The 250,393-nt window shown below is 32.7% G+C and overlaps 5 protein-coding genes and 1 long non-coding RNA gene across 17 annotated transcripts; 2 read left to right on the top strand and 4 right to left on the bottom strand.

Annotated features, from left to right (window-relative positions):
• Positions 1–1,734: 1,734 nt before the first annotated feature.
• On the top strand, positions 1,735–41,204 carry LOC123714954 (muscle calcium channel subunit alpha-1-like). Of its 4 annotated transcripts, XM_045669658.1 has the most exons (48): positions 1,735–2,073; positions 12,518–12,705; positions 13,011–13,116; positions 13,409–13,548; positions 14,288–14,394; positions 14,556–14,708; positions 14,951–15,144; positions 15,779–15,882; positions 16,138–16,310; positions 18,986–19,095; positions 19,371–19,486; positions 19,739–19,841; positions 20,374–20,525; positions 20,646–20,856; positions 21,029–21,149; positions 21,276–21,370; positions 21,436–21,536; positions 21,955–22,067; positions 22,441–22,591; positions 22,763–22,898; positions 23,224–23,387; positions 23,525–23,612; positions 24,090–24,197; positions 25,291–25,343; positions 25,780–25,917; positions 26,113–26,227; positions 27,200–27,330; positions 27,396–27,540; positions 28,019–28,099; positions 28,639–28,743; positions 30,007–30,036; positions 30,581–30,772; positions 31,106–31,205; positions 31,860–32,035; positions 32,771–32,868; positions 32,949–33,037; positions 33,546–33,686; positions 33,979–34,144; positions 35,217–35,225; positions 36,483–36,639; positions 37,335–37,446; positions 37,699–37,774; positions 38,082–38,177; positions 38,669–38,706; positions 39,635–39,708; positions 39,986–40,092; positions 40,313–40,373; positions 41,006–41,204. In XM_045669658.1, exons 2-48 carry the CDS (start codon positions 12,524–12,526, stop codon positions 41,072–41,074), a joined length of 5,487 nt encoding a protein of 1,828 aa, XP_045525614.1. In that variant the 5' UTR covers positions 1,735–2,073; positions 12,518–12,523; the 3' UTR covers positions 41,075–41,204. The 4 variants fall into 4 exon arrangements, 3 of the variants coding, with proteins under 3 accessions (XP_045525614.1, XP_045525616.1, XP_045525615.1); XM_045669660.1 differs by lacking the exon at positions 24,090–24,197; XM_045669659.1 differs by lacking the exon at positions 35,217–35,225.
• Positions 41,205–47,700: 6,496 nt separating this feature from the next.
• LOC123715199 (paired box protein Pax-5) lies at positions 47,701–117,271 on the bottom strand. Of its 2 annotated transcripts, none has more exons than XM_045670111.1 (12): positions 117,185–117,271; positions 93,559–93,756; positions 92,950–93,006; positions 70,396–70,561; positions 63,895–64,092; positions 59,315–59,420; positions 58,827–58,995; positions 57,078–57,163; positions 56,311–56,449; positions 51,796–51,930; positions 50,731–50,839; positions 47,701–48,961 (listed from the first exon to the last, which is right to left on the bottom strand). In XM_045670111.1, coding segments are annotated over exons 2-12 (1,320 nt in total). In that variant the 5' UTR covers positions 93,713–93,756; positions 117,185–117,271; the 3' UTR covers positions 47,701–48,960. The 2 variants fall into 2 exon arrangements, with proteins under 2 accessions (XP_045526067.1, XP_045526068.1); XM_045670112.1 differs by having other exon boundaries at positions 92,950–92,991.
• A 13,585-nt stretch (positions 117,272–130,856) lies between these two features.
• LOC123715195 (potassium voltage-gated channel protein Shal) lies at positions 130,857–185,996 on the bottom strand. 4 transcript variants are annotated; one of them, XM_045670107.1, is made up of 6 exons: positions 184,867–185,996; positions 141,275–141,437; positions 139,573–139,761; positions 138,981–139,133; positions 137,581–137,694; positions 130,857–136,151 (listed from the first exon to the last, which is right to left on the bottom strand). In XM_045670107.1, the coding sequence occupies exons 1-6, from the start codon at positions 185,979–185,981 to the stop codon at positions 136,053–136,055; spliced, it is 1,833 nt and encodes a 610-aa protein (XP_045526063.1). In that variant the 5' UTR covers positions 185,982–185,996; the 3' UTR covers positions 130,857–136,052. The 4 variants fall into 4 exon arrangements, with proteins under 4 accessions (XP_045526063.1, XP_045526060.1, XP_045526061.1 ...); XM_045670106.1 differs by lacking the exon at positions 137,581–137,694 and adding an exon at positions 138,801–138,835 and having other exon boundaries at positions 136,029–136,151; positions 138,981–139,166; XM_045670104.1 differs by lacking the exon at positions 137,581–137,694 and having other exon boundaries at positions 138,981–139,166.
• LOC123715196 lies at positions 142,280–143,368 on the top strand. The gene is made up of 2 exons (XR_006754401.1): positions 142,280–142,484; positions 143,275–143,368. It is a non-coding gene; the product is annotated as an uncharacterized LOC123715196 (long non-coding RNA).
• A 5,966-nt stretch (positions 185,997–191,962) lies between the features above and the next one.
• Positions 191,963–205,895, bottom strand: LOC123715723 (hepatocyte nuclear factor 6). The gene is made up of 5 exons (XM_045670971.1): positions 205,761–205,895; positions 202,976–203,783; positions 194,998–195,021; positions 194,362–194,468; positions 191,963–192,749 (listed from the first exon to the last, which is right to left on the bottom strand). The coding sequence occupies exons 1-5, from the start codon at positions 205,869–205,871 to the stop codon at positions 192,504–192,506; spliced, it is 1,296 nt and encodes a 431-aa protein (XP_045526927.1). The 5' UTR covers positions 205,872–205,895; the 3' UTR covers positions 191,963–192,503.
• Positions 205,896–206,749: 854 nt separating this feature from the next.
• LOC123715251 (nuclear factor 1 B-type) lies at positions 206,750–246,061 on the bottom strand. 5 transcript variants are annotated; one of them, XM_045670193.1, is made up of 14 exons: positions 245,937–246,061; positions 224,865–225,020; positions 221,311–221,502; positions 220,426–220,609; positions 219,602–219,673; positions 216,823–216,918; positions 216,462–216,623; positions 214,381–214,488; positions 213,955–214,088; positions 213,224–213,332; positions 212,833–212,990; positions 212,338–212,453; positions 212,037–212,125; positions 206,750–211,866 (listed from the first exon to the last, which is right to left on the bottom strand). In XM_045670193.1, the coding sequence occupies exons 1-14, from the start codon at positions 246,012–246,014 to the stop codon at positions 211,712–211,714; spliced, it is 1,809 nt and encodes a 602-aa protein (XP_045526149.1). In that variant the 5' UTR covers positions 246,015–246,061; the 3' UTR covers positions 206,750–211,711. The 5 variants fall into 5 exon arrangements, with proteins under 5 accessions (XP_045526149.1, XP_045526151.1, XP_045526150.1 ...); XM_045670195.1 differs by having other exon boundaries at positions 206,750–211,845; XM_045670194.1 differs by having other exon boundaries at positions 213,955–214,073.
• Positions 246,062–250,393: the final 4,332 nt, after the last annotated feature.

Here is a 250,393-nt window from a genome sequence, read left to right as displayed (position 1 = left end):
AACTTTCTTATTCGATCCCTATAATAATGTTAGTATAAAAGTAACTGTAAGGTTGATATCATAAAAATTTCATAATATCACAAAAATATAAATATCGTTAAAAATAAGAATAAAGTCAATTAAAAAAGAAACTGAGTGCGTGTACTTTGGAAAAATGTGACGCGTACCGGAATAATGTGACGCGTAACCGAAAAATGTGACGGGAATTTTTTTTACAACGCCGATAAAGAAGTTTCACTTCAAAAACTTTCGAAACAATATTTCGTTAAATTTGCTTATTTAAACCACGTAAGTTGACTATCCTACTGACTAATTGACTAACCTAAGACTATCTCTGGGAACAAATTTAAGGATGTCCGCACGGTATGATGACTCTAATAGAATGTGGCTCAGGGCTTTTTTTGATTTTACTTCGAATCTCCCAGTTGAAAGGGCCTTGACAGGTTAGCTCGTAGAAGATCGAAGTAAGGGACCTCACCGTCCTCGGTGGCGGGGCGGTATTTTACCCTTATTTAAATTGGTGATGCCAATGGCAGCTAACGTGATGGGATCGTCCGAATCTGTTGAAATGTGTTGTGGCCACCTACGGGCCCTTGTTGTCGGGAAGGGGAAGTCTATGTCAGTGCGCCACTAGCTAGGCCTCCATTTTGTGTAATTATTTATTATTATTTGTGATATCCAACAATATCTTCAAAAAGAAGATGACATTACGAATTCGCATTAATAAATTATCCGTATTTCATAGTAACTTTAAATTAACATAAATATATAATGTTTTACAATTTGATGGGTGATTGTCAAACTACGTTTCTGTCAAATCAATGCAGAAATTTGTACAACAACCTCGTATATACAAAAGAACAAGATTTGATATTGTTATTTCGTATAATTTATACTATAACTCTAAGACAAGCATAGATAAATAAATATTGTACAACATGTATTTTTATTTCTCATAAGCCTAAAAATCGAGTCGTTCCGAAGAAAAGGTAAATTCGAGTTCTAATAGTAGGAACCTTGTCCACGAATCAGGGTATTTTAGTAATATTGCAACTTTGGCTAACTACGTAAACGCCGGCTAGTCTGGCAGAAGACGCGTGTGCTTGCATGTGTGTTGTCATAGATTATTTGACATAGATGTGCTTAATATTATGTGTTGTTTTCGAGTAACGTTGGAATGAAGCCGCGTGATTTTGTTCTGATATAGATGAAGTTTAATTAAGATTTAGTTCTCATTGTGAATGCCAATAAATAAACGAAGTCTCGTAGATATTTCACATATTCTTTCTTAAATAATTACATATTTGAAATATGTTTATTTTTTACACAAGACAGCAAAACGTTCTAGTAATTTAAGACCTTTACGATTACGTTATTTATTTATATATTCACGTTTAAAACGCAAATAATAATGAGTGCAAATTTCCAAATGAGTTGAATTTCCCGTACGTAATTGCTTTAAAATTGTGTTGAGAAAAATGAAGCTTTATTGAGGCCCTAACTATGACAATTGTGTTATGCCTATGTGTAGAAAAGTATTTCAAATAAAATATATTGCATTGATTAACCTGGCTAGAATTGCGATAATTTCTTATCGTAAGCTTTCAGAGCTCTCAAAATATATTTCATGAAAATGCCAGGCGGGAAACGCTTAACCTTTGCACGTAAACCAGTGCGCATGTGTGCGTGACGCAATCCCGCGATTCTAACCTAAATTCGAATTTCGAGCTTCGCTTGCCGCGGACGCGCGCCCAGCGCTTTTTAAAAATAAAACAAAATTTTCAACCAGCATTCCATTCTATTCTATCATAGAAAAAGTGACAAAAAGGTTTTTAAAAAGAGGTTTTATTTGTGGCAGGACTACCTATGCGTGTAAAATATCAAAAATAGTGTTTTAGGCACAAATTGTGCGCTCGTCTTATTTCGGTGACATATCAGTGACCTCGAACAATCGTTTTGGCGGGCATTTTTCTAATTTCAACACTGTAAATGTTGGACTAGTTTAATTATTTTTTGTGTTAAGTGAACATGACGTGTTGATGCTATTTTCTGGATTGATTGCGAAAATAAACGGTAAGAATTAACGAATTTTGAAGAATAATATTATTTTTTGTATACATCAAATTGTGAATTATATCTAGTTAAAGTAATTTTTTTTTATTAATTTATTTTTTACAAAACAAAGTCTCCGTGGTTAATTTAATGTGTTTTTGTGGTTCTCGGTTTGGATCCGCCGTAACAAGAGTTTCTTCAAGGATAGCATAACAGCTTCATGACGTACTTGACAAATTTCATACTACCTCATGTTATTTCTCTTATTCTTTACAAGTTATTGTGTAAAGGTATAAATACTTTGCCGTTTGACGGACATTTATTAGTATTTTTTTATCTATAAACGCCTACACAGATACAAGATATGTATACATATCCCAATATTAAATCTCCTTAATATAACTTAAAAGTAGTAAAAATACAATAGTTTTACCAAGAATATAGTTGTTTTTATTGTTATTGGTTATTTTGGCTTTTAACTACTGATTGTAATGAAATTAAAGGTGGTTGAGTTTATTTATCTATAATGATATGAAAACTAAGATCGTAATAAATGATAATGACTGATAACAATCATGTTTATAATAATTTAGCGAGAGACGGTTAAATCTTCTGAATGAAAAAAAGGGCTTAAGAGTTCTTTAAATAATAAAATAAAATACATAAGATTGACAGCTTAGAAACTCCAAGCTAACTACGCCACTTTTATCGATTCTTCTCCTTAACGATTGGCACTCGCTAATCAAATCTTCTAACGATGAAACCCCTTTTTTATATATACGGGGGCAAATGGATAAGTGATACCGCCCATGGACATTATTTATGCCAGAGGGCTCGCGAGTGCGTCGCCGGCCTTTAAATAATTGGAACGCGCTTTTCTTGAAGGATACTAAGTCGAATTGGTTCCGAAATACTTCAGTGGGCATCTGGTTATCTATCTTAATATTCATATAATGTCAAGTTTGGTTTTACGTGGTAATCATGCTGTCTCCGTGACACATGCATAGTCACTATGAACCTCTTTCCTTGTACGCTCTCTAAATTACAGAGTAATGGATCCGAGCGAAACTTAATGTTTAATACGAGCTGACAGACGGAATATCAAAATATTTGTAATAAGGATGCGTGATGGCATCTTTTGTGATGAATATTTATTGGGAAAACTGTAGGGTTGTGAATATTTAAAAAATGCAGAAGTCGACATTTTAGTAGCAGAATTCTTCTATAATTTAAAAAAAATCAGTGAACTTTTAAATAGGAAATGGTTAGTAATTTAATTACATTAATTTTAAATATATTGTGTTTCAATTCTATTGGGACATGGGGTTAACATATTTATCGCGTTCTTCTCTCGCGAATTCATTATCTTCAATTTTAACTACTGGCAACCCTAATCTAAGAGAGTAAACTAAATATGAGACAAACATTAATCATAAGTAATGTTTCCGAAATGAGATTGCTTATCTCATCTATAATGAATACCGCACATTGACAACAGTTTTAATAACTTTATTCGAACCTTTTTAAACATTTACATGCACATAGAAAAGAAAGAAAAGAAAAAAAAATATTTCATTACACACAACAAAAAAGGTCGTATAGTTAAATGAGAAAGTGCACTTTCCCTGGACCAGGATTCCCTGTGGGCAGCTAGTCTCTTCCATTTGACATTTCAATGATTTTAATGACTTAATAAATTCAACATAACACTAACAATTTTTAGTTGCAAGTTTAAACTTTTGCATAAGAATAATATTTTCCTTTTCATCATCATAGAACAGGTTGATGTCACTTGAGATTGTTAGTGAATGTATAAGTTTTGAATCGATAGTGAAAAATTTGTTTATAACAAACTGGTTAAAGATGAAAAGCTTTCTGAAAGAGAAAAAAACATATATTACATATAATAAAGATATTATAAAATGCACTCTGACAATTTTTACTATAATATAAATAATGTATAAAATAAATGTTAACACAGTACGTTCAATAATTCGTAAATAATTGCCTGGCATTAGTACCCCTAACAAAATGACGTCATCTAAGCACGCCCAATTTCGATATCTTAATTTCCGTAGCTCCCATTACATGATGGATGATTTTAAAACGAGTAACTTTATGTGTTCATAATTTGATTTTAGAAAGAATGAAATTGCATTGATTCTGTGCATTTATTGTAATCAACGTCAGTAAAAAAAAAACTTCGACTGTTTAAGGCGAGTCTAAATGACCGTCCACTACACAGTAAACGTGCTTGTACCGTGATAGACGTACGTACATGCACCGTTGTAAAAGTGATCCCCCGAAGAGGCGTGAAACTAGTGAGTTTGTATGAAAATGTTTCTTCATTTTAGAAAATATATGCAATGAATCCCAGTAATTGATTACAATGCTATGACGTCTCAAGTAAGTAGTATTGTATATACCAAATAGATACGTACGTAGTATACTCGTATATAGTGTAGTATTACATTGTCTACCTGTCATACCCTTTCTGTGAAACTATTATAGGAAACAATATTATATCTGTAAATTATTATTATTTTTCTGTTTCTAATATAATTTATCGGTTTCCTTAATATATATATATATGGTTGGATATTGGGTGATACGTGGGTATATCGAATTCTATAAATTCTAAAGATTGTCTTTTCATAATGATTTTATTCCAATACATTGAGCTTGGCTGCATTGGATGTCGCTGTTTATCTTATCAATCTCATAATAGCGTGTATTGATCCGTTCTAATGACTGATACTGGGAAAACATTCCCTAATTTGTTCTCGAGTGTTGCTTTTACACATCGTAAGCATTGCTTATTTGACTATATTTATAAATGAAGCTAGTATTTGTACATTAGTGATCACTGAATATAAATGTTTTTTCTTGCCAATTCTTTTTATCTGTTCTAAGAACTTTAATTAAGAACAGTATTATTGTAAATTTAGAATCGATTAACTCTTTTTTAATGTTCATAAGTATACAATAAAAGTAAAGGCTTTTGGTTGAACTTTGTTTTAGTTTCTTTATAAAATGAAAAATATATTATTTATGATTTTTCAATCACAACGTTCGTTATGAATCTCAAAGTCATACCGCGTAGACATATTATCTGTATGACATCGTAGCCCATGGTTGTCGTAGCAAATGTCACTTCAATGTCACGGTACTTATTGATAATTTTTGTCATACCAAATAATTATAGAATATTCTAATTCTATTTTTAAACAAAAGATCTTAAAACTAATAATTTACCAAAAATTAAATATATGTGAACACAAGTATGTAAATTGATGAATAATTTATCAATTGTCGGAAAAAATTATAGATACAACATTTAGAGTTTGTTATTTAAAAAAAATCTAAACAATTATTTTAATCTTATTCCTAATTAAAATCCGTTAATGTTCTACCAAGAATTCTTCTTGAAAAAATTCAAAAATCACACCTTTTTCCACAGACTAACAAACCTTCAATATTACAAATTAAATATAACGTAAATTTAACACATAACAAATAATTAAAAATATAAAAAAGATATTGCTTTACAGGTGTTTGCTGTCATTTTGCATATTTGTAATGTTGTACATTTCTCGTATAAAATTACAAATATTTTACCTTCATTGAATTATATATCTATATCTGATGGCACTGTAATCTAGCAATATCCCCAGATTATTGAAATTATTATTTTTATTTAACTAAAAGTAAAAATGATACAGTCTTTCCATTAGACGTGTCTGCCTCATGCGTACCGAAATAACATCTGTCTATTAATGTTTTATTACATTGTCTAAACACGTTGCGTATGTCAAATGTCTATTTGTTTGAATTCCTATTTGATAGTCCGTTAAATACTATAGAAGATATAGGGACGCGATACTTCTACCTCGTAAAACATCTTTGTGGTCGGAAAGTTTTTAACGACCCGAAAACTGTACCTAAGAAATGTACCTACAACAAGTTACAATGTTAGTTTTGCTGGTGTATAATTTATTACAAAAACTTATTGAAATCACTGACAAAATTTCTTATTAATAAAACGTAAATAACGTTTTTTATACCCTTAACCCCCTCTACAACATGGGCCTACTAGAATTTTCCTTTGTACACGAGTGCTACTCAAATCATTGAGAATCATTGACTATTTCAGTCCGGTATTTGAATGGTATTTATAAACTTGGTGTATTGAACTTTACCATTGTGATATGATTGAAAATTTTATACAGATTTTAGATGGTAGTATGAAATAGCTACTATGAGCAGTATTGGCCTTGTGGTTTCAGTGTGCGACACTCATTCCTGAGGTCGTAGGTTCGATTCCTGTTCGATTTCTTTGTGTGCATTGAACATTCCTTCGAACGGTAATTAACCGAAAACATCGTGTGGAAACCGCATTGCCTTAGACCCTAAACGTCGAAGGCGTGCGTCAGGAACTGGAGACTGATCACCTAACAAAACACATTGACAAATGATCGTGAAACACATATAGAAATCTGAGGCCGAGACCTAAAAAGGTTGTAGCGCCGTTGATTTATTTTATTTTATGAAATAGCTATTGAAATCTATGACATTAAAGTATAATGAGCCTTTATTTTCTTTGTGTAAGTTCTACTCGTATACTGCTTAGAACTTTAGCCCCTGACATTTATACTATCGTAGTTTCAGTAACACAATTTTCATAACTTTCAATAGCGTTATTTTCGAAATTTTCAATAGATATTTTTTGAACGCAATTTTAATGTAGATCTGTCAACATCTGTGTTATACAATCACTATCGTTATTTGGGGTTATAGTCTACCGGCGCCTACAGGACGAGTCCGATCGAGTCAAGCCAAAAATATTAACCATTATAATTAGTTATTTCACATAATAAACAGTTTCCATTACTGTGATATTTATTAATTATTGTATTACATATATATATTTTATGAATAGGAAACGTAAGTCAATTTGGATAGTGTCTTATTTGTATACGTCATCAAAGCAACCTTACATTGTTAATTATTTACGATTATTATTGTTTTGTTTTGCTTTCTTATATTCTTACCTAATTGCAATGTATGTATTTAATCTGCGCAATTTGTTTCGTCTAATGTTTATAACTATTCTGTATAAATAATAAATATATTATATATTTTTTAAATAATAATCACTTTCAGCTTTATTAATAAATAGCTTCGGAATATATCATTCAATATGATATGTGCGAAGATTTCTTTATCCTTATTATTTGTGTCTTTTTCATTTCATTCGATAGATTTGTGTTGTAGAGAGAGGTATATACGACACTTAAGCTTAATAAGACTGAATATGTTTAACTATAAATAAGCTGTTAGGAAAAACACTTTTTGAACGAATTGAAGCTATGTATTATTATTAAAAACTTATAATTATTTACATAATTTAAAATTTAAATTTTTTCCGACGTTTCGCGTGCTTTTCAGCGTGCGTGGTCACGGTGACTGAAAACAAAAGGTGTTGTATGTCAAAAGTATCACAGCTGCAGAGAAAGTTGTGTTATCTGTATTTATTGCCCCGAAGTTGATATCAACTAGATGACGGGTTTTTGCAAAAACGACTCACGGTGTCCTCTATTTTCTTGGATAGGATTGTTTGTCTTGGGGTTTTAATTTAGATATTATTGGAACCCAGCTATGTTAATAAAAGACAATACTAAGCTGTTAGGAATCATTTAGGGTATAGTAATAAGAGCTAATGTATTTAAATAAAGCTGTATGTATTTATATTTTGTATTCGCGAATGTTTAGTGGACCCATGCGACTTGTACGATACAAAAAGTCCCCTCGGAAGTTGAGTGTTGCCATATTGCGGCTTCTCGATTGTGAGGGAATTGTATAGTTCTGGTTAGTCTGGTTCTCATGTCATTTTCTCACGTGTATAATTATCCTTTTTATAACATAAGTAATAATATAAGTATTTGTTTGCCCTTATTGTAACATATGTGATGTTACATAGTTTGACAATTTCTAAACAAGTTCGGGCGTTTAAGTATTTTGACTAATAATTATTTTTAAGTGTTATTAAGTACATAATTGTATCGTAAAAATAAAAATATAATCAGGTTTGTGTACTTTAACTTTTTGGAGTTTTGTTATAACTAAACTATCAATATTAGAGCAGTGTTCGCCTTGTGGGATTAGCATGCGACTCTCTACCCTGAGGTCGTAGGTTCGAACCTGGCCTGTGCCCCAATAGAGTTTCTTTCTATGTACGTATTTAACATTCGCTCCAACGGTGAAGGAAAGCATCGTGAGGAAACTGGCTTGCCTTAGACCCAAAAAAGTCGACGGCATGATTAGCATATGATCATGAAACAGATACAGAAATCTGAGGCCCAGACCTAAAAAGGTGTAGCGCCATTGGTTTATTATTGACCTATCAATATTAATTCGTCTACTTACAGATTTAGTAAAACATATCACTCTTATTAAGCTTCTTTAAGTATCCTACATATCTCTCTCTATAACCCATATCTATCGAATCGTAATCTGAAATGAAAAAGAAACAAATAATAAGGATAAAGAAATATTCGCCGCACATATCATATTGGGTATTTATATGATATATTTTCGAAGCTATATTCTCAAGTATTTAGCCACTCCATAGATAAAATCTTAATAGCCGAAGTATCCAATTTGTGTGTTCCGAGATATGATCTAACCTCGTTCGAGTAACTTTGCAACTAAACTAAAATTAATAGGCAAATTTTCATATAGATGTTAAATAAAAAAATATTATTTTACGCTAGTTTCTTTCTGTAACCATCATTTTTATTCTAAAACTAGCTATGTCTGAATTGTTTTACCCTCTCGGACGTTGAAGCAGAATACGAAGTTCTACCCGATCACCTTGACATCCGTCGTTACACAACTGAGCGTTTTTAATGGCAGTTTTGCCACGCAACTGTACTATGTGGAATTAGCTTCCCACTGAAGTATTTCTGAACCAATTCGACTATTTTATTCCAAAAAAGAAGCGAGCCCTCTGGCATTGAGATTGTCCGTTTGTGAATTATTCTTTCTCAAGAATATCCAACATAAAAGTCTGTAATTCGAACTTGTAATTCGTGAGACTCTACACCTTTATAGTCAGGTTTACGGGACTTCAATTACGTCAAGCCGTTTGGCGAGAAATGAAATTAGCTCGTCTAACATTTTGTAAAAATCCCAGAAAATTCCATTTATTTTGTATAAAGAACTCAATTGCTCCCCACTGCTACTCACAGTGTGATCCCAACACAAAAAAGCTTTTTCACCAGCTTGTGGACATTACTTAATAAAGTTTACTTAAGGCATCGTATACACAGATTTCGTACTTTGTAGTACATACGACATGATAAATGTTTTCCTGTTAATACTAACATAATTTTTGCACACAACTTTCGTATCAAATCATAAGTATTAACAAACTCGTTTTAGCATTACAGATTTGCAATAATATAAGTAAAAACCTTTAATGATATAAATGTTTTGAGATGAATTTGTACATGTTTGCTTACGATACGATAAGATTTAGCTGGAATCATGACTCCCGTACAACGAGAACAAGAAGCCTTAAGAGAACTAAACCTTTTTAGTTACTAAAACTAGTGTAGTGTGGTATCTCGGAAATACGTGCTAAAACATTGTAGAACACTAAGGCTGTTATAATCTAGTTTAAGCTATTTACTAGTGTTGTTCAAAATTAAGTCAACATAATATTTTTCTTTTCTTGTTTATGGCTTTTATTTATGCCAACTGTCACCTCGCCAGTGTCGTGTAGATGGAGGAGACACGAAGGAGATTGATCGGTAAAAATAATAAAGTTAATTTTGAATATGCACAAAAAGAATTGTTGAAATTCGATTGTTAGTTTTGACACACAACTCAGACAACACAAATATGAGTAAAAGCATTATTAAATACTGTGTACTATTTATATAATATTTCTTATGAGTAATAATTATTGAATGTTCTTCATGTCACATACTATCTTTTGTAAACTTTATTGATAAAATATGATTTCTGTAGATGTCAAACTCAGATATGTTTTTGTCTTGAATTCTACTCAACTCCTACAATTCGTCTTACATTTAGGTAATAGAAAATGTTCCGAGATTCACTCATACAAACGGTAGCAAATCGCAATAATTCTGCCATTATATTGAGTATCCATTAATATAACGTCCGTTTTACGATTTTCTGATACTTATTACTTTACGACCTTGCTACTAATGACCTAACTAATAAATATAGTGGAAACTTTGAAGAAAGCTTTGATTATCTTAAAGACACCAATTCAATACAAATAGAATTTTAAAAAGCATACTTTCTATATTAAGAATGTTTATAGTAGTTCTTCTAACCACCAACTTACATCGTTAGAAAAGATCTACAAATTAATGGAGAATACGTCTGGGCTTCTGAAAGATTATATATAAAGATATCCTTAACCTTCATGATAATAATAAAAAAAAACATTAAAAATTGATAAATGGAAAATGAAAACAAATTTAAAAAGTTTTCGTTCCAGTCGCAGTGTACTTTTAATGCTGGCATTTTCTCTCTGTATTGCGGATACTGCTTCGTTGGACCGGACCATTTCTGTGGTGACCAGTACTATCTACCACTTAAACCCCACGGCCCAAGAGTCTCTATTTCGAAGGAAACAAAGCAAAGTTTTAGGAAAGACTGCTATATTTGAGAGGTGAGACGGGGCTAAAGTGCCCACACACGTAGCAAACCAAAGCCCGTCCCATACTGCAAGGGATCGATCCCATCCAGCCGATTGCTTCTATGAACTTGAAATCTATATATTATGTTTCTGTGTGCAGTGTGACATATATTGTATTCATTAATCAGTTTATTACATAATGCGTAACATTATAACAATAAGCTTCATATAACTAATACGTGATAAGACATTTAATTCAAAATAAAAAATAAACTCGCCTACGTCTTTGAGATGCAATCCAAACATCCGCGAAACAAAACATAAAATTATTAAACCATCAATCGGGTAAATAAAACGAAAATAAAAGGTGTTTGTGATGCTTTAATAGATTTACGAGAGACGGAGTCGTAAAATTCGTGACGTCATTTTACGCATACCTCCGCCATTTTGGAGCTTGTTGTTTATGAATAAGTTTGAATTTCGAATTACGAGGACTACGTGACTTGAGTGTGCGAAGTTAATCATACACAATTCTTTATTTTTAATTTTACCAAATAAACAATACCATACATAACTTGAGTTTATAAGCCTTGGATGTTAACCAAAATAAAACAAAGTTAAATCAAATATTATTATATAGGAGTATTTAACGTTTTTAGCATAATATTGTTTAACTATTAGAACATAATATTTAGCCTTCTGAAACATACTAGTCCTACTTGGTATATTATGTATTTGTGAAATATGTAGTAGTCATGTACGGTATGTATGTATGGTCGTATGGTGAAGAAAAGGTGTGGTAAGGTCATCGTACTCTACGTAAACATGCAGATCAGCTGACCTGAACTTGTCTTGTTTGAATTTTCTTTCAATATTCCAATCTCTTATCTTTAATATTATCGGACAAAATGCCTCTTAATTGTCATTACTCCTTAGTTCTACACGAAGGGTTTACAAAGTAACTTCATTTATTACGATAAAGGATATTAATATCGGATGAAATCTAAAAACTTCATATCGTTATTAACATGAATTTATAACATTATTTCCGCTATTGGAAAATCTAATTAAAAAATTGAATAAACACGACAATTCGATGATCGGCATGGATTTAAAAATATATTGTAATTTAATAAAGATTAAATTGCATATTTTTGTGCATTTACAGAAGAAATTTTACTCAGATAACCTGGTTTTTCAGATTTGACCGGTGTTCATCTCCGTACACAGAAATCAGAAAGTAGGGCACTTCTGGTATTCGTATGAATATACGAATTTTAATTAGATTGTGATTCCCGTACATAGTTCGATATGACGTTTCGCGTTTCTTAGACTGTCAGTAACCAAAAGCTGTTTTTGACTGAACGAAAATAGTCAGTTAAAATTCAAACAACGTCGTCGTAATTGGTCATTTTGTAAACATAAAATTAATTTAAATAATTATCCCTTGAGTTAATGTTTTATCGACAATCAAAAAGTTGTCAGTTGTGTTTTGATAGTTATCGTAGTTATTATGTTATAATGTTTTAGCTTTACAATATGTAAAGCAACTACGGCAAAAATATTAAAATATGATCTTGAAATAAGAATATTTATGAACACCTTTTTAAATATTATGAGAAATTAATTAACTACTTTTGGATTTGTGTTCGTCAACTTTACAATAGAGGCTCTATTTGATGTAATGTGCCAGTAATAGACAGTCACACTGCCAAAATATAAATTATAAACACGGACGACTCCGAATTTTACTTTTACATTTTAGGCTAAATTCCGCACCTGTTTCAGGTTATAATGGAAACCCAAGCCCAGCCAACGACACCAGAAGGAGATGACACAGGCCAGCCGCCTGTTCCACAAAAGAAGCAGGCCAGAGCGCGAGGCAAGGCGCAACCAGAACGACCTAAGAGGAGTCTTTTCTGCCTCACCCTCAATAATCCTTTGAGGAAACTCTGCTATGACATAGTAGAGTGGAAGTATCCTTTTTTAACATACTTCAATTATTCATGTATTTGTCTATATCCCCATAAACGGACCATCCATAAAAGGACATACCTTTAAGTGTGATAAAGTAATGTATTCATTTACCGTCCTTAAAAATGCTTAATACTTTTGACTTCTGACTGGATATTGTGGAAGTTGTTGTATATAAGAAAATAAATAGGGATTGCACTAGGAATAGACACATAAAAGCACCTAAGTATTCAGTAACAATATGTATAATAAATACATTATTATATTATATTATTTTTATTAAATACATTTCCTAAAAACACTTCAGACCGTTTGAATATATGATTTTGACTACAATTTTCGCTAATTGCATTGCGTTAGCCGTATTTACACCATACCCAGCCAGTGACACGAACAATACAAATCAAATTTTAGTAAGTATATCCTTAATATATGTAGTATTATTATATATAATTTTCTTGTTCAAGCACAATACACACCAAAGTCGCCAACCCGCCTACGTTAGACGACAAACAATGAAGCATTTTAAATGTCAAAGTCATTGTAAGATTGTTTAATCACGCCCGCCTTCATACATGGGCTTACACTGGCGGCCTATCCTTCTTTAACAATGCCTTTGCTGCTATGATAAAATTTCTTAACATATTTATAGAAAAACCAGGACCTTATATAATTAATTAATTATTATTTAAAAATAATTTTTAGGAAAAGGTAGAATGGGTGTTCATGGCAATTTTCACCGGAGAGTGTGTGATGAAGATCATAGCGTATGGCTTTTTGATGCATCCTGGAGCTTATCTGAGAAATGCTTGGAACAGTTTGGACTTTACTATTGTTACTATAGGGTATGTATAATTTTCTGTGAGACTGTTACGTTTCAATTTATTCTCTTTAAACAGATTCGAAATACGATAAAATGTTTCTAATATCGTAAAGACAAGTCGGAGATGAAATACGCTTAGTTAATCCTGATAAATGAGGCTTAGTTTAGTAGTTAAGGCCTCTTTAAGCGGCGTAAATCATTATAGATACGACTTGATGGTGAACCAAGCAAGTGTTGTAATATAGTTCGTTTCTTTCTGTCAAATTATGTTCACTCTGCGACTAAGAAAACAGATTTTTTTCATATTTATACCAATTTATCCAACAGACTAGTGTTAATGTCAAAGGGGGTTATCGACACAACCTTTTATGGGTTGACCTAATGTTTGATACATGTACACAATGTTTTGTCTTTGTTTACGAGTTGTGAGTACCCCACACTAAATTCTATATGTAGTCCGAAACTTTTGTGATTAGAATTTATAGAACATATGTAATTTTGACAGTCATTTGTAAAAGCTTGGGTATTGGAAAGATTCACTATAATAGCATTAATAATAGGCTCTGGTTGGCATCAATAGGATGTATGAAACGCAACAACTTAATAAGTACTAGTAACACTTTCATACCGTTGGTGGATTCCTTGTAAAAATATTATAACTGTTAAAACATTAATTTCAAACTCTTATATATTTATTCATTTATAGAAGAAAAAGAGCTTTCTCATAAGCAATATACTAAAGATATTTTTTTTTATTTCAGCATAGTTAGTCAGCTCTTGCAAGTAATATCAAAGGATTTGTTTGATGTAAAAGCCTTAAGAGCTTTCAGAGTTCTACGACCGCTACGATTAGTGTCGGGAGTACCAAGTGAGTGTAATTTTTGATATAAGGTAATACAAGCATGCGTTCATACTAATTGGTTATAGTAATTTGTCGACTCACATCCTGGCAAAGTAACGTAGAACTGCTTCAAGTAAAATCCGGTTTATGAATGTTGTTTTAGGTTTTTTATTAAATTTTCTTTCCAGGTCTCCAAATAGTTTTAAATTCAATATTGAAGGCGATGGTACCACTATTCCATATCGCTTTTCTCGTTCTCTTTGTGATCATCATCTATGCTATTATTGGTTTGGAGCTGTTTTCCGGGGTTCTACATGATACCTGCTTTGATAATGAAACTAGTAAGTACTGAAATGTAGGTTACTTAAAATAAACGTATCTTCTTTATTTTTGACTTTTTATTAACTGATTAATATTAATTTGTCGGAGGCAAAACATGATACCAGACGCACACTAGTGTTCATATAAATATCGGAATGATTTAACAAGCTGTTAAATATTTTTTACATTACAGTATTTTATTTTTATATGTATAAAACGTGTAATATTACCATTTGTACATACAAAAGTATTATTCTTGCAGAAAAAATGGTAGATGACCCATTCCCATGTTCCCGGGAAGCTGATGTTGGCAACCACTGTGACGAGGGCCAGATATGCAAGGACTATTGGGTGGGGATTAATTTTGGTATCACCAATTTTGACAATATTGGATATGCAATGCTCACTGTATTCCAATGTATCACGCTTGAGGGATGGACGGATATTATGTACGCGGTAAGAACTATTAATGACTAGTAAAAGAGAAATTCAATTAAACTTTGTACAGGAGCAGTAAATTTAAAAATTTCATTAAAGACTTTGTGTCGGATATAATGAACCCGAATTTAATAAAAAATATAAAAATAATATCTTTTGTATAAATTTTCGAATGGGATGGATTTAATTGGAATATCATGTGTACCATTTGTATTATAATTAAACACAGTCTTTTGTTGTGTATATAAAGCCTTGTTATAATTATAATTTTACGTAACCTTTAAATGAAAAGCATTTGAATTTTACGCTTTATCTGTAACCCAATTTTTTTTAATCTAGCTTTTGGCCCGTTCATTGATCTATTAAGTTCATCTTTTATTGAGATTCGATTAAGATTTATATTATAAACAATAGTACTAATGTACTTACTACCTTCTGGCAGAAAACTATAGATTTGGATTGCTAAATGTAATAATACTATTATTTTATTGTATGCGGTATTGCATCACTATCACTATAATTACTATTTAGTTCAATATGCTATCAAATAACTGAGATTTTCTTTGAAGATATTGTGCTTGTTGTGCAATAAAATATGTGTAATATTCTTATCTTTAACAAATGTATTGGCAACAACTTCAATACGTTTCAGATAGCTGACGTGAAAGGCAACACCTGGGTCTGGATCTATTTCGTTACTTTGGTTATTTTCGGAAATTTCTTCGTTATGAACTTGATTCTTGGTGTTTTATCCGGGTAGGTTTATTATATATTAATACCAACAAGAACATACAACCCTATTTATTTCTATTTAAAACATTTCAGCGGAAATAACATGCAATTTCTTTCACGTTTTCATTTTTTTTCCTTTATGTAGAAACGAAGTAAGATGTCTAAAAAATAATGGAATTGGTGGAAATTTCTTATATTTTCATAATAAGTAAAGTAATTTTGCGCTGATAAAAATTGGTGATCACTTTAAAAATGGATTAAAATATTGTTCTTTTCTAGAGAGTTCTCAAAAGAGAGAGAAAAAGCAAAGAATAGAGGAGATTTTCAGAAGTCCAGAGAACGACAGCAGTTTGAAGAAGATTTGAAAGGATATCTCAATTGGATAACCGTAGCTGAAGAGCTGGATCTGGAAAATGATCAAGGGCAGAAGGAACAAGACCAGGAAAACCAAGGTGATGTCAAAATGTTTAAGAATTTTCAGTTTTATCTATAGCTATCTAGACTTGGCTTAAGTTTGATGACTGACCATGAGCATGCCAGAAGGCATTAAAAATTGGTACATACTTTTCTTAAATGATCCCAAGTCATAGTTGTTTGAAAGAACTTCGATGCGCAGCTCCAAATAATGGTTATGCGCGGAAAAAAGTTTCATTAGAAATGTTTCATTAAGGAATTATGTACATTGAGGAGGAAATTTTATACCTACTGGCTCTAATTAATATAATTTAATTTATTGGTTAGCTTATGGCATTTTAAACACTTTATTTTACATCAATAATGTTTATACATTTTTAAGTATTTTAAGTTAAGGAGAGTAGTTCGGGTTGCGTGTGTCAACAGAAGTCCCGTATTTACATTTCATTTAAAAATATTATTTGTGGAAAATAAAGTTCAAATATATGTTTTAAAGTTATATATTAACACAAAGTGACGAGTACATATATAGTTTAGAGTAGAATACATCAAAAATAGACGTAAAATAAACTGTGAACAGAACACTAATTTATAAATTGATACGCTACTAACTTTGTTCAAAATGAATATATTTTCTACAAATATGTGATTTCGGAAGTGTATCATAGCGACTATAGTCAATTGTGATACTATTGTGTTGTGGATTTTGTCGGTAGTGTAAACCAATAACTACGTGACTAACAGAACAAGTAGTCATTCGCGACAAACGTCACTAGAAATTAGCACCTATATCAAAATTTCAACGTGATTGATACTTAACCAGGTGGCCGTTTGTGTAGACCGTTGCCTTATTCAAATAATCTCAAGTTTAAATCAGTTTTTGTCTTGATCTTCTTTTTCTTTTTAATTAAATACTGATAACAGAGTTAAGTATTTAGAAAAAATAAATAATATTCATAAATAGAATATGGAGGAAATAAACAGTATTTTAGAGGCAATGCAAAAAGCAATGAATCAGCAAAAAACTGATATACAGGAAATAAAAGAGGATTTAAAGAAACTATCAACCGTAATATAAATGAAAAATTTAAACAGCTCGAAACCAAAAATGAAGTTTTGGAAGAAAAATTGAAAGTACAACTAATTAAAATTAACCAGTTAGAGAGAACAATTAGGAGGAAAAATAGAAGAAAATGAAAAAACTTACGGCAATTTACTAAACAGATTTTTTGACTTAATAAACTATATTTTAAAAGTTAAATGTGATTACAATGGCATTGAATGTGTAAGGAGGCTTGGTAAAAAAGCAGATCAATAGTCCTAACGCTTTCTACAGTTAGACTCAAAGTTGATATCCAAAAAAATAAGAATAAATTAGATTCTACCCCATACTGCAAAAAAGAAGGCTTCGCTCCAGATGTTCTCAATAAACGAAAACAATTACAAATTGAAGTTAGCAAAGAAAGAGAACAAGGGAGATTGGCGATCCTTAAATATGACAAAATAGTATGGTTGAACAACCAAAACCAACAAATTTTAAAACCAAGAACAGATAAAAATAAGAGAACTCCATCAGAATCTTCCGAATCGTGGAGAACTAACCATATAAGAAATTTACAGCAAGAAAAATATATCCAGAAAATTGCTTAGCTAAACCAAATACTTCACATTGTTCTCCAAATGCCATCGCAACTCAATCCCATTTGACACAAATAATACAATAACAATTACCAGCGCCCCCTCCACCTCTCCCACCACGGCCGGTCCCCACGGGAGAGCCAGACCACAACTCTATACTCCATTCTCTATTTATCTGCACGTACAATGCAAGATCATATCTTTCAAATGAGAGACTTATTGCGTTTAAAGAAGCTATTTCAAAAATAAAGTATGATATGATCGGGCTTTTTGAAATTCGAAGAATAGGATATAACGTATTGGAAGACCAAGAGCATATTTTTTTGTCACTACGGCCAAACTAAAGGGTCATATGGCGTCGGTTTTCTAATAAGGAAAACCTAAAACCATATTTTGATAGTTTTATAGCAATCATCAGTCAGAATCAATCAATCAGAATGTGTCCTAAATTGAGTTTTTGTAAACGCACATATTTCAATTATTTAAGCATCTTCTCCTACTAGCGACACCAATTATACAGGGATGTCGTTGTTTTACGACTAACTCCAACACGCTATTGATCAAAACAACAAAATCTTTTATTCTGATGGGAGACTTCAACGCAGCAAAAAAATGAAGAACGCATTATAGGTCATTATTGATATCTCAAAACAGAGAGAGATGGAGCCAATTGGAGGAGGCCTATACTCAAAGTTCTTGAAAAAAAATGTATATATGTCTATATATATTTTATGTGTGTGTATATTTTGTAAACTTTTCAAGGAATAAATGAGGCCTAATTATTATTATTAATGTTTACAAAAACATATAAATATAATATTAAAAGTATAAGATACAAAAAATAAGATTCAAATTTACGAATTTCTATCTAGAAATTAAAAACATTAACAACACGTCATGACCGTTATTTTCTACTCACCTCTCTCGCTACAGAAAAGCGATGTCATGTATTGTTTCTCCATGCCGATTTTGACGCGGCAGCTAGTCCCTATTGAGACTGCCAATGTATGTAGAAGACGTTATAGTACTGTGGCAGATGATAATATGTATGAAGCTCATTACGATTTTGTTGCAGGTAATAAAAATGAAAGAATAAATAATGAAGACTCGCAAACAAATATAAACGGAAACGGCGAAGCTCAGAAAACTACAACATGCAAAATCTACTGTAAGAGATTTGACAAAGTAAGTATATTTTAAACATAAAGATTATCATAAAAGTTTTTTTTTATATCTCTGTGTCTACTTTAACACTTGCTAGTGAAGATAAATATCTCAGGAAACCTTATTTTTATAAAATTTGAGGATACACACACGAGCCCAAAAGACTGGTCACGTACTAGTCTAATGGAAAATGTTTACTCTGTCTTCAATAATTTTTATTCTGTATAAAGTACGTCACTATCGTTATAATGTTCGTAATTTATTTACGGTGTACAATAAGATTTATAATATTTTAGGTTAATCGTCGTATGCGCAGGACGTGTCGTAAAGCTGTCAAGTCGCAAACATTTTATTGGGCTATTATTGTACTTGTATTTCTAAATACACTTGTACTAGCTACAGAACATTATAAGTAAGTATTTTTTTAGATGAAATAAATATATTTTAATTTGTTTTTAACAAGAAATTGATATCTTTTATAAAGATGCGAACGCTGTATGAGCCCAGAAATGGTTTAAACTCATTATGGACTTCGTGCAAATCTGTAATTTGAATGGAAACTTCCATACGGATTTCTACTATAATTACTGTTGCGGATCGATTCCGATCCATATGTTTATACCCCACGGATTTTAATTACTAAGCTACGGAAAACTAATTTCAGTCAAGACCCCTGGTTGGATGACTTCCAAAACTACGCCAACTATTTGTTCGTCGTTCTATTTACTATGGAGATGCTTGTTAAGATGTATGCTTTGGGATTCCAGGTGTGCTTTTTTATTTACATTATCTAACATAAACTAAAAAATCCCGCAAAGAATATAAACTATAGTTAAGCCACACTACTGTGCACCACGCAATAACTTTATCATAAGTTTGATAGTGAATTTAATACTTGACGTCAAATATTTCACGCAGACGTGGTCGCATTTAATATCAAAGCGATTGGGCTAGCGAATATAGTGCTTAAAATATGTGTCGGTAATCAGCATGATTTACCTAAGTACCTAAATATATTATACATGTTCAGAAATGCAAAAAGAACTGCTAAAAAAGAACTGATTTTTGGTCAAACGTAGACTTTTCTTTCTCTAAATTTGATTATATGATGTAAAGACATCTGACAACTAGAATTTAAGTATCTGAGAAATTTGTGGATAAACATACAACATGCATACTTACGATATTAGCACACGTGCTCGGAAGCCTAAACAGTTCAAATATATGATTAATTTCCAACAATATCACATGTAATTTCCAACAAAGAAGCTTATTTAAATGTATGTGATTCCTTTTTAGGGTTACTTCGTATCTCTATTCAATCGCTTCGACTGCTTTGTCATGGTCTGCTCCATCCTGGAGTTGGGTCTCACAATTTCTGGAACCATTCCTCAACTGGGTATATCTGTGCTTCGATGCGTCAGGCTTCTGAGGGTATTCAAAGTTACCAAGTAAGTCCCACACCATATACAATCATTATACTATATTTTTACTACGTACAATCCACCACCTTGACAGATTATAACAAACCTTCTTCATAACACGTAAATAAAGCAATGTTTTCTTTATAGATATTGGCGATCGCTTTCTAACCTCGTGGCCTCACTTTTAAATTCAATTCAATCTATCTTCTCCCTTCTTCTGCTATTGTTTCTGTTCATCATGATCTTTGCGTTACTGGGTATGCAAGTATTCGGAGGAAGATTTGACTACGATCCAGAGGAACAGAAAGAGAGGCATAACTTTGATTCATTTTGGCAGGCTGTGTTGACAATGTTTCAGGTAAAATAAGTGATTAAGTAATATACTTAAGTAATATACTATAATATCTTATTTAAAAATAATTTTATATGCACCTATACATGTAAGAGATTTTTTAAATGATTATTATTATCCGTTTTTTAACCGTAAGCAATGAATAGAGTATAATTTTTCTGCTTATGTTTGCGAACAGATACTAACAGGAGAAGACTGGAATGTGGTGATGTATCATGGTATAAACGCATATGGTGGTGTTGGTACACCTGGTATGCTTGCTTCAATCTACTTCATTATTATTTTCATTTGTGGTAACTGTATCCTTTATATATATTCCTTCTTAATTAACATTCTTTAGCAATTAAGTTAAGTTAAAGATAGTGTTAACTTCGTGCATTTTATTATAATTAATAGAATTAACTTCCTTATTACTATAACATCAGATATCCTATTAAACGTGTTCTTGGCTATCGCTGTTGATAATTTAGGAGACGCGGAAGAGATGGACCAGGAAGTAGAAATTGTGAAAGAGAAAGATGTAAGTATATTACTAAGCTAAGAAACTCCAAAGGAATGTCTACTTTAAATTTAATAATTAAATAGGATGGTGATAATACCGAAGCTGGAAATCCTCAAATAGATGAAGAGAGAGGCGAAACAGATGATGAATACGTCAACGAAGAGGAAGGATATTCTAGTGAGGGGTAAGTCTCAATAAATACCGCTTGAATTGAAATGTAAACGAAAATGTATTTGTTTTAATTATAACTGTGAATTTTTTCATGCAGCCAAAAGTATAAAAAGTACAAAAGAGTTGCCAGGTAAATGAATAATGTGTCTAGAAATAATGATATCAAATTTTTAATGATCAATTAGACTAATAGATAATTACTCCAATACAACATTTATTTTAAAATATTATGAAATAACAAACCTTAATTGTGGCATTTCCTTCAATTACGTCAACGGAAAATATAAATAAATACGTTAAATAATTAGTCAAATAACAAAAGCATGCTACAATTATTATGAACATCGTGACTACATTTCACGAGAGAACTTATTTAGGATTTTTTACCGCAATGATAAAGTTCATTACTTAATTAACTTGTATTAATATAGGTCAGAAAATGAATATGAGGAAACGGGGTCCGAAGAAGACATAGAGCAAGACATTGAAGAACAGACTGATAATGCTAATGACGCACTTGTAACGGTGGAAAAGAAACAAAACGGTAAAATTTTACTAATAGGCCTTGAAACGTTAAGCTTTTTTACTAGAATCATATTCAACATTCAAAATCATTTATTTATTATTATGTAACACAATGTACAGTTATTAACGTCAATAAAGAAAAGTACATTAAATGCTAAATGCTTCTAATTTTAAATCTACAGCCAGTTCAAGTCAAGGGCGTAGAACGGACGAGAAGAACTGGCAAACGCACTTACATATAAAATAACTAACATAGTCGTGCTTATATTAAAAGATGATAAATGTAAAAAGTTATAAAAATTATTTACTTCAGAATAAAATATATATTTTAGAACAGTTAAAGTTTTTATTTATTTTGAGGAAGTATGTACATGTTAAATTTATTGTTTCAGGGGATGTTAAGAAACAAGAATCACCACCGCCTCCAAAGCGACAACCAACAATATCGGCTAGACCTCGGAGGCTATCAGAAGTCGAAATTAAATCTCAGGAGCGACCCATACCAGAAGCCAGCAGCTTTTTTATATTCTCGAAAAATAATTGGTATAAAACATTATTATGTAACAGATGGTTTTGAATAAAATATCGCTTGTTTTTTAGTAAGAGAAGTTGGCTTAGAGGAGAGCATGCGCCTCCCAACCCTAAGGTCTTGCTTTCGAATCACGTCTGTGCACCAATGGAAGTTTCTTCATATTCGTACTATTATGATTTCAGGTTCCGAGTTACCTGTTATAATGTACAAAACAATTCTTGGTTTAAGAATTTGATTCTGGTTTGTATTCTTGCCTCTTCTCTTATGTTGGCTATGGAAGATCCTGTTGAAGGAAAGGCTACCGAGGGCAAACGGGAGGTTAGTATCCAAAGAACATATTTATTCTCTTTGTTATATGTCTATACAAGTTAGTTAGGCCTTTAAAACTGCTGTTTATAGTAGCTGTTGTACATTGCGAAACATCAAATCAAAAATTCTATAATATTAATTTATAAATTATATAACTTACTACCAGTTCCCAAATCGGTCAAAAAAGACTGGCAAGAAACTATCCGTCTTATTTACTTATACTTGCAAGCAAAATGTAAAGAACAACCATTACGGCATGCTTCTTTGATATATTAAAACCTATTTGTTCTGAGCCAAAGGAGTCACTAATATACTAAGCTAAATTGTTTTTCAGATTCTTCGTAGAGTCGACTACTTTTTCACGACAGTGTTCACCATTGAACTGTTACTAAAACTCATCACCTACGGTTTCATTCTACATAAGGACGCATTCTGTCGGTCCGCTTTTAACCTGCTTGACTTGTTGGTCGTCATCGTTTCTCTTGTATCTCTATCTGGGTAAGTTAAATTTTACGTGTTAAGTATGTCTCTTAAGATTCCATACAACCAAAAAAAATTGCAGTCCCGTGGGGGTTAAAATATTTTTTAGCTGATTAAACCAATTCCTATATATAAAAATTATATTCGGTTTACAGATCGAATAATGTTTCGTTCATCAAAATATTGCGGGTGTTCCGAGTTTTGAGGCCTCTTAGAGCTATCAATAGGGCTAAAGGATTGAAGGTCAGTATCTCTTTTAATATTCTGTACAATAAAGATAATTCAGTTATACGTAGTTAGTATTGTAAATAATTGTAGCAAGGAGTATTTCGTTACTATGATATAGCTTTCGCTACGCACTACACAATTATATTGAAAAGAAACCTCTACGGAAGAAAAGCCGTCAAAAATGTTCCGAAGTTCCGTGTGCTCTATGCCATATTTGGTCAGTACAAGAATGATTATGTAATTGTGGAGACAAAGAAATTTATTAGAGCACTTAGATTTATAGCAACACTAGCTCGGCTGGTTCGCTAATTTCATTTCATTTAAATGCATATTATCCAAACTCTTATCGATCCGATAACGTTAATATTTTTACACTTATTCGTGTGTTATATATTGATTTCTACACTTTAAATATTTTAGAACATATAGAATATAACCTGTATATTATGATGATACACAAACAAACTTAAAAATGTTTTATAATATTTCTAGCACGTTGTGCAATGCGTGATCGTTGCTATAAAAACAATCGGCAACATTTTGTTGGTGACAAATCTCCTGCAATTCATGTTCGCAGTAATGGGAGTGCAAATGTTCAAGGTAGAGGATATTTTTAGTATTAATTTGTTACGACACCTTTGGGTCTTTAGTAAGTATAGCACTTGTTGTTCACCGCACCTTTGAAATTTAGAACTTAAAGAGCTTTTAGAAGATTTTTTGTGTGTGCCTTCTCGGAGCTGATACTTGGTCACAATAGTTATTAATTGGAATGATTACCTGACGCATGAGTTTTCAGATATTGTGACCTCGTACTAACCCTGCTTCTTTCGTGGGTCCAAAAATTCGCTTTGTAGGTTGCATGCGATAAAGCCCAAAGGTGTTGTGCGCTATTTAAACTGTGATTTTTTGGACTCAATATGATGAGCTTGCTGTGTTCCTTTGCACCCCTACCTGGACATTTCCACTCGTGAAAAGTGAGGTACTTGGTTCATTTTTTTTGTTGAAGTCAGATCAGGACACTGGCTTTTTTGATGACTAATGTCATTTTATATTTTGTTAACAATTTTTTTTTCTTACACAAATGTACGTGACATCGCGTTTTTGGATTGGATTTGGTAATGTAAATGGTTTTAACAAATGTTGTGATAGTATGTGGTGAAGTGTGTGTTTGCTTCAATTAAATCGATCGGGAACATCCTGATTATAAACCATATGTTGCAATTTATGTTCGCTGTCGTTGGAATTCAATTGTTTAAGGTAATCGCTTAAAATGACTTGAACGGATGTACTAAAGTTAATTCATGATTGTTCTAATTCAGATAACAATAACAACACTAGTTACTTTGTTAACGCAATACATTCATTTGAATTATCATTTAAAATAATTAAATAAATGCTGCTGTACTGCTTCAAGTTATTTTTAGAGAATTAAATATAATCATAACAGTAGTTCAGAATAATTGGCTTCGTTAATGCCGTAAAAGAAAACTTAGACTAAACATTTATAGAGAATAACGCATACTTAAACTATCTTCAGTAGGTACGTTTGACTGAAAAGGTTAACAAAGATGACCGTAATTATGTATCTTTGGTCAAAGTCTTTTAACAAATTGTGCCGTCTCAGACTGACAGTCTTCAGTTTTGGTATCTATACTACACTTTCGGTTGATGTAATACAAAAGCGTGTTTTCAGGGTAAATTCTTTAGCTGCACAGATATAACGAAAGTTACTTTTGAAGAATGCCAGTAAGTACTAGTTCTTTACACATATTTAATAACAAAAGCATCCTTGTAAAATTAACGCTTTCGTTTTATAGGATTTTCGTCTGTGCCTCAGTTTCATTCATTTCTGTATCTGTTTTTTGATCATTTTGTCTGGCTATATATTTTGCCCTTATAGGAACGAATGTTAAATACGAACTCAGACAGAGAGTCCATTACCATCCTGGGTTAGAACCTACTATCTTAGACATGAGTGTCGCACGCTGAAGCAAGCTGAGCACTACACAATGTGAAATGTCCCCAAAATTTGTATTTTTATACATCTTTTCAATTCAAGAACGCTTTGCGTTATTTTTGATCGGATCAAAAACACGATGCGTTAATTAAAATACAAATATTACTTCCTATATATCAAATGACCCTTATTTAATTTTATGTTATATTTTATTAACAATTTCAGAGGTACATACCTGGTATACAAAAATGGTAAGCCAACAATAGAAGACCGTATATGGCAGAAGAATAAATTTAATTTCGACAACGTCTTAAATGGAATGCTTACATTATTCACCGTATCCACATTCGAGGGATGGCCTGGGTACGTATTTTATAATCGATCATTTATATAATCGATCGCAATGGAACTTTTTTCAAAGAATAAATTATAACTGTGACTATTGACAAGATAGTGTGTCCTGTGCTCTATACGAGAGTAAATATAAGTATAGTTTAATTTCAAATTCCCATAAAATATTTAATAAGCAATAATAAATAATAATTTTTCTATTTATAGACTATTGTCAACATCAATGGACTCAAATGAGGAAAATCATGGGCCTATAGAGAATTCTCGTCCCCTTGTAGCATTCTTTTACATAAGTTATATTATTGTTATAGCATTTTTTATGGTAAGTTTTGACGATAGTATCATCTCGGATGATATTTATTTATATATATATACATTCTAAAACAATGTGTATGCCTAAAAATACAAGAAAATGTTACTTCTCCAATTTAACACACATACACGTACACATCAGTTAAATTAGAACACAAGCAATATATCAAAGGAAAAAATAAAATAAAACAAAACAAAAAACAATAATAATAACTAAAACTAAGAGATAAAGATTAGAGATAAATATGATAATAAACATTGAATCAAATTGGTTAAATTATGGTAGTCCGAGAGTTTATTGTACAAAAACTTTAAGTAAAGGAAAATATCAAGTAGGTATATAATCCTTGACGACGTTTGAACTGCGCACCGCTTGACTTTTCGTGCGCCGTTAACATTTGCGCGGGCAATACAAGTATCGTAAGAAAAACACTTATTTGTTTCAAAATGTGGAGAAAGCCTGACTGAACTGAATATATCGAACACTTCAGTCTTTGGCAATAAACATTGAAAGCGTTAAAGATCTTCGAAAATATGATTTAAAATTTATTTATTTAATCAAATAAGTTGCCGTTACAAGTCACCCCAATGCGGCAAGTTTTGTATGTAATATAAATGTACTTTTATTATTAGTATATAAACAAATAAAAAATTAAAAACTTTATTAATGACAAATAAGTTGTGACAAAGTTCATATATAGCTAGTCCCCACACTAGCGAGTCCCTGTGTAACTGGATAACAATTAGTCAGTGGTACATGGTACATGTTTAAAACAGTTTTTTGAGAAAAATATTTTTACACACAGTAAAAAGTCCACAGTAAAAAAATAAATTCCTTATAAAGAGTTAAAAAGGAATACAATTAATACCAAAAATACCAAAGTATTAAAACAAACAGAGAGAAAAATAAAGTTAGGTTATATATTATAGTGTAATGAGTGCCGTTTTGAGTGCGACGTCTTAATTTTATTTATGTTTTTAGGTTAACATATTCGTAGGTTTTGTCATAGTTACATTCCAAAAAGAAGGAGAGCAAGAGTTCAAAGATTGTGAATTAGATAAGAATCAAAGGAATTGCGTTGAGTTCGCACTAAAAGCCAAACCAATAAGAAGGTTACTTTTGTTTCATTTCATATCATCGTTTTAAAAAATCCAGGGCCTAATAAGAATATTTACAGGTATATTCCAAAACATCGAATCCAATATAAGACATGGTGGTTTGTGACTTCACAGCGGTTTGAGTACGTGATATTTTTCTTTATCGTCCTCAATACTGTGGCCCTCATGATGAAGTATCATGATGCACAACCATTATATAAGAAGGTAGGTAGCAACAACCCGTATAGGTAAGTTAAGTCGTTAAGCCTCACTCTTTAAGCGGAAGTAATATTAATGGTACACCGGAAATTGAAGTCACAGTTTCCTTTAATAAAGCAACTGGCCGAAATAAAAATAATATTTTCATAAAAATGTAGAAATCTAAAAATCTATAACTCTTGCTGAATAATTATATATCAGAGCATTAGCTTGTCAGCTCGGGAGATAATTGTTGGCTGTTTATTTATTTCATTATTATATGTTGTTAATGTTGGTATTAAGATGTATTTACTATCTAAAATAGAGCTGTGTTATCTAATTGCAATAATAATAATTATTATTATTAGTCTCCGTGACAAAGGCGTATAAGGTATAGGTTAATCTCATGGCTATAATTATGTCGTTTGCAATTATGTATTATATGTACTGTCTTGTCTTAAATCATTGAATTGAAAGGAAACAACACCATTTGCTTTTTTTTCAGATATTGGACTATTTAAATATGCTTTTAACGACCGTTTTTATGTTGGAATTTGTTTTTAAATTGGCAGCATTTAGATTTAAGGTACGTAACTAGTATATAAACCCTTTTTATGCTCACTTACTTTTTAGAAAAATATTGTGGCTTATTACGTATGGCATGTGATCCGTTATTTATTGGTATGACATTTTACTTTCTGACTTAGCTTTTTCATTAAAATTATGTCATAATTTTTAATAATTGCAATGTGAGGTTGACTAAGGTCCGTCCGTGTTATAGAACGTCAATCAGTCATAATCAATCAAATCATATATGTAGTTCAAGAGCTGTTTTTCTGTAAGTTTGACATATTTGAAAGATTGTACTTTAGATACGAATAAGAATATGGACCTAAGCTCTACGTTAGCAAAGGAACAAGCTACGAAATATGTTTGCATTGAATTCAAAGTTATGTATTAATGTTTTTTGTATAACATATATCACTTAGTAATACAGAAAACCTTGTTAAAAAATAACTTATTAAATAGTTAAATTAATGGTAGATTAGGTAGCTTTCGATTTAGGTTTTATACCTCATGAGCAACATTCCTTCATTTCAAAAAATGTATAATATTATTTTACAGAATTACTTTGGCGATGCATGGAATACAACGGATTTTATATTGGTAGTGGGCAGTATAATAGATATCGTAGTTACTCAAGTGAATGAAAATAAACTGCCATCCGAAGTAAGTCCAATAGTCAATATATTTCGCCATCAAGGAAATCGGATAATAAATCTTAGGCCTGTGTTTGTTGCGTAAATTAGTTAAGTTAACATATTGTTTAAATTACATCATTAAATAGCTTATAGTAAACTTTTTGCGAAATAATTCACATTTATCTAGATATAAAATTCATTAAATTAAAAAAGTTTTAAAATGTATTATCACAAAATCGACTTATATTGTTCTTATAAAGTAAAAATTCGTTTGGTAAGTAATCAATCTGTTATTTAAGTAATTGTAAATGTCACAATATTAAAGTAGTGATCAGACAAAACAATACCTACCCTCGCTCCGCTATTCCCGCATACCCATTGATACCTCAAATATTTACATTTCCGATTACTATTTAGACAATGTATATATTTCCTAGGAAATGTGTCTAATATAATTTATTTTACACATTTCCGTGCGATTTTAGGTATTACATACAATTCCGAGGAAATGTTAATAACGACGGATTACATACATTTCCGGTTACATAAATATATATGAATTGCTGTTTGTTTCTCCGCTAAAACTCGAGAATGGCTGAATGATTTGGCTAATTATGATCTAGAAATATTTGTGAAAAGAAAACAATTTTTTTACCGGATTAAAGCTATTTGTATTTATTATAAATTTATTTATTATTAATTATTATTTGTATATATTATTATAAACTTATACCGTGACCACGCACGCTGTAAAGCACGCGAAACGTCGGAAAATTTTAAATTTTATAATTATGTAAAATAATTAATAAGTTTATAATAATAAAAATTGCTTTAATCCGGTTAAAAATTGTTTTCTTTCAATGTGTAAAACCTATGTTAACCAAAGACAATACTATATTTGTGGAAGTTCAGGTTCATACGGTAAGGAACAAAAGTAAAGAAAAATACTAAAAACTACAGTTGAATTTTCCAATAAAAACTGTTTCCAGCTGGAAAATATTTTATGTATTTTGTCTGATCTACATCAAAGATTTATGTTTCATAGCTGTAGTATGAGGTCCGATTTCTTTGGTGTGTTGAAAAAAATATTGTATTAAGTTTTGACACAAATATTATGTAGGTGATATGAAATTCACCAGGTCATCTAGTAAATTTATAATACTTTTATTCATTCCGATAATATTTTATGATAAAATAGGATCTAGCGTAGATTAATGTATTCTAGATATAATTTAAATTAAAGTCATATTAATTAGCTTACGCAATTATAACTGTTTTATTTCGTTTTCAGCTCATTGCACCCCTTGGATCAAATAAAGAGGTAAATAATTGTTATTAATTGCATTAATTCATTAAAATAATATCAGAAATCTTTATATTATTAAAGTGAGTAAGTTATGCGCTTGCGACTCTACTAATCGGATATGGGGAATAATTGTACCTTTTTGCGATAAGCTTATAGTGAGGTGACAGGTAGACCGACAGTGAAGAGTAACTATTATAGAAACAATATTGATGTTAAGTGATACGAAGCCCTCGGACACTTTCAATGTCAAAGGGCTCGCAAATGTGTGGCTGACTTTTGGTATGCTCATTTCTTGAGGGACCCTAAGTCAAATGGGTTCGGAAATACTTAAATGGGCAGATAGATCGACATAGCAATGCGGCAAGACTGCATCAAAAAGCGTGTTCAGTAGTGGATCGACGGACATCGAGATGACGATGAAACTCAGCTGCAGGTCAATCAGAACAACTCCTCTGAACACTCTCGCAATGCGCAACGTCAAGAGATCTAGACGCTCGGATAGTTCGTTCGCAACCAAGCTACTATAATAATATGTTTGATATTTGCATTTTATTTTCAGGGCTCAACAACTCTTCTAAAATACATTACGTTTTTCCGTCTATTTCGAGCGATGCGTTTGATAAAATTGCTATCAAGAGGAGAACGAATACGTACTCTACTTTGGACATTTATAAAGTCATTTCAGGCTCTACCATATGTAGCCTTGTTGATTGTGCTACTATTTTTCATCTATGCCGTTGTTGGAATGCAGGTAATATTTCAAGTCATTCTATGTTAAGTTTATTTAACTGGGTTAAGACTAACCCCCTTTTATCACCGTGGTAACTAAGGTACTCTCTTGTCATCACGTAAATAAAATTTCACAGAAATAGGTGTGATTTGGTTAAAAGAGTATAAATCTTGAAGTTCATATATTTTTTTGCTAAGTGTGGTATGGAGACCGACCGTATATTCCGAGTTCTTTTCAACATTCAATGTATCAGGAGCCTAGGTAGACTGCGTTAAGACTGGCACGAATGGCAAACCCTTAGTAATCAGAGAACATTGTTTCTCATATATATTAATGACACTAAATTTCTTACAGTTGTTTGGTAAAATAGACTTAGACGATGAAGTACTAACCAGAAATAACAACTTCCAAACGTTTGGTAGCGCTTTGATGGTGTTATTCAGATCAGCTACGGGTAAGAACATAATTTATATATTTATTTATATTTACCTTTGAGATTAAACGATGAAGTTTGGGAGATTTTTATAAGTAACTAGCGGTCGCTCGGTAATTTTGAAAATGTGTTGGATGCTGTATGGAATCATGTTGCATTCTAATATTGAAATCGGTTGAGTATTTTGATGTTTTTATATGAAGGTGCCTGTCGCACTGAATAAATGATGTCTACTGGTATTTTTAGGTTAATAAGTTAATTAATAAATAATGCATTCTTATTAATTATGGATAATATTAGCATATTTGATTTGCCTTAATTTTGCTATGATAAAAACTTATGATTGTGTTTAGTTATATTAAAATTTACACACGTCAGGTTTAAATGGTTCTGATATTTTTACGGTTTTTTTTTATTGACTGCAATGAATATAGTTATTTTAATTGTATATCTGCTTTCACAGGTTCACAATGATTATATTCTAATTTTAGATCGCAGTGTAATAATTTCACGGTATAGCTTATAATATGTTTATATTTAATTCTATATGTAGAAAATTCAAGTTGCCTACATTGCCAAGTTCAGTATATGGATTCAATATAGCAGTATTAATATCTTAAACGCACGGATACTTAATGATTTCTCTTACTCAAAAAAAGTATTTGTGGTCTACAGGTGAAGCTTGGCAGGATATAATGATGGCGTTGTCCCCCAATGATGACGAGCATCCCGGTATACCTGTAGGCTGTTACCACGCTGATGGTGATAACTCCACCCTGGTAGAACTTAGCTGTGGAACGACTTTTGCTTTCCCATACTTTATTTCGTTTTCTCTTCTGTGTACATTTTTGGTAAGTTATATTATATTATATTTTTCTTTAAAGCTGTACATTCAATTAATAAACACTATGGTGCATTGAAGCAGCTTTAATGTTGATTTTATTTCTGAAAAATAAAAACAAAGCTTTGTTACCTAACAATGTGTACCTACACATAATAAAAAGTTTTTACTTAAAAGAGAAAGTACACTAGCGCCGGGAGGATTCCATGTGCCGTGGGCTGCTAATCTCTTCCATTCGACATATTAAGATTGTAGACTTATTAAATTCTATTTTTTTAATAGAACAGGGATAAACAGGCAGGAGGCTCACCTGATGTTAAGTGATACCGCTGCCCATGGACACTCTCAATAAAAACTCGCGAATGCGTTGCCGGCCTTTTAAGAACGCTCTTTTCTTGAAGGACCCTAATTCGAATATAACACTTTCAATAATTAAACTACTATTGTACAAGAACAATACTTTGGTCTCAGCATAGGACCAATGTTGATGTAGATTTTTAGTGAATGTATAAAATTATGAATCAATACTGAAAATTTTGTTATTAAAATAGTGGTGAAAGGTAAAAGGCCATTTGAAAGATTAAGCGAGCACAATTAGCGTGTTATCTTAAAAATCGGCTTGTCGCTGAAAGGCTCTAGGTCTATGCATAAAATCTATAAAACACGCATAAATATGACTTCTCTACACTTCATTAGCGATTTCATTTTTATTATTAAGTAATTTTTCTTTTATTTAACATTATAGATTATTAATTTATTCGTCGCCGTTATTATGGATAACTTCGATTACCTCACACGCGATTGGTCTATCTTAGGACCTCATCATCTTGACGAGTTTGTTAGGTAAGACATAATATGCAAAGATGTGTTAAAAGTTTTAAAATTATTTATTCAGTTAAACCCTTATATCAACACTGTTCTAGGTTATGGAGTGAGTACGATCCAGATGCTAAAGGTAGAATAAAACATTTGGATGTCGTAACCTTACTGAGGAAAATCAGTCCGCCTCTAGGTAAAAACTTATTTTATTTTTACTTCTTACAGAACACTAAGACTGTTAATGAACATTACCTTAGTTTAATTCATTAGTATTAGAAAATTAAGTCAACATAATATTACTTATTAGCCATAATTATTGTATATGCTATATTGTAATTCATGTAAAGTCGCATTCTTTTTTGTGAACTTTATTGCAATAACTATGCAAGAACTATATTCTTTAGAAAAAGTAATTAGTACGTAAGTCAAAGGATAATGTACTTATTAATTTCACTGGTTCAATACTTTTTGATATTCCAAATAGTTAGTTTATTCAATCCAATAATAATATAAACGTTTTTCGGTGGGAAAAACTTAAATACTTTTTATTGTATGTCTATTTTATGATTTATTATGTTTATTAGAATCTGCATTGAAACTTCTTAAAGAATCTCTTGAAACACCTAATGCGTGGTCTTGTCCTATAAGTAGCAATAATACATTTAAGTAAATCTCTTATACAATATGTATATTTTTATCAGGTTTTGGCAAGCTTTGTCCCCATAGAACTGCCTGCAAGCGTCTCGTATCAATGAACATGCCTCTAAACTCCGATGGCACTGTCAACTTCAACGCCACGCTTTTCGCCGTTGTGAGAACACAACTGCAGATAAAAACTTCAGGTAAATAGAACTATTATCAAAAAATATTACAGGATAAATAATAGAAATAACTGGAATATAAAATGGACATAAAAACTAAATATGTAATACAAAGAATGATTGACAGTTCACTTATAGCAAAAGTGTAACTTACATTAGTAACAATAGAAGGAACGTTACTTAACGTGAAATAGTAAACATAATAAAATAGTAGAAAAAAATGAAAAACATCTCTACTCAATAGCGTTAAAACACTAACCTTCCTTTAAATTCTAAATTTTAATTGTATATGAAATTATTATAATTTTTTTAGGAGTTATTGACCAGTGCAACACGGAGTTGCGGGCAATAATAAAAAAGGTATGGAAACGAACGTCACCAAAACTGTTGGACCAGGTAGTGCCCCCGCCAGGTGACCCGAACGAGATAACGGTTGGAAAATTCTACGCCACCTTCCTCATACAGGATTACTTCAGACGGTAATTTATTTAACCAATATAAATTTTAAAATAAATAAAATTAAAATAGAAAATATTGACATTCAGAAAATTTTCTACGTACTTCAAATAAAGAGGAATACGTAAGCTTTGATGTTAAAATTGATGTATCTTAAAATTATCACTGGCATGACTCATACAAATTTTCTAAGTTTGCTTATAAAAGAGATTTCGTTTATCGATCGTAGATTCGTTAATAATATATATTTTTATGAGTAGCAAACTTCGCAAAATCTGTATAGAACAGTAGTTAGTTTCTGTTAAACTTTCGTAGTCATTCGTAATTTTTTTTACTTAAACTATATAAAATCTAAGATCTGGAGTACAATTTGTAACAACAACCGAAGAACAAACAAACTAGAATGAATTTTTATATAAACGTAATAATTGCAAAATTGGTGACCCTACCGTCGTCCGACATTTTTACTTAATATTTTTAACTCAGTCAGAGTACGCACATCCAGCGCAGGAGCCGATCAGAGAGCAAATGTACTCAACAGCCTATTCTATGCACTACTGACAAAATGACTCTGACACATTACAACCTGTAAAATGTGTTGCGTGGTGTTGCCATTTTAATAAAATAAATGAGATCATGGTCTCTTATCATAATCCAGACATTTAGTAATTATTCATCCTACGTATTAAAAACCCGTATCTGTTGTTTTCGATTTAGGAACTCTAGTTCCAAACGCACTCACATGCATAGTAATTGTTCAATTACGTTTTAGGCCATAATTTTATGTCGTAGGTATGTTCAATGGCATAAAACTCCTTCAAACAACTTCTTAGACCCACTGCGATAATCGAACATTGATGCCATTGTAAATAGCTTAATTTACTACCGAAACAATTCACTTAACAACTTTTAAGAACACGAACACAAAGCTAAAGGCCAAAAACATCGTAGTTATTCATAAGTAGTAGTTCATATTCGTTTCTAATCATAAGTCATGATTGTTTGGTTATATTGGTTTTTGTTACAGATTGTATACGTAAAAATGTCGTAGATTAATTAAATAAATTTTTACTAATAAAATGTTCTATTTTATAGGAACCATGCGTAAGTTATTCTAATTATAAGCAACCGATAGCTGTAATTGAGCTTAATTATTGGTACCACAGGACAATGCCAATGCTTGAAAGACTTTTTTAGCCCTTGGGTCTATCAATCATTTCTTTATCGTAAGACATTCAATAATAATAATAATAATATTTTTGCAATTAGCAGGAGTACAGTGTTTTTTTATATTATACGTCCCAAAACACATCCTGTTTCTTTACTCGTCTCGAGTTTTCCAAACCGAAACAATTATTGTCTCTCTAGAAATCAAACCTTGCATTATGTTAAAGTGCCGTCACTTAGTTCCCTTTTGCAGGTACGTAATGGCGAGGCGACGAGGACTTTATAATTTTTTTAGCAATAATTTATATGCTATAGAACACGTGATATATACATCATACATTATGATGTAGATAAAGAGAATGATTGTTAGACCTTTTTTCCAGCTTATTCGCACCCTGATTTTAAATTTTTACAGCATGGTTTAAAGGTTCCCAAGCATGTTTTCTTTGTGTATAATTATCAGATATGCTTTTTTCAGTTTGCACTTTCTGCTATTCGCGTGGTTTTAATGTTTTTGCATGAAGTTCACTTAAATTTGAATCTGCTTATATAACCGTTAAAAAGTATACACTGGAAAACATGTTTTTGGAACATATTTTTACGTGATAAAAGAATTTTAAAGGCAATAATAATAGTTACATCTTATTATCTCAGTATATACGTAAACCAATTAGAGCTATCATAACAAGTAAGGACAAGAAATAAATTTAAAGTTAAGTAATTTTTATTAATTATTATTATGAAGTCAGCCTATACTGCGTCAGACCATACTAGGGCTGTCTGAAAAATACCCCTTGTCTTAAAGGTTTATGTTGATATTGATTGACCGTTTAACAACATCCCATATCTGGAAGGTTTCTTTTGTTTATGTTGATTAAAAGTACTTTACTGTTGCTGAAACTGTTGTTAAATTATGACTGGTCATTTGAAATCTTTGATTATTATATGTGCTGGTGACCAATCACAACAAAGCAGAACACGTCATAGTTGTTTCTTTACATTCACATTCCTTGGGCCTGAGATGGTGCAAAATTTGTACTGCAAGTCATTAAACAACCTTTTGAATAATAATCTTATCTTCCTGATAATGATTTATTAAAGTTTTATTTATGCCTTTAAAATTGCATAAGTGCTTACCAGCTGATCTTCATCTTTATAATTTCTATTTTATATTAATAACACACCCAACAACAGATTCAGGAAACGTAAGGAGCAGGAAGCAGTCAAAAACAATCAGACAACTCTTCAAGCTGGTTTGCGGAAACTGCATGAAGCTGGACCCGAACTGAAGCGAGCTATTTCTGGCAATCTTGACGACGTTGTTGGGGAAGTTGTTGAACCTATGCATAGAGTGAGTATAACATATTTAAAAGACGTTTAAAAAGAAAGCATTGTCTACGCAACGCCAATGGATTCATCACTCGATTCGTTGAATACGGTCAAGTGGAAGAAGCTGGTACTGGGGAGCTCCCGTCCACAGCTGAGCTCCACGCGGGACCGAATTTGCGCTTCCTGCAGTTGCAAGCGATGGCTCGAAGTGAATTACCGTCTGGCCTTAGTGACCTCACCAACTATCTTGCAGGCTAATTTAAAGCCTAGCCTAGAAGCCTGACCTTTCAAATGACCGCGAAACTAAACGTCGTTCAATATGTCAACGTTGATGATGTTGGCTTGTTAAGGAGAATGTCTTCAAATTTTAGCGGTAAATGCTCAAAGTTGTGTCTTATTGGGGTAACATTGACTAGATCGACTCATCCAGTTTCCACGTAGAAGAGTTTAGACTTCAGACACGAACTTATTCGAGTACTGATCGACATAGCTGCACGGCTAGTGTAATGAGTATCCTCAGTGCTATCACCCACAACCAAAGGACACATAACATACACAAGTGCGATGAATCTCGGCTATCAGCATCCCAACACTTAAATTTATAAGTATTTGTATTCAGAAACGTTTAAAATAGAACTTTGTCAAAATATTTCTGTATTGTAACAAATGTGAATGTGATTGGGTCATAAAAACGATATCTTTATTTTTTTATTTCAGAGAAATCACACACTATTTGGTGCTGTTTGGACAAGTATTAAGAAGGGCCGAGGAAGTTTTTACGGACCGCGAAAACCTTCTAAAGCTATGGTCAAATCTAAATCAATGAATGGTAAACATTTTATATTGAGATTTTATAATTATTGATAGAGGTACTCGTTGTCGTTGTTGTTGTTGTTGTACGTCGTAGAAAATATGATTCCTGAAATATAGTTCTAGGAGATACCACAATCGTGACTTTTAATTGATTTAGGAAATAACGAAAACCATTTAAATACGATATATTGCAAGAGTTCCTAAAGAAAAAAAATTTAACATACACTTGTGGTTAGTTGCGTATGTAAATATTATATTTCTGCTTTAGGTGACAAAAACATTTCCTTGGGTTTCATGATGCAAAGGGAGTTAGGAATGGACGGGAAAATTCCGGAAGAGGATAAGTAAGTTTTTTTTTTAAAGATTTAATTTTCATATTAACCTGCGCAAATCGATGAACAACGGAAGCCCACTGTATAACAAACCGCTTTAACTAAATAAACAAATAGTTTATTTATTGGATAAATGAAAGAAACATTTATTGTTAAACATATGAATTACTGTTTTATTCTAAATGTAATCAATATTTACTAAATTTACGTTTTATTAAGCTTTACTAAACGGAATGAATACGTTGAATATTACTCCTTCTTAGTTTTCAGAAAGATTTTTCTAATGTATATTTGGCAACGGTTTTTATTATTTTTACAGTAAATATAATGATGACCAAAGTGAAAGCGAGGAGGAGATAGCGATGCAACCTCTTTTACACGGAAAGGATTCGGAAAGGATTTTCAGAGTTATCGAGTAAGTTTTTAAATATAATAATAAAATTATACAATTATTTAAAAAAAACATATATGTACATTGGTAAAATCAAACTATGTAAATTCTGTTATGCATAGTTTAATAGCAAGTAATCATATCAATATAAATAGAAAAATATTTTTATATGTAGCGCACCATTTCTGTAGTCTATTGCAAATTACAATTTCGTGTCTGTGGCCCTACCCTCTTCACGCTTCAATTCATACGTTAAATTTAGATTAAAATTATTAAATAATTTCCAATTAATAAGGATAGTTAAATAACTCTTATAATAACTACTAGCTGACCTTAGCTAAGTTTTAAAAACCTTCATAATTAATATAATTTATTTTATTATATTTTCATTAAAGTTAAATCTCGTAAGCAATGTAACATTACCTATAGTAGAAAACATAAACGTTGGTGTTGTTGTAATGGTGTCGTAAAATCATGGCACATTAAAAATATACATACAATTATAATGTTTACAGAAAAACATCGAATGATTTAATGACAAATATGAGATACAGTAAGTTATCGAAGGTTTTAGTGTGTTGTGATTGTGCTATACTAATTTTGCTGTTGTGGTCTATAAAATTATATTCTCCGACTGATTTTAAAGTTAAAACGGTGGAAAAAATGTTAACCTAGGCATCAAACATTTGACGACGACGAAGTTGATCCGTTGTTGTAATGCCGCATGGGATTAACTTACCTGTTGTGTTGTAGAATTTTCATCCACGGAGAAAATATTTGTTGGTAAAATTTTAAGCATGTACTAGTGCAATAATTATCGCCTGTCTGTGAGGAAAGACAACCTATACAATATCTCTTTCCACAAATATTCTAGCAATTATTTGCATTCAAACATTGTTATAAAAAATTGAGGGTAAAAATACTATGGGAATCAATTTCAATGTAATTATTTTAATAACTATTGATGTTAAAGAATTGGAAATGTAAAGTACTGAAACCGAATATTATTTGCTTTTGAAACATATCGAGATTAACGTTCTCGTAGGGTACTTAGGTCCTCCCTATGGAAAAACCGTATTTGACACGCGAATCACACTTCGCCCTAAAGGTAAAATTCAGAATCGAGATTAGCTCTAAGTGTGACTACCGATATTATTATAACAATAATAAATGGTTTATTTGAAAGCGGCAAAGTGGTTTATTGACTTACACATACGGAGTTTGTAGTCTGGACTCTGACGGAATGCGACCAAAATTGTTAACAGCTATTATAACTATCGCTTTACGTTTTTCATTGCATGTTTTGAAATTTCATATAACAATGTAAAAAAATATTTTCAAGTAACTAAAAATGACAGTGCATGCGTATGTTGATTTGAACGCAAAAGTATATTAAAAACAATATTTTAACTAATATCGTTAAGAATGAGTGAAGATCTTATAGCATAAACATTTTTTGGACTCACTTATTTTATTTCTAGATCGTGACAATATGCGACAGATAAACAAGGTGCCTTATTGTGTAGAGAAACCCGCGGAGAGTCTCATTGCTCGGGTAAGGCTCTTAAAAATACTATCGCATTGGCGTAGAGGAAAATACTTGAAGATATGCGGATGTCTTATCAAGCAACATTATATCTATTTTTCCATGTAATATATGTTTATTAAATTAAATATGACGAAGACGTTCTATATTATAATGTTCAAATAACATACGTAAGTATAAGGCTGAATTATAGTAGGTATTTCTATAAATGTGTGCTTAGAAGTTTTTCCTTAATTGTTTAATGCGCCACCTATCGGCAACCCATTAAACTAAGCCAACATTACAGGTGCTAACGGATCAAGGGTTGGGCAAATATTGTGACGCCGATTTTCTACAGAGCACTTCCCGCGAAATGCAGGAGGCGCTCGACCTCACGCAAGAGGAGATGGACACGTAATTATTTTATCTTTAATTCTAGATGGCAGTAACAAGTATTTATTAAAATCTATTTTGTATCCCAGTAAACTGACAAAAAGGAGGATTTTATTTTGGCTGTGATATTGTTAGTAGTGTAATTGTTTGATTTTATAGGCTTCCAAACCAACTGCGTTTGGTTTTGAAAAATCATATGATACAGAAATAAAAATATGTAAATCAATATAATTTTTTACAGCGCTGCAAATCAGCTAATTTTGAAAGAGCGCTTGATGTCTCAAAACTCTGAGAACACTGTGGTAAGAGCAAAATCTTTCTTAAAACAGAATTTTATTTAAATATTATTTTATTTTTATTATAAGTAGCCTTTCAGTAGCGTATCATAATATAGCATATAGAATTAACTATAGAACGATTGATTAATTTTAGATATTTTTTTGCAAAAGTGTGTAACATGTATGGCCATTTAGCAAATGTCCTCTTTAGTTTGGTGGAATAATTCTGGAATTATCGTCGATACTTTGTACCGTGTAGCTATAACGATGCCATCTTAAATATTCAGTTTCCATAAATTTGACTTTAACGACGTCTAATTTTCCACTGACAATTCAAAACTTTACACATCCACTAACAATCTTAAGCAACATCTTCTCTACCTGCTCTATGCTGAAACGGAAAGAACCTATTCTTCTTGTGCAATAAAACCATTAATAAGTCAAATGAAAAGACTAGCTGCCCACGTCACAGGGAATCCTAGTGTGGGGCTAGAGCACTGTCTCTTTTAACTAAACATCTTTTATACAACGCGATCCCAGGTTTACGATGTTAAATTAATACATCGAAACACCAACCAATGTTCAATATTGAAATAGGAATGGCTATTGGAAGTTACCGACGTATATCCAAAAGGCTTTAATACGTTATGTTTCAGGAAAACTTGCTATCTCGTCAGTACCATCCCTTCCACCAGCCCCCGATGCAGCCTCCGCGCAAGAAATAAGCGATTTTTATAAATTTTTGGTTTCATTTTCACCTATGTTGGTTGACAGCCACATGGGTTTTGTGCCATTTTGGCAGGTTCTGCGGAGCTTTGGAGTTTGGTCACGGAGTTTTGTAGTTTTAAAAGCGATAATGAGATTATGCTTACGGTATGTTAAAATATTGTTTATGTAAATAGTTTGTTTTTGACCGTCCTTCGAGGTATTTGCATTTGCTTTCAAACGTGTTTTTGTATAAGACCTAGTTTAATATAAAATGTAATTTGGAGGGCACAAAAAGCTGATACTGCCATTTGGAAAATTAGCGCAGATATGTGCCTTGATTTACAGATTCTTTTTAGCAAATATTGTGCATTCAATATTAGTAATACACGCTTTTGGCATGATGAAAGATATACTTGGCAATGTGCCTTATAAGTTATAACCAAATTAATATATTTGAACTTATTCTACGAAAAATATGTATATTAGAAGTTAAGTGCCAAAATATTGATAATGTAATTACATAAAGCTTATATTTTGTGTATTTATCTTTATGCGAATTATATTTTTGAAAATTCATAGCATATATGAGTTATATAGGGTTAAAAAGTGTGCTTATCTATTTACTCAGTGTTGTAATTCAATTTTGTACGAAAAATATTGTAATTGTTAACCATAAAATAATTTTAAAAAACTTGTTTGATTTATTTGCTGATCTGACAATTGAAATCTATTTTTAGATATAGGTATAATTATGACTTGAATTCATCATTGCCTCTAACTCTTTTCATAATATTCTCCTCATCATTCCATAAAGAGGCAAAGGCTTTTGTAATTGAAGACAAAGAGTCCATAGATTTTGATGCTCCAAAATTGACTAAGAAATCTCGTTCAGATTTGAATCTATTGGATTGCTCTGCCAAAGGCGGATCGACATCGGACAGTACTAATGGATACGCTTGACTTGACGCTGCTTCTTTATCAATCGTATCTGCTTCAAAATGATCCTGTATTTTTTTTTCTTTATCTGCGTGCACGTACATTTCGTCAATTTCTTCTTGAAGGCTTTTAATTAAATTTTCAAGATCAAAAATCTTACTATTAATATCGTCTATAGATCTTTTTGCGGAAGATTTATTTTCAGATTCCATAGTCAGTCGCCTGGATTCTGTACAATCACTATTAAGCTCTCGGCTAAATTTATCTATAAGGGAATCTACGCTGCAAAGCTTCGCTGTGTAATTGAAGAAATTTTCCATTGTCACTCGTAGTATCTTTTGTATTTTTCTTTACAGGCCGCTAATCGTTCCTTTTTCTTCTGGACTTCGCAAGGATCAGGTGGCGGAGGAGGAGCTGGTAGTGGGGGTGGGGGCTGTTTCATACAAGGATGTGGTAAATCTGCATGAGCAGCTGTTAAATCTTCTATAGCATCACATCTGGATGTTCCAGTTTTTTCCCTATCAACGATACAAACAATAGCCTCTTCGGTTGTGGTGTATGGCGGATTTTTAATCTTTTCAATACATATAGCAAGGCATGGTGCTATTGGTTCCGGAGGTTCAATAGGCTTTGGAGGACATATTTTAATACCTGCCTTTTCTTTTTGTCTTATGCGTTGTAACTTACATGGATCAGGCGGGGGTGGTTCTGGTGTCGGCTCTATTGTACATTTCTTTGTTTTCATAATTTCAATTTTGGATACATTTTTGGAAGATAGTTTGATTTTTCTGGACAGCTTCTTGTCATTCCGATATTCGTCAAAAAAGAAAAAAACAAGCTGCCAGTTATTTTGTTTTATATATATATAAATTACATTTCTCAATAAATGAATTCTTGTGGTGGACCTTATTTTATACACATATTATGGACAAACATATATATATATACTATACGAATTCTATTCCTATTCTTTATTCTTGGGCGAGTGGGGACCCGTCGCATCGTCTCGCCGTGATTGACGCATTTCTTACTGCAGATATCTTCTAGTTGCGATCTGTAGCTTCTTAACATTTCAGCTTTTTACCTTTGTATAAATTTCTTGCTCCAGATCACACTTGGTGGCTCCAAATACAGGAGTTTCTATAATAAGATGCATCTGACTTGTTTGTAGGTCACACGTACATGCCGGATCTGACTTCAAACTATAGTGTGCAGGCATTCAGCAAACGCCCCATGTCCCGTTAATATCTGCATCATTTGTGGGTTAGGAAGTCATTCTTGTCTAATAATAATTATTTGTAGCCGTACATTACATAACTGATTAAAAAAATTGTTGTTTTGCCTGTTACAGTTACAACATTAGAGGTTACAATATCAATTTGTCGTGTTTTCGATAGTTTTTGGGGATAGTATACACCTTCTCCATCTTCTTAAACCCGTCAACACTGGGGTCCCACAGGGCTGTGTTCTATCCCAAGCCTGTTTCTTCTACATATCAGTGATATATTCCAACTAAGCAACATTCATTGTTATGCGGACGACAGCACTGGGTATACTCTTCACACTGGCCAGGCAAGTATTTCTCGGGCAGTTAATAAGTACCGGAACAAACTTGTGTCTGAAGTTGAAACTCTACTACGTGGAATCTCGGACTGGGGTAGACTAAACTTATTCCAATTTAACCCCAATAAATACAAGATTGCGCGATTTCCGCTAAAACTATCCTTTATCGCTTCTCCTCTTTTCATAGACACTCGTCTTACAGCCAGCATCGGAATACTTGGCGTTGATATATCGAACGACGTTCAGTTTCCAATCATTTGGAGATTTCCCTCCACACACAATACCAGCAAGGCAAGACGGACGAAGTAAATAATAAGTTAGATCTTAAAAAATATACTCTTGCTTTATTCATCGATTTTTCCCGCGCTTTTGACACTTTGGATCATAAACAACTTGAGGATAGAATCCATCATATAGGAATTCAGGGGCCACTAAGCACTTGGTGTTCAGATTATTTAAAAAATCGTACTTATGTAGTGAAAATAAACAATACCCACAGCGAGGTGGTTTCAGTAACAGAAGGCACCGCCCAAGGCTCGTTCCTTGGGCCTCTCCATTTTTTGACTTACGTAAACCAAATGCATAACCAAGTAGAACATTCCACTAATTACCAATTCACAGATGATACCTGTTTATTATTTGGAGATAGGGACCCTCATAAAGCTATTGAAGGACTACAATTCGACTTTAACAACATTATAAAGTGGTGCCACGCCGCTAAATATTGAAAAGACAAAACTGCTTATTATACAATCCCATTCCATCAAGGAAGCTACTGGTATAGCATTGGTGGCTCACAAACACGCATGTCTCCACAAATCAACCGTGTGCAAGTACCCTTCAATAGAAATAGTTGATAAACAAAAATATCTGGGATAAATTATACACAAAAACATGCATTGGAATCAACACATAGAATACGTTTGTGGTAAGCTACGACAGTTTTTGGCACAAGTAACAATACTCAAAAAACGTATCCCATTTAAAACAAAAATTGCACTTTACGCGCTTTGCGAGTCAGTCATCAATTAGGGTCTATGTAGCTACGGTAGAACTTATCCAACGTATCTCAACCGTATATATAACCTCCAAACGCGAATCCTCAAACATGTCGTCTCGAGAAATTAGAAACACTTCAAAATATTGCACATAACAGAAAAAGTAAATAAATGTCTTCTAGTCGAGCACTTTTCCGAGATGACATAAAAAAAACGAGTGGAGGATGATGTAAAGACTCGTGCGGTAACGCAGATTCGGCTCTGTACATCGAGAGCAAACAACGTATATGGCGAGAGAACGTTCAGGCATTTGCTACCGCGGCTAATAAATGGTCTACCCAATCAGATATTAGATAGCCTAACGCTAACAAACATAAACAGTAAATTAAAAAACTACGTTTATATGCAATTGTCGCGATCCTAAACAATACTGCTATGGTTACATTAATACAAACCACAGCGGTTTTCTAATGTAACATATTCTGATTTTATTATATTATTTTGTATAATAAAAAGAGAGAAAAGCAATGAAAACTTCGGGCCACCGCTTACTATTCTCACCTCAGGGCGGGGGCTGCCCAATACGAGCTCCTTCCACTTCAACAAAGAGCGATTCAACGACGACCAATCACTCTCCGAGTGGCTTGATCTTTTTTCGTTGCGTAGAGATGTGTGACCACTCTGCATCTTCTACTGCATTTACCATGGACGTCAAGTCAGAATACAAAATACATAAACCTCAACGTCGTACGTTATACGTTGCTGCCGTGCACCACCACTATGTGGAATTACCCACTGAAGTACCAAACCAATTTGACTTAGGGTCGTTCAAGAAAAGAGCGTACAAATTCTTGAATGGCCGGTAACGCACTGCGAGCCTTCTGGCAATGTAATCCTTCTATGGGCGGCGGTTTATCACTTAACATGCTTGTCTTTACATTAAAAAAAAACATTAAGTATACAAAATAATATTATTTCCGGAAGCTCTTAGAAAAGAGAATTAAATGATTTTAAATAATATTTTATAATAATTTGACAATTTTGAAGCTGAATGTAAAACATTGTTTAACTCTTGTTCTCACTACCACTATTACTTTCATTGCCAATACTTTTTTCATCATCACTGTCATTCTGTTTATCATCTTTTTCTGTTGGAAGACTTGTTGCCGATTTATTTCTACGAAATATGGATCTTATTTTATTTTTTACCGATGTCATCATACCACTATGTACTGGTGTTACTTGGTGGTTACTTTGGTTAGATGCTTTTTTCGGTGGTGATGGTGGAGGTGGTGTAGGAATTTGAGGAGGGGTAGGAGGTCTTGTTGGAATGTCATAAGGTGAACTCTTATCTTGTTTTGGCAATGTTACAATGTCAACTAAATTACTAAAATAGCTCCTCTCACCGAAGGAGGAGAAGGAAGTTTCCACTGTATTTTTTATTTTCTCGTAAACTATAGCTACTGGATGTCGATATTCATGTATACTATGAGTACTTAAATTTGTTATATTGTTGATAGGTTCTGTTTCACTGTCATTTTCAAATGAACAGTTCGTTACAGAACAAGTATTACTTTTTGATTTACCACTACATACTCTGGATGAACATTTTTCTCTTGACTCATTGTGTGAGGTTTGATTTCCACAGGTGCTCGTAGATGGCATTCCAATCACTTCCCTTGTTTTGTTGTAAGCCCTACAGAAAAAATTGCCAACGTTATCTGCCATTTCCAGTACTGCTGAGCTCTTTTTTTCGAGAAGTTCTTGAACGCTACTTTTCTTTTGTTCACAAAGTATTGAGCCTCTTTCTTTTATTTTTTTAAATGGATAGTAAATTGTTTTATCGTTAGGATTTTTTGATGGTATTATTCCAATCACAGTTTCACAATGACGTTGATCTCTTTTTATTTTTTTAACGTGTTGTTTAACACATTTAGTTACGCAACCTTTTAATTTGCATTCATTGACCTCTTTCACTAGCTTATCACAAATATTAGGTTTATTTTTCTCCTTTTCACATGCTGACAATGGTGGTGGACATTTTGGTCTTTCTACAGGCTTGGGATCAGTATTGCAACAACAACACAAACTGCCTCTTTCTAATGGTGGATCTTGACAACTGAATTCTTCTTCAGAGGTTGCCTTGACAGATTCAAATGCTTCGTGGCAGTCAGAGAAACCTCTTGTCCTTGCCACACAAGGTGTATTAGGAATGCTCTTAGATTCGTGTTTATTTTTTGGCTTACATAGAGAGTCAGATTTTGTTTGAAAATTATTTTGGTTATCTGAATTTACGCTTTCATTCGTGTTTATAATTACACATGATTTAACGTGAACAGAATCTTTATTTTCCAAGTTGCCCGAATATTTTTTTGACAATAAATTTATTCCGTTACACAAATACTCTTTACAGTATGTGTATTTTTCTGAAAGTGCAGTTTTAATAAGTTGACATGAACTTTTTGATTCATCAGCCTTTAGGTCTGTATTGGTACCACATTGTAAAGACTTCTTGTCATCTATATTCTTACTTGGCGTTGATGAATTAGCCAGGGTTGCTTAAAAATCTGAGTCTCGACCTTGAAAATCTGATCCATAAAAATTATGAGTGCTTAATATTCATATTATTTATTCTGCAGGGCTGTATGGATTCATAATTTTGTTATTTTTTACTCCATAATTTAATTTTTATTGTGCCTAATTGGCAAATCTATATAAAGTATTGACATATTGTGACATTGTCAAATTTTGGTGCTGTATAAGCGCGAGTATCTCATCAAAGGAGTTCTATATAAAGCTAAATCCTTTTTGTTAACCTGCTTAAAAAATACTGAAAACGGAAACTACTCAATAAATAAAAGTAATATTTTATATAAACTCATATGCATTTATTTCGTACTGGTGCGTTTACCTTACAAATATACTTATTACAAATTAAACAAAACTATTACTTTAAGTATTAAGTGATCACTAAACGATATGCTTTAAGGAAAGCAACATCAAGAATAAAATAAAATAAATACAAAATACTTTGTTCAAGAAATGAGTAAAATACTACGTTTCTTGGGTTTTCAAAATCAAAAATTAATGATTTAGATTATTTAAAATTGATATAATTTTTTGATGGAACTGATAAGTAATAGGTATATTTATTTTCCTAAATCAGATGATTATTTTTATTATTAGTTTACCCAAGAAACTTCACAATATCTTTGGCGATAAATTGCTTCAAAACTGTATTGCTGAATCTTTACTTTGGTGTAACACTACACTGTATGCTTTTGAAAACAATATATACAGATTACATAACGGAAATTATTACTATCATATTACATTCAGTCAAATTATCGCTAGATAGAGCTTTTCTAAACAATGTTTACTTTCACTTTTAAATAAAAATACTCTTTTATTCAAATAATAAAAGATTTCTGTGATTTGTTTTCGATCTTATACTGAGTTTTGAGACTGAATGTAAAAAGCTTATTATATCAATTATTATTTACAAGGGAATAATAAATGAATATGGACGGACGAAATAATATGTTAAAAACTAATAAAAAGGAAACGTTTAATCTCATTGTAATTTCAAGAAACTACATTACTTGACTCAATATATTAATTTGTTCAGTTTAAGCGATGTTTGTTTGGCTAAGAAATTTCTCTGAAATATTAAAAAACTTTTATTGATATGAAATAATATAAAATATAGGTTTCCTTAGCCAATTTATAAAACACAGCAAATACTTAATAATATAACAATTATAAAATAAGTTAACTTATGAACAGTAACTTGTGCTAGACAGCATTGAAGACTTTGAGGTAAATAATAGTTAAAATAAAATGAAATTACATTTATTTTCATTTATTTACATTCGCAACGATAACTTTGGCTCTCTCATAGATAAACTAAAAATAATGAGTATATGTTAAATCTATAGACATTGAAAAGCAATTAGAAGCTACCACACTAATAAGAACAGTAGGGACTGATGAAAAACGAGCGGTTTCACAAATTCCTTGAGTTAAAAAAATATTTTTGATATCTAACAAGTTTGAATTTTGTAGGATATTTGGCAAAAACTTTAAAACTATACACAAAAATGGTCCACGATTACTTGAAAAAAAAAACATTAGAGCTTAATAGACTTTATTAGGCCCAAGGTAAGTCTGTCATAATAATAAATTACCGCATTTTTCATCATCTCAGGTGCTCCGATCTGTGTTTAAATAATTAATAAACTAATAAAAATGAATTGTACACATTATTTGTCTATATAAATGAGTTCTAAAGGAATGGATAAGGTTTTAATTAACTAAAATTGTCACAATAACGTTAGTTAGTGTCCATATCACTTTGCTTCGTTGTTGTTCGCCGACAGCTACTGCTGACACGGCGTCCGTTGATATCTGAAAATATAATCTCATAAAATCCTTCTTCTGATACAATGAAATAAATACTATAGCGATACGAAAAACGTGTGCTACTGTTATAACTGCACTGTATCTATCACGAGTTTTAAAATATATTCGCTAATATGTCTGCGTTTCATATTAAAAGCTTGTCGGAGTGCTTGACTAGTTTAAGTGTAGTAAGTACCTAGGTTCGGGTCTCTGTACTCTGACGTTAAAATCCCTGGATATTCATGACTGGATGATTTCTATTATTTAATCTATGTACGCATCATTCTACGGTTCAAAAATTAACTCAAGTCAATAATGCTGATCTACTAGACAATAAAAAAAATATTAAAGAAACCAAGGGCTGCAGCGTCTCTGTTTTATCTGATTTTAATTTTATAAAAATCTATTAATAATAAATAAAATCAAATATATTAAAAATAGTTCTTGTTACATATTTTCGAAAACGTTTATCTTCGTCAATGCGTTTAAAATTATATGGTGAGGGCCAACATGTAATTTAAAAACAATATATATTCGTAGTAAAATCTGAGCCCGATGCATCAACCAATAATTCACGGCCGACAAATAAATTCTCTTTCAAGCGAATAAGACCCTAAGTTGAAAACTTTAAAAGCAATAGAATCACTTAAATCGAACGCTATAAGTTGCGATTCTCTGGAGACCCAGCCCTTTGTTAGGGTCCCCAGGGTGGGATAAGGGACTACGACAAATGTGCGAACGAATTGTTTTTTTTTTCTTTATGCTTGGATTGCGCTTTTTGATGTAATATTTCAATTAATTAATGTCAAAATTGTTTTAGGGTTTAAGCCGTTTCAATACGTACAATATATTTTAGTTCATTCGAGTTAAACGTTAAATTAAAGGTAATTCATATTACTGGCACTGGAAAAAGCCTAGTCTAACATCCAGATCTCGATTTAGTGGTTAAGGTATGAAAACGTTACAAAATTACTCGATTATTTACATTAAAATGTCACATTTTTAACTTTTCTTTTCATTTGACTTAAAACCAATATCTATCGAATATAATTCTTCAAGATTTCATTTTACCTTCTGTTAATTCGTATATTTGAATTAAATATTTAAGGTTTCATATAAAAATATTCGTAAAAAATAGCAATCAAGCGATAAATATCGTGTTAACGATCGGGAAAACCACGGGTGAGAACATACATCCCCGGAGCACACCTATATCACCTGGCCGTGATAAAATAGCTAGATTTATTTCGCACAAACCCTCATTTATCCTGTGCTAAATGGTACACCGTTTTGGAGGAGCATGTTGGTTAGCCATGTATAATGACGCTATTAAGGTGTGAAAATTCGTAATTTAGTATATCTGTGCTGCTACTTATAAGATTTGGCAATATTAAGAATGCGATTTTAACTGATCATGCGTTTAAATTCCGACTGGTATGTTAATAGATTTTTCTATGTACGAATTCTTTCTTGCTTGTACGATGATGTAAAATATCGCTAGAAAACTGACATCTTACACCTAAAACCAGGAACGTGATCTTGACGTATTGGAGTCAAAAATGATAATCATTATCTATAACTGATGCAGAAGTTACATTACTGATAAAGGATCAAATTACAGAAATGTTCAGTTAGCGTAAAAGTAGCATTTATTATACCTCTGATTTGATATTATGGAATTAGATTATCTACCTATACTTTTTGCAAGCCCTTCTACAAACATGTAAGTCCTGGTATTATATGTATGTATGATGTGATATGTGTATATTACTTACCACTTGGAGAGTAGACCCGTAGCGGCGGAATGCGAGTAGGGTCCACCGTAAGGGGAATATTGCGAGTAGGGGGCAGCGTAAGCATACTCGCTGGCTAGTGTAGCTGTGCCTGGAATATAAACGGACATTTAGAATGGAAAAACTATGAATGAAGACATTTTAGGGTTAGGAAAGATGTAAATGTGCATATATTCTAAAGAAAATTAAATAAAAATATAAAAGTCGTTTTTTCTAAACGAAGGTGACTATCACGCAATAAAGTTCCCGTTTATCTTCAAACCATAGAAGATTAAATTACATCCCAACAACTGCAAAACGCAAAAACTCCACAAGTCGGGTTTGACGTCATTTACGATTCACAAAAACAATGAAAGAATTAAGAGCGACAACAGAAATCACAAAAAGTGGCTCTACACTCGAGCACTACTCAAGCACTCTGAGGAAATCTAATTTTCCGCCCCCACTCTTTGACGACCAGTTCGTAGGAAACTGGTCCCTGTGTGCTTGCGTTACGTTGCATTATCGTGTAAAAGTAAAAGCTTTTGGCACACCGCAATCTGCTTATGGGTGGGGGCGGGTGTTTAATAGCTCATTCGGGTCTATGCAAATAATTTTCAAGGGGAAAATCATACGGCTTTGTCTGCGCGAGTAACGAACCAGAACATTTTGGGACTTGAAACGTGTATAAATATTATATTTCGGATACGGGGCGTGGTGGATTAATTGATGTGGGATGATGAGATTATCTTGTGGTCTTTGTAGTTTGATGGAGGAAGGGTGATATGGGATGTATATTTTATCGGATGTAACCTTAATACGATTTTGTTTCCCGTAATAGGTTTAAGTACTTTGTTGTCAGTGTAAATTTTAAATTGGTTTCTAGAAAAATTTAATGCATTTTCTACGGCTCATGCAGCGTTTGAAGACCAAAAATTTACCTAATTTCCTTTTATGCCTTGAAGGCCAAATAGCCATATATCTTCAAATAACTTTAATTAAAGCCTAAAAAACTAATCTTTAGTAAATATTACGGTAAGTATTATGATTAGTAAACATAATACTTACCGTCATAGTGAGCATAGGGCGGATAAGGCGGAGCGGGCGGCTGTAGCACAACAAGGGCGGCGGCGTCAGGGCTGCCTGCGGCTGAGGGCGGCTCGCCCGGCCCCGCTGCTGAGCCCGTCGAGTCATTTGTCGCTGCTGGAAATAAACATTTTAATATAAATTATTTTTGTAATACTGTATTTATATCTTCTATATCTAAGTTGTTCTAATCAAAATCTCGTAATACTTTTAAAATTAAATTTTATATTAGTGCAATTTGAGATTTTAAATTAGAAATGCATAGTTATTTTGTAATCAAATAGTTTTTTAGTAGTTTTAAGATAAAACAACTGATTATTTATAATTTAATAGTATGTAAGATTTATGAAAAATCTTTATAAAATTATTGTATCTGTGTGTCATATTCTTGTAACATAATTTTGTTTACAACTTAATTCATCTAAGTTAATAATAGATTAATATTGTCTTTCCAAATAGCATTAAAATGTTCTTATCACCGACTTTTTGTCCAATATTCATAATTTACTGTCATAATCATACATATTTCAACGTGAAACGATCGGGAAACGATATATCACACGTGATAGATTTATAACTATTACGAATGTGCAAAAAAAGGCTATCGAGTCCACGATTCGCGAGTTACGGAGGCTATTACATTAATACATCACTATTTTTTTATCTAACTTGTTTTTTTCTTATTTGTTTGTATTTATTTCGTGTTTTCAGTCTAATGTGTGGACAACTCGAATGATAAAAAAATATTATGAATATTTATTGGCACGGTTCTTCGAAGAGAAAAATAATAATTACAATCAATAACATACTACATGCCTCAATTAGTTATAGATTGTGACATATTGGCAAAATGTGACTCGAGTGCGATAAGGACAAAACATTTCATATCCATTTCAGATTTAAGGAACTTTTGTAGTCAAGGCTGTGATTTTCGCGAACAGACAAGAGACGAGAGTCATAACATTGTAAGACAGTTTCAAACACTCTATTGTAATTTCAATGATTTACATAAGTACGATCAAATATGTACATTCCAGCAACTGAAGGTTACAAACTCTAAGTGATTAATTTTAATTAATAATAATGAAACCTGGTTATACCATCCAGAGAATAAGAAGGCTTACATGGAATCCCAGGTCTCCTATGCAGAGCCCGATTCGAGGTTTTATATTTAGAATTTAGTCAAAGTCAAAGTCAAAAATCTTTTATTCATATAGGTAACACAATGTACATTTATGAATGTCAAAAAAATACATTAAATGCTTCTAATTTTACATTTAATATAGAGCGTTGAACGTAAGAGAAGAACTGGCAATAAACTCTCCGCCACTCTTTTTAATCGCCAAGTTTTTTTTTGTTTAGTTATTTAGTTACTATAATTTCCTAAAATAACTTTCGGGTTATATTATGTAGCTTGTGTTATGTTTAAAAAAAGACAATGTAACGATGACATTTAAATGTCAGCATATTTTTCTACCAACGAATTTGTAGAGCTACATTTTGTGGTAAGCATCAAAACAATGGTAATTTACAGAAAAATTAACATCGTATTCAGGGAATAGTCCTTTTTAATATTTTCTTTAGCAAGAAATTTAAATATTCTCAAACGAATATGTTTAATAATTGTTTATTTCGAGTTTCTAAAACTTTTCAGAAGTAGTTTTCAGTGAAGATCTCTCGCGTAATATTCGTTAAAAACGAATCAAGTAATTGGCTAAATCAATGCCAATGTGATATGGTATATTAATAAAGTAATGGCGTTGTGGCACACACACTGTTTATTTGTTAATTTTCTTTATACGGATACGGGATATCTGGCAAGTACTTCCAAATCAAAGTTACACCTAGCGTACATTTTTAAAGGCAAGATAAGTCTTGGTTAACTATATTATCTCTGACCTATCTATAACTATCGAAGTTTCCTCTTTTGTATGCACCGTGTATTCGCGTTAATTGTAGCCATATTTGCAGGTGATAGACGAGTATTGGGTACGTTGATTGAGGTATAAATTGCGAGCGATTTAACTTGAACGCCTCTAAACTGTTTTATTTTTGTCAATTCATTAAACGGTGAGCTTTTGTGAGCTTAAAATTTATTGCCTAAACTAAAAACAATGTTGGAAAATGTATTAACTTTTTACGGCGTAGCGATGGTTATTAGCAAAAAACGTTTTATATTACTACTTTTTCATCTAGAAGGTATTGTGTTTAGCTTTTGGGAAAATAGGTTAGAGATGTGATTGAGAAAAAAGTGAAGATCTAATTATTTCTAAGCATAACTATATCTAAGTGGAATTATTCTTAAATGTATGGTTCATATTATTAAAATAGCGCAGCTTTTTATCATTTAGATGGTAGATTACATCTATACAAGTATCCTCATCATGTCTTAGATTAATCAAAGCTTTTGTTTAATCTAAGACATGACAATTTCCTTGAGAAACATTACTCACGAGCTACTTGCTCGTAATAACATGAAATTGTACACCGCTATAGTTATCAGCTATTGAAGCTTATTTAAGAGTATTCTTATTAGATATTATAGTGATAATGTTTTTTTAGAATAAATCATAAAGACATTAATTGGATTGGCAAAGGAGGAAGGTCTCCTTCGAATGGTTTTCATGTCTCTCTTCTTCGGTAAACTAAAAAACCCTACTGGTAATAACAATATAATAATAAATACACAAGTGTAGTGGTCTAATAATTTCCCATGTGATCGTAAACAAGTGGAATAATCATTTGATAGCAATAACCGCACTCCCAGAGTTCTATTACAACTTGTTCTATGAGAACTTCATTCGCTTCGATATAAAATTCCTCATTTTAATGATAGAATACATTAAATTTTCAAATAGAATTCAAGTCATTAGGAAATATATTATATATTTCTGTATTTAGATTTAAAACATAATTTAAAAGTACAATGTAAATGGAAACCAAATCAGTAATCCTATTATATGATTTATATTAGTAAAGTATACATTATTTGAAGATCTTTATAAAATTGTACCAAATATCGTCCAATTCATAAAATATTTGGGACATGTGTACCGAATTGCGGACCACAGAATAACAATCTTTACTGAACTCACAACCTGGTGCCAAGAGAAAACCAGGTAAACCGAGGCAACGTTGATGGGATGCAGTTATTTATGATCTCGAAACGATAGGTGTTCGAAGTTTACCTAATTTGAAAGATTTTCAATTTCTCAAAAATCGTGGAAATAGGTATCGCAGTTATCCCGATATAGGTTTTATATTTAACTGTTGTTCTCCAAGTGTAATACAAAATCTAAATTAAATAACATCGTAGACATAATTAATATTTGTTAATCCTGTTGCTTTGTTTCATCAGTTATCTGTTTTTTGTATAACATTTAAAAACCAATTCCCCGTGTTATGCTTAGAGTAAAAACAATAATGAGGAAGTCAAAACGGCATTGAATCCGCGACCTCTGGTGTTGAATGTCAACAATTCAACCGCAACCAAAGAATCTAGGAACAGTTATGTGCTATACCGTCTATGTTTTAGGGTGTTTTCCACTGAAAGCTATGTAATTAGCATTTTAGAGACAATATTGATAAATTGGAAGGTATTTGATTAAAATGAAGGTTTATAGTGACCTGACAAATTAATAAATAGGATAACTCTGGAGAAGTCAGCAAACGTATCAAAGACCTCTAGGTCGTAAAACAGGAAGTTTTCTAGTAAAAAAATGTTAAGCTCGTGAAACGTATTAATAGGAAGGATAGAGCTGCGTTAAACCAGCTGCCTGTATATATTTAAATAAATTATCAGATAACTAGCGCCGTCGGCTTCCCGAGTACCGTCAAATATGGTGGCTTTTAAGTAACCCAGACTTAATTTACCCTCTTGTAAATATAAAAAAAAAACCCGTTAGTATATAATTATTTTACTATGTAACTATTGAAGACATACTAGAACTTAAGTTAACAAACATGTATTTTACTTTAAAAGTATCCGTGCTAAGGTTTTATTTGTATGAATTATTATAATTATCGAACTATCTATATAATTCAGAAATAATAGAAAAAAATCTTAAAACCAAATGATATACGTTTCAATAAAAAATATGCGCTTTGAACTAAACGACAAAATTTGTTAATACAGTTTATGTCTTTTTATCAGAATATATTAAATATGATTACAGCGATAGTATAATATCCTAGCTGACACTGTACAACAAACCGCATGTCACCATAGCAATTTTCAGGGCGTGACTAATAATGGTTTAATGACGGTAGTTTTAAAAATTGGTACTTGATGAAATGGTGGTCGCTCGTGACACGAGCCTGATTACTTAGACAGCTTATTAGGTGCTACAAAACACGGAATACTTGCTTGTGAAGGTTGTGAAAGAAATATAGAAAAAAGCATAAGTGGTCTTTCATTTGTTTTTTTTTTAAATATTTCTGTCTAATTAAAATTTTTGCAAGGGCGATAATTTATGAAGATAAATAAATAATACTAACCGGAGTGTGACGCATAGTGCGGGTGCGCAGGATGTTCGTAGGGCGCTTCGAATAGCTCGCCGTAGTAACCCGTACTTCCTCCTAGCTCCGATAGTAACTTATATTCGTCTTTTAAGCTCCATTTTGATGATGACCATAGCTGTCAAAAGAATTATCATTACATGTTGAGTAAATTTTATAAATATATCAAAGGTTTTTCAAATTTTTAAATAGGTTAACTATAAATTAAATAGTAGATAATGTTCATTTTTCCGACTTTAATTTTGTTCCCTCTGGAGTAGACTATTGGGCCGTCGGGTTCAAGTGCACAGGCGCTAATTAAAGATTTAAGTTGACGCCTGTGACCACATAGCTGAACGAATAAGAATCGCAATACGAGGAAATGCTGCTTAAAGGTACAATACCACAGAACCAAACTTTTGAAATAGTAACTGGAGCTGCTAACTAGACTCTCATCCTTGTAGAGTCAATCCTCAGCTTTACACCAATGGACTTTCTTTCTATGTGCGTGTTGAACATTCTCTTAAACGGTGAAGGAAAACATCGTGAGGAAATCGTCTTACCTTAGACCCAAAAAGTCGACTTGCTTATCAGATTCACAAAAGTTCATGAAACAGATACAGAAATCTGAGGCCCAAACCTAAAAAGGTTGCAGTGCCACTGATTTTTATCTATACTAACTATTTTAGTCACTGTTTAATTTTACTGACATTTCAAAAGTTTACCAAAATTATTCTTTTAGCAATTATTTGTATAACTGTACTCACATTAGAGTAGATTTGATCTCCATTATAGTGACTTCTCTGTCTCTTCACGTCATCCTCCGAATGGCTGTTGAAGTCTCTGTTCTCATCTGTTGGATAAAATAGTTTTTTAAAAAGTATTCACCAGTAAGAATAAAATAATTCACTCAGAATATAATTTCAAAATTTATAAATCTGGAAGGTCCAAAGTGTTGCTCCAAATAGACTGGACACAAAATTTCCAATTCTTTGTCAATTTCTTACTTTTTACGTAGATGTTAATTTGTCTGTACCAAACTGAAACAATAATTGTTGACCCAGGAATCGGACTCAGAACTTGGGACGTTATACTCTATATATGATAAGCATAGGGCCACAGGGACGATAAATGTATTTGTTTTCTCTCTGTATATAATTTTTCTAAATGAATTTTCCATTAACTAGATTGTAATGAAAATGTTTGAAGATTTTTTAAGACTTAAAAAGTTGAGTCGGCGCCTGGAAGAAAGTACCGGTGACTCCAGAGCTGGTGCTTTCCTCGCTCAACGAATAAGTATCGCAATACAGCGATAACATGCCAATATTAAAAGTAGGCCAGTCGTAATGCCACAGCGACCAAACTTTTTAAATTTGTTTTAATTTTCCAATTACATTTCTAGTTATTATTATACTTTGTATGAATTTGTAACAAAGGGGCCATATTAAACTTTAATACATTTATTTTATTTTCAAATATACGTTTTCACAGGAATGAGATAATGTACGGTTATGACACTCACATCCGACTACGGAAAAGGGGTTAGAATTTAAAGAGAAGTTATAAGTTAATATAATATGGCCACAATTTGTGCTCGCTTTAATAGCACAGTAAATCTTGCTGGTTCCGCTCAGCGCACACCACTATGGAAGGGACACTAGGGATGGAACGATGTCGATTTAAAAGTATCGATATATGTAATAGTCGCATATTAAAACTAAAAAAGTGTCACGTAATATTAAACTTTGTCATATTCTTTCTTTATGATATATGCCACGCAAACAATATTGTTAAACTTAATTAATAAGTATTTTAATGTTATGTAAAACCAATTCATTTCAGTATGTACATAAGCTATTTTAACGTAGCAACCGATCAGTTTGTTAATTTGCTTGATTACCATTTCCTTAATGCGTTAATTATTTACTTGTTCTCTATATATAAAAATAAGTGTTTATATAAAGCCTTTAAGCTATGAAATATAACTTTATCGACAGTAGTTGTACAGCACTATCGCGACGCGAAGACGCGCTACGCGGGGTCCACAGTGTTTTAATCCCTGTTCTCATACATAACGTATATAACATAGTGTGGGGCATATTGTCGGTCCCATGTGGCGATGTGTTACATTAATAACTTGGAATGTTTCAAACTACGCTACCTTTGATACCATATAGTAGCTTAGTAGTAGTCATAACGAGAAGGAATAATAATACTTTGTACAGGAAAGTTGAAGGATGTAGTTAGACAGAAATATCAATTACAATTTTAGTAGTTAAAAATCTTAAATAAATAGAACAATTAAAGTTGGTTTCTGATGCAAGTTTAGACTCATTAATATTTTAGGCAAAGTCCTCTTTTTTTTTCATAAACACAAATTCAGTGAGAGTCGACATTTTGTCGAAACTGTAGAACAAATTTTATTGTTATTTTAAACGATTTCTTATACGAGTTTTCCTTAGCATTGACAATAGCTATTACGATATCAAAGAACACAGTTTTCCTAATAGACTTACCCTGGTCTTCGTGCCTCTTTCTCTTCAGTCCGTTGCCATTATGCAGACTTTCCACCTGCTCAATGCCAAGTATACCGTTGATACTGTAGCTGCCAGTGTTGGTTACGTGTTGTTCTGTTGTTGGTGATAGAACTGCTGTTGTTCCCGCGTTACCAGCATGGGTTATCACCTGCGAAACAATTTGTTTTGAGTTGATTGAAATAAAACGAATGGAGAATTGAAAAAAGTATTTTTTAGCACTTTTATTTTAAAATTGTAAAAATGCTAACGCCCTATTAGATAGCTTTATGTAATCGTTGAAACATCCTTGCATATAAATAAATAAATTATGCCTATTCCAATACACTATATTATATGATTTATACCCGCTGTAAATAAACATTTGACACAACTGAAGAAGGAACTACGCTTGAATAAACATAAAAAATAACCATCAAATTGATAACCTTCTCCTACGGCTTTTTGAAGTGGATAAAAAAATAACTCACAGAAACAACACTTCCTTGAGCAGAAGTAATTTCTTGCTCTTGTTGCTGTTGTTGCTGCTGATTGTGCGCATGCTTCGCCTTTTCTGCTGCTTTATTGCGAACAATTCTGTAACAAACGTTGAAGGTAAAGTATGGATTTTATCTGTAGCCTTTAATTACGATTTCATGGTAAAACTATTAGTTTTCGATTCGTTATAAATATTTGTTTTTAAGTATTCTAAATGTTAAGCCTCAAAGGAGTCAAGTCTAACGCAGGATTTCGCAAGAGTTCTCCCCGAACTTATCAAGTAATAAATCATTAAAATGCAAAAAGTGATATATAGAACATCGGAAGCGTAACAAATCGCAGCGGTCGGATGTAAATTGCATTGCTATGTCGCGGCACGTGGCGTGGTCGGAGGGGTTTTTTACTAATGCATATTACTTGTCATTGGGATCATAATTTTGTAAGAAATAATAATAACGAGCATTACTTCAGACAGAAGAGCAATATGAACGTAAGAAAAAGAGCTTCTTTCTCTTTAGTATAAATAAAAATATTCTTCAAATAAGAATAATTGTGTAAGATAATAGCTTTTACTCAAAATCAGGTACAACATAGAGTTGTTTTTAAGGATTGAGTTAAAAATATTAACTATAGGATACTACGATTTCACTTTTATATCATAATCATATATGATAATATATAATAATAAACAAGGAAGTTTTTAAAATACCGAAATCAGCTAAAATTTAATGCTTGCATCTGTATTATTTTGATAACTTGTATTTCTTTACGCCACACACGAATTTCACAAACGTTTTTAAAACTTATTTTACTGCGCTAAATATCACGTTATATCTATAAATAAAAAACAGAATGATAAATATAAATAAAAAATTACGGTAAATCCACAACATTATCTATTTGAAATTAAGTCATCAACTTAGGAATGATTCCCGCCATCTCGCTGACACTTCATTTACCGCCATGATGGATAATGGCTCCGTTGAAGTATTGCCAGTATCTCGTGGGTTGACATATGCAAAAATTGTTTCGCAACTTATCAAAAAGGTCAGGTCGTAATATACTCATCAGAGGGTTGTGATTGATCACCCTTGTGTAACGAAAAATAGCGACATTTTTTATTTAATATTATTTATACGACAACGTGCAAGAATATAGTAATATAATTAAAAAAAGAAAAGAGAGGAGTAGAGATTTAAGCTTTAGTTTTATTAAACATTTAATTTCATTCATGTTTTAATTAAATTATTAAGATTAAATCAGTGAAAAGAATTATTTTGAACGATACATCAACTAATGAATAGTCGATTTACATTATAAATAAAAAATGTGAATAATATAATTTAAATATCGTTATAAAATTTTCAAATCAAAATAAATCTCTTGTTGACATCTTTCATCCCCCACAAGCCCAAAATGTCTAACTGACAAATTATTCAGTTTCGCACGCAAAAACTCAAATGTCAAATTGGGGTTGGTAGAATTATGGCTTCAATTACTAGCTAGCGACGGGCCCTCGATTAAAAATGTCTTTTAGCAATCCCGCGTTTTTTTAATTCAGTTGTGGCAGAGGGCAAAGACTGATTCGGTGTTATAATCTTCACATTATTTTAAGTCTGTTTATATACTAGTAAAATGTTAAAATACTACTTATATATATTATGACGAAATATATTAAAAACAAAGAGTTTTTATATCTGTCTAGATGAATTTCTATTTTGATAATCCAAGCTCGGCATTGAAAAACTAGTAAAAATCAATGTATTCTAATAGCAACGTATATATAGATTTAATGACTTTTGCCATAAAAAAAGATTTAAATGGCAAAGTAAAGAAATAATTTTGGTAGCATCATAATTTTCTTCAATAGCGTCGTTCTTATGTCTTACAACTTGGTAAAATAACTGACTTAACGAAATACTGATAATTTCTACATACATATATTGATTTGTAAATTGCGTAACACTCTTAACGTAAGCCCTAATATCGCCATTTAAGTAGAATCGTATTTAACGTTGAATAGACCGCAGTAGACGACACGACACGACATTAGGCACGCGTGTCCGACACGTGTATGGGGGCGAGAATGACCCCTCCAGTGAATTGCTTTAAAATTGACTGCAACTATGAATTTAATGCAATTTTCAAAGTGATCAACTTATAATTTAAAAATTTTATCGGCGTTGGAAAAAAATACCGTCACATTTTTCGGTTTATTTTTCTTGTCCCTACCACGATTGATCGAAGAGCTTCGAAGCCATTAATAACAAAAATATATAATAACGATAACAATAATAGTATTAATTCTATTACAATTAATGAAATTCTGTAATAATCTTAGTAGTAATAAGGTAAAATGAAATAATTATATTATTTGTATTCATGTCTATGATAATAAAAGCCTTTGTAAAACTTTATCAAAATTAGATAAAGTTTAACAAAGGCTTTTTATTTTATTTTATTTAACCAATTTCTGTAAAGTGGCGTATTATAGATTATTTTTCGAAAAATAAAGTCTTAAAGAAGTTTCACTTCTTACGTGTGTACACTAGTACAAGCATACATTTTCTATTTTACTATACAAACTTTGTATTTTAAAAATTAAATTTTATTATTTAATATTATAAATTATATATAGTCTGTGTTAAAATAATCAACAGCACTATGTTAAGGCGCAAAATATGAAATAAACTTAAACACTTTTCATGGCCAACACAAGGGGTTGTAAGTAACCGGAAGCTGGGGGGGGTTACAAAGATGGCGGCATCGGAAACAGGGACACGTGCTCCGCGCGCACCGGAAATCCTCCGCTACATCCATTGAATTATTGCCATTCACATATAATAAACATATAAACTAGCAAGATTTCTCGAGAATTTCCATTTTTCGTGAACTAAGGGTTATGGGAATTTTGATTTATTTGAATATTATTTTTATTGATATTGGGAATGGTAATGTGAAATTATATTGGTTTGAGCTGTCACTAAACATTAGTGATTTCTATAATGCTGTTAAATTAAGTACATATTTTAGTTTTACATTGTCTTCCTATCTTAGGTATATTAATTTAATTGCGTGAAAATACTAATAACATTATTTACAAAACACAATATACATATTTTTATCTGGATTTTAATTAAACCGCTTAATCTAATCTTAAATAATATGTGTGTAATAAAGCATGTAATCGAAATACGATCTATCAAAGATAAAATAAATTAATAAACGGTAGCGAGATTACAAATATCTAATCTGGCAACACTTTGGATAACTGTTAATTCCATTGATTGGAAGATAAGTGCAACATTGATAAACGTTGCTTTAAACCATCGATTTTAGATTGACTTATGGTACGAGTTTAGTTAATTTAACGAATGTTGACGCGGGCTGAATCGTAAGACTATACGAAGACGGCTGTAAATACTAGAAAAAATCGCGTTTATAGCCAATTAAGAAGTATTATATATTATTTAAATATAATATGATTCCTATAAAAAATCTGTGTATTGCATTACCAATTGTCCTGCATTGGTGATAACTAGTAATACTGTCAGAGTCGTATCTCTGTATGTCTACAGATACGGGCCTAGAGGAATAATCCAGCACATTGCATACATTTTGCAAGTGCGCCTAGAAAATTTCAGAAGAGTTTTAGTGATACAACTAATAATATTCCGACCAGATTTAGAAAGATAATAATTATTTTTTATCAAATAAAAAAAGTGAAGTCGTTTGATAAAACATTAATACATTTTTTACGACCATGATATACGAAAACGTTAGTTCGTGTGATTGTAACATGGAGAGTGTAAGACTCTAGTCTCCCCTCATTCGAGTCCATTACAGAACAATAAAACTCTATCGCTCTCGATAAGTGCAGGGGTTATCCTATACCTATTACGTATACAGTATTTGTTTCGATTTGGTTTGGTATAATATAAACTTATTGATTATTAAAGCAATGATGGCGAGATCTTTAGAGAAAATGTGTTATGCGTGATTTCAATATTTTACCATCTTTGTACCCAAAGTATTTATTTACCTGCCTTCGACCTTAGTATCGATAGTAAAAAAAGGAAGTGAGTGCATAAGTAATTAACAAAAAAACATAAAATTACTTGTAAAACTTCTACTAACTAAAATCTAAAATAAATAATCTTAGGGTTAATGATTCATAATTAATATATATATAAGCTAAATAAGGCAAAAGAAAATTCTCAAAAAAAGATTTTTAAATAAATTAAAGGACTGAACGCATATGTTAAGATGTTCCTTAATATAATAATTTTAATATACAAGTAGTTTCTAAGACCGAAAGCTGCAATAAAGGGTTATTTTTTTTAAAACTCAAAATTATTTTGGGTCAGCAATTGCATTTGCATTTTCAACAAGATTTCTTTTTCTAGTCCCGTCCCTAGTAGTGTAAGTTTCAAAAAGTAAATAAATGATAATTCACAAATAAGTAAAATAAATCCCATAAAACTTGCGCCCTGAATGATCAACCAACCACAAAATCAGAATGATTCATTTTCCGCCCAAGGAAAGTTCGAGCCCGGACTGTTAAAATACTTACCTATTAATACTTGAAACACTGGGCACGTTGTCCTGACTGCATATGCCCTCACTGAGAAGTCTATCACGAATTTCCCACGCGAACATAGTAGGGTTTTCTCTCTTGTATGCAGCAATAGCATCGACTACGGGTGGTGTAGCCACTTTCGGCTTCGAACCGCCAATCACACCGGCCTTGAAGCTACCCGTTTCATAGTACCTGGAAAGGAAAAGAAATTATCTAGTTTAACGTGATATAAAACGCTTGTTGGCTTGTTAAGCGCTTATATTAAATATAAGATAATAGTTTTAGGTATTTTAATTATCACGTACAGGTTTTAGTTTAGATATTTGAAGTAAGTTTTAGTCTAATATTTCAGAAAACAAACACTTATTGACCTTTAAATACCATACAAATTATGATCACAGTTTTATGACAATAACAAATATTCGATTCTAAGCGCGATATCCTATAAAATATATACCAGCGCGAAATCACACCATATTGCCTCATCACTATACAATCAATGTATTCCCAAATCAACCATAAACAAGGAACGGCCCACTCCCACGGGACATGGCCTTAAAGCTAAATTAAATTTTGACTGCTCAATAAAATAATGGAGGGTTATTATAACAATTCGATTATTGCAACCCTATTTTTAAGTTACCTAATGTTTGTCAGTCTGATGGAGTAACAATCTTAATGTATGAACGTTGGTTTAGTAGTTATTAAAATATTTGACAAAAGGGATTTATAAGTTTTACATATTATTGTTACATTTATATATTAGCGTTAATACCTTCGTAAATTTTTAAAGCTCGATTATTTTAAAGAACATGATATTACACCAGATGATTGAGATGTATGCAAAGCTTCAGAGGAGCTTTTTCAGCTTATTTTTAACAGAGCTTTATAATATTTTTATATCAAACGTATTTAGACGACGTAACATTGTAACGATTTCCTTTGATTTTATTAATTTAAAATTATTAACTTCAAGCATTACAAGTTATGAGTGAGTTAGTTTGTTTGCGAAGTATTCCGTGGCTTCAGCGTGTGACCCATCTATAAGTTCGTAAGTTCGACTCCCAGCTGTGCTCCAATGGATTTTCAGTAGCGCACTAACGTATGGTGAAGAAAAAATCGCGAGGAAAGATCCATGCTTCTAGGCATCAAACCAAAAAAGTCGACTGTGTGTGACATAAAAATGATCATGTCACGATCTTAAAGGTTGTAGAGCAGCTGATTTTTTTTAAGACACATTAACCAGAACTTTTTCATAATTTTTTGTCGGAATATTTTGCATCAAAAACCTCCGTAAGTGGCTTGGTAACGACAAGTAGATAAATCTAATCGGATCGCACCGCACTTAAGTAATTTTGTGTCAGGGGTGGGTGTATCTTGATAAGTCAATTATGAGTGTGATCACACCCTATGAGAGTGGACAGACGTGAGGAAAAGTGGTCCGATTCAGTTTGAAGAAATAAAATCTTAACAGAATTGTTTTTCAGTAAGAAAATATATATTTCGTCTTATTAAATGTCATAGATAGGATTTTGTACTGTTTTAAAATCACAGTCACACACACAGTCACAAAATCATAACTTGTATAAAATATGCACTCATATAAACCAAAGACAATATTATTGACTTGTTTAGAACCTTGTACTAACACTTCACTTAACAACCCAAGTGAATTTTCAATCTCGACTACATTAAAGGTTTAGCTTTTCTTCGTGGCTTAAACTAAAGCAATATTAATTATAACTCTCTAGAAAATGTAAAAATACTGACACTTCTCAATACAATTTATATTTGACAGTACAGAGTACAAGGGTATATTTAAGTCCTTTGGGACAACGGGTTCTCTGTTGTAATGTGCCCTGGAATATGCTCTTTTACATTACAATGAAACTACTATACATTATTGCTGCTGATAATGCTTGTTGAGAATAAGTGATTACAGAAAGAATTTGTTACATTATTATCATGGTGATGATTGAACCTGAGACCTGTCATGTGCTATGTATTTATATAAAAGTTTAATTTTCAAACAATTTTTAATAAATACTTATTAATTAAAGCTTGGAAGCTTTGGAATCGGTAAGCAACTACAAACAACCCTCAGTTATTGATACAAGTGGAGTGTGTAAGCTCTAATCTAAGCTTATTAGCCTTATCAAGATCGGCAATATGTTTAATACGCCTCAAATTGGATTACAAGTATTATTGGTTATATATTGTATTAATATTGAAAATATAAATATTTTTTATACATTGTGTTACAATTTATATATGTATAATGTTTCTTCTAAAGAATGATATGTTTTATAACGTCGTAATTCGTTTTAGTAACTTATCAAATATTTTTATTTTTATTAGGTACTTGTATATTTGTCTACCAATAATTATGTTATATACGTTCGCTACGGCAGTAGTTATATTCAGTAGTATTTAGATAATTAGTAGTAGTAATTAGCTAATTGAACGTGTATAGTTTGAAGGAAACATAGCAACTCGGATATCACGATAAGACAGATAAAGCTTATTTATTGATTAGTAATCTTACATCTAACATACATATATTTAAACAAAACACTTAGACAATATACAAAGCCAAAACAGATTACATAGATAAACAATATATATGAAACAGAAAACATATGTATATTAATAGACAAAAAAAGAAAAAAAATAAAGTAAACTGAAATTTAACACTACACAAATGACAATTAACACTTATTACTGCTAAACAAAGTCAAAGTCTTTCCGCCTCTTCAAATACTTTCTCACATATTCTATGGTAAGTTAGAAATATCAACATCCTCATAATTAGTGTCATATCTAAAATCCGACTTTATTTATTATATTTTATTTTATATCTGCTCTCAAACATCAAATACAACGAGTACAAACATCTGTTTGTACTCGTTGTATTTGAACATATCTATGTATGAATATATATTACAGAAATGATATAAAATGGGAAAATAACATGAGAACTTGAGAAGACGCAGCGCTAACCAGATCCATGCAACTTCTTGTCAAACGAGTAGCCCACAATATCGCACACAACTCAAGAGGGGATCGTATTGAAGAAGCCGCATGGGTCCGCCAAGCATCCACAAATATATATATATATACATAATTATGAAAGATAATAACGATATGATGGTATTATTATTATTTTATTATAGTATATTATTTTTTATAGTCAAACTCTTAATTCTTCGTCTCATATACTTTTTTTGTGAAATAAAACACGGTTCAGTCCAGTTTCGAAAACAGCTAACTATATTAGATAAATTAAAAGATAACAAAAATCTAGATCATCGTGCGTTACTTTAATTCGTAATTCTAAACAAAATTCGTACGTGAATTGCTTTACAGCGATTCAACACTTATTTACCTCGAATAAAACAGATATTCCTATGAAATATAAAATCGTAACATTGTTTCTTTGCCAAGCGTACAGTGGCCTTATTAGCAGGCGAAATTTGAACTCTGTTGCATGGTTATAAGGCTCAAAATTTATCTATGTGATAAAACGGAAGTGTGGCAATGGTCACGCTTTCTGCCTGCCGACGTACAGACAGAAAAAAGGTAATAATTATTATATACGGACACAAGACTGGACTACTTTCTGATTTCGGTTTTAATATAAACCAGGAAAATTTCATTGACACTGATGGGTGGGTTGTATTAAACAATTGACAGTTCGTTTGTACTTTGCTTATTAACATAAATTAATTATAACAATGTATTTTAACGTTCTTTCTTTTTAATTTATAAGCTTCCAATAATATTTTAATGGATACAAGACATTTTTGATGCAATCCCGTATATACCCAATGGGATGTATGTAGAAATATGACAACAGGAAGACAGAAATAGCTTTGCATTGTTGTATAAATTCAAAACAGAGACGCGCGGGGCAAATAAATTGAAAAACAATACCAACTGTTTCTATTCAGGGCGATCCCGCGGGAATAGGGATGTACCTACTAGGGTCGATAAATGTCTCAAATATAATAACTTATAACCTTTGTAAAATGGTAAATAATATTCAAAATTCTTACTAAATAATAATTTTCACATCATTGCAGATAAAAGTAATGGTAGTTCACTACTACATTCGTACTCTTGCTGATTTGTTTCATGTTCCTCACATCAACCCTAATGCAAAAAACTCAGTTTTGTATCGCCCAGACCTTGTCACAATTTAAGCTTTGACTTGTAGGAGTACGAAATAAATCAATAAAATTCGTAATTTTACACGAAATAGTAATGTACATTCTAATTGCGTCGTTAGTTTAACTACATCTATTTAAATATAACATACTATAGCAATAAATATGTTATATACGTAGATCCAGTCACCGTTGTAAGTTAAATAGCAGCGTAAATAACGAATAACACACAGATTATATCATTATAATTCCCAGCATGTTGTCCTTGGAATTGTTTCGGATTTGTAGGTATAAAATGATCACCCTAAACTTCGATGGTGTAAGCACACTAATGGCCGAACTATGAAGCTAAAATTACAGCGAAAAAGTGTTACTGGAAACGCGTGTGGTGATTTTAATTTTAACGATTTTGGACTTTAACATCGACAATCCAGTTGTTCCATCCCTAGTGGGTCAGTTTCAATTTAAATCAGACAATAGCAGTGTCCGATGCTCGTTTCATTCATATCATTGTGAGTTGGGATTTCATTTGGGGTTTATTAAGTTAACATACAATACTTGTATTATGAATTTGTTTGTCAAGCCATAATGCTAAATTGTTTTTGATGTAGCTTCTAAGAATTATACAGTAGCTCTAGAATCTTCGATATATTTTTAAATATAATTATTTGTGCGATAAAGTATCAAGAATTGATAATTTGTTGATGGTTCCAATGATGGTTCAAATTTTGTTATTTTTGTTGTTAGATTGGCACAACTGTTTTCGCGCGTAGTTTGAGTTGTATCTCTTATAAAGATACAGTGCTGATTGGTTATATTATACAAACTATTGTATACAACTTCATATTGGTTATACTTTTCCCATTATGATGTTGTACAATGTAAAAAAATGCATCACCAATGGAATTACATGTCTCTAAATATGTACAGAAGGCTTACTGCTTACTGAATCGAATTCAGAAAGCATGTGCAAGAATATTTATTACATAGCATTCAAAAGCAAACGAAATGTGATGAAAGATTTGCCCAAATCTAGTAGGTTCTCATCTAACGACCATTAACATCGCAAAAGTGAATAGTGACTGAAAACGATCATCAATGGAAAAGAAAGCCGCTGAAGCTTTTGTATCTCTCAAGTCGGTACCAATTAATTTTAAAATCTTATTTGTTTATTTCTTCACATAAAATACATACACTATCCTTACGATGCCAAAACAGTACGATAATGTCGAAAACAAAACTAAGTATATAAAATTAAATAAAAAATAAAATATATAATATTAGATACATAAGATACACAATATCGCTTGAGTCATATTATCATCCTTGAGTCAAAAAGTGCCTTACCGTGTGAAGCCACGTCAGGTCCTTAAATATCATATAAAAAAGGTCTAGTTCGTAATTATTCGTCCTAATATACTAAAATTAGAAAATAATATAAATCAGCTCATTTGTGTCAATACTATATGGAACCAACTGCCCACTGATGTATTTCCGAACCAATTCGACTTAGGGTCCTTCAAGAAAAGGGCGTACAAATTCTTAAAAGGTCGGCAACGCACTTGCGAGCCTTCTGGCAATGTGATAGCTATGGGCAGCGGTATCATTTAACACCAGGTGAGCGACCTGCCCGTTTGCCTCCTATTACATTAACAAAATACGTTTATGTTTCCACACATAAGCTTAAAAGATTAAATTAATTTCTTGGCTCCAAATACAACAACTAGTATATAAAACACAGTGGCCAAGATATTACGATAAAGATGGATTAAAAGAACAAGAAAAACGATATTTTGTTATACATAATACAATGTTTAAACAAAGTATTCCAATACCCTCTTAAATTACCTCTCAAACAAAAGAACAATAGTAAATGACATAAGTGACTAACGGATGAACATGCGCACGCGCCATGCGCAGGCCGCGGAACGCAGACGTGATCTATGAATCAGTTCTATTTTAGAATTTTCAATTAGAAAACTTTATTCTTTCAGGACAAGTAAACTGAGGTTTAACTGTTTACGTGCGTTTATTGTAGGTATTAAGCCTGATTGATTATGCGCTAATTAATTAGTGGTTATATAATTCAGCTTTCTATTTAAATATACATAGGTACATAGTCAAAGTCAAAATCATTTATTGATATAGGCAACACAATGTAGACTTATGAACACATATTGCTCGTTTACACAAGCATACTTATAATACACTTGCCTGTCCTTTTAATTATTGTTTTATTCATTAATACACCAGACAACAAATGCCTTATAAAGGCAAATCTGCCCCGAAACTATACTCGATCTCGATCGAACATCTGTTTTAGACTTACCTAGAAAGTATCTTTGAGACACATCCATGCGATACTCGGAGTTGCCGACTGATATCGCAAGGCCGAACGCCACTGTGTGCCAGCTCGACTATCCGCTGTCGTACAACGTCGGGCAACGGCCGCCCGTTTACAAACACGCCGCCTAGTTGGTTCACGCCTCCATGACCTGAAAGGAAATGTATGATTATTTGTGTGTTTATATTTATTAGTTTCATTGCATTGTGGATATAGTTATAATATGACGCTTTTCGTAATAAAATTTAAGCGGCATATAATACTTATATTATTCAGAAATTTAAATAACTTTCTACGCTAAGAGATCTACTTTTTATACTAATTATTTAAGTATTTACTACGTAAAAATTAATCACAAAAATATTGCCAAGCGAACGTCAAACACGGCTGGACTATTTCGATTATTTTTTAAAATTTATTTCTTGAATTCTGAGGAACGTTTTTATGGGAAAACTAAGCCTACAATTAAAGCAATTTAGAAGGCACATCTTTTATTTCGGCACGTATGTAGAACTACTGAAAATATAGTCTATAAGTTCGCGGGGGCAGCTAGTTATAATTATGTTACCAAAATTCAAAAAAATTCTTTGGCGTTACCAACTCTTTTCCGTAAAGTCGAACCACATTCCAAAACAGTTGATAAATAAGCAATAATGCACTTGTCATCGATTGTGATATCCGTAGCCAGATCACAGCTACCCGGGTATCGACCGGGCGCAAGGCGTGACGGATCGATGGTCACGCCTCGTGAGCTCCCCACCCGGGTAAGAGTGTCTTACCCGGGCGGGCTTTTAATGTTGGATACAGGTTTATTTTTGGCAATCATATAGAATTGTTTTTCGTAAATAATGTAGTTCTACAATGACTACAATGACACCTAAGACAGAAAGTCAGCCTTTTGTTTCCTTAAAGGCATAGATACATATAAATTTATTATTTAATACATCTGGTAAGTGTAAGGGTCTAACCTTCGGGTCTAGATTACTAACAATTTCCGATTAGAGGTGATTCTGAGATGCAGGTTTGTTTTGTATAAGTGACGGATCTAAAGAAAGACAAAAGATACGTAGACACATTATCATGCACATTATTAATCCTAATAAAAACTGAATTTGTTTTCTCATTCATTCTTATTATCATTATCACTCACATAGGTAATCAGTTCAAAATAAATCAGGGGCACTAGAACCTTTTTTTTAAATATAATTCTACATAATTCCCCGACTATGTAGTTGTCGGAGGTATTAAATAGCTTACGTAAATGGTATCATTAAACACTACTATATATTTCTTGTAACAACTTTTTGTACGACTTTAACACTAAATCCCAAATGCCTCTTAACCTAATGTTGAACATTATTTCCCTTTAAATTAATCTCTGTTACTTTTATGCCCATAGCTTGTTTAGTGTTATATCAGTCGTGTCCAGTCGGTCAGAACATGTAACCCCGTCTCTTCAGCTGTATTGATACAAGGACACACAGCACATTGTCTAATCCTGAAGCTGTAAAGATACAACAAGAATCCACCGTGACCTGTCAACATCTGGGTAATCAATCCAGTTGGTTTTATTAGTTTAGTTAATTATCGAAAAGGCCGAAACAACATTTGGAAAGAATAACTTAGTTAGGTACAACCCTTTTTGTTGCCATTGTTTCATAAACATTTGTCAATTTAATAGGTGTGTACTAAATACGTCATCATCCTCCTGAGCCAAGCGCCGTCAACTTTTTGGGTCTAAGGCAAGTCGGTGTCCTCACGATGTTTTCCTTCACAATTCGAGCGAATGTTAAATGCTTACATAGAGAGTCCATTGGTACACAACCGTGGATAATATGGCGTATTAACATTTGAAATCTCGCACATAGTACGACACATTAGCGCTAATTTACTGATAATAGATTTCTTAATTGATTAGTAAATCAGCTTTTGGTGGTTATTTTCTTATAATATACAAGATATAGGCAGCTTTTACTTAAATATAAATAAAGTAAAACCGAAATAACGTTTGAACATCTCGTTATGCAAATCTCTTAAAGATTATAAAAAAGCACCCTTAAGTAATTAAAATGGCGGACAAGATGGCGCCCCGGAAGTGGGGACTAGGCGGGAATCTTAACGTCATCCGCCAGGTGTCACCACTTGCGTACCAAACGTAATTAGCTGAGTTTTCTTTTAGAAATTTATTTTGAAAATCGAACGTCGAGCTTAGTAGACTACTTTGAATTAATGAAACTTGTGTTTTTATTACTTGTGTGTGTCTATGAATGGCGGTTAAGATTATGTCAATACTATTAAAGTGTTATTAGAAATTGTAACGCTATAATATAAACTCAGTCTAAACTTCATATCGCCGTCTTTTTTAACTTTATTTTACGGAATTATCTAAATCATGGTATATTACATTTAAAAACCATTAATGTAGTAATGCATATAAAAATAATTCTTCAATTTATAAAAAATTAAAATAGAAGGACACATAAACATGACGACATTTGTAGGAGGCTTTTGTCGAGAGACAAGCTGATTAGTGGCAATAATAGTACATAATGTATGAAAATCCTTAGACTCGGTACAGCCATAAAGGTTTATTTAATTTGTTTGTAAATTTGAATTGATTGCAAGAAAAGCATTGAGCAATCAAAGCAATTTGCACTTACATCTATCTGTGGCCACGGTTTAAAAATAGAACGTTGCTCAATTCAAATGGAGGGGAAGAGGCTTCCTGACTAGTTTCCGGCGGGCACAAATTTTGATTTGATATCTGATTGAATAATGAATACACTGTTTGAAATAGCACTATACATTTGAAATAAAATTAAACAGGTAATAAATTAATTGCTCTAATCAGTGTCCAAAATAATTGTTCACAAAATCTATCGAAAATTAAATACTTCGTATAATAATAGAACACATATCGCAAATTATTTATTGACGAGGAAGCAAGTACTACCTAGAAAAAACGCAACAAAACTGGTATATTCTATGCAAATTCATAGTTTATTTACATAACAATGTTATGCAAAACGTACCTACGAGTATTGTAGAGTTTGATTTGTTCGCAAAGATGTATCGACAATAATAACACAATATGTGTGACCTCTATTAGTTAGTTGTAAGTACAGCTTCTAAAGTTAGCATGAGCATATGATGTTAAAACATACTTAAAGAAGATTAATTTATAGCAAGTATACAGCTATTTCAGATGAGGCAAAGAGAGCTGGAAAGGCTTGTAGCGAAGTCAAACACTGGGAAGCCAAACCCGATGGAGGCTCATTCTGGACGCCATCTAAGACATCAAAAGTCCTAGGTTATAAGTCAAGTGTTCTGCTAACTGTATAAAAACTTCTTATACAAACAGATTTATGTACATTTTCTAATACTTTATGTTTGTTTGTATGAGAAATTTTGGCTGTTTGAATCTTAAACCCTAAAATTTAATAACCTAAATATTCAAAATCCATTTTATCATTATTTTTAACCGAAAGTAATCTATATGTAATATTGTTGGATTAAGTTGTACATTAGTCCATGACTGTTATGTATTGTTCCATATATATATAACCATAGTCGAACATCTGATCACCAATAAGGACACGTGTCTGTATGGTGTACTATCATTTAATTTAGCATTTTTAAATAAATAGTATAGTTGATTATAATGGTCTATTTAAGCCATCAAGCGTGTGCTAAATTTCGTAAGTTTCTAAACAGAGATTTTTATTGATCTAAATTAGGTTCATAGGTTGTTACTTAATTACCTTTACCTAATTACAACTCGCATACATTTTGATAAAATCTGTATGTGACCAACTCACAGAAGTAAATTTAATATTATTTAAATTACTATGAGTAATGTAACATTGGTTCGTCGCAATGTATAATGTTTGTTGAACTTCTAGTATCCAGTGTTTGTTGGTCTGGGGGCAAACCGGCAGTAGTATCACCTGATGTTAAGTGGTACCCTCATTAGACACAGAACTTACATTACTTCAGTACACACTAAATGCCAGAGGGTACGCAAGTGCTTTGCCGGCCTTTTAAGAATTAGTACGCTCTTTTCTTGAAGGACCCTCAGTAAAATTGGTTCGGATATACTTTAGGGAGCAGCTGGTTCCACTCAGTACCTACTGGTGCACGGCTGAACTGCCTTAAAATCACTCATTTGTTGAACGACGGACCTCGAGGTAATACTGGTGGAATTTCGTATTCTGCCTCGACGTCCGATGATGAAACTCAACCGCAGTTATTAATCCGTCTACCTCCTACATTTGTTAACCCAGTAGGTAGGTAGTACTGTTGAAAAATAAAATTTGATATTGTAATTGATTGATTATTGTTAAATATGTTAGTTTTAAATCTAATACCTACCTATATACAGCAAACAATATTTGTATAAATTGTAATGGAAGATAAACTTTGATCGATGTATTTATTTAAATTTTTCGATTTGGTTTTTTTTCAAAAACATATTGAAAGAAAACATTTTTTACCGGATTAAAGCTATTTGTATTTTTATAAACTTATAATTATTTACATACTTTTAAATTTTTCCGATGTTTCGCGTGCTATAATCATATTATTATTTATGTATAACTGTTGGCAGTATATTTCTCTTAACTCTATGAAAATGTTTAGTAGTATCTTATTTTCAAACACTTTGTGGATCAAGCAGTGTTGGCCTAGCTTCTAAACTGCCTCGAGCAGTCTGGAACCGCATGTCTTGATTGAGCTCTATGTCAGATATAAGGGAACTCCTTGGCGGGTACCTTGGAGAACCCCGAGCTCCCACCTTAAGGGCGTGAAGGACTGAGGTGTTTTAATGCATACTGTTTCGCTGACTAGCGAAGGGCTGAGTGCCAGCTACAGTTCCCCCGTCAAGATTGACAACTATGGCGTGGGCCTGCGTAAGCGCATTTTCACATCATTAAATTGCTCGAATATCAACTGTCCACCAATTTTCTTTCTTTGTACACAATTAACATTTTCTCATACGTTGCCTTATTAGACTTGAGCGAGACAGGCCGCTCATCACAGTGCATTAGAGTGGCTAATTCTTGCCCATTAAGAAACAAAGATCAAGAATCAGAAATGTCAGACCAGGTTGTAGCGCTATTGGTTTTTATCTGTTTAAGTTTTCCTCATTCATAATATAAATATGTTACCTAAAAACTGACATAAACAGGATTTGAAATAAATCATAAAGCATTGTTAACAAGGACTGGGTCATGCGTGAGCGCACGCCCTAACATTCCCTTACATAACACTGCCCTTTCAGATTTAAAACTGATATATAGGTGTTCATTACGATGATTTGTTTTGATTTGAAAGAAAATATCTTTTCGATTATTTTACGAATGGTGTTCCGAAATTCAAAACGTATTTTATTATAATATTCTTAACCTAGTAACAATAATATTAAATAGAAAATTACCAATTGGCAATTACCTTTAATACTGGCAGCATTAAGAATAATAAAGGAAAGAATTAAGAATATTGTGTGTTGGAATCTTTATGTTATATTTTTCAACATATAACAAACAATTGTCCATCCCGGTATATTGTACCTCAAATTCCTAAACAATAGTGCTATAAAACCAACACGGGTGCTTTTTGATGCATGACGGAGGGATCTATGTTATAATTAATTATCTTTTTAAACGGCCAGGTTGAAGGTTAAATGGACACTTAGGGTTACATTTATGTATTTTGATTTGAAATAAAGAAAAAAAACTATAACTTACACAATAAAAAAGGATGTTTAGTTAAGAAGAAGTACACTAGGATTCCCTGTGTCGTGGGCTAGTCTCTTCCATTTGAGATATTAATGATTTTACTGACGTAATAATTTCTACATAAGACGTACAATTTTATAACTACTGTTACACAAGAAGAATACTTTCCGTTTCAGCATAGAATAGGTTGAGATGTTGCTTAAGATTGTTAGTAAATGTATAGAGATTTAAATGGTAAATGAAAAATTTTGTTTATAACAAATTTGTTAAAGCTGAAAAGGCCTCTGAAGGAGAAAAATCGTTAGGCAAAGTCTGTTTTTAAGTAACTTAATTTGTAGGTTTGCGTTGTGTGTGACGCGGTGTGGTCAGTGTTTCTTTCCAAAGTCTGCATATTGCTATTAAGTATATAAAATAAGATAAGATAAGTATAGTTGTCTAACCGTTAAATTTTTTGTTTCATTGTTTGGTTATTCTTTATCACAGTTCCAGACGTATCCAAGTATATTATTAATGATTTTTCTTGTAACGCAAACGGTCTGGAGATTTACCTGATGTTAAGTGTTATCGCCGCCCATGGACACTCTCATTGCCAGAAGGCTCGCAAGTGCGTTGGTGGTAAATATGGTAAGTGTAAATATTGACATTTAATCTAAAAGAAAACAAGTATCAGTTCTTATGTAGAACTGATAAAAGTCAAAGAGACACAATTTATCTAATAATACTTGGGAACAGGCTCAAACAAAGCTTTCAAAAGCACAGTCAGTTAGCTTTTAAATTAAAAAACATTATACTTTACCGAGTTCGTTAACATTAAAAATAATTACAAGCTAACATAAAGTTCACAACAAAAATGCCGCGATTTAATAAAAACAAGATGGCGCACAATGGCGTCGGGGCCACATCCGGTCAATAATGTTTCCCTTTTGTATTATTAAACCAGTTTTTAGCGACAGTTTTATTGTAGTTGAATTTTTCTTTATTTTATATGACTATAGTTTTATCTTACGTTAGTGTAATGTTTTTTCCTTTTGAGTTATTTCGCCTCCACATGGAGTTCCAATGTTGAATTCCTTTTTTGCAATATGATCACCTACCAGTGTTTAACCTACACGTAAGTCTAATGTAGGTAGTTGTCCATTTAATATGGTAAATTAATCCATTAAATTATATAAAAATAATTTACCTATATATAAAATTTAAATAACGCTGATAGCACCAATAGATACTAATTAACAAATACCTCTGACGATAAATTATGTTGATAGCGATTAACGAATACTTTACATAACCATGCTAATAACAACGCAACGGACTGGTCATTTCAAAACACTCATACCAGACAGACAACCTTTCTAAATCTTATTACGTTCCAAAGATCTGTGATATATGCGCCCGCGCACGCCCTCGCCAATTAAAACGCGACGACCTATGTGTGCGTGACCTCGTACGTGCACTGTTCATGTATGCGTCGATTCTGTGTGCGTTGTATAATTTGTCTCTGGTTACCGGTTACCGTAATTTCTATCGTATTACAATAACGTACGGTTGGTTTTCTTATACATGTGTTATATATGTGGCTTATGTTTTTATGAGGAAGTGATTCTATTGTTAGGATGAAATTATTGCTTTTTTGTTCGTTGCCTTTGGATGACGTCATGTTATATTACAAGTGTTGTGGAGTAATATATATTTTTTATTGAATTTGATGCTTTTCTTTTTGTATAAATTACCAAAAATCTCATGAGACTAATCTCTTTAAACAAACTAATACGCATTGAAATAAAAGACTTCCTGGCTTTAAGAACAAATAAAAAAAAACATAGGTTTTTATTAACAATTCGTTGCAGGTATACAGAGATATAGTACAATTAAAATTATTGAATAAAAAGGAGTACAACTGGCGGCTTCATCACATGCCAGCGATCTCTTCCAGGCAACCACTCAAAGATTCTACGAGGCGACCATTTAAACTATTTTAAAACGAGAGTAAGAGTCGTTATAGAGCAATGTTGGACTAGTTTCAACGTGCATCTATAATCTCTGGGGTTGTAGGATCGATCCCCAGCTATGCACCGATGCATTTAATAATCGCTGAACATCATGAGGAAACCGGCATGCCTTGTGTGTGTGTCACAGAAGGTTGATCACTTGCCTATTAGAAATAATCACGGAACATTTACAGAAATCTGAAGCCCAGAACTAAGAGGTTGTAGCCCCTTTGGTGTTAGAAGATGTGAGAAAATTGTCACCAACTAGAAATTGGTTGGTTGGAAGCTGGTTGGAGTTTTATATTTTCTGTTAGGTACAGAGGGCAAACAGGCAGTAGACTCACCAGATGTTAAGTGATATCACCGTCCAAGGACACCGTCAATGCCAGAGGACTCGCTAGTGCGTTGCCGGTCTAAAATCTTTGAAATTAGTCATATACATATCTAATATCACAGAATACAAAGCGTTCAGTTTGATTACTGTCATAGTATAGTGCTTATTAGTCGCTTTATATTATAATATAATAAGACTATGATCTGAGATAGTAAAATTTACCTTCTTTAGGTTGATTAAATTATGAATTAAAATCGTCAATTGTATCGACATCAAAACGAACACTTTGATAGATTAACAAAGATCAACAATTTTGTTTGTTAGAAAAATGTACGAACACGAAAAAATATCCAAACAAACAAATGTTGACAAATTTAAAATAACCATCACGATCTTGATGAATTCTACATACTATATATATTATATATATATATATATATATATATTATGTATATTTATTTCTGTAGATGGGTTCTACAGGCTGTATTTAGTATCTAACTAAGGCTTTCTTAGTTTTATAAATGTGACGATTACCTTAATTGTCGGAGTTACGCCCTGAGAGTATAGATGCAGGCTCTCTACAGCATTATAAGCATTTCATACATAATCTATTATTTAAAGCATCCCGTTGCCCCAGGAACACTCTGGTCCATTTCATGAAAACACTTGAAGAGGAAGAGTTCGTTCGAAAACGATAATCCCGCAAGTAGTTTTTTTAATAATACTGCATGCAACGAAGTATTAATAAGTAAAATTAATTATTAAAAATGAGTAAAAAATAACGAAAGCTTTTAATCGACATACCTATCTAAAGGATTTTTTTAAATTTAAAAGCACAGCGAAGTCTAGTGAAAACTGTTAAGCTTGAAATACAATAAAACCTAGAATAGGCAAGAGCACATGCCAAATCAAATCAACAAGCTTATAAATGTTACAATTAATGGTTCATTAATTTTAATTAACATTTTAATATCGCTGTGAACATTATTATGTACTGCTATTATTATCGCATGAATATGCCATACTTTTTTTTTTCTAAAAACGATAAATATACAACATGATAATGATGGTCTATAGGCAAGACGCTATTTAAGTCATAAATGTATAGCGCAAACGAGCGTCAGAGGGACACAACCTCAAAATCACCCGATCTACGACATCCCTCAATTTGCAAATCCATACAAGCCAATGTCCTCCAACGCATGCTCAAATTCAAACGCGTTTACGCACACAAAGACAAAAACATCCCGCCCACAACACAGCGGCCAATCAGAGCGGAGCCTTCTCCCTCCCGCGAGAAAGCAACGATCCCATTGGCCATTCGTAATCTTGAATTTGGAAGGAATTTTTGGCCGTTTTAAATCACAACGCAGATGTGCGGTGCTATAGAGTTATCTCTATGGTTTTTATGTTTGTCGTTATGATAATCTCGTTATGGAGATGGCTGTTTTTGCGTTTATAGTCTGTGGAAGATTGGGATGCTTTTTTGTCTATATTTATATGAATATGCTGATGGCGGTTTATTTACATTCAGTCTTTTTCATTTATACACACACATTTTCGTAAGTACATTTTTATAGGGATTTTTATGAATCCTTCTAATTATGTGTTTTTTTGGTTGATGACAGTATATCTATAATATATTAGGAACTTTTACGCTTCCACTCTCCTTGATTGATGTTTTAAGAATGGATTATACAGATTGGTTTTATTATAAAAAAATATTATGGGGAGTAGGTACACAGAAAACCCATGTTTTTAGAATTAGCAAGGTAAAAAGTTGGTGGGTAGTACATATTTTCGGTCTATGTCACAAAACTCAACAACCAATCACATTGTTCTTCACTAATTAAAATATGGGAGTGTTACGGACCACTTAATAGAGATAAATATTCTCCTTGTTCTTTTTCAAGTCCAATTATGTCTCTTTTCAACACAGCATAAACACAATTTGACAGAAAGAGACAAACGACTGCCTACGTATTTAAAATAAAGTCATTAAACAGATTTAGGTTTTATTAATAAGACTCCCTTAGGGAGTTATTAAGCCGAGACTAAGAGAGGCACTAAGTATGGCACCCGAAGATAAGCCAAAGATTTTCCATACAGGAGTCATCTGGATATTCTAAGTACAGTATATAGATATAATAAGTATCATTAATGACCTTTTGCATGTACACTGCGAGGAGGCGATGAGAACTTGGAGAAGCGGATCGTGGTTGGTAACACAGAAGGCAAAATCACGTGACCATTCACCTGACACCCAGACTCATTGTCCTCAAAACTGTAATAAGAGAACTACCGACTGAAGAGAGAGGAGATGTATGTAATATAACTTACATGTATAATATTCCATCATATTTTGGTTGTAGCGGTATGCGGCTGATAAGTCCACCCCGCCGCCGGCCCTTAGCCCAAAGAGGGCGGCAAAAGTGGCCTTACTTTGGCCCTCCAGCTTGATGGCCAAGATTACACACACACACAAACACTACACATGGTAACACTTTAAAGTTATAGTCTTATCTGAACATTTTAATTGCACCTTGAAAAATCAAATACGAGAATAGCATTTTGAAGATTAACATGTATCCTCTAATTAAACGTAATTATAATTTTTATTAATTGAAAGATAAATATTGAAATATTGAATTATGTATCTACATTGTTAAAAACCAATTCGTTTAGTTTAATTTCACCGGTTTTTTAGGCGATTTTCCGCTATTGAAGCATTGCTTTACCGGTTCGATTACGGCAGGTGGTTCATGAATACCTTTTCTCACGAGAAATGTTAATTAAGAATTGTTTATAAATTTGATGTTAACAATACTGCAATTCAATAAAATTACGCGGCAATTCTCGTAAAAAAAGGTCCGTTCTTTCAAATTTTAGCTAACTTTTAGCTTCAAAACTGTTTTTGATAAACACTGTATTTCCTATATTATATACATACATACATATTTGCAATTAGGTTTGTTAGCGGACCATATGGGCCAAAACTAGCCAAGTATTTCACTGTTTTAAATGCTTATTTGACGGCTTTGTATATACAGCACGCTGTGGACCAATCACATTCAAACGAACCGACGCGTTGGATTTTTAAAATAATTCTATAAAACTAAGCTTAAACGTAATAACACGGATTTAATTTTCGGCAATGACAGTTCAAGCACGTTTCACACAACACATTTTATAGCCTAAATATTGTTTTGAAATTTCCTTTAGCACGAATATTATTCACAAATATTGATTTGTCGTCGTAAACTGTCACTGTCACTTGTCTAAAAATTTGGCAATTAAAAATACGTCTTAATGGCGTCGTCGACGCTTGGCTACAGATGGATAGATCTTGATTTTGAGGTATATTTTACGGTTCGTACACTCAGAATCGATGGATTGTAACGAGGATCGGTTTTCTGATATCTAATGTCCGGCTTTGCGTGGGATTGTTTTGTTACGAAATAGATTTTATGTAATCTAAAACGAATATAGATAATTAATTTACGGAGGTAAAGCTGCAAAACTGTGAACCACATACACATACGTGTCAAATTGTAGTGAAAAATACAGATAATGCCAAGCATTTTCTATGCTTTCCGAATTTGTATGATGATAAAGCTGAGATATGGATTTCCATAAAAAAGGATTATAGTCACATCCCATACTTACAATTGCATTGATCAAACTATGAAATATGTGTCACGGATTTCACTCTAGTATTTGAGCAACGTAAACACAATTTAACAAACTCAAATAAATAATAAAAACTGATTTAGTTTTTATGAGTAAAGTTTTTTAGTTCCACATATAACACACTACGTATATGCTGTCACTTCATTATATATAATATATTTTGTTTTGATTCAGACGTAATAACTCTTATGTAGGTTGTGTAGTCAAGAATTTTATTGAAATGTTTAATTGAATATCGTTCATATTAATATTTTTTTTTCTTTGATGTATATAAACGAGAATTTGTTCCAGGTTTCTTTCCATCTTAGTTATCGAGAGACTAATTATTGATTTTTTTGTGGAAATGTTTTAACTGTGCCTATTTTTAATACTTAACACAGATTATAGATTTATTTTAAAACGATTTATTAATACTGCGGAAGATTTTCTATTAAAAATATTTGATTTTGTGAATCTTTATTATTTTAACCACAGATTATATATGTAAACCATGAATAATTAATACTTGTACTAGTTGATACGATAGGTATTAATCACACGGCTCCAATGACAGGTTGATTTAGACAGGTAATTATATTACATGCAGTATTATTTTACACTGTATACGTACTTCATTTTTTCCGACACTAATGTTTTATGTTTATTATTTGGAACGGCTTAAGGATGAGGTTTATACAAATTTATAGAAGTATTTAATAAACTGTAACTGTATTTTTGTATAATTAAATTGAAGTACCATAGATATCGAAACATTTATATCGAGCACTCATCACACAACACGAAACGCAGGAAAGTCATTTTGCACCAAGCTCTACTCTAGGCTTTATTCCCGTTTAATTCGTATTTCGAATTCTGTTCAAATTTCGCGGGATATTTCGCAGTCGACCGCGCGCCGCGATGACACGACACCCTCTACGGCACGTGGCGGATGGGACGCGATCGGATACTACCCCTAGAAAAGCAGCATAAGAGAATGAGATTTTATCATGGAGTTTTACAAATATTTTCAAAAAGAAAAAAGACAATTACATTTCACAATTATTACTGTAATTGTTTATTAAAAAATTAAAGCAGACTAGTAGGTTAAATTGAGTTAAAATATTATGTGTATTTATTTCATTAGCATTCACTTAATCTTACTTAACGAGGTTAAGAAAAAGATATGCGTTATACTAATTGTATATTTTATTTATTTTTACTGTTATACTCGTAGCTTGATTTACTGAAGTCCACGTCTAATTATAAAAAAATGCCAGCAAAGTTTCCAAGCGCAATTTTTTTATACTTATGTTTCATAATTGTTTTGAAGACCTATTTCTATTCATTCTATATTCAAAATTGAAAATTCACGATTCATATTTTATATGTAGAATTCGAAGAATCTGTATGTAAAATGTTTATTGTCTGGAACCTTTCGTATCAATAAATATTTTTCGTGTTTATAGGTCTTAAATTTATAGAACGACGACGCACAATTCGAAATATTTATTGTTTATCTTTGTACAAGCCTTTGTTAGACAAATCATGATGTAAATCGTTGTTATTAACTGTAACAACAAGTGTAAACTCTAATACAGTTTTAAATAAATAGCTATGATTCATTTTTTTATTACGACCTACTTTTTGTACTATGCTCTACCTACATATAATAATGTATTAGTAGTCATATAATGTAATTATAAGTATGTATACAATGTTATCTAATGGGTTCTATGTTGACTAATTGCAAATCGACCGTGCACATGTAAGCCATGAACTTAAGTAAACTTTTTATATTAATTTAGTCCGAAGTTAAATCCAGTAAGTACCTAATAAAATCAAATATTACAATATCGTAGTGAAAAGATTTTTTTTTTCATTACTACTCGGGCCGTGGAAAAAGTAACATGTTAGAATGAAGAAAATCAGATACTTATGAAAATATCTTAAAGAACTTTTATACACGTGTAAACATGAGAACTTTAGACTCAAGGAATCTGTGTTTTATTTAAATTTATTAAAAAAAGTGCATTTGCTGTAACATTGAAAGACTTCTGACTTCTAAAATACTTCATTAATTATAATGATTAAATTATTCAACTAAATCCTGAACTTTTATTGATTAATAGAGTATAAATTAAAAATTACACTTGTCTATTTATATAAATATACTAGTGGATTCGACAGACGTTGTCCTGTAGGTACACACGTCTTTTATACAAAAAATAAAATAATGAAAATTAATCTCAACTCCACTTGTACACACAAAAAAATTAATCAATCTCTCCAGTCAATGTTTCCGGCCGGTTACGAGTTTAATTACGAACACATGCACAAAAGATTTATTTATATGTATAATATATATATATATATATATATCTACCAGCTGTTTGAATAAATAAGTTACCTAGAAAGCAACTGCATCATCATCTGTCGGGCTGATTTGTGAATGTATACCAGGGTGCCATCCAAACGGATACAAAGAAAATCATTGAAATCGGTGCAGCCATCTAAGAGGAATTCAGTGACAGTACACACGTACAGTAGAATTATATATATAAAGATTTATTTGTTACAAAATAGTACACGTTCATAGTTTACAGGTTTTGTGATTTATTATATCTCAAAGGATATATTGGTATGTATTATCAAACAATATGATTGATCTCGTATGTCCGTCTAGATTAATTGTTTCTAATTAATTCTAAAGATTACATATTAGCTTACTTAGTGAACTATATCATTAAAAAATTTGATTTGAATTACCAATTGTATTTTCGAGTTTTCCATACAATATGTGTTCTTCATACGAACTTTTCTATATAGATCTATCTTTACGATTCAGGGACTCCTGGATTGAGTGTCATGACCTAGTGCTGACTCCCGTAGGATATATGGAAGTCATACTTATCACTCCCTTAGTCTATACTTTTAAGAGTACTAGAGGTAACAATGCAAAGCTGTGGAAACTTCGTTTATAACAGCATATTAGAGAAATCACAAGCAAACGAACGTCTTTTTTTTTTTTTATAACACAGGTGAAAAACGGACTGGAGTCCCATCTGATGTTAATTGATACCGCCGTCCTCGCATGTCAGAAGACTCGGCTGCCAGACGGACACTCCACTGCTAGAAGGCTCGCGAGTGTGTTACCGGCCTTGCAAAGTTGGAACGCTCTTATCTTGAAGGACTATGGCCCTTAGGAGGGACTTAGGATACGAAATGGTTCGAAAATACTTCAGTCGATAGCTGGTTCAAAATAGCGGTGGTTCGCGGCAAAATGCGATGCATTCCTATGGAACGATGGACATCCAGGTGATACGGGAATTTCGTATTCTTCCTCGATAACCGATGATGAATTTCCTACTCATTTCCGAACTCATTCCCTTATAAATTCTATAAATTAAAGAAATCGATCGTACGTGAAAAGCTTTTATTATACGTTATGCTAAAATCAACTCTATTGACACTAAACAAGCTTCAATTCGGGTTTAAAATGAGTCAGCTTTGCTTTTATTTGTCGATTTATCAAAAATTAGCTAAGGCGGTGCCTAATCAAGTTGAACCAATTACATATCGTCGTCTCTTTCTTTAGGTAAATTCTAGGTAAAATGTTTAGTACCTAAATGTAAGAAAAGCAAAAATCAGTCTGTACGACTCTTGCGTGATGGCGAAACAGTTATTGTTTATGGATGACGATTACGTGTCCTTTAACTAAGAATAATATGAGATAAATAGATGCAGATATATACAAACTCTAGACGAGTGTCTTTGGGAGGTGATATTACTCAACATCAGGTGACTCTGCCGCCTGATTCACCTCTGTTACATAAAAAAAGTATAGCATAACGTGAAGAGGAAATATTAATGAGGGCGTCCACTATTACCTGTTTATTTAGCATAAGTTACTTAATTGCACCAATCAGAAGGTGTATAGACTTAACAGTGAGGGTGTGGGTGTGTATTTTAGTGTGTGTAACTGAAGCCTGTGTGAAAATCGGCTAGATTTACAGACATTAAATGTCTGATTACGTCTTAAGGATATCTTTATTGAAAGAGTTTTTATAGAAAAGGGGACAAACGCGATAGAGACTCACCTGATGTTAAGTAATACTAGCGCCCATGGACACTCTCAATGCCTGAGGGCTCGCGAGTGTGTTGCCAGCCTTTTAAGAATTGGTACGCTGTTTTCTTTAAGGAGCCTAAGTCGTTGTATAGTGCATATTGCATTATGTATAAGATGTGTGTGCCATGTATACATAACCAACAAAATATTTTGATTCCATTAAAAATGTCAATATTTTGCTTTGCAAGAGTTTACACAGGGAGAAGATAAGTAATAAATACGGTAATTATAAGCATGTCTAACACATTTTCTATTAGAAATTTCGAAGCTGGCAATATTCCCGTTTTTAAATATTCATTTATTTGCAACTTATGTATGGCCTATTTCCGACTTAAATATTATAAACCAATTAAATCCATTAATCTTGTCTAAGCACATTTTAAAATAATAATATATCTATGAGTCGAGAAAACTATTAAGCTGCGAGAGTAAGCGAGGAATGGGGAGAAACAGCTTTTTGACGTAATATTGGTCAAAGATAAAAAGAGCAATCGAAATAAAGGAATGAAACGGAAGTAATAGTTGTGAGATGGACGCAACACGATCCGACCACACTCAGTGCTCACCACTTCCCTGGGAACAAGACCGCTCCCATTACAAACACTTGAAGACTATTTAATTATATTCTTATTAGCTATAAATTATATGAAATAGAGTGTTAAAATCTCATTTATATTGATATTTCTGTTGCTTAGATAGCATTTGTTTTTTTCTATGTTTTATAATTTGTCTCTGCACAAAGACACAATTTAACATTACGATAAAGCCTAAGTTAAGGCTAATAAGTAATTAAAAACTAACCTAATTTACTAAAAAGGATATTTAACATAAAAAAGTTTCCAATAACACTAACTACTAACAGACTCTATTTAGGGGAAGACACTCTGTTCTTTTGTACAAATTTTTATCCACTTACTACTGTTCAGTGAGCAGTGTTGGCCTTGTGGCTTCAGCGTATGGCTGTCAGAGGTGGTGGTGGGTGGGTATGTCGATGGGGGTCGTGGGTCGATCCACGGCTATGCACCAATGAGCTTTATTTTTGTTTACTTTCTTTAACATTTGCACGAACGGTGAAGGAAGACATCGTGTGGAAACCGGCTTGCCTTAGCCTCAAGAAGTCGACGGCTTGTGTCAGATAAAGGAAGCTGATCTTCTACTTGCCTATTAGATTGACGACTGACAATGAAACAGATACAAAAATCTGAGGCCCAGACCTAGAATGGTTGTAGCGCCACTGATTTTTCAGCACTTAATACTAACGAACACTTACACTAATTCTATGTGACATATGACACAAGACCTACGAGTTGTTAAAAAATTAGAGAGTCTAATATAGAAATGTATCTGCATACATTAATATTTTATGGCATTTGCTAATTAATTAAATTCAAGAAGGCAGAGATGACTTTTGTTATAGTAAATCCTCAAACGCATGTCTATTAAATGCCAGAATTATATCGACCATACAATGCGCAGAGGCGATGTTAACTTGGAGAAACTCATCATGGTAACACAGATGGAGAAAGATCACGTAGCCGTTCACCAACAAGGTGGACCGGTCAAGTGTAAGATTTAACGTCCTCAAACTATACACTGTAATATTTTTAGTTACACATTTTTCGGTTACGCGTCACATTTTTTCGTTACGCGCCATTCTCTTCTCCCTACTACGGTTGATTCTAAAAAATTCGAAGCCATTGATAACAAAAATATGTAATAACGATAACAATGATAGTAATAATTCTATTATAATAAATCAAATTCTGTAATATTCGTAGTAATAAGGTAAAATAAAATAATTGTATTGTTTGTATTCATTCGTAAAAGCCTTTTGTTAAACTTTATCTAATTTAACTTTATTTAACCAATTTCAGTAAAGTTGCATATTTTAGTTAATCATTCGAAAAATAAGGTCATAAAGAAGATACACGCACACATTTCTTTTTTTTGTTCCCTTTGGAGTCAAGACTCATGGGCCGTAGACTTCAAGTGCACATGTGCTTATTAAAGATTTAAGTTGACACCTGGTAATAGTACCGGTGACCTCAGAGCCGGTGCTTTCCTCGCTCAACAAATAAGTATCGCAATACGAGTAAAGGCTGCTTAAAGGTATATGGCCAGGCACAAAACTTTTTACATTTGTTTCAATTTAATATTTTTAAATTATTATTATTACTATTTTGGTTAAAAATATTGTTCTTTAGGACTAATCTAATTTTTTTACGTGTTGTAAATTAAATGGTTTTTAATTAATTTGTTTTAAATTTAAATATAATATTTTGAAGTTCTAAAGTTTAATTACTACATCGGTTATTGGTGTCTCGATTCGAAGTAGCTTCGCCATCTGTGTCGGCAACTTTGAACGCCATTATGAATGAATCAGTAAAACTTTTTTTATCAACGCAGCAAACAGTAACGATTTTTTTCTGGTTTATTACTTGTATACCTACGTGAAGTATACAAGACATATTTGTATTTAGATATAATCCATAGTTGTCGTTAGTATGGTTAACTACTGGGGTGAAACAGACTAATGTCTGTAATTGAATAAAGTATAAGGAGGTCTTACTATATTTTCATATGAATGAAGAAGCACTATTCGCCTATAAATTACTGTAATTTAAAAGTAATTGAGTAATAATAAAAGATTTTTGACATTATTTCTCCTTTTATTTTAGATACTTTATACTTAAACATATTTATATATCAATCATGCCATTTTTTTAAGTACCCTGTTTAGGCAAAGGCCACCTCCAAATCCGCCATTTCTGCACTGTGCCAAAGACCTAAGGCATAGCAAAAGAAATGTTATATAGCATATTTAAGAAAGGATTAGATACTGATTCAACCACACTGTGTCATAGTCCCCGGGCTCTTGGTCACGTAGTGCTTTTTCTGAAGTTTCGCTTTCAATGCGCGTGACCAGCTTTGTATCGGGGCCAGTGGTTAAGCCTATCAAAAACTAAGCGTTTATATTACATCAATAAAATAAAAATAACATTTCTAAAATAGACACCAACTATAGGAAGGAATAGTTTATTTATATACAGTATTTATTATTCATTTATTCAAGTAACATATATTATTTATAAAAAAATACTAAAGATTTAGAAGATTTAGAACACTTAATACAAAAAGGTTTACTATAGGAAAATACCAATATGTAAATGCACACAGTTAGTTAATTGTGTGCATGACATAATTATTTTATTAGTGTAAATCAGTGTGTCTCAAAACAACTTTTAGTTTTAAATTAATAATAGTATTAAGATAACACTAATACATGTACTATTAATAATAGTCTACAAGTCTATTGCAGCTAGTTTTTATAACAGTGTGTCAGGCCCTGTACCGAAAAAAAGAACGATCAATATTGCAGCATCTTTTGCAGCAGGTGAGTTAATTGGCAATATTGTACCTTTAATCGTGTTAAATTTGATTTCTAACTAATTTATCGGTTGCTGGGATTGGTGCTTAAAAATTAAGTTTCGCTAAAAGACACAAATTTAGAAATATAAGTTGCTTGTAAATTTAAGTTAATAGCTAGATTTAAAAAAGGAACTCCTAGAATCATGTTTTCTTTTGATTCGTAGGCTATGTTTAAATAATTTAGTAAAGTATAAGCTTTTCTAAAGCGGATAAAAGTCCAGTATATAAGCGCCCTAATACGTAATACGGAAGTTATTTTAAGACATCTTACATTGTTATCATTTTTTATACGATAAATACAGAATACAGACTGACTTGACGAAACTGTAGATTACTTGCATTAGAATAAAAGCATTATTTTATTCCTCTACTACCTATTTGAACCCATAAACAAATGCAGAGTAGTGTATGTGACCGCCACGTTCGGAGTTGTCATGTTAAAGATAACTAGCTACCCGAAAACCTTGAAACATGCTAAAACCTTCCGCATAAATCATTGGTAAAACCGCAATCAATTCCAAGACTCCTTCGCATTAACAAGCTTTACAACTTTTGTCTAAAACTCAATTGTATACTATTATCGTTGGGGTAATCGTTCGTAAAAAACGTTTTGGTTTGACCGATTTTTCTTCGACTTTGCAAATCCCACTACAAAAAATGTTTTATATTTTATTATATATTTTATATTGCGTGTTCGAGAAGATTCACTATTACGTTCGTGTCCCACAGACCAGGGCTTTGCCCAACCTTAGGCGGGTTCAAACGACTTTCCCGTCTACGCATTCAACACTCGCTCGTATGAGCATGAAATTGGCAGTAATTTTCGTAATAATATGTAGCATATGATAAGATTCACTATTAGATCCGTGACTCTCGTAGGGCTTTGCTCAACCTAAGTTGACCAAATAACGATTCATTGTACGTATTCAACACGTATGAGCGACATACGGTGATGGAGAACATCGTGAGGAAACCGTTCTTCGTCCCAATGCTAAACTCAACGACGTGCCAGGCACAGAAGGCATCAGCCTTGTTTTTTTTGTCATCCTTTTTTAAATACATTGTCTTTTCACTGAGACATTACTGATATCTATTAAGGGGAAGACACTTTGTTCTTGTGTTCTATTCACTTATCAATACGATTACGTGTACTAACACAAATTCAAATAGTTTTGTGTTTGAGGTTTTTGTGTTGTTTCCTCAGGCGGATTTTTTTAAATCTATGTTTACTGCAGTTATTGGAAGATTAAGGAATGCTCTACATAGTTTTAAGATTCTGGGAATATTTTTTTTCATCTACCTTCATTAAGGTACACATCCATTGAGTACATTTTAGTGAATGGCGTTTTTTGTGGGCAACACTTGACGAAATCGCTGTGAAATTAGTTGGCTCGATGGTTGTGTGGTGCTAGTTATAGCGGTGTTTAACGCCTCAGAAATAAATGTCTTATAAAATCTTAAGTTTATTTAGGCGTTTGTATATTTTTATAAATAAAATTATACAAACGTGATATTTTGGTGTTTTTGTCAGAACGATTCAAAGGCAGCTTTCAAATCATCTTGGAGCAATACATAATGCGTTTGTTATAATTATGTTTGTGCTTGGACTTATTATATATTATAATTTGCATATATAGTTTTATTGCCTTTTTCTGCTTTTCTGTTGTGTTGTTGGCTTATATAGAAATATAGTATAGACATTGTACTAATTTAGTAAAAAAAAATAAGTTAATTTAATTTTAGTATATAAAACTTTTTATATACGGAAAAGTTTTTGGCAGAAATATAAAACGCTATCGCATATAAAACCGCTTATATTCGCCCCACGCCCTCATTTTTATTCATCAATACATAATTCAACTGTTAGTGACTCATCCGTTTGTATGTAAATGGAAAATCATACGGAGATTCACACAAAATAATATTTAATTGAAAAATGTTTTTGTTAAAATATTCTTCATTGTGGTATATTTTTTGTATGTAACTAAATTACTGAAGGGATTTTAGTGAATTTTGAATCAAGATATCCTATTTATTTTAATAACAACACTGACCAGGTAGTTATACAAGCTATCGGATTGCCAATATATATATTGGCAATCCGCAATCGATTCCTTCACCAGGAATCGAACCCAAACCAAATCAAATTACAATGAAAGTTTTACTAAACCGCTGATTGACCGCTAGGGTCATTCTCGGAACCACTTTTCTTAAAGATTCTCCGTATTTTTTTTATATTTCATGGGGCATACAGGCACGGGACAAGGCTCATCTAAAACCTCGCAAGCGGGTTACGGCCTCGTTTCTTGAAATCATATTAGCCTTAGTACTTTGTCTTAAGATAGAGGAGGATTTATATAATTCAATATAAAAATCTTCACTTTACTCTTTTACAATATCCGTTAAAATGTATCTGTTTATCATTAATCTATGCAATCGTAGTGAATGTTGAGTGAAAGTTGGATAAAAATAATAATTACGATCACAATAACGTTTATGTAAGATATTCGAACGGATTCAATTAATTTGTTATTTTATTAATTATATCGTAGAAGGTTGGCATTTTGTTCCATATAGTAGTTAAATACTAACAGATGAAACATTTCCTAAACGAATAAATAAAAATACACTAGAATTGGTCAAGCCCACTTCGAGATTTGCGCTTAGCATATTTTGTGATTCATTTTTATTTATATACAGAAAGGCTAATAAAAACTGTGGTGTTACGACCTTTTAAGTCTGGACCTCAGATTTACCTGAATCTGTATTGATAAATTTTCTAATAGGCAAGTAGTTCATCAGTCTGTCTGACACACTGTAAAGGTTGACGATACATTTCATCGGTCTTCATAATGATGCGTATATAAGAAAGACCATTGGTGCACAGCCGGGGATCGAACCTATGACCTCAGGGATGAGAGTCGCACGCTGAAGCCAATAGGCGAACACTGCTGCTGTGTACCCTTAACCCATTTCCTCACTGTATTATGTTACGAATGTATTAAACTTAAATTTATTTGCGATCTAATTCTGTTGATTTCTATATAACTTTTGAATTGTAATTCTATGCGTTAAGCTCTCGCACCAGGGTTCCATACTTTAAAATTTGATTTCGGTTTGTCCATACCACGTGGAAAAGTTAAGCGTTTGACATTCTTAAGTAATATTCAGAAACTTTACATATCTTTGGATATTAAGTTGTTTGTTGTTGTGATAAGCATTTTTCCTGTGCAATCTAATTATCTACTTGTTACTCACCATCTCCGCTTTGGTTGCTGCTGTGCGCGTGATACTGCTCATCTGAAAAGTCGTACTCTAATTTAGATTAGCACATCTGCTCTCGACACAATTGTGGCTATTATAAATCTACACAAAATATTCTGGATTAAAATCGATTTTTACTTTTTAAAGTCTTAACTTGAAATTATATGCAATCAAACACATGACTTGTAAAAAAACAAGTCTTGGAACTAGAGTTAAAAAGTCGTGAGATCCATATACCAAGACGGTTAATTTATTCAGTCAGTATTGAGGGAGCCTCTGTCTTAAGTTATTACGTAATTGGCTAACCTAACAACATCTTAGAGTGACCATATCAATATTTATAAATATTGTAACGTAATTATGTAATGTAACATAATCGGCTGGACCGAACTTATTTAATTAATTTTAATTTTCTATTTATACATGTTTAATTATTATTATTTTTTGTGTGTTAAACACATACATTGGCCATCGCATGAAAATACCATCAATGTATCTCACAAGTAATAGGTACATATAAATTAGATTATTTAGTGTGATTGATAAAAATTCAATATTCTACTAAATTTTGCTAAACTAACTTACGTTACACAGTGAACTCACCTCCATTCCTGTGATCCGTGCTCATGAGCTCCTGGCTCTGAATGGGTTGGTGTATTAACACCTTCTGCTGAGGGCTGTGCGGATCAATGCCCTCCACCTCCAATAGAGGAGCGTGCTCGTAGCCATGAACGACCAAGGGTGCGTGGAGATCCATGGTTGCTAGTGCATTGTCTGAGCTGTTACCGCGAATGCATTATCCTGGAAGAAAGATATTGTTAAAAAGAATATTTATTTATTTATAAACATTTTAGTACAGTAATAAGAAGAAGGATAACTAGCGGCTTTATCGCTATTGAGCGATCTCTTCCAGGCAACCATTGTGAAAAAAAATTGATAAAATGAGCGCACACAGTGCAATAACTTCTCTTCTCTTTATAACTAGGCTCGTAACATGTTTTATTTATACAAAACTTCCTAGTTATATTTATTATTATTGGAGTAGAGACTCCTGGGCAAGCGTAAAGGCCCTAATTAAGAAGTTAAAGATTTAAGTTTCCGTCAAGTAGCTAGTATCGGTGACTCCAGAGCTGGTGCTTTCCTCGCTCAACGAATAAGTATCGCAATAAAGCAAGGAACTGCCACTAAAAACACTGCCCCAGGGATCAAACTTTTAAAATTTGGTTCAATTTTTAAAATTTTATTATTATATAGGTTAAGAATATTATTATCTAATACACACAAATATAGATTATTTACATACAATATGAATTAATAATAGATAAATAAAACGTGAAATTAGTTTAAAACCCAAGCTTTTTTAGAGGCGAGGGAATATAAATCTGCTTCCGTTTTGCAAATATTATTCATTTAAACAAAATGTCCTGGACTCGTGGCTAGCTCTTCCATTGTTCGCTTTTATATATAATCTACGAATGAGCGGATATTCGAACAGTTTTTATTCATATTCGTATAACCACAATATTTAGATTTAGTACTCTTAACATACTAACGCTAGAAGCATTTCCTCGCTGCATTGCGATACATATTACGAGAGCGAGGAAAGCACCAACTCTGGGACCATCGGTACTATCTACCAGGCGGCTACTTAAGCATAAATCAATTATTTAATAACGACACAATTACCCAAAATAATTATTTCTATTTAAAGGGATGATATGAATAATTTGAACGAGTATGTTTAGCGAACTTAATAATAATTTAATTTAAGATTTATTTGAAACCAAGTATTAATTAGAAAAAATATTGATAGCGTTTTTTTATAATCAAGACCTTCCATGAACAGAATCGACACCGCATCCATAGTTCGTAAATCGCCAACCAGCGTTCCTATTGTTCAAAATATTCAAATATCATCTTATTATGTATGTGTTCTACAATTTACACCAACTTTTCTAGGTATCTTTCAAAATGCATTTAAAAAGCAGTGACGCTAAAACTGGGTCTTGACCTCAGATTTTTGTATTTGTTTCCAGGTTATTATTTCTTAATATTCAGGTGATCAGTCGTGTAAATCTGACATACGCCGTCGAGTTTAAAGCATGCCGGTTTCCTCACGATGTTTTTCTTCGTCGTACGAGTGAGTGTAAAATTAGAAGCATATAGAAAAAAGTCCCCAAGAGATGTCGCTCCAGTTACTAGGCCACTGCTCGTATAAAAATAACGTATAAAATCACTATCCCAATAAATAATCAGTCGCAAAGGTAATTTAAATAAATAAAAATCTATGACGTCGATAATGTGATAATAGTAATCAGGTAGCTTTATATCAAAATGAACGAAGTCGCCGTACACGATATTAAAATAATCGAAAGATATTTGAGGTTTTTTTTAATTCAATAAAATATACATAGAGATAATGTTTTGATACAGAAGTTCTGTCGGAGACTCAATACCAATGCTTTCGTTATGACCTCCTCAAGAGTAAATGAAAACGTGTTCCTCATTGATAACGAGTATATCAAAAATACTTGGGCTATTGTAAACTGTACAACAATCACTTAAGACGCTATCTCGTAAAACACTTACAAAGAACGAGTATCATAAGTGTAGTTAAATATGTTTAGTATTGATCTAGAATATTCTACACTACTAAAGCTTGTCTTGGTTCACAGTTTTTAATAGGGTTGAACAATATAGCAGTACTATCAGGAGTTATAGACAAGTAGAGATAAATAGATTTGTAGAAGAACTAAAGCCACTGACATAGTAAAAACGGCATATACCTTAATAGCAGTGGGCGCATGGCCGGGGCAAAAATGTCCTGGAACCGAAACAAAGGCCAGTCGGTGAAGCGTTGGACAGCCTGCCACTAGGTGGACAGATGACCTGGTCAAGGGCGAAGTAAGGCGTTGGATGTGAAGCGCCATATGACAATAGACTGAAAAGGTTCCATTCTAACATTGGTAATTTTTTCGTAAATAATACAAGTTCATTGACAGAAAATTAAAATATCTTCAGATAAATACTTGTTATCGAACGCCTTGTGTAGTTGTTCACATTGTGTCTTTATTCCCATAGCCTTGCGCATCGCGAATGTTTTTGTGTCTTAAAATAGTTATACACGTACGCAGAAATTGAGGGAAACAGGAAAATTTATATTCCTGTTTTGTCTAAAAGAGTTTTAGTATACATTATATTTTATATGTATATATATTATATGTTATTTTTAGGATTTTTCTATCTCCTTTGTGCATAGAGCATTATTGATATATTCAAGTCTATAAGCGGGTTTGAATCCAGTCGTAATCATAATTTGGACTTGTTTCTGATTGGACATAGTCAAGATAATGCATTGATACCCGTGATCCACTTGGTTACCACTGGGTTTCACATAAAGTAACCCTTACAAAACAAAAAATAACCAATGGCACTACAACCTCTAAGGGCCTCAGATATCTTATGTGATATTTATATTCTTAATAGTGATCAGCCTGAGCCATACACGCCGATATTAGTATCTAAAGCCGGCTTCCTCTGTATATTTTCCCTTTGAGTAATTAAGATACTCTTTCGAAGTCTTCGCGGTTGTAGCGGATTAAACAGTTCTTATCCGGAGCTGGATATATTCGATAGTGGGCTGATAAGTTTTAAAGAAGGCGTTCTTCTATCTCGTACCTAATTTGCAATTTTTTTGCGTAATAAAAAAATTCAGATATTTTTATTTTATCTTGTATATATTTTTATTGTATTTTATTTGTCACACATTTTTGATAACAGAGATTTTAACATATACTATAGATTATGTATGATATAAACTTTACTAAATAAATAATAATTAAGATTAAAATTCTCAAGTCACCTATCCTAAGAATCTTCTATAAACGCTCTTTTCTCAATATATAATCTCAAAAAATCCTGTCTTGTTATACTTTGATTTAATTTTATTTCTTGCATCCTCCTTTAGTAAGTAATAAATAATGTATGGGTAACCATCAGATTCATCTTTCACACGTCATTATGTTGTTATGTTTTTGTCTCATTTGGTGGTAGAATTATCAGAAGGATCTGTTACTTCCTTTGGATGAATCAGTGGTTGTTTTTTAATTTTAGAAACCATGTCGAGACAGGTACTAAAACTCTCCTAGATTGTACTATTTGACGTTTGATTAATTAAACAAAACATTTAACCAACAGGCTGACATATAAAAAGTATATAGTTAAGCCGTCTATTTCTATAAGTCTTTACAATGCTCATGCAGTCACGCATACTTTAGGGTTTTTACGATTTTTTTGTTGATTAGATATACCATTAAGACTTATGAATGTTAAATTAGAAGCATTTAATATGTATTTTTTTGTCGTTCATCAGTGTACATTGTGTTACCTGAATGAATAAATGAATTTTAATTTGAATATTTGTTATCTTATACACAACTATATTACTGTTATTTATAAAGTTTTATTATTATTATTCACTATCAGGTAATGGACCAGATATTTTAAAGAGACAACTAAGCGAATTAAAATAAAGAAAAAATAAAACAGCCAATTGGCACTAATAAAAATACAAAGAATATAACAAAAAATGATCTCAAATATAAGTTATAGCAACTCTGTAAATAATAAATTGTAAAGGCACTTAGAATTGAAATATCATGTAAAATTAGAGATTAAAAATATAATAATTAATATAGGGCCACATAGGTCCATACTTATATAATCTTCCTATATTTTTATTTCTTTTCTTTTTTCATTAAAAAAAGACTATTATATATTAATATTTTATAATCTACTACTAATAGTACTCGTATGGTATATGAAAGGACGCAATCGAAGCTGTGAACGAAGAGTTCTAAGGACCAAGAGCCTAAAAATGCCAAATGTGTTAAAGTCAAATATGAAATTAGGTTGAAGATTACGTATAAACACAAATTAATGATGTTTTATTATTTGATTTTGAGTCACAGCAGTCACTGAAACACGGAAACGTAATCAATTTAAATACAATTAAAAAAAGTAGATCGGAGTAGACACTCTTGGGCCTTGGAGTTCAAGTGCCCTATTTAAAGATTTAAGTTGACGCCTAATTTATAAAATTGTAAATACTGTATATTTGACTGTTATGATTACTAATAATATATTTTAAAATATGCTCTATATATATGCCAAAGAGTTCATAAATTATATATTATCTGTACCTAATAAAGACAAAAGGATTAATAAGCTATTATATTATGTATAGTATTATATATAAAATGGCGTCGTTCTCACGTTGACAAAAAACAATGACATTGAACCGTACGTAATTGACTCACTAACAACCGAAATGTTAGACAAAGGCATATTTAATTATCACTAGGATATATATAATGTTCGTTTTATGTGGGACTTTATACACTTTGAAAAACTATTATAATCTTAGAGAGATTTTATTGTTGTTAATACTGTATTGATTAACAAGATTGGGAAAAAGTGTTTTAAATTGAATAAAATAATCATATTTAAAACACTATTTACTTAGTGATAATTAATAACAAAATGAATATTGTATTCAACATTTCCGAAATAAATGAACACACTAATAAAAAACATTAATAAATGTTTCTAATAAGTCAAAAATCATATTCACCTCCAATTTGCAATTCAGCCAACCTGTAAAACCCGTCTACGTTATTGAACATAATGCTATCAAGGACATTTAGGCATTACATTTAAGTGGGCTTTTGAGATTTGTTTGAAAACTTTACCTATATATTGTGAAAATAGAACACCAAGGATTTAATTGTTTATAATTTTTTTATATCGAGTCAATACCGTTTACGACATCGTTTAGAACAACATATGGTTTTATTGACTACAATCAAAGGTCCCAGCTGTACTCTATGGAATAAGATACTTAATTACAACGTCATCGGCTGTCACGACTATCGAAGTAGTTCCTTTGATGTCGTTATAACAGATTTTGACAGTATTTCTCCAGTATATAGTTCATACAGGTTTTAAAGATACCAAAATATATTTCATATTATTTTTCTTCATATATTTATTATCTATAAGAATTCCTAATGTTTCTATGGTCAACTGTTACGAATAACCTCGAATCAAAAGATATGCCAGTAATCTGCATGCACTTAAATGATTTAAAAAGTATTTACCATTTTATATAGATATTATATTTAAAGTTAAATAAATTTTAGTAAATAGTTATTCAAATAGTTTCACAAATTATAACAAGCCAATTACTAATGAAGCGTAAAAATTTCGATGAAAAAAAGGTAAAAATAAGTTTTGTAAACAATGCCAATTTTCCGGTACATTTGATCGCGTGACCCCTGCGTAAGCGCAGCTCTGAAACCATTAAGTCCCTTTCATCACATTTAAAGGTTTTCGAAGTCACATTCGCGAAAATATTTTTTCTAATACGTAGGTACGGCAAAAAAATGGGACCGTTATTTTTAAATATATATATTTATTTCAAACACACAAATATACAGTTTTTACAATATTCTTAACCTACACAGTAATAATGATAGTTAAATATTGATAAGTAGAAAATTAAAACCATTTTAAAAAGTTTGATCCCTGTGGCAGCATTTCCTCGCCTAATGTTTTCGAATTACATCTACGATTCGATTAAAAGTCGATTCAAAAACAAACTTTTTATCCCCAACATACCAATAGTCCTACCCTCGCGTGACTGCCCTTAACTCATTTGAATATTAAACTATTTCCGTTGCAACAAGTGGACATTTACTACGTGTTTACCCACGATAATTTGAATTAGCGTGTGAATTATAAGGGGAATATTGAATTAATAAAATAACTTCATAGTGAATTATCGTCTCGTTGCGTTTTTTATTTAGCTAACGATAAATTTTGATCAGTAAATTGTTTTTATAATACATACATTATCCTTACAATAATAAACTAATACGATAATGACGAACAAAATAAAATATGTAATATTAAATACATAATATATACAATATCGCTACTGTGACCTCACTCTGCGAACATATTGTCAGAGTGAGCATTCAGTAAGCGCAACGTCTTTGTAAACGGAGATCTGCGCAACAGACTCTTTGCTGGCTTTCGCCATAGAACATATTCCCTAGCTACAAAAAAGCATGTTTTTGGAGAAAACTTGGGTTGCTCACCAGTCCAGCAAGACCATAAGTATATATTTTTATGTCACCGCTGCCTGCTAGGGGTCAGGAGCGAGTGCATTTTAAAGTTCATTCAGTGATTGGCAGAAACTGATCAACATAGAACATTCATTTTTTACCGTTCAACCAGGAATGTGAATACACCGTGGATATTGCCGAATAAACCAGACTAAGACTAGTGTTTCCCAAAGTTTTTTAAGACAAGGGCCCACCTTAGTCTTTCTAAAGTTCAAAACACATAATTTTTATTACAAAACAATTGAATGGTTCAGTGTTCACTTAAGAAATTTAACTGGAAAGAAATCAATACAGAAGAAAGTTAACGAAGAACAGTAAGTAAATTTACAAAACATAATGTAATACTGAAATTTAAATTCCAAATAATTTTAGTAACGTAAAATTCTATATAAATTTATTATTTTAATTCAGTGACATCCTTGCGCTTGATGCTTACTGAACAGAGATTTTATATTAGATTCCAAATTGGTTAGTTTCACTCTCAAGTCTCCATGTTGTTATATGCAACCAATTTCTATTGCCCCCCTTAACAATCAAATTCGCCCATTGTGGGTCATGTTCCCTATATTGGGATACACTGCTCTAGACTGTTCCATACAAAGTTCTGGTCGTATTTAAGTGTTAGAATTAGTTTAAAAGTCACAGTAAATAGAGAAAAACGAAAATATGCGAACCACGAGTCGTTTATGGTTTTAAGGAATCAAAACTACACTTGAACATACGTCTCAGACAATTTCAATAATTTTGAGTACCCAATTTACTTTAAACCACTTACCTAATATACTACAGATTAACGAACAAGCATAAACAATAGAGAAGTAGTAAAAAACAGTGCCATTTCCCACATATCAATGTCTAGGTCGTGAGAACTATTTACAATGGTTTATCTATGGTATTATGTCATAGATAGTAAATGAAAATACTTTCCGTTGTTAATGGATGCTTCCGTTTTCGAAAACGATGTTATATGTTTTAACTTACATAACGAAACATGACAAAAATAATGTGTTTGTATCTTTTATTAATTCCAACCCATTAAAAAAATTGTGCAATGATCATAGTTTGCGTATGAAAAAGTACTTTTGACAGAATATGGTCTGTGTCATATGACTCAAACGAAATAGTTCTTTTCTCTTTGGTAAAACAATAATTGTCTCCGATATGGTGCCAATCAATGTTGCCATATCATATAATGTTTAATTAATAGAACACAAAGAAAATATTATATAATGGAAATACTGTATAAACAAGGCACATCTATAATATATTTTATCGAGAAATTTCAATATTTTAATGTTAGGAAAAAAGGCAGGAGGCTCACCTGATGTTAAGTTATACCGCCGCCCATGGACACTTACATTTTCAGAAGGCTCGCAAGTGCGTTGTCGGCCTGTCAAGAATTGGTACGCTCTTTTCTTGAAGGACCCTAAGTCGAAATGTTTCGGAAATACTTCAATGGGCTTCCACATACTGGTGGTGCGCGGCAAAAACTGCCTTAAGAAACGCTCAGTTCTCACTCAGAGACGGATGTCGAAGTGATACGGATGCTATTTTGTATTCTGTCTAGATGTCAAAAATGTAACTCAGCTGCAGCGAACAACTCCTCTGAACACCCTCCATGGTAAATGCGGTAGAAGATGCAGAGAGACCCCACATCTATACGCAACGCCAAGGGATCAAGCTGTACGGAAAGTGATAATTTTTTTTGACAACTAAATAATCTGATACACCATGGTAGCAAAGATCTGGTATTAAATTCCATATGTTTTTTTGTCCGTAATAAGATTTTATCAAAATCAGTTTTATTTCATTAATCCTTTATTTAATGAAAGAACAGATTAATGGATGATTTTTTTTAAAAAATGCACTATTAGCCCTATCTGGATGATACGATCACCAATTGTAAATAAAAGTGTTAGTATCTCAAAACGTATAATCTCAGAACTCCCTCACATTATACAAATACCATTTATTACTCATTCCTCTCTTTCTGTCAAATCGTGTTTACGGTGTGATAAAAAGAGATACCTACAGTTTCAGGCGAAACATTTTTATTTAGGTATCATAGACTGTAAATTAAGAGTAATCAATGAAATTACATTTTCCTTTCGCGCCCATATAATGTGACATAACATTCGCATGACCTCAACATTGACGCCGTGGGAGCAACTTATTTCTTTTGTTCATAAAGATTCCGGTGCATTACATTGTAAGATATTATTCACCTTTTTACGCTAAATACTTTCATATACTTAATATTTTCTTATCACTAAGCATGCAAATAAACGCAAGAAAACATCAGAAATATCCGTGATCTTATGTAACCTCAAATCTTACCAACCTTAACGGAAATCATCAAGTGTATACACTTCAATCTTAATAGACATCGACATAACATTTATTACTAACAAAACACACACACAGAAACAATAGAGATCTCAATCATCAAAGATAATAAAAAAAAATTAGAGATAACAATTTTTTTTAAAGAAAAAGTTACGTTTTAATTATATATATATTATAATCCCTATATAACTGTATTTTATGTAGCTATATAACTTACTAAACTATTTTTTATATATGATATCAAATATAAAAAATTAGGAAAGCATACCATAAGTTTTTATGTACAAGCTTGGAATTGACTAGATTATTTTATAGTATCATTTGTACATTCACATTTTTTTCATCAAATCAGATTCACAAATATTCAAGTTTGCCAATTTTTTTTTTTATATTTACTTAACATTTACCTTTTGTATTTCTTGTTATAAGATCTCGTTCTATTAATAAAATTGTGCGATTGCATGTTCGATATACTATAATTAATTAATTAATTATTGTTTCCTATTGTATTCGAAATAGGTAATTATGAATAAGGTGAATGTCCTCAATGATAAGAATGTATAACAGTTTGGTTTTCATATTGTTTATCTTTTAGTACTAAATTAATATTTGTGTTAAATCTAAACTATGAAATGAAGCTCATATCTATTATATTAAATAAAACCCGTTTAATTACTAATTAGTTATAATAACGTAATTAACAAGGTGACTAAACTAACGAGGGTGGCTGACACCTGTGACGTAAAGGAACGTTACGTCAAACTCCCGCCAAATTTAACGTCACTTCGTAGCGCCTTTTTTTCGCCTTTTTGAAGATAATAAATTTGACGTAAAAACATTTATTTCCTTCATTTTTTTTAAATTTGTAATTTCTATTTAAGTTCATATTATTCGTACAGTTCAGTGACTTTATTATTCAGTATGAAAATGTATGTTCTATATAAATTCAAAATTTGTTAGTTTTTATTAAGATTAGTTTAAAATTATTCAAAAGGAATCAGGCTTCAGACATAGACTATTCCGTTTTCAAATCAACATAGCAGATGACAATCAGCTGACAGGAGCCTCCCTGCACCTGCGCGGGGGTGGCACCTGACGTAACGGACACGTGTTCGCACCTAAACGTCAATTTTTTTACTAGACTAGAAATCCCGTATCAATTGTCCGTCGAAAGAGGTTTCATTTGTTAAAACGTTTTTTTTTAATTTTGGGACTAAGATTTTAAATAATTATTGTTTTACTTGAAACTGGCATAAAGTAAAAACTATTGCCATAATATAAAAAAAATATATAATGTGTATCTTACGAGAGTAGGTAGTATATTTATTTAAGGTACAGAGATCTATAGAAATAAACATAGTTAATATAAAATTAAAATATATTAGCCCGATGGAAAAAATGTTCGCTATTGCATATTTTTATCAAACTTTTACTAAGATTAATTATATACTACCTAAACATCAATTTTAATGTTCTCCGAATAACATCGATAACATTCGTAACATGATTCGCCTAATCAAAAGCCAAGATTTTACAGTGACGGTAATTGTTTTAAAATGTATGTATAAAAATCAGAAGGCCCAAAATACGAAATGCAAAAAAACACTCTTTTGAAATGCTACGATCAAATTTGGTATAATAATTTAAAAACAACACTAAGTTTAAAGCTTACCAAACTGTTGATAGATTGTAATAATTTTATCTGCTATATACCTATATATTTACTTATTAATGTAAAATCAACGCAATTTTAAATATCCCGGGTATCTTTGAATAAAAAATGTTTATCATTTTATCAGGAAACACCCCTCTTAAGACACCTGACGTAACGGCACGAGCCAACATACGGGTCGCCCGTTTGAATCTAATGGCTAAACTATTCATAATAGCCTTTTTTACAGCGTATTGTTAGACTAAATTCGACAATGGAGAGAAATGGTAGGAAAACAAATGACGGTTTTGACAGGTTTATTTCTTTACAATGTGATAAGTTGTATTTATTTAAATGTCTATGGTGTTCAAGCTCTTTGATAAGGCTTACGTTGTGAGGTGACTAAATCATGAACACTTAACTTTGAAGCAACCTTACATTTATGGGAATTTAGTAATAAAATAATACAAATGCGTAAATTTTCACACATAAATTGACCACCTGACTTGACAATATTCAAATTAACAGAGCACTACATAACAACAAATAACGCGGGAATTTTAAATTTAGAATGGTAATGTATCAAAATTTTATAACATTTAATGATTTTATTACGTAGTCTTAATCCAGGCAACACTTTGCATTTCTCATCACTATGTTTTTATCTAATTTAGTCTATTCGTAGATTTCCTAATACAAAAAATATTTGGATTTAGTATACTAAAGAGAACCTAAAATATTAATACGCGTATTGTTTACCCCGAAGTCAAGGTTCAAATTCAGGGCAAATCACTTTTGAGTTGGTCTCTAAAAAGAAGAGAAAGTCTAATGAAACTTATATAAACGTCGCCAAAGCTGGATACGAGACTTCAATATACCATAGGCAAAAAAATAATATTTAATTAGCCATTGTAAATTTTCACAAGTACTTCTGATTAGAAATAGCAATTAATCTCAGAAAAATAAAGGCCGAAGATGCAGAAAAACTCAAATCCTCTACGAAATGTCATTGTCCTGCAAAAGGGCGCTAACCGATTTGTAAAAAACCGCAACTACTGTTAACAGGTGGTGTTACCACGTGAGTCGAGGGAACGCGTGATTTTTTATACCTGGCGATATCGCTTAAATGTCAGAGGAGGTGAATGGACAGGTATTTTTCAAGAATTGCCGTTTTAGACACGTGGTTGAGTCAAATTATTTGTTTTTGTTGCTTATTTACATCCAGACTAAAATGTCATCAATCATTACTATTGACATGCTCAATATATATACCTATAATAAATTACTGGAAAATTTTAAGAATGAAACAAATAAGTTGATGTTTCCCAAATTGTTAAAGGAATTATTATATAATGTATCTACTTAAAGATTTAAAAATGTACAAGAATAGAATTAGCTATAATAAAGCAGTCGAGACAACATTGCTGTGCTTAACCAAGGTCCTTATTGTAACAAAATTATAGCTTGTCATGTGTAAAATATGAAGATAAACATTTGACTTTGACACCTTCATGATAATATTTGTAATAACTAAAAGTTTAGTGGTTGATTTCAGGGTATTCATATTTAGGGTAACTATTTAAAGTTAATATTTTTAGTTTTAAACTTATTTAAAAACTGGCCTGTACACGATCAGCCATAGATAATCAAACTTTCACTATCAAGAAGGTTACATACAAAAAGTTGTCAGCTAAAAAAGCATAGATAATACTTCATTCAAAATGCCGACGCGTGGTGCTATGCCCAATTACAAGGGGTGAAGTCATTTCCTGTAATGATGACAATGATAGGGAATTTAAATAAAAACTCCATAATAATTATATTTGGCGGTTGAAGATTTGGCGGGAAATACCTAATGATGTTAATTTCATGTTTTTCGTTGGCATGACGCAAATTAGAATTTAAGATTTTTTCATTTGTAAATTATATTTTACAGTAAAAACCAAAACCCTTATTGGATAATTTTGTGCACACAAATTTATATTCCAAAACAGAATAAGAACATTTTATCTATTACAGTATCTAGTATTTAGTTAATTCATTATTGTTATATATATCCCTTATATGCCCAAAACCCTTAACCCTTTAGGATTTTTCTGTATATAAATCCTCTGAATTACACACACTGTTACTAAGCATCGCTAGAACTAAACTAATGTATCAAGTGTAATTTCTAACGTTCATAAGGTCACAAGAAGGCAGTGACTTCTCACCCTTAGGTCAGGTGTCCACCGTTACAATTTACTTAAGACGTTAAAATTATCAGCTGTTTTGAAAACCCTACTTCCTCGTTGCTGTTACAGCCCTATTCCCTAATAGAGTTAACCGTTGAATAATATATTATATAAAGGAATGGGCAGGGCTGTCATAATTCCGCGTCTGTTTTATTCATCCAAGACTTAGTGAATGTCCTTAAGGTTTTTCTAAGAGAGTACTTTATATGAATTACAATCAAGCCCAGGGTTTCCCAACCTTACTTGTGCCCTAGCCTTTCTAAAACATAATTTTTAACATTAAAACATTTAATTGAACACGTAAATGATATGTTTTAGGAAAAAATACTAGGACGAACGAAAGTAAATTTTCTAAACATATAATGAAAAACGGAAATTAAAATTCCAAATAATTTTACAAAGTTAAGTTAAGTAGTCTCAAAAGGTTTAGTTTTCTTTAGGCGTCTTGTTCCCGTTGTATAAAGAATTGTAGCCTGTTTGAGTAAGCTATTCAACGTATTTAAGACTGTATACATTAAGATACTTTCATTTTTAATAACATAGAAAGAGATTGGGAATTGCAAGCTAAATAATAAAATATTTGTTGGATTTTAAAATACTAAGCATATTTTAATTAACTAAAATCCTCAAGAAATGGACATTTCTATTTCGAATCTCTACGAATTATCAACTTTGACCATAGATTTTCTAGAAGGTTCATTTAGAAGATTACATCCACCTTCATACGTCAAAAACAATGAATAGTATGGTATAAGTATGGGTAACTTTATAAGCTCAACATTGAATCGTCGGTCTTTGTCGCTCTTATCTTACTTTGAAAGTACATAAACGGGACAAAATCTTGTGTTTGAAGTCTATATGAATGCTTTACATTTATTTATCTACAAAACCATTGAGCCTCAGCAAACGGCACTCAGTAGTAATTCGATGCACTTTTTGTAACAACTGATAATTATGAGGAAGCATTTATTCCTTATTTTTTGTGTAAATTGTTAGTAATTTGAATTTATTCGACGCTTACAGGATGTTAGGCTGTTCTAGGAAACGATAGATTCAATTTGGTTCTAAAGCTAGAGTTTACTTTTCCTTGGTATAATTGAAAAATTTACTTAATATCTAATGTCTACCATACAAGAAATGGACATGGAGTCTTCTAACCGCTTCCAAACTGTTTTTGGGAATTGACCCTATTTAACCGTCCCGTCCGACATCCCTCAAAGGGGATATGGGACAAAAAACTTCTGTGTCTGTTTCATAGATAATTTTTCTTTAGACAGAACCTTCGGTGACTGACAGACATTCTCTTGATATTTGAAGGTTACGTATTAGTTGCGCATAGAAAAATCTACAGAGAGCCGTACACAACCGAGATTCAAACGCACGATGGTATTGAGAAACGGTGAAAAGTGCACGTTACACCGTTTAATGTATATAAATAAGAATACCCTATAATATAATAAATAATTCCGGTCACCCCAGAGCTGGTGTTTTCCTCGCTCCACAAATAAGTATCGCAATACAGCAAGGAAATACTGCCAGCGTTAAAGGTACACTGCCATAGGGATCAAACTTTTTAAATTTTCCGTTTATTAATTTTCAATTATTTGTATTATTGCTATGTAGATTAAGAAAATTGTATTGGATTGTTATGTATAGGTTTTAATAAACGATAATTTATAACTTTACAACCAAACATTATAAGTACTAACTAAAAATGTTAAATAGAAAGAGAGCGTCTTGCCTGCAGCCAAATTAGACCTAGACTAAGACCCAGATACAGGCAGTTTAAACATTACACCGCGGGCGACACTTTCTTAGAGAAATTGTTCAACCATACTCTGTTATTTCGTTTGCTTTATTGTTGTTTGAACTTAGCTTATTATTTGGTCTGTCTACATATAGCAAAACAGCTAATTTATTGCACAGCTTTATTGTCAACAGCTTATTCAATTTAATTACAAAATGCTCTGTGCAACTTAAGTATTTTATCGTATTGACATAGTCTATAAGGATGTATGTATTTATGTAACATATAAAGTTAACACATTTGTCCATATGAACGGGAAGTTCTATTAAACACCAAATATTAGCAACGTATATTTAAACTTTTTTTTATAGAAGAGGGGGCAAACGTGCAGGAGCCTCACCTGCTAGAGAGCTCGCGAGAGCCTTTTGTTAGTACTTAGGTTTTATGCTGGAAAAACGAACAGTTTCTATGGGTAGTATATGTTAGTATGTAGCTACTAAAACGTAAGCTAAGTAAAAAAATCTGATTAGGGCGAAATGAAGTTAGCTCATGGAATAAAATACACAAAGTCATAATCTATTTCTTACATAGTTACTCTTACTGTCTTTATTTTTGTTATTAATTTTAGCATTTTGAGATGCTGTTATATAAATAAGTAAGTCAGATTGTTGTAATGAAACAATGAAACAAGAAAGAACAAATGTAATCGAATCCCGAGTGTGGTCTATCTAAGTGGTCACCACATCCGTTCCACCTGTGTAGTATCAAATGTATATGTACTATTGTTTTCCAGATCTTAATAAATCTGGGAATACATCCTAAAGCTTCGTTGATTGTTTAAAATATAGGAATAAATGAAAAAATATAAGTGGCGCTTTAACCTTTTTAGATCTATGCCTCAGATTTCTGTATCTGTTCCGTGATCATTTGTCATCTAATACGCAAGTCAAGATCAGCATTTTCGTCACAATTTTTTCCTTTACCGTTTGAGCGAATGTAAAATGCGCACTAAATAGGCAATCCATTGGAGTACAGAAACCACTAGGCTGCTGAAACTATTATGATTTGAAAGCTTTAGCTTAAATTTAAAGATTATGAATAGAATAATATATTTGTGTTAATGAAAAGTTATTTAGTCCAGGGCTATCTTTGTGGCGTCAGATTTTTGTCTTTATAGACGTTACGTATGTCGTAAAGTATCGTAGGTTTTGTATCTTATATTTCCTGATAATTAGTATGATTTTACGTACATTCGGCCAACCTGCCAATGAATTTGCTAATTTCTGACGATGTCTTCCTTTACTGTGAAAGCCAGTATTAAAGATAGAAGAAAATAAAATTGTGCACAAAGGTTCTAAATCATACATTTAAGCCAAGCGAAACATATGGTAAGTCTTTCTTAAGACACTGTTCTCTTTAAACTTTCTTCGTCCGTGTCATTAATGACATAGGCTATTTCTACATAGGCTTAGAAAGCCGCATTTCTTATAAAGAATAACCACGAAATTTGCATTTTTATCTTATACTTAAATTGAAGGTTATTTAAAACTATGATGAAAATAAATGGATTCGAAATCCAATATTGAGTTTTCTATTTTTTAAGCTGCTTTGATTTGAATAGTGATGTTACTAATGTCGATAATACCGTGATTTTTGATTACACTGCAACAGTGTTTTTATTTCTTTATTTTGAGAGCTGAAAGTCTAGCGAACTAGCGAACTGTAGAATCGACTCCCTGAGAGATACGACCTCCAACGATTCAAAGTTACAGTATACCCCTTAAAAGCCGGCAACGTACCCACTAAAAATGGATGTCCATGGGTTGCGATGACTTCCTTTATGGGCATTTCGTAGGATCGATTGCCAAAAAAAACTTTATATCAAATTAAAATATTTCTAGAGAAATTTATTAAAAACGTTTTTCCAAATTCAATTACGCTTACGTTATTCTCTACTGTACTCTCCACCTACTGTCCTCCCCAACCACAAAAAAACTATTATTTTCGTTGGATATCAAACTGGATAATTTTGTTATCATTGCTATATTACATCGCTTAAAATATCATTCATATAACTTTAATCGAAAAAAGATATCGATATTACAACACTATAACCGCAACGATTAGCGGTCTGTTTACCATTTCAAATGATTACTGCCACCGGACTATCTGTATCGGAACTTCACACGACTACCGATATAATACAACTTTATCACGTTCTAGAGCATCTAAGTTTTAAGGCTGTATTTGGGTGTATATTGCTCAAACCATAAATAAATACTTTTATTATAGAAAAGACAATGCTTTTATAAATGGTTTCTTTAAAAATCTACGAGGACCTACAGATACCGGCAAACTTCTTGAGTATTTAACAAAGGGGAGAGGGGGTAAGTTTGCGCATCCTACACAGCGCGGGATACAAACGTCAACTGATTTACCAATCACGCGATCGACACATCTTTCTCCCGCCGTCCCCCCTCTCAGTGATACCTAAAAATCGCTTCTGCGCAGGCAAGGTTATTTGTTCAAGATGTTTGCCTGTATCTGTACATTTAGCAATTTTTATTTGAATTTTCAATGCTGTAGTTCTAATGTTTCTTTTCTGTAACTGAGATTTTTATAAATATATATTGCATTATAATTGGCTTCATTTTATTTCCTCTTAGTAAATAAAACACTATGATCAAACGCAAGTGAATAGATACCTCTTTAGATTCGTTTGCGATGTAGAAGTAATAATATGTCATACATATTTCACATATTAATAAAAATCATACGTCAATTAAGAATCAAACTAGATCAGATCGCGCGCACTCATTGTAACGTCTTCGCCGGATGTTCCGCCATTGCTCGTTCGACCGTTCCAAATTCAAAACGGAGTCGTTTCCGGAGTGACGTCACCGTCCGCCATTTTGTCTGCGTCTGCGCATTGTTGGAGCATGGGAAATGGGAGCGAACGAAATGGATTTCCCTCAGGAAAGGATGTTTAATGAGTGCTTTTTAAATTTTAAATTGTTTCTTTGTTCGTGTAATTTTATGTACAAAATTTAATGTTGTTTTACCGTTGAATAACCAATATCCAGAATTAGCTTTACCCTATATTATTGACTATTATTTTTATCTATATCTGACTCTATATCATATTACAATCCTTATGGAGACACTTCAGCGAAAATACACAGAATACAATTTTCAACATTATTATGATAAATAAATAAATAAAATCATGTAAATACCGAACGACTTTAAACTAATTTAAAAGGTATTATTATATGCAGTCATGGCCTAGTGGCTTCAGCATGAGATTCCCTGCTCCAAAAGAATTTATTTTTACTGCGCATTTAACACTCATACTGTGAAGGAAGAAATCGTGAGGAAACCGGCTTGCTTTAAACTCACAAAAGTTCACGGCGTGTGTCAGGTGCAGGAGACTGATCACCTACTTGCCTATGAGATTGGCAAATGATCATAAAACAGATAAAGAAATCTGGAGCCCAGACCTAAAAAGCTTGTAGCGCCTTTAATTTATTTTTAATCATAGTATCTCTTATTTATTTCCAACACACAAGTATACAGTATAAACAATACTATACTATTATTATACATATTTTATTTTTTATATTTGTTAATATATAATATACCTAGATCAAAAAGTAATATTTCGTTACCCCTCATGTAGCGTTCACCTAATTAGTATTTAACTTAAAATACCTAGTAATCATGATATAGGAAAATATAAGAAAATATGTGTCGCCTGGTCCATATCTACGTGTAATATTTGCTGTCGCTAATAATTTCATAAACCTGTTTTAACAAGTACATAAAACTTAATTAACACAGAAGCCTTGATTTAAAAAATCACCAATGTCATCTTAATTTTAATCCATTACAATAAAATAATAGTGTCGCATAAAAACCGTGTACAATTGGCGACCTTATACTGTGAACTTGGCCTAGCCTTGCTGAAAAATTTGACAAATCTAACGTTTCTATAGTAATATAAATATAATTCTGTTTTACCGAAGGAAAACTGTCGGCCTTCACAAGGGTCCTAATACTTTTAATGGTCTATCGATGTAAACTCACCCAGTTCTCCCGGACAGATAGCTTAAAGTGACCTAAATGTCCACCCAAAGTGACCCAAATGAGACCCATTATGTCCCCCTGAAATTGTTAAACCATGTAAAGAAGGAGCATTTTCACCATGGATAAAATCTAATCTCCCATTTTCCAATGTATTTTTTTAATTAAGTAATTATTAATATTTGTGTCCCATGTTTTATAATGCCTTAAATTTGGAGTTTGAAAATACTCAATATAATCAAAATGGAAGATCATTTAGAATGCTTACAATATTTCTCACATAAAAACTGTATTCTTCCAAAATCTTACCTATTTATAATACTTATAAATACTTTCGCATTTATGACGCAAAGTCTATAGATAAAATCCTATAGTGTTGTTAAGCAATTGCCCTTGTTTATACTTGACGTCAATAAAAACGATTAGTCAACATTATCGACCTTTGTTTTTTAAGGGATGCACAAACTTTTTATTTAAGATTAGGGTCAGTTTACTAGGTCACTTGGCTTAAAAAAGTAATTACTTCGTTTCTTTAGATTTTTTGTGTTATTTTTACTGGTTTTAAGTTCTTTGATAGACTTGTTTCATTCGTTATTTAAATAATTTGTTATTTACTACTAATTGACACAAAAATTATAGTTAATCATATACCAAATAACTAGATTATTTAATGGTCTTTAGATCTATTATATAATATCTTATAATCTTCAAATAAAATTACTAAACTTTTGTCATTAGATTACTTTATTGTATTTTTGCTCTCAACTATAACACATGTTAAAATGCGTACAATCAGATACTTATGAATATATATTGTTAGTTATAAGATTTAGACATATAAATATAATTTTTTGAATTTTTTTTTGTAGAATTAACGGTGTAGGTATTATTTTGACGTTCTATTGAATTAGTTATAACTGTTAAGGTAGAATAATGATGTGGAAATAAATAAATAAATGTTTCAGAAAGGATATACATGTATGAAAATAACGTAAGAACTTAAGAAGGCGCATCGCTAACCAGATCCATGGAACTTCCTCACAATAGAGTATCACGCATTATCGCACACAACTCACTCTCTTTGCGTCGAAGATCGCATGGGTCCGCCTAGTCCGCCTAGTAAGAATATAACAAGGCCAAGAAAATAATAGTAAGCTATGATAATAAATATAATCTCGATTTGATTTACGATTTGATGTCCATCTATACTATTGCAATCACTGTCCAAAATTGTGAAAGGCATTTAAAGAACCGTATCAAAAGTCAAGTCAAACTCAATATTTTTTTTTGTCAATAATTACAGAATATAAATCGCTTATTATACATAACCTAAGTCTAAGTGTACCGACAATTACAAAACGGGCCGTGATAATAGTCAAGAAACATCTCTTCCAATTTACGATCATATACAAATAATATTTGCTACCAAAATATATGTAGTTATTACTTTTAATTTACTTAGATGTTTTATCAACAAGTAAGCACGTGGTACATGCTCCATTGAAGTGAAGCCAGACTGTTTTGTTTCACACAGTGAGTGCGCGTTTCGGTCTTGTGACCAAAGTTGCGCCGGCGCCGGCGGATACTGAATTTTACCACGCTTCAATATCTTACAGTTTACTGCATACTCATATACTAAAATAGGTAGAAAAATAATGTTTTTTTAAAAGTTATGCATTGAATTTCACATGAAAATGACATTTCAATTTAATAAATTAATTTAATGTTAAGTCTAATTTCATAGATCTTTTTAACTTTTAGCCTACAAATTTTAGACAAATTTCTACGACTTTTTATTATATTTGAAAATATATTTAAGATAATTTAATTATACCCAGACAGAAGCACGTATTTGTATCAACCCTACAAGTCAACTTTAAATAAAAATTAATTTTAAATGTTCAATCACCAATATTATTTTAAAAATAATAAAAAAATGTCATTTTGTTACACTATATTGTCTAATATTAACTGTGATATATAAGACTGGATTTTCTCTTTGCTTGTTTTAAAATTCTTAGTAATATCGCGCTATCTAATGTAAACCAGCCCTAGAGTCCAAAAACATTTAACGCTTTTTAACAACTGTATTCAAATCCGTTAGTAGAGGTCAGGGTTCTATTTTGAATTTCTTATTGAATGAGGTGCGCAGACGCAGCCAACGTATGGAACCAAATAGTGCTGTGCTCCATTGGAGCATGCCCCACGTGCGTCTGTTTATTTTGGTGCTAATTTTTTAGTCTGTGCCGATGAACTCTCGTATAAGGTGTTTTAATCGTTTAAGTAATTCATAAAAAATGAAAATCAAATAAAATAATCCTGCACGTTAAAAAGTTATGATGTTATTAATTGAAATGCATTAGATCCAAAAATGAACGGCGTCTTTTAGACATGGCGGATCGTCTACTTGCTTATTAGCGAATTCAAAGAACAAAACCGATACAGAAATCTGAGGCCCAGATCTGGAAGATTGTAGGTTGTTTGTATAGTTAGGATAAAAATGCTCATACATATTTCAAGACTATTAAAATTACTTAAATGAATAGAAACTTTTTAACTCTACGTGCTTACAAAGGCCATGTTTATCTAGTAGATTAATATTTTTACAATGCGTTTCAATAATTTTAAGCCTTCTTAGTTATTTTATTGTGCATTGTTTACAAATTTCAGTGATTTAATTGTTAATAAATTTTCGGCCTTTCCCAACTGAATATGGCGGGGGAAATATTGTATACAGAAGTCTCAATGTTTGCTGAGTGGCTTTCCATTGAGGAAGTAGATTTGAAAATTAAAGAAGTACTTTTTACTTTTCTGAAGTAAAACTAAAGTACTCTTTTGTCTCTACCAAATTTTGTTTACTCTATGATGAAAGGTGCAGTTGAGTACTTTAATTAAAATTATACAACTAGACAACAACTAATTTTATTTATAAGGGTAATTGTGGCTCAGTTGTATAAGTTCTTCGTTAATGTATAAGTTAGAGCTTGGTTTATGGACAAAAACGATTAATATTTTACCATAGCATCAGACTAATGTAAAACTTGCTTATGTTACATTATAAAACTCGAAGGAAGCTGGTAAAAGTTTTGACTTCATACATATTTTTCACTTCTTCTCTATTCTTCATGATCATTAAAAATTCCCATTTATGTTATCTTATTCTCATAACATAATGAAGTCGTTTATAAGAAATATAAGTAATTTCAACTTGGAATGGCTAAATTTTGCTCTATGGTCTATTCGTACGTTTAGAAAGTGCGCTTGCGTCTTTTACTTTTTATCGACAAAAAATGATCGAAAGGTGTCGCCGGCTTATGAATGTAGTTAGTTTTTATATTTTAGCTCGCTACTTTGTTCTATTGAACTAAGCTAATAAAAATTATTAACATAGGTGTACTGTACATTTAAATATAAAGATTATATGTTAGGAATATAGTACAGTATAAATATCTGTTTTTATAAAACTTATCACTGCTCGTAGAGACTCAAGAAGGCTTGCAAGTGTGTTCTCGGCGGTTAAATACACTAAATTATCTCGTAATTTTATCATAGACTGATAAAATTCAATATGTATAGACGCAACGCAGTTTGCCTTAAATTGAAGGAGGTTGAGAAAGGAATAATTGAGCAGACACAGTTATCTAGTAGAGAAATGTTTGCTAAATGATGTTTCCATATTTTGGTTTTTCAATTACTTTTAACACTAACAAATTAATGAAATTCAATACAATCATTACTTATTACATCTATTGAATAACTAAAATCCTTTAAACGTATTAAAATTATGACAAAACATTTCATAACCTAGTCAAATTTTCAATTACAGTCTTTTATACATGTCATGGGCAGAATATTAAAGATAACGTTGTCAAAAGTGTTTACATTAGCCTATAATGTTTAATTTATAATATAAATAAAATAATTGATATAATTTGTCTCTATTCGTTAGAATATCGCAAGCGCTAATGAATCTAATACATAATTTAATTCAAAAAATTGCTTAAAATTAATTATAAAGACGCACAAAGTATTGTTATAAGAGGATAAACAATGTTTTTGAGGCAGTAGCGGCCTGGGAACCACTGTTCATTCAAATTGTAACCTAGACCTGTGGTTCTCACACTTGACGCGATTAGATAAAAATGCTTATGTAAGTATTACTTCGCTATGACGCATGTTAAAGGTTTAGTATTCTGTAAAAATCCTTTTCATATAGAAACCGAATAACATATAAATGTCTTTTTAGCGGCAACAATGTACCGGAATTATAGTTATTTTTTAACACAAGATAAGGTAGTTAAAACGTCAGAAAATTATAGATTATAAGTTACAGTAGATTATGGATCGCAATTTACTAATAAAGCGTTATAAAGATTACTTATGTTCATAAATTTAGAACGCATACAGTGTATAGTTCTTCAGAATTTAACAGAACAAGTTCTCAATACAAAAACTATGTTTATGCGTTTATTTTTGCTTTGAATTTTTTTAAGTAGGTACTACTGATATTTATTGATTTAAATGTACTCAAAGAAAAATTACAAAAGTGAAGTACTACACATTAGCACCATTTTATTTAATGCTTCTTTTATGCTTACCATTTTAAATATATTAAATAATATAAGAGGTCCAAAAGAATGACTTCCAATAGTTTAACCGAACTCGACCCGTATAAAAAGGTATTGCGATCATTCCCTTTAAGCATGACGAAGAATTCAATACAAAAGACTTAAACGACACTATTACGCGCCTTATGAAACGTTTCGTTCATTATTGATTAAGTAAAAGTTAAAAACACATCGATTTCTTAAGATTCTTAAGGTTGCCTAACTGTTATTTGCATAGCGTTCAATCTAATTAGAATCCAATACGAAATTTAAATGGTAAAAACTGAAACTATTGTTTATGAAAGATGAAAATACAAAAAGTATTCTGTTAATGTTAATTTTCAGTATTTATAAGCAATTAACTTAAAACATACCAACTAGATAGGATGAAACACAAAAACACAATCACACACAGACACAAAACTTAAGTAGTCTATAGTTTTAGACGCGCGGGCGTCCGTTCCCCACGACAGCCAGAGCACAAATGCGACTGAGTGGAACATTTTCCACTCCTGCGCAGAACGCACACATAAAGCCTTTAACGTTAACGGAAAGCAGTCATTACGGCATGATGACAGTTTTTGGTTAGGACTCGAAGGAAGCAATGTCTAGTATTATTGTTGGGTTATAAAATTATTTTGTATTTATTAGCGAGTCAAGTTAACTGTATAGTAGATATTGTAAAGTTGAAATTTGGACCACGCTACGATATTGTTTTGAGAATTAGAATAATGTTGTTGTATACAATTGTTGACAAGATTAAAAGAATAGATGGAAAATGTTGGAGGAAGCCTCCTCCCAGGGGCCGCATCTTAGCTTAATAAAATTCTATATATATATATTCATTTTTGTATATTTTATTATGTAAATAAATAAATTATTATTATTATTTTATCCAATTGTCATGCCAGACTAACCACTATGACTTCTATGATCTTGAGGTCGTGTGTTCAAACCCCGATCATTTATTCCCCTGATCTTAATAAATACTTTATCATACGAAAAAAATATTATAAGGAAAACAGGTCTACGTACGACCCTCATTTTTGACATACAGAAGTCAAACATCGGACCTGACCGTCTGAAGCCTGACCACCTACTCTCCTATTAACAATGATCTATGGACAAGAAACGGGTTGCAGCGCGACTGGAGTGTCTTGTAATTGTATGTGATATACGTTAAAAATGAATTTGACAATTGTGTACTTATAAATACTTCTTTTATTTATACAAATCATCAGTTTGTAGATTTTGTTGGACTGTATATGACAAAATTGGAAAATTTGTCTAAGACGACGACGAAATCTAAAGACGATCTTTACATACTTACAAATTAATCTTTAAAAGTATAAAACTCTTACTAGAAGCTCTTATTAAAAATTAAGCGAAAAAATCCGATATAATACATGTTTTACAGATTTTTTCTTCAAAGTATTATTTCCCCCGTAATCGAACCCTGAATCAACTGATTCAGAGAGTGAGTGATAGAGAGAGGCATTTTATTTGTTATTATTTGAATAATCACAAAATCACGGAGACCGTCAACAAAACTGGCATGCAACACTCGGTACATATATATTACCAGTTAGAGACGTTATCTAGGAATCTAGTCTGCGCGTGCGCTGAGCTCTTTTGTTATAACACCAGAGTTGTTCAAAGTTTGTATTTTTTTGGGAAATATGTAATAGCTTTAATAACTAAAAACCCTGCCAATTTAAATGTATGTGTAATTGTACCTATTTGTACAGAACGTAGATATCTCAAAAATCACTGAACCAAATTTAATGAAATAACCGTTCCCTGATTTTGAATATACCTGTAAACTCGAGTCGAAATGACTTCAAGTTTCCGAGAAATTAACAATTATCTTACGCAATTTGGCTTCCTTATGTTATATGGATTTTTGTACATTTGCAGCATAAATGCAATATAACGGAATGTGACAAAAGAGATTTAAAAAGAGGCCAATATCATTGTTATTTCCCTAATAAGGACATTAGTCTCAAATACTTAAAAGTGGCGTCTCAGTAAATGAACCTTTGGTTAATTCAAAGAACTAGGAAACATTATTTTTGCGATTAAAAAGTATTTTAATGCGATAATCTGTTTTTCCAGTGGTGTCACTAAACGGACACTGATGTGTTCGTTCTGCATGTGTCGTAGCCAACGTGCTTACTTAGCCGTTCAATCAACAGCCTAGTCTCTTTACTAAATAGCACCGTTCAGCAAGCGGCCTTAATGATGCTCAGCCATTTGATGAAACAGCTAGCCAGCTAACATTACTTGCTTATCCTGTTCATTTATATTTAGTTTCACTTTCTGCCTTCTGCACCAAGCTGTCGAAATAGGGTCGGCAAACAACAAAATTGATGATAATTTTACAAGAAATTGTATGAAAGAGTGTAGTGACACTAAGAAGTGTAAGAACACTAATATGTTACATTTTAAATATATTAAATGAAGACTTCCTTATGTCAGACATATCAGCTTTTTTATTTCTGCCACATGGTCGTACGAATGCCCTAAGCATTAGCCAGCCATTTTATGAAATGTTGTAACACACGCTACGGTTGAATATCATTTAGGCCGCTAGTTAAACGGCGCTGTTTAGTAAAGAGGCTAGGCTGTCGATTAAACGGCTAATTTAGCTAGTTGGCTGCGACGCATACATAGTTCGTTAAAATCAGCATTAAGGGGCAAACTTTTCCATCTCTAAAGAAAAAATCCATACTTGTAGAACCATTGCTAAACAAAGTCAGTTACGACACTTGGCCGTTACAATTTTATTCAACTTTTATCTTCCGGTAGAGAGAGACAGTGTTTCTTATAACTATGTGTGCAAGTGCGACAGCTATATATACACCTGTCGCTACTTTTTGCCTCATCCAAGTTTTTTTCAAGCTATCACAATTAAATTGTAATGGTGCAATATCGGAGTAATTTGATGTTTTGTGAAATTTGTTTCAAACACTATTGCGTATAGATAAAATAATGTTTTAAATGATATGAACATGCTAACATTTATTAAATCAATAATTTTTAATTAGTTACTAAAGAAAATCTTTAGGCAGATAAAACAAAACATTGATTAATTTTAATGATATTTTGAGAATTATTTATTTTTAACGTGGTCTTGACTGTACAATTAACAACGTAGCTGGATTGATTTTGATTTGTTGACCGGTATTTGACTATGTCTGAATAGCAAAATAACAATTAGAATCAACGGAAAATTTAAATAAAATTAAAAAATATAAAATCCAAAATGTTTCGTAACTGTCATATTACGGGACGAAATTAATAAGTTATTAGAATATATCATTACCATTTTATAAAAAAAAAAAGGTTTTTTCGATTCCTTCGACGGTCTTGTCTTGTGCTTATTTTTGAGTTTTAAATCTTTTATTTAATCTCGTCTCGTCGAAAAAGTACTTATTTATTGACACTTCGTTGCAAAGAGTACTGTAGGTACAATTAAAATAACAAAATAACAAGGAGAGCAACGACCTTATCGCTTTCGAGCGATCTCTTCCATTCAACTAAATAATCCTCAGAAAGAAATAAAAATAAAGTAAACCAGTAGACACCACATTGGACAAAGACAAAACGACGAACGAATTAATAATTACAAACGAATATTATTCATTTAAAGTCCTACGGCGTGAGAAATGTACTAGAATTTAAAAATTCGTCTCCAATGGAAATACGATGATGGCTTTTGGCGTGCAGGTGTAGTTAAAAAATTCCAGACTCCGAGAGATTTTCTCTAGAATATAAGTTATTACATATCTAACTTTCCTATGATCTCCTTACACAGAGAAAATAAATTTTCTCCTACATCTGTAGCTACGTTTCATGATTTAAAAGGAACGGTTTTAAATGGTCCAACACCTCGCTGCCATAGGTTACACATTCCACGTAACACATTATATACACTAAGACTGATTAAAATGTTTATACCAAAAACCTCATGTTAACTAGTTTAAAATTCTAAAATTTTAACCTCGAATAGGCATTGAGTGAGTCCACAATATTCCTGGCAAATTAATATTAAAGTCACATGACATTAATTAACTAATACCACTACTAACCATAAAATATAATAACTAAAATATATTATTAAAAGGAGTCCCTTTAGGCAAGGTTCCGAAGTTACAGGCAGCAATAGGTAGACTAATTCTTTGTCCGAGGTAGCTGCCAGCTCTTCGGTCTCCTGTGACGACTAACCTTTTTGTTATTTCCTTGTATATTTATCACATTTTGTAAATACATTAAATTTCCTATAGATATCACATAAAATAGTGCCTTGTCTGGTTATTATTTACAACTGTTAAACCTTATTACCTACTAATTAATTATGAAGTTGGAAGTGATAAGACCATTAAGAATCTTCTTATAAAGTGTTTCTCTTTTTAAAAAGCTATTGCACGGGTTGACGGACTTAAAAAAGTTAGTGGAGAAGAGTTGAAGAAGAATGCTCAAGATAGAGAGATGGAGCCTATAAAAATAAATAGCTTATTTATTTATAATTAGTTATGTATAAAATTTTAAGTGTGTTAACGATGGATAAACGTTTCAAATGAGGCTTAATTATTATTTTTAAATATTAATTTTAGTGATTACCAATTAAATATAATTTGCTATTCCGATTGATAAATTCGGTCCTAGCCAAATGCACAGAAATGTATGTGCTATGAAATATCCGATAGTCTATATCGATAAAATAATAATACCTAATGAATAAATAATTTAAGTACTTTTATCGTGAAGAGTCCGACTAGCCGACTAGTGAGGGGAAGACGCCGCACAATTATCTTACTTCCGCTGCAGGACGCTAGTGATGTGTCGATAGTTTAGACAGAAATGTATTATTATGTTATAATTATTATATATTTTAAATTTTGTCGCAGTCTGGCTTAAACACTTGTCTTCGTTCGAGATGTTATAGATTGTAAGTAACTGGTATGTAGTATTTTTTTTACTATATATATATATTAATGTAAACCAATAAAGAATAACTTGAATTGCTTCTGCATAACTAAAACCTCAAACCTACCTAAGAACGTGTACATAAACTTAGTGTCTTTCTTTTTTTTGTTATTATTTTAATAATTAAATGTAAATAAAAGTCCTAAATTATATTAATAAAAGTATATTTATCGTTATCACATCACTAGCGTCTGCGCAGGCGGCGGAGCGAAACGAAGAAAGCACAACCGTCGTAACGGCCAACACTCACTTCACATTATTTCTATTCCTACATTTATACGTTTTTATATCGGGGGAGACTAACTGGTCTTTCGTATACCTAAAGAACAAAACTAGAATTTGTCGGCTATTGTATACGTATATATACATTGTACCGCAATCATTTTATCGTGTTTCATAGTTACCCCAATAGTGGGAAGAGAAATTAAAGGACACCCATCGGAAACCTGGGAAGATGGAATAAAAGGGATAGCGGGGAAGGATTGGGGCTGAAATAGTGGCTGAGCATGGGAGACCAGTGGATATATAGGAGCCTTCACGCCGTTGGAGGTCGTGTACTAATGTTAATCGTGGACTTAATGTAATACTGATTATGTAGTACACGAATAAAGGCTATTTTTATTTTATTAGTACCTATAAGTACAGTGACAATGACGAGAACAAAAAAAAATATTAATCTAAAAAGAATCGTATGAATTCTCCAAGTCCCATCTATTTGAAATATTTCCTTAGTGTTCCTTATTTACGAATTAATTGAATAAAAGACATACGAATAAGTATTAAGGAATTTTGTTTAAATATTATATATTCTTGTTTTTTTTTATACAACTTTAGAGGCTTCACAATAAAAACACTTTTTTCCCTATTTTACGAAATATTTTTATCTATTTGGAACACACGTAGCAACTTCTTAATGTTTTAAACGTATAACAATCCGATTTTTGAAGAACCTATTCTAAAACAGCGTAACTATTAACTAGTAACCAGCTTTTTTTCTAAAAAACATAGTTTTTCCAACTATCGCATTTACTAAGGAGAGTGTTCTGAGGAGAGAGAGAGAGAGTTGTTTGTGTGTACCTACAGGTGAGTTTCATCATTGGACGTATAGGCAGAATATGAAATTCCACCCGTATGATCACGACGTCCGTCGTTCCACATATGGAACCAGCTGCCCACATCAGCATTTCCGAACCAATTCGACTTAGGATCCTTCAAGAAAAGAGAGTACCAATTATTTAAAGGCCAGCAACGCACTCGTGAGCCCTATGGCACTGAGAGTGTAAAATACAAATGCTCTTCAGTATTCACGGTCAGCGAAACTAATCCTATTATCAAATCTAATAAGTTTTTGACTTACAGGACTAAGTCTTGATTCTGTATTATTCGGTGATTCTCGAATTAAGTAAAGAATATAATAATGTCACATTAAAACCCGTCAAAGTGCGTCGTACTTGAATATAATTGTAATAAATCTTTACACACATAAGAAATAACCTTCAGAGAAAAAAAACTAAATTACGACCTAAATACTTTAACAGTATTCTTTTAAAACACAAAAAATTGCCAACGAAACAATTATACTTATGATCTAAGCGAACAAACCCGTTTGGTCGCATTAAATAAAACCTGAATCACAGCAGGCGGGTAACGTACATTATGTACGTGAGACGGACGTATGTACGATGAGTGCAAAAGAGATAGCCTTATGTAATCTGCGCACGCGTCGCACACATGCACACGCACACAAAGAGGTGTGGAAGCTTCTAGTGTGATGAAATTAAATTGATGTTGTTTTAGATTTAGTGTTAGTGATTTTAAATTCTGTAGACGTCAACCTAATGGGTTATAAACTTTGATATGAAACGGTTATATATATATATATATATATATATATATATATTTTAATTTAATCGTTAACTCCAATTAACATTTCAATTTAATTGTTAATTTGTTTAATTCCATAATATACTGACTTGGGGCCACCAAAACCGCACACGGTATCTGAGTCAAAAGGGTTAATTATTATTTCATTTGTATTTTAATATGACTGTTTTGTAACGGCATCTAACGAAAACATCTTGAGTAAACAGACTCGTCCAGATTTCCATATGTTTCCTAATTGCCCAAAAAATTATAAATTAAGGTTAGGGAATTAACAACTAAAATTACTTAAAACATAAAATTGTTTATTACATAAATTTAAAATAATTAAACAAAATGAATAAAATATTAAAAACTGTAAACAATAACGGAACATGAATTTTTGTGAAACAATTTCTTTAACGTCAGTCCGAGAACGATTTCGAAGACAGGCTTAAATACTACCGTACACGAAAACTTGGAAGGAACTAGAAATAACTTAGTCCAACAAATTTTAATTTTTATGAACAATTAATACAGTAAGGGTGGACGAAGTAACAAGGATACGTAAGGGAATGCTTAGGTGGCTAGGTCATGAGAAGCGATTTCTTTCTGTAAATGGAAATTTACAATTAATTTAACTTCTTTTCTGACGTTCATAAGTGTACCTGTTTACCTATATGAATAAAGTTATTTTCAGTTTAATTATAATGCAAACGTAGATGTTGAAGTAGAGTTGGTAAGGCCTTATCCGACATACCTGGACATACAACTCAGTTAAGTCAATATCCAAAACCGATGAGCATACATGCTGAATGTCATAAAAGCAGATGAATCGAGAGAGGTATATCAGGGCCGTAGTAAGTGGAGATCTGTGGTTTCTGCTTACGGGAAAGAAGCGTGAATATATTAATAAATAAAGCAATACAGTTGTTTTTGTTTTTATAATGTACTGTGCTCGGTCCGTTCGCGTAGTCTTAACGTTAAACTAGAACTGTTTATAAGTATGTGTTTATAGATTATTGTACCGCGAAGCAAAATTCTTTATAAGCAATGCCATAGACGGCTACAAAGTTATAAGGCAAAGAAGACCTATTCCACAAATGATGCAGGTCTTGAGGGACATGAGGCGTTTTCGGAATACATGCACAGATTTAACTTGAAATCATATCCAACGTGTACGTGCGACCTACAAACAAGTCAGACAGTAAATATAGATGTCCAGTATTTGGGGCCTTCCATTGCGATATGGAGCAACAAACCGATATAAAGGTAAACGCCGAGGTAACTGACCCGAAATATTAAGAAGCTTTAGATCGCAACTGGAAGATTTCTGCAATAAAATAGTCCCCCAGCACAAGAGCCATCCCGACCGATTAAGAAATTTATACTAATAAAAAACAGAAATTCCTTTCGCATGACAGTAGAATTTAGTATCAATAAATGCTTCATTAAAATTAATGTTTATCTTCACTCTAGGTTCCGAATGCTTTTTCTTTCAGCAGCATTACGTCGAGCTGCCAATGAGAAGATATCAATGTTTAAATGACTTACACTCATTCTACTACTTCAAGACTTGTGTGAATTCCTCACTTTTAATGTTTAAAACTCTCAAAGCGATAAGCACCTGCAGGACATGGTTCACTTATTTATTTACTGAGAGGGTACTTAAGTGGTGTAATGCTTTGAGGGTCAGCTTCGTTAGTTACCAGTAGAATATCAGACATTTTATATTTAATGGTTTTAGTTAGAAATTCCCTAGTACGAATTTATTTGTATTCACCCAAAAGGCCCTCATTTTGTTTCTTAAAGCAACGATATATATATATATATATATATATATATATGTATATATGTATCAATATTTAATAAATGCATTTAAAGTACTTAATACTCCCTTCCCGTTGAACTGTCAGGTCAGTTGTGCTCTACAGCAAGCATAATCACAGTTGACCGTCAGCTGTTAGTAACTGGTCTCCAACTCACTGTATGAAGGCTAACTTAATTTAAAATAATTATATCGCAATGAGAAAAGTGAAGGATGTTCGAGGAACTGATAAACATTTTGAATTTGTTAAACTCGCGTAATTAGAAACAATTCTTCATTACGTAGTGAATGTTTCTCCCATTTTTTATTCCACCTGGCATAGTAGGTATCAGCTGAAGCGTGAACCGACAGGTGGATGACATTACTGGGGGTTACTTCTTAAAGGGTCTTAGCAAGTAACTCACCGTTATAGTCTGTAGTTTCTGCACAGAAGATATAATGCTTAAAAATATCTATGACATTAAATTGTTCTATGGTTATTTCTTAGTGACTTAAGCCGCAATTTAATTTATAAATAAGATAAAGTCCATCAAACAATTCTTAGAAAGGGTTTACTCAAATATTACAGATTTAAAAAATATATAATTATATATGACGGTATCACTTAACAACAGGCGAGCGTAAGAAAAATGTCCTAATATATGTAGTTCAACACAAATCCTTAAAAAATCTTGGCGATTATTTCCTTGCTCTCTGGTCAGTTCATCTCGCCCGACCTGAGCTAGATTAGGGAACTGTATAGTTATCAATACGATAAAATAAATTTAGATTTGATTTAATATTGCCAGCATTTACTCGCTGTTTTGCGATGTTCATACGCTCTAGCACTGTCTACCAGGCGTTAACTTTAATCGTTTAGGTACTTGGCTCAAGAATCGACTGGGAAATTATATTTTACTTTAAGTGAGCGTATTATATTTAATCAGTAATGACGTAAATCATCATTTTAATTTAAATTAATTAAATTAATAATTACGTTCGTGCCTTTCCATTGGACAGTTATGTAGATCATGTATATCTAGAAGTTAACTGACAGATTTTGAGAGATTTTTGTGTGACTTCAATACTGGAGGTTGGTTCTCAGTCTCTCATATGAGTGTTTGACCAAAAAGTCTCGAAACAGTGTTTCATACAAACAGAAAACATACCCTAAACATCATGTCATTTGACAATACGAGCGACGCATGGAATTTCTAAGAAGATTGAAGCTTGAAAGGCATTTTCCTCAATTTAAATGAACAATATGTTGCGCGTATGTTGACCTGGGCACGTGCCGTTTATTTATCAATTACGGCCAGATTTGAACTTCTCGCTCTGTCGGCCAACTGTGGCCGCACGGAACGACGCCCGCTATGTACACTCAGATGTATGGATTCACAGTACAAATAAGAATAATCGCTACTTTGCTATTAATATTAAACCTTGGTATATATAACGGCCTGAAAAGATGAACATTACAAGTGTGATTGATATTGAGATGTTGGCTTCAATGAATTGAAGAAGGCATTTACTTTACTCCAACAACGAGGAATTAGCTATTAGCTTAAACTTTATAAAATATTAGAATTAGAATATTATCGTTGTTCCAGTGATAATAAAAAAGTAGTAATCATATATTTCTTTCTCCATCCTCCGGTCATTAAAATGGGTGTCCATGGGCGAAGTCTGTCCTTTCGGGGGTCCCGTAGACTCGCTTGCCACCATATCATATAAAAAAAATACTCGTGAGATTATAAGGCATAGTTTAGGTCTTATAATCAAATATGTAAAAATTAAATTAAAATATGGTTTCGTAACAACCTTATGTCATGTGACATACCTTAAATATTTTTATAGCCATTGGGGCTTTCAAATATTTTATATTAGTAAAACGGCTGAGCAGATTGTTCGCTGACTGTACCTGCCTCAGCGCACAAGTAAGGCACACTTAGCAATTTTTTTATTCTCTCCACAATTACCTGTATGTAGTTTGTATATACGTTTTGTATGTGTGTGTATACCGTTAAGAGCTAACCGAGATGGTAGACTTTCTGATTAAGGATTGCAGTAATTGCTTCCGGTTCCCTTAAAAACTTATTTTTAGAAATTAGCCATGGTTACAATTTTGTATAATTTAATTTTAGAAAATCATTTTTCTTTAATTAACTTTTTCCTTAAATATTATAGTAGAAAAGTATTCCTACTTTATATACATTAGATAAGGACTGCAGTAGGGATAGTACAATTACGTAAGTAGTCGTAGGTTCGATCTCCGGCCGACCAATGGACTTTTTGTGCATTTAACACTCGCTCGTATTGCGAAGGAAAATATCGTGTGGAAATGGGCATATCTCAAATCCAAATCATCGAAATATATCTTAAAGAAAAAATTTGTCAAGACCTATATCAGTCCCAAAAAACCCTATATGTAGCGATGAGTCAATTTCCGCATTTAGACGATAATTTAGTTCGTTGTGTAGTAATATTGAATATTGGTAGGAAGAACAGAAACAGTACCTACCATCAGGAATCAAATTCAAGCTTTGCGTAAGAAGGAGAGGAGATTACAAAATGAATTATATTGAACCAGTCGACGAAATCCCGTAAAAAGAAAACCGTTCAATAAGAAAAACCATTGTTTAGAATGAAAATTGGATTTCCATAATTAACTAATCTCAACTCCCGCCAATAAAACACCCCAAATAGGTATCTCATACGGTGATATACTATCGTACGGAAACCAGCCCATTTCAGACACAGAACATCTAGTCTATACAAACACAAAAATACTGTTCAGATATACAAATGTCAAGTGATGTATTCAAAATTCAAAAGTCATTTATAGATCTAGGTACAATTTGTACAATTTTGCATATCAATTTACGCCATCTGAGTATCTTACAGCGGCATTAGTGCGCACACATTGTTATCACCTATGTACTTTTGAACTGTTTAAAACCCAATTTTAATTAGGGTTTCCTTGTTGTAAAGTATAAACTTAATATTGTGGAGTATATCCCTTTTAATTAACTCATATAAAACCAATTTATAAAGCAATAAGCACTTTATGTGTACATCAAAGACTGGATATGTCCAAAGTCCATATTGCAGACGGAAATTTCCCCTTACATAGAATGTATGATAATATCATATGAAATCATTGATGCGTTGTAAATTATTCAACTCGTTTCTAACTACTTGTTACTTCGTACGCCATATTTATATATACTATCTGTGCGTGTGTTCCTATTAAACTCGTCGTAAACGGCTGGACCGATTTGGCTGTATTGTTTAGTATGTGTAAATTCGAGAATGGTTTTAGATCAACAATGCTAGTAATTTTTTAAAGGTTCCGTGACGTTCTAGGTTACCCTATACATAAGGTCTTGCGGGGAGTGGTGAGTAACACAAGTGTTCTTCAAGAACTCGCTTTCTTTGTACCTAGGGGATTTCTACGACGATGAAGGCCAAGATATAGTCTGTTGCGCAGATCTCCGTTTACAAAGACGTTGCGCTTACTGAACGCTGTCTCCGACACTATCAATATGTTCGCAGAGTGAGTTTACAGTAGCGTTTGTTTGTAAATAAATCTATCTAAAACCACTTATGGCTCTTGGCTTTAAATAGCATGATTTTTAGATAAACATTTTCTTTTAAAGGCAAATAAGTGATTTGTTTTACGTGCATAACACACACCGCTTTTAGGATGTAGGACCTAAGTTTTCTCCTTTATCATACGAGATTTATATACCCATCATACACATACCGCAGTGATAATAGTTAGTTTTATTTTAAGATATAATATAAGTGTTATTCTTTCAAAACATATTAACATTGTACCTCCTCGGTACTAGAATCTAGCATCCATAAGGACATTTATTGACAATATTATAACTATATAATATTTTTTATATAGCGTTAATTAATTAATTAATTTATTTATGCTTCGCTACCCTAAACATACGATTATAAAAAGGTCATATATAAGTTATTAGGCAAGGGACCAGAGATAGTATATTAATAAGTAAAAATATATGTTAAACAAAAATGTAAAAGCTAATGTAAAGGATAATTAAAATACCATCCGTATCACCTTGTAGTCCGTCCTTTCACAACTGAGCGTTTCTTAAGGCAACTTCTGCCGCACACCAGCACTTTGTGGAACCAGCTGCCCACTGAAGCTAATTCCGAACTAATTCGACTTAGGGTCCTTCAAGTAAAGATCGTACTTATTCTTAAGCTGTACTGGCCCGATATCAAGTAGTAAGGAGTTCCAAAGCAGGATACTTTGGAAAGTAAATGAAGAATAATAGAATTCAGTTAATGTATGTTGTTTTTTTAAGAATTGTTTAATTATGATTGTAATTAAAAGATTTGTCAGTTGTCAATTATAAAAAGTTTTTTGTCTTTTCCCGAATAGCAAAAACATTGTCATCTAGTGAATAAAATAAAACATTATTGAATGTGTTAAGTGCCATCTAGTAGTATACTTTATTATATGACCATCGCAAGATCTCCACATAAAAGTTTGTGTTAGGGTAGTTCACTATACTTTCACTAGATGTCACTAACACAATTAAACTGCAACTACAATAGTTGAAAATATGAGTGAACACCGCAGCCAAAATGTCTCTCTATTACTCTTTTCGACATCAGCTCGCACTATGTCACAGATCGGCGGCAAATCTTCAATCGTATGTATTAGCTGCATATCAATATTATGTAAATTTTCCATCTGATCTAGAAAAACCATTTTCAAGAAACACAAATACCTACTAACTTAAATCTTTCCTTGAGCTGAACAGTCAAATAATGCTGTCAAACGCGAAATCAGACCGTTTAACTAGGCCTCTGCGTTGTATAAGCATTGTACAAGTCTTCATACAAACAAAACACTTATTATAACAGCCTATTCAGGAATTATTAGTAACATTTTTCTTATAACAGGCTTATACGATGCGCATAAATCTTTATTAGTATGACTGTTAGTGTAGTATTAGGGCTTTAGAATTTTTAGTAGCGCAGCTATTATTATCAGTGCAACATCAAATGATTGACGTTTTCTCTGTTTGAACTTTTTGATTAGGAATAACTTTTTCATATATATTCCGATAATTTTAGTTGCCAAACAACTTTTGCAAACTAGCGAACTGTGGCACTGACTCCTGGGTCTTCCCCGATAGATACGACCCATCAAAATGGGTGTCCATGGGCTGCAACTGCCCATTTTAGGCGTCCCATAGGGTCGTTTGCCCCGTATAAAAAGAAAAGGTTTAATGAAAGACAATATAAATACATTATATACATTTAAGTTTATTTCATTTTTTTTCAAAATAACAAAGAATAATTCATAATAAACCTAAAGGTTTAAAACCGAAATTATTAAAATATTTTATAAGCTTACTCCTAATTTCATTGACAGAACATAGAATAATATTACCAGTTATTGAGTTATTGATTCATTAGTTCTTCAGCCTGTTCAGTATTTCAAATACTACATATGTAAAAAAATAAATAGATATTGACTTTTTCATATGCCAGCAGAAATACAACTAAATTTGTATATTCTATCAATGAAATTAAAAAAAAAACGCTTTCTGATATTCTGACTAGAGTAAAATATTATATTAATTAACAATAATACAATTTGCAACACTGCCAGTTCTTTGGAAACATTTATTTTATTTGTGAAAGTGACATCTAGTGGCGCCAAAAGCCAAATAGTTTGGATACATTTTACGCAACAACAAGAATTCTTATATATATTTTTATAACTCGTATTTTACTACTTCTATAGATCAGTAGACAGTAATGTAAAAAAGGTAATGATAACATTATACATACTTTTTCTTTTTGGTTGTTCAAAAAACTCTTGAGAGATTTTTATATTTTCTCGAACACCTACTTATTTTTATAGAACAACTCTTTCAACAATCGAATCGATACAGCACCTATTTAGGTGATAAGAATATATTAATAGCACGATCATTAATTATCTTTCCCGGATATACAATAAGATCTTTAAGATAAATAAAATTGTCGAGTGCGTCCTCTTTTATCACTAAAAGTTTTTTGACAAACCATATGCATACGACAGATATACATCAGTAAATAAGATTATTTCTTTCCAATGATTTAATATACAACAATGACCTGATATTGTTTATCATCATTACCATCAAGCAATTATTTCTTCTATACCTTCAACTGTTTGACAAATAAATGGTAATAATTTCGCAAGTAAGTTATGTTTCTCAAGTGTAAAGTGCGTTTCAGAACAGAAAGCTCATCCAACATATTTTGAGCTTAACGGTTAAGAGATGTCGCTACTGGCAGTGTTAAGGCGGCAAGGTGAAATCGAATTACAATAGGCAAATAAGGTTGATAAGGTTGATAAAGTTTACCATACATAGTAGTTAGTTTACGTTACGGACCATATAATACATTGAAAGAACATGATATAAATTGGCTCGTTTGATGGCATCCCTAAGGTTGGATTGGCACTCCGTAGAAAAGGTTCTACGGAGTGCCAATGCCAGATTTTTGATAACTAATTGTACAGTCAACCTTTTTCGTCATGACGTGGTAATTAGTGGCAGCGAATTGGTACTGTTTATTTCCTATGCATTAACTATGAAGTATGATCGTTTAATCATGCGTCAGGATACTTGCTTGCGGTGTCTGCGTTCCCTTTTCATCCTTATTTATCTATAACGATACAATTGTTTTGAATTGTACGAATTACTAATAGACATAAATAATGCTTCATCAATATTACTGTTAATCACCGTTTTAAATTAAAAAAACATACATCTCTACGGAGAGTAGGAGCTTGACGATGTCCAGACTTAGCGTTAGGTGTGACCAGGGAAAAAAGTATTGGTTAGGTTAAGTTAGGCAGAATACGAAATTCCAACCGTATCGCCTCGACGTCACCACAGCTTAGCGTTTTTTTTAATTTTTATTACGTTACAGGAGGCAAACGAGTATGAGCCTCACCTGATGTTAAGTGATTCCGCCGCCCATGGACACTCACACTGTTAGAAGGCTCGCAAGCGCACTGCCAGCGTTTTAAGAATTGGTACGCTCTTTTCTTGTAGGCCGACTTAGGGTCTGCATAGGCGAACAGTTTTTAAGGCAACCCTTTGTGGAACCAGCCACCCACTGAAGTATTTTCAACCCAATTTGACTTAGGGTCCTTCAAGAAAAGAGCGTACCAATTCTTAAAAGATAACGCACTCGCGAGCCCTCTGTCTTTGAGAGTGTCCAATGGGCGGCGGCATCACTTACTCAGGTGAGCCTCCTGCCCATTTGCCCCTGTTACTATTTTTTTTAGGTCTGGACTCTGAGTCATACCAGAGCTGTACTTCAGTAAATAAAATAAAAATAACAGTGATTAACAGTCAAATTGGATTTTACAGAGATATAAAGTAGAGAATAACGAAGAATAGAAGCTTTTAAAACCAACAAAATATTGTCAGAATTCACATTCATGTTGGTCCGTCATATAAAGGGAAATTGATTTCTAATATAATATGTTTCCATTTTTATTACAGCTGAAATGTCGTGAATTTATTAAATAAATCCAATTAAATCCATTTTCAAATATTAAAACAAGTTTGAATATTGCTTTAATGCAATGCACGACCGCCTTAGTAGTAGATATAAGTCGTCCTGGATTCTAATGTTGGTTAAACAATACACATGGGTTAATGTTACTTAAAAAATATCAATGGAACAGACGCAATATGTCCAGGAGTATTTATTCCAAACAATATCTTGCTAAATATTAAAAAAAAGGCTTACGAATGGTTCTGATATGAAAAACAGTTCCACAAGTCCTTAATTCCCAATATTTAGATTCAGAAGTTTATGTTTTATTACATTGTAATAAAAATATTTGATTCCAAATGGAAACCTATTACAAGAGATCACATCGTAACTTCCTTATTCAAGTATTAAAAAAAATAGTTCGTCTTGAATGTTAGAATTTACGATACAAGGTTTAAATACATTAAAAATAATCTATAATATAAATATTGTCAATTTACAAAGCATGGACAAGATACTAAAATATATCTAAAGGACTAAAAATCACAGGAATTCAATATAATAATTAACCTCGAATTCTGACTGTTAAAATTATTAAAAAGCTATAGAATCTTTTGTCTCTAGCAGTGTCGAGTAAATAAACGAGACAATAGATTCTAGAACAATTTTTAATAAGACCATTCATTCATTAAATATTTATTTATAGATATTTTGCGCGTTACGAAGTTACAAGAACATTATTATACTTAATTATTAATTTATCAAATTGAAACTACGTTTGATTAGTAATAATGGCATTATTTGGAAGAAATTTTATTAACACTGAATTCGGTTTTAATACACGTTATAAGATCGGTACAAAACGTGCGTATAAATTAACACGAGGTCGGCGATTCAAAAAAATAACTTAAATGTACAAATCATTACGTAAAAGATTATTTTAAAACGTTACTTATACAGTTTAGAGTTTAGGCTGTCGTACGCGTCCATCTCCATATATTATACAGGTTAATACTCTTTGAAAAACCGGTTTAAGTTTAAAATAAACTTTTTGTTATTGTTTAATAAATGAGTATAATTTTATTCTATTAAACACAGCCTGGTTACGGAGTATTTTGATACAGTAAAATCATTATATCATCGTATTCCAGTGCGTAGTAAAATGATAACAATAACTCTTTATGTATACATCACGATAACACAAAATACTAGAAAAAAAAATGAAGACAAAGAATGTAAAAAGGCGGTCTTACTGCTAAAAGCAGTGTCTTCCAGACTTCTATACAATATCAAATATTTTTCATTAAACGTTTGTACCAATCTTATAAATAAAAATTATAAATACATTATCAACGCATTCAATGCACCCGCAGATATTACTTAAGTCTAGATTTAACAATTAAATTAAATAATTTCTATTATAACCACATAAATTCATCTATCTATACATAACATTATAACTAGAGCGATCATAAGACATCCATATATTTAGGGACTACGAATTAAAACATTGGATGACGAACATTTCATTGTTTTTTCATTGCATCCGAAATTTAATATACAGTGGAGGATTTACCAGCAGTCTAAGTAGACTAGAACTTGAGCGGCATAATTTTAGGGCGGCAAATTCATTAACCCATATTTTTTGCTACCTCATAGAAATCAAAAAGATTTCTCCATTACGGTTTTCTGTATTATATAATATTGTCATTATACCTCTGCGCCCTCAGCTCACACTTGGTATGAGTGAAAAGAGCAAATTGTTTTTCCCTCTTCCCCCTATCAACCTATACATGTCAGTTCCACTACTAGTGGGAGGCTGAAAACTGGATGGTTTGTGCATAATTTCTCAAAAATTTTCAACGAAATTGTGGGATTCTAAAAATAATCTTGGACGTGGCAAGGGCGGCAAAAACTTCACCTAGAAAATGTGTAAATCCGCCACTGTTGATATAGAATAGTTAAACGGCACGTAGCGTATAAATACATATAGTTTATATAACAGATTAGCCCTCATATTCTGTAAAAGTCAGTGATTGAGTTCATTGTAGCAAACGCGGTTATTCGTCGAGATGGGTGAAGTTAGTTCGAGCCGAAATCCGTTCGAGTTTCCATTCGCCCTAGACCATAAGAAAGTATAGTGTCACACCTTACACAAAAATGACATTTTCACAATTATTTGGCATTTTTTTCTTATTACTTATTGGTAGGTAATAGACAACAAACTGAAATATCCCATATACTATTTGTGCACTTAAAATATATACATTAAGGTACAATTGTAAGCTTAAAAGATAGCTTGTTATGAACAGTCGTCACTGCTACGTGCCTTTACCGATACGACTCCGATACGAGAATACATTTCTATATCTAAAACTTCACTAACACAGAGTAACAGTATGTAATGAATTTTGAAGGCACAAGTATCCTGATAGTATAACATAAAGCAGGATTCTCAGTGCTCAATTCCCTTGAACGAAACTATCTGCCTATGATATGATTTGCATTAATTTCTATTATGAAATCCCAAAAGCAGTTTTGGTATGGGATAATGTAACATTGTTTCTAGCTAACATTTAATAGTAATTACCCAGTAGCTCTGCTCTAAATTTCATTAACTTGATATTTTTTGAAGAAATTCTCGTAAATCTAATCTTTTAATACTGTTAGACTAAACTATCAGAAAAGATGGACAATAATTTCAATGAAGACCTGTAGATTGAAAAAGCAGTCTAGATATCGCAAATTATTTTATCTTAACACACACTATAATTGAATTTACTACCTACATCTAAGTCTGAATACATTCAAATAATATATTCATACAATTTCACGTCTAGCTTTGTCAATGTCATTTTTCAATTGTCATAAAAGGGTTGACCAGACATCTCAAGGTCTCCATTTTAAGTCTATGATATCTGAATATCAGGCAGTTTTATGTTACTTCTGTAGAAATAACCTAATAATTGCGGCAAATCACTCTAGTCCTATCTGGCTTACACATAGCTCTCTTGTTGAGCACTAGTTGACGTGTCCTAGAAAGACGCCTCAACGAGATATGTACCATCCATTGCTACGCCCGTCTGGTTCCCTTGCACTGTGCTGCCAGCTGGAATGTACTTGCCGCAAGCTTGCTGAAATTTTTTAATATATAATTATTTTATTCGTGACGATGTTAAAATCTTTCAGTTTAAGGAAACCTACTCTTTCATGAAACAAAAGAAAACCTATAATCACAATTCGTAATTCTATCAACTATTTGATTTCAATTAAGTTCTATCTACTAAATTTTTTATTAAATTTATGGCCGATAATCGCATAGAAAATTTAGACAAATCGAAGCTTTATATAGCAATACTGATTTCAACTACATTTAAAAGAGTAAGCACACAAGCTGAGGATTGTAGGAACTTAAACTAGAACAAAAATACATATTTGTCGGAAGTGAACAAGTTGCAGTGAATGTAAGTGTAATGAGTAAAAAAAGTGCTTTGGATCATGCTATCGTTACAAATGTAGACCCATCAGTGTATATTAGTGTAAGTGTTCGCTCCCTTAACACTGCAGCTTAGCCACGCGAATCCTCTCAAGATTATAAATACAGTTTTCATTTGGCACACGAAGCGCGTCTAATGCAAAATAAATTATTATTGCAACCCTTACTTTGAGCATGTGTGCAGTGTGTTGGCGTTGACGATACAAATGTCAATGTTGCTGTCAGTGGCGTACAGCAAGTAGCAACACGGGTTTAAGCGTTTAACGTTTACAACACTTGTGGATCTACTATTAATAAAGGAAATCGCATTATTCTATTTTCAAACTGTTATCCAAGTAAACATTCTAAATATTTATAAACGAAATTTCAATAGCGAGCAACTATGAATTCAATAGTAGTGTGATTCGATATTATCGATATTGATTCGAATCTATCTACGATCAAAGCTTTTGAGTGTGTGTTTCAATTGTAGAAAAATGCGACTTATTAACAATATTCTTAATTACAAAATACACATTGAATTACATTTTATACCTCACATTGACAATAAATACGACGATAGCACAGCGAAAGCTTTAAATAATAACATCAATTTACAATAATCATTGAGACTTGTACAGAGTTTAAGCAACAGTTTAGCAGCCAACACCCTGCATACATTAAAAGCCTTTACGCCAGCTACCACACAGCGATTCTCTTGACCATATGTTCCTTGATAAAAAAAATATATATATACTTTGACACTACACAATACCATACTACTCATATATCTATTATTGCGATATTGCGAATAATAAGTGTTGTTATTCGTCTTAGAATTTAAATTTTTGCTTAAAATTATAGTGTAGTCGTGGTCTAATTCCAAAATGCTTCTAACACAAGGTTTAAGTCTAGAATCACTTGTCTTAATAAATGTATTACACATAGGCATGGACTTTTCACACTATCCGACACGATATTGAGAAATATTAAATTTTAATATAAAGTAACATTTAAAGGTAATCGGATACTGTGAAAGGCTCTACAATCCGAATAAATCGCTGTGTGGTAGTGCCGGCTAGACATACTGGTAAGGGGTCTTCACTGGGCGCGGCGGACACAGAAGTGTCTGACGGCCGCGACGTCGCCGTGTAACGCCGAGTACCCCGCACTCGTTTTCTACTCGAGTCTAATAGCAGGACCTTAAATTTAAACTACCTGTTAGCCAATTGGATACGAACCAGACCAGAATTTTAAGCGAAGACCAAGCGTTTCGTCGCTGACACCTGTCAAAGTGACAACGTATGAAGCGCGAAATATAGACAGTTTCGGAACGACGAAGTTTAGATAAAAATAAATTTGTAAAGTTAAACCAAAACGATACTTAGTTTATTGTGTATAGTTTGCTAGTTTTTATGTATAATATAGATGTGTTACAGTTTTTTGATAATCTGGGATGAGAAAAAATTATGAGGGTAGACATAGATTTACTCAACAATAATAAATAATGATTAAGAGAAAAGTGTATCATGACGTGGTATTCACAGTGTTAACTACAATGTTTTATAAGAGTTATAGCATAACAAAATAGTTGCTACAAACTAGACTCTACGAGAAGAGGAAAATGTTCTATTATCCCATTAAATCGCTCTAAATACTTACCGATATAACCTAAAAATATATCAATAAAATGTGCGAATATTGTTAATATAATACTCAATTACATATACTTAAAAGATACATTATCGGTTTTATATCGTACTTGCCAATGTGCCAATGCTTACATTATATGCATAGCAGAGCGATTCGTAAATTTTGTGGACAGCAAAGCAATTTATTATATATTTGGTATATATTTTTGGTATATTCTGGGAGTGTACCACGCAAGCACGTCAGGGGCACAGTCTAGCCACACAAGCAACAATACGGACATCGACCACAATATCGGTGAATTGTATTTTATGACCAATAACCAATATGGTCTGTAGACTGCCCACAACATTGCTCATAAATTAAATATTAATTATGACTAACGTATTTGTTTCTTTTGTATATATATATATAAATATTGGTCATAAAAACACCGATACGCAATCGGAACATCAAGGACGGTGCTGTGTGCTGTTTATACCTCACGATGCGGACACGTCGCGAGTCCGATAGGACTGACGCACCGTACTGATCGACCGCGCTTCTGCCGTGACACAAAACCCTTATTATCATAAAAATACTTATACTACGAACGTGTTAACGTATCGAAAGCTAACCTCTACGTGAACTAACATGCCATATAAATGGTAATTATTACCATAAGTTCAGCCTTTACTACACCTCCATTGGAAACTAAATTAAAAAAGAAGCTGTTTGCAACTATGCCTTGTAAAACCTAATAACACACAAGTTAGTTCCGTTAGTTTGAAAACGTATTGATTTTAATTATCCGTTAACACATTTTTAATGTCTGTGAATATGATAAGGTTGAGTTTACCTGATATTTCTGTGGACAGCAGCCGCATCGTGCGCAACAAGCCAATAAGGCAGGTGCGCGGCCAGAATGCGCAGGCGACGCTAGAGGCGAAGGAGATCCAGGCCGTTTAGCGGCCCCATTGAATGGGTTTTCCATTTCAACAAACTCACGATCCTGGAATATTTTGTCGTATTGGTTTTGAAAACCCTAAAAGGAAAGAGACTGATAGATTATAAAAATAAAAGTAAAAATTTTGAATCTTGTCATGTTAGTCGTTTCTTTATTGCCAATCTAAACACAAAATACAAAAACTGAAAGTACAACAACAAATCGAAAATAAATAAAGCAATAACCGCACATGAAAAATAAATGCCTAAGTTAACGATTTTTGTCTAAAATCGTTGACAGTAAAACACCTTATAAAGAGGTTTAACTCAATACATGATTACAGTGAAAACTGTTTAAAATCACACTAAATCCATCCAGACGAGCATAGGGAGAAACCTTGTACTCAACCTGACTGCCGGGCTAAGCTAAACACTATGATAAAAGTATTAAAATCATTAGTACACATTAAAAAGCAAAGCATACCACACCCAGGGTAGATTTTTACCGTAGTTCGTTCTAGGCATCTTAAAAGGTGGTGATGCTGCAACTCAAAGATATCCTCATCCCTTCCTGCGTCATCCAGCTCCACTCCAGACTCCTGAGCAGCCAGACGAGCCTCAGCTGCCTTCTTCTTGGAGACGAAAGCAGCACCTGATGAAGCTTTGGCAATACGGATGCGGGCGAGCCGAGCTTTCTGAAATTAGATATGCATAAAAATTGGATTCACAGATAAACCTATATATGATATAATAGTATATTAATTAAAGAACACAAAGATTGTACATGTACAAAAGCAACCCTGTCTTGAGGATTACTAGATTTTTTTATAGTATAGGAAGGGGAAACGTGCCAACGTGACGCCGAAAAATGGCAGTCATGCCCATGGACACATATTTTAGCCCACGCACCCAGCGTTGCCGGCCTTTGAGTGAGAAGTATGCTCTTTTTAAACAATTGCAATCGGTTCCACAGTTCGCTAATTCGCAAAAGAAAATGTCTTGTGAAGCGGTCCGCGGAAGACTTTCATGTACTTACTTTTAATAATTAATCTTTTACTTCCTTTTCATAGATAAGAGGGACTTGAGACTAAAGCATGTAAAAATAGGTTACACTGGTCCAAAGAACATCTAGGTAACACTAAAAATGTTTAGAAAATGAAAAACGGCTTAATGTAGAAAGTTGCCAATACTTTTATTGTTTTTCGAAGAAATCTCCGTTCCTCTCTACACATTGTCCCATTCGATGGAACCGCTGAGAAAAGCAGTGGGCCCATTCTTCCTTAGGGATATCTCTCTTCTATAGCATTTTCGTACGCTTTCACCGCATCTTCAGGGCTCGTAAAGCGAATACCTTGAATTTTATCTTTAGCTCTTGGGAATTAATGAAAGTGACAGGGCGCCAGGTCAGGACTGTATGGCGGCTGTCTCATTATCTCGACACCTGATATAGGCAAATATTCACCAGTCCATGCGAAGGTGTTTCTGGTCGTTGGTTAAAGTGTGAAAAATCCATCTGGTACAAAGCTTCCTGACGCCTAAATGTTCCTGTAATTTTTTTCGAACTTGGCTAGCACGTATCTGCTGATAAGTCACTCTGTTATCTTCCTCTATCATGCGTCGCACTGCACTGACATTATGGGCAGTAGTCCCTGTTAAAGGACGTCAACTCTCGCGAATCATCATTGAGATTGCTACGTCCACGCTTAAACTCGTTAAACAAATTGTAAATAGTAGCACGAGATGGGGCTTCATTAAGAAATGCTAATCGCAGTCTATCATAGCTTTGTTGCTGAGTAAGCCCACAACGACAGTCATAATAAATCATTGATAAATGAATGCAATATACTACATTAGATTACCAAAGAGTTCTAAAATTGAAATTCAGTAAAGTTTTCATTAGCAATTTTCCTAACTGGCCAGTTCTAAACGTTTTCAGTGTTACCCATGTAACCTTTTTTGAAGAATCTTTGACAGGCCTCATACATGAAATAAGAATGTTATCTTTAATACTGTTTAACTTTTTCACGAATCCAAATTCTATATTCAAAAAACCTTTATTGCTTGAATCAACGCCAAGCTTGAGAAAATAAACGATGGTGTTTTTATTATAGAAAAAAAAATAACGCGTCTGAAGGAACGCTGATCTTGGAAAGTTGTAAAGTTCCGTTTTAAAAGCTAACAAAGGCAACCAGACTTTTTAAAACTTACTCTTTGAGCCTTCCTTTTATCAGCTCTTTGGTTCTGATGATAGATCCGCGAGAAGTTAGAGACGATGACAGGCACTGGCAGAGCGATGACGAGTACTCCCGAAAGGGAACACACACCACCCACTATCTTACCAGCGATAGTGCCGGGTACCATGTCTCCGTACCTGAAAATAACAAACGCATACTCAGTTATATATTAAAATAACCAACACTGATTATCAGTGAGAGAAGTGGGGACTTGCAAATAAAAAGATAACATAGGCCGGCTACAACCAAAAGTCCGATAAGACTTTGTTTTTGTATAAATAATATATACAAACACCAGTGACACTACAACCTCTTTAGATCTGGGCCTAAAATTTCTGGGGCTGTTCGCGTACGCCTTCGGCAGTTTTTTTACTATGTTTTCCTTCGCCATACGAGCGAGTATTAAAATGCGCACATTAACAAAAATTCTATAAGTGCACAGGCGGGATTAGAACCTACGAACTCAGGGATGACATTCGTACGCTGAAGCAATTAACAACCAACCAACACTGCTCTTAATACTATTCACGCTAAATCATAATTTATTAATATTGTTGCGTGCTCGGCATTCAATGGTTACTATACATTTTAACATTGCTTGACATCTGTAATACGGATTACATAACAATTACATGACAATTTATTGTAAGTGCAAAACTATTGTAATAAACATACACATCAATATGATTGACATGTATAGTTAGTGATATTAAGTTCACAAGTTACACCTTATATGAGGAGATTCCAAAATAACGAGACACTCTTATTAAGCTATTTTATACATACGTATAGTAAAACTAAGGTTCCTATCATATTTCAAGAATTTTGGGTTTATATATATATTTCTACTCAACAGTTTTTATATTAATAAACATATCATAAATTGTAAGACTTAATTTATTGCATGACCTCCTTTGTCAAATTTTATTGACACTAACAATATTGAATTGACAAAACAAATGACAAATTGCCGTATTTAGCCACTCGAAAACGTTGTCCATTATGATTTCATTGAATCTAATAAATGTGTAATAAATCTATAAATAAACTGTTTAAAAACGTAGTACGGGAAGTTACTAATGGAGTAAACGATGGAAAATTAACGACTGTACGCCGCTTTGATCTTCCAATATTAAGTAATATTCACTAATGTACTGCTCAATTAGAAGGCGAAAATAGTTAAGGTGAGAATAAAGGTGGTTTACGTGAGAAATTGTTTATCTCAATATCTGCAACAGAGAATCCACGTGCCACGTGACCGAAACAATGTATGAAGTATCGTAACCATTCCAATATGGCGTAGGGAGATTTCTGCATGTTTCACTGAATACTGAATCATATTTAGGTGATTACTATATATGAGTTTTTATATCTTGTTATGCTTGACACGGTTTGAATAAAATATGAATTATTTGTATTGTATTTGTAATTATTTGTGTTGGTATTTATATTTTATTTACGGGGATATACCAGGTGGCGTCAGTCTGACTGCTGCCAATATAGAAGACGAGTACATATTCTTAATTATGCACTAAAAAGCTTATTTTTAACTGTATTACGTATGTTTTTTATGAATGTCTGTGTTAATAAATAGTTTTGTACATCTAATGTAGGTTCCATAAATGTAAACAAGCGTGTGTTTCCCGAAGATTGAGTCTAAATATGTCCTCAGGATTAGGTCGATGTCTTTTGTTTATTATTGTTTGTTTGTGTATTACATGACACCACCATGATTGCGATCTAAGTAATTAATCATGGAAACATACGAAATTTAGCGTTATTGTTGTAAACAGTGAAAATCTCAATGAAATAGTTTAATCTTGTACTGTTATAATTTAATCACATTTCGAAAACAGAAAATAATGCTGGCGTTTCTTGTTTCTGGCTCACTTTGAGTCACCGCGCCAGCAATAGTAAATATTTAATATGTATTGTATGGGTATGTATACTACTAACTTTTATTTGTAATTCTAGGTCATTGGAAGATCAAAAAACCTACAAAAACTGGTTTCCTTTCGCCTGGAACGTCCTTCAACTATTTCATTGCGTAATAAAGACGAAAATCTCATTTGTATATTTATCATTTTAAGTAGATTAGAATGTGCCTTAAATGGTTACAGTACTATGCAACTTACGTCTAAGCACATCGTAACACGATTTTTGACTCGGTTGAAGATATGATTTTATTAATACGGCTTTGAGAAAACTCCAAAGCTTCTAATTGCAGCATCTTGAGTTGTCAAGGGCTCGTTTACTCTGGCTCTAGGTTTTTATTTTTAAGCGATCGTTGAGGGTCGCCGTTAAGTTGAGCTAAGATAAACTCTTTGTTATTTTGAATTCTAAAAAGAAGTTTATTTGAATTGCCCTTGTTGTAAGTGCGGTCCGGATAAGTGGGGCTGGGATAAAGTGTTCCTGCTTATACAAAATAGTGTACCAGTTGAGGCTCGCAGTGTTGTCTGCTTTAGACTTATAACAACTTATCAATACCTTTCAAAGTATGAAACCGCTCCCCATATTTAAAGCGTACTAATAAAAACACCAGTTTGATTACGAACGAATGCACTGTTTTCATGACAGCGTCAAGCACTTTAACAGAAGAAGACGAAATTGTTCTTGTCCGATGTGAATCGAACCAGAACAAATAAACTTTTAAAAATTCATGCTCACTGGTGTATGCGTGATTAAAAAACAATTAACAAAATGCCTTCATAATTGTTGGCATTTTGGTAGTATTTAAAGGAACAGTGTAAGCCTCTCATAGCATGACAATGATTAAGCTGTAGAAAGTTTAAAGACAATTTGTTAAGAGACCTAAGAATTTCAGCTTAACAGCGTTGTAAGTTTTGATAATGCCATAATCGTTACCGTTATGATACTTTTATTTTTAACTAAACAATGTAGACTCAATTTTAACAAAACTAAAGAGTGATTTAGTTAAAACTATAGTATTGCCATAAATACTGAAACAAAGTAAAAAAAATCTATTGCATAAGCCATTTATTACTTTTACAGTGTATTAGTTTAATATATAAATATAAAACAATTTATAATATAAAAGCTTATTCGAAGCGGTCTCCATTAGTAAAACAGTCCTTAAAATTTTGAGGCCAGATATCAATAGAATTCTCTCTTTCGACTCTTTCCATGGCAAATTCCTCACTGCCAATCATACGGGTTGTGTTAGGGAGTCCAAATTATCATGCCGGTTAGAGCAAGCCGTACTCTCTAAAACTGACCATATTATAATCCAGCGGATTATTATTGGGACTAGACGACGGCCAGTCTTCAGCTCTGATGATGTACGAAACGTTAGTTTCCAACCCAGACTCCGTAGACCGAGCTTTATGACCCGGCGCAGACTCTTGCTGGAAGGATCATTCTTGGTAATTGAACATGGTGTTGTTAGGGGCTTCACTACCTTCTCAAGAATGGTATCCTGATACACTCGTGCCGATGTTTTGATACCTATTTCGTAAAAGTATGGCTCAGTCACTCCTTCACTGAAGTCGGATAGTGCCCACGTTGCACTCTGTCGACTAATTGGAAAGCTTCCTTAGAACTTTGAGCATAAATACGCTCTAATTGTTTGTTAAAATGTTGCTCAATTGTAAAAAGAATCTCATCCGTAAGCAAAAATGTTCTGTGACCTAATAATAGCCCACACACAATACACAAACATTTTACTAATTCAAGGGGAAGGAAAGTTTTAAAAATTGCATTTAGCTTCTACCTACTTTGTGCAATACAATCACAGCGATTCGGTTCGCTCTATCACTATACTCCATTTTAATATCGCAAAATATTGTACAATGTATTGGCGCCAAAATGAGAAATTTCAATGAACAATGATATAAAAATGACAGATTCTAAATTGAAATGTAATATTTTGTAAATTCTCAATTGTCACAGTATTTATGGCCAGACTAAGTATATAGATACACAATTTTTATACTAAAAAGTAATTACATAGGTAATTAAATTTCACGTTTTTACTTGTCATCAATTCTATGTCGTGCTTATTCCATGAACCAACAGTTCCAAACAAACATTTCTTATTGGTTTGTTTTAGGTATTAAATATAATATAGAGAATCGTCTTTATTTATATTATTCTGAAATTTGTAGGATAATTGAAAAACTTGAGACACTGTTACATTACATATATTTATTCATTGTGATTTGTAACCTAATGAATATTTTTACAGACACTGCCAATTAAATGCAATTTCGGTTTTGGATGTAATTTTTAATGATAAATACGTTCAATAAATACGTGATTTGATATTCATGGATAATTTTATAGGTACGTTGTCTAAACCTACTCACATTTAGCTAAAAAACTTATAGATTTCTATTTATATTCAACAATAAGTATGCATAATATCTATATTTATTGTTAGTTTTTTTACTTATTATAAAAAAAACCTGATTTTAGAGCTTTTTACCGTTAATTCTATATTTTGAACGTGTTGAATTCAATGAAAACCTAAAAGGCTTTTCAATTACGGTTGGAAGCAAAGTTTCATTTGTTTAACGTTATAAAATATTAAATTTGTGTAATTTGGTACGCTTTTCAACTTGCTTATGTGAATGGTTAAAATTTGTTTATTTGTATTATTTATTAAAACTGTTCAACCTCAAATTTAATGTTACATAAATTTAGAATTCTGTTTCATTGATCATTAATAATATTAAAAATGAAAGATGTGATATTTTGTTTGCAATGAGTAGGCTCCGAAACCACGAAACCGATGCGAAAATCTTTCCCCGTTATGAAGATAGGCTAAAATAATGGTTCTGTATGGAATTACGAGTGTGTAATCGAAGCTGTAAAAAAGACTAATCAAAATTGCAGGAAAGTGATAATTGCAGTTTTATAGAAGACATAGTATATGTCTAATAAATCATACTTTTGCATTTAAAAGTCTATTTACCGTAGTGCTAGACACTCGGGCTACGACTACAGAGCACAGCCAGTAAATAATAATAACTTAAACATGAGACTGACATTTCATTTCGATCCCTTTTTACAGTACGTAAATGTTGCCATAATCAGTTAGATAAATTTCGGCGATACAGCTTTAAACAAGCGTGTTTCTTTTAGTTTTGGCGCTTTAGCGAAAAATGGTGAGAGTAAATTTTTACGCGCACACCGTCACAAAAAACCGGCACCTGTACACCTTAAAAAAACCGACACCACACACCGTCACATAAAGCTGACACCCTGAACAACACACAAACCCTACCCAAACACCATTAACATTCTAAAACAAACAAAAAAAAATTCCTTTAATTATGATGAAATATTATTTGGTGATATTTAAATAAACTTTATTTAACTAGATAACACGTTATAATAAAACTTTGAATTTATTAAATACCTTTTTTCTACTGCTAGTGTAGTTTTTTCTAAAAACCTAGAATAAGACGAAAGATAAAAAATTTGAAAAGATTTTTATCTTGTTACGCCAAAGAAGTATAACTTCTAACGCGTGTACATAAATACACACACATGTTTTTAAATTCTAAACAGTCGTTGCTGCGTTCGAAAAGTTATAATATCTAAACCTCTCAAATTAATTTAAAACACAATAAATCAAACTTAAGGTATAATATGTGAATATATAACAAGAGAAAAAGGGCTATAAAATTATTTTCAGTCAGCCCACGTTTCGGAACCGGAAATAAAACGGAGTTAGTAATAACGCTGCAATCTGCCTGATGGATGCACCTTGCATTTTTCATTTTCCATTTCGTATTGCATACAGGAAACCTAGGCAGCAATATGTGTCCATACTAGACTTTAATATGTTGAATTTTCCAAGGATATTAAACTTTAATTCCCGTACAGTATTACATTAAAGAAAATTTATATTTATCGTACTTATATAAACGCAAATTTATTACATTATTTACATAGGTAGTCTCGAATGCTTTTAGCGATCCCGATCAGCGAGTAAGTCCTGTCAAAATGACAGATAACTATTTAAACTTGTGATTATAGTCTATTGAAGTGTTGCTGTAATTACGCGATCTATTCGTTTCTGTAATAATCATTTAGATTTAAAAAAAGGTCCTAATTAAAGAAGAAGAATCATAAAGATTTTTTATTAATGTTCACGTCGAAAAGGAAATATAGTATTAATTATAGTGATTACTAGGGCATTTTTTTAATTCTTGTATAGCATTTATGAATGAGAAGTTAATGATTAATATGGGTACAAGATATTTTTGACGAAACATTTGCACTACGACGCGACTTTCAAATTGATTCATTATATGTATCGGTCCAAACCTGGACATGTAGTCAACCCAATTAATTAAAAAGCTATTCGACTTTTTACATTTACCAAAAACTTCGAAATCAGCGGAAGTTTAAATCATATCTTTTTGCCGATTGTGCCATAGGCACTAAGCTACAGAGTAAGGGCACTTGATAACTTCTATAATGCATTAAACAATTATGACCAGTAGCAATTATGATACAACGCTCGGTTTCTTTATCGCTTCCTTTTTTCTATCCCTCATTTATTTTACCCCGTCCAACACAAAACCAGTAAATTTATTGCCCAACATGCTCTAACAATCCTTTGGTTTTCAGTCGCTCTTTACCAATGTTTTCTTAGGACGTTCACTCACTCTAGTGCATATCCTATGTATTTATCCTTAATAAATGATTATAATTGAACATCAAAATATAATATGCAATCGTTAAAAACTATGAAAACATATTAATAAAAACTTTGGAAGAGCGGACGTCCATACATGAGTTGAATGTGAAAAAAAATATAGGAGAAGAAATATTAACTTATATGCATCAAATGTCGAAAATTTAACTAATGTACAAGCCTATAAAAGAAAGGAGCAAACATATACTGAAATCGTTATACTACCGGTTTTCTAGACCATTAATCAAAAGCTTTCAGTGATTGAAAAGGAAACGCCTGCCGCTTACTCATGACTCTTTCTTATTGCTATCCATAAAAATTATTCAGCTGAGCCTTTGAAACGGAAAAGTATGTTATACTTTCATGTGTATCGTTCATAATAAAAGCGTATTTAAAACATATAAGTAACTGCTTCGCAAGTGTATTTTAGATAATGATGTGGTGTCAGTATGGATTGTAATGCCGACTATTTGATTAGACTATTATATTGTTTAAATATTCAATGTACTGAAACTTTAAGTCTAAAACAGAATGCATATGCATATTAGAAAATGCGTTAAATTGTAAATACTACTCCGTCTAAAGTTGGTTCAAATAGACCTTGTGAAAATTTTTATTCAACTGGCTTTATCTTACTGGCTCATTAAATTCTACTCTTTTCCTCTTATTATGAGATTATATAACCATTCAGCTTTTACTGACGCCGATAACTAGATAATAAAGTGAATGTAGGCACTTAATAAAATTATAATAATTATACGCCACTCTGCCATTTTGCATCTTTTCATATTCATTTTAAAGATCTGCTGCAAAAGGCAATTTTAGTTTTTATTCAACGTAAACTATTTAAGGCATACATTATGAGGAGTATTTATAAGTTTAAAGAGATATAAAATTGGTTATTGAAGATATAAACATATACCGCGGACTGTAAATCTTTTCAAGATACAATATTCCGTGGCACATAATTTTAGTTAAGACCAACACTTTTAATTAATTATAAAATCGCAAAATCAGCCATGTAAAAATACTAATACAAATGTCAAATAAATTTTCATAAAGTCGTATAATTAGAAGATTAACATAATCTCATAAAAATAAGTTATTTATAATTGTCTAAATACTCGTTCACGATATAAACGCACTTTAATGTTGAAATTGAATCACCATCCATTTGAAAACATTACACGGCAGTGATCTACAACTTCTAGGAAGCTATATAGCCATGGCGTATTTTTTGAAAAAATCGTGATGCAACATGCAGGCTCTTACAGCCGTCTGGGATCCCTCGGTATAGTTTTGTTTAAAGGTAAGTTTGTTTAAAGGTTTCAGACAATTTTTCATGCTTTATTACAGTCATAACTGATTCAAGGATATATAAACATGGCACTGTATATAGATAGGTCGGATGCGTTAAAGACGAGCGGAGTATAAAAGGATGAGACATAGGAGCGACGAGTTTATGTGCTTTTTAATAAATATACGTATGTATAGTTACTTTTTTAAAGTTTTCTGACACACAAACCATTTAATACAAGCTTCACTTGTAAGCAGACTAAGTCTAGACAATTGTTGATTGTCGCCTGTTTTATTTATTTAAGACCCAACGTAATAAGATAAGTTTTCCGAAAACGTCAGTATCATTATTCATCTGCTAATGTAGTAGCCATACATTTATCACCTCTATGATAAATGGACTGAAAATGGGTTGCGGACGCATTCTATGACTAAACGAATTTAGTTTGTGATATATTTAGCGAAAATGGGCTACTGATATTAATAAAGCAATACAAAAAGAAAATTAATTCTTTTAAATTTGTTTAACACAATATACTGTCATACGACGTGATTATGATACATTTTAAAACTACTTTATATGTTATACTGTGTGCTCGAAACTTATACATAGAAGGGAAGGCAATATTCGACATATATTATAAATCAACCATGGCCTTAGCTAAACGCATCCAAAAAAAACATGCAAATCGGTGCAACCGTTTAAGAGAAGTTCAGTGACATACACACGTGCAGTAGAATTAAATATATATAATCCTATCTTTTAGGTTTGATCCAACTGCATACGGTGTGAAAATTTGATTGAAATCTATAGCGGACAACAACGTGATGCGTATATTTTTATATATTAAGATAATGGTAGAATATTAGTTTATTATTACATATTCGTGTCATAAACACTCTTTAATACACTTCTTATGAGTCGTAACATATACGTATAACAATTTAATAAGATTTACACTTAACTCTTAAATAAAGCGTTTCATTTATTTGTGGCAAAATCAAAGTGCTTAGAGATGTTCTTTTTATTTAGAAATGGATATTAATGTGATTTATATCCATTTATACTCTATCGAACTTGCTTAATTCTATATTTGAATTGATGGAATCTTTCCAAAAATAAAGGAGTGGATTAGTCCATCACATTAAAATTATGCTAACATTATTTAGTACTCGTGTATAATAAAATAGATCGTGATCAAGATGGTCTTCTCCTCTATGTGTGGCTATAAGGTAAATTATTATTTGGCATAGTGGCAGAGCATTGCGAATCTCATCCCTGAGTACTTAGGTTCGATCCCCGGTTGAGCACCAATGGACGAAATTTGAGGAAAGTGGCATGTCTCAAAGTCAAAATTTACAATATATCAGACAAAAGACAAAACAACTACTTGTCTATGAAATAAAAGATGATCAAAGAAACGAACTGTGGCCAAGATCCATATTGTTATACATAGAGTTGTAGCGCCACTGGATATGTTTTAATGGACTTTTTTATTATTTTGTGAGTGCATGTAGAAAACAGTGTTTCTGGCGCACAGTACTCAGTAGTTCCGTTAACAAAATCAACAATATTTATAACATCCAACCGACCGTAAAACATCATCGATCTTATTATTCTTAAATTTATGACTATTTTATGAGACGACTTTATGTCCATCGCGGTGCTGGCATAAATAACGGGTTTACGAGTTCTTCCAACCTATATTATGCATTTTATGAGGTTAAGTGATATTCGTCGGAGTACGAAATTGGATGGGTGTATCATTTGTTAGTGACAGCTAATTTTAGGTTAAAAAGTTTAAAATAAATGAAGAGGATGATTATATAAAATCATTTTTTATATTTTTGAGTATGTTTTTTTCAAGGATACGGCCATAAAAGGCAGTCACCGCTGCCCATTGTAGTGGGTAGTTCTTTTTACAAATCATTTAAATTTATACTTAATACTAATAACGCACAAAACAAAATGCATTCTACATTTTCCAAGTCGTGTTTCTTTTCTAAATTCAATTCTTTAATACCCAGAACCCGCTTCACGTTTCAATTACGAGTTTAGTGCTTTAGTAGTTAAAAATAAGTATGAATTTGAATTTAAATCCAGCAATGCGTACTGCATTGCGGCGTTTCAAAAATTAAGGCTTTCGCGGCATTAAGCCGGCGTAAGTGAGGTGTAAACCCTTACTACGAGTGCATTTAACCCGAGTGTTCAATTAAAGACTGAGTACTGTTTTTCATATATCGCATACACATTAACAAATATATGCAAATACTCAAAGTATTAAGTGTTAGCCCAATCATGAACTTTTAACGTTCATTCTGTTCACACAATTAGCATTGTCCCGAAAGGTAATGAATATCGGTATGTGGCAAACAAAAGGTGCTCATCTAAGCTTATAAAGAAAGATTGTCAATTAAACAGATGTATTATTAAATAATTAGAGTACCTGAAATGTATACATTTTCACGAAGTCACGGATTTTTTTAAATATAAATTTCCCAATATCCTACTTAGTGCGTGACCTTATTTTATTCACATATTTGTACAAATATTAATATGTATATATAAGAAATACAAATGTCAGGCCCAGCTCAGCTTTAACTTGATGTCACCAACAACAATGATTTCCAGTGGGCCATACTAATTTTATTGCAGTGACAGCCAATAAAGTCTGAACAAAACAAAAAGTACTATGTATGTTTATTTAAAACATTACTACGATTTCTGTAGATATAACTTTAATGCTTGTAAAGCTTTCCTGAGATGTTTAAGTGACACACGTGTTTCAGTCCGCATACAGGGCACGCCGAAATGACTGGCACAAAATTCTTAAGGATTCTAGTTTCACCATGCCAGCCATTGGTAGGATTGCACAAATTGTCAAAATATATATATACACATATATATGTATGCATATAACTTTCCTATTTTATATTCATAGGCCAGTGGGGGCCCGTCACGTCGTCTCGCCTCCGCTACGCCATTGTTGCAGTGAGTCACGCGTTTCACTATCTTACTACGGAAACCTTTCAGTTCAGCTTCATAATATTTCGGGTAAATGGTCGGTAGATACCTTAATATAGCTTTGTTGCTCCAGATCGCACCTGGAGGCTCCAAATACAGGACATTCTATAATAAGTCCATCACTGTCTAGAAGTCACGGATTCGCCTAGCCGACTGATGTATGGGCTTAGACCCCTGGAGACGCATTTTATAATTAAATTGTTGTTCAATCCTCCTTGTGGCTATATGGCGACTTTTAAATACTTTGAAGACAGAAGATGTAATTTTCCTTAAGAAGTTTTATATCATTTACGAAAGCTCTGTATGTCTTTTACAAAGACTGAAACTGGACTGTAACACGTGGTAATACGTTGTTATATATTTATATATAACAACATTACCACATTTTATTTAAAAAGTAATATATTTCTGGACTTGTAGTTTTATTAGAACAACAACGTGACACAGTGTTAGAAAAGTATTAGAGATAAAAAGCCATCTTGAAAAGGTAGTGTTGCCAACTTAATTTATATTACATTGTCTATTACAGATAATATATCCAACACATAAACATCTAAGGTAAGCCCTACCCTACATCTAAGGTAGACATAACAGTTATCTTCAGAATATTGATGTATTTTTTTAAATGAACATATATAAAGTCTTTTCGTTCAGTGCGTATAGCTGTCACTCCAAGATACTATAGGTCCACTGGGAGCTTTGTTTTTCTTTCTTTATATATGTGGCTTGATAAAATAAATGTTTTCTTCTTTCTTAAAATAATCTCTAAATACTTTGATACACATCCTGTTTGCTATCACTAAAATACTTTTCGCCTATTTATTTTATTGCTTTCAACATATGCTTTGTGGTTTAACAATATCAGTGCTGCTATTTTAATATGACTATAAAAAATTATTTTTAAACCTATATATTTATTGAATAACTCTGTTGAACCAAGATTTAAAATATTCATTAATATGAGTCAGTAAGTTGAATTTAAATATTACACATTAAGTAATTCAAAATTGGTCTTACGCAACTATATATATTTGCACACAATATTTTTATATATCATAAATTTTGAGCAGATTCCTTATAATTACTTCTGCGCAGCCATTGTTAAGGTTGATTAAAATGAAACACGATCAAGTTAGAAAAAAGCATAAAAGTCTTTTAGTCAGTAATAAAACTTGCTATTTTTCATAACATAGCGAGCAGGCATTTCACTTAGAAAAGAAATGAGAGGGATGGAACCTCAGGAGGTTTTTAAATGCATTGCCAACCTTTACCGTAGTGGTACGCTTTTCTCTTGAAAACATATTAATCGTATTGGTTTCCATATACCTAGAGTTGTAGCTGGTTTCATAAACTATGGCCAGGCGTGAAGATGGTGGAATCGCATTGTTTCTGTACGTGAATAAATTCTTCGAATTCATTCATGATATATGCGATAAAAGATACAGAGAGATGCTACCATCATAAAATAAACAGAACCCTTTGAGTGGAAGATTAATATTTAAAATCTCATATAAAAGTTAATATAATATTACTTGCCTTGACTTGAATTGGTCAATAGAAATGTGGAATACATATTTTTATATTTATTTCATATTCACAAAATTTTCATACGTAACATGCAAAGCCGCTGTATAGATCTATTTTGTAAGGTCCATTGAAAGATGTTTTTGTAACAATTGTTATTCAATGAATTGAGAATCTATGTGAACAGATCTGACGTCTATGCATCTAAAGTTTCTGAATGCTATCGGCCTACTTGTCACATGTCGCTGCCAAACACTTATAGGCAGGCAATTTTAGATCGACCTAAATATATAATTTATATAAACTAGCTTCCGATAGAACTGTCTACTGCTAGCATTCTACACGACGTACCTTTTTAATCACAATTTTTATCGCATATAAATGTAGGTAACTTGTACTTGTACCTGCTTGGTATTCGTATCTTTATAAGGTACTGAGTATTGTAATGAAAGGTTCTTCAAGACTATTTAATATGAATGTTGGTACAATACTAATTTATATTAAAACATCAATACATTTGTATTCATCATGTTGGCAAAAAAAATGAAAGAAAGAAAAGATCGAGAATCGAACACAGGCCGGGCACACATTGTTTACCTATATACGTAATTGTGTTAATGTACGTTACGGATATTGTGTGGAACAGTGACACAATTAAGACCTAAAAATTGACGAAGGAGCCTGTTAAAGGACAAAATCTAACTGTATAAAAAAGTATTGTTGCGGTAAAAACCTAGCAGGGATAACAATAATTCATTAGAAAACTATACTAATTTTTTTATAAATCTCTACGCGATGGTACAACAAGACTAAGTAATACTTACTTAGTTCCATTGGGAAGGTAACATAAATGTCGATTAGAAGGTGCAAATCACAAAATCAAAATCAGTCACAGCTGTAAAATCGCTCGTAAAAATCGATGTTAATCCCAACATTTTGTATGGGACATATGTAAATTTTATTGTGTTTTGTTTCACGCGCGCGATCGTTACGTTTTTATGTTTTACGAAAATACTCATTGTTTTTGGTTGTTCGTTATTCGATTTTGTTGTTTTCGTTCACGTACTTTTAATATGATAAGGTGTAACTTTATGGGATAACATTGGATGGAATTATGATGATATGCCTTTTTAAAAAAGCAATAGTTGTGCTTTAATCGTTTGATTTCAGAATCTATTTGCAAACTCGAGCTTAGCGTAGTAACAACCTCAAACATGTTGTCTCGAGAAATGTGCTCGACTCATATAAAAATGAAGAAAGAGGATTTTTTAAACACAGAAAAATATTTCCCATAAAAGAAAAAGTAAAAAAATTCTTCTGGTCGAGCAATTTTTCCGAGATGACATAAAAAAACGAGTGGAGGATGATGTAAAGACTCGAGCGGTAACTGAGATTCGGCTCTGTACATCGAGAGCAAACACGTATATGGCGAGAGAAAGTTGAGGTATTTGCTACCGCGACTAATAAATGGTCTACCCAATCAGATATTAAATAACCTAACGCTAACCAACATAAACAGTAAATTAAAAAACTACTTTTATATGAAATTGTCGCGCTCCTAAACAAGACTGCTATGGTTACATTAATACAAACCACAGCGGTTTTCTAATGTAACATATTATATTATAATAAAGAGAGAAAAAAACTGGGTACGAGATTAAACTTTACTTCCGTATAATAGTTATATTTATTTAGATTATTTTGAATTGACTTTAATTTTATACTTACTATGAATAAAGAAGGAAACGTAAGAAAATCGGCTTTTCTGAGACATGTCTTATAAGGCTTATTTAATAATTAATTATCATGGAAAATCTGAAGCCACTGCGTTTAAGAGAAATATTCATTGTTAAAAATGTTGACTTGTAAAGAACAACCTTATATAACATGAATGTATTCAATTTAAAGTCTAAAAATTGTATTTATTATTACGTGGGGAAAAGATTCATCAATGTGCGAACATACCACACTTGGCGAGTAGTGGAAGGGCATCCTAGTGTCTCGGAGATTAGTATTGTGATTTTTAGACATATGTCGTCTCAGCCGTCGTATTATAAACTCTAAACAAGTATTGTAGTGATAAATTTCGTTTGCATTTGTATAATCTCAGTTACCCTTGGTAAGCTGATGTAATCCAGCTTAATCTAGGAGCGTAAGTTAATGCGCGCTGACAAATTACAGATGGAAACTAAAATTTTCATTTTATAATTACATAATCTAAATGGAACATAACACGAAAACAACAAATACTATGTTATTTTTAATTTTGCTTTTCGTCCAGAAAACGAGCTGTTAAAGACTCATATACGCTTTACATTAATGCGCAAAGCGTATATTAGTTTGATAGAATCTTAAATCTTATTCTAACATAATGATAAACTAAGTGAACGAATGATTTAATTCCCGAAAATCTTTGGTGTTAGGATAATATTAATAAAAAATCCTTTAATTTCCTTAAAAGATAAACAATATTTATGAATTATTGTTATTTATACAAAAAAAAAACAACAATATCATACGTTAAAGTTTTTGTATGAACCCTCTTCACATAGGCCTTCTCCAAAGACGTTTTTACTTTACACAAACCAACTGGAGCTTGTATAAGTTCTATCTTCCATCTTGAAGTCCTGCCACATGTCCCACCCTCTTCCATTTGAATGTTTAAGGCTGTACTTGACCGCACCTGTGACTTCTGCCAACTCTCGTGCAAATCTAATTATATGTCTTTGTAGATTTGTATTATTATTTATTTGGTCAATGTTGAAATTATTCTATTTTCAAATTGCATACATAACCAGTCGTCGGTATTATATTTAGTTCGAGAACAATGTATAATATATTACTAGGACGGACGGGTTTAGACGCCATAATTTTACAGTCTAGATTTATATCTGATCGCCGGTGACCTGTTTTAGTGAGGGTTGGATTGCGACTAACGCCTATATTGTCGGAAAATTAATTTATTTCTACATAAATACAGTGTCAGACTGTGCATCGCTAATAACTTGATTTTTGTCATAAATAATGCCATATCATAGTTTTTACGTTTATAGAAAAATAGTTTGTTATGCTTATAGTTATAAATATAACCTAATTTGACTTTGTAGAATGAGGTGTGTTAGAAACATACATATTATCTCAAATAATTGATTAAATGTCCTATTATGTGCTATTTTAAACTTTACTTCAATACATAATTTATAATAATTATATATTTTTTATATTCCTTTTAAGTTGACCTCAATCAAGAAAGATAATAATGAAAATCTACCTTCTATGTAATTATTATTTCTCTAATATAGTTAAAAAAATACTTTTATAATTTCTCACGCCTTGGGCTTCTATCCACACAATGCTCTCAGACGTTCAATCAATTTCCTATAATTTATAAGAATTATATATCGAAATTAATTACTAACTAGCTGCCTACCCAAATTTTCTTTCGACTGTATATGTTTTTTTTTACTTACCTTTTAGTAGCTATATAGTAACATTTTGAACAATTTGCTATGTTATCATATAGGCTGATCGATTTTCCGGTATTAAATCCAAAGAGTGGGGGAGTTCCAGTTGCCAGTTGATTTGAGAACTGGCAGTAAATGTAAAATTAGAAGCATTTAATGTATACTTCTTTTTGACGTTCATAAGTGTACATTGTGTTACCTATATGAATAAATGATTTTTGACTTTGACTAAATTTTTTATATTTTTCCAATTTTTCTCTGCATAAAAATGTTCCTCCTTTTTGTGCTTAGCAACATATTTTGGGATTCATTTTTCTTATAGAGATTATAAATATATATTTAATCTTTAATTATAGTAGACGTAAACTAATGTCGGTCTCTGAGCACGGCTGTTAAAATGTAACAGTATCATGATCAGCACACATAAACCTTGTAGCAACCCTAAAATACGCACAAAAGTTAGCGTGTGTACCAAAATAATACGCAATAAAATTTGAATTTTGACTTAAATAGGCCGCCATGTAAACGTAATACTATTTCTCGATTGTTTAATTAGAATTCCTGCCGTAACACTGTTTTTTAAGGCCATACGGAGGGAGGACGCAGGAGGAGTCACCTTAGCACGTGATAATGTTTATAGGTAATTGTTTTTCATTGTGTTATTACGACAGAAAAGCTCTGCTCTCAGTTAAGGAACAAATGCGTCTGTAGGTAGGCCAAGAGGTCTATTCGCTATTGGCTCTCATTGTCTTATTAAAGAAAGAATGTAATTAATTTAGTATGTAACATAGTGTGTTGTATGATATCAAAATTTTACATATCAATAAGTATGATGTTTTTAAAAGCTTTCCAACACTCGGAACTTAGACACACATTGTCACAAGTTTTTTTTTTTAATGTGACATGCACTTTTAGGCAAACATAACATACACGAAGAGATAATAATAATAAATTAAACAAAACAATTAAATTATAAAGTTTGATGGCAGAAATAGCATAGCATAGCAACTATGGATATCCAGACTCACCTCACGTTTATCTGACATCTGTTTGGTTTAGTTTTGGCCTAAACTCGTTCTCCGAAAAGGTTCCTCCTTTTAATATTACTTTTATTATTAATATTAATTTAAAGTAAATGATTAATTTTATTTCATGAATACTTCTATCAAACCTAAATGATACAAGAGACAAAAAGAACTTACGTAGTGTTTTATTATTTATTTTGATTATTCATTTTTTTATTATTTATTTTAATTAAATAAATTATTTTTTAAAATGATCGTTAAAATTATATAAAATGCTGTCCATACACAGACTTTAAAAAGTTGTTGTCCGAAAAACTTTGCATATTATAACGATTCATATTCAAAACTTCAATTACAAGAAGTTTTTTAAAACTCGTGTGATTCTATAAATCCTGAAAAATTATATTTTTCAATACATTGTTCAACAGTTTACGCGACTGTCATTTGACTTCAAATATCTTATGTATAGTAATAATTGTCTAAAACTCAATTACAGATACAAACGCAAAATGACAAACGTGGTGAATAAAAATAGATAATCTTATAAGATTGGTATGGCTAAGCACTGTCCGATCACGTCTAGACTTATAAGACTTCTGAATATACTAAATAAGGATTCATACCAATTCTTATTGATATTTAGGTGTTATCTTATTAACTTAAATTATTAACGTAATAAGATAAAAGTCTTAATATTACTTGTTTACGATTTAACGTTATAGAATTATGTTCCATTTTTAAAAATGATAATAATACATCTAAGTTTCTTAAAATATGGTGACAGCAGTTTTTTTCATTTAAAATAAGGCGTTTTAAACATTTTAAAGATAATTATTTAAATTAATTAAGTTTTTATTTAAATTAATTAAATTAAGATAATATTATTTAAACTAAAACCTCAGAACCACAGAAGTAAGATAAATTTAAATCGTTTGGTCCCTGGGGTTGTGACCCTTTAATGCTGGCCGCATTTCCCCGCTGTATTACGATACTTATAAAGAAAAATGAAGAATTTAAAAAAAAAACGAATAAATTATTTGCATGTTTTAATGTTGCAGATATTTTGGATGTCAGTGGTTTTGGGGGTCCACCTAAGCGGTAGACCTCTACGCCGTAGACATCTTATAATAAAATATACATACAATGATACCCCGGACGTAAGCTTTGTGAATTCGAATTTGCGTAGGTCGAGGTCCATATTTCAATATTAATACGTATACGTAGTTGTGTAATCGGGTCCAGAGACTAAATAAAACAATCATTTAGAAAAAAACGAGTTAAATAATATGTTAGACAATAAAAACAATTTATAGTACTATGAATAAAGAGACTTTGTCAAGTAGGACTATAATAATTTATAAGACGTTTTTTTACTAGACATATTGAACATTTTTAATATTCATAAACATTCGTACTGTAACATATATTTTGCCCATTAAAATTACACATATAATAGTCACGAATGCGTGACTTAAATATGATTAACTTGACGTTGCCAAAATAGAAATAATACAGTATTAAAATATTTAGTCTTCACAGATTCTTCTTTAGTTTTTATAACCGCTTTGACTGTTGATTCAGGTAAGTCAAATTTATTTGGCAACTCCCAAATTTCATATTCAAAGACTTTGATAATATTTAGTTAACCTCTGGAAAAGGGCACACGTGACAAAATATATGGAAATAATTAATGAACTGCATAGTAACAAAGATTTTTTTATTGCCCGTTGAGTGAACTGACAAAAGGTCAGCTTCATTTGAGTTCCTACACTGTAAGAAATAGTTAGTTTTTTGTGATTATTAAAATCTTTTACTGTTTAATGATGTATTGTTATTTTCTATGTTTATCTTTTTTTGTATCTGATACAAATTTAAATATTTGCTGTATAAAAGTAATCTGTTTTTGTAGCTGCGTATCACGGAATCCGCGTAAAACTGAGTAAATTACCTAAGTCGAGGTTTTACTATATGCTTGGCGAAGACATACATAGTGAATTAAACGCTTTAGATACATTTTTGTCCATTCTTAAATGGATTAGCCCTACACAATACAACAAAGAACATCTTAACATTAATGCAATTTTTTTAACAATCAAAAATAATCCAAAAAGTAAATTCATTCTTTCAAAGAAGTTGATTTAAATGACTGACTTCATTCAAGATTTTATGAAAATGAAAAACTGAGAACAAAGACGCTTGTTAAAGTATCGGGTTCTTTATTGTTTTCGATTGTCAGCAAAATACAGAAATCAAAGTAAAAAAACGAATACAGAAGAACAATAAATGAAACAAGGTTTCAAAATATCGTTACTATCGCTTAGTTCATCATCCATAATATAAGAATTGACAGTGATGATATGATTGATAAAGATGTAACTATTATGTAAAATTCCACCTTCTGTATATGTAAGACATATTTGGACATGTAGACATATGTGTTGCAGAATATGCGAAGTTGTAACACATATTTTGTACATATTCTTGCAAATAAATTCTTATTATTGCTCCTGGCCGCTACTTCCGGTAAAACCATAATTGGATCCGGATTGAAAATACAAATCATACAAATGTATCTTAATGAAGGATTTCACATTAAATGTATGACAACTCGCAATTAAGACAATAGAAGATAGTAATAGCAATTGTAATTCCGGATTGCGAAGATAAAGCTTTTTGATAAACGCAAGTGTATTATTGACATCACGTATATCTGACGTTATTTATAACACTACAAAGGCAATATGGTTCGTATAAACAACGGATGAATAAATCAGCATTTGCGCAAGACTTTAGTTTATGGTTTTTTTTACATTATCATGAACCTCTTTCGAATAAAATACGGATATCCTACAATTTTAAAAGAAGAACGTTAGTTTTCTTTATGGTATGAAACACGATCCGGCAAAAGAGTATTAATATTTTATATTTGTATCAAAAAAAGGCAGTAAAGAAAAATGTATCAATGAAACAGACAAAGTAATATATCTACACATAGTAATACATCTGCACATAGATAGGACGATTTATAATTAAATTCATCTTATCTATTTGCACTAATCCACATAATTACTAAGTACTTGTTTAAATATGTAGATTTAGTACGTCAATTAGTTATATGCTGATTTTTTTTAATAAATAACGAAACAACCATTGTATGTCTTAAAAATCCTACCTCTTTACTGTACACGGCTAAATATATAAACAAAGCATATGTTCGCCTTGATAGCAATTTTCACGCATTATTCTACACACGTAATGTATCTTAGGGCTATTTATTTATTCATATTACCCTTGACCAACACGCCTATGTAACGATGCGCCTCAGAAACATTATTTCTTGAAGTGAAATTCTGTATTGATTTCTTCCTTTATATGGACTTATTAGTTTCACTTTCCCAAATGTACTTGTCGTGGATTAACGCCCAATGATAACTCATTTTATACGAATAAGAATTAAATGTAGATTTTTTAATTGTCTTTCATCGGTTTACTTAATTCAAATTATTTTTGTGAAATGTTTTGCAAGAATATTACTTTACATACATTGTATTGATTAATTATATGATGATATAATTTAAAAAATACGTCTTAGAATATCAAAATGTCACACATGTTCCTAAACTTCAACCGGGTTTGAAAAACTTGGACATTACCGCTTTCATAAACACAATTTTATCATTATCGATCTTACGTGTGCATTGTCACCGGGATTATTTTTAATGCATTTTAATCCAGTAGAGGAGTGATGATCGAGCGGATTATGAATGCGACATTTATCTGGTAGTGCCTCGGGCGCGTACGAACTTACTCAGAGAAGCACCATTTACGCGTGTCTTGCGGCACCCTAAATATTATTGCTGGTGAGACAGATGGTTTTATTTGCACATTGGCTGAATTCACAAGAATTGCATATTTATTATTAGTTATAAAATGGTAGCTTTTACACATTAAGAAAACCCTTTTTAAACGGATTGAAGCTATGTATTATTATTATAAACTCACGTCACCGTGACCGCACACGCTGTAAAGCACGCGAAATGTCAGATTTTTTTTAAATTTAAAATTATGAAAATATTTATAAGTTTATAATAATAATACATAGCTTCAATCCGTTTAAAAAGTGTTTTATTAGTTATAAAATGGTTTAGATTCTATTTTATTACTTGTTATGTTTTTAGTTTAGTTTTCTATTGTATTAGTATTAAGTTACTGTAAAAATAGGAAATAAATAAATAAAATCCCTGAAGCCGTTCAAACCCCGGCTGGGCCGACTTTCAGTCTATGTGCGCAATTAACACTCGCTCGTACAGCGAAAGAAAACATCTTGAGGAAACCTGCCAAAGTTTTGGGTCTTTGGCGACGACGTGTGCTTGCAACTTTCCTATTAGAAATTTAAAAAATGTTCACTAAACAGTTTCAAAAATCTGAGGATTGTGAGGAGGAATCAAGGTAAACTGCACTAGTTTTTACGTTTGGATCCTGTATTTTTTTAGATGTTTATAAATATTTGTTTTAATTGATTATAATTAAGAGACGTTAATATCGTTAATATATTCTACAATATTTAATATTCCACTTCAAAAGTTGTGATTCGCCATTTTAGCTTGTTTGTATTTGTGGAGCAGTAACAATGGAGAATCGATAAGCTTTAACGACACTGTTTACATGAAACCGACGCTGGCGAAATAAACTCGAGTACTGAACTTAGACAAATAAATGTTCTCTAGTATATAAACTTTATATTGATACATATTGTAAATGAGGTTATGCTCTTTATATATAAAGTCAGGACGCGATTGGATTTCTTTAAATAAAGTTATTGAATAGAAAAGAAATGAATCTTGATCTGAATCTTTATTACACATAATAAAAAAGATGTTTCGTTAAAAGAGATATTGCACTAGCAACTACGCTGAGATTCCCTGTGTCTGAACATATTATTTTTTATTATTTATATTTTTTGGTTAAAATTGGTATTTTTTTAACCTCGAAAATCTTATGGCCATATTAGCCTCACTCATTCTCTTTTAACTGTAATGTTATAAATAAGCAAATTTTCCATGAAAAATCGAATTTATTGCGTTGAGTTATAACACGCTTAGCGAACGGAAATACGTCAATCAAACTTTAGACAAGCCTTGAACGCTACGGATGCATACATAAAAATTCTCTGAATATACCAAAGCAGGAAGTTAACACATAGCTATTTTCTGTGGTTATCTTTACATAAAATGGTTAGCCAAGATAGGTTTCTAAACTTATTATAATTCATAGTAATCGTTTCTAAATATAACAGTAGGTACTTTTGTCACAACGTACCTACTGTTGAGTAAGTTAAATACAATTTGTTAAAGTTGTTATCCAAATCAGTAAAAGTAAGGATTTTTTTCTAAAATCGGATCGTTAAAGTATATATATAATACATTATATATAATGAAATGAATGATATAAGGCGTTATATATTACAGATTCCGTCATCCCCGAATACTTCATATGAAAACAGATCTAAATGTAAGCAATGTTGTGTTGCAATGTGTTCATGTATTACAATCGGCTCTTATATGTAATATATCGATAAACGTATTAGCTTCGAATATTAATATAAAAAAGCCTATATTGGAGTGCGAGATCACTTCTCCTTCATTAAACAAATCAGGATCAACCGCTTATATAATATTATTATATAATCTTAACATTGAAACCAGCTTCTATTTTTATCGAGAGGAGATAATGACGAAATACGAGAAATATTGAAATAATAAATTCAAATACCTTTTTTATTAAGAGGAATTGGCCAGAATCTATGGAGGTACTTGTTTGATTTTCCATAATTTATGTTAATTTGGCTTACCGATGTTTTTGTACGCATATGTAATCGTAATAACACCTCAGTATTTACTTTTTAATTTTTTGTTAATGTAACAGTAGACAAACGGGCAGCTTCTTCGATGTTAAGTGATGCAGCCGCCTATAGACACATTCACATTACCAGAAGGCTCGCAAGTACGTTGCCGGAAACTACTTGTAAACCACTTTATATTTATCGTTGCAATCTTAATGAATCAAAATTTAAAAAAAAAACAGTGGTGCTACAACCTTCTGAGAATCAGAGATCTTTCAGAAACTGCTCAGCTTCGTCACTTTACTATTTCTCAGCAGATTTTGATTCACTCCCAAAGTAGCAAGTACCCATCGCAGAAGGTGAGATTTTCAGAGCAGTTTATAGAACAGGTTACAGGTCGTCGCGTTGTTTTGTGCATCAAATGAAGTCAATGAAATAAAGTAATTCACTTATACCTATGTAACACTGAAAATGTTTAGAAAAAGAAAAACGGCTTAATGTAGCTGTCCTTCCAACTTCTAGCACAACTGTCGCGAAATGACCTTTCCGACCAAAGAACGAAACGAGGCAATCATCTTTAGTCCTTGACTATTTCCTTTCTTTTCCTTAGTTAGCCGATCCTTGAAAGGAAACACACAAACCCACTGTGCTGATTGTCTTTTGGTTTCGAATTCGTAGCAATATATCGAGCTTTCATCACCTGTGACGATATCAAATACAGCATTTGAGTTACCGCCGTTGAATTTATCTAACATTTGACGACACCAGTCCATGCGAAGGTGTTTCTGGGCGTCGGTTAAAGTATGGGTAATCCATCTGGTACAAAGCTTTCTGACGCCTTAATGTGCGTGTAATATTTTTTGAACTTGACTCATACCCATGCCTAGACTTGCCCGTATCTGCTGATGGGTCACTCTCTTATCTTCCTCTACCAAGCGTCGCACAGCACTGATGTTATCTTCAGTAGTCGATGTTAAAGGTCTTCCCGCACGCGGGATTTTTGATTGCACGAGATGGGGTATCATTAAGAAATTCTAATCGCAACCTATCATAGCTTTGTTGTTGGTTAAGCCCACAACGAAAGTCATAATAAATCATTGACCGAAAATTGTCTCGCGTTAGGTTCATTTTCACGTTTCAGTTTTAGATTTGCCGCCAATTGACAAAAACAAATTACAAATTAATGCAATATACTACATTAGGTTACCAACGAGTTCTAAAGTTGAAATTCAAAAAAAAAACATGTTTCACGCAATGTTTCTAACTGGCTAGTTCTAAACGTTTTCAGTGTTACCCACGTACCAGATTATCAGATTTTTATATACATACTGTAATCTGTACAATCCACAATACATTTATAAGACATGTATTATTCAATTGGTAAAACCACATAACAGTCCAAACCAGTTTTATTTATGAGAGTATATTATAAATATTTGTTATATCATCAATAACTCATGAAATATGAGCTTAATGACTGCGGGATTGTACATATATTAATGTTATTGTATGCATTGCAGATGTTAATATTAGTATTTGTCATTTATGTAATTATGTCGCGGACGGTTTGATATGTATACGTTTGATTGTCAGTGGTAATAGACAAATGTCATTTTGCCCTTAGATAAAGTATACCAATTGAACAGCCATAGATTTGTAAAGTGCAAAGTGTAAAGTCTCTTTCTATCAAATGCTTTGTTCAAAAGAGATTTTTATTGTTGATTTTTATATTCAACTTAGCTGTACTTGATACACTTAATCAACTTCCTACTACTGAAAACACTGCATATCTTAGAAGGTGGTTATACAACAGCATCCAATAGAATAAAAATAATTAATGAAGTCATAGCAAATTATTTGACATCGTCAATGTAACTATAAATGAGCTTTTAGTATACTTAATATTCTTTCGGATGCCACCATAACAATTAGTATCACACATAATTTATCATTGGTGCTTGAAGAGTACAGTATTCCCAAATTCAAAACGTAAGAAAATATAAAAAAAACAAAACAGATTGAACAAATTGAGAAGTGGCCAAACAATATCAATAAACCGATTCAGAAACATATATACATCCATAGGATATCTCTAAGTGATTTAAAAAAATCAATGGCACTACAACCTTTTTAGGTCTGGGCTTCAGATTTCCGTAACTGTTTCATGATCATTTGTTAATCTAATATGCAATTAGGTGATCAGCCTTCTGTGCCTGACGCACGCCGTAGACTTTTTAGGTCTAAGGCAAGCCGGTTTCCTCACGATGTTTTCCTTCACCATTAGGCTCAAAAAATGCTCGCATGATTTTTGTAAACAAAAAATATAGTAGGTTCTATTTAATTGTGTTTGTAAATGAATCTTATATTATGGTAATGCACACAACATGCATACAAGATTATAGGTTCGTTACACATTAATTAATAACAGATAAGATTCTAATAAAGCTTAGAATATGTAGATGATATATCTTCACACAATCGCATGAAAATATCGAAAAATGATTACTCCTTAACAAATAACGAGTACAATAATTACAATAGTTGGCAGACCGCCAGTTGAGTATTAAATGTATCTAAAAATTATCTTCCTTCACTTTCTGTTTGTTATATATCTTTATTAATAGATTGTTGAACACGTGTTCATTTTTGGCGCCAAAATTCTAATCCACTTGTAATAAAATTCCTTTAAATTTGACTTATTTTTAAACTGGAAACGTTTAGGTTAATAGTTTTCATTTCCGATTTCATTGGCGAAATCAATGAGAAGTGGGTAAATAATTAGCCTTTACTGGTGTGATAAAAACTTAGGTACTCATGTAGGTCCTTTGCGTAAGTAGCACGTAAGTATGTGTGTGTTTTGGGTACGATTACTAAACTCAACTTTTGCGTTTTTAGTCATTTTTTTTTCGTCAGGAAATGCTTTTACGCATATCCCTACGGTATTTCACACCAGCAGGGACTATGTGGGACTCAGACTTAATAAACCCTACCCACTAAAACCTGACGGATGACTTCAGCTCGCCAAAGGGCGACGGCAGGTAACAGCTGAGCCCTATCCTTACCCCCGCCAAACGCGAATGCCACAATGCCACATGACTCCTCTCACACACAAATCTTCCAAATCTTAACTTAGGGCAGACGTGCGAAAACACGGCGTCGCTGCCCCGGTCGTCGTTTCCTTACTGGCGGAGCATCTGAATCATTTTCACGCTGACGCTCCGCATTCTCTTTCTGAATCATGACGGCCTCATAAAAAGCCTTGAAGGCATTCCAAGGACCGTCATTGTCAGCTTTCACCATTCTTTGAATAATTAGTGGAAGCGACAGATTGCCATCAATGCTATCAGCAAGCACCGAGCGAAAGTAGTCCCAAGCTGGACACTCCTCCACTGTATGCCTCACCGTATCATCTATACAGTCACAATGATGACATGGTGTCGCCTCTCTTCCAACGATTCGATGCAGATAACTTCCGAAGCATCCATGGCCAGAGAGAACCTGCACGAGCCGATAGGAAAGCGATCCCCACCGTCGGTCCACCCAGTGTTTCAAAAAGGGACGAATAAGATCAACGGTATGTAAACCAAACCGACATTCACTTAACTCTTCCCTACATTCTTGCAAAATTAAGCGGCGATACTCCTCCTTCCACACCTTGACTACCTCCAGAGGTGGGTCAAAACCACCACTCCTGGTTTCAGCTCTTCTCCAAAAAATGTCTCCCAAAGCCAGAGCTTCCACGTGCCAAGGTGGAGTGGCGGCTATGACACATGCTGCATCACAGGATACTGTACGGTATGCCCTCGCAATTCTAATGGCAACTTTACGCTGTGACCGCCTCAGTATACCTTTGTTGTAAAATGTCAACTTATCCGCCCATATCGGACAACCAGAAAGAGCTTTCGCACGTACTACACCAGCATAAAGAAGCCTACAGCCCTCGCCTGGCCCACCGATATTTGGCATTATACGACCCAAAGCCATTGCAGTTGAATCAAGCTTGGGTGCCAGGGCTGCAAAATGAGCTTTGAAAGTCCGACGGGCATCGAGAACCAACCCGAGGTATTTCAAAGTCGACTTTACTGCCATATGAACGCCATCTACAATTATTTCAGCGCCTCTAGGTGGAGACCTCCTAGCAAAACAAATGACTTCAGATTTTTGTAAAGCCACTCGAAGACCAAGTCACCTTATACGAGTCACTACTTGTTCTACTCCAGCAGCAGCTATCAAACTCGCCTCTTGATAATTACATCCCTTGGCCGTCACAAGGGTATCGTCAGCATAACATATTAAGCCTACTTCTGGCATCAGTCTACCTCGAAGGACTGCATCAAATCCAATGTTCCACAAAAGGGGCCTAAGAACCGACCCTTGGGGAACTCCACATCAAACCTGATAACATCTCCAACCCTCCCGACTTGGATATATGATCGATCGTTCAGAGAGATAAGCTCCTACTACATGTCGTAAGTAAACAGGCACACCATGATAAAAGAGACCGTCCATAATCGCTCTCCAGGGAATAGTATTGAATGCATTCGCAATATCTAGCGAAACCGCCAACACAACCCCACCACCAGAGACAGTTTCTTCGCACAAGTCCCTTAACCTAGCTAAGGCGTCAATTGTAGAGCGAGCACGCCGAAAACCGAATTGAGAATCAGACAGATTTGGACCAACGATCAGAAGATGCTTCTCGAGGTGCGAGACAATTATTCGCTCAAACAGTTTTCCCACCTCAGGAAGTAAAACAATAGGTCGATACGCCGAAGGTGAATCTACCGGTTTCCCGAACTTCCTAAGAAGAAGCAATTGACCGACTTTCCAGCTACTAGGGAATATGCCGTTCCTCAAAAGATCAGAAAGGAGATCTCGAAACCTGTTAGATAAACCAAGAGATTGCGCCAAAACCGTTCCATGCAATCCATCAGGACCAGGAGCGGTTCTTTTGTTTTGAATTTTAAAAATACCTGCCCCTAACTCACCCTCTGACACCTCAGGAATATCCTCTGAACGATCAAAGTCGACATTAATAAAAGGAATAGAATCACAAGGAAACAGCCATGTAACAACCATCTCAAGAAACGTTGGCTCCATTGTGGATGTTAGCGGCGGCCTCCAGACAATATTATATGGTCGCCCCCACATATCACGATCCAAGGAGTTCAGGAGCTCCTTCCATGCCCTATCCTTTGCTTCAGCTATTTCCATCCGAAGAGCCCTTTTTGCTGCTTGATAAGAAGAATATAAACTTGCCTCTTCGTCCTGATCACGGTAACTGAGATGCCTTCTTCTAAAACGCGTGTACCGGCGACGTGCCTTAACACACTCCGCTCGTAGTTGGGCTAGTTCGGATTACCACCAATAGACGCTTTGCTTAAGTGAGATGGGAACGATCCGGGGCATAGCAACGTCACTGATACGAGTGAGTGAGTTCCTAAACCATTCCACCTCAGAATCAATTGTAATATTTGAAGGTTTGGGATTCCAAGCTTCTACTAACGATACCTCGAAAAGTGCATCTTTGTCTAGATTTTTTCGGGACCATCTAGGACCTATCTCAGATGGAGCAGGACCCGGAATACTTACAGAAGAATCATTGATGTCAAAGCGAATGTACTTGTAGTCTGATAAAGTTTCAACATCTGACAACACCCTCCATCTATAAACATAACTTGCAAGTGCAAGACTTGAAAAAGTAACGTCCACAATAGAGCCACCATTCACACGTACGCAAGTCTGAACATTACCCCGATTCAGAGACACCAAATTTTGAGCAGCTAACCAATCCAACAAAGCGTCACCACGTTCATCAGTTACTGGAGACCCCCACACTGTATTGAAGTCTCCAGCGACAATAAGATCGAGCGGTCGACACCATGAAATAAGACAGCCCAGTTCGGACAAAAACGTTTCAAATTCAGCAACCGTTTTATTAGGGGAAAAATAAGCACCGACAACTGCAATTCTTCCAATTTTTAAAGCAACACAACCTCTACCCTGCATTGTTGAAGCAACTGACAGCAAGTTGACATCATTTATAAAAATCGCAACAAGACCATCACGGTCACCGACCCAGTTGTTTTTATCTGGAACCATGTATGGTTCTGAAACAATCCCTATATTAACGATCCACTGTGTCAAACTCTGAAATAAAAGGTCTTGAGCACTTGCACAGTGGTTCAGGTTAGATTGAATAAAACGTAGATCCATACTAACTAATTACAATTTCTTGGGTCTCCATTATGTCACTGCACAAAGATGGTTCTACTGAAACCTTCGTGTTGAATCTTCTCGGCAACTTTTGACTGGGAGCAGTACAAGCTTTCCCCCCCAGTCGATGATCCGCTGTTTTACCTGCCGCAATACACAGAGGACATTGCGGTTTGGATGAACAGACGCACGATGACCTGGCTGGCCACACCGGTAACAAGACTTACTACGGTCTATTTCCGCCGTACAACGAGCTGGAACATGACCAGCTTGCAAACAGCGGAAGCACCTTAGTTCTCGTTGTTGCAGCACCGTCACCCTAGCTGAAAACCAGCCTACAAGCAGACGACCTTCAGACAGAAAGTCATAAATCATTTTTAGTCATAAATCAACCCATTTATGTAACTTGCACCATTACCATTGTGACCATGATGAAAAAGACCTTGTAACCACGATTTCGATTTACGTTTTAATAAGTCCGAATTAGTTTTGTCAAAAGCGATCTCTTTCATTTGACCAAAGAGTAAATTAATTTGTTAGAAAGAGACGCTAAACAGTTTTAATGAAACAAAATGGATTTTATTTCATTAAATAATTTATTGATCTTCTTCCCGGAAGGCACTATAGTGCCTTCTCCTTTCGAAAGTTCCTTATGACTACTTTAATTTTGGTTGAACAATCACTTTGTGCTTTGACCAAACTATTGTCTAAGATTTTTCAACCAATACGTGTGTCTGCGGCTAGGTCTCGTTCTACCTGCCACTTTACCTTGTATGACTGTTGACAGAACTTGTATTATATGGTGTTACGAATATGACTTCTGTTTGTAAATTTAAAACAAAAATATCTGAATTGTGCAGGACCTGTAAAACGTAATTCAATGACTAATTATCCCTTATTATATCTGTAGCCTTTTTTAAACTGTATTATCATAAAATACTTGGACATAAAATTAAATTGTTAGTTCTCCAATCAGACGACAACATATACCATTAACAAACATACTATCAGCGTACAAAGCAATAAAACAAGTTGCGTGTAAAATGGCAAAGCTCGTAACTCGAGCCCGAATTTTGTGTTCGTCGAGAGTCCTCGACAAATCATTTTAATGACTACATGTGAACGTTTTCATTTAATTTCATTAAAGTTTAACGACTTATGTAATTGTTATAAAGGTTAAATTGCTTTGTCTCGTTCATTCTAACGAACTTAAGAGTTCCAACGAACTCGCGTGACAAACAATATATTTTTTTAATGATATATATTTTAATATTCGACTTAACTCCAGACCCGAATAAAATTTAGCTTAGATAATATGAGTCTAAAACATCTGGAATTAATTAACGGTTTTGCGGAACGGTTTGAAACATTTAATTAGTTTCACCTCCAAGTTTATATATAATTATGATTTAAGGTTGTTAATACAGATTTGCATAATATGTAACTTAAAATATCTTCATACATAAGAAGACATAATAAGTTTTTAACAGCTATATTATAAGTAGAGCTTTCAATTAAGCCAGAAACGGAAGTGGGTCGGCCGCTAAAAGTGCTTTATTGAACTTTAAAGTCTTGGAAGTTGTGCAACGATTTTTTTTCTAGGGAATATTACATTCTTTATTAGTTTCTTGTTCACTAACAACCTGACCCCGACTTTGTGTTCATTTTATATATATTTTTAATTAAGGCTTTATTAATAATATTTATATAAGCTTGATTAAATATATTTTAATTAGAATTAAAATATAATTATAACTCCTAATCGGTATGAAAAAACATACTGCTTAACATGCCTAAAGAAACAATTCTAAATTTGGATAGGCTTTGAATTAAAATCTAAAATTTACAACAGCTTTATACTTTGAATACTCACTTCATACATCGCAAATAAGGAAACACATCTATTGGTAGTATAGAATACATACTGCGATGAAAAGGGACTAAACTTTCCAAAAAATTTCTTTACGAGGCTCGGATATGTTAGTGTAATTTAAAAATAAAAGGACTGGAAAGCAAGGTTACTTGGCTTTACGTTTTCAAAGGTTATAAATACAAATATACGTTTGACGCAGTTACACGTTGTGTTGAGTGCGTCATAAAATTTAATGCACTCGAGAATGTGGTATTGTATTTTTAAATTATCTTATTTTTCATCTTTGTTGGTTTTTCAATTTTATGTCTTACATGAGTATCCTATACAAACACGAAGGTATGCACCTACGCATTGATGATGCCTGACCATAGTATTTAAGTTTTTATTTAAAGTGGTACACTGAAATTTTCTTGCTTTATTTTTTTCAGTCGCGATCTTCTGAAGGTCATGTTAGTAGTGCCGGACAACTGTTTCCACTCGCCTGTGTACGGCAAGCCTCTGGGCCAGGGTAGACAGTAAGATCTGTAAGCGCCTTCACTTGATCGGTCCAGCAAGTAGGCCAGCCACTTTAAGCTTTTCTTAACTTTCTGGCGTGTTATATGTCCAAAAAACTCAGACTACGTTGGTAACAAAGTGACAAAAGACGATTACTTACCTGTAGCCGTCTTATTATGGACACGTTTGTATCCTTAGCTGTCCCGAGAATCCTTAGCATCCGCCTCCAACCTCACATTTCCAGAGCATCTATTTTTTTCTCTTTTATTTTCATAGATAGATATAAAAGATGGTCCTTGCTTTATATGCATCGCATAATTTTTGTCTATTGACCAATCACAGACTAGCGAGAATACATTCCATTTGACATTTTAATGCAAAGCAATAAGTGCCATCATCCGTCGTGTAAGTTTCAGAATTCTATTTTCAAAATTTATAATTTAAAATCGTTAATTCTAAAGGCCAGGGTATGTTTTTATTTAAAAATAAACTTTACGCTTATAGGTAAAATATTAATGCGTAGAATTTCCAATGCAGGATTGAGAATTAGCTTTATTAATTAGCCTTACTATTCGAGATAGACGAATAAATCGTTTTGTTAAATTCGCCGATAACATTTTATTGACAGTTTAAAAACTCCGGAACGACTTCATAGAAATAATTGTTTCGTCTGGCAAACAAACATTGCTCAGGTACATGAATCAGTATCGTAAAAAATTGTAAACAAAATGTGAGGGAGTTATTTCTGTCGGAATTTTCATTAAAGTGTTGTAATAAATTATTCAGTTTTTAATGCAGTGATGAAATTTTTGTTATGTCGAGTTTAAGGTGAACATTCTTTAACTGTTTTTAATTTTTAAAGCGGTTTCATTTGTGAATTTAAAATAAAATATGATTTATTGCGATGACTTGTAATTAGCGGAGCGTTTCTAAATTTGATACCCGGCGAAATAATAGTTTAAGTGGGCCGGTATTTGATTCAAATTTGTTGCAAATTTGTTGTTTGATACTGTTTTGATATTAAGATAGAAAGTAAAAAAAGACAATAACATTCAAATTCTACTAGTTGCGGTAGACATATACATAACATACATAAGGTCCTTTTCATTTCCATGAGTTCTTTAATTTTTAATTTATGTAAATAAGACAATTAAATATATAAAGTAAGTTGAAGCTATTTCTCTTTCTAAATACAAAATCGTATGTTATTAATATAATAAAAGTAAATTGAATAAGAACAGCCGTAGCTACATATGAAAAATAGTAAATTTAAACATCAATTTAATACCTTTTTAAGCTACAAAGTTGGTTAAAACAGTCAGTAGAATAAATTAGTTACAACAGTTGTATGAGAATTGTTGTAGTTACACAAAGGTCAAACAACGCGTGGTTTGCGTGTTTAGATTGTTCGAGTTGAACAAACGGGCTTGTGACTGTGTTTATATTAATTACATATATTTAACTGTTATAATTAGGGGGTAACTAGTTACCAATAATTTCACTTGCTGTTCGTTTAACAAAATTCTTATTATTGTTTGTTTTATTAACTCTATTTGTATAAAAATGGAATAGAAACCTAAATGAAATGAAGTAGTTTTTACTGATAATAATAATAATCAATGACTACAACTTCTTTAGGTCTGGGCCTCAGATTTATGAATCTGTTTCAATAAATTTTCGATACGATTCAATGACCAAAAAGCAATTTTGGCGCATTTAAAAAAAAAATTGGGTACCTCACGAGCTCACTGAAAGAAACCGTATGAAACCAAATAATGTACACATTTGTGATTCTGTATTACGACGTAATGAAGCCGAACCAGTTTTGAAGAAGCTGATAACTGGTGATGAAAATTGGATCACGTAGACCGGTCAGGCTTCACAGACTGTGAACCCTGACCCCGGAACCCGGGTTAACGCGCAACAAGGTGATGCTGTGTGTGTGGTGGGATTGGAAGGGCATTATTAATTATGAGCTATTACCACTACTCTAATGCGAACAACGGATAAGATTAAAGCAAAAAGTTGAGAGAAAGCGTGCGGAAATAATCTCAAAAGGGGTGTGGTTTTTCATTAGTATAACGCTAAACCTCACATCTTTAGCCTCTCAGAAAAAATTGAGACAGCTTGGCTGGGAGGTGTTAATGCATCCGCCGTATAGTCCTGACCTTGCACCTTCAGATTTCCATCTGTTTCGGTCTCTTCGGAATTCTTTAGACAGTGTCAACATCACGAGAGGACTGCCAAAACCATTGTCGCGAAGAAGCCCCAAACAATTCTATAGCAATGGGATCATGTCCGTACCTACAAGATGGCAAAAAGTTATGGAACAAAATGGTACCTACATACTTTAGTTAAATGTAAATAAACTATAATAAAAAGATTGTGAATTTTCTTAAAAAATGCGAAGAAACTTTGTCCCCAACCTATGATATATGCGTTGTTTAATTACGACATCTGTTTTTAATGCAGCTTTTTTCCCACTGAAGTATTTCCAAAACAATTCGACTTAGGGTCAAGAAAAGCGCGTACCAATTACTAAAAGACCGGCAACGCAACTTGCGAGCCTAAAGACAATGTGAGTGTCTTATTGCTTAACCTAAGATGTGCCTCCTGCCCGTTTGCCAGCTCCCCCCTCCCCGTTATACAAAAAAAATACAGTATAGATAGATAGTTTCCAACTATACATAACTTATATCGTAAAGAATCTACGAAATTAACCAAATACCGTATATAGAATATAGATTTCTAATACCAAATATGGTTCAATGAAATATTAAATGTGAATATTTCGGACAAAAGGATAATAGGTATCGCGAGATAGGGTTACCAGTATTATTTCCCTGTTTTGGATATTTAAAAGGGACGTACAAGCTATTGTATCGGTCGGGCTGGGCAAAAACAACAACCTGCCATGTGTCATTCAGAGTCCACCCTTTTTAAAATTATTCAGAACATTTAGAGATTTCGTACGAATACTTTCCTCATTCGATATCGAGTTAGGGAGCCCCATATTTCTAGTTTTTATGTAAAATTTACAACCCTAACTTGTACCTTGTTTAGCTTCAGATTTCTGTAAGGTTTCTTGATAATTTTCTTATGGCCAATATGTACATGACTTTGAATTTTGGGTGTACCACAAAGAATGGTTCGGTGGCCGTCGATACACAATCTTATACTAGAATAATAAGTCCTGAGTACATACCTCGTCACAATATCTTCTTACCAGGAAGAAAGGCACACAATATTATGAGCCGTAAGGATTTGGAGAAATTCTATTAGTTTGGGAACAAAGAGAGGTTAGACTGATGCTATACCTTGTGATACCTTGCCTCACGATAGTTCTCAAAAACGCACTAAACACTCACAATACAATTCTAAATAGTGGACGTAACTATTATCAATTATAATAAACAAAATAAAAAATTTGTCTCACGTAACCCGAGTAAATCTCAACAATGACTCAACTAATAAATGTGACGTTTGGCCGAGAAAATATATTTGGGATCAAAAATTCTTAAATTGAAATTATGTATTTCGAACATTGCTAGAATTTCTTGCAATAGCTAGAAGGATTTGGAAACAAAATCTATACATATACCCAGAGTTTGAATGTACGTCTTACGTAAGACCACTCCGTTCTTTCTATGTAAAAATTAAAAACATCAGTCAGTGATCTCGGACCCTTAAACGTTTTCATTATAACAATTTGCAACTGAAACAGTTAATTAACATTCGTTTTCATTTTCATAAAGGTTGAATTTAGATTGTTTAAGCATTCATTTCTTTGTTCCCCATTTTGTTTTTGTTTCTATTTGATTTTCAAATAATATTAAATATATATTATTAACTTCTTCTATTATGACTAGGTTACGCATAAGTGAGTGAGTCATTTACGAATTACAAATACTTACTAAAAGGTTGACTTAACTCATCAAGTGCTAAGTAAAAAATCATCACTGCAGGACTAACAAAGCCACATCATTGCAGTCTCCCAGGTTCCTCCACGTAAGTTTCAAGTGGACTAAACCTTGCTGAACTCTATCTGATCCTTGATATTTTAGTGTTTTGAGGATTAACTTTTATAGATGACGATATGTACTAGTCACCCCAAAGTTATTGAAGCCGCTAGATAGTTTAAGAGAGGAGAATGTTTAATATTCCCAATTGTACTTTGACACTCTAATTAAATTAAAAATACATTATTATTTATGTTTTTGCACCCAGTTTTTGCTCCCGGTTATGAGCTCCGCCTTCTTATTTATTGAATAGATATTTAGGCGCAGACAAGTCTAGGTAACCTCAAGAATTGGCACGGAATGCATATTATGGCGCGACTGTGAATCACACTTAGACTGCCAATGTGTTATCGATTCAAACGAGAGTGCACACAAGATTACCGTGTTTTCCCTTTTCAGCCTTGTTCATTCTGACACTTAACGTCACTTAACTTTTTCAGTACATTAACGAAATGCAGTGCAACGAAATTTTAATTATAACAAACGAAATTTCATCAAATTATGACAAAAGCAGGATCACTGATTTACATTTATGTATTTAATCAACTACTATTTTAAGCTTTAAGCTATTCTAATAAACTACTGTGTGTACTATGCATATATTCGAAAGTACGTACCATGTGTGTGTGTTTGTCGGCTGCTTGTTTGTGAGTTTGAGAATTTGTAATTTTTTTTATAGCATAGTCATTTATATAAAATACGTTCGCCAACAGGCATTACAATAAAATCTTAGAAACAAACAACAATAACAAAACAATTCCACAGGCAAACACAGCCTGCTTTATACTAAATACTATTAGTAAGAAAAAAAATGCCTTTAACTGTAAATATTTGGAATTAACTCTGCGATTCGTTTAAGAGTGGTGAAAGAGGTCCATTTCAAGGGGAATATTTATTAACTAACTTACATCCTAGGAATAGGAGAGTCATAACCTCGGATGGTTCTAAGAAAGAGAATGGCAAAAGAATATATATAGCATATGTATTATTCAATATTTCCGTAACTAACGTATCGCGTGATTGACAAACATTATCACGTTCTTTTGTATCTTGACTTAATAGGGAATATTATTTAAGAATATGAGAATGAAATCCATAGCAAATGAAAACAAAATACGATAAAGCTTCTGTCTAAAAATCTAAAAGCAAAGTTATAATTGACGAAAGAAATCTTTTGCCTTTTCGTCTTCAGGTAATTAGGATATGTAGGTCAAGTTTGCGACAGTTTCGTAACAACGTCAAAATATATGCGTTATTTAGTAATTTATTATTTTGTTTTGACAAGCTTAGAAAGAATCATTTGATTAATGAAGACAAGATATTCGTATCTTAATATGTTTTTAAACTGCTGTTTCGACGTTAATTTTCTTTCGAATTCTTTCATCTAAATTAATCTTAGAATAAAAATAATTCAGTGACAATAGAACCCTTTGATCATACAATAGCGATATAAATGTAAAGAATTCGCCGCTTTTTCTTTATAAATAGTATGGAGAACCGAATTCCATTACCTAAGAATACCAGTATTTCTATGTTATTACATACTTCTCAGCCTGTTTTGTAAATAATATATTTATACAATACCGAATAGTATTTAAAATAACGAGTGGCGCTACAATCTTTTTAGGTCTAATGTGCAAGTGATCAGACTTCTGTGTCTGATGCCGACTATTCTGTTCTAAAGCATGTCGGTTTCGTTACGATGTTTTCCAAACTAGTGTTATATCTGCACATAGAGAGTTTATTTGCAGAGCTGGAGATTGAGAGATCCTCCTGAGATCATCCACGGATAAGAGTCATACGCGTAAAGCCACTATGCCAAAAATATTCTAATAATAGGAATTATAAAATATTTACTAAGAATGTTTGACCAACGGGTACCCTGGGACCTATATCAAAACTTATATACCTGTTAGACTGTAGTTAAGTTTAACAATCAATTATGCGAAACACCGTACCGTAAGGGTAATCGCAGATACGCTCGGGGTGTTTACGTAACTTAATTATGAACTAGTCGACTAATTGCCCTTTAACCTTTACAGGCTATTTCTAGCCTTTAAGGAATAATTTCATGCGCAATATTATTCCTTTTTTCCTTTTAAAAACCTTACTTAACATAAAATATTTTTTAAATCAAAACGCCAATGAAATGGTATGCAGAATAAACAATAACTATCTTTATCAATAAATATCTCTCGACATCATTATAACGTATAATGATTGAGTGAGTCAGTGAGTGAGCAGAGTGAGTTCACAGTAGCGTTCTTGTGTATTTCAGGTACATATATAGATATTCATATATACAAAAAAGCAATACTAATTGCTTTAAAAAATGTTACTCTGTATTGTTATTTTTTTATTCACTTAGAGTACTGAGCTAATACGATAATGACGAAAAAACGAAATACATATATATATGTGTGTGTATTTTTTAAATATCCAATACGAAAAATTAATTCAATTCTAAGAAAAACACTAGGTTACGTTACAATCACCGTATGAGTAACATGGAGTTTCGCGTCTACATATCCTAAACGTTTTATTCGCAACGTAGTCAATACTTTTTAATTTCGCTTATAAGACTTTATTGTGTACTCATGATTCTCCTATGTTTTATTTGCGATATAAGGAAACACATGTAACATCAACGAATTGACAAATGCGGTTGGAATTCTCGTATCTTTGTCCTTTGGGCAGTCTAATTTTTTTATAAGAAGTGGCGGAGCTCCACCTGATGTTATTATGTGACAGTGATAATATTGACACTCACTCAGAGGGCTCGCAAGGAGTGCCTGCCTTACAAGAATTGGTACGCGCTTTTCTTGAAGGACCCTTAGTCGAATTGATTCGGAAACACTTCAGTTGCGGGTTCCATATAGAGGTGGTGCACAAAAGCTACCTTAAAAACGCTAAGTTATTGAACGACGGACGTTGAGGTGACACGGGTTATAGATTTATGTACATGTTTCGCCTTCTGAAGGAAACAGGACGATACTTATTCAAATAAACTTACTACGAAATATCTCTAACAATACAGTTGTAAGAAAAGAAAAGTTTTCATAAAAAAACAAATATTTTTCGAGAGCGTTCAACAACCTTTCTTGAAATCGATTCACGACAAATTGTCTTTTCTCAACAGCAACGACTATAAATAGATAAAATAAAGTAAGCGCGTGACACAGAATTAATGAGATATCTAACCCAGAGCAAACATACTAAATATGAGATATTACGGATGACAAACTTAAATTTATACTTGTAAATCTGTAGACTGGGTAGAATTATTAAGAAGCATATAACCAAGAAAATATTCCCAAGAAGTTAATATATTTCGTTGAGAGTAAAAGGTGGATTTAATTATAGAGAGTTTACAAGCTGAAGACGGTTGACCCGAAAGAAGCAGAGACAGATGGTAGTGCTTCTGGATGTATTTATTTTCTTTATCATTTTTCACTAGCCTTCTGTGCCTTTTAACCCCTTTTTGAATCTAATATATACCACTTTCCTCAGAATGTTCCTCACAAAACACACAAATTTACAGAAAAAGAAGAATATGTTTAATACGATAACTATTAAGTAAAACATGTAAACAAGAAAAAATGTTATAGGTTAATGCCTCAGAGACTCAAGGCCTGAAAAAAGTCGTTAAATTTCAACATAAGTAACCAATATTATGTTATTAACGCCTCCTAAATGTTTCCACTGAAACTCAATTTTAAAAGTATTTTTACTGAATACGAAAATAATATTAGTCATTCAAATTGCTGTAGTGTGTGTAGTAGTGAGTCAGTATAATCGCGTAAACATATAATAAAGCATATATAACTTGCCCAATAGTATATTGAGTGATTATGGGTTTTCAAACATCTAGAAAAACTTCTTCAGGTCTCAAAACCTTCAAACGAGTAATTTTCATGACTTTTTACCTAAGAGCGTTCTTCCTGCAAATCTAGTTGGTAGATGTGTTTAGGACGAATTATACAGGTAGGTACTAAGCAATAGATCAAAATATACATTTAAAAAACTTAAGTTCCTAGTTCTATAAACGGTGAAAAATAGGATTTACCTAAAAACTACTGAAAAGGCATTGACCTAGATAACCGCATAACTGTCCCAAACCCAACATTAATATCAAAGGCTGGCAACTGATCAACACTCTCCAAACATAATAAACGACTAACAAATTGCCTATTTTAATATAATTAAATGTTATGAATCTGTATAAAATATTTTTGTTAAAAGTTCCATTTTCTGTCTCCCGTGGGTAACGTAAGTTTTTGTCAGGAAAGGTATATGAGGGTTTAAAAAAACAGACAGTTATGGGAATGCAATATTTTAAAAATGGAAACAGTGCCTTCTTAGACAATTCTTTAGAAATATATTTTTAAAAAATCAAATGTAAGAAGACTCTGAGTCGAATCGCAGATGCAAGTATAGTACGTACATGCGTAATTTACGTTATAGTTTAGTTCGTGTTATATTTTGCATTTGTTTTGTGAAAGGCAACAGTGCATTGACATTCTAATTTCATTGTCATTATTGAAAAAGGGGATAAAACTATATATTATACCCATCGGTCAAATGTCTTCTATTACGACGTAGATATTGTACTATGTATTATTTATTGCTATGAAAAGATGTTTAATTTAAATTTGCGTTTGCCGCCATGTTTCCTTTTTTACTACCAAAAACTTCGTTCACAAGGAATTGAAAAGCCTGCCGGAGAGTTCCTTTTCACTTTTTTTTTCGATACGTTCCTAGGTGTGCAGCTACCTGTAGGAATAAATATATTTTGATTTGATTTATCTTTGTAAGTATTTAATTGCAAATATATAAATGAGGGTATCAAAGTATCAAAGAGGTATCAAAGAGGGTATCAGAAGATATTGCAATCTACGAGAAAGAATGGCACATATACTGTGAAATATCACGTCTTTATGACTGACCTAGAAATGCTTTTGAAAAACATCCATCTTATGTTATTACAATTATCCGATAAATACTTATTAAAAGTTAACCGTTTCGGTAATGTAAGAAGTATTGAACTATATAAAACGTTTGGTAGTACTCAGGTGGGATAGTTCGGTTAAAATTTGAATTACAACGACATGCTTTCACTGCCATATGATACTTATAATAGAATATTAACTATAATTTAACGGCTATAGCAATACTATTAGAGCTGGCAGCATTTTCTCGTTGTATGACGATAACAAGCAGTGCAAAAAGCGAAATCTGTCTTTTTTTAATTTACTAAATTAATATAAAATGTTTTGAGATAACTATTGCAACTGTCATTTGTCATCAATCAAGATTTTTTTAAAACCATGGAAAAGCCTAAAAATAATGTTACATTTCTAATGATAAAATTTATTTAAAAAGGCTTTAAAAAGAGTGGCGGAGAGTTTATTGCCAGTTCTTCTCGTCCGTTCTACGCCCTTGCTTTGAGAGCTAGCAGTAAATGTAAAATTAGAAGCATTTAGTATGTATTTCTTTATTGACGTTCATAAGTGTACATTATGATACCTAAATGAATAAATGATTAGTTAATCATTATTTTGATGTATTGATTTTTAATTTTTTGGATTTTTTTAAAACAGTCAAATATCCCGGCGAAACCATAATTAGCTGATCAATGGAACACCTCTCTGAAGAAAATTATCTATAAAACAGATTACGACATTTATTATTCATATTTTCTTAGACTTCTTAAAATAGTGCTATCTCCTTTTGAATGTTGGCGATAATCATGGTTACTTTAACTTTGGAATCCGCACTTCTGAACAATGACTTGGTAACCAAACTAACGTCTAAGATTTTTGAACCATGACGTGCTTATGCGGCCAGGTCTCCTTCTACCTACCACTTTGCCTTTTATGATTTTCTTAGACATAAAAATATTCAATATTAGAAAATTAAAATTCAAAACATAAAATAATTAAGTAGCTAAGGTTTGAAATATTTCATCAAATATGTTCTGAAAGGACCGACTGAAGAGTATTTTATATAAAAGGCTTTACTTAATCCTACTAACATGGTACATACGAGAGCTTATATGGCTCGTATTGAAGCGACTGAATTCATTTTAAGATGATATTAAACTTTTATTCATGTACACACACATAGACTTATTTATGATTTATATTCATAACATATTGTCATTTCTAGCAGAAATTATGTACGCGTATGACTAAAACGTCAATCAGACTTAAAAGTCTCACGAGTTCGAACATTTTTTTCTATTATAAAAATTAATAATACCTACCTGTTTATTATTATTATCTTCAAAAATTTACAGTTAAGAGGGGTTCCTCCATTACCCACTGATCAGAACCCCTTCACAGGTAAAGGTCTCCATGGCTTTCTTTCTCCATTCGCCTCGGCCCTCGCCCTTGGGGGAGGATGGATAGGATTCTTTCCATATTGTCTTTAAAGCCTACCTTTTATCTGTGCATCTTGTTATATGCACATATTATTATTAATGGGAGCATTACCACTTCTGTTGTAAGGCATCTACAAGTTCATATTATTTTTGTCGAGACGAGTTTGAGAGATACGGGTAGAATATGAATAAAGAGGATTATTTTGGAATTTTGGAAATAACCTTACTTAGAGTATCTTGTTAGTCAAAAACACAGTTAAAAGAGCCTTTTTATAACTTTCAGAAAGGTCCATTAGGGGTCATTTACGAATTTCAAACGTTTGGGTTTCCTTAAATTCAAGATAAATGGCCAGGAAGCTTTTGTGTACGTTACGTTGTGTTTTAAACATGCTTTTCTCGTAAAATATATAGCCCAATTGTTAAGGTAAAGATTATCTACACAAAGATTAGTTAATATAATCATAACGGTACTTAAAAGCTAGGTTTGACTCTCGTACGTCAAAAATGTATTTAAATTTGACATAGGAGCCGTTGTTCCAGCTTGTTTCTATCTTACCCTGATTTGCCCTTACAGTCTTTTTAAAGAAGAATTTGATATGAATTGATTGATAACTTATCAACCTTTATGTTTAATCACAAGCAAAAAATGGTAATTTAACCTTATACTGTGTTAATTTATCGCTAATTTAGTAACAAATTCTTGAATATACCTAACTATATTTTAATTATTCAATTTATTTATTCAATGAACATCTTAAAAACCTTAAAAATCAAAAGTGCAGTGACTGTATTGTTTATTACGCCAGTACATACGAATAGAATTTCTTGATATTCCCGTATTTCACGACCAAAAATAATTATACCACATTTTATTTTATCTACAATTGATGATATTTTATAGTGACTTATCATTTTGTAGCTCATGCAAGGGGTTTTTTTGTTTATTTCTAACATGTTTTAAACTCAAAGCTTTAAAGTCTAGATCAAAAAGCACAATAAGCACGGAACCAGACAACCATTGGCCGATACAACGAAGCACAAATCCCTTTTCCATATCCGAATGTTTTCATTAATGTAACAAAAGGGATGGTTGAAAAATGTCATTGACACGATTCTTTTGATTTGACACAACTTCGGCCAAAATGTGAACCGAAATATTTTTTGCTGGGCAAATATTATTTGCATAAATGGAACAAAAGGATTGTATGATCTTCCGTAAGTAAACACAAGAGTACAACCCTGAGGTGAAAAAAATTGTAAAAATAAAAAAAATTTAGATACTGTGCGAAAAATATCTTAATATCCGAAGAATCAGTAGAACGTTTATACTGAACACTCTTTGAACAAAGAAGGTACAATTGTTAACCTGTTTATAAAAATACTACGTATTAATTATAAATGACGATTATCTGTAATAAAATTATCTGCAGAACAAAATTTCGCATCAATACGCAACCAATCCGGGCGTTTATTAATATTTAAGCAGAATCAATTTATGGAGGGAAATCCTTGGCGGCCATGACAGTTTAATATATAAACGTGGCGACAGGTGGCAGTTTGGAATTACAATCTTCTTCTTCACAGCTTTTACTATTTACAGATTTCTGCCTCACTATAATACAGAAAAATAGACAATACACCTTAGCAGAAAATTATATCGCAATATAGCCGGTTTTTTGACAATACACACATAAAATTTTCAAATTGTAGACTATTATAATTTACAAAACAAACTTACCCAAGTGTAGTCATGGTGACAATGGTGTACCAAAAAGCAGCAGGAATGGAAGTGAAGTTGGTATCTTGTTCATTCTTTTCAGCGTAGAACATAACAGTCGCAAAAATAATTATGGCCATCGCCAGGGAAAAGACCAGAAATCCCAGCTCACTGGCGCATGACTTCAAAGTATAACCCAAGATACGTAATCCCTGCGAATGCCTTGAAAACTTGAAGATTCTGAACACTCTAAACACTCTCAAGGTCACAAAGGCTCCTGACACATCATCGTTGTCAGTAATCCCCAATCCAATATAATATGGCAAAATTGCCACCACATCAATGATCGACATCACCGATCTAACGAATTTGCATCTATCTGGCGCTGCGAAGAGCCTCAACAAATATTCAGCAGTGAAAATCATGACACAGGCTGTGTCTAAACAAAAGAATACTATCTTATATCTCTCTCCACAAGGTAAGGTCCCTGCGCGACCTGGCCGATGTCCGCAGGGAACTGTTTCAACTACGTTTGCCATAACTGAGACGGCAATGAAAAATCCGGTAACATAGTAAAATACTAGAGCAGCAGTTGATGTGTGTGGGTTCTCGAACGCCCTCCACATCTTTTGCCGCAAATCTGTAAGCTGTGGCAGACTCTGGTCGCCAGCTTCACTGAGCTTGTCATCCATAAGACGCTCAGCATTCTCTCGTTTCCTATCTCTATAGTCTTCATAGCAACAATCACCAATAACATCGGGCAAAATGCCGAAAAACGCTAACTCTTCATCATAACCCGTTAAGCACTCATGTTTTGGATAATGTAGCTTTCCTGTTCTGTAGTAATTGAGTATGTGTCTGAATATATCAGGGTCTCTATCAAAGAAGTACTCTCGGCTGTCTTCATCATAGAAGAACTCTCTTTCAGAGGAGCCAAGAAGTGAGTCTGGATATTTTTCCAAGGTGTTTCTCCAGGTTTCAAACCGTCGTCCAGAGACATTAATTAGAAGCTTTTCATCCTCAGCACGGCGCCTATCTTTGGGCACCGGCGGGGGGGGAAGGGGGTGTGTGGCTATAGGGACCCAGCCGATGGCCGCGGCGCGCGCGAAAGGCAGCCATGCGGCGACGGACGCCATCACGTGCTTTCGGCGCCACCGTCGCCGCTCTACTGGCTCGTGCCCCCCTCGTGGCGCTATTTCGGGAGCCCGCCCAGATGAGCAAGTGTTGCTAGTATGTGGATATTCGAAATCGCCAATATTATATTAAAATAATACAATTATTTTGAAAAAGTATTGTTTCATTACAGACATACGATTTGTAACTATATAAAACCTACTTTTGTCAACTTACTAATATAACTAAAAAACCAAAGCAAGCTGTTATGTTAAAAAGACAATCGAGTCCGTAAAAGTTATGCCCATTTAAAATAAAGACATGCAACCATCAATAAGAAATCAGTAGGTTTGATTTTGGTTGTTTTAAATAGAAACAAGTGTAACATTGTTTATAATTTTCATACTAAATATTCCTTTGACAAGTAAGAAATTTCAACCACTAGCAACTCTACCCGGGCACCGACATAAACACGCATGTGCAAGCCGTGACGTCACAGTCAATAAATTGATTTTCATCCGTCCATCCTTCTTACACGCCTATTAATCGCGAATGCTCTATCTCTATCACACATCTTTAAGCTTAAGCGACCTTTTGTATGTTTTTCACTTTAAAATATTTTTTTTTAAAAGCGCTATTGTCTCTGCTAAAGGCTTTACGTCGAAGGTACTCTTAATTCTTAAGCGAGGTTGTGTTTTCTTGGCCCGTTTATTTGAAGTAGGTCGACAGCATAGGGGTGGCATAATGTTGAAAATTGATTGCACTAATGACCGGCTTGAGAGTTATTACGTTCTTTCAATTGCATCGATTAGAATTAGGGCACCAGTTTTCTCTTTTATCTCTCTCCTTAAGAGAGCATTAACTTTCAAGATTTAATCATTCATAAAAGTTTAGTATTTTTAAACCGTAAAGCAATGGAGGACATGGTTTCAAGTAAAAATAAACGAGAGATTTGTTATCGTTGCACGATATCACCCCCGTAGATAGGTAACGCATATGCCATTTTACCAGGAGGTCCTGGGTTATATTCTAAATAATTTTTTGAGAAAAACAAATGCTTATTGTAAGCCACCGTAGAGCAGTCGTTCATCATAAAGCCGTGGCACAACCCTTTAGGGCTTGTACTACAGATTTGTTGCATATTTGTTTTCATTAACTTTCTGCGGCTGAACCGTCGTTTAATGGGCATGAGATGACCGTTTCATCGCAATGTTTTCCTTTATTGAACGAGTAAGTGCACTTCGTAAACATCCCATATAAAAGGATCTATTGTCGCTCAGACCAACAACATAATATATCCATTGCCATTCTCATTTCGATCTAAGGACAGAAATATGTATAGGTATATAACATTCGTTATTTTTTTTTAATAATTAAAATATTTGCCAGTTTGTCTGTTATGGTGAAACACATTATTATTGCGTTTAAAATTTAAAATTTCATATTTTTTTAATTGCAAGCGATTTATCGCTTTATTTACGCCCTATATTACTATAAATTGAACCCCTATGCAGTACTTGAAGTATATTAAATTTATGAATAACACATATTTCTCTGATCAAACACGAGATGGCGCTATAATCAAGACTTTAGAAAATGTTAATTAACGTGTTCATCTAACGAATATGATATATAAATAAGGATATTCGTAACACTGAACCCACTCGCAATAGAAAAGAAGAAATCCTGTAGAGTATCCTGTCCTTAACGGACACAGTGCAAATCGTTACAGACCTACGCTAACAAGTACAATATTTTAGTATATATATAATATTTAAACTCAGTTAAAGTTCAGAATCAGGAATAGACTCACTTAAAAAACCCAGTATTCACAGTGTAATTAGTTTTTTCTTTAAAAATACAGGTAGACTGCAGTACAACTCTCGGCAAAGCCTTTATTGTCGTTAAATATTATCTAAGAGTAAGATACGTCATACGCCAATGAGTTTGATAACGTTCTGCCCCTATTGGGGACCCCGGGGGCCTTGAAGATGCGGTCTTATTCATAGTTTAAGTGGGCTGACACTGGCTGAATATGAATAACAATTTATTTTTTAATACAGTTACTCAAAAAGTGGCGTATTGCAGGGAAGTAAAGCGTTCGGGATGTCGGGTTTTACATACTCAAGCTTTTCCTTTACCTTTTCCGAAATCGTGCGTTCTCTATCCCAACTGTCAAAATAATGTCTATTAAAAAGGAAAAACCAACCACGAAGTCTTTACTACAAAAATTTCATAGAAGTTTTTTGATTGACGCAAATATTTCTAAAAAGTAGCTACTAATTTGTTTCAATAATAGATTAAATGATTTGATTCAATGAGTTAGGTTAGGTTTCATTTTATTTCATCTCATTAAATTTGCCTACCGAGAATGGGTGAAGAAAACAAAAAAAATATTGTATGGTTGGCGCCATTTTCTAAAAGTGTTCTTTGCGAGTTTAGTTGTGTTTTGCACAAAATGAGTAATTTCGACGATATTTTATTTGAATTAACACCACCCGAACTCAGTATAATTGCACAAAATGCTTCGGAGAACATTTTATTGGAAATGTCAAAAAGTCGCTACATATCTATATCTACATACGTCGAATTTATTGCGTGGAGGGAAGAGAAAAAAGAAAAAAGTTTTATTGAATTGCTTCATTTGCTTTTTCGCAACTGTTCAAAAATAATTGTTCAGTACACGTGCGGAACCGTCATTGCAACTTGTTCAGACTGTCAACCCTCACCTTCGGCTGTGTTTGGGCTTGGGTAGACATTTGTCGGAACTCTTTGCAATGACAGGCTTTCCGCACTCGTAATGAAATATACTATTTTACTAGGCTTAAATTAGACGTACGGTGGCATGTAGGACTTTATTATGTTTCTAGTATTATTAAATATATTAGTGGATCGCTGAGTAGACATGATAGGTAAGGTCTACATGCCCGTTTTTTGTATTGCCATTTATTTAAATCAGTACGGAGGAACAGTCACCTTAACACGTAATGCTAGTAGGAGTAATTGTAATTTTATTTATTATATTTTAGTGTATTACCATTCAATAAAGATAACAATAATAAATGCCTGGTGGGTGTTAGGCGCTCACACCTCGCGCTATGTGGCAGTATGTCTGTTCCGGTTATCATAACGGATTTTATGATGTGGCTTTTCGATTTACCACATTAATATTGATAAGAACGCAATGGCGCTACAACGATACATGGGTTTTGCCGTGAGATTCTTGATCCCTTTCTATTTTTTTAGATACAAATATGTTTCTGGGTTTGAGACAGCCAGTTTCCTCACAATGTTTTCAATAACCGTTCTACGGTTGTTGATTTAGAATTAATTTAACTTCTTTTCTGACGTTCATATGTATACTTGTTTAGCTATACGAATAAAGTTATGTTAAGTTCGAGTTTGAAAGGACCTCCATATAGTTACGTATTCCATTGAATTTTAGTATAGAAGAAATGGGAAGAAAAGAGAGTTCACTTTATAAAATGTACATTTATTCTTACACCAATTACGTACTATTTACAAATGGAATGGAAAGCGTTCTATGTATATTCACTCATCCACATATTTAAATTACTACAGGACATCATATCTGTCAAAAATAAATAGAATTTCTCAATAGAGTGTATCAAGCCTGGGATGTTACGTCTTCCGAGTTCTTAGTTAAGTTACATCGTGGACACATTTTATTAAAACGATTGTAATTGCACAAAATTTACAGTTTATAATAATAATAAATTATTCTTTTGACTAGAAAAGTACAATATGTATTTAAAAATTATAAATCAGTCCAAACAGAAGTTATTGTGTACAATAAAATGCAGTTAATACACGATTTGAAATATTCTTACATTTGATAAAATTTTAATCATAATCATACCTAATAGTAATGAAGTTGCAAAACCTGTCACAGTTGTCCTGATTAGACAAAAGGACGCTAAAACACGCGCGTACATCTCGGTAATTGATAGCAGTTACTTAGTATAATATATATTTTGATGAAGTATTTGTTTAGTTAAATGCCTTGTGCGCCTTGGAATGATTCAGAATTTAATACATATAATAAAACATTACATAGGATATTAAACTGTTAGTATGTATACATACGATACGCTGGAGGAACAGCCGGCCAAATAACGAATTGTTTTATGGTTTATGTATTACAAATATTACGAAAATATCGTACATTAACTCATAGATTTACTTAAATTTAAAGAAATTGCACATTTCTTTGGTACATACTGAGCTGTATGAATTGCAAATGCGTAAAAATACTATGAATAAAATAAATAACTTATTATACAAATAACATTAAAATTTATTTAACTAATCTTAAATAAGCATTAAATAAACAAAATTATCCTTAATCTACTATGCTTTACGAAGTCTTCGTGTTATTGTTACAAATTCTACTCCATTTCTTTAAAAACGGAGAATTTTTTATTCTCAATAAATAAAAACTTTGTTTAAGGTTTATTTTTCAGTTGTTTTTTCGCTTCCATTGTTAAGACAAAGGTGCGTTGTCTTTGCTTCTATATTCCATAAAAATCGTCTTTATAGTAATATCAAAAATTATTAAACAAAATTCTGACACTCAAATTATTGTTTTTATGATTCAACACGAATTATTATCTTTGATTTTTTGAATAATTTTGCTAAAACAAAATCGACTAGAATTTGTAATTTATGAGCAATATACTATCTAATACATAGGTAAAGCTTCCAACTCTACGTTTGCACAATCGGACTAGATTTCTCATTTCCCTTATATATAATGAAGCTTATACTAATTAATTGTATGTAATATCACGCACAATTTTCTACGCTTCGTCCTTTGGAATGTTAAAGAGATCTTTTGACTAGAAATACTTTGTCAATATGTACAAAAGTTATTTAATAATTCATAAACAAACGTTCTTTAACGACTCAAACGCACAAATAAAATCAGATATTGCATTTGTAAGAATCATTTCGTTTTCATTAATTTATCATTGGAATTTTATTTTGGTTGACTAGTATTTTGTGGTTAGTGTCAGTTAGGCGAATGGCATTTCATACGGTTAAGGGTAACGCACTAACAATATAAAACATCTTAATTATTACGACAATTATTTCATTATAATTTATTCTATGTTCATCGTGTATTAAAGCAAATAGGAGTACTCCTTACATCTCTATCTTCTATAAATAAGATACCTTGTAAAGATTACATAAAATCTGTTTTATAGTGCGCACACACAACATCCTGTGACTTCTGTACATTTTGACAAGTAATACTGTTTTTATCCGATCAAATCGGATATTTTTACTAAAGCAATCGAAAAGCGTTGTTGCAAGTCCTAAGTCAAAAACTTTAAGAAAAACTTTTTGGTACATCACTCTTTATATTGAGATGTAAATACCGAAAAGTTTTGCACAAGTTATTAACAAGCCTAACAATTGAATTCACAGGTAAAATATTGCTTCTGGAAGGATATTTTTGTAGGCTTACATAAAAGTTTATTGCAAAGCCATAATGTTTACCTCTAAAAAGCTTTTCTTCCTGGCACGTAATTTGTAAAAGCCTGTTTTTAAGATTGCTTTTTATTACGTAAATCAAATTAATCTATTTGATTTTGTATTGTTGAACAATGCTTATGACTAGATTGTACTCGTATGTTTTAGACTCCGGCCCTTTTCCTACGCGAGTTTTTGCTTGTCTCAATACTAAAGTGTTTATTATTTATTTTAGAAAGACATGCCCAAATTGTATGTTTCCAAACCATTTCAAATAGTCTATGAGCATATATTGTTTCTGAAATACAGATAAGTTATATGTTTATATAGAAAAGTGACTGCAACTATCAATTCAGAGAGTAAACATTATGACTGTTATGACTAAATACAAATAAAAGTGAATTCAAACGTCAATATATAAATATTTTTTTCTAGCAATGTAAACTAAACATTATGTGACTAGAACAATCGACTGGAGATCATTTATATATATCTGTACAATTGATAGCGAATCCCATTAACTTACCTATAACAGAAGGTAAGAGATCACGTCAATAGAAAACGGTTCAAGCTATGCTAAGTTGTGAAGATGTGTCAAAGTTCATACTGTAAAATTTTGATATACAACGTTCTGTTTAGATGTGAGGTGGCGGCCTTATTACACGTAAACTCTCACGTAACGTAACTGTTTTTCATATAAAAAATGGTAACCATGGTAACAAACACGGCAATCTTTAGTCAACGCTTTATAAAATAGTATGGTAAACAAAAATAGTGGTAATATGGTTAAGCGTTGCTGACTAGACAATATAGTAGTTAATCCACCTCAGCAAGAGTAACCTGATAAATCTTTGAAACCCTTTACTGACCGTTCCATTGGGCAAAACCAATTTAAACAGTAATTTTTACAACTTATCATTTCTCGATAGAAAACAAAGCAGTTACTTGAATTCTTAAAGCACTGATCATTCAGCGTTATTCCAGTGTCCTTATCCTTACTCCACTAAATCTTCTCAAAGCACTAATAAATGCTGTGAGTGGACATTGCGTCACAAGAGATGATCGTCCTGGTCGTCGTGATCTTCCTCTGACTCTGCCGAGTCTAAACTAGGTACGTGATCCAAATCATTTGGATCACACTGCTGGTCCAACTCCGTGGAAGGTGTGTCGTCATCTCTCCATTTGTCCATGGATCTTCTGCGTGCGTTCATAAAGAAGTTACCTACAGTTGTCGGCTCTAAACCTAATTGCCTCGCTATCGTCACTTGCATTTCTTTTGAGGGTCGCTTTGTTTCCTGGAATTAGATATGTTTGTGTCAGTTTGGTAGATTAATTAAATTTTTTAATTTTTAGGAACCCCCAAGCCGACTGATTCCCGTGGGGGAAAGATACCATAACCCTCTAGATAAAAAAAACAAAATATGAAACTCTAAAATTTGGTACATTTAATGTCAGATCATTAGGGTCAGAGATAGTATGCATAAAAATAACACACTTACTACACAAAATAGAAATAAACATACTTGGTCTTGGTCTAGCGAAAGTCAGAAACTACCGCTAGACCAAAGGATACAATATTGAAGAACATGATAATTCTATCCTTTGTTATAAAGAAGATACGCGTGGCCTGTACGCGGTGAGCTTTCTCATCAAGAAAACACATATAAGAAGCATTATAAACTTACTATAAACTCAAAGAAAAAACCTTAAATGGACCTGGCCATATGGGCCAATCACCATATGGGAAAACAAAAAATGTGTGGATTTTAGTCTAACAAACGAGCCCAAAAAAAATTCAAAAACAGAAGTTCTACTAGAGGAAGCCTTTACCCTACATGGGGTTCCAATAACATAGTTTTAGATGAATATTTATAAGATAACAATGTTATTTAAGGTTGTTAGAAATAAATGGGCTTTATTATTATTTTTTAGTTATGTCATCGACCCAGCATAGAAATAAACATTTCATAATCTAGTCAGATCAATAAAAACAACGAGCCATTGTATAGCGACTTTAAGATATTGTAATGATATATTATTCGACATTACAGGTGTAATTCCGTAACTAAGGCTTCAGTTAGAAGTTCACCCAGTTCTGCCATTCGTGCAATTCTATGGATGCGCTGTGTGAAAAGAGTATTCTAGTGAATTCTGCTATAAAAGACACAAATAAAAACACCATAATGTTTTGATTAAAAAATAAATAAATAAATCAGTGGCACTACAACCATAGATAAGTCTGGGCCTCAGATTTCTGAATCTGATTCATGGTCATATGTAAATCTAATAGGCAAGTAGATGATCAGCCTCTTGCGCTTGATACACGCCGTCGACTTTTTTGGGTTTAAGGTAAGCTAGGTTCCTTCACTTTTCGAGTGAATGTAAAATGCGCACATTGAAAGAACATTCATTGGTGTACAGCTGGGATCGAACCTACAACCTCAGGGACGAGAGTCGCACGCTGAAGCCACTAGACCAACACCGCTCTCATATTGTTTTGATAAATTTAAACATAAAAGTTATACCAGAATTATTATTCCTTTTATCTATACAACTTCAAATGAATCACAATACGTTGCTAAGCGCAAACCTTGAAGATGTCTGGACCTATTCGAGTAATTGGAAAATATAATTGAAAAATTTGGTTTCAATAAGAATTTAGGTTTTATTCCGGAAAAGCGAACAATCTGTATGGGGAAGTAAAATGGTCCATATTTTGGTATGTAGTTACTTATAAGTAGGCTATGTTAAAAATCATATTAAGGCGATACGAAGTTCGCCGGGGCAACTATTATTTTAATAAAAACTAGCTGACCACTTCATCAAGAGAACAAATTCTACTATTGGCCATACATACAAAGATTGTTAACTGGAAAATCCTTAGTAGGCATTATATAGGAACAATACCTTAAAAATAGCTTGTAGAGTACGCCGCTGGAGGTCTGTGAAAACCAAACGCGGCTTCTTCGGTGAAGGATGGGTATCCGAAACTATATCCTCCTTGCGTTTGCAGCCTGAAAAAGAAAATTTAATTAAGCCAATGCGAGAATTTAATTCAATAGAAAAAACCAGTCGCTACAACCCTTATTCTTGGCTTTAGATAACTGACGTGTTTCCTGATCATGTTCTTTCATAATAGGTGATCAGCCGTCTGTCCGGCTGTCGACTTTTTTATGTATTATCCTTTGCCGTACAAGTGAGGAATGAATGCACACGTAGAAAGAAATGTCCATTTTTATACAGCTGAGGTTCGAACGTAAGTCAAGCCACTAAGTCAACCTGTTCCTTCTTTAATTGAGATATCTCTGTAAGAAATATCAATTAGGTCGGGTTTTTAAACGTATTTTCTTATTATTTATGTATTTTCTTATTGTCTCGTGAGAAATGTTTAAAAGTTATTTTATTTACTTTTTACTATTAGTTTGATGCGCAGAAGTTGATTGTTTAGTATTAAATTCCTGAACGACACGCAAAATCTGGCCAAAACCCCTCAAAAGTTCAAGCAAGGCACGTACGGACAAAAGTTCACAAAATAATACTCACTGCCTCTCTGTGGAATCTGGGCCGCTGAAACAAAATAAATATATTTATTAACGTTGTATTAACAAAACCAAATGAATAAATGTCTAAGACCATCGCACATCAAGCCCTTGGGATTTCTAAGGACGACAATCATGCTGCTAATTAATAAATACCTTCATTGACTGGTTTAATATATAAACGTATGTGTATGTTGAATATATAATACATAATGAAGGTATTTATTTAAACCGAATTCGTTTAAAATTACACAATATCAAAATATACCGTGGATATACATCGAAAAACTTCTCTTAGTAATTTTAGCAAAGTTTTAAGACGCACTAACATTTTAGTTCCCTCTAACATAACACTATAAGCCATAATGATGCTTATCTATCGTAATAAAATTCGCATACCTGGCGACAATGTAAACAACATTAAAAAAGGTCTGATCTCGCAGGCACCTAGAAATCATATATCAAAAACTAAGACAGCCCGGGCGAAGGAAAAATAAAAATGGAGGGGGGGGGCAGCGGTAGCAGTCTAACAAATATCTTGGCTTCTCGAAGCTAACAAACACACTTACCTACTGCTATAAAATAAACACTATTTAACATAAAGGCAGTACCATTACCGCAGGAAATAAAACGGGAAGGATACTGCCTACCCAAATAAAACATCTATAAAGAGCAAAATCTATGATGTACACATCTTTTTAATTCAAACTTGTCACAAAGCGGACGTTTCTAAACAAAATATATACGTACAATATTGTTACCTTTGCGACAAGCTATAGTTATATACCTAAAAGAAACCAAGTCCACTGCTACTCAGCCGGGAAGGAGACAGGAAGGGGAATGAAAAACGTTTCAAACGAATCATCTACATAAACAAATTTATTCAAATAAAATTTATTTACGATCAAAATAACGTGGCCATTGTATGGGTGAAAATAAAATTCACAATTCAAAGGATTAATGGGAAGTTCCAGGAGTTAAGTCATTGGGGAAGGACTCACAAGCAAGAAAATTCCCCGGCAGGTTCGTATGCCGATGGGTCCCAATGGGGCGTGGGCCCCGGGTACATTTCGGGGCTCTGGGGCAGAGGAGCGTACTCCCTGGGGCCGTAATTCTGCGGCTGCATGTTGTTTACATTGTCGCCTTTTACCGTTTGCTGACTTGGGTTATCTGAAAATTTTTCATTAGTTGGTAGGTAGGTAGGTTGGTTCCATATAGTAAGCTAATATATCTTCGTAGATATTGTTAGATCTTCTATACATGTCTAGTACCTATACTTACTATATGTCCTATTACGAGTTTAGTGCAATTGACAAAATTGTTTTAAGCAAAAACAAAAAGCTGACGCTTTACTAATATAGATACTACGAAATATTACAAAGAAAATTTCTCGTTTTATATGATTTAATTTCAACCTACATCTTAAAATGCTAATGTGTTAAGGTTAAAAAAATAATCGGAAGGTAACCCCCCCCCCCCCACGCGACCTCAAATACCTACATAGCACTAGAACGGTCTACAGCGGGAGGGGAGGGGAAAAACGATCGATATACTGTTGTGACGTCACACGTGCGGGGAGGGGGGGACCACGCGGTTTGCTCCACGTAGAATTTAGCTGTCCTAGGATTGAATATTTGGTGACATAGAAGAAACGTTCTTTTATAATTGTAATGTTAAAACTTGTCCATAGTGACTAGGGTTGCTTAGCGTTGTCCTAGGGATTTTACAGAAAATCAGAAGAACTATTCTTGAAGACATCATACACATCTCGACCGTAGTAATTATTGAAGCGGTAAATGGAGTACTTGTAATTTTGACAGCTTTTAGAACTGTTATTCAGTCAAAACCAATACGGAATTAAATAAACAATCTTACAGGACTATACCAGGATCTTGTAATATGCTAAACGCTTTTTAAAATATTAGCAGTGCAAAACACCCATATCAAATAAATTTTGGAGATTACCAAGTATTAAAAAAAAACATTTACAATAAAGAAATAATATTAGAAGATACTCTTTTAGCCAAATAGACTTAATTTTTTTATAGAACAGGTGGCAAACGGGGAGGACGCTCATCTGGTATTACCGCCACCCATGGACACTCACATTACCAGGAGGCTCGCAAGTGCGTTGCCGGCTATTTAAGTATTGCTACGCATTTTCTTGAATGAAAACATGACAGTAACATATACACAATGCTGTATGTTTTATGGCAAATCAGTTAATCCTATTTTTTTTTCAATGTATTGTATTCTATATTATTAATAATTAAAAAACACTCAACCATAAATATAAACGTGGTAAATAATAGTATGAAAGAAATAATTCTTATCGATAAAATGTCGAGAGACAACCAACAAACCAACCAACCAAAAACCAAGACAAACATTATTTTATCTCTTTTTTACGCATTAATATGGCCATAAAAAAATAAAGAGCCAACATATTCCTTCATTTGGTATTTTAGTGTACTTTAATTCTCGTTCTTGGGTTTTGACAGATAAGAAGTCTTGCACAGATCGTCAATGTCTGTGTACAATATCTATGGTTATACTGACCAGAGACAAATATCAATTACCAAAATATGGGACTATGCTTAAACCAAAAATAGGAGCTTTGTGCCATATTTAGGCTAAAGGTTTTTCTTTCAGGTTAAAGAAATTAGGTCACATATTAGGGTCGTCCAAAATTTAGCACCAAAACTGACCTGAATTGGGACGACTTTTCAACAAGCTGATATATATGGGTATTTACCTTAGTTAACATTAAACATAGAAAAGTTAATAAAAAAGGCTTGCACCACCTTTGCTTTACTACTAATGAAACCTTTGAAACTGTAGTTTAGAAACGAAAGACAGTGTTTGGCCAACGCTTCTTTGCAATTACGGCCCCTTCCTTTATAATAAAATCTCCAAATGTATGGATTCTGTGATAGTCAAACTATCCAGATACCAACTCACAAAACATGGATTTCTAATCTACAAAGGCCTACGTATTTTGACATGGCTGAGGTTCCAAAAACTAGCAGAGACACAGCTAATAACATCTCTCAGCTAAACTCTCAAATACATACGCACACCTACCCATTCACACACTCATACATTCACCCATACTTACTAACGTCTTATACAACGTGTGTTTGAGTAGTTGTAACACAAAGACTTTTTTCTTTTCACCATATCTATGAATAATTGTTATCTAGTATAACAACACAGGGGCTTCCCAGTGTGGGGACTAGCGATAGATAAATTTTATCACAACCATGTTTCTGTTACGAATAAAGTTTTTATTATTATAAAGATTTTCTTATTTATCATCGCTAGTTGCCTCACAGTATAAAGCAATGTCATTCATAGAAACTAGTGCATAACATAATTGCTCGAAGCCTCCTGTAACTATTAAATTATTATGCGTGGCTCGTCAAATTTCAATATAGAGTAACTATTTGGGATAATATTATTTTAACTCTATATCTTACTGTAATGATCTCGATTAATATCACTGAATAGGCAGGAATCTTAATGGGCAGGAACCTCACTTGATGACGACGGACACTCCCACTGAGTGCATGCGAGCCCATTGCCGTCCTTTTAAGGATTATTTACAACTCGTTTTACATAGGCAGCGCAGGTAAAGTGCCTTTAAAACGCAAAACAAAACACTGTAGCTTCTATACATATATAAAAATGAATCCCTATTTCCTTTGGTCACAGCATCACGAGTGAACGCTAATTCTTGTTGTGTTAGTTATTGTCAGGAGAAGGTTCTTATGAAGAAAAATTTCGCAGAATATTAGAAAATTTAAGAATACTTAACTGTAAAAATCAAGTAAACCTATATTTTGTTACGATATCAATTTTTTTATTCAGTGCATAGCGCTTTTGTAATTCGAACTTTTTTGATATAGGACCCTTGGCGTTTGACATAACATTGACAGAATGCGTGCTGCAAAAATCGTCAAAGAGAATGTAAGAAAAATGAATATGGTTTAAAACAAATGCTTCGATCGGAGTTATTATATTGGTATATAAAATAATTAATCGCTAGTTTTTTGTGACATTAATCTTGACAATCCATGTTTTTCACATAGCCAGTTATATGTCGCCTGTTCCCGTGTCGGAATACCAACAAAAGTATTTATATATGCGCTAGAAAAACGAACCAAGAATGTACAACATTCTATATCATAAAGCATTAGAATAATAAACACTTAGTTTCTGAAATAAGTTTTGGTGAATTATACCAATTTGAAATCAATAGTTCATATTTAAGACTGGACCACGTCTGTCAGGTCCGCTAGTATATATATATCTCGAGGTAGGTAAGTTAACAGCGGCACCCTGAGGCATTTATAAAGGTTATGTATATAAAAAACTTAATAGATAAAACAAAAGATTCTTTCACGGCTTTCACCTCCTTAAATCAGCTTTAAAGGGAGATCCCCAACTGTTAATAATAATAATCAATGGCACTACAACCTTTGTTTTAGGTCTGGGCCTCAGATTCTGTATCTGTTTCATGATCTGTATCTGTTTGTTAATCTAATAGGCAAGTAGGTGATCAGCCTTCTGTGCCTGACGCCGTCGAATTTTTGGGTCAAGGTGGTTTCTTCACGATGTTTTCCTTCACCGTTCGAGCTAATGCGCACATAGAAAGAAAATCCATTGGTGCACAGCCGGGGATCGAACCTACGACCTCAGGGCTGAAGGTCGCATTCTGAAGCCACTTTTTTTTATTAAGGAGGTAAAAATGCACAACTGCAGGCCCGCGAGCGCATGCAGTCGCTATCGCGGGAACTGTGGGGATGGTTAACTCTTATCCCTCTGCTAATCAGAGGGGAGAAACCCGACCCACTAAAATTTCCTCCTGAGCCCTCCATATCGCCTGCTATGCCGGACACATTCATTCTGAATGAATGACGTCCAGCACCGCATTGAGTCCCCCGGGGGTCGCACTAGGCATTCAACCCAGGGAAATGCTGAAGCCACTTTTTTTTCTTTTTTTTTTTTTTTTTTCGTCAGGAAATGCTTTTACGCATATCCCTACGGTATTTTACACCAGCAGGGATTATGTGTGACTCAGACTTAATAAACCCTACCCACTAAAACCTGACGGATGGACGGAACACTTATTTCGTGAATTTATAAATAAGGACGAGGTATCTGCACAATGAGACCAGATATCTCATTGGTATCAAATTTAGGGCTTATCGCCACCAACTCCACTTTGCAAATTGAAAGAAAACAATCATAATACTAAATAATAAATAATATATAATAGTATTAAAAAAAAGAATAAAATAAGTTTTTATTTTGTTGCAGAAAATATACACTCTAAATTTATAACTCGTTTTGTTTAGTATTCTTTGATCAAAAGCCTTTACGTAAATAAATAATTTGTGCAATTTGTATGTTCTGGAAAACTTTAATAATCATATATTTAAATATGTAGCTTGTATCATGCTTATTAAATTATTTATAATGTTTTTCTCTGGTTTTGTTTTTACCTCATAAATCAAAATGTCAGAGACAAATAATACCTAATTAAAGACTTATATTATATCTGTCTTAGCAAAATGTATGCTTGTTTAAAGAATTAAACACATTAAAGTTTGCCAGTTTATTAGAAAACTTGTTCCTTGCATTATTTAAAAAATAACAAACGTAACAATTACTACGTACAGTAATTGCTGATTATACCAACCGTTAGTATAGTGACCAAATTATATGGAAATAAAAAGTAATTACCTTTGCGAGTCTAATATTGAATCAAGCTGAAACAATATACGAGGGGTGCAATAAATAGTAGTAAAACCGTAGATTCTCCTTGGAAAGAAAATAAATAAATACCGACAGGCAAGCCTACATTTAATAATTATAAAAAAGCAATAAATTATCTTTGGTTTTTTTTAAAATAGAACTCATTTGTTTACATCGTGTCGGAACGTGTTCTTTGAAATGGATCAAATTGAAGTCCGCGGTAATAAATATTGAAAACTTTGCTACGGAGCTGGTAAATCAAGACTTTGATAGCAAAGTTAAGGGTTCATATTTCAACATTCTATAGTTGCACGTTGGTGTGCGAGTTCAAGCGAGGAAGAGCTAACATTAACAAAGCACGAGGAACGTGACGCTGTGCATTGGTAGTGATCAAATGATTTAAAAAGTAGAAAACATAGTCTTGTTATTTTTTGTTTGATAGCATCAGAAACGAAGGTTTTTGTATGAAGTTTCCATACTATTAAATAACCATTTGAGTAGTGAAAAAACGCGCTGAGTGCCCAGAAACAAACAAAACTGAGAATTTTTGGCTCGATTCATAACTATGAACGAAACATGGCGTCACAGTTATGACCGGAAGGGAAAAACAGTCCATTACTTGGAAGAGTCCATCTTCCAACTCCGATGAAATTTAACTGGGACTGCCAAGGGGTGTTAATGATCGATTCGTTTAATAAAGGAGCCATTATTACGGGGTCCTTGTGCACAGGACATATGACAAAGATGCATGAGGATATGGCGTGGCAGGCTCGCACAAGTTCAGAGTCGCTAGGCCTATTCGTAAAGCTGGCTTGGAATTGATGGAACGATCTTCATATTCACCGCACTCTCTCGCTCTTAGTGAGTTTTCTTTTATTTCCGCGGTTAATAGAACAGTCCGAAAGCCATTAATTTAACAATAGTCGCGAAGGTACTAGCTTTTTTAAGGGTTCAGAAATATTCTTTGTAATTTTAGCTTATAAAAAGATAAACAGTATATTAATCTCAAAAGGTGACGTAGAAAAAAGAAATTGCGTCATACTAATATCACTTTTTATTGGACTCCCCTAGTATACCCATTTGCCTGCAGACTGTAACAAACAATGTACTACAAAGAAACTAAATATTATTGTTTTACATTTTAATCTTTGAAAATATGAATTAACACCAAAACAGTTTGTCATGTGTGAACTAGTGACGTCCGTATCGATCACGTTCTATCGATTATTTCCGAGTCTTAATGAGAGTAATATGGATAGCTTCCATTCTTTAAGGTAATCTTTGATTTGCAACAAACAATTCGAAACAATTAAAGTCAAGTCAACAAGTTATTTTTAAACAGTTTAACATCTTATACATCTCTGATATACTAAATACTGACTGATATACTAAACTCAAACATTAAAAAAATACGTCAATCGCTTTCACCGCTAAGCTAGTGACGTGCTACATCGACCGCGCGGCCCCACCGCTATCGATTGTCGACAATCGATGAACGCAGCTGACGTCTGCCTTGTTTGTAAACGCACCCTACTTGGGGGAGGAAATGACACAATTTTAATACTAGGATAGTGAAGGGACTGGAAGGGATTCTGTATCCTTTGTTAGCGTTTAATGCAGTTTTTTATTGCCTTTAAAGGTCTAACAATGCTATGTTCATTACGTTTGTAAACGAATAATCTTTGACGAAGAACACACGATACACACGTATTAAATAATAAAGCATTCGTAAATTCAAGAAAATGACGATTCTATATCATATGTGCGAATTGCCGATGATCCTACTTGAATCGTATCGTATGTATGAATTAGCCTAAGAAAAATATAAAAATTACGCAATAAATTAATATTATTTATTGACAGTTGTTAATAGTCTACAATATTATTAATTAAAACGAAAACAATTCCTAAGCCTAAATTAGGTAATTCAATAGAAAGCGTCTCCCTCATACAAATCTTGTTATTCAAAAAGATTTTAATAATACACGGTAAATATTCGTTTCTAAGTCTCTAATGGTTCAATAAAAATACAATATAACGGGATTTATAGAATCCGATTGCCTCAGTAACCTTGTACTTAGATAATGAATTAATTTTAATTGTTTTTATTATGAAAATTATAATACTTCCAATTTGTAAACCTATAAAAGGAGTCTATAATAATCAAAGATATAGTATAATTAGTGTTTATCTAAATAAGTATTACAGTCATGCAGACATACCTGCTAGTCGTAACGCTGACATTCTCTGAAACTCAGGCTCCTGCAGCCATTTCCACATCCGCCTAAACGTTTCCCTCCCTGATTTTAGCTTTGACCATGGTTTTGGATTTCGTAACAAATCACTCAAAGTTCCTTGTGACCGACAGAGGACCCTCTGAGCGAAAATTGCTTGTGGTATTGAATACCTCTTCAATTCTCCACTTATCCTTTGAGCTAGTTCTTTCGTATTTATTTCTTCCGTATCATTCAATTCTGGCGATCGTATCGGTTGTGTCTGCTGGGCTTCTTCTCTTGCCAGTAGTGCCGCATTGAGATCTAGCCCTGGACTGGGCAAAGGCGGCGTGGGGGATCTTCTTTCGAACGAGTTGGGTGACGCACTCCTCCTACTGTACGCTGATTGTGGTGACAAAGGCTCGTTATACGCCGCTGGCGACAATGACGCATAGGAATGCTGCTGTTGTATAACCGTAAACGTACCACCAGCATGATAGGCAAATTTATCTGATACAGTACTGATAGGGGGGAGCGGGAGGAGGGGTGTTAATGTGGCGTACGACGCTGGCTCTAAGCCTGGCGGTGTGAGGCGACCGTTGACTGCTGAAAGTGGATGGAAGGCCGCGTCACCGTCTGGGAGGAGATCCGCCGGGGACAGCCGAGGTGGGGACGCGTTGCTGGGAGCCACTATGACGGTAAGCGGCGCGCGGTCTCTAACTCTAGCTTCATCCATGGCGCGCGGCCGGCAGCAGCGCGGTCGCGCGGGCGACTGAACAACGCCTGCGCCACGCACCCTGCGCTCCCCTCTGTCCGCCTGCAAACACCCTTATTTTATACCCTAACGTCCTACATCGTATTGCTGCAAACAAATTTGGACTCTACAATTACTGCACATGACTTATTCTAGAATAACAATATTTTCAGTCTGGTCGTGAGACATGAACACTATACAATGCACCCTTAACCTACCCTGTGGCGCTTTTACTCTTATAGAACTATCTCACATCGGCGTTTTTCGTTCATTGCTGCTTAATGTGTCTTATTTTTTGAAGATTCCAGTTGCAAAGAGCAATGGTTAGGAAATACGAGCGAAAATTGTTTTATAGTAACGGTGCCATTGTCGCAGTACGGGGTCTGCCCTCGTTCGCTGTCACTCGGCTACTTTCAGCTAGGAACTTCCATTTGAGAAGCAATTTTATTTAATATTAATTTTGCTCATTTCAAATACAATGCTTTTTCTTATTTGACCTGATTTTAAATGACTTCAATTTCTATAAAAAACAAAGAATTTGATTATTTATTAAAATTAAGTAAAAATCCAATAATACGTTTTGTATAAATATTAAAAGATTTTTCTTAATTCTTTGAAATGCCCAAGCCGAAAAAGATCGCAAAGCCCACACCGCAAATAAAATAATACATGGGCCATAATGGTAGTTATGTCATGTCTGTCAAAAAATATATAATATTAATGTACATATAATATTTACCAGGTACAAAAACTTATTTTGTAAAATTTTGTACAAAGTTTCCTTAGCGCCTATTGTCTTCAGGTCGCCACCCTTTAAAAAAGGCCATAGTAGTGTCAATAACCCTACACATCCACACAAAGTATGTCTTTTTATAATGTAACATTATCCATGGCACAAGCCACAGGGCCCGGTGTCGCACCTGGCGTGAAAGGGACCTGGTAAAGTGTTGTAACAAATGCTTATCGATGAATTTCATTTAACATTTCATCGACATTAGCACATTCATATATTTTTAATTATCAGGTATCAATCGTTAAATACATATCTGCTGAGACACAGTTGATCCAAATACTTAACAATATTTTTTTTATCAACCTTATTTTTTTGCATAAGATACTTTATCGATATTAAACGTGACTTTTTGACAAACCTAACTGAATCATGAACTTTATTTTTTAAACTTCTGAATTCGTTATTCTTTTAATACAAAGTTACTATAGGATATACATTTATTATTTGCATACAAAGAATAATAATATTTCCATCTGACGCCAGGTGTTTATTCACTTTCTCGATGAATTAGAATAATGTTAGCAGGCCCCTGTTATAATAAAAAATACATTTGCGTACTAAGCACGAGTTTATCACCCCTAATATTGCACCCTACTTAATTAGCTGTACAGCTGCGCACGCAGCTCGCGTGACGTCATATCGATCCTTTTATCGATATTATCGACCGCGCACCTGTCCAACTCTATCTTCCGGGGTAATGAACTTTTGAAGTAAGAAAGGGGTTAGGTACTTCCTTATTTTAATAACGGAAGAAGAAACAAAAATAATTCCAAAATCATTTTAATTCTACTCTTTTACGTCAGAACGGGTGAATAGATCTGGATACAATTTTCCTACGAGATTCAAATCGTAAATATATAAAATAAAATAAAAATAGCCTTCAAATTTAATACCTTACGATAGGCTTATCGGGAAATGAGCTCCCGTTCTAAGAAAAATAATCATAGCTACGTAAATACGATTTTCACGCGACATTATGTATACAACTATTTGTAGTCAATATATAGTTGTTTTATAAACTATTAAATGTAAGAGGGCTTCACAAATACCTTTCGCGTTTTCTTTTTGTGACAGCAGACAAAATGTTTTCATGGCTAACGTATTCCCGAAAGATTTAAGCCAATTATTTGCCGTGGCAGTCGCTTTAAGTAAACTTAAGTTAAACGCCAAAGATAAGAGTATTGAAAAATCAATAAAATTCAAAAAATCAATAATTATTGACAAAAACGCGCCATTTCGTTTCTTACCGATTCCTCTTCAAATTTTTTTGATTCTGCCTCTAAATCGATCACCTCAATTTCATTGGCGATTGAGACATCTTCACCACTTACCAAAACCTCGACAAGCAACTCGGACATGAGAAACAACCATTAATTTATCGACTTTAGATATTCTTGGATCTTATAATATCGGAAATCTAACCCTCTGTGACGTACCGTTGTCATGACAACCCCGTTTTACAGTCCTTACTGATAATACATATCTATCTCTTTCTTTTGCATTGTTTATCCCATAAAAGAAAAGGATGATAATATTCCGCTCAATGCCTTCGTGTTTCGTAAAATCGATATCGCACAAGGCTGGCCGTCGATTAACCGTTCTATGGAAAGACAAAAGAAGAACGTTATATACCATAGGAAATGCGCGGTAGATTCAATTCTATTGCGTTGCATTAAAACCTACTTTAACTAATACAATACCCTTCGTATGAGCTGTTATTTATAATCGCCGTTTTCTAGACCCACCGCGTGGTTCAAACGATATTGATTTTCCGCGATCGCGTTGGCGTTTTTCGATTTATTGGATAAAATTAAAATCCACTTATCGAAGAATATATTAATTAGCTATTTTATGAAAAAGGTATTAGTTTGTATTTCATACGACCCCATAAATATAACGTATGTGAGAATTAAGTAACTACGAAAACTTTGTCTTTCAAAAATTAAGTCAACTTTCGTATTCAAAAAAAACTATTTGATTGCATGTATGTTTTGGACGTGGCTTTTTCTAATTCACTATATTAGTTATATACTGTTTAAATTCTGAAATTTTTTACATGCACATATCGCTTCAACCAATTTTTTGAGATCTCAAAACTTTATCATATTCATCTTTAAACTAAATTCAAACTATGGAATCTTGAGGATTTTTTACCATTTTAAAACTTTGCTATAGGAAAGGAATAAAGAGGTGTTTGTTTAATTTGTGGTTTAAAAATAAAACACAACTATTGTTTGTTTCTTTGTATTGCATCAACTGTAACACTTTTCAGTTTTCTTCGATATTGAGCAAAGTTTACCTACATTATTATAATTGCTTGTATATTTACGTTAAATTGTTTATAGCCTTTGTGCGCTAGTTTGTGCGTACGAGCTTCCAAAAACGCCCGATAGGTGGCAGTATTTTCAATTTGTTTGAGCGTAGATTTTACAACTTGTCAACTTGGCCAGACTGCGTGGTGAAGGAAAAGTTCGCGCATGTACCTTTAGTAGGAAAAACCTCCAAGAGACTTCTGCCTATTTAATAAGTGGCCATTTGTCGGGAATTTTAAAGGCTTTACTAATCACTGCCGGTTTTATTAACAATTTATCGTAAAATACGAGCATAACAACGCATGCTATGTCAAAATGCTCCAACTCCTGACAATACACACATGGCAACTTGTGCCTCATATTTGTTTTAAGCTTTAAGCACCAATTTTCTTTATAACAAGTCGTTCGAAATAATTAAACGACTAAAATTCTATAAATATCTTACTATGTATAGGTTAAAAATACATGTTATAACATTTTTACAAGACTATCCTTAATTAAGTTTCATATAAAAATCAAATAACTTAGCCATTGGTGTTTTATTAAGCCATTTGATTTATACATGCACACGAGACAAAACAATACTACGAAATTAATTAAATAATGGTAAGGACAAACAATATTTTTCGTCTACTTTATGAAAATTATAAATACACTCCAAAAAATATTTACATACAAAAAAATGTGGACACAATACTTAAAAAATAATTAATAAATTCGCTACACAATTCATAATTGCACGAGTAAATTGACAAACTAACATAATTGATAACTAGGAGTATTCTTCTAACGGTTAATTATTCTTAATTAATCTTTAATTACGTATGTTGTTATTCAATTTGAGAAATCCAAAACTTATAAAGACGGATTCTTGTTTCTTTATATTTAAATATTCGTTCAGAAATAAGTGCGGAGTATTGAAATCATTAAAAAGCATCGCAGGAGTCAAAATAGGGACCTAATCAAATAAAAGCGAGCCTAAATTCATATAGATTAAGATATACATGCCAGTAAAATATACACGGGTAGGGTACAATGTAGGTAATACTAAAATTATAGAATATATTAGAAGTATTCATTAATCAGCGAAACTACGCGTAGAAGCGTTACTTAACCGTAATATACTTAAGACGAGGTTCAACTCTGGATTCGAAATAAACTTCCAGACTGCTGGGTGCCCAACGATATCGAACTGTGGAGCTTCCAGGGGGAAATAAACAAATGAACATCTCACACGTTGGGTGAGTAATTGGTATCCATAAGCCTTCGCGGAAATGAAATCTAACAATGAAGGTACAGGCTTTTAAAGTAAATTTAATCATTTATTTCTAGTTAGCACGTTGTATAGAACGCATCATAAATATACAATATTGTTGTATCTAAGGCACATAATGTTTAGGCTTTCAATTATTACTCCATATCGTAACAATGGTGCTAATTAAAAATTAGAACGAATGTGTGTTGTGACAAACACACAAACGCATGAATTTGTCACACTCACACGCTATTGCAAAGCTATTAATAAATACTACGGAACCTACAGACACGGTTAATAAAAAAGTTAACATCTCTGTTTCCCTTACTTATCCGCTTCAACAAATGCATTTCATACAACATGTTTTTGAGTGCCTAGTGTGAGTTGCAAGTGAGTGAAACGAGTATGTATTGAACATTTTTGCAATGCCCAGTAATTATACCTCAAAGTAATTAACGTTATCATCTGAGAATATTTGTATCAATTTTAAATTTGGGCATAATAAACTTATTACATTTTTAATCCATCTTTAATGTAGACGTATGCGTACGTGTATATATTGTTTACGTATTAAACGCGTAAGAATATACGTATATTCTTACGTCTTGAAACACATGAAATTCCTATATCAATCAAAATATAATTAAAAAATTCAATCCAGTATTAAAGCTTCGTTTAGATTATTAGGTTTGCCTGCATCTCACTAGATGTAAATCGTAGATTAAAGGTAAAAAATAGTTAACGTCTCGCGCAAATAAACGCATTAACGCTTAACTCATACTAGGCACTCTTTAAATCTCTATTTTCGTTAGCACATCGTGCGTTATCGCCAATCATACAAAACAACTATTTCAATATAAGACACGTCCAGAATGAACAATTTTAATCACAGTCTAGAATATTCGGCACCAATGAGCTTTTAAATTCGTCACATTAGTTTAGATCGAAATTCTGATGTCCGAACGTTATTACGTGACGCCTAATTTCTGGTATAACTAATGTATATAGCTAGCAATTGACTAAATCTTCGCTTCCTATTTCAACTAGTAGCTGTTAAATATATCTATAGTCTGTGGAACAGCTAAGTTATAAATTGTACCAAACTGATTCAACAGGGAACTCCGTTCCATCCTCTTTCTATAGAAAAAATATTGCGTGTCATACGATCGTACTAACTCCTAGCTCACTAAAGCTGATTTATAATAATCTTTATTGCTCGTTAGTTATTGCTACGTTACACTATAGAACTAGTCTCTATAAAAGGGCAACTGATTAGAAAATCCACTGCAGCTTTTGGCCTGTATACATGGCACCTACTGAATTGTATTAATCCGTCTTTCACACGTCGACGATACAAAAGCAAGGTATAATCCAAAAGTTTATTGTTTTAGTTTGCGTATCTAGCTAAATCTAAAAGTTATAATAAACTGTGTGCCTCAATGAAGACGTGTAAAAAAGGGATATTTTTAGGAACCCAAAAGTTGACATGAAATTTTTGTAATCAGGCAGTGCTGTATGAATTTCAAAGTTTGGATTTGTTGTTTTATGATAGCGATATGGAGATCGCTCATTCATATCACACTGCAGGATTATGATGAACAAAAACGCTGTCAACTCAACCGCACCTTAAACTAATACTCGAACACAAAGGTTTTTCCAAACTATCGCTTTCCCTCTCAGTGAGAGACGGCAATACTTTTTAAAACCTTCGCGTTCGAGCGTAACTATCAAACCGTGTATATATATTTAGATTTAAGTGTAATTTGGCCACAATCGCCCCTTACTATACGTAAGGGGATCTATAATTGTAAATATTTTCTTTAAGTACATTACATTGCTATACTAATGACTAGCATGTATGGCCACGGGAACTCAAAAAACCGAACATGATTTTAAATAATTTTATAACAAGCACTACCGCCTTTTTGTAACCAAAAAGATAGACATGATGAACTACATAATAGTTGACTATGTGTGTAAGCTGTGGCTATTTAAGTTCAGGCCCGTAATTTCGGTATATTTCCATATTTTAACACTATCTCAGTCAGTTATTAACTATTATAAGGTATGTTAATCGTCCTGAATCATTCTTTATTCTATTAGCCTAAAGTCATTTAAATATGGCGAAACATATTTATGACACATATGGCTTATATTGATCAAAGTTTTGATTATTGCCTCCAAAATTATTGGCTATATATATTATGTAATTAATGTAAAATTACTTCTGTTTTTGCACGACATAAATGTACAATAATTGGCAAGTGTATCATATTTACTCAATAATTTAAATAATAATTTAAAGCTAATCTATTAAATTAGTGGTATCTATGTCTAATAAATGAAGGAAATCATCAATATCATTTCATCTTTTTGATTACAAAATAAGCCTACAAAATCGGATGGATTTATGACGAACACTACATTGTATGTCCTAATAATAAAGTTATTATACATTATGAAAGGCACCTATATGTCCCTCGACAAAGGTCGATCTACTTCTATCATATATTTATCGGTTTCAATCCGAAACTTTATTGTTGGTAATAAATCGCCGATATAAAAACCACAGCCTAAGCAATAATGTGAACACTTCTTTTGAGATCTTCTGTTTTTTAGTCTGTAGAGAATTTTCGAAGCGAAATGTCGTATCGGATATAAAAATGATAAATATGTGACAGCCGCTTCTAAATATACATGTTAACTAAATTCTTAAGCAAGGCTCGTCTTTCCCAAATAGTTCAATAAATTAAAAATCTCATTAAAACACTGCGCTTACACTAATTATTTTTAAACAGAACAAAAACAACGTATCACACTTTCAATCGAAAATTGGAAGCATTTTTTAACTGCCTTTAAGGTCAGCAAAACAACGATAAAAGCAGTAACTTTCACATATTCACTAAATTACTGGAAGGCTTTTTTCATATTCGTTATATTCTATAAAAATATTAGAATATAATTGTTTTTATAACTTTTGTAACAGATTTACCAGTTATTAAAATAGTCCACTAGATGGCGTTGTCATCAACACGTGACGTCGATAAAGTCACTCAACTAAACTACAATGCCAACAAAATATGTACACTACGTAGAAAAGAATTATTCTGTACAGCGAATAAATTTATTGTCAAATGAAAATATTCGATTTCAAATTGAAACTCGAAAGACAGTCCGGTGGTTTGACCTTCTTAAAGATATCCTTATTCTTTCAGGCCCGTTTATTCCTAAGGTAGTTTAATCACAGAGTAAACCACAATTTGAAAGAGAAAGGGCCGATAAAGTCGGTGATCTTGAATTTCAGTATTTATAAAACTTTGTAGTTTTCCTTTGAAAATGAGGGTAGTTAGTACCAGGATATCTAAATACGCTGAACTGGCCGAACAATGAAGCAGAAAGTGTACAACTTTCACGAAAGACGTATTTGATAGTTTTTGAAACCTTGTAATTAGGTTTTTAGTATTAGTAGCCCTTCTACTTTTTGAAACGTTCAAGCCAGTACAGTGTACAATAGAGGTCAGTGTCTATGCGTAACAGGACGCCAGTGAGGGAGGGGCGCGGGGGTCCACCTTAGCACAGTTGCGGCCGAACCGTCGCCATGAACAGACGTCTCGGTCGCACCATGCAAGGATCACGGTGATCGAAGATCTGGAGCCGGTTTATCCGGGGCAATGTCGTCAGTGTCGACTACAGATTGGACATTTGTCCCTGTGGTGTCCATGGCTGTAGTGTCTGATGTTATTACGTTGGATTGAAAGAAACGCTCTGTGAAAACAAAGTTGCCCTCTGTTAATGAATAGGCATCGGATGCCTATTGGTCACAATCACATTTATTCAATTATTTAAGCTTAGTTTCAAAATCTCTGAGTACAGAAGACAACGAACCATTCATTCTCAAATGTTCTGAAACTTTTTAGCAAAATATATAGAAACTCTAAAATAAAGCTTTTATTTACCATCGTCCAATAAAACGACGTGGTCAGGACCCGTTGGTGCTGTCATAATGTTAAATTCCTCTTCTAACGTTGGAAAAGGGGCATTCCATCTGCAAATGAATTCATAGCTTTTAATTTTTTATAGTAAAATGTACAATCTAAATATATCGATAGAACAAAATATCACACACTGTGCTTTATTTAGTTTTTTTAGTCAAAGCATTTATATGTATACAAACAAGTAAATTTACAAGCTTAAAAAGTTTTATTCTTCTTCACTACTACAGCAAAATTTAGTGCAATTTGTAAGTAAGACCCATACCTTGGTGGTGCTCTTGGTGGAGGTCGAGGTGCGTATAGCCCTAAGCCTCCCGGGGGCGAACTCCCGCCTCCTCCAGACACCACTGCCCCACCACCTAAAGACCCGTAGCTAAACACCTGCAATTTTTTTTACTTGTAGATATAGTAGTATTTTTCAGTTTTGGAGTGTTATCGAAATTTCCATATTCCATTGAACTTCGAGATGATGTAAGGGATGTAGTTGAATAGCTAGAAACTTTTGTCGGAATAGCGTACTCTTACTCCAGCCCAAAGGGAGGATCCTCGACCACTCTAACCACTGACTGGCCGGCCTAAGGGCAACAGTGGCTAAGGTCGAGATGATGTATTTATTATTGACGTCATCGCAGTGATTGTAGCCGTATAATAGTATCGTTACACTTGTATGATGCTGTGAGCCAATTTTACTTAAACAGGCAGACCCTGATATCAATGATCACTTATCAAAACTGGTCACTGAACTAGCATTGAGGATTACCTGTTGTGGCTGCGAGTGGAAGTGATTGAAGTGTGAGATAGGAGGATGGCAGTCCCGGTAGGGGTGTGGACTACGACGTCGTGGAGACCCATTTGGCGACCGCACCTCAGGAGATGATGGGGATCCCACTCCTACACCCCCCACACCTACTTCACTTGCTGGAAAGACATCCACACAAATTTAAATAAATGTATCGCAGAGAAATTATAAAAAAAAATTGTTTCAAGTAGATATCGCGCGCTTGTAGCTTGGTAATGTGAAGTATGACACAGATATTAACTTAAAAAATTGGATGAAAGCTGATACAATATGTAGATTGGCTCGTAAACACGTGGCAAGAATTTGGTTTGTTAGGGAAAAGACAACTTTATGAATATACTACTAAACATACCTGTAGATCTGATAATAGCAACTGGCCTTGCCATTGGTGGTAGCGGTGGTGGTGGTAACATGGAGCTGCTGAAATATGGTGGTTTTGGACTTCTGGATAAAGTATGAACCTGGAAGATAAATTTTAATATTTATGTTTTTGCGGACATTCTAAAAAAAAACTGTATTAATAAAAAAGAGTCACAAACATGTTGCGCGGAAGATTGTTGAACCAAGTCGAGCATTTTTTATATTTATTCCTTGACCTTTAGGGCGGTTTTTATGTAGTTAATAATAAAAATCAATTTTATTTAGTACTTAGAGGTTAGTCTTAGTCTCTATTATCTCTATAATATTAAGACATTGTCATTGCAGCAGGGGCAGCTAGTTTAAATTAACAATATTAATATTGTGAATAAACCTCACTGAACGTGACTTAGGTATATTTATTGACCATTTCTCTCGTTGGATCAGTTAACTTCAAAACCAAATCAGTCAAATTACTCAACTGAAATTCTCCTTCGACTCTTTAAAATGTTGTTTACGCTGTGACAAATTTTAACAGATGAGCAAAGATTTAAGATGAGGTGAGCATAAAATCGTGCAATTAGCTTGATTTATTATTTAAGACTTAGGGTTTAGTAGACAATGTTGCACACGTTATAAATTTTGAGAAAATGACAATTTTTGAAGAAAAGAAATATCCATTTCTGCACGGGGTTTTAATTTCCAACCTGTTTCAGCGCTACTAACTTGTAATTGCTGAACATCTGTAGGTGGTTCTTGGCAAACGAAAGTGACGAAGTCCCCTAGGGAATCCTGGGGTGTCCCATCATATTTGCCAGAGTGCTGGCTTGATAGACCCTCAGAAGCTGAAAGGCAAACATCTGTATTAAATGATAAGATACTTTGTAAAACCAATCAATAGGACCGATAAATTATAGTCTCAAGCCAAAAAAGTATCACTATTCCGTAATTTGCACTATATTTTCGAAACACTTTTTGAGGAATTTCTATCATATATATAATAAATATTTGTATTATAAAGCGTTAGATTAAACTCAAAATAATAAATCATTTAATTGAAAAAGAAGTTTAGTACGAATACAAAATAAAATCATGATAAATTTTACAGAAAAATCAAAGTTAATTATTGTTTAAATTTAAACTAACACTTACAAGTAGGATGTGTGTCAGTAGGAGGTGGTGCATGTTGGTAAAATATCGTATTAGAAGGCACCAGGGGCGCCTGCGCAGCACTGAGACCCGCCGAACTATGTGGGATGCCTGGAAATAATTTCCGTTTTATTACCTAGGTGGCACTTTGAACTATAAAGTTACTGTTATTAAAATAAATTTCACTTTTAGTTTTAAATATCACATATATATATATGGTTTTAACACCACATATTAATTTCGCTGACTATTGTGAGGGTATCATTGGGCGGTAACATTTTAGATTAAGTTTGGATATACAGTGAGCTTAAAGTTATATTTAGATTAGCTTTTAACAAATTAAAAATTGTAATTGGAACAAATAAAATAGATATATTTATGGTAATCATACAGATAACATAAACAAATATTACAACAAACAAAAGCCAAGCTTAAAATATAATGACTAAAATATATTATTAAAAGGAGTCCCTTTAGGCAAGCTTCCGAAGATACCGGCAGCGCCACCCTCACTTGAATAGCTAGACTATTTCTTTGTCCGAGTTAGCTGCCAGCTCTTCGGTCTCCTGTGATGTCGACTAACCTTTTTGCCATTCCCTCAAAAATAAGTTTATTAAGTAATAACTGATTCAACTATCCATAAACTCCAAACAAATCCGAAAAAAATTATCTATTCTCTATGTAATCAACACTAACTTAATATTAATAAACCTTTCTTTAAAATTCCCGCCTTATTCATAATAGTCACTTTCACTATGTTTAAAAAGCACTATTCTGCCGCTTTTCCGTTTCAAATGAATACTATTGTTACATACATGCGGGTGAATTACTGTTATATTAATAAGACTTTAATATATTTTTATTAATTATTTGATTACACATGTTTTTATATAAAATAAGAACCTATAATAAACGTTCGTTAACCTTTAACACGTCAACATTGACTTCTGATTCACAAAACACGCTATATTTAGTTGGACCAACGCGAGGTGCATACTAACGCGGATGGCTTGTCACTTAGTCTAAGATATGACAACAAAACTAATAATGTTTAGCGAATTATGAATTATTCATTTATCATTTAAAATTTATGTAATAATTTTAAAAGTGTATTGTACTTTTAACGGTAAGACTTGCTAATGACAATCTTACCCTTAAAAAAATAATGGCGCTATAACTCAGATTTCTGTTTCATGATCATTTGTAAATCTAATGGGCAAGTAGGTGATCAGCTTCCTGATACACACCGTCCACTTTTTGAGTCTAAGACGAGCCGCTTTCGTCAAAATGTTTTCCTTCACCGTTTAAGTGGATGTTAAATGAGCAAATAGAAAGAAAGTCCATTGGTTCATAGCCGGAGATCGAACCCACGACCTCAAGGATGAAAATCGCACGCTGAATCCACTAGACCAACACTGTTCTAATCTTACCATTATATTTACCGCAATTCAGCTTTGAATTACTCTATGACGATAGTTCAGTGTAGTAGATGTGTCAGTGGTCCGAACGCCGTACCTACTATTGGTAAAGCGTGCCATGTTAGGTACACGAATCAAAAATACAAGGATAAATTAATCAATGGAAATCTTACTTTAAAATATTAACATTTTTTTTAATACATTGTTAAACTTACAAAATCTTCTTTTACAAAAGTAAAAGTTAAAAATAGTATCAGTGTAAAACGTATATAATTTCAATAGCAAACTTCTACACTAGATCCATTGTTCCTATGATACAATTTAAATTAGATAATTATTATAACACTATATAGTCAAACTTAATAAAATCAAGGACAATAAAAAAGTATAAATGAATCAAAAACGCATACACAAATATCACAGCCCAAATGAAAGTACAAGGAAATGAGGAAGAGTTACCCATCGCAAGAAGAGTGAGATAAGGGAACAGTATTATGTTTAAAATTAATGAACGGTCACACGCCAAAAGGCGAACACAAACGTTCTTACATTATATATTTTTTGTGCAATCGTAACAAAAAAATATTTGTTATAATGTCGAACTATACAAATACGGGAATTGATCAAATAATTAAAAATCATAAAGCAAAATGCATATTAACTCACTAAAACACTGCCCAACAAGCATGGTTGAGGGAGTCCCTCGGTCACTGGGAGGCTCAAAGGCGGGCGGCGCCGGACTGTTGTAGCCGTAGTAGCTGGACTCCAGTTTAATGCCGCCGCCTGACCCACTGGGAGATTCTGAACCCGTCTCTTGTAGAATCGAGGCTGGAATTATGATAAAGATAAGCAAAAATACAGAAGAACATACTGTTTTGACACTTTATTGAAGAAAGTTTGATTATTAAAGATAATAAACATATTCATAGACCTCCTTTAATGTTAAATTTTATTATTGAATGTTTTAAGAGTGAAAACAATTATTCCTAAGAGTATTATTTATTTAAACGTAAAAAATAAATATTACCTTTTGAGAGCTTCCAAAGCTCCTTGGAGGAGAAGACGCCGGTCGCTAAAATGATATCGTTGCATATAACACCATTGTACGGATTGTGCGTGTAGCCTGAAAGCCACATCCCACACATTATCTATTAATGGCTTTAATTAAGGTATATTATCTATCTCATTTACACTAAACGATAGCTTCAGTATAAAACGGGATAGACATAGTTCTGTCCACATTGCTTTATCTTTCTTATCAATGTGCACTGTTTTTTGAAATTAAGTTATTATTTTAGATCAGCCAATAATAGTATAGGAAAATTCACTTCTAAGTTCTACTTAATTTTCTTTCAGGGAATTAAAATCTATCTATAGTTTAAGGGATAGTCAATATAGTTACTATTTGTCATTTCACCTAAATATAAATGTTGGACAGGAATGATATGTAAATTTACCAACGTAGGTTAACAAAACATACGAAGAGATACAATCGTTTTCAAATTTCTAAATCAGATAACACACCAATGTCTTTGCTTTTCAAAATTATTCATACAGAATTTTACATGCTACAAACTTATTGTAAATATTTAAATTAATGATGGATATACACAAAATTATGTGTATAATTATAGAATCAGTCTGTTCTACCAATCTGTTCTATGCAATAATTTGATAACTGGCAATAAATATAAGATTACAAAAAGCAATACAGTAAATAAATACTGTATGCAACGTTTTGATTTTCATCTGTTTTTATCTGCGTTAAAACAATTGACAGAAGGACAGGGAGGTGTATAGTGTAATAATAGTATTACCTCCTTATTAATATATTAAAACAGTTAAAACTGATTTAGATTTTTAAAATATAGATTAATAATAAATTTGCTACGTAATTTTTGGAAAGTCATCTAGACTTTATCGTTCGAAAAAATAAAATAAAAGTTTAGTCTGTAGCAGTACAAATGTAGTACGAGATTGACGTGCTACATATCTTTAGAAGAGCATAGACAAGAAGAAAGAGAAGGAACACCAACTACAGATAATTTGACCAAATTCAAACGTTAAGCATGAATGTGAGTGCAAGCCAATGGGATTAAAAAATGTGCCTAAATGTCTCTGTGCAAACACCAATTGTACTCGCTAAGGTCTGAGAATGGTTTTAAAATTCTACTTACAATCGTTAATCACTAGACACCTTTTTAATTAAACATAATAAAAGTCTTCATATAAACTAAATCCCTCCAATTACACTCCTTTCGTCACTTTCTATCAAATTGTGTTTATGCTGTGATGAACAGAGACGTACAAAGTTAGAGTAATTTAAAAGGAATTGCTGAATTTATTGAGTAAATGTTTTTTAACACTTATTACATAAAGCATCAACCAGAAAATCTTTATTTTCTGGACGTAAGCAGCAACGTAGGTATATTTATTTTTCCCGGAGATTCACTGTAATATTAACAGTGAAGTCTTAATGGTAAAAGATTCTCTAGCGATTAAGATTTGCAGATTAATATAAACTAAACTCGACGCATTTTAAAACCGATTCGTCGGGCAATAAATGTCTCTGACAGTAGGAATGTGCACGCTATGCAACCCGTCATCGATACTTAGCTGCGCACGCGGGGATTGATAATAATTAATAATAATAAATCATTGATAATTAACCTACCGGAAGATGGCACAGATGGGGAAGAATCGGATAAAGATTTTTGAAGAACTAAGAAATATTCCAGGAAAAGATAAAAACGGACCTCATCAAGGCCAGAGTACGTTCCTCTATGATTACGTAGAAACAAAAATTGTATGGTACTAATTAAAAATTGTTATTTACTTTACATAATTATAGCATATCGATCGTACCTATCCCGTTATTGATATGCACATCACTACACCTATCCGTAAGATCTGTAAGTGCGAGCGAATCGTTCAGATATATATGATTTGACCCGAAGCCTCAGTTCAATATGAGTCGAGTATAGTAAACTAAATTTGAACAAATATTTGTTTTTCTTCTTTTCAATAAGAAAAACGCCTTTCAAAGTCTTAATATAAGTTGCGCCGAATAGATTTCATGATTGAATACTAAGAACGCAACATAAAACGCATAATTATAAAATTAAAACAGTTGAATTAAAAATAATCATATAAAAACAAAAAAGTAGTGACGTTTTATGAACGAGCCAAGCTTAACTTGGTTCTAAGAGTAAGATTCAGAGACTTAGCCAAAAACGTATCACATTTGACACACGAGACTCACACTTAGCGGTGTCTAACCTAAAAATCTTACAGTTGTTGTTTAATTGAAACGAAAGAAATTGATATCATTGAGTCATCTCTAGTTCAATTGCACGCGACACGTACCGTCTCTCCTCTTAACCAATCACAATCAAGCGATAACCGCTATCGTCTTTTGTTTTACCACTTTTTAGGTTTGAAAGGGGCCTTAGGCCTTTTATTAGTATTGATTTCCCTTATATAATCTGTAATATTTTCTTTACATATAGTGTGACTATACCCATGTATATATGTCATTTAAACATCCCCTTGACACAGAAATAAATTAAATATCACCTTGGTAATCCAACTAAAATTGTCAATATATCGTTGGCATTGTTACTTTGACTATCATTTATTTATCGTATCTTTTTTTTTATTTAATACATTATCCGAACCTAAAAGTACAACAAGATGCACTGTCTACAAAGCTACACGTGCAAATAAAAAAAGCGTGCAAACACATTCTCAGTGACCGTAACGAGACACGACACGACACCGACACGACACCTTTACTTTTGAGTTACCTTTGCTCTTTGCCTCATGTTCATTCTCTTTGTCCCTAGGCGGGTTTGGCGATAAGGAACCGCTTAGGATATCTGAAACATTACCACTTTATAATATTTTAGATACAGTACCATTAACGATTCTAATATTAGTTTTTTGTTGTAGCTATAGAACCTTATTTACCCTGTGATGAAACATTTGTTTTAAATATATAGTTTTCAAATGAATGAAAAAAGCAATGAGAAAACCAGAATATGATGATTATATGTCTCTTAAGCTTTCACTAGCTATTACCGGATAATAAAGTTTTTAAATTTAACAAAACTAATCATATTGTTTTTTTATGGAACAGGAGGCCAATGAGCAGGCATGTCACTTAAAGTTAAGTGTTTACCGCCGCCCATGGACTCCCGCAACACCACGAGGTTTGGAAGTGCCGGCCTTTGAGGTAGTGGTACGCTCTTCTCTTGAAGGCCCCTAAGTAATAATATTTGTTTTATATAAGTGTAATGAAAGTATATATGATATGTTTTTGTTTTCATTTCCTTTTGAAATATATGAAAGTACTCCTTTGTAATTACTAAATACTTTTTCAGTATAACTAATTCAAAAATATTAAAAATATATTTAGTTACGACACGACGGTACGACACGTTACACGTGTATCTAATCTAAAAATAAATAAATCTTAAGTCAGAAAACGTGTGTTCTTCATTTTCGACCCCAATTGATATAAATTTACCAATAACCAGCATCAAAAATTTAAACATTTTATATGGTAGAAGATGAAGCGTTCAAAGACAATAGTTGAGCGATAGACCTGGCAGACCGTCGCTCCCATTACCATAGCTATTGATGAAGTTTGCAAGGTAGAGGTCCAGCTCCCTAACTGATACGTTGATGTGGTAAGGGTTCACACAGAGGCCTGGCTGCGTACATTCTGGATGTTTCTCCAATCTCTCACCATCTGTGCTTTCTAGTGGTATCGCTTTGAAAAGGATTACCATTACTAGGTCCAGCCGCCACACCTGGAAAGTAAGGTAAAACGTGTAAGATAGTAAAGGGTTAATACACATTCTTTATTGATACAAATACCACATATGTGGTTATTTTGACTACAGTTTAGTTAAATGCAACAACACACACAAACATATTTTTATTGACATTCATAAGTCACGTACATGAATTGTCGATTGATGGAAATTATATTTTTAAGCTTATTTTAAGTCAATTTTTAAATATTCGTAAGAAACAAAGTGTATCCGGCATCGATCAATATCTTAGTTTACATAGGTAAGTGATAAGTAAAGAAAGTTGCCATAATATAAAATATTTATTTATTCAAGAAGGAAACAAAACAGACACATCACCAATACAGGATATATAAAGAGAAATTTGGGTTATAATCAGATGTCGTTAAAATTTTGAAGGCAAGGTGCCTTTATGGCTTAGGCGAGTATTTGGACCATAGGTTTGACACCAATTGTAAATAACTTAACTTTGACATTATTTTGTTCTTATATAAGATATTAACATCAGCATACCTATTTATATGTGGCTGTTTGTGCAGATATTTGTTATCCATCTAATTGTACCACAATCTTGGCAAATAAGCGATTTATTATTATTAAAATTCTCTCAGGGATAAGAAAAGTTAACTTAGCTTACTAGTAGGAAGTAATCTTCGGTAGAGATGTATTTTAAACTAATAGACAAAAAGGAAACCTACCTTATCGGCTTGTCGTAAGCAGTCTATCCTCCTCATCTTTCCCTTCTGGTCTGGATTGGATAGGACGCAGACGGCTGGTCTTTTCCCCGTGATGCTGAGGACAAAGTCCTCTCGACAATCCTGAGTTATATCCTTGCGCAGCTTCCCTAATAATCTTGACGCCCATTTCTGTTTCACTTCTGCTTTCTCGTTCTGGAATTATGTTTTTATCGGATCACAAATAAGTTTCAGTAGAATGTTTAGGTACATTACGTATCACATTATCTAAGATGACATCCTGTACTAATTTCTACGAAAAGTAGTATGATTCATATACACACATGTGTATAAAATGGTGTGAAAAACGAACTTTCATTAAAAAATATATAATTAAACTATAATAAATCTATAAATGTCAATAATTTATCTATAAATAAACGAATCGTTTACTTAATTTAAATTCATTCGACTTCATTGAAACAACTTTAGCGATGTGTTTAAAAAAGGCTTCGAAACAGCGTTTGTAAAACCTTCATTCATTTTTTTAGAGGAATCTCGCCGTTGGTCTGTTTGAAGAGCCTTGACAACTCAGCTCTTTTTGTTTTGGCCAGTGTTTATGAATTTGACGTTACACTGCAAGTCCACCTGTGTCAAAAAACAGAATACGAGATCCAATTTTTATGTTTCAATTCTTAATCTTACCTTAAGTACAATAACTCCTAGTACAATAAGTCAAATTTACAAATCCCGTATCGTATCTGCTTTCGTTCCAACGTCCTCCTCACTTTGCACAAATGTATAAATAAGCTTCAAATTGCCAAGTTTATTTAGCCGTAATTAATTGTAGAATAAAATGACTTTGGAATATTTAATTTCTTCAAATAAAAATAGGGATATGAGGCTTCTTATTTCAGTTTAATTATAGTTTAATATAGAGTGGAGGAAGTTGTGAGGTGCAAGTCGGAGTACGACTGAAGAATTGTTTATTTATTATAGTTTACCCAATGAGAAGTACAATTTTCAAGAATTCTTGTTAGATCAATCATCATCAAGAGCCATATTTTTAAACGCCGTAAATGTGTGAAGGCCGTTGTTGTGAATTAGCCAGGACTAGTATATTCATATACATACATACGGGTTGTAGCTAGGTTCACCATAAAACCACCATACCTAGTGGTCGTGACTAGTCGGTTAACTCAAACATGTACGCAAGCTGCATAGCGTCCAAGACAGTGGCGTACCAATTGTATGTGGATACTAATAGGATAAATAAATATAACTTTGTCACGGGGGCCAATTTTTTGATGTACTATTTTAGATAAATTTTTGGTACCATCTGACGTATGTACTAAGTTGTCGAATAAATGTCGTGTTACAATGACCTTAATGATGATGAAAGGTACACTGGCACGGACCAAACTTTTTAATTTTCTGTTTATGAAGGTTAAGTATTGTAAATACCGTATATTTATGTGTTGGAAATAAATATCTGTATTTTTCATTCTATGAATACAAAACAAATATTAAATTTACAACTTTATTAAGAAATTATGACAAAACTAAATAAGCGTCTGAACGCACGCAGAAATATTTGAAAACCAATAAATATGTCAATCCTTTTTATTGCTGACATTGTTTGACATTTACAAAATCTAAAATACGCCATTTTCCGAATATTGTGGATATATGTTGTCGATTTAATGTTTTGTATAATACGTTCTTTAACAGATAGGGTCAAACCCATGAACATTTTGTATTGTAAAAAGTATTTTTATGTTTTATTTATGCGACAATATTCAGTATTTTAGTTTTAGTTATTCTGGGGGACGGGTCGGAGTCAAATACAATGAATGAAAAACCATGAAACCGGTCCAGCCGTTCTCGACTTGGAATTTTATATATTAAGATTATATAGTAGTCTGATGAAGCTGCCGATATATATTATATCTTTATTGGAAAGATAAACTTTCACCGCATTTACACTTGTAAAAGGATATGTTATTAGCTTATTTAATCTTACTTGCTATATGTATTAAAGTTCAACCATCTTTAATATTTTGACGTTTTATTTGACGTTAATGTTATTTTAAACTTTTCCCCATTATTTTAATTGTATTTCATTTATTAAATTTGTTGATGACGAGTCACACAAAATTAGTGAGTCTGAAGCGTATATATTTTGTAGTTACAATATTTTTCTCACTTTTAGTCATATTTAAGTAGAAATCAATATTTGAGTGTTTAAGTAAGGAAAATTAATGTAATGTTAAAAGTTATAATGAATTGATTAAAAAAATCTTCCTACTTAATACATAATGTGAAAATCGGTATCAATCTAAAGATCTTACTTTTACACACACCACATAATAAATAAACAATATAAAACATAACAATTTAAACACAATTTTTACCTTATAACTAAAGCACTGTACATAATACGTATACATATAAAACAACAAGGATATACATAATGTGAAAATCGATATCGGTCTAAAGACCGATTTACTTTTACACACAACACATAATAAAATCATATAAAAGTCTAAACATAATTTTTAATTTATAACTAAAACACTATACGTACTACGTATACAGATCATAATTGAAGGTCAATAATACAAAAACATCATAGGGTTTTCAAAAGAAATATTTACGAACTTATTAAATGAATGTTAAAACAGCCTATTATTTATTAACGAAATATCAAAATCCGCAACACGCCATACTGTCTCCGAATACCATAGGCGGGCAGACGCAATGCGCTAAGCTCTTCCCTTCTCATAAATCCGTGTAATTTATACAGTGACGTCACGTTACATAAGACCGAACATCCGAAATTTATAAATTATTTTATATGCACAGAGATAGACGAAACGACCCTACTTTATGTTTTTGTTTTTCTAGACACAAGCAAGGACTTGATTTTCTATAAAGTAAACTGTTTAATTTGAACAATTGCATTAGGACACCTAAGGTTGTACTGGTATATTTTTATTATAACACTTTTTGAGTAAAACTGCATTTACAAATTTTGTGTCTCAAAAGTGGCTGGTGTCTTCGACTTCGTCAAAGGATAATCAATATATATAAAAATGAATCCCTATTTCCCTTGGTCACGGCCACGGAAAATTAGAAAATTTAAGAATACTTAACCACCATATTAAGTAATCATGACTTTTGTTATGATAGCAATTTTTTTTAGTACATAGCGCTTTTACAATTGAAACTTTTGATGAGCATGAGAAGAAAAATTATTCGCTAATTGTTTGTGGCATTAATCTGGAAAATCCATGTTTTACACATTGCCAGTTATATGTCAGAATACCAATAAAACTATTTATATACGCGCCAGAAAAAAATAAATAAAGAATGTTGTATATCATAAAGCATTTTTAGTTAATTATACCAATTTGAAATCAATATTCATAGTTAAGACAGGACAACGTCTGTCGGGTCCGCTAGTACGAAATAAAGAGGTCTTCTCTATCGCTTAAATCCGATTAATCGCGCGTTAGTATCAATACGTCTATAGGCTATGTCAAAGCTTATTCGGAATTGATTGACTTAAAACTTACCTGTAACTCATACTTAGTATGCCGCTCCTCTTCGAGACTCATCCGTTTTTCGTGTTTTTTATAATATTTCCTCTTGGCCGCTTGCAAATTGAACCACGTGTATGAAAAGGACTTTACAAAAGGCATCAGGGCCTCTATGAACGGATGGAATTCGTCCTGTAACATTCAACACACATAAAATTCTCAAATCAATACAACAGTTTTATCTCCATATAAGTTCGGCTTAATGTTCTATTCTGTACAAAGAAAAACACGCTGAAAAGTCCACGATATTTCTGTGTTAAATAAAATATATCAAACCATTTTTTGCAACAACTGTTCTGCTTCTTTTCTTCATTAATTATCATTGTAATGTAACAATCGAAAATCAGTCATCATGCTATCTCGTTTCATATCTAATGAAAGTTAGTTCTAGAAAGGGATAACATGATTATGATTAATTAAACATTGAGATATTTACAACAAAAGCATTCATAACATAATCTTCCAAAGGCACGGAAAGTCGCATCCTTAGTGTCGGTTTTAATTAGATATCAGGTATAATCCAAAAGATCGTATATAATAAATATCATTAATATGTTACCTAGTCAATAACAGTATAATTAAGTATATTTTTTAACTTGTTAAACGATATATAAACCAACGGAATAAAACAAACAATTTAAAAACCGAATTAGGTCATCTAGACAGTGTAAAACCCGCCAATATTGACACATGTCACTGTCACCGATCAAGCATTCATCGCGCGCGGCGAACAAATGTTGTATTGTTGTGCTTTGAATCATAACTTAATATGCAAATGTGCCATCCTGATTTATCGCTAACCCTTTTTAGCATATTGGAATGTATTTGTTTTTATATTTTTTTCGAGACTCAAATTATAAGTGAATGTCAGCTGCCATCTTTTATTCATTGAGAGTTCGAAGAAACCGTTTGACGTTTCAGAGAATTTTTATTCGAATTCTGAAAAGTTGTTGGCCAACTGTCTATCGTCCGTCTACCTTTTATGGAGTGGGTTACCAAATCATGTAGCGGATATGAATAAACGCGGAAGGTCCCTTACTTAACACTGTTATTGAATTATCTTTTTTACCTACCAGCAACACCACTTATAACAGCTGTATTTCAAAATTAATGCCGCTCTGATATCACTTGGTGCTTTTCAAAGAAAACAGCTAAATATTTTTGATTGTATCTGCAAGAAGCAGCAGATGTTTCGAAGATCAGCAGAACTTACAAACCTAATCTTCTAAATTGCAAGTTCGCCATGGTATCTTAAAAAGAAACTAAAAATGGAAAAAATACGTGCGATCCACATGTATACAATAAAATTCCTCTCTACTACGATACGATCTAATAAAGAAACTATGAATGAAACCTGAAAAACACCGGTTATGTTTTCCATAAACAACGAACTAGTCAAAACATTAACTTGGCTAGCAACAGGGCGCGTAATGCCAGAACTGATTGCCAGGATTTCCACACGTGGGGGCTTCCCTGATCGCTTTGCCAAATATTTAATTTTGCCGTTCACCTAATGAATCATGGAGTTTAGCAAGGTTAAGTGCAAGAGGTCGCCGGCTAGAGCAGGATGGGTTTCAGATGGAAATAATGTAAAGATTCAACTGTTTTCTAGGCCAAATTATATGTTATGTATTGTAATTTAAACTATATATTATCTTTTTGTTTCATGGCATACATTGCAATAAAAAAACTAATATATAAAAATTATATTTTACCTTGTTTTTATAAGACTTTCTACATTAAAAAAATGTGATCTATTAGGTAGAATTACTTTAAATGATATATATATGATAATTATAAACGTTTATTAAAACCTAAACATAACAATCAAATATACAGCATTTCCAACCTACATAAGGCTAAGAACATTAAGAGGTAATAATAAAAATAATATGATAATTAAGTATCAACAAAACATATTGACAAATTAACTACTCTTAATGAATGAGATTAAGATTTACTCTTATTTATGCAAATTTTAAGGCTTTATCTTCCCAATTATGTGCAAAAGCAAGCCATCCACACTCCAGTCAAAACATTATCTTGGCTTACACCACAGACGCTGAAAACTCTGGCAAACCACCTTGGCAGGACCCTACCGCCACGTGGCGCATTCCTGGCAGAAATACACAAAAAACCTGCCAATTTACTACTGAGAATGAAATTAAGCCTATTGAGATACTAGGAAGGTCTAGTTCACTCAATATTCAAGGACGATATATGTTTTTGTTTTTTTGTTTATTCAAAGAACAAGTAGTATATTTAAAATTTCAAGGTGAATTTACATTAATTAGTCACAAGGCTTATTATAAAACAATTCTAACCAGATAGAAATATGTTGATGTCAGATTTAAAAGTAAAGTACTTTTTGTTGCAATTTTTTATGTCATGAAACACAAAGATATGATTTAAATTGTAATACATAAAAATACCATACCATAATAGTTGAGAAAGTAGAAATAAAGGTTAGGAATTAATATATTCCATTTTTTATTGCAATCTATGCAATGAAACAAAAATATAATATATAGTTTAAATTACAATACATAAACATAACATAACATAAATATCTTCAACACCGCTCAACCCCATCTATACTTCGAAAAATAGTTAGTAAAAAAACTACCCTGATAGGAAAAACAGAAAAGATTTAATTGTTTCGACAAAATGAACTTTACTACTGAACCTTTTTTAATAATTAATTCACATATATAAAGAGATTTCAGATAGACTACATATACGATCACATGATGCTCTGCATCAATAAAAAAAGTTGCATGAACGGGGAAAATTATTTTATTCCCAGTTTGTTTCGTTGAACGCGCTATGTAGATATCAATCTCAGGAACTACGGGTTGAAACTTTTTTTTAAAATCCCGAATGAAGAATAAATATATTACGACCAAGTTTGAAAAATGCAGTCCACAGCTAAAATAAGAAATGCCATAATTTTATTTTCGGTGACATGTAACAAGGATTTTTTTTAATTTTCTTAACACATTTAAACCCATGCTATTTTTATATAGATTTCCTAAAATGGGGGACTATATCACTACCAAGATCGGATCAGCATTATAAGAACATTTTATAAAATTGCTTAGGTGGTATAACTGTTGCCGCATAAAGTTTAAAATTTTGAACAACACGTGCGGCTAACAAGCTTCTATGAAGTTAATAATTAATAGTTAGTAAAGTTAATAAAATAATGACAAGTATTTTCATAATTAGTATAGTTATGATTATGACAACGAACTCGCTTGGCTATCTTTTATGGACTCATCGTTCATTAACGCTTGTGATAGTTATTTCCAAATAACTGTCGAAATAACCCTGTCAACCAAAATGACGTTCTAAATAATACAACTAGTTCAGAATATAACAGTAAGAAAATAAAACGAGCATAATCTAAAAATAAAATTACCGGAGCAAACGCGCAACCGCCATGTTGAAGACACGAAAAAGCGCGCGAAATAGAAAATACAAAATGGCGTCGTAAAACTATCAAAGCTCGCGATAAGGCGCGAATATTTGGCATATATGAGAGAAATGCTGAATAGTAAGATTGCTGGCAAGCTAGATCGCTAGAGTTTACTCTGATGCTGATGATATCACTGGGTTTCATGTGTTCTAAATTTACTTCCTATTTTATGAAGACAATAGCTGAATTTGCGATCTTTGTGTGTCGATCAGTTGCTCACTAAACCATTTTTTTTAAACCTAAGTACACATGTCATGTAAGTATAGAGTCACTAATATTTTTTTTTTAATAAATAAATTTTAAATTATAAAATATAAAAGGTAAAATAATAACAAATTTGGTTTTAGGGTTGATATATGTAAGTTATTTAAGTTTATATAATATTATCTGCCTAGATTTTGGGTCGCTATCAGAACTTTAATGGCGATAGCCTATGGAGTTTATTTCGTCATAAAATTGACTTAAAAGTAAAACCAATGTTTATAAACGTATGCCGAGCCGATCAAAACAAACTATTAGATATACTTCCAAAACACGACTCCTGCCAAACTGGAGAGCATTCACCCGAAGATTTTGGCGCCAAATCACTCGTCAACGATTCATAATTTTTTATCTGTATTCCGCGATTTATTTTATAGACATTGGCGCTTGTTCATCGGGGATACCCATCTGGACTTGGCCGTGGCACCGGTTGGCTACCTATTTGGGTCGTAACGTCACGCCGGAGGTCGCCAAAAACATAGACAACGCGGAAAGTTGCTATGTGAAAAAATACGGCAGCCATCTTGACACGAGCCGTTTTGGCGCGCAACAAGTGAACGCATACGTTTAGCTGTGCACGTAATTCCACAATAAATATCCATTGTTGTAAACTGAATGCAGAATTTGATTATATGCATTTAGGTAGTTAACCTGGACGAGCCTGGAATATTTAGCTGTGCGTTTTGAGGAATTTCTCCTTATTGAAACTCCTTCGTTCTCTCAAACATAATTTTCCTTAAAACGACAAGAAATATCTACCGTTCCTTGACAATAAACCGCAGATTATTTAGTGAAAGTGATATTTAGATTTCTAAATACGTATCTATTTTTAAAATATATTTCAATTATTCACATGTTTATTGCCATGTTCATGTTGTCCAAATATATTAAATCGCTTCAATTATGGAGCTACGCTTATTATCACTAAACTTTTGGTGAAACACGACAACACCGGGTTTGTTTGAATTTTTTTTACTCTTTTTAATTTCTCATAAAACGTAGGTATTTCAAAATTTCGATTGGTCGTACAGAACTCGAAAGAATAATTCATTTGGATCGTAAAGTTTGTCATGTATATCAGGGATAACCCATCAAAGAAAACTGTTTTAGACGTCGTAAACCTCCATAGGACACAGTTATTTTTTTAACGCTTGTTTATTATCTCAGCTTTCTTTTTAAACGAGCAAATACATATGAACCTACTAGGTTTTTATAGCTTATATATTAGAAGAATAAAAAGGCGGCATTTTGTTTTTAACTAAAGACGCGAGCTCATCTAGGAGACGCGGAGTTTCACCCCTTCGTTGGTGGAGGAGTGGAACTCCTTGCCCCCTTTATTTCCTAGACAGTATAATATAGGTGCTTAAAGAGACATGTCCTGGACAGGTTTGCCATCCAATAGGCCATATCTCATCAGGGAATGTAGCCTAACGTCTGTCCATTTCTGTATATAAAAAAGACAAATCAAAACTATTTTTGGTGATTTATACAGTGAAAGAATACTTTAACTTGACAAAAACAACATCACCTAAACAATGATTTATACAATGTATAATTATTATTTACAAAGCAATTAATATTTAACGGCTCTATACTTTAATAATGCAAGCGTAAATAGCCTAGTATATTTACGCTGCCATTGACTTAAAATTCTGAATGAAAAAACTAGTACAAAACTGTTCAAATATTTACACTAAAATCTCCAACTAGAATCAAATGTATCGTTTGATAGTGATTCCACAGTGATACTTTGACGTATTTATAACGCATTCACGAGCTGAAGCACTGAAACAGCTGAACCGTTTGCTGAAATAGAAAATAGTTTCAAGAACTAAATAATCGGCGCGTTTGTTAGCGGACTTTGAAGAACCTAAATGATTCCCGCGATTTCGTTGGCATATAGTTAAAAGAAATGAATGTTTACTACAAATCAAGTTAATGTAATCTAAATGTAGGGAAGTAAATTGTAGCGAACTTTTTTTTACTTCCACTCGTAATTCATAAGCTATATATTGTATTGTATCGTATTGCTATAAAAACGATAACTTTAATGTTAAAATGCTTTTTTAATTACTTTTTTAATGATAAAATGCTTTACAATTGTAAAGAAAATTATATAAAACATTGTAAATGTTTAATGTTTGCCAAACGACGTGTTACTAGGAAACTTATGAAAAAGCTATGCATACGCTGTCGCTTCCACATATAAAACCGCCATCAAAATCGCCATAACTAGCACCCCATCGTGCACTCAAACCGACCTTCCTCGATAGCACCAGAGAGTGTTCAGCCCATACTAATGCAACGCTCAATATTATTTCAGACATACGGATACTCGTATATGAAGACAGATCTCTATATTTTACAATTTAAACATTTATATGAGAAGTATATTATATAAATAGGCTATAGTCATGATATATGACGTATACACGCGTTCATGTAAATGTAGAATCACATATTTAATTAGTTTTTCAGGATTACAATTCGAATTACACAAGTACGAAAACCTAACCAAATGTTGACGCTTAATGTCTTTCATTTCAGTTGTTAGTAAAACATATTATTTTAGAAGTAAACGAATATTTAGGAAGACGTTATTTAATCGAGCTTAAGACTTTACTAAGCTACAAGTTACAATAAGGGACCACTGCACCCGGATGCGGCAGAGTTATGCGCGGTACCTACTACGAATAAACACTGCAGTCAGAGGAATTCTAATTCACTTTATGTGTTTTAATGGCGCGCTTCTTAGACCTCTAATGCGATTTTATCATGCATTTTCTTGTGCTTTTCACGTCTTTTTATTATCCGTATTACGATACCACTAATCACACAGGCACACTGGTGCACTCACGTGACGTGTATAGTACAGAGTTAAAAATATTTTAATTGAAAAAACACCAAAAAAGTTAGGTAATTTACTATTAAATTTATTATGAAAGAGCTGGAAACCCAAATCTTTACATAATTTTTAAGTTTAAACATTAACACAAGTTTAAAGGTAAACAAGTACACTTATGAACGCGAGAAAAGAAGGTAAATTAATTGTAAATATATTATTTATATCGAATAAAAACATTTAATCACGAATGAACCAAGGAATTCAAAATATTGGCAATTGGCGACCAATCCTCGTTTTAACTCCCAATAAATCTCTCATGAAAAATCTATAAAGTATGATTGTTTCATCAAGCGGCATGTTTTATAATTAACGATGGCTTTATGAGATTTTTTCGGTTCAAAGATACTGTATTTTTCAAAGAATTACATTTGAAAGAAAACAATTATTTTACCGGATTAAAGCTATTTGTATTATTATAAACTTATAATGTCACCGTAACCACGCACGCTGTAAAGCACGCGAAACGTCGGAATTTTTTTAAATTAAAATTATGTAAAATAATTATAAGTTTATAATAATACAAGTAACTTTAATCAGGTTAAATAATTGTTTTCTTTCAATATATAAAAGCTATGTTAACCAAAGACAATACTAGAATTACATTTACTTATTACGTAGTTTAAAGCTCTTCCTCTGAAAATATTAAAATATAAACTATGTAACTTCGTGTAAAATTTATCCGCTAAAGTAAAGAAACTAAAATAAAAATATGTACGTATACAATATTTTTTACCAAAGTGTGAGTCTTGTCATCCTATTATTTTATATATGCATAAAATTACATCTAGAAACTCATTTTGGACAATGTGTAGTAAAAAAATATTGTAATTACTCAATTAATAAAACGCAGATAATATACGTCTGTTATCTGCGTTAATATGTTCATAGTAATGAATGTTAAACTTAAGCAAGAACCGTCCTTTAAGCTTACATCGGCATTTTACATCGTCACGTTTGAGTACAAAACAATAAATCTGTATGAATCTGTTTTATGATCATTTATCAAGAAGGTGATCAGCCTCCTATATGCCTGAGAAATGACGTCGATGTTTAATGCGCACATATAGAGTCCATTGGTGCACAACCGGGGATCGAACATTTGACCTCAGGGATGAGAGTCGCACGCTGAAGCCATTAGGCCAACACTACTCTCACTCACTTCACAAAAAAAAATATACAATCTCAATCCATCCATAAAACGTACCCCCGGAAGCTTAAAAATGCGTCATCCATAAAAGCCCTGAAGATCTCTAGTTACCGCTAGGGATGAAATCAAAATCACTAAGTGCATCTTGTTTGTATTCCTCAAACATAACACAAGGTGAGCTCCGGACATTGCACTGCCCACAATTATTTGCAAATAAACTAAATTAAATTCTAATCACGGAGCTATTTTTTTACAATGGCTTGTAGTTTTAGGGTTATCACTTGTGACGTCAATATAAAGTATTTATATATTACCCATAATAAAGGTAGTAATAATAAATATATATTTTATTAATACAGTATTTAATTTTCTTTATTCGAATTTAAAAATCCAAATTTGTTCCACTCTTTGATGTAAAAGGCTATGAGTTAAAATATTATAAAGTTGTGATTAAAAAGCGCGTTTTAATCCAATAAAATGACAATATTATGAGATTATACTAGCAAATAGACCATCTCCATATGGTAAGTCTCGATGTATTCTTGTTCTAGAACAGTGGGGCACCTAAGTGATACCGCCGCCCATGACACTCTCAATCTCAATTCAGAGAGCTTGCGAGTGCCAGCCTTTTAAAAATAAATCTAAATATCTTTAATACGCTTTACTTTCTTTACAATATTTAACTGCTCGTTGACAACCCTAAGCTGGAGGTTGTATTGTAAACCTTATGTTAATGCTATTGTTTACCTGTGTGTCATTGCGTAACTGTTTAAGCTGAGGTGACGTATTTTTTATCCGGGTTAACAACTTTGCTCTAAGGGTTATGTACTTCGGGGAAATTGGAAAGAAAATTGTGACTCTGAATGAAAAACGTATGAATATGAAAGTGGAGCGAATACGTACTAGTTTTAGTTGTTTGTAACTCTACAGCTATGGGTGTATTTTGAGAAAACTTTAAGCTTGGTTTAAGAAAACCTAATGAAATCCAAATTAATACGTCGTAGTACCAAGAATAATAAATAATATGTTTACCGTAAAACCCAGCTCCAATTATTTCAGTAATGAGAACAAACAATGATGAGGATGTATAAACATTTTAATATACCAATTTATTCGCTAAAAACTTCTTAGGAATTTCAAATTAACCTAACAGCCTTGATAAACCCCCAGCGTGCAGTCATAGTGTTAAAACTGACATTAAGAACCACCATTAGCGCATATACATGCAAATTCAACAATCAACCGTCGAAAACCGTCGAAAATTATTCACATAGACTAACTCCAAAATCCCTTAAGACGCTACCATTTCAAACTACCGAATGACGTTTAACGGCAAACGTATGCAAATACCTCTGTTGTCTCTGGATGCTGGGGATTACACAGCTCTTCTTGTCTATGGCTTAGCTTAAGATGTATCTGAATATTGGCATAATGTTAAATCGAGTTATGACTATGTTCGCCAATAGTAATTTGTGGTAGCGCACGTTGGGTTCGTGTTGAGACTGAGATATCGATACATAATCGATTTCTCAGTCATATGAATGCCATATAAGAGGCATAGAATAGATTAGATTTATTTTTTCTCTGTATTTTATATAAAACTATTGGTTTCCTGTATTACCATCGCAAGAACTAGGACTAATTCAAGACATGGAACCGTAAAAATTGACACATAGTTTATTGTTAATTGTATACGCTTAAATATTTGAACAGAGTATGACGTTGAAAATCAAAACAATAATTTTAGTAATAACATGTTTCAATATAACAATGATTTATTAACCTTATAGTAATATAAATCATACAAGTTATATAAAAGGCGCCAGACGTGTACAATTTAAACAAGCACTGACCATTAATTCATCACATAGATCACTTGAAATTCTATGCGATCGACTTCTACGCATACAAAATGACTGAAACGTCCCGATTGATTTTCTCAAAGCCTTAAGCCCTTGAATTTTAAATTTATCTGTTTGCGACTAAAATATCACATACTATTTGGTGTAATAATACTAGATAGAGTTTATTCCGATGCCATAGTATGAATAATTACTATGTATAAATGGCTCCAAACTGCATATTATTTTCAATCTTTATATTTTCAGTAATTTTACTTCAAAGAGATTTTATATACTACTTTTATGTATGATACTATAAATAATAAGATATCAAAGACAGAAGTCTGAAAGGAAGAAACTCGCATTGTTAATATTGATTTTCCTTCATAAATTAAGTTTGCCACTGATAGGGAATTTAATGCGCATTGCAGTGTCTTTTATGAAAATTAGACAGACTGCACTAGAAATAAAGAAAGTCACGTCCTCTGAGTTAAGTGGCCCGCGTTCAATGGTCCAAAGTCATTAGGAAAGCTGTAATTAAACGACCGATTAAAAAGAAACGAATCTTTCCAGACAAAGGTTATAGGCGAAATATCAGTAGGTATCTACTAACAAAACAACTGGAGCGGTTTCAAATAATCAATATTAATGTTTACTTGGAGCTGTTAATGCACCGACTATATATAAGATTATTTTATAGACAGTACATGTTTTATAGGTTAGGTTTTATTATGTAATATTTTACCGATGTTTATAAAATGTATGAGTAGGCAATGAGCAGTCGTTAAACATTTTCAGATTTGTGCTTACGTTTTGGAAAAGGGTAATGGATCACAGTAACAGAAAAACCTAATCCATTAATGGATCAATGGATAAGACTCGGTGTTTTGGATTAATGTGCCTTCGCGAATGAGGAAAATGGAACTGTATACTTTCACTCCAATTATTATCGTAGCCTCTCTAGAAAAATATAATTATGTAACTTCCACAATGATGTTATTTGGAATTTCTTTAATTTATGGTTCGAAATTATTTCTTGATGATTAGAAATGTTTTTCCGAGCAACGGAAGTTAGTAAACACACAATGTACAACATCTAATAAACAAGATACTGTTTGGCAAGGCTGCAAGGCGTTCCCGATTACACTTCCATCATTCCGCCGGTTCATTCAATATTTTTTTTTTACTGAACGTTGTAATTTCTTGGCGCGAACGCATCCGTTTACATGCCAAACAATAAATTTATTAGCCGGAGGAGTGGCAACACTAAACTCGCGTCATCGATACGTCATCGATTTCACGATTTTCAATATTTTGGAAATCGATTTGTACTCGATGTTCTGCGTGTTATATAACGCGCGTCAAGGTGACTTCGTAGCCACTACTCCAGTCTATTTTAAGTCGAATTTCATAAATACACCGTGACAGCTCATCTCTCGCCCGCCGCCATGACTCGCCGGCCATTTTGCCTTGCGTAATTACCGGCCCTGCTTCTAAGATATTCCACATCAGTAGCAGATCAGCAGTTGATAAAAATACAAAAACTAAGAAAATTTCTATTTGATACAAAAAGTTTGTGATGGCATACAAAAAGCTTATCAAATCCCAATGAAAGAGCAAGATCTGTCGTCCAAATCATCCAATGTAACATTAAAAATAAACGCTGGCAAATGAAAGTTATCTCGAACGTTTCAACTATTAAAACGACAAATTGTAATTTTCCACGTAATGAGGCACAGTTGTCACAGAAATACAAGTTGCCTTGAGCGTCCTTGCTAATTTTAAAGTCCTTAAAAGTTTACCGTTTATGAGGTAACAGAGGTTGTGACGTATTTCTGGCAAGCTGCCGGACGCCGTACGAGAAAAATAGTCGAGACGGCGTGTGCCTTTATATTTAGAAGTGTCCCAATCGAGCGAAATCAACTAGAATCGGTGCTGGGGACGAGACTATCGCGATAATGTCCAGTATAGTGCAGGGCCGGAAAACTAATCGTATATTACGTGCATGTATCGGCAGATGCGCTGACCAAAATTGCGGAGCGAGCCTCCCATCAATATTCTCGACCTAATTGAATATTATTCGGCAATTTGTGTTGCTGAAAATCTGGCTGGGAATATGCGGTGTCCATATATCGTCTGGTAACGGTGTTAATGTTTTCTATGGGCATGACACGGAGCGATGCAGTTGCAGAACTATATTTAGCTGAGCGGTTTTAGCTCTGGGCCGACGTTTGCGCAACGCGTTGCTCTGAGCGGGACGGCGAATTCTATTATCGGAGAAATGGTACGGATTCAGTTAAGAAATATTGTCATTCCGGTGTTTTTGAGGACTGTCCTCTTTGCACCATCTGAGTTTTTTTTATATAAGATCATAAATGTTTTTTAAATAGCTTTCCAAGCAGAATTAAGACTTTGCTTGAATAACAAAACTAGAAGAACGTTTTTATCATAAAAGCATATTTGACTAATTAGTCTCAAAAATAAAACGTTGTTGTCTCTTCTCGATTACAAAGCAAGTTGAGATCAAAGACGTCAGAATAACAATGTATTTATATTTGTAACATATGTGCATACAAATGGATATAGAACTTCTAGACCAATAGATTTCTTGGAATTAATAATGATGGTTATTTGCTAGTTCCGGTACTACAATCAATACTATCTACAGTCAATTCAATATAATACCTCACATATTCATAGTTTCAAGTGAGTTACCAGATAATTGAATAAAGTTATGGAAAAATATTTTAGCATTATAAGAGAATTCAAATCTTTTTACAGTTAATAAAGTAGTCGACGAAATGGAAGTAACTTTACAACAAGTCTTTATAAACTTTGGCCGGCTTTTACTTTTATTATAAGCTTATTTATTTAGATTTCTTTACTTTAATGCCCTAGATACAAGATAAAAAATATTTTAGTAAGGTAACGAGGATAACTGTAAAAATAATCCTAAATCTTAACCTGAAGATATCCATATAATTGTCTGAACACTTATGAATGTTTTACGTCTTAGGCTAATTTTAGAGTTCTATTTAAGGGTGGTGCACACTCCCCAAATAAATGCAATTATCTTTAAGATATAGTTGGATAAGGTTAAGGACTGCTTAGAATTTCATTTAATAGTGGGAACGAATAATAATGAGGCAAAATTATTTAAGCCCGCGCAAACCCTTAGGGTCATCTAAGTAGTCTAGGCGTTCTACGATCGTATTGCCCGATCGTTTTGGTTTCCGACGGTTTTTCACTTAACGATGTCCTGTCTACGGCAATATAAATGGTATATAATTTTACGACACCAATCATACGAAAGGATTTACCTATCAGTTGCGACCAACCAACCACAAGAGCAAAACGAATTAAAACTACTTGACGTTTAAAAAACGTTACGTTGTACGTAATGCAAACTTATTCGTCGGTAAAATTAAGTTGGTAATACCTATCCCTAATTAACAACGCTTAGTAGCTTAATAGTTATATATATAACTGTTAATGATATAACAGAATCGCAAAATATATTTTATTTATGTATGATAATGACTTTTATTTTAACATTCTTAAATACCATTAAAATGTATTGAACATTCAAAATAAACAACTAACGAGGTTTTTAAATAAAGAGTTTTAACGTTTTAACGCGTTGAGTTATATTAAAATCCTCAGCTGAAAGCAAATAAGCACTGAAATACAGCAATATTTCAAAAATAAGCGAAAAATAACGTTTCCAAGGTAGCTCCTATCGGTATTTATCAGTGCAATGTCACAGACAGACGAAGATATTTTATATATTTGCTAACGAAGCGCTCTCGGCTTTCAGATAATGTTATGTTGGAAATTAATATAGGAGTTTTCATTATATTGTGATAGGTATTTTTAATTTTTGACTATTATTTTAATAAAAAATCTCGTCTTTATAATTTTTGGTCTCCATAGACACAGACATAGAGTAACAGACTAAAACGTAATCTAAAAATGAGATTTTTATATTTGTCGCTTACGTCTATAACAATGCTACGCAATTGACCTAAAAACCGACCAATTTTATGTACGTATATTAACTAGTAAATACTATTTACTAACTCTGATAGTTCAGTTTAATATATACATATTCCCAAAAAAGCATGTAATGTAAAACAGAATAGATAATTATTTAAAAATAAAACGTGGAATGTCATATACATTACTTCTACTTAGCAGACGTAAGACGGCTGTAGAAGCTTCCTTATACACTGTATATTCAAGGAAAAGAGGAAATTGAAAATATTTCATATAAAATAATGATATCGATAACAATTTGAGCGAATTAATCCGGAATCGGCAGATTACAGCGCGGCCCGAGCAGCCGTATCGAATTGATTTTATGTAAGCCGCCATTTTAGAACGTTTTAAATTATTTTTAAATGGAATCATAGTTTAATTAAAAAAATCATAGATTTTAGGATTATTTCTACCATAAATAAAACAAATTTATAATGTCTATGTCATTAATGATAATTTTAATAGCTATATTTATTTTTTAGATTACTGTACGAAACTTTATACGAACATGGAGTATTTCATCAAAAGTTCAAAGCCTAGAAATATGCACTGAAAATTCACTCTACAATCGTGAATTTCAGTGTAAAAAAGGAAAGCAATAAGATTCAATATCCCAGTCTGTAGATCTAGCTATTCTAATGGAATACTAATTCTTAGGGTTTAGGTTTAGAATGTAGTGTTCATTTCCCATATTAGAGCAATTTGTAAATAATAGATTAATTGAATTGAAAGACCGTTTATAGTGCTTACTATTTTGCATGTACGTACTATTACGTACCTTCTTACCTACAACAGAATTCGTAGTCTAAATTTATCGTATACGATTCTTTACTCTTTAACATTTTCTGGAGGCCTCGGGGCAATTAAGGAGTGGAATAGCTGGCCCTGGCCACAAATAAAAAAAACAATTTTATCAGTCGAGTTTTTTAATCAATAATTGATTGTGAAACTAAGTAGATTCTTTTAGTATTTAACGTTAAAAAAAAGTTGTTTATTAGTCAGAATATAAAAAGATTTTTTTCCGGAGTCTCCATTGTGGAATTCCCCTACATCCGGCCCTGTTACTAGATAATGTTCTTACTATAGTAGTAGTTCACTTAAAACAAACACATAAATACATAGAAAAAATTTACTGCAAATGTTACACTAATAAAGAGGAATGATTTGGCTTTTGTTTTCTTGTTTGAAATGGATAACCTCTAAAACTACTCGATCGATATTGAAATAGTTTTCACTTTGACAGTTGCTCGCGTTACACTTTCAGCTTGTTCCTTTAGTTTTTTATTACTTTTTGACGATTTTTTAAAGAGATATATCTCATAACGTATATCAACTGCATAATATAACAAAATTTTATAATTCTTTGGGACAATATTATTAATTTCATTATATATATTTGGATACATAACGTCTGTCTTGTCAGTGTCAAGGATACGTCCGGTGATGGATGTTGGCAGGTCTCCGACAGTCACGTGCTGAACGTATTTTTAAGATTTCTTACCACTGCTAATGTATTCATAGGTTAAAAAGGTGTGAAATATGAATTATATATTTGAAACTTATAATTGACAGTATATTTTAACCATTTTCACAACCCCAACTAGTTTTATATTTTATTATGTCATAAATATTTAAGCTATATAACCTATTGGCTTTGGATAAGGGTTCTGATAATATTATTAACTATTCTCCCCGATTCAAAAAATAAATGTATGTTTAGAAACGTTGGCTCACTGTCTATCGTTTGTAAGCTATAAACATCGTTGTAGTATTGATTAATATATTAATATGTTAGCCAAATCATTTACCTGTTTCTTCAAATAATAAGACTTTTAACACTTGTATTCTCCCTTGCACAACATATGGTTGCGTCACTTGGTGTCTGACAGACAGTCTCAGAGTAACACTTGCGAAGTGTCAAAGGGCAATGAAATGGAGTATGCCTGGAATAAGCTTGAGTCACAAAAATCAGAAACTCGGATTCTAGCTGCAGCGAGCTGGGGAGGCTTATGCCCAAAGGCGAGATATTTTATAATCTTATTTGATATAAGCTTATAACAATCTCAATGTTAAATCTGTTATTCGGAAATAAAGGCTTTATTATTATTAAGGGAGTAAAAATATACTTTATAAATATAGCCGGTAAGATCTTTTTTACTCTTAGCAAGATAATTCGTGTCTAACTTTAACATATCAACATTTGCAAGTTAAAAAGATTCAATTACGTGGTACTAAATCTAGTTACCCCAACAGCAAAATACCGCAGAGCCAGTGTTGAAGTGTTTAAGTTATCTTAGTGAAATCGTTAGAGCGTGTCAAGAGGTCTTCGTAGCGACGATCAATGATTAGATTCATTAGAATATTACGTGTTTAGGGATTAAGTCGTTTTAATTTCTATGTTCATAGTTCTTTAGTCTACACGCAAACAAGTAAATATCACACATTGCTCTGTGATTAAATTTTCAAAATACATGATAAGGCAATTCTAAAAAGAAACATGACAAATTAAATTATAAATACGTCAATAATCAAATCAATTGTGACAAGTAACACTGTTAGATCCCTAATGTAATATAATAATAATAACAGCCAATTGTCAAATTTTATTTTTAAAAAAATAGAATATAAAATATGGCATAGAATATAAAACATTCTTACGTCTTAAAAATATTAAAAGCTATTTCGCAAGAGCAGTCACGGGCTGTCTGATAAATACATTATTTCAACAATTATAGAGGAAAACTTGGATAGCTAAACTATTTAGAGACTACGAATGGCGTAGTCTGGTCATTACCAAAGTAAGGGCGTAACATTAAAGCAGAGAGCCGTCTAAAAAAGTAAATGCAATCAAAACTGGGAAGTCTTAATTGTTGGAAATAAACGTTAAACGACGTAGCGTAACAGATAGGAATGAGGCGCTGCCAAGTCATACCGCGGCTAGATAACCTTGTATTTATAAAAAACCTTTTTACAGTTTGGCCAAAAAGGGTGAACGCCTATTATTAAACAAATCTAAGTAAAGGGGCGCGAATCAAAATAATTGACCAACCTTTTTATATGGAATATCATTATCATGATCTAGTTTTAAATTTTTAAAAAAGAACAAGGAAAAGAATTGTTGCGCTTGCAATATTACATATTAGTTAAAGGCTTTGTCCGCATGAATTACACTTATATTCTGATTCTATTACGGAAAATTATTTATATATCTTTAAATGCTATTTTTCCCTGATTTCAGTTATAAACCTAACCTCTTGAAACTACGAGACGTAATGTTTATTCTGTACAACTTTAATCACCCTATTTTTGTGGATATACTCGTAATAAATTCTTGTTTAACGGTGAAGTAATATATATAATTGCGTAGATAAAAAATAAACTCTGAGGATAGAAACAAATTGCTATATGCTTTTCCTCTGATTTCAGTACAAAACCCGCCTTCTTATAAAAATGGCGAGACATGTTCTTTCTGTATTATTCTAGTCACCATATTTTTTTGGTTATACTCGTAATAAATTCTTATACATCTTACTCTTCGAAAATAAAGACCTAAACGTTATATAGAAAACTCTGAGGCTGGAAATAGATTGTTATATTTTAGCCTATACACAGCAGCTAGCTACATATTACATTAAACTAGCCGTGTCATTTTTCGCATGTTTTTCGCATAAATATTGACGTGACTCCCTCGTACGGAACGTGACTTCGAATGATATTACGAACTAATATAACGCCATACATAATTGTGTGTCAAACACTTCATGATACTATAAAGTTTTTCATTTGAATTTATATGTTTGCATCTGTTTAAATCCTAAAAGCCTTGAAACTTTATAATGTATATATAGAACAAGAGGCAAACTGACAGGAGGCTCACCTGGTGTTAAGTGATACCGCCCCCCATGGACTCTCAGTGCCATGAGGCTCACGAGTGCGTTGCCGGCCTTTTAAGAATTGGTGCGCTCATTTCTTGAAGGACCTTAGGTCGAATTGGTTCGCAAATACTTCAATGGTCATCGGGTTCCACATGGTGGTACGTGCGCGGCAAAAACTGCCTTTAAAAACGCTTAGTACTGGAATGACAAACATCGAGGTGATACGGGTGGTATTTCGTATTCCGCATCGACGTCTGATGATGAAACTCATATCCAGGTATTAATCCTAACAAAATTACGATTTATAATAAAAATATGATAGCGCGAGTTATTTTTAAAGCATATATATTTTTTAAGACAACATACAAAATGAAGTTAGTATACATTTTGAACGCTTTGTTTAAACTCCTAATGATTTAGCTAATATATATGATTTAAATATGGATACTAATCAATTATTATTAACGAATTATTAATCTAAGATTCAACTTTAATCTCCACGTAGTATCAATCATATTATTTTACCTTTTTACCTAAATTTTAACTGAACTTATAGTAAACGCATCTATAACGGTTTTTGGTTGACAGTGACATGAACAAATAACACCACGCGATGTCGGCGGATTGTTTATAATATCTCATAAAGTGGTATTGCAAATGTTGATTATTCCAATACGTTTCTTTGAATGTACGTTGGCCTAGTGGCTTCAGCGTGCGGCTCTACCTGAGATCGTAGGTTCGAACTCCCGCTGTACCCCTTTGGGTTTTCTGTCTACCTGCGCATTTTATACTCGCTTGCACGATGTTGGAAAATATCGTAAGGAAACCGGTATCCCTTAGACCCAAAAAGTAAGATTGACCTAAGACGGCCTCAGGCACAGAAGGCACCTGCTTACCTATTCCGAAAATGATTACGAAACGGACATAAATAAGTCCCAGACCTAAAAGGTCACTAGTTTCTCTTAATTCTATATAGACTTTTTGTGGAATCGTTTTTATAATTCCGCCCGCCCTAGCATTAACTAAAAGCAAGCTGAACTATACAGACACTATACATAACTTTGATACGAAATTATAGTACCTATATAATGTATATTATAAAATATACATCCTCTAGTAAATAATGTTGATGTGTACACAGAAATATGTAATCGCAGTTTGGAATTTTTTGTTTAACAAAAGTACAGTTTATATAATATATTGAAACAAAATTAAAATTTTAAATATATTGTACACATAAATAAATAATGTTCCTTGGATATTCTTATAAAATGATAAATCGTATTGATTTATGATTTCTGAATCGTTGACCTAAATTCCATAATTACGAAACGTCTTATTGAAGCATTCAATAATTCCTGTAATCAATAAAACCTAATAAAACCAATCACCAAATTCACAATCTACTAATGGAGTTTCCTTTGCCTTTGGAACACGTAAAAAAATATAAAAAAGGGAACGTGCAACATTCTTGCTGTAGGGAGTGCATTCAGGGCTCATGCACATTTACAGTCATAAAAGAATGACCATAGATTAAAATAATAGAATCTGTGGCCAATCTTTCCACACGGATTCAAATTTTCTTAATCTAAAGTTATTTGAATTTACATCACATTTGGAAATGGATTTGTTTTAATATGAAAACTGTTTGATTGATGTTAATCAATAAGAATAATTTTGTAAATTCAAATAATTTTAAAAATAGAAACTAACATTAAAAATACAGATTATATCAACATTAACAGTTAGTGAAAACATCCAAACACCGATAGTGGCAAGAAAAGGTGATAGAAAAGAGAAAATAAAAACACCAGAGGGGGTAGGGGGGAAAAACATCGAATTTCGTAAACACCGATGCGACGCGAACCGCTTTTCACCGGCCGGGTACTTTTAGGCGATTAGTTATTTTGAAATTTAACCAATTTATTACAAGAATATTTTAAACATTCATTATTACAAACTTTAGTAACTTTTAACAATATTTCGTGTATTCCAAATATTTTCATTAGTTTATTGTAACAGATTAAATTGCTCGAACGTATGAATTGATCGTAATAATTGAAAAAAGATCTTAGACGCCATAATAAATAATCCTATATTTTTCTAGCTTGTCTTTGCATTTAGGAAATTGTACATATAAAACGAATTCAATTTATACATATGCCACTTTTCTACGTTATTGCCTTCAATTGCGACTACTGCCCAGCCAAGCATACACCGATGTAAGCACTTTCTTAGAAACAGGAATTTTATAAAGAAATTTACTTATATTGCATATAAGGGCTGTATTTCCTTTTACGGCTAATAGAAAATTCATTACTGATCTGTAACATAATGTATGTAATATCTAGCGTATATACTTTGATATATTAAATTCTGTTAATTAGATGCATTTTTATCGATCACTATTTATCTTGTATTACGTATTAAATTGTTTAAATTATTAAAGCTATTTTTGAAACAAATTGTTATTTTCTTCGTCATTTTAATATATTACATTGTATGCTACCAGTGTTTCAACTTGTTTGTTTCATCCGTCCGTAGACAAGATTTATAGTCTGTATTCGATATTTATGTATAGAGTATTGGTGCAATGTAAACGGTATATAATCTTCGTGAAAAGGTTCAAACTTTCAGACGACTGCAGTGCGTTGCCGTAGAGTACTGCACTGCTTACTCATATCTTAACTGATAACATATTGATCCATTAAACGAATTTCGTTTAAATTTATCTTCAGCATTTGTTGAATCGAATATAATGTATGCAATAATATTTTTACTCATTTAAAATTTCAACCATATATTGACATTTTGAAAATGCGAAAAACGTTTATTATAATTCCATATACATGCAGCTACGTCGTGTGTTCAAAATTCAATTGTATCATTAGATTTCTTATTCTAGCAAGGTTAGTTTATTAGAATAATTTCATATGATACGAAAAATTGTCAAAATTAAAATATTAAAGATGTAAGAAATACAGCAACGATAATTTCAATATAGTAATGCAAAGAGATATAAAACTACACCTACGTGAATGCTTTTAGTCATCTAAGATGTCTTAAATTATATACGTATTAAAGATATTAACAGCGAGCTTTGAAAGCACCAGCTTGGAAATACTTTAGCATTTAAAACAAACATTTAGGTTATATTCATCTTCGCATCTTAAACCGAACGAAATAAGATCTCTGTTTTTCAGCGTGAACACAAAAACGTCGAATTTTCAGTGACTTTATGTAACGCGCATCAAATAAACAAGCTAATTTATATAGCCTTATTTTTGAGGTGTTGCGACGCCCTCTTTACCCTACCTTATTGATCTGTTTACAAACTTACACTTAACACTATTTTTTAACACGTGGTGCCTAGCACTGAACACAATTTTAACCCGAAAATACCCGGGCGGCGGACGCGAGGAAGAAGCGTTACAGCCCACAACATCTGTTAATATGATCATTGTTAATTACATATGGGTTTGTTGTTAATATATTGTAGCAACCTGTCCCGAGGAGGGCGCTTGAAGGTAGGTTGCGACGTCGTCCACCATGCAGGCTCGCGGGAGGTCGGGTAGGAACATAATACGTTAGATGGCGCGCATCACGCGTGCGAGCTCCGCGGCGCGCCGCGTCCGACTACCGACTGGGCCGAGAGCTGCCCGCCTCGCCCTCACACCCCTTACTATTTCAGGGCTGTAAGCTTTTCCATTTTTCCTGCATCGCACAACTAGTTCACGTAGATGGCGTTACTATATTTCATCTATACATTTGACTACTAATTGATTCTCATACTACACTATAATACTTTATAAAGACTTCCTGTTAGAAGTAGACCTGTAAATTATAACAATGTTCAAGTGTTTTGTTGACGCTTATAATATAGATTACACAAAATATACATTACAGTGTGGGTATATCAAATTAAGGCTAGGTTTTTACCTCAACTTTACTTTTTATAATCAAGAATAGATTAACCATTCGACGTAGTTTGGTAATCATTTTCCAACATTCATTAAAATGTATTTAAAGAATCAATAAAGATGCTTTATAGAATTTGTTTCAATTTATTGTCTTTAGTCAGCAGGCAGAGATTGTGCTTTTAACCTAAAATATATGTCTAATACCAAAGATATATAAGATAGATACATAAAAATGAAAATAATATTACTAGAGTTTTTCCGGCTGATCAGCCCTAGCCAGCACGTTGTAATGCATTCGCAGTGCTCGCTGCGTCTCGGCGCCATTCGGTCCCGATCGGTACTCGCTCGTCGTCACTCGGAAAGCTCTTTCATTTCCTACTACGTGACGTATCAATGTTAACTATATAATGCAATATGCACTTTATGTTACTACAGTAAAGTTTAAAATAGCCCACACAGATCCTCCTTGAGTATTGTATTCGACTTTTGAAATATCCTAATTTATCGAACACTTATTTAAATATTGTAGTCTCTATTACAAGGAAGTAAGGTTCCCTTTGCGTGTGTGCGTTTTCCAGCTGACTCGTCATAAATGTGTGCGTAAAAACACATCTTGGGCGGAACGGCGTTACGTTTGGGCGCATTTTTAGACGGTTTCCTTTGGCGTGTTAAAGAATATTTTGCTCAATTTTCAATATTGCAGTATAATTAAATTATGTTTTTACAACTTTTGTTAGCTTAGTACAATGTTCTTCTCAACTTATGCTGCAAGTTTTTATTACATCATCGAGATATTTTAGCAAATGTTTAATAATACTTGAAAAACTGCAAATATTAGTAGGATTTTTAAACAAACCTTATTTTAATTTAATCATTAATATTTCAAAATAGCTAGGTTATTAACGAAAGTGCATTACAATATTTAACATTGTTTTCTAATACCTAACAAAATTCACGAATTAAAAAGCTTATACTTGCTATATTAAGGTCACATATATATATACTATAACTAATAAAATGCCATTTAAATAATGGCTTGTACCTGGATTTTTCTTTATATTGTAATATGTTTTGATTTTAAAAGTGCTCGTTACTTTGTATTTATTTCATAACTAAAGTTCTATCAGTATTCTACTCCGCATACGGACTCGCCTGTCTACTTAGAGCGAATTGTATCTTATTTCGGCCATACAATGCGCAGAGGCGATGAGAACTTGGAGAAACTGATCGTGGTTGGTAACACGGAAGGCAAAAGATCACGAGGCCGTTCACCAACCAGATAGATAGATCAAGTAAAGGCTCATCGTCCTCAAAACTGAACACCTCAAGAGAGGCGCTGGACAGAAACCTATCCTTCCTTGCTGACCACGACAGACATGAGCTGCCGATTAAAGAGAGAAAGTGTACCTATTGTTTGTTTCATATTAAATAAGTGTGATAAAGACAAAATATTCAACTGCTATTTGAGGCTTGTTTTGAATTCGTAAATACTGAATTATTCAAAAATTGGATAGCAGACATGGTTATAAGTTTTGTTGCTTGCTACAGCTTTATTTTTAGAGTTACACAAATTAGATATTCCTTGTTTACTACTAATGTTAGATATATTATATCTGGGTGAAGATTTAAAATAGTACGTTCGTGTAGGAAATTTACATGACAATAGTAAATAAATTCATGACATTGATTTTTTATACTCTGTGGTAGAACAGAATCATAACAAGTCAATTGTCTTCAATAGGTTAAAAGGGATTGACCTACTTGAAGATTGAGGAAAACAAGCCTTATTTTTCCTTTGCCGAACTCTTAACGTTGGTAAGGGTTCATCCACGTTTTCTTATAAAAATACTTACTTTTCACCAAAAACCGATTTAACACAAGACTACTGTTATGGCACTACCACGTCCGTTACACGTTTTCTCGTACTTGCCACGGTTGATTCGAAGAGATTTGAAGCCATTAATAACAAAAATATATAATAACGATAACAATGAATAATATAGAATAATAACGGTAAGAATTCTATTACAATTAATGAAATTCTGTAATAATCTTGGTATTAATAAGGTAAAATGAAAATGTTTATTATTTGTATTCATGTCTATGATAATAAAAGCCTTTTGTAAAACTTTATCTTAATTAACTTTATTTAACCAATTCCTGTAAAGTTGCATATAGTAGAACATTTTTCTAAAAAAAGGTCATAAAGAAGTTTCACTTTCACGTTCACAAGTTTCACGTGTGTACACTAGTACACGCACAAAATTTTAAATAGGCCTGTCCTATTTAAAATTGCAACATCAATCAAACAAGCAGGCGGGTCACTTGTGTTTACCGCCGCCCATGGACACCTGCAGGATGTATTTATATCTAAATTAGTAGCAATAATTTCGCAAATATTTGTAAAAAAAAAACAAAGCAAGTTTAACGTTTGAACTGCGAAAGTAAAGAAACGTTTCCTATATTCCAATAAGAACTCCAGTTTAAAAACGCATTAAAGCAGCTTAATGTAAATAACAATAATTGTAAGCTCACACACGTTTTAACTTTTAATTAATCCAAGCACTTTTACGGGAATCTGTAAGATTATTCAATGGATTCCGAAATGCAGAGGCTTAAGCAATTACCCTCAACCGTACACACTGTGATAATTTATTTCTAGCTGATTAGTGTTTTAGTCTGGGCACACGCGTGGCTGGAGCTTTTACAGGCAGTTACAGCATATACATACTGTTTACACACCATGCTTATAATCTATACGAATAATTTTCTAATAATATCTCCATACCCAACAATAACAACTTACAAGTAGCTCATAAAATCACGAAATAAGTTCCTAAAAATGAGATTTATAGGATGTGGACACTTAACAAAGTATAAATAGTTCGTATCATTTTGTCCACCACCAGAATAATCCCAAAACTGTAACTTATGGTTTCCGGGAGATCTTTTTTTGATGATTTAAAAATCATCTTAAAACAGAAAACCAGTAATATTGAATACGCCAAGAAAAAACTGTGTTCACTTGGCTTAAACCCGTGTGCAACAGTATAACATGATTGATTAATTCAATCCTGAACTAAAGTAAACAGTTACCGAACCTAATAATAATAATTATTATTTATTAATTCACAAGAATGTAGTACAAAAATATTATGGTGGTACAAAGCTCCGCATATCTGCCACACATGATGGCGGTAGAATTTTACAAAGTACATAGTTACATATTATATGACATTATCAGTCATATCATCATAGTCAATTTTTATATTATTTCATCACTACATCATCACATTATTAAATTATAACGTAATCATCACGTTATATATAATATTAATTATAAAGTATCATTCAAATAATCATAAATAATTGAAATTGAATAACCCTCTTTCTTCTTTTAGGGTAAGTATCCCTCTCTTGAAGGCAAACTAAGTCACTTTTTTAAAATGCCCACGTGACCCTTAACATGATTCCAATTTCTTATTTTAATATATAAACTTTTGACTGTAGATTAATAACAAAATTTTAGCAGAAATCTTTATATGTATACGTATATGGTTAAACATTCCCATTTGCAACTCAAGACGAAAAATATTTTGTTATCTAATATAAAGCAACAGTTTTAACAGTTACGATTTAAATATATTTAAGGAAGATTATCTGCTGCTTCGTACGTCCTTTTATTACTATAATAATTTATTTATGATTCCTTACTGGTATGGCCCTTACAGATCTTATCATCACCGAGGCGCAGAGACTTGCCGAATACTATGCCACTAATACGACATTCAGAAATAAAGAGTGCGACTGAAGAAAAAACTAGCAATACCTAAACATTGTAGTGGAAGTAGCGTTTATAATACTTGTGACTAGAAACCCTTAGTCGTAGTATGGAAAGAGCGCTCTCTGATATTGCAGCTAGGCGGGCGCAGTTTTATTCCACAGAGTATCTTGACATAGATAACATGACATACCTATAATATTAATATAAGAGGATCAAATCACGTTTACATATTGACATTTTGTCATTATTTATTTAA

This window comes from Pieris brassicae, chromosome 10 (genome assembly GCF_905147105.1).
Source record: "Pieris brassicae chromosome 10, ilPieBrab1.1, whole genome shotgun sequence".
Classification (NCBI taxonomy): domain Eukaryota; kingdom Metazoa; phylum Arthropoda; class Insecta; order Lepidoptera; family Pieridae; genus Pieris; species Pieris brassicae.
Note: the sequence above shows the minus strand (reverse complement) of the source record. Positions and strands in the feature narration are given on the sequence as shown.

Bases quoted from the DNA above. Each gene is read 5' to 3' on its own strand.
- LOC123714954 (XM_045669658.1), top strand. From the start codon at position 12,524: ATGGAAACCCAAGCCCAGCCAACGACACCAGAAGGAGATGACACAGGC. The intron at 13,549-14,287 runs GTATGTATAATT...TTTTTATTTCAG, and splicing joins TTTACTATTGTTACTATAGG to CATAGTTAGTCAGCTCTTGC. The intron at 25,918-26,112 runs GTACGTATTTTA...TTCTATTTATAG, and splicing joins ACATTCGAGGGATGGCCTGG to ACTATTGTCAACATCAATGG.
- LOC123715199 (XM_045670111.1), bottom strand. From the start codon at position 93,712: ATGGATCTCCACGCACCCTTGGTCGTTCATGGCTACGAGCACGCTCCT. The intron at 70,562-92,949 runs GTGAGTAACAAG...ATTTCCTTTCAG, and splicing joins CAGCAACCAAAGCGGAGATG to GTCATGGAGGCGTGAACCAA. The intron at 57,164-58,826 runs GTAAGTCTATTA...TTTATCCAACAG, and splicing joins AAAGAGGCACGAAGACCAGG to ATGAGAACAGAGACTTCAAC.
- LOC123715195 (XM_045670107.1), bottom strand. From the start codon at position 185,981: ATGGCGTCCGTCGCCGCATGGCTGCCTTTCGCGCGCGCCGCGGCCATC. The intron at 139,762-141,274 runs GTAAGTTTTAAA...ATCTAATTTCAG, and splicing joins ATAAAAGGAAGGCTCAAAGA to AAAGCTCGGCTCGCCCGCAT. The intron at 139,134-139,572 runs GTAAAAATCTAC...AAAATATTCCAG, and splicing joins GATGCCTAGAACGAACTACG to GATCGTGAGTTTGTTGAAAT.
- LOC123715723 (XM_045670971.1), bottom strand. From the start codon at position 205,871: ATGTCCGAGTTGCTTGTCGAGGTTTTGGTAAGTGGTGAAGATGTCTCA. The intron at 194,469-194,997 runs GTGAGTATTATT...TTTCTTTTTCAG, and splicing joins CCAGATTCCACAGAGAGGCA to GCTGCAAACGCAAGGAGGAT. The intron at 192,750-194,361 runs GTATTGTTCCTA...ATCTAATTCCAG, and splicing joins CTCTACAAGCTATTTTTAAG to GAAACAAAGCGACCCTCAAA.
- LOC123715251 (XM_045670193.1), bottom strand. From the start codon at position 246,014: ATGTTCCTACCCGACCTCCCGCGAGCCTGCATGGTGGACGACGTCGCA. The intron at 214,089-214,380 runs GTAAGTGTTAGT...CATTTAATACAG, and splicing joins TACTGACACACATCCTACTT to ATGTTTGCCTTTCAGCTTCT. The intron at 212,454-212,832 runs GTAATCCTCAAT...AAAAAATTGCAG, and splicing joins TCCACTCGCAGCCACAACAG to GTGTTTAGCTACGGGTCTTT.